The sequence below is a fragment of the Zosterops lateralis genome (assembly GCF_965231275.1).
Source record: "Zosterops lateralis genome assembly, chromosome: Z".
Classification (NCBI taxonomy): domain Eukaryota; kingdom Metazoa; phylum Chordata; class Aves; order Passeriformes; family Zosteropidae; genus Zosterops; species Zosterops lateralis.
The window spans coordinates 75,462,742-75,751,099 of NC_139800.1; the positions used below are offsets into that span (position 1 = coordinate 75,462,742).

At 40.1% G+C, this 288,358-nt stretch overlaps 2 protein-coding genes across 5 annotated transcripts; one reads left to right on the forward strand and one right to left on the reverse strand.

Annotated features, from left to right (window-relative positions):
• Positions 1-15,513: 15,513 nt before the first annotated feature.
• XRCC4 (X-ray repair cross complementing 4) lies at positions 15,514-155,276 on the reverse strand. Of its 4 annotated transcripts, none has more exons than XM_083883274.1 (9): positions 154,953-155,015; positions 153,974-154,030; positions 142,143-142,292; positions 139,116-139,303; positions 100,726-100,892; positions 95,540-95,692; positions 95,044-95,147; positions 67,978-68,125; positions 15,514-16,214 (listed from the first exon to the last, which is right to left on the reverse strand). In XM_083883274.1, exons 3-9 carry the CDS (start codon positions 142,279-142,281, stop codon positions 16,109-16,111), a joined length of 1,005 nt encoding a protein of 334 aa, XP_083739400.1. In that variant the 5' UTR covers positions 142,282-142,292; positions 153,974-154,030; positions 154,953-155,015; the 3' UTR covers positions 15,514-16,108. The 4 variants fall into 4 exon arrangements, with proteins under 4 accessions (XP_083739400.1, XP_083739399.1, XP_083739398.1 ...); XM_083883273.1 differs by lacking the exons at positions 153,974-154,030; positions 154,953-155,015 and adding exons at positions 143,940-143,971; positions 150,277-151,020; XM_083883272.1 differs by lacking the exon at positions 153,974-154,030 and having other exon boundaries at positions 154,953-155,276.
• Positions 155,277-158,668: 3,392 nt separating this feature from the next.
• On the forward strand, positions 158,669-177,772 carry TMEM167A (transmembrane protein 167A). The gene is made up of 4 exons (XM_083883895.1): positions 158,669-158,735; positions 168,661-168,770; positions 173,597-173,631; positions 177,104-177,772. The coding sequence occupies exons 1-4, from the start codon at positions 158,733-158,735 to the stop codon at positions 177,172-177,174; spliced, it is 219 nt and encodes a 72-aa protein (XP_083740021.1). The 5' UTR covers positions 158,669-158,732; the 3' UTR covers positions 177,175-177,772.
• The last annotated feature ends 110,586 nt before the right edge of the window (positions 177,773-288,358 follow it).

Consider the following 288,358-nt stretch of genomic DNA (forward strand, 5'->3'; position numbering starts at 1 on the left):
GGAGGTGATTTGAGACAGCCAGTGTGGCTTCACTAAAGGTTTTTGTCCAGGAGAGTCCTCAGGGCTCTGTCTTGGCACTCAGGACCTTCACCAAAGGAGGAGAATGGACCACACCCCCAGCAGTTTGCAGGTGACACCAAGCTGGGGCTGCAGTGGCACCCCTGAGGGTCAGGATGGCATCCAGAGGGACCTGGACATCCCCAGGAGTGGCCCATGGGGATCTCAGGGGGTTTAACCAGGCCAGGGGCTGGTGCTGGCCCTGGGCTGGGGCAATCCCAGACAGGAGCACAGGCTGAGGGAAGAAATCATTGAGAACAGCCCTGTAGAAAAGGACTTGGGGGTTCTTGTGGGTGAAAAGCTGGATTTGAGCCAACAGTGTGTGCTCACAGCCCAGAAGGCCCAACACATCCAAATCCTCACCAAACCAGTGTGAGCATCAGGGCAGGGAGGGATTTTCCTCCTCTTCTCTGCCTTCCTGGGACCCCACCTGGGGCCCAGCACAGCAAGGAGCTGGAGCTGCTGCAGCCAGGCCAGAGGAGGCTCCAGGATGAGCAGAGGGATGGAGCAGCTCTGCCGGGAGGAAAGGCTGGCACAGCTGCCATTGTTCAGCCTGGACAGGAGAAGCTTTGGGCTGACCTCACTGTGGCCTTGCAGGGCCTCAAGGGGCTGCAGGAAACATGGAGAGAGACAATTGCCAAGGGCTGGAGGGCCAGGACACAGGGAATGGCTTCCCAGTGCCAGAGGGCAGGGCTGGATGGGATCTTGGGCAGGAATTGTTCCCTGGGAGGGTGGGCAGGCCCTGGCACAGGGTGCCCAGAGAAGCTGTGGCTGCCCCTGGATCCCTGGCAGTGCCCAAGGCCAGGTTGGACACTGGGGCTTGGAGCAGCCTGGGACAGTGGAAGGTGTCCCTGCCCATGGCAGGGGACAGAATGGGATGAGCTCTAAGATCCCATCTAGCCCAAACCAGTCCACAGTTTCATGATTAATGGAGCTCTGTGTCTGGTGAGAACTACATTATAAACCTTGTAGATAAATAAATAAACCTTGTAGAGATGCCATTCCCATGGCATGTCCTGGCAAAGAAGTCAAAAAGGCTGCCATGAGAAACATGAGGGAAGCAGTTCAGGTCCTGATGACCAAAACCATCCTTTAGTGACCCCACTTCTGCAGGCTCGGGTGCTGAAACATCAGCACACAGTACCTACAATTTCTGTTCTCTTCCCTTTTATGCTCTGTTATTATAATTAGCCTCACACACACCACTTTATGGTCAAGAATTACATTCACAACCCTTATGTAGAATGTCAATGTAACGAAAAAAAAGAGTTTAATGTACAGTGCTCGCAGAAATCTTACTGCCTCTTAAACGTGTATCATTTTCCACTGAGTAACCACGAAAATGCAAAGCAAATGGTTTTATTACATAAAGTGCCGTGGCACTTTCAGGTGCTGAAGAGTCATTTTAGACTTGAGAATGTCAGAGGCGGGGGGGGACACATTAGAAATGAACATTGCAATGTTCTCTTTTCAAACCTGCCGAGGAAAATAAGTTCAGCAATCATAAATTTCCACTTTCTTTTTATCGTCGTTAGAAATTTCTCTGCCTACAGCCCAGTCACCAGCAATTCAGTCGTGATTCATGGGTTTAAAGCCTGAATTATGACAAAAGGAGTCATAAATTGCAGGAATTATTTTACTTTAAAGATGATGGAGTATCTACTCTGACCAGAAGACTTTTAATCCATTATATTTCTTAAATAAATATGCCTGAGTAACTAATCACTTGCTATTAGCACTCTCCTATGATCACTTCAACTAACATAACAGTGTATCACTTAAATAAACTGGCAATGTGAACAGGGTAGATTTATGGGCTTTAATTTCTCAGCTCACACTTGTCTCTCTTGCATTTAAAACAAATACCAGAGTGTAGCTGTTGGCCGATGTTTGTAGAATCCATTTGTTCCATGTTTTGAAAGCAACTGTAGTATTCATCAGCCAGTTTGGGATTGAATTTTTTTTTAAAACAAAAAACAAAAAAAAAAAAACAAAAAAAAAAAAAAAAAAAAAAAAAAAAAAAAAAAAAAAAAAAAAAACAACAACAACAACAAGAGAAACTCCAAGTAAACCCAACTAACTTACAAAGTAACAAAAATTCCTCTGGATTATATGGTAGCATTGCAATTTTTTTATTTTTTTTTAATTTTCATGATGATGTATTTTTTCTCCAGCAGAAAAGGTCTGGGTATTGCCAGCAGAAGTTCTATAGCTCTGCTCAGTTAAAGAAAGATATGAAAAGGGGTGTCCCAAAGGTTCCTTGCTAAGCCAAACTGGCCACCAGACAGAGGTCCAGTATCAAAATTCTGATGTTTTGCCACCAAGAAGTGCCTAAGCAGGTCACATTTTACCTGGTGCAACAAGTGTGGTTATGCATCACTGGTGTTAGTCAATGCAAGTTATACTTCAGGATATTTAAAAAAACCTAAAAAAAAACCCAAAACCCCAAAACCCCAAAAAAACAAAAAACAAAAAATAAAAAACAAACAAACAAACAAACAAACAAAAAAAAACTGATTCAAGTATAAAACCAATAAATTTTTACTATGAAAAAAATCATTAAAGCTGGTGGTAAAAGATGTAACTTTTAAGGCAACTCTTCCTCAAAGATGACCTCATCTCTGCAGCAGTTTTTGTGCTTCACCTTTCCTGAATACATTCAGAAGTCCCCGAGGGCAGGAGAGTCAGGGCAGCTGGGGAGGATGGGGGAAAAATGAACTTCTCTTCACCGTTCCATGTAGGTAAATCCCAGCACCTGCAGTGGCACTTCCCACCTGCCACCAGAGCTGAAAAGAACAGATCCTTGGGTTTTAACTAATGGTTTGGAACAGATAAAATGAAGGACAAATTAAAAAACAAACTAAACAAAACAAACAAAAAATCAGGCAAACTAATAATAACGACAAAAAAACCCCCACTTCATTTCAGGCTGATCCAAATTCTCATGTTCACAATGAACTCAAAAATTACTTTGGGATTAAGCAATATGTTCTCATTCCTGAAAAATGACTTTGCTTTGGATTTAGACTCCTAATTTAAAGGAAATGTGGAACAAAATTTCCTGCCTAAATGGAAATCCCCAAAATAATCTGAAGTAAGGGTTAGATTTCCATTTTTTTCCTGCTTCCAGTTTTTTCTGGAATTTCTGAGAATTTTTTTTTTTCTTTTCTTTTTCTTTGGTAGGACAAATGACTTGGCAAAAATTAAATTTGAGTTTCTAACATGCTACAATGTCACCACATCTCTGTGTTTTGAACAAAAAAAAAAATTCTCCAGTTCTGGCTAACTAATTCATGTCCTGTGGGCGGCTATAGTTATAAACACAGCTCAGAAAGGGGTTATTTCCCATTAATAATGAATCCAGCAGTTGGAAGGGGAAATAAAAACTATTTCCCTGTTTGATTGTAAGACAGTACCTTCTCCAATGCCCAAGATATCTGTCATTTATCAGCCTATTGACCCAAATAAGAAGCTGGTTTGAATTCAGGTACCTGTTGCTGAGAAGGTGTTTGGGTAGGATCCAGATTAAAAAAAAAAAAAAATCCCGCATTATTTTTATTAGCTGGAAAAGTACAGATCTGCTCTATTTTATCAGTGATTTAAATTTCCACATATTAACTGCAGGCATCACTAAATTAATTTCTGGTCTCTGACAGTGAAAACCAGAATTGACTAACAAGGCAACCACTTACATACCCTCCCACACAATTGTCATAAATATATATATCAAAACTGATCTAAATCAAGCAAAAAACCCTCTAGCTCCTGTCCCCCAAAATAATCAACAAAATCAGGATTAGTTCCGTGTTTTGTTTCCTTACATGCATTTTTCACTATTTCCAGGCTATTGCTATTCCAGTAAGACTTTTAATTATGGAAGGCATTGAAATAGGAGCTTTCTAGTCTGTGTGGGCTTGCTTTGTGAAGCCAGAGTTAGAATTTGTCTTTAGGAAGTCCTTGAACAATGAGCAGCAGTCAGGCCACCTGCTCTGGGCTCATTTGAGAGAGTAAAGTTGTCCACACAGTGATAGTGGAACGTGTCCAGGCCTTTCCCCATCTCACACATCCCCCTTGCATCACCCCCCAAAATTAATTAATATTCTCGGTGCTGCAGGAAGTATTTTCACAGAATCTAAATATTCACTTCCATTTAGCTTGCCAGCATTTTTGCAGAAAGCTACATGTTTTCAGGTCAGTGGTCAATGGAATTCTTCTAACAGCTGCCTCCTCCTGTTTATCTCTGTAAAGTAAACTCTCTTCTCGTTGTTTGGGATTGGGAGTATTCCACAGCTCTGTGCCCTGTGAGGCAGGGATGGGCTGTCCTGAGCCTAGCAGGAAGGTGTCCCTGACCATGCCAAAGGGCTGGACCAGGTCCCTTCCCACCCAGATCATTCTGTGAGTCTGTGGTAATTTAAAATTAATTTTGCTCATTTGCTCAAATCGACACCTTCAGATCAAGCCTCAGTAAATTCAACACATCCCTTCATTCAGTCTCTTTCTCCTGAACTCTGGTCCACCAGCACACAGAGAAGAACAAAGAATCCCTCTGGAACCATCTCCATCATCTCCAGCCTCCCAGAGCAGGCAGACTCACTGGATTTCACCCCAGTCTAAATTGCTACTCACTCTTTTAGTGATCAGGGATTTTGTGCTTGTACATCCCCCAGGTGTGTCCCTAAAACCTCTCCCCTCAGACTGAAATACTGCACCCCACCAAAAACCACAACTGAAGCAGAATCCTAATATTCTGGGAGGGAAACAAGCAGCTTACAGCATTTCTATGCTCCAGCCATCCTCCCTTTTCCCACTCCATGAGAACAGCATCTCCGAAAGGCTGGATTCCTTCTTTTATTTGGCCATATGCTCTCACTGTAACTATGTTCTTTTCATAACAACCCCACACTAACCATACATTATTAACCCCAGGAGACCCAAGCTTCATTTTAACATTTTTCTGTAAGCACTGTGCAAACCTAGGATATAATACTAATGTCTTTTTTCCCCACTCTGCTTACACTTTAAGTATAAGGAGATTGTAAGTCAGTTAAAAAAAAAAAAAAAAAAAAAAAAAAAAAAAAAAAGAAGGAAAGAAATAAAAGCTCATCCAGTGTGGAGCATCTAAATCTGAATTATTTTTTAGTAGGAGGGAGTGTGCAGGTGGTAAAACATCTGTTCTCTCTCTGGGCTTTAGGTATCCAGCATTGGCTTGTGCTTTGCAGCTCCTCTCCCATATGTGTCTCTTACAGAAAGTTTAACACTTACTTGTTGGACTCTCTACAGCATTTTTAAAACCAAAACAGCATAAATGCTTAAGCAGTAAATAATAATATTATTTCCCAGAGTTTCTGCAATGAAAACTCCCCTGAAAGTTAGGACTTTGTGTTAGGTTCTATGATGTGTCTGGCAGAGAAACCAATGCCCTGGTTAGGTGTAACTCACCCACTGAATGACAGACCCAACACAGTGCTAAAGAACAAACAAAAATCCTTCTGGCCCTTGTTCCTGCACTTTGGGGGAAAAAGGTTTCTATCAAGAGATCTCATAAACCCCTGTGAAGTCTCATGAGTCTCAAGCTGAGGCCTGTCAGGGTGTAATTAACAGATGTAGACAGCCCCTATCTCGGCATGACTAAGCTAGTTTTACACCGGATAAGCCGGAATTATATTTATTTTCATTTCACAACAGGTTCATAATTTTAATGAACTCGTGTGAGATATGAACAGGAGAGCAAAGCACCGTGACCAATCCTCCTCCCTGAGCTGCTGGGTCTGGTATGTCAGTGGAGGCAGCTCAGGAAACAACTGCACTGCAAACACCTTCCCCACTGATGGGACAACGTGGAGGTCACTGGGAGGAGGGGAGTGTCAGGAATGGTGTGGCAGCAGGAGCAGGGCAGTGACTGTCCCTGTGCTGGCACTGCTGAGGGACCACCTCCAATCCTGGGGGCTGCTCTGGGGGCTGCTCACGACAAGGAATTGAGGGGCTGGAGTGTGTCCAGAGAAGGGAACGGAGCTGGGGAAGGGTCTGGAGCCCCAGGAGGGGCTGAGGGAGCTGGGAAAGGGGCTCAGCCTGGAGAAAAGGAGGCTCAGGAGGGACCTTCTGGCTCTGCACAACTCCCTGACAGGAGGGGTCAGCTGGGGGGGTCGGGCTCTGCTCTCAGGGAACAGGGACAGGAGGAGAGGGAACAGCCTCAGGTTGGGCCAGGGGAGGCTCAGGTTGGACAACAGCAGGAATTTCTCCATGGAAAGGGTGGTCAGGAATTGGCAGAGGCTGCCCAGAGAGGTTTGGAGTCCCCATCCCTGGAGGTGGCACTTGGAGCTCTGAGCTGGGGACAAGGTGGGGATCAGGCACAGCTTGGACTTGGTGTCTGAGAGGGATTCTCTAGCTTCAAGGATCCTTGGATTCAGTGATTCTGAGAGGGAGGAGGCAGCTACTGGGGCTGATTCCCTGGGACCAGGCTTGTTATTACCCATCTATGATTAAATCAACAGCCATAATAACAAAGCCTCAAGAACACTGCACTTCAGTCCAGAAGCACTTGGCCACACGAAACAAACACAGTTTGGGACACAGTGAACTGTCTCTCTCAGACTGAAACACAAGAAATATTTTTTGCACCAGATAGTGTGATGCAAATGTGTAAAAATAAGTGGACACCAAGATGTTTTACAAGACACTGGTAGACAATAACCTGTAACACAAGTTAGATTTTGTCCTGCTGTAAGGTTGCAGCTCTTGAAATAAAAACCACATTTTCCTTCTGCTGAACAACAACAAAAAGCCTAAGGATGCTCTCTGAACCCACACCTGTGCCTAACATCACTCTTTTTGGGCTGAAACCTGTCCATGCAGCAGCTGCCCAGGTGTTGACCTGTGCAGCAAAGGCTTTTCTCCTGCAGTGGTGGAAAGCACACACACATTATTTAAAAAGGGACTATATGGTCTCCTGAAAATGTCACATTTAAATATCTGAATATGAAACTTTCTGGCTCTGGCTGGAACACAACTCACTTTGTTGTGTCAAACACCTTGTCAGAGCAGTACTTTAACCTTTTGGGGCTGAAAAGGAGATGATTTGGTGAATGTCCAGACTCAGCTCTGACCTCAATGGAAGGACACAAGGACCACATGTATGGCCCAGAGAGGGCAACAGAGGTGAAAGAAGGGCAGGGGGGAGATTACCACCCACCTTCCCATAAATCCACCCCAAAGCAATCCCCAGGATCATCACAACACCAGAAATTTCCCAATTGTCTCACAGCTGCTTTCCTCCCCAGGCAGAGCACACAGTCACCTGTCAATGAACCCACAGGGACTGCCACTGCCAGCTCACATCTGCCCACAACAGTAAAAGGGCAATAAATATGAATGTGAATATAGATACTACTCCCCCTGGGCTCTCCCAGGCCCCAGACACTGCCAGCCACAGGATCTCCCAGGCCACCACTTGGTGGCCTTTTTCCAGAGCACTTGGCCCATTCCCTGTGGGAATTCCCTGTGCTGGCTCCCAGCACCCACCCTGTCTGCTGGCAGCAAGCTCCAGGGCTTGCACCAAGAGCTGCTTCCTGAAGTTTGTTTTGATTTGCTCAGTTTGTTTGTTTGTTCCCCTCCAGCTCTGCTTGAAGCTTCATTGTCACTCCCTCAAGCATTCCCACTGCCTTTTGCTGCCTTCCAAACCCATTTTGTCCACACCACAGCCCTCTCACACACCCTCTGTGGATGGCAGACATCTGGGGGTACCAAAACAGGGCCCAGCATTTCTGCTCATGATTTTGGATGGTCACAAAATGATCCATGAAATGTCCTGGAGCAGAGGGAGTTTTTTGGTAGGATGATGTGCAGGTCTCCAGCCAACCCCATATTAAAATAAAGTCAGTGAAACTAAGAGGTGAGTTTAACCCAGAAGTCATCCCAAGGCCTGTTTTTGCTACACCTGGGTAATGTGGAGCATCCCTCAGCAATGAGATCAGGAGGAGAGGGAAAATCTCTTGACCTGCACCCTTCTCAAGGACTGGGGCCAGCAGTGGTACCACAGGCTGCAGCCTGGGCTCTTCCCTCCTATAAATAAAAACATCAACCTCCTGTTTTTTAAGGATTACCCCAATCCTCCAAAGCACAGCCATGGGAGATCCCTTTCCACACATCACCCTAAACATCAAGAGCCCTCCTGTCCCTAAAGTGCCTCTAGGCCCTTGCCTTCCTAATATAGCAAGAATGCAAAACCTTGAGCACAGTATTTCATATTTTGATATATTTTTAATGACTATTTAATGTAATAATTCCTGTGGATCTCTGTCTCCTTATTTCTTTGCTGCATAAAAGCTCTCCCAGTGTCTCTATAAACTTGAGGTGAACCACTTCACTGCCCTCCAGCTATGACACCCTAAACAACCTGTTTAGGGTGGTCATCACCCAACCCCCTTAATCTGCCACCTTGGCCAGTTTTATGCACTTTAAAAGTGCCTTTTTTTTTTTTTTTTTTTTTTTTTTTTTTTTTTTTTTTTTAAGAAAGCACACAGTTCACATCTTTGCTCCCCTGAAGTCTGCACAGGGTTTGGGGTTGACTGCAGTGGGGTTGAGGACTTGACTCATTCATCTCCCTCCCCAGAAAAACTCTCTCAAGTAATTTTGTGCCACAATGAAAAATAATTCATTACAAAAGGGCTACAGCAAAAATCTAGCCAGGGAAATAAAGAAAAAAATCACCCCTGTCAGTAGAATTTATAGAGATATTTTCGAGGGCCTCAAAGGGATTTCATTATGAGGCAGTTTTCTATTCAAATTGTAATTTCAGGGCTGGGTGTGGAGGAACTTATTTGGCAACTCAGTCCCGGGCAGGGTGAGGGTGCCACAGTCACAAGCAATAGGGGAACAAAGGGACTTGGGCCAGCCCTGAGAGGTGTGAACATCAATCTGAGAATTTTCCCCTGAGCTGGGAAATAGAAATCACTACAACACAGTAAAAACCTGGCCAGAATGTGCCCACCTCTGTTTAAGCTTGATTCTTCAGCCTGATTTTTTAAGATTTCCATCCAAATCACTTTTGTACTGAGGAGAAGGGAAAGGACATGAAGAACCTATTGTGCTGTGGAACCTACATGTATTTCTTGTGAAACCAGAGACTGCATCTCCTTTTTTTTTTTTTTTTTTTTTTAGGGTCTTGAGCTGGAGTGATAAAGTCAGACAAGGTCAGCCTCACACATCTCATTGCTTTGAGACCTTGCCAGTGGCTTTTGTCCATCAGACTTTCTTTTAGGCTCTCTAACCTGGGGAGTTTGACTTGAAAGGTTTCCCTCCTGCAGGAGTCCTGAGCAAGTCTGAAGGTTTCATGGTGAGGACTCGTGCTACTCAGGAGGAACAAAGGTCCATAGGTTAGGCTTAACTGAGCAAATACACCTCCTGAAAGATGAAAAAACCTGACCTGAAGGCAGCTGAACCATCCACTGAAACTGGTGACAGCAACAGGAAAGGCCCTTGCAGCAGCTCCACTTGGAGAAAGCTGCCAGCTTGTTCCTCTACACAAAACTGAAAGCAAAATCAAGGTTTAAGAAGGAGAGAAAAAAACCCCAACATTGCAAAACAACAGCTTATTCTGGGCTCACAGCAGCTTACTATGGAGCAGTTGCAATAAATCACCATTCAGTTTGGCCATGGAGCTCAGCTGAAGTCGAAGTGGAAGACACAACATTCCTGGGAGCTGTCATGAAGAGCCCTGTTCAATCTTTCCAAGGCTCGCATGAGCAGGAACGAGACAGGCTGCAAGAGGCCAAGTGCTAGGCAGAAATTATTTCACTTCCTCCATGCCTCTGCAGCAAAAAAATATTTCTTGCCCTAAATCAGCTCTGATTAATTTATTGCGGAGATTTAAAATGTCTCAATTGCTCTTTTGTTCTTGGGAAGACGCTCTTGGTTTTAATAGATATTTATTAGTGCGGCTCGTAGACAGCTGATTTCATTTCCCATCTCTCTGGGTTTTGGCTCTGTGGTGGGAAGGATGGAGTAATGAGTCATGAGGCTGAAACAAGGCAGACCCAGGGAGCAGGATGCAGGGAGCAGGATGCTCCTCCACTATAAGGAGCTGCTCAGGACCAGACTCTGGGCTGTTCCTTCCCCACAGACCTGCCACAGCCATAAATGTGATAAATAAATGAAATAAATGTGTTTAGCCAGCCAAGCCTTGACCATCACCAGCTGAACCAAAGCTGAGCTAAGACAGGGTGAAAAAAATGGAGTGCAGGGATGCCTTCAACTCATAAGTAGAAGACAGCAGGAAAAAGTTTTTTACAGAAAGGGTAATAAAGTATTGGTATGGTCTGCCTGGGGAGGTGGTGGATTCACTATCTCTGGATGCATTTAAGAAAAGACGGGATGTGCCACTTGGTGCCACATGGTTTAGTTGAGGTTAGGGTTGGGTTGGACTTGATCTCAGAGGTCTCTTCCGACCTATTGATTCTGATTCTGATTCTGATTACCTTTTGCTTTTCCTGGGTTTAGAATCATCCCACTGCAATTTCCTGGGCAGAGGATCTGGGGATGGCCTGCTGCAAGCACCAAGGCTGGTGCTGCTGGCTGCCCTCTCCACTTCCATGTGAATAATCCGTGGATAACAGGAGGGTAAAGGGCACATTCATCCTCAGGGATAAGAGGTGATGGTTTCTGCCTGACCAGGGCCTGCCAGGTATCAGGAATGGTGAAGACAATTTTCTCCCCTCCCCAGTAAGGGAAATTAACCATGTGCTCAGTGTGTGGAAATGCTGTTGGAGAATATTGCCAATACTGCTTTCCTAATACAGCAAGAATGCAAAAGCTTGAGCACGGTATTGCACATTTTGATACCTTTTAAATGACTATTTAATGTAAGAACCCCTGTGCTCCTCCATCTCATTTCTTTGCTGCATAAAATGCTCTCATACTGTCTTTATAAACTTGAGATGAGCAGGCTTGTGAATAGTCCTGTAAATATATTTTATTGCCTTTCCCTATTTTCATGTGGGTGTGAGTCTGGAGGACAGGGTTTTCTCCTGCCTTTTCTGCCTAGAATTCAGGCTCTTGGTTAAAATTGAGTTTTAACATCACCTTTCAACTACCTTGGAAGCCAGAGAGGGTCTGCCAACATCCCAGAAAGAAAGGGCTACATGAGGATATTGAGGTGGGTGATTAAACCCAGGGCTTAACCTTGGTCTCTCAACCAATAGGAATCAGAACCATGCACTAGAAATGAGATGCAGGACTTCAAAGTCATAATTAATTAAGGTGGAAAAGAAGGACAATGTGGTATTTCATCATTTACTCAGAGCAACATGGGTGCTACATGCTGTACTGATGATTATTAAATGAGTTCTACATTAATAGCTGCATAAAAACAGATCTTTAAATGCATACCTTCATGCCCTTCACAGAGGGGATGTCTACCTCTGGACATGAATTTTACCAAATATTCCTCTCAGATTCTCTTAAATTAACAACAGCTCTGTGTGTGAGAGGAAGATAATAAGGACAGAATTTTTCAGCTTCAGCATTAAAGTGATTTTATGTGTTTGTTTGCTATCCAGGAAGGGTATTCCAGCAAGGAGCCACTGGTTTGATTCCCAAAAAGCTGAGGCTCACAAGAAAACCTTTATAGAGATGATCTTCACAGTCCCTTTCCAAAATCACCTGTCCAGTGACTCTGGGAAGCTGCAGGAACAATGGCAAAATTTTCTTTGGTTAAATATTTCTGTACAAGACAAAGAGAGCCAGGGAAATTAAAAAAAAAAAAAAAAAAAAAAAAAAAAAAAAAAAAAAAAAAAAAAAAAAAAACCACCAAAACTGAATTTTGTTTCCTTCTCTCCTTCCCAAGAAGGAACCTTAAAGTAGAATGGTCATCCAATGCAGGGCTAGCACAAACACCATCTTGGATGATATTAGAATTCAGGAAAAAAAAAAAAAAAAAAAAGAAAGAAAAAAAAAAGGAAAAAAAAAAAAAAAAGAAGAATAAAAAGTGATTTCTGGTTATTGTTGTCATCTCTGCCCCATGGGACAGCATGAAATTCAAGATCAGACACTGCCAGGCTTCCCATATCTACATCTTACATCTTCAAGAGGTTTCACTGCAATTCCTACTTTTTATTCCAATGTCACTGGTGAAAATGCTCGGTGAGATTGACCCCAGGACTCATCCCTGAGGATCTCCAAAAACAATCTTCCTACAGCTCAGTGTTTTCCTTCTTAAAAGTGCTGGACTTTAAAAATATAGTTTCATTTTCCTAACTGTGGTAGATTAATCCTGATGACTTTTATGAATTAAAATTATTCTGGAGTGTAATTATAACAGCAGGGAAATTGTTTAATGGTCAGAAAAGGATGAAAATTCAGATGTTGACCAACATTATAAGGAAGAAAAAAAGATGAGATGGAGGATGACAAATCATCAAAAGGAAATTCAGGAGAAAGACTTTATGAGAAGGCAGACTTTGTGAAGAGAATTAGAATAAAATTAGAGCAGGAAAATATTTAATAGGAAAGTGATAGTGGCCCTTGCTGAGAGGATTGATGGTTGCTCCTCTCTCAGTAGGATAACCATATCCTGGGCATTTTTCTCAATTAGGATTGCTCAGAAGAAGTTCAAATGTATCACCTTCAGTCTCTAAGCAGCCTGGAAATGCTTTTATTGCCTTGTTTTCCTTCCATTTGGATTTCTCCATTCCCAACTTTTATTTTTCCCAGAAAAACGAGAGAAAAAAAGAAGCTTTGCCTTAAATATTTATTTATCAGCACCTGAATTCCCATGTGTAAAGACTTTTTCTCTCATCAAGCACCTCCAGGCTGATGGATCAAGCCACAGGAGCTGTCAGAGCCAGCTACACCACATTAAATATTTCCAGAGAATCACATTTATACACACAGTCATTTTTATACATCACAGGTACAAAGAGAGGGAGAATCTGATGCACACACAGACACACACACACACGAGTGTCTGCTTTTGGGAATAATGGTGAGAAGATAGTTAAAGTAGTGATACAGATTGTCAAAACATTGTCTCAAAATCAAACTAACATTATCATGCCAAAGGCAACACTCTGTGTAGCACTTCCTCAAGAATTGATGGGGTTTTCTGGTTTTTTTTTAAGGTCCAGAGCTTTCTTTTTCCTCTCCTGAAGAGAAATATTTTTTAGCTGTGCTTTTCAAAATTTGCTGGCTGAACTCAAACCTCAAATAGCAAATTGTTTTGCATGACATCATACATTCTGTTCAAGCAGTTACATTAAAGGTATAAAAAACTCTAGATGAGTCCAAGCCTTTAATGAAAACACGTTTTTTTCCTTCTGTAAAACATCTGCATGTTTTATCTTCCCTCAAAAATACAGTTTAAACTGGTGGAAAAAATATTACCTGGGATATCATTTGTAGATCAGTATCAAGGAGAAAAGTTAATAAAGAATCTTTGGAATTTGATCTGTCATTCTTAACTTTGGTTAAGCTCCCGCCTAGAAAAACCCATTTCTAGGCATTTTACTCTGTTGTGTCTCCTGTCATTTTGGGTAGGAGAGAAGCAATTGAGTGATGTGACATCTCACTGGCAGCTTCACTGGCACACCTGGAAAACATGTTCTCATAAACCCTGAGTCAGAGAACCCTGTCCACAAACCAAGTCTATGTTTGGTAGATCTGCAGAAAAGGAGGGTGAATGGAGTGAGGATTAAATCCAGAACTGCTCGTGGAGGGATGACAAAACCCTTGGCGTTTCTCAGAGACAACCAAGCCACACCAAGTATTATATTAATTTAGTAGGTTTTTAAAAATCATAATATGAGGCATTACCATAGAGTTCCCTTCCAAAAGAACATGAGTTAATTTGAAATAGATTTCACCTGTCTTGGTCAGCTGGACCATTGGGTCTGTCTCCAGGCACTGTGAGGAATGAGTTTAAAGATAAAGCAGATATCCCCACTTCTCACAGATAAATGCACTTCCTGAAGAAGTTTCACTGATTTCCTGCAGTTTTTTTTGAAATACCACCTCTGCTCTCACACAATGAAAGACCAACTCAGATCTGAACTGATTTTGAGACTGGTGGGTTTTTTGCCTTTGAAGTCGACTGGGAAATGAAAACTTATTAAAAATCTCTAATGGTTTCTCAAATAAATCTTGAGAAAGGAGGATTTCACCACCACTTCCCACATGGCTGAGGACACTGACATGTTGTCAGGAGGCTTCCAGGGGAGAAGAGGTGCCTGTGTGTGTGCAAACAGCCTCAGCTGAGTGGAAACTGGCTGGGCACCACAGCTTCCCTCCCCAGAGAGCACAATGGAGCTCACACAGACCAAGGTGTGTATCCTCCACCATGTAATTTTTCTGACCAGCTCCTGGCCTGACTCTGCAAACCTATAAAAAACCCCCAAAAACCAAACCAAATAAAAGCAAACAAACAAAACCAAACAAACCCTCCCCCCAAAACAAACAAAAACGAAAAAAATCCCACTCTGACAGACTTTATTACACGTGCCAATGGTGTGTAACATTTCCTATTTGCACAACATTTTACTATTAGAAACCCAACAGTTTTCTGAAAGTGGGGAGTTTTGTGGGATGTTCAGGTCCATTTACCTCCATTTTCTCCTGCAGGCAGAATCAAGCCAAGCTCTAACACTCTTGAGTTAAATCACGGAACATTTTCACTTTAAAACTGAAACCATATACAAGCTTTTGCTGAAAGCATTGTCAGATCAGCGCTGGAAGATTTTAAATCAGGCTGTGCCTATGAATGGGTGCATGAATGGCTCTTTTGTGGCCCTGTCACTTCTCAGGCACAAAGCCTTTTTAGCAAGCAAAATATTTTGGCCATTCTTATTTTTGCTGTGTGATTTATAACACTGTCCCAAAGCCCTTTGAGAATTTAAAACACTGTGACCGTGTTTTTTCAGAGAAGGAATGTTTAAATATAATACTCTCAGATCCCCATCTTCTTGTATGAACCCTGCAAATACTGACAAGGATACTTTTAATTGAACATAAGATGGAATTCTGGCAAATCAGAGCCACCTCAAAAAATATCAAGTATTTTACCAAAGAGCTTTGCAACCCATAGAGCACAGAAGATTTCAACAACTGACATCAGTGGGATTCCTTCTGCAGAAAGAAATGGATCCGTCTATCTTAACCAAGAATGGATTCAGGCTCTTGAAACTGCAAAGCAGAAACCTGAGGTCCACATTTAGCTCTTCATTTTGACCATTGAAGGTAAATGCATGTTAACATTGTCTTTTTGGTGAAAATCTAATCTAAATCTAAATCTAAATCTAAATCTAAATCTAAATCTAAATGAATGCATCAGTTTGGGGCAAGACAAGTTCAGGCACTAACACACTTTGGTAACTACTGCCTTTACTCATAATGTCTAACAAATAAAGACAAATTTGATTTATTTTTCAAATGCATTTTATTTTTTGGGTTTTTTTTAGAAATCGCCTTAAGGAAAAAGCTGAAGTATCAAAAAAATCACAATTTTAAACACTGTGGGTTTCTACAGAAAGTTAAAATACAGTCAATATCAACTTTAGTAGCACTTTACTCCCAAAAGCAAGAATACTTTATAATGCATAGTGCCACAGAGAACCCCTGCAAAGTAAAAGGACATTTCTGTGTATGCTTTGACTCAGAACAGGCCATTCTAAATTCACACCTGCACCTCAAACAAAGCTGGTTTATCTAGACCATGCCTGGGCTGAGCTGGGAAAGGCTGACTACAGTGGTAGTTTGGAACCACTTTATGCCTGATTTTTGGGAAATGGTTGGTCCTGAACAGAATCAGAGGCTGTGAGGATGCAAAAACACATCCACAGTTCTCTCCCTTCCCACATATAGGTGATAAAAGGTCTACAGAGAGGATAAACTCAACTTTTATATCCCCACAAATGAGGTGTGGCAGGCCAAGGGTCTGCAGGAATAGGAGAAGCGCAGATCAGGAGGGTTTCGATATTTTGGCTTTGCTCTGTAAAAAAATGCCTTTTTGTTTATAACTTATCACCGCTAGAAGCACCAGTATCCCATTTCCCCAGCCCACAGGTGGCTACATGTCCTTGAAGAGGTCCTCTGGCTCACAGGAGTTTTCCAGGGTTTCCAGATCCCACTCCGGGCAACGCTGCTGCGACGTCGCCTGCGAGGCCATGCCAGGCCTGGAAACAAAAAGCAGAGGGATGTGAGATAAATTTAGAAACAGATACAAGTAGTTCCAACATATTTTGGTCTTTTTTCAGGTTACATCTAAGAGGAAAGTGGTTTCTGTGAGACCTAATCACTTGCTGGGGTGGAAGTGGCAAAGCAAGCAGAGGAAATTCAGTTTATAAATGTCGCCACTTCAGCTGCTTTGTTAAAAGTTTTTTTAAACACTCTGAGAATTTCTCCCACAATTTCTACATGGAGAGGTAGGATGAGCAGCACAGATGCAGAAATCATGCACCATGTTTCCTATTTCTGCTCCCTCTCCAAGACATGATTCCAGTAAAAACAGCTCTACCCTTGTGCCTTGGGGAGGTGATGTATCCTGTGTTTCCAAAAAAGAAAAAAAAAAAAAAAAAAAAAAAAAAGAAAAAAAAAAAAAAAAAAAAAAAAAAAAGTGGCATTTGCAACAGCTTCTGATCCCTGCAGGAATTACTCTCATATAGGCTGAATCCACAAAAAAACCTGCAACTAAATCCTGCAGAGAAACCTTTTCTTCTGTGAGTTTAGAAAGGATTTATCAATCACAGGGGTGTGTGTTTCCAGTGACAAGGCATTTCAGTGACCAGAATCAGTCTTTTCTTGGTGTGCTGTACTGCAGGATTTGGGGCTGGCTGGAGCTTCATAATGGTTGAGGGTTCATGCCCAGGTTTATTACACTGCTGCAATATTGATAAAAAAGTGAAAAAAAAAATCCTATGGGATTGGGAAGAACTAGACAGAAGTGGTGGGGAGTTCTGGCCTCCAGTGCTGCCCTGTGAGGACTCAGTGAAATGAGGCACACAATGAAATCTTAACTATCAGACTGACTCAAGCATTTGCCTTCAGCTGCTCCATGTGGTGAAGTCAATACTGTTGGTCAAATTCAGCAATTTTCAGAACCAAATTTTTCCATAACTCCTACTTAGGAATCTCTAGGGAGAAGAAGTGTCTATAAAACACAACAATTTCAAAAGGGAATGAGCTCTCTAAGACATAGGGCACTGCATGACTCCCACCTCAAGTTCCTCAGGCCCTTGGAGACTCAGAGCTCTGAACATTCTGTGTTTCCTGGATCTGGGGAATGAGTTTCATTTCATCCCCACTGTGCCCCAGGGCAATCAGCAAAAGCCCAGTAAATGCTGAGTCTTGGATGCTGCCACTTCCTAAGAGCTCTCCAGCATTCAGAAGGGTTTCCTCACCACTCTCTCTACCATTCCAGTTCTGCAAACCCCTCTAAATTCAATATATTGCTATATTCACATTATGGTAATTACTTTCTCTGACAGTCTAACGAGCTTTCTCTGACAACTCTTCCAAAATGCTCTTCTTCAGGCCTGAATAAATTGTGCCAAGCATCTCTTATATTCCTTTTGGCATGCAGTGACACCTAAACAGACATTTGCCTCACCAGAAGTCACTGGGATTAGCTGTGAAATAGACCTGCAGGAATTGGACCCTTCACCAATGACCTCAGAGCATCCAACACTGCTCTGGTGGCTTGAAATCAACTTATTTAAAAATAAAATACAGGCAGCAAGCCCCAACAGAGGGTTATTAGGTTCAATCACTGAAGGTGTGCTGTTCTTTTACCTTTTCGGGTTTATCTCCAGTGAGAACAACATATGTGAACCACACAGTGTGCAGCCACACACTGATCATTTAAATTAATTCTGAAAGGTCTCATTAGCAAATAAATTAGGCTGTGGAGGCCTTTGTGCCACCACGGGATATTTCAGGTATGGTGGCTTGGGTTAGTTTTGTTTGGCTTTTTTTGAGCATATGCTTATATATTATTCAGGCATAAAAGAATTAAAAGACCACTGAGACCCCACATTTGTTGGCTGTGAGGTTTCATCTGTTCCAGAGTTTTCTGATTTGGACAAGGAAGCCTGACAGGGCTTAAGCAGCGTCAACAACAATTCCATCCTCATTGGCTAAAATAACAGTTTTCAACACCACCAATGAGATCACATCTTTAAGCCAAGCCACTGTTGAGTTTTCACATTGCACAGTGAGAACTATTAAGCTTCTGTGTCCTTGTAACAACATGGTCCTCATTTAATCTCCAAAAGCTGCAGCACTGTGCCTCTGAATAAACCCAACCTCACTTGCAGAGTGGAAGCATTAGGCTCTTCACACAAAGCTCATCAGAAACTTAATTTTGGCTTTAAGGCTTGGTGATTCCCACTCGGATGGCAGCTGCTCGCTGAATGCCAACAGCCTGCTTTGTGCTGTGAAATTATTTTGGATTTCTCAGAGAGGCTGTATTACCATATCCTGATGTATAACTGAGTTAATTTCTTTAAATTGCAGTGAGTTGCACAGCCCTCTCTTGCCAAGAAGCCTGTAAGTAAGGCATTCTTCCTGAAAGTTTATTCTTCTGCTGGATCTCTTTTTGAAGTCTTGCCTTTTGGTAAACTTAAACTCCATTAACACATCTGGAGAACTGCTGACTATAAGAGATCATTTCATATTTCCTGACATTTAGTTCATAAATTAAGACAGAAGACCAGACCCACAGCTGGTGTGAATCACTGGAGCACTAATAATGTCAGTGGAGCTCTGCTGACTTACACCAGCTGAGATTCTGGCCCCAGATCTGGAAGAAAGTGGTTGCATGACTTGATATTTCTTTCCAGAGCTGAGTGGGAGCCGTGAGGAGCAGAAGACATGCAAGGCTCTCCTTACCCAACAGCCCAGGAACTCAGAGCCACTCAGGGCCATGGCTCTACAGAAGCTGCAGCAAAAAAACCCCTTTATTTTCTGCAAAGTTGAAGTGTCCTTGAACTTTGCTTTGCCTCTTGAGCCAGCCCTGCACACTGTGGTTATGACTCTACCCAAGCTTAGTCCTTGAGCAACTCTCATGGGATTTGGAAAGAGAAAAACCCTCGCAAACCAACGTAGATGGAAAGGTTTCCCAAGGAATTTGAATAATACAGGATTGTGCCCCTGAACCACTGCATTATTCCCTCATTTTTTAAAGTAATTAAAATAATTGGTTCCAACCATGAGCTGGCATTTTTCCAAGAGAGGAGAGAGAGCTCTCACCATCTGAATTTCTCAGTGTGTACATCTTTCCCCAGGTTGGTTTAATGGCTCCCCGCTTCATTTGGACATGAATCTTAATGAAGGCTTAATAACATGAGTAGATAATAATAGAGGATAAAATCTAATATACACTTCCTTTAGAATGATAAAAATAGGTGTCAGCAGCAGCTCGTAGACAGAGAATTATTACAGCATTAACACAGAGACCTCACATTTCTGAGGCCCCTCAAACCTTCACTAAAGCTCAGCAAAAAAATCTTGGCCTTGAATAACCAATGCTCTGTGGTGCTCTCAGTGCTCCTGGGAGAAATCCTGACTGCCTGTGGTTACTGGGCAAAAAGAGGAAAGTTACCCATAAGAAGAAAAAGAAATGGTGTCATGGAGAAGGGGGGAAAGCCTCTCACATGAAGTGATGCATTGAAAATATTCTGTGCAGACAGAGCTCCTTAAAATGGAATATTAAAAATGTGGGTAGGCTAAATGGGAGCTATATTAAAAGTGATTAAAAATATGATAGTATTCCCCCCTTAGAGATATGCTAGAGTGATTATAATATAAGGTAATTTATAGAGGCATTTTTCTTTTTAATTCAATGTAGAATGGAAAAAGAAAATAAAATGGTTTACATTTTGGCAGTAGCAAGAGTATTCAGCTTCCAGATACAGTTTTTGCTGGCATTTATTCCTAGAAATTATATGAAAGCAGGCCCATATACTTCTAAATAATCCTGCAAAATGTAAACCCCATCAAGTCTTGAAGAATTTGCTGGGTACATTCAACTTCTGACTTGAAATTAGAATTGAGGGACTTTTCCCTAAGTTAGTGAAGAAACTGAGATATTTTTGTGTGGATTTCAGTCATCTGAAGAGAGCAATGGTATCAGAGATGGTCAGAACCCAATCCATCCCCGGCCCCAAGACAAATTCCTAGAAACCAGAGAAAAATACTCAGAAAATAGCTGAATAGAACAATTCCTGAGACATCCATGCCTGGCATTTCCCAAAGCTCAGTGTGTTGAGCAAGTCTAGTCTTGGTTGAGGTCACCAGACAATGACAATAACAACAACAACAATAATAACAACAATCATCTTGTTCAATTTCACAGTTAATGAGGAATATTTTCAATGCAGCAACCACAAAATAATGTTCAACCAAGGAAACAAATGTTCCCTAATAAGCTTCTACCTCTGGCTGGAGGCCAATCTGCAACCGCACCTGCATCCATCACCACCTCTCCACTGTAGGGCAAGCCTGGAATTCCCTCAATAAAACACAACTTAAAGCAAACATTTAAAACCAAGGATGATTTTAAATATTGTCCTCAGCTCCTGCAAGTGACACTCTTCATTCTCTGGGACTGGAAACCATAAAATGTGGGATGATTTTGTTTTATGCTTACACAAGTTGTGCAGGCTTTTTTAGTTCACATAGCATTGGAATCCTCCAGGGGCAGGAAAATGAACTTGGAACCCCTCAAATATCCTATAAATTGACACATTTACTGCAGCAAGAGCAAACAAATCTTCTATATTGAAAAGATGCTCATATTAATCTCTCAATTACAAAACTTTTCATATCAGATATAATTTCCAATAACTGGTCTAGATCAGTTCTCAACATTTCTATATATACACTGCATTTATTTAGTCCTACAAAACAGAAACTTTTTTAGGGACTTACATCCTTTGAGTTGCAAATTCCCAATTAACTTCAGCTGGCATTGGTGCAGGTCATTATGTCAAGAGAACATTCTGGTTCAGCAATATAAATACAGCCTTGGATCTTTCCATCTGATCAAACACGCTTACAGATGCTAACTAACAAAGATCTACTTAGAAATGTAATAATAGATGTCACTTACAAGGAAAAAAGCCTAAACCATGTTTGTTTTAGACAAGTGGCACACATTTCTGTGGCTCATTTCCACTTAAACTCCTTCCTGCTTAAATAAACTAGACCACATGCACTTCGAGGAACACACCAGCACTGCCTTCACTGGGGAAAAAACACAAACCTCTTAATCACAGCTACAAAAGTACAGAGTAAAGGAAAAACTTGGTTTGTTTAGGAATTTTGTCAAGGCCTTTCATAAATCCACTGTGTTGCAAATCTATTGGCAAAACCTGGGAGACATTTCTCATAGTCATTAAGCACTATTTATCACATATACATTTATGTAGCACCAGAACTGCCTAAACTGTGTCATAATCCTGCTCCAGGCTGTCAGATCCTGGAGCTGCTGGGTCTCCCTAACCCTTTCCTACCCCTCAGAGTGATCACAGAGACCTCAGAGGGCAAATAAAAAAACCCTGGTTTGATTTCTTGTGTCGGGAGTGTGTGTCCTGGTGTTCCTCTGTCTCCATCCCTGAAGGGGTCAAGGTGGAGTGTGGAGAGATGGGGTTTTCCACCCCAAAATCTGGTGATTGCACATGGCAGCTACAGCTGAAAGCCATGCTAAAACAAATAATAAAAGAGTATTTAACTGGAGAAAAATAGGAGTTAGTTTCAAGTTAAGTCTGACTTGCAGAGCCTCCTGAACCACGGGCTCAGCCTCCAGCTCTCCGGGGCCCACCCTCTGCACTGACTGCTGAAGAATGAACCACACGCCCCCTCCTCCACAAATTAACAACATTTAAATTTTTCTGAAAGAAAAAATTGACTAGTTCAGCATCTATATGATGAAAAATTCCTTCTCAATACCAGACTGGGGTGCTCTGATTTAGGAGAATCCATGGACTCAACCCAAAGAATGATGTTTTAAAAACTCCTTTGACTGAATTAAGCACTTTCTTTCTCCCTGCTGAACAATTTGTACACATACACCTGGGCACCATCAGGAGCCCGTTACTGCCCAGATTACCCATTATTCACAGATCTGCTCAGCAGGTTTTGGATCATTCACTTTAATCAGCTTATTGCAGAAAACCACTTTAGATCAGTAGAGCATGTGGATATATCACTCATGTAGGTGTTTTCTAATGACAAAATGCACTTAGAAATATAGAGCAGCAGCAAGTTCTTAATAAATCTGGGAGCAGGATTCAATTTAAGGCTAAGGTAGAGCAGATGAAGTATAGCAAGCTTTTTCCCCCCCTCTAATAGATTTATATTAAATATAAAATTGTTTTTAGAACTAAGAACTGTGCTTTCCTCTCTGTTGCCTCTTAACTCCCATTCAACCTCTCCCTGTGTTCCTCCTGAACCCTCCCCAGCCACAGATCTGAATTCATTCATACTTTTCTGAAATGAGATCAAAGCTTTCATAATCAAGATCAAACAATCGCCTACAGTGACACCTGTGAGAGCTGAAACCTGTTTAAACACACAGGAGGTGGGAAAAAAAAACAACCCAAAACCCAAAAAGAGGAGGACACAGCATATTCAGACCAAGCACACAAGTTCATTACTTGTTGGGTAAATGCTGCAAAAGAGTCTGGAGAATGAGATTTTTAAGAAAGGTGCACCATCTACAAATAAACAACAAAACCCCAGATAAACAAAAGGATGGACTGGCCCTCTGTGATTCTAAAATTAGTATAAAATTAGGGGTTTTCTTCTTACTGAGCCACTTTGCCTTTTATGGCTGCAAATGGTCAAAATCACAGAAACCAGTGACACCCCAGCTGGGATGTCAATCCACCCCCAAAGGTGGAAAGCAGAGGAGCCCAGAAGGGCCACCAGTGTCTGCATCAGCGAGCCACCCGTGCACTTCTGGGAAAGGAACCAAGACAACAGATGGAGCTGTGAGATATGAATTAAAAAGGTCAAATTTTAAACAGAAATTCCTGATTTCCACCTTTCCACAGATCAAGACGCAGCTTCAGAGAGCCCATGCACCTCATGTCCCCTCTTCTTCTCAGGCTCCAGGCTCTCAGAGACACTGAATCAGGAAATTAAGAATGTGCCTTGGATAAAGCTTAGGTATTTGAGGATGAACTGTGAGGCTCATCAGTAGCAGTAACCCACACAGGAAGGTGTGACACTGGTGTCCCACAACCACTCTGCCCTTCCAGCCTGCTCAGCACCTGCACTGGACACCTGCAGGTTCCATTTCCCATGTGGTGGTAGCCAGAAAAAACACTCAGCGATTTTGGGTTGCATTGAGGTGGAATCAGCACCTTCCTGTGAGGAGGAAAGAGGCTGTGTCAGACAGGCTAAAAAAAGGAAATGAAGGGATGACCCACCAGCTGTCCACAATGTGAGAACAGCTGTCCTTGAGTCAACTCAACACTGCCCAAAGCCCCTTGTCCAGGTGCTCTCCCAGCCTCCAGCCCTTGGCAGCTTGGAAACTCCCCAGGTTGCCTTTGGTGTGTTCAGCAACTTTCAGTGCATTTCTCTTTCACTCTTTCATTTCTCTGTGTCCTCTCACAGCCATGGAAACTTACCCCACATAATGTATAGGAACAGAAAAACCACAGCAGAAAGCACAGAATACAATGAAAATGTGACAAAATTGATTAGATTCCAGTGCACAGTAATTTTCTTTACATAGCTGTCTCAACTCCAGCCCAAACCAGATTTTTACCTTCAGTTCTGACATATTAGTACAAATGTAAAGTATGTCCAGAAAAATTTCTTGTACCGCTCTGGTTCAAAGCAGCATCCAAACCACAAACATGATACAGTTTTAATCCACAGAGAGCCTTGAAAACTGTCCCAGTGCTGCACCACCACTGAAAAATTTAGATAGTTTGCCTTTTTGTTGAGTTTCAGCACAGTGCTGTAAAGGAATTTTTCATCTTACATTAAAAGCATTAAGAGAAAAGGGAACACCATGCAGGTGGGCAACTGGGAGATTATTAGGAGAAGGCAGGTGTCAATCAAAGGAGAATAATCATGGTTCACATATGAAACAGGTGCTGCTGCCTGGGTAAAACAAGCCAGAAATAGCTGAAAAATGGAGCTGCACCTGGATCTTGAGGCACTGGTAACAGGTCCTCTCAGTGGAAACCCACGTGATTTTATCTGCCTAATGGTACTGGGGACAAAAGGGGAAGGGTAATTGCATATTTTTCAAGTGCACCTCCTCACCTGATGTCTCAATCATTTTCTTTCCAAAGGAAAAGAAATTAGAAACAATTCATGGCCCGAATGCACAGGAAAGACACTGCTGCTAATTAAGATTATGACAGACTGAGCATTCTGAATCCTGATTGTGTCTGAAATGGGTATTTTTGCAAAGGAGAGAAAGGAAAGACCAAGACACAAGAATTCCCATCTAAAAGAGCAGATCACAGCCTGGGATAAAATCTCATGTTCAGAATAGGCAGTTCAGAGTGATGTCAAAAATTCAAAAGACATTTTAAAATTTATTTTAAAGCACTATTATAAATTAAAATGGTTACTTGAAAAGTTTCCCAATAAATTTGGCAGACCAAAGACATTCCTGGTATCATTAGGGAGGAAAAAAAAATCAGAATTCAGTTGGATGCACAGGTTTTCAGTTTGAGATTAGCTTAAGTTCTTGTTAAAAAACAAATATCACGTTTAAAATAATTTACCAGCCATGTTTCCAACCCATTCTAAATTTTCATTCTTGGTATTGTTAATTGCAGTAAAAATATTCAGGCAACAGAAACAGAAGCTCATTCTAAATCTGGAGGGAACCAACCGGAGCCATTATAGTGAGGTTTTGGTGCTGTCAAACTGTTGAGTTTCAAGATTAACATAATTCTTTGGAGCTACACTTTCCCTGTCCTAAAAGGAAAAGAATAAGCTGTTTTCTGATGGGAATGCAAGGAAACAGACCATTTAGCTGCAGAACCCCACAACACTCTATAAACCACCAATAAAATTATAAATGTGACAAATAAGTTCGATATTACTGGTGAAAAAATACAACAAAGGTCTTGAGGCCCTTGGTGGGATGAGGGTGAGGGAAATTTCAGTGGTGTTGTTTCTGATTTCTGTACCTACAGAAAAGGAGGCTGTTCAAACCTAAACTACTCCTGCCCTTCCCTCACAACAGTGTGATGACCAGACAGGCACATTTAACTGACTCTTGTTAACAGCAAGAGCTCAACAGGCAGGAGAAAGAGCTGGAAGACAAGATATAAAGAAAAAAAACCCTCTTATTTGATTACTAAAGCTGTACAAAACCAGAGCAGTAAGCAATACTCATGCTCCCAGGCAAAATTTATGTAGTAAGGTGTTTCTCTTCCTGTAAGCATCCTAGACCTGATCCCAGCATTACAAAAATCAGCAGATTCAGAAGGTTTGGAAGGGGACTGGGGGCTTATCGAAAGCACACAGTTCTCCCCAAGGCTTTAAACAGCAGAAAACCATGAAAGGAAATACCTCGTGTAAGATTTCTCTACTGCTGCTTTCAAAAAATGAGAAGGGATAAAACCAGCCATCCTCCTTTTGCAGAGGGGGATGAAAAATGGGATAGCATAAACATCCAGGACAATCCTTTTGAAGTTTGGATCAAAAAAAAAAAAAAAAAAGAAAAAAAAAAAAAAAAAAGAAGAAAAAAAAAAAAGGAATGAAGCCTCGGGGGCAGGGGCAGGGAAGTTACTGCTTTATCACATTGAGTCATTCATCTTGAGCACTTCTGTGTGTCTATTACATGTCAGCAATCGCAAATTAGGCAACAGGAGTGTGATAAAAACAGGCATTCCTAGAAAACCTTTCTAGCAGATGATGCTTAATTCAAAGGAGTGGGTTTTTTCCTTCCAACAGTAGCCTGAAAAGACAAAAACTCCAGTGAAACTGTCTCTGGTGACCAGTCCAGATCGATACAAGGCGAGCAGCTAGAATTAAATCAATAAAGGGAATAATGAACCCAAAGACACTTCTCTTCAAAGCAAAAAGCCCAGATGATTCAAATTCCCTCACAGACACTGTCCTGCCTCTCTGGGACTGACTGGCCTCCACACAGCTTGAAGCTGATGTGCCACTGTGCTGCTGAAAATGCCTTAATGGTGATTAAATACCCGCAGAATGATCAAAAATGGAAATGTTACAAAGCTGGGTGAGGGAGAGGAAGGCATGGTACTCCCAAGGACCACGCAGAGCAGAACAAGTTTGGACAAAAATCCCATTTCTGTAGAGGCTGTTACTGGCAGGGTGAAGGTGGCAGCTGGGGAGGGGTGAGCAGGTGTCACACCACCCCTCACAAAGTTGTTCCTGGCACAGGTTTGGCATGGTCACGCTGCCCAGGTGTGCCTGGGCTGCCTGTCCCAAAAGAGTGCCAAAAACACCCATTCTCCCACTATGGCCTCTCAGTGCACTGAATTTATTGCTCCCACCCTCATTATCTGGCACACCTTGGTGGCAAACCCCAATTTCTGCACTGACAGGAACAGCAGCACAGTAGCTCCCTGGCAGGAACCCAGTGTGGGTCCAAACTGGGAGAAGCTGGAGCCCTGCCAGGTACAGCACAGACAGCTTTTGGTGGCAGGAGTAGGTTTTTTAAAAGGTTAAGTACACCACACTCCAGCAGAACCTCCAGTGGATGATGTATTGCTGCCCTTTCCCAACGTGAACTCCCTTAATGCAGAAGTGAGCTCCAGAGTCACTGAAGGCTTTGCTGAGTTGATGTGCTCACAAGTGCTTCTTTGTGCAACAGGAAATGAAGAGAATCTTCTAGGAGAGGGGCAGGGAAATGGAAAGAAGAAAGAAAAAAGGAAAAATTCAACATGGAAATAAGAATGCTGTGGGTTGATCATGGCTGGACACCCAAGTGCCCATCAAAGCTGCTCCCTGTCACCCCAATCCTCAGCTGAGGAGGGCAGGGACATCACAGGTGGGCTCTGCTGCTCCTTCTTCCTCAGGGGTTGGGTCCCTTGCATCTCTTCCCTGCTCCAGTGTGGGTCAGTTCCATGGGGCCAGTCCTTCAGGAACTGCCCCAGTGTTGATCCTTTTCCCACGGGGCCAGTCCTTCAGGAGCTGCTCCAGTGTGGATCTTTTTCCCATGAGATCAGTCCTTTGGGAACTGCTCCAGTGTGGGTCCCCCTCAAGGTCACACCATTCCCACCAAACCTGCTGCAGCACGGGCTCCTCCCTCTCCACAGCTCCTGCCAGGACCCTGCTCCAGCACAGGATCCCCATGGAATCACAGCCTCCTTTACAGCCACACTGCCCCAGAATGGGGTCCTGCAGTAGGATCTGAGCTCCCCAACCCCCAGGCACCTCCTCCTGTGACCTGGGGGCTGCAGGGCTGTGCCTCTCACATACTCCCTTCTCCAGCTTCAGCTGCATAGGTTCTTCTCCCTTAATCTTCCAGAGCTGCTACCACCAAGAAAAATCACACAGAGAGTCCTGGCAAGGTTGTTGTTAATGCAAAAAGCACAAGTAACTAAAGCATGCCGTGTTAATGGCTATTTTGCAAGGCCAGATTGCAACCCTGCCATCCAAGGGAAAATAAAGCAGCCTTAAACAAGAGATTTGGAAACAGATTTTTTTTCCAACACATCTTGAATTCAGTTTGCTAAGTGGCTGCCTGGCCACCCTTGCAACCCCTGGGCTCAGGCACTTGTCACATCCTGGAGTATCCCACCTCTCCAAGAAATCCAAGGAAATAACTGTGGCCCACAGACCCCCTGAGCTCATCCCTTAAATGACAAATGTTCAAGGAGTTCTGTAGCACCAAAGGTGTTCCAGAGCCTGGCAATCTGACTGTATCTGAAATTGGAGGCTATTGAGGAGGGGATGTTCTTGCCAATCCTCCTTGGAATAATCTATGTCTGTGAAGCCCTGTACATAAATATATATATACAATTATGTATAGGCAGCAGAGGATTGCCTGGCTATGCTTTTCAGCCAAATCAAAGACACACATTAAATATACATCCTCGTTAATTCTAAGAAGCATTGGGAAACTAGGGCTTTGGGCACATAAACCAATGACCTAATTACACTCATCCACATACAGCATTTTTCCTACTCCCAACAGATAAAATGCTTAGCAACCTCCACTGCCCTTCCTGAAATTTGTTGTGCAATGTTCCTGTCACCAGTGCTGCTCTGGTCTGTCTTAGATGTGACTGTTTCAGAGACTAAACCACACACATTGCCAGAGAGTCATCGGGTCTCCCTTGAACTTAAATCACAGAGTTTTGGGAAGAAACATAAAAAAAAAAAAAAAAAAAAAAAAAGCTTACTAAACAGAATGTTTTGTTCAGCATAAGCCTTACATCCAGTATGAATGAATACTGCAACACACTCCACCTGAAATATAGATTATGCTCCCCTTTTCACCTGAGCTTTTAAAAGTGCTCTCCCCACCACAGAAAAGCAGCCCTTTATATTTCCCTTTTAAAACACACCAGATATACATCTGGGTTTTGGAATTTCTCTAACACATGATGGAAAGACAAGCATTTAGTTTGTATGTTTGCCACACAAAATCTACAGGTATTAAGCACCAATTTAAATTTGTTTTTGAAGAGCTTTTGTCAGCAAGGAGAACAGAAAAGTCCTGGGACAGAACAGTGTTTATTTCCAGCTTTTCCAGTTTCTGTCCCACAGTTGAATTCCTGGTCCAGCTGAACCTAGTGTTTCTGGGTGAATACACTACAAACAGTCTAGGGGTAAATATTAAACCAATAACAGCAAGGTGAAAAAAGAGCATTTTCTCAGACAATGCTTCTCTTAAAGATAGTTGATTTTTGTACATTGATCACTAAGGCTTGAATTTCTGTGCTGATAGAAACTCACTAAAAGAATCTCTTAAAACCAAATGATCAGACATGCCTTCCTCTCTATACTTGAGTGTCAAAGGGGTATTTAATGAATATTAATTCAGGCAAGTCCTCTGATCTGGACAGCCATGGCTTCAAGTTTAATGGAAATTTCCAACAGGTCTACAGTTACCTCAGCAAAAGACAAGGAAAAATAACTTCACATATGTTTATCATAGCAATTCATACTTACATGCTATTTTTCAACTCAAACAGTTAATTTTAGAATAGAGAGGAGTGTATCTTGCTTTCTGTCAAGATAAACACTTGTGACATACTGCGCACAGAAAATAATCCAAAATGACAGAATTGATTTTGGAAAACGACACTCACTAACACAGCTAATGATGAGTAATTCCAGGTTGGGATTTACCAGATTTGATCTGAACCATAAGCTATTTCTTTGTCTACAGCTCTGTGGAATAATACTTTAATGAGATCATGGCAGATTTCCACCATATTAAAAAAAAAAAAAAAAGAAAAGAAAAGAAACAACCCACCTTATTCTAAAGACATAACTATTTCCTCAGAGCAGCTAACACAGTCTCACTGCACTGATGGCATGGTAATTGATGCCTATTTTTAATTGAGGGGATTATCACTGAAATAAAGACAGATTGTACTTGTAGCTTGGTTGGATTAGTTAATTTTCTATAAAAGTGTTGGGATGTTTTTATTTCTTATGGCGTGATTTGTTTTTTCAACTGATGCATGTCACAGATTAATGTCCTGCCCACAGACAGCTCTCCACTCCTGCCTTCTCCCCTTTGATGCTGCTTTCCACATCACAGCCCGGCTCTGTCTGTGCACAGACAGCTGAGCCAGGATCACAAACTCCTCCGACTCCAGACTCTGCCAAGAGTGTGAGAGCCCAGCATGAAGAAGCAGTTCAGGGATCCAAGTTCCTGTTGCCTAATCAGTCCTTTCACCCTGGCCAGGAGGCAGTTGTGCCTCTGCTGTGGTTTTGCAAAAAAAAACCAAAAAAAAACCAACCAAAAAAACCCCCGTGAATTATATGGCGGCACAATGAACTATCAATTACTGACCCAATTTGCAATACTGGGAATCAAATCCCAAAGAATCCAAGTGATCAAAGAGGACTCGTAGGTTGCAAATTTTATTGCTGTATTTTTACTGGAACACAGTTTACTCCTCCTAAAATCTTCCGCATTAACACAATACATAGTCTGGAGCTGTTTAAACAAAACTTCATTCCACGATTCCACATTTCAGGGAAATTAGCCAAGTAATAAGACAAAGCATTTTCTTTACAGCATTAGAAAAAAATTAGGAAAAGTTTAGAAAATTTAACTCCTGTCTCTGAAGCCTTAAACTCTGGAAATCAACCATAGAGCATATATTTTCCTAGATAATGAAAAGTATTTGTAATGGATTTTACAATTAAGTGAATGAAAGCTGCTGCAGGATCTGTTAGGGATTGTCAAACCACTGTAAAGAATTCACTGTTACGTCAAACCCACCATTAAATTTCTTGTGCATTTAGCCACAGGCATTAGAGAAGAAACAACATTTTGCACTGAGAGAACCCCCCTCATCCGGAAGATAATGACTGAATTTAACTTCAAGAGTGAAACGTGAGGGTAATAAATCAGCCAAGGGAATGCATGTGCCACAATGCACATGAGGCTCTGCAAAAAGCACTTGGTTTTCATTGTTACTTTCCACTCTACATCCCATTGATGCATTGTTAAAGGCACTGGAAGCAGAAAAGGCACAAACTCGTGCCCATGTTGGCAGGAGTGATGCTGAAATGGATGAATTTATGGAATTTTGCTGCTGCCACCAGCCACAGCTTTCATAGAAGGCATTTCAGAAAGGAAAGAATCTCTGGGTGCTTTCCAGCAAAGTTAAGTCTCAGGAGGAATTTAGGCAACACCAAACCATGGCTGTAAAGCAGCATCCCCTGATAATTCTGACAGAAGTGTGCCTTCCAGCATCTCGCCAAGCAATGTTTCTGTTCTGTTGCTGGAGGGAGGGATGGAAAAAGGCCTGTTCCAAGGAAACTCGAAAATAATATGAATCAGCATTAACCCCCTTGGGTATTTTCCTTTGGTTTCTTTGGGTTTTTGAGTGGTTTTTTGCTTTTTGGTGTTTTTGTTTTGTTTTGTTTTGGGTTTTTTTCCTTGTTCTTTTCTGTCATGGAAAGACAAAATCTTTTCCTCTTTTTCTTTTCTTCTAGTTCTGTATCATTCTTGTATGTGGTCAGTGGGATCCCTCACACTAATAGGTCTCAAACTTCTGAGACTTTTACTACAGCATTCACTTGAAGTCAAAACTTTTTCCAATAATTCTGCAAAACAGAATCTTGCAGATTGAAGAAAAGAAAAAAACCAAAGAAATTTACTTCAGACAGAATCTCATTCTGATAGTCCTAACTTGAATATCATAACCCTACTGAATGAAACACTCAACAGGAACTTGTAGGTTCAAAGAGGTAAAGGCAGTGGGTGTCATACCATAAAGAGCTGCAAATCACAGAATATCTGGGGTTGGAAGGGATGTCTGGAGCTCCCCCAGCCCAAGCCCCTGCCCAGGCAGGGTCCCCTGGAGCAGTGACACAGGAACGTGTCCAGCTGGGCTGGGATGTCTCCAGACAGGGACACTCCAGGCCCTCCCTGGGCAGCTCTTCCAGGGCTCTGCCCCTCCATGGACACAAGTTCTTCCTCCTGCTGGGCTGCAACTTGCTGGCCTTTATTTGATGGCCATTGCTCCTCATCCTGGCCCTGGCCCCACTGAACAGAGCCTGGCCCCATCCTCTGGCCCCCCTTGGAGATGTTTGTATGGATTGATGGGATCCCCTCTGAGCCTTCCCTTCTCCAGCCTGACCAGCCCAGCTCCCGCAGTCCCTGCCCAGCACAGAGATGCTGCAGAGCCCAAATCTTCTTATACAACACACAGGAGCTGGAAATCTGACCCCACAGCACGTCACAGCCTCAGATATGGCTAAAGAACTAAGCAGCCATCTTTGCAAAATACACTCATCTGTGCTCTCCTACAGAGAGGCTGTGAAGAAGTTCCGTAGCACATGTCCACCATGCATATGAACTCTGCACTGGGAACACTGCAGACTGCTGCTCCACACCCCAAAGATGAGCTTTTCCATCAGAGCAGGTCACTCCAGCTGAAACTGCTCCTTAATGTGGCTGGGGACATCACTCAGCAGAATAAGTATTCCTTGAACTGGCTGTCTTGGTACCCTTAATGAAATCCCAACTTCCAGCACATTCAGCTCAGCTCATCTCAGAACATTAAAGCCTGATTGCAAGAGGCACGGGGAAAATGAGGTGATGCCAATGGAAAACATGCCTTTTATCCATATAAATAACTCCTGAGAAAACAAGGTGCTCAACCAGGAGTCAGGATGCCCTGACAACTAAGAGCAATTTGCCAGAATTCAGTGTTTGTACATCTATACACAGATCTAGAGCTGCACTGGCATTCCGGCATGCACAAAATAATTAATTTCTCTATTTACATTGGTTTTCCAGAGTACAGAATTAGATGAGGGGGTCTTTATTTACCCTACAAAGGACTGTGAAGAGAAACAAGCTCTGTGGAGTTTTTCAAACTGATCTATTTCCCCTAGAACTCTTCCTCATTATTAGTATTTCTGCAGCACACTGTTAAATTCAGCCAGAGATGCTGCTTCATTTTTTCCCCTGGAAACACTATTTTGCAAGCCAATAAATATAACTGACAATTTCTTAATATATTGTCCAAAAGCTCTTTCTCATTTCAAGTCATCTTTCCTAATCCTATTTCTCATATTACATTCTCTGCACCATGCTGATACTCTTCAAGCCTTATCAAATGTTTCCTTTGTTGTCCTGTAGCCAGCCTGTATGTATTTAACCTAAACCCATCCCTCATAAATCCGGGCTCCAAATACTTTTCCTGTGCACAGTGTTCTTCCCTCCAGCTGTCAATACCTCCCTGCTAACGAGACCTCAGCATCCCCAGTGACAGGAGACCTCTGCCTATTAGACTGAAATTGAATTGGTCTTTATTGCTGTCAAATCAGCATTCCAAATTCATGCCTAATTTGCTGTCAGTTACTACTTTTTAAGTCCCTTTTGGCATCACTGCTTTCCAAAGTTCCCTTCACCCGCAGGAATCCATGTCTCAGATTATTTTTCCCTTGATAGGCCGGTGCTAATTAATGTTTCTAAAATGCCTTTAAAGTGGAAAGCGCTGTATAAATATTAAGTATCCTTATCTGTGATGGGGAAACGTGCCCCATTACTGTTGTCACATAAACTTCACATCAACACACTCTGTGCACAGCCCTTGGTCACGGGCACTTGATTTCCGACAATGTACTGCTGACGGAATACAATAATGGGAAATATTTATGTGTAGGCTGTGTACACACAAGAGCTGGGCCCTGCAATGCGAGTGTTGCACACACGAAACACAGCCCAAGCCACTCTGCTGTTTATGTATTGAATGTAAACAGAAACTCAGAACAGTTTGCAGCTTTGCCTGTGTATTTTACACCAATTTTTTGCTGTATAAACACTGTCGGGCTGAGTTATTGGCTGCCCAGCAAGGCCTGGTGCAGGGGAGTGTTCAATACTGAATGAAATGAAGTTTGGTGAGTTCAGGCAGCTCGGGCATTAATCATTCAGAAAAACAAAACGAACAAAAAGGCCTTGTGTTTCCACTGCCTAGCATTTCCTACATTTGACTTTCGCGGGTGTCATTTCCAATGCTCTGCTCCACAAAGGAGTGGAACATATTTCTGTACACTTTAACACCTTGAAACCACGGCAGATGATGGCATGCATCCTTCACTGCCAGCACGGTGCCTTTGGGGACTCACAGCTCAGGGCTGGTGGGTTTATGACAGAACACAAGCCCGAGGGGATGATGAGCACAGGGTGGGGAACACAAAGGAAGGAAACCAACCCTGATAATTTGTTAAAGCAGGCATTAAATAGGTTGGCAAGGTTTATCCTTCCAAGAGGCTGCATTCTTGGATCTGGTCCAATAAATCACTTACCATAGAACTCTGAGGAATTATGCAGAGATCTGGAGGTTAAATCTGTGTTTACATATTTGTTTTCCGTTGTGATCAGCACAATCAACACCTACTAGTATTCACCTACCACTTAACTCACGTGTTTTTTGAATGTACCAATTTTTGACTCAGGAAACACTGTGATAAATTTTCTGCAAGCACTGGTCCAGAGCAATGAGGATGGCAGATCTTCACTTCTACCTGCACTGTTTGCCAACATATCTATTTACTATGAGGCATTTTACCATATTCCCTCTTTATCTAAACTCGAGTCCCTCTACAAACTTCAGACCAAAGCAGAAAATTAATCTTCTGAAGACTATAAGAAAGCCATTCCATCCAACCACCTGATGCTTTTGCATGGCAGGTTGCATTTACTGAACTCTCCATGGTGATGCTGAGCTCCTGGTGCAAGGTGTGTTTCCACTTCCCCCTTCTGTAGGTGGAGGAGGGCACATCTGTGCCAGGTCTCTCAAACTAAAAAGCCAGCAGGTTGTTTACTTTGGAGATTGTTTGGGCAGCACAGCGCACAGCCAAAGTACCCGTCATGCCACCACAAGACCAGGAAAAAAAAAAAAAAGCTGTGTTTGCCTCCCTTATAAAACAGAGAACAGAGCCCTTAACCTCGTATAAAATGTCTAGACTCTGGATAAACAGTCACCAGTGCTGGTGCTGCCGCTGGTTACTGAGTTACCACGGGGACAGAGCTGTACATTAATGCCAGCCATGCTCAGGGATGAGGAACAGGTCTGAGATAATCTCTGGGATAATCTTTTCCCTGCCAGGATCCGCCTGGCTGCCCAGAGGATGCAGCCACAGGCCCAACTCCACCCTGCACCAAATCTGCAGGTGATCCTTGGCACAGATTCTTTTTCCACTCGGGCATTTCTCACCTCTAAGATGCAGCTGGGGAACCAGTAAGATTTGCAATACCTCTGTCATTACTGCTGTTTTATCTGTGGTTTTAATACCCATCTCCCTGGCAGCAGTACACAAAGCCATCAATTCATAGAACACCGCCAGGAATTCAGGACAGTCGTCACAAAAAAAACGGGAAACTTTGGTGAATCCACAAAATGTTAAGGATGTTTTACATCCACAAAATTTTACTAGATGCAGGCAGCTTATTTCAGGAGTGTAGTATACTCTGTTCTAGTTCCACTCTATTGCCTTGATTGTAGAAATTGAATTTGCTTCATTTTCTACGCACTGATACAATGGTTGTAGTTGACTATTACCCTCCATGTGTTTGCTTCAGGTTTTGTTTCCTGGCACTATGTAGATAAACTAATACAGTGCTGGTTTAGAAGAAGTGTTATCTGTATTCACATGATTACCCAAACAAAAAAACATAAGCAATTTTTATTCATATTACTGTTCCTAGTAAAAGACAACCAGAAAGACAACAAGGTTGGTGGGCAAGGGATTTTTGTCAAAGACACATCAGAAGTGATTCCAGCAAACAGGCTGGAAAGCTCACAGCCATTTTAAAAAGGTGAAAATGCCTCATAAAACAAACGTACCTATCTGCAGTGATTACCTTCCCATGTGTTTCAGTACTGGGAGAAATATTTATTAAAAAAAATTTCAGCCTTAACATGAAAGAACAGCACCTGTTGCTGTTTCCATAAGCAGCAGGTTTGAAAGACCTAAAAACTGGGACAGCTTAAAGGAATTTTCCAAGATTTCATCCAGGAATGCCTCTTCACTGGCTGAAAACCATCTGGGCTCCTTGCTGAGCAATCTTTAATCAAATTATTTGCAACATAGAGAATTATTTAGGAAAAAACTGTGAAAAAAAAAAAGCAGGTCCATTTCCACCAGGGACCTAAGCAGTAGCATGAATTGAGATTCAAATACAGAAAATCTGGACAAATGCACTATTTCAACATCATATTCCAAGTTACAGAGGCACAAATAGATAAATGTGTCAGTAAAATCAGCTTGCTTTTACTGCACAGTAAGCTCTTGTGAATAACCAACTTCTCCCCAACACAGTTTTTAAAAGAATAATTTGTTCCTAGTCAAAAAGCCTGTGTGCCAAGTTTCAGCACAGAATAAAATCTTTACAGTGGAGTTATAAATTTTTTTGAAAAGTGGGTTCTGTGTACTCACATACACTTAACCATTACAAGGGCAGCAGGTGTCACTATAACAAATGATGTAAAGTTTAATTTAAACATCAGAGAACACACTGAAATACTTTGGAAATTGCCACAGGTCACTTAACATTTTATATGAATTTAAAAAAAAAAAAAATTGAAAAACCTTACCTCCTCTCCCTAACATTTAATTTTTTTTTCCCTACTCGGCAAAGTAAAGAAAACACAGACATAGATTCTTTGTAATTAGCAGGACTGTGGTTTTACAGCCAAACGTGGGCCAAGAAGTGAAAAGTTAACAAATCATTAGACAACATACATTGCTCTGTATGAGAACCGTGGCAATCTGCAGAATAGCTCAGGATACACGAGCATGAGGTCAACTGTTTTCAGTAGATAATTGTTAAGTATAAGCATCCTTGCCTCACAGACAAGGCATGCAACAACACACAGGGATTCCTGGCACTTTCAAAACAATTATATTTGCCCACCATGTTACCTAAACAAATACAGGAAGCATGGTCACTAATCACAGATATGACTTAAATATTAAGGAAAGAAAATAAAAAATAAATTCTATTTTCTTTCCTCCTCTCTTTCCATTTTTCTGCGAATCACCAGTTTCCATAGCAACTACACTGTTTACAACACAAAAGCCTCTTCCTCTTCTTGCCCAGGCTCCCTGATGTTACAAAGCACTTTAACACCTCTTTAACTTTAAAGCTGGGGGGACCCCTACAGCAGTGCTGGGGACCAGTGTAGGTGTTCTGCCCAATTCAGGGACAAAAAAATAAGAGAACACAGAAGGAAAAGTAAAAATTGCAACATCTGTTCGCTTAGGGACAGCCCTCCTTTTCCCAGACTGTCCTTTAATTTCAACTGGTTTGATTTTCAATGTTACCTGCAGGTTTCCACACAGGAATCCTGCTCCTCTTGAGCCAGACTCTGCTCAGGGCCGCACTCAGCTCCTGCAGATATTGGTGATCTACGTTTTACTCTACATCTTATCACCAGCAAGGTCAGATTGGACAGGGTTTGGAGCAACCTCAGGTAGTGGAAAGGGTCCCTGCCCGTGGCAGGTGAAATGGGATGAGCTTTAAGGTCTATTCCAACCCAAACCAGGCAGGAATTGCATGAATAATTTACCACTGTGGTGCTCTCACTGGTGTCGCTATCTGTCCACAACAACAACAACAAAACCCTTAAAATCACCAATTTTAACCCACAAGGCCAAACTTAGTACGGAAAATAAAAAAAGTCTGTGAGAAGGTTTAAGCGGAAATTTTAGGTTTTATTTTTCTCTTAAGAAAAACATGGTCTGTGGGGAGATGGGGTGTGGGACTGGAAGAGATATTTGCTCCTTCCTCAGGACCCAGAGCCTTTTTTTATCTGAGGAAGCCTTGCCGTGGTCCCCAGCAGCAGCTGCTGCTCCTGGCAGCCTGACCTGCAGCAAACACTGCTGGATCAATCACTGATCATCAGTCTCATCATCCCCTGTCCCTGGAACAGCAACCCAGAGCTGCCAGCAGCTGCCTGCCTCACCTGTGCCTGCAGATAATTGCAGCTCTTCCTCTTTCTGCAAATGAACATTTTAATCCCAGGAATACAAATATTATCTGTTAGAATTTTTTTTTTTTTTTTGGTGGTTTGTTGTCTTTTCTTTTTTCTCTCTTTATTTTGCCTCAACATAACAACTCTGGCCACGGTTCAACAATGCACTTAAGCATGTGCTTAGTTTTAAGGAGATGAATAGGCCTGTTGAAAAAATGCTCCAGTTAAGCATAAAATTAATAATGTGCCTCAGTGCTTTGGATTAGGCTTTAATTGCAGGAAAAGTTTAAAGCCATATTGTATAACACTTAAACATCCCCCCATAACTGACTTATACCTTTCCTTAAAAAAAAAAAAAAAAAAAAAAAAAAAAAAAAAAAAAGCTGTAGCAATGTTCCCTGCAAGAACCAAAGTACAGGGCTGAAGATCCTAAAATGAAACCAATATTATCCTGCAATGTGATTACAGCACTTTAAAAAATGATCTGTGATTTTCATGATAATCTTTGCTGTAACACACAATGGAGATTTTTTTTTCATCAGTGTCCATAACTCAGATTATATAGTTTAAAAATACCAGTGCAGTTCGGTATCATTTTGGCTAACTTGGTTCAGTTTTTAAAACCCCAAAAAGAGTAATTCATGTAATCACAATTCCAGACCACACATGCCAGCATCTCTTTACATGCTTTTCAAGAGACCTTTTTGTGGGGTTTTTGGTTTTTTTGTTTGTTTGTGGTGGTGTTGTTATTTTTGGTGTGTTTTTTTAATGGGAAAATGTTAATCTTTGTATCTCTATCTTCCTCATCTACTTAGAAATTATAATTCTTTGTATCACTACCTTCCCCATCTACCAACAATAACAGAAACGATTTTAAATTTGTTGTGAAAAATCCCAAATAAACATTTTAAATGGCAAATAAGCTGATGTGAACATGGAATACACATGGCTTTCTTCCCTTCTCCTTATGAAGGAGATGTCTATCAGGATGAATTTAGCAAGAAGTGAGATTTTTTTTTGTGGGCATCTCACCCAATCTTAACGCCCATCACAGGGCATTTCATCTGTCCTTATGAAAAGAGAAGTCTCAGAGAAATCTTCGGCCAAATCTGGAAATCTGAAAAGCTTTATTTAACCTATTAGTGATATCTGGTGCATAATGAGACGCAGAGAGGTGCAGAATGGTTCAGAAGGAAGGGAACAGACAGGAAGGGAATCCGTGGTGTGGATCAGGGATAAATACTAACTGTTGACAACAGAGAATGAACTCTGGCACTAAATATGAACTGGTCATGAAACAGTGAGCACATGGCTGAAACCTGAGCACAGGAGGGACTGTGAAGCCCCTAAATTCAGCAGGAGGATTGGTATTCAGACCCAGCCCCCAGCTACCTTAAAGCCACCAAATTATGTGGCTCATTCCTAACGACGTCCCAGGCAGGAGCATCCTCTGTGCCATTACAGGAAAATATTTATGGGGCAGTTGATAGGAAAAGCACAGAGCCAAAGGAAGGGATGAAAAGGCCACAAGACATTTCTCTCTGCAGCTGTCAGTAGGAGGCTGCACACCAGGAAAAAAAAAAAAAAAAAAAAAAAAAAAAAAAAAAAAAAAAAGGCACCAAGAAGTTTTTGCAGTGTTTTTTTTGGGTTTTTTCCCTCAAGAGACATGGATACAATGATACCTATTCAGTAGCCTGAGCCTCAGAAAAACAGAGAATTATACTTCTCTGTCTCAATGTGCAGTTCTCTGTTCACATACATTGTCCAACAACAAACGAGACAGAGGGAGAATGTAGTTTCTGTAACAAAAAAGAACTGTGTCTGTTGGGATCCTCGATGTGTTGGAAATACCAAACTTTTATTCATACCATCCATGTAGCAAGGCTTCTCAAAAGATAAAGAAAAATATTTTATCAGATTGAATCAATACTGGACTTTCTCACCAAACACTGCAGTGCTTTATTCCTACAGGGTTGCCTGAGAGCTATGGTTTGAAATCACCACCATCACAAAAATCAATTTTTTTTATTATTAATTACAAGAATTTTCCTTGCAGTTGTCGTGGGAACAGTGCTCACATATTGATCTCTCCTAAGGCAGTTCCAGAAGTAATCTAACCATCTTATTCTGCCATCTTTGCAAAGAAAGTCCCCACAAGCTATTACAAACCTCATTTCTACTGGGCTGTGCCTCTGAACTGTCTGATTTCTGCCTCCTGTGTCACAAAGGACTTCTCAGAGACACTTCAGGATAGGAGACTGGAACTGTGCCAGATGTCCTTTATTTTTACCATGGGATTCTTCCCAGCTACACAGGGCACTACAAACACTGCCCAGGGTAAGAGAGAAGAAACCTCTGAAGATCTGACAGCCAGTGCTAAAGAACTTTTTTTAAGTGTACATCAAATAAAAGATATTGATGGAAAGACTATGGAGCAGCTTCATCCACTGACTATTTTAAAACTCATATTTTCCCTCCAAAATCAGATTACAGGGGGCCCAAGTAGGACATTTCAATAAATTTTTGCTTGATGCTTTTTGTCTCTTTCAAACCCCACATGGTTGATACCAGACGTGATTGTGTCTTCCTCATATGATGCCAAAACAATAAGCTAGTGCAGAGAAGCAATGAGGAAGAAATTCCTTTATTTTCTGCACTCATGAAGCAGTTAAGAAATAGTTTTGATAAATGAACATGGTTGGTTGGCTGAGATTTGAACCATGAACAGGTGGGAGACCCTGCTCTAGGTACAGCCCCTGCAGAACACGAATGAGGATAAAATCAGAGAATTTAGACAAAGGGAAGCACAATAAATTCCAGTGACACGATTAGTCACAGTCTCGTATCTCATTAATGTTGTGGCCTGCATGGCTGAGTAATTTTCATGCAAATAGGAAGCACTAACATCTTAATTTCATCCTGAATAAAGTCACTGATTTATCTTGCACTGGTGTCCTTCCACCATGCCCTAAATGAACTGGGCACACCATGCTGGGAAAAAGCAACTTTAAAACTGGTGGAATCACGTGATATAGAACATTATTTTACCTGATTTAGGCCTATCAGAGTACACACAGCAATGTTTATGCATGCTAACCCTGAAAGCAACAGGAGAGCAGCAGGAATAATCAGCATAAACTCCAAAAAGCTGACACATTTATATGTAGTGTAGTACCAAGCACTGCAACCAAAAGACCTACACCTGATTTTAACAATATTATTTAAAACTTGCTTCAAATTTCCCTTTTTCCCTTTACAGACAAATGGAAATAATAGATGCAGGAGCATAATCACACCTGGCAATTGGTGAGAGTTTTGAAAATTGCTATTTTTTATGCTGTGGTTTGAAAAGCAAATAAATTTTCATGTTTGTGTATCAGTTGGATTGTATTAACACAGTAAAACCTGTGCAAAATTGTTTGCTTGTCTTTGCGCTTGACAGTGATTTCAGAATTTCACAGCAAAATGGTTTTTTGTGAATGATGCAACCTGCAAACTTCTCTTCAACAGCCTCTTTTTGTCTAAGTGACCAAAATACAAAACAAACATGCAAAAAACCAAACCAAACCAAACCAGCCCAAATAACTTTTGCCACATAACCATTCTCAGCACACATTCAGGTTGGTCTAATTCACTTTTTTTTTTTTTTTTCCTTTGGCAATACCTAAAATGAAATGGAACATGTTTGAAAGACTAATGCCTCGAATTGAGAGTGTTTTTTTGAGGCTGGAGTTTACTGGGTGCCACAATGAGTTGAGTTTTCCCCAGAGGACTGCAGTGATATTGAGATGCCTGACTCTGAAAATGGGAAACTGCATGGAATACAGAAAGATTGATGGGGTATCTGTTTGGGGGTGATTTTCTCTTCTTTTATAAACACTTTGGGCAGTCTGACTTCTCTCATCCTTCTCTTCCTTGTGCTGTGTTCTGCACCTCTCTCCATACATCTCAGTTCAAGACCCAGTCTTGCAAATTCTCACTCCCAGGTGTAGCACTACCCTGAGAAGTTCCAGTGAAGCCTGAGGAGATCAAAAAAGGAGTATCCCAGGAGACCAGTTTTGACTCAAGAATGTAGACAGGGTGTTCAGAGGGAGCTGCACAGTGAATACAAAAAGAGTCTGATGTTTGCGTTGGGGTTGCACTGTCCTGACCAGCAGTGGCAGTGGATTTTATCAACCAAGAGAGAAAAAATCAGTGTTGGTTCAAAATGCATCAGCCTCCTCCACAAATCTCAGCTCTAAAGAGTCAAACATAAGTGCCTGATGTTGTTTCCCCACTAAGTCCAGTGCTGACACACTCTTTAATACAGACCTGTTACTTATTCAACTACTATTATATTAGTATTTAGAATAAACACTACATTTCTGAAGATACCCACAGATAAAGGGGGATATTCTCACAGAGTTTTAAGGCAGAGGCTTCATGAACAGCCAACTTTGCAGTGTCCTGCAGCTCAGATTTCAGATGGCTAGGTGAGAAAATACATGGGATTTCTTTTCAAACATTTAGCATCTACGACAAACCTAGACTAACCAAAACAACACTAGGACAGTAAAAATCTCAAAACCACATTTTTAGGTCTCTCTTATTATGTTCTCTAATGAGAATTGCTGCTGTTGACATTTCAGTGGATGACAAACTCCATAAAACAAGGGTTTGTTTACGAGTACTGATGTTTTTAAGCAGCTGGCCATGACTCTTCAGCATGGAAATTATTTTAGCAGCACATCTTCCAAGACACTCACTGCTCACTGTGACAGTCAAGAAAATAACAGCAGGGTGGGAACATATTTTAAGAAAAAAAGGAAGAACCACCCCAAAGTCCTGCAGGAAGTGGTGGAGGAGGAAGGTTTGGGCACGGTGGGTGCTCAGAGGCAGCCAAGGCTCTCCACACAGACACTGATGCCTTTTTGGGGCTTCCTAAAAACAGAGGCCAGGCAAAATTAAGGAATAAAAAGGGATTATATTTATTGAAGGGCCTGCAGGTACATTTTGGTGAAATGAAGCCCATCCAGGGACTACACCCAAAAATGGACCATGGGTTTTCACACTTTTATAAGTTTGGTCCATTTGCGTATTGGGGGTTAATCTTCCAGTTACAGCTTCAGGTAATGAAGTCATTTACCCCAAGTTTGCATCCCCCCCAAACTCACTTTTGTTTACATTTCTCAGGGCCTGAGACAGTGAGGTGTCCTTGATTCCCAGGCCTGGAGAGGAATTGTTCTGTCTGACCAAAATAGGAAAGCAGCAGCTGACACTGTATATGGAGTTTAGAGTTATACACCAAAGAATTGCAGGATTACAAATGTATGAAAAATACAAAAGCTAAAATCCTAAGGCATCAACAACTCTTTCTCCCCACTGATGAACCAAGGCTGTGCCACTGCCGGGGGGACAGAGGCTCCTCAGTGTCACACCCACCTGAACTCCCCGGAAAAAAAAAAAAAAAAAAAAAAAAAAAAAAAAAAAAAAAAAAAAAAAAAAAAACCACCACCCAGCAAAAACCAGAGGCTGCAGCATTCGGGTAATGAAACAATTATCCACTTCAGAATAATGAAAAAAAAGCACCTTCCACAAGGGAGTTTCTTTCCCTTCTTTACTTCCCTCCCTCTCCCTGGAAATATGTGCAGTCTTCACCCCTTTTATGCTTTCCATTAGGTTTTTTAAAAGCTACAGATGATTCTGATGTGAAGCAAAATGAAAATAAGAGTATTTCACACAGTGTATCAGAGAACCCAGTTTAAAAATGCATCCCCTCATGCCTTGGGCCTCTAAAAACACTCTTAAAAATCAACCAATTCAACGCTTTTCATGTCAATCATACACAGAAGTCTCCAGTGACTCTGAATTTTATGAGCTGTCACTCATCCCAATCCCAGAGGTGGACCTACTAAATAGAAGCTTAATGACCCTAGGAAGCATGGTTGAATATTTCTATGCTACAAAAATGTAAATTAAAAGCACAACAGTAATTGAAATTAAAGTTATATTAAAAAAAAACCAAAACACCACTGGCAATTTCTCCTTAAAAAGTATTTTTATATTGGATATGGACTGTCTTTGTTCACACTGAAATACATATTTTGGTCTCAGAGCGATGTAAATGATGCTCAAAAACATCTTCCTCACTGCAGACAGTAAATGACATTACCTTGAGACAATGAATATTATAGAGTAATAGTTCCTTATAATACATAGTATCACCTGATCAATTGGATTTCCACACTTACAAGAAACCAAAAATCATTCTGTTGTCAGTCATACTGCTCACTTGAAATTTAAGTTGCATTTTCCCTTTATATCAAAGATGGGGATAATATACGAAATTTGGTGCACTGCCCCAAAATTCAGTGTGTACCTGAGCTGCCTCACTGATGGAAAGTTACCAAGACAAAGCCAGGTTAGACCACATATATTGAACAACACAGCAAAGAAATACAGTTTTAATAATGCTTTGCAGAGTGATGATTGAAGAAACAAAATAGTCCAGCAGAAAAACAGAGGGAATTAATGTCTGTATCTATTCTGCTGGTGAAAGCAACTGAACTGGCTGCCAGATGTGTAATATTGTGAATAACTTGTCATAGAATTAGGAAACAGTTTGGGTTGGAATGGAGTTTTATTCAAGTTATTTACTCCAAGGCCCTGCCATGAGGGTCTCCATTTGCATTAAGTTGTACTGGAGGTGTTAAAAAATAAATTAAAATGGCCTGGGAGTTGTGTTACCTGCTTGCCTCGTTAGTCTATTTTTTTAAAAAAAATTCATTTGAAGATTCAGGTCAGAGCATTCAGTTGATGCCAATTAACATACTCATCAGCTTCACTCATTTACATAAGCTGAAATATCAGATCCAGTGAGGGCACAGAAATAAAACAGACTTCTTTATCAATATTTAAGTCAAAATGTCCAGTTACCAATACGGCAACTCTGAAAATCAAATGACCTGTGCAGACTGACATGAATATTATTAACACCTTCATTTCACCTTTTAAGGCAGTCCATACTCCTCATCTTTCAGCATAAAAATACAAAATACTGGCATGAACCACCATTGCTACACTAATCCTTAACACTTTACATGTAAAGGCATTGTTAGGAAAGTGCAAAGCTAAATTCTTATACACTCATGAAAAAGTTTTTATTGTGAAACTAAGAAGTGACCTACTTTTGCAGACTTTTCAACTAATGAAAGCTTTTATAAAAAAATAGATATCAATAATGGCAAAAGCAGAACTACAAGCTGCTGATAAGATTCTTAATATTGATGGGAATATATTCCCTGATGCTGACATTACATCTGACAAATGGAAGGGCTGGAGCAGTGAAGAGTCACTTCCTAGGAAGAACAGAAGAGGGAAATTTCTTGCCTGTTGAAAAGTGTAATAAAAAGTGCTAACCAAGAACCAAACTTTCACAAAAACAAGCTACATTTAGAGGTTCACCATGCTGATTATACATAAATTATATGCTGTAATTTAAATATTATAGACAGCCTTATTAATTGTTAATTATACAGTGAATGTGTAGAAAGCTCACCCTTCAACAGATCCACCAGATCAGTACAACTGTTACTGCTTTTTTTTTTTTTTGATAATCTTAAATCGGACTGTGTCCTACTGATTTCCTGATAAGTAAACAAAAAAACCAAACCAAACCAAAATTTTGGGTGCACTTTACTCTTTTTATGGACTAGGAAAGCATGTTCTTCTTAACTTTGGAATGTGGAGCTGGGGAACAAACCAGAGAGGAACTGAGAGAAAAGTTCACTTAAGAATTATTTAATATTAATAGGGAGATTTTATGGTGACTTTATTGATACGACCATAAAGAATAAGAATACCTCAAGTAAAATGTATCCTCTCAATGTATGTCTGATAAGATAGGTTTATCTCAGGGTGCTATATTTGTTTCACAAAATTTGGGAACACAAAAATAGTCCTTTTATCTTCACAGTTTGTGTCTTTCCTGGAAACTATCAAAACACAACCATAACAGTAAAACCTAAGTTTGCCTAAATTCAGCAATATGACTCAAACAGCACCCCCAACATACACAATCAACGTTCTGAGTTTTAAAACTTTGCAATTTATTAATTTTACAGTATTGATCTCTGTGGGTTATTTCATAAATACTCAGTGTTTAAAAGAAACAGTAATTTTCCTCACTAAAACTGCTGCTGGGGTAACACCTTGGGACACTGAAACAAATGCTATTTATAACATCCAGCAGTAACTCAATATCATCAGGCATTCAAATATATGCCTTCAGCTCCAGCATTTCCCTAAAGCATTCAATCCTTTTAAAGACCCAGTTTTTGTGGCAGTGGTTAAAAAAATGTTCCTTCCACTTGATTAAGGGAACCATTTCATTCCCTAAAGGTATCAGATGTTACCTGTCAGAAACAGAGACAAGAATTGAGCCTTGTTTCACAGAAGAAATATTAAAAAACACAGGACAAAATCAGTGTCACTGCAATGAGCTGGTGAATTATGGTGTTTGGGAAGCAGAGCTTTGGTTAAAAGCTGCTGGCTAAGATTTAATCCAGGAAAGAGCAAAACCAACACACACACATACACACACAAAAATAAAAAGGAAGGGAAAAAAAGGAAAAGAAAAAGGCAAGCTGCTTGGAAAGGCTTTTAGAAGTCGATAAAGGCTATCAGCAAGGGCTTGTGTTCTCTTATAGTGAAAAAAGGAGACAGGGTGGGAGTCGCCCCTCCAAACAGAAGGATTCAGTGTTGATTTTTGTTTTAAATCTCTGCCATAAGGTGAGGGCGGTAGCAGCAGGGGTTGCTGTACTCACTGCGGGAAGAAACAAATCTGTTTATAATTATTATTTTTATGGGACCAGTAATTCTGGGCCTGATAAGTAATGAAGAAATAAAACAAATAAGAAAATTAAACAAGAAACAAACGAGGAATTCTGCCTCTCCTGTGCTGTAGGTCTGGGCTTTCTGAGGGGGTGAAGGATGAGTCAGGGTGACTCAAAGCCCTGTCACGCTGGCGCAAGGGGAATTGAGAGGCACCTTCTGTTTTACCCTCAAAGTGGGTGATCTGGTCCAGCACTGCTCCCACATTAGTCATCCCATGGCAATAAACCTGTGGAACATTAAAAACTCTTTGCCATAAAGAGAGAAAGCCAAAGAAATAGAAAAAAAAAAAAAAAAAAAAAAAGGAAGATAAATGAGCAAAGAAGGAGGAACGATGTGGATGTGCTTGCATGACATGAACATTTTCAAAAGACTGCTTGGCCCATCCACACAAAAACAGTGGGCAGGGAACCTCTCCAAACCTGACCACAGGCCTTGAGCCACACCTGGATCACCTGTCAGCCTGGTTATGGCCACACCAGACCTAAAACCTCACACTTTGTGCTAAATTCAGCATCATCAGCTGGATCCTTGTACCGATTCCAGATCATGCCAAGGGTTGTGTGTAAAGCCTTGCCACTGCAGCATGGATATTTACTGTTTTGAAAAATAAGACTGCTTCTGTGACTTCATCCTTTCAAGAAAGGTAAGAACTGCAGGAGGGGGGGGTTTGGGAGCCATATTCCACCCCTGGAGTGAGCTGTGGCTCAGCGAGAGAACGGCCAGAAATTCACACGTTCACAGGAAAAAGAGGAGTGAAATGGGGCACAGTTACAAAATGCCCCTTTGCAGCCCATGGGCCGGTCTGCTGTGCGTAATTTCAGGATTTTGGCAGGAACACAGTTTAATTTGCATCTGAAGAGCCTTGTTTGCTTGCATTTCCCTCTCACCAATCAACAATCTGCCACTTCTAACGTTGTTCAGGCATAGACACAAACCTGAGAGGGATTTAGTGTATGGCTGCTCCATAGTTCCCCCTTGATAATAATACATAACACAAAGACTTTAGAGATTATAACTATATCCTTCGTGAAATTACAGATTCACAGCAATGTGCCAAAAAAAAAAAATAAAGAAAAGAAAAAGGTTAGGAAAACAGTGAAACACTGAAATAAATTAAAAGCTTATTACTGTGAGAGGAAAAGAGCCCTTATGCCAGGGCTAAATCACACAACTCAGTTTAAGCTGTATGCAAATGGATTAGGGACAAACGTGTCAGTTCTAGAGTTATTTGAAACAGTGAATAAAAAAATTCCCGTGTTTTCAAGAAAAATAAGAGTCCTGGAATGGGTATGTAAATAGGACAGGAAGACTGGAAACAAATGCACAGCTGCAGAGAAACTTACAAATTTAATTATGCATGATTGCTAACTATCAATTTTGTTGCTAAAGTAGTATCATCACCAGTAATAAGGAGAACAACAATTTATCTAATTTTATGGTGGTTGCAATGATGAAATTCTTTGATGTATGATGTTAAGCACAATTTTAACAAAAAAGTATCAATCAATGGGAAAGAAAAAACATGTGCTTTCCAGAGTAGTTCTTGATTCCAGAAATTTATCCAGTTGGAATTTTCTCTTCCTTCACCCCCACCTGTTTTTTCTTAATCCACTGAGATATGCAGGAACTATCTAACAGTCAAAAATAAATAGATGCCTAATGGAACAAAATGAAATTACAGAATTTTCCATCCGGGATATACAAGACATTTCAGCCTAATTGTGTTAGGTAGGGAGGGAAGTAAAAAATAATGTGAGAAAACCTTTCTTATTTTTCTTTTAAGAAAGGTAACCTTTCCCACATACACATACACACACAGAAAAAACCCAAACCACCAACCAAAAACAAAAGCAAAAAAATCCCCAAACAAACTAAACAAAATTAATCACCTGGAAATGATAAAAAACATCACGACTTCTACTGCCCACAATTTTAGACAAAACTCTATTGAGAGTGCTTAACCAGCAAAAGGAAAGGAAGGGCAATGCAAAAGCCGGAAAAAAGGAAATAGTCTGTTATCAAAGGACTATTAATTGCTCCCAAAGTAAGAGCAAGTGATGATCTTCTTCCTTTATTTACTCGGACGTTCAGCTGTCTAATCAAAGAAACGTTGTGCTAGTTGGGCTGAAAGAAAACTGTACCTTTTGTTTTGGTGATTGCCCACTAGACCTTAAGGGCTTTCATTGGATCAGTTTTACAGCTCACTGCTGCACTTTAGAGAAGCAAGGGAACAGCAGGCAGCTCCCAACCTCCACTTGCACCGCCAGGAAACAGGAACAGGGCTCTGGAGCATCACCGAGCTCGGTTTTGTGCTTGTTGCTGCTTGGTTGGTCCTCTCTCCAGAGCTGCAGTTTCTGGTTATACTCAATTTACTGCATTTGCAAATACGATTTTCTAATTACAATTAGCTGGTAATACTCAAGCCAATTGATTTTAAAAATTAATTAATTAGAAAAAAGAGTTTAAACAAAGCACCTTTCCACAGAGAAGACAAAGATTATAGGTTTTGTGTGCTTGCACTCTGCTCAATCTAGCAAGGCAGATTGGCATGAGCCACAATTTCAGTGACCCTCTTGCAGCCTGTAATGAAGTAAATGAATAATTAAAAAACAAAAAAAGATATTTCCTTACTGCCATGCAGGCCCTCAGAATGTTAGATTTTTGCCTTCAACTCTACAATGTGTAAGAAAAGATGGAAATGCACCTCTTCCTTTTATCCTCCCTGCATCCCCCATGCGCAATCCATTACCAAAGCCATGAAAGTATAAAAGTGTCAGGTCCTCTTTCTCTTCAGAACAGCAAGTTTTGTAACTTGCCTGCAGGCAGAATAGGAACAAGCAGCTTTTCAAGGGTTTTTATGGCCCGAAAGAATTCTTACAACAGCAAAATTATTTTGGAAGAAAATTTCTTAACTCCTACCGGAGAGAGCAAAGATGTTCCAGATGATCTGTAAATGATATGTAATGTATGCTGGCTTTTTTCCCCCCTATCTAAATTTGCTCTAGTCTGCCTTTTTAAGGATTTCTATATATTGAAAACAGAATATTTCTAATAATGGATACCATTACAGAATGTGTTTGTAGGGGGTGAAAATGACCACAGGCATGTAAGGCTTTATAGTCATTTCTGTGTGAGATGAGGCCTACAGTGAAAATGAGTGAAGAAAACCTTCATTCCTGATACTTAGCAACACAATTTTTTATTGAAGATGTTTACGACTCTGCAGATGTTACAGGTTTATTTCTTTCCTTACAGGCTGAGTGAGCACAGCAAATTGTCCCCCTGGGAACTCATGAGCCAAGGCACACAGAGCTATCCCAGAAAACATCTCCCTGCATCCGCAGGAATAAAACACCATTAAAAATCTAGTCTTAAGGGGCTGGTGAACCTTGTGCCCTATTGGTCCTAACTATAATTCTGGCATTCTGGCATCATTCTGTGCATTGTGAGACAAATGCACAGAAAATGGGCAATTTATGGAAAAGCTTTCAGCGCAGCAGCCTCGGCTCCTCCGGGTGGGATTGTTATTTCATGCCCCCCTCTCGCCTCACCTGAGGAGAGAGGCAGTGAGATGAAAAAGGGGTAATCAGGCACATTAAAAGCTCTTGGCTGGCAGGGATGGGGCAGGATCACTCAGGAAGCAACAACATGAGCCATTGTATCCCAAACCTGCCCCAACAAAGGCGGCTCTGTCCCTCTGTTTACTTTTCCCAGTTTGTCTTGCTTTATGCCTTTGATAAACTGTCAGGACTAGTTCCTCCAAGGACTATATTCCCCAAAAAACCTCTCTCTGCCAGCCTCACATATGGTACAGTTTCTTGTGCTTCAGGAACCTGCAGTTCTCATAAGGACTCTTCATGTTTTCCATAATAATTTCAATACTTTTCACATTATTTTCCAGCTGTGCTGCATACGGGCTGAGCAGCACCACAAGTCCTGCCCTATAACGTTACTCACTTTTTAGCTGCTGCTGCAGTCCTGTGGGCTGAGCTGCAGAAATATTAAAATATTAAAAAGTACAGATTCAGATAGCTGAATGTCAAACATAGTAACAGTTTACACACAGAACAGATGAATTTACTAATGTTACCCAGCCCCTGAAATAAAGCAAAGTTGAAATAAGATTACTTTGGCTCCCAAAAAGAAAAATTATCAAGTTTCTTTGCTCCAACAACAATTTTTCTCAAAGCTGATCAGGCTGAACTGCACCCCCAGAAATTAACACTGTTGGAAAGATAATAGAGCAGGACATGTACTGGATAAAATAACACTCTTCTAAGGTCTTAAGACAGTCAGGACTTTTCTATTTTTCAAAAACACAGGAAGAGCAACAGGAGAACAATCCCTCAGGTAAAGACTCCTGTGCTAAAGGAGCATCCACAAGGTCTGGATTTGCCTCCTCTGGAGCTGGGGAGAACTGGAGCACAAAAAGGATAATTGTGAAGTCAGAGTGTAATTCAGGGACTTGTGCAATACCATTGCTCTTTAAATTCACTGATTAAACAAATAGCTTATTTTGCAATAATTTGCCTATGTAATCAAGCTTACAGCAAGGTCTAGAATACAAGAACTGTTAATACCAGGGTGACTAAGCCGTCCACTTGCAAAAGCCAGACAAAAAGGGGATAAAATGCATGTCTGAGGCCGGGAAATGTTTCACACTGAGAGCACAGAGTGGCCTTTTTCTGAAGAATGATTAGTGTTCTGCAGCTGCCCTGACCTCATTATACTCACTCTGAAATTCAAACTTCCTATTCTGACAGTTTGTTCGGAAGGTGAAGGAAGAGGGTTTTTTTAAATTTGCCAGTCATGGATGATTACACATCTTCCTTCCACTGATAGCCAAGGGGAGATACATGCCTAAACAGCACTTTTGCCCATCAGAACCTCCCTCCTAGGAAGGCAGCTCCTGGCAAGCAGGTTTTATGCTGAATAATTCCACTTGGCCATTTTCACTTGCCATCCCTCAGATTGAGAAATCACCTCTGGAAAGCCTGAAACGAATTAGTGAAAAATTGCTTCTCCTCCTATTAAGCAATTTTCAGCACTTTATTCTGGTCAATTCAGCAGGTGACCATTCTCCCCAGGAGGACACTGGAACCTGAGGGAGTGAAGATGAAAGCTTTTCCTCCACAGATAAATGTGGTACATTTTTAATTCATTAGGACCCTCATTTAACTTCTCTCAAAACAATAGGCTGTTCACAGTGCTTGTTTTATGGGAATTACAGTGGATTACCAGCAAGCACAAATTCAAACATAATCCATATTTGAGAACTCAGTACATCCTCACAGCTGCACCACAAGCAAAATGCTGCCTGTCATCAGCATTTTTTGTGCATTGCTTGTTGTATCATTCTGCTTTCACTAACTCAAGGCAGCAATGCAAATACTTAAGCCCAGTTTAGCTCCAGCTGGTGGGTTCAGCAGGGCATCACAGGGGTGCTGATGTCCTCACCATGTACCATCTCAGCCTCCTGTCCTGGACGTCACCACAACTGTTCCCATCCGCACCAAAAATACACCCTGTATTTCAGTATTCTGCCATAAAAACCTTTCCCTTGGAAAGGTGACACATTCCTGCCCAGTTCAGCCTTCTGAGAAGAGGAGTTTTCTCAGGAGACAATTGCTCAGAGACAAACCTGCACCATCCCTGGGTCCTCACAGTCCTACAGGCAGCCACAGGGTTTCCCCTCTTCCTTTGTTCCCATCCCCCTGAATGCATGCCATAGGCCAAATTCCATATTAGGATGAATTTATGTTGTTGCCATTGCCTTTTGGGTTGGCTTTAAGCTTTTGCAGACTGCTTCTTTACAAACTTATCTTCTGACGCAAGTACTAATCATTGACCGCAGAAAGGGAGATCAGTAATTCCATTTTCCATCATTATTCTTTCATGTTGGAAAACAAGATGCCTTTTTTATTTCCCAAAAAAGAAATACAGATGCAATTTTGCTTAGAATTTGAACGGGGCAAAGGCTGCCAGGGCTCCAGGAGCTCTCAGGCACAAGGTGGGATTACTGGGGGCTCTGCGCAGAGCCAGGGGTTGGACTAGATGATCCTGATGGGTCCCTTCCAGCTCAGGATATTCTGTGATTCCTAACCAAAGAAGATCTTTACAAAACTCTGCAGGTTATCCAAGAGCTGCAGACTTACAGTTTTGGTCGGATGTTTTCATACACAGCAAAGTCACCTGCCAAAAGTCAGCCCTGTGGAATGTACAATAAGAAATTTAATTTTCAGCCCACGAAAGTAAAAAAATGGCAGCTCCATGTACTTAAGGTGCTGCTCAACATCAGAGCTGCCTTCTGAAATATCAGGAGATTTAGTCTGCCACAATTAGTGTTTTTAGGCTCACCTGCTTTCTGACTGAAATCCTTGGGACACCACAGACACAATCACACAGGGTGATTAAAAAAGCAGGAAATTGGAGGCCCTGTGGAAGGACTCTGGCAGGTGAGCCCTCTGCAGTAGCTCCTGGCTGATGAATGTATAAACAAGCCATTCAAAGGCTAAAAAAGTATCCCACTTCCAAATGATTTTTGCAATTGATGAGAGTAAGTGTGGAGGGTGTGCTCATGCATCTAAAAATATTTATTTCAGACTCAGTAGATATCTACACTCATCCATTTAATCACACTACATTGACCATGTGTCCGTTAAAAAGAATTTTTTCCCTAATCCAAGTGATCCCTTTTCTACAGACTCATTCTCTTATGCTTAAGTATGTATTTTATTCAGATAATGAGCTGCAGGTGATTTTTTTTAATTACTAAAACATCAAATGGACACATAAGAAATCTTTCTTTCTGGTTAAAGCTATAAAGACACCTTTAAAACAGCATTCCACCATTTAATATCACTATTAGTTGTACAGAGCACTTGAATACATGGTACAATAAAATCTAAGATATCTTCAGTGCCTTTCAGGGAAAATATCTGTTTTTCTGAAGGCTTCTGATTGCAAGCAGTTAACCTTCTGTGTTGATTAATAAGTCTAGGAACCACATGTCATCCATGCCATATTTATTAATCTGTTCTTTGTATTTCAGAGGTAGGTGTATAAAATACCTGAAACACCACAGCAATTGTCAGATTGGGCTTTAGAGATTAAGTAGAAGGCAACTCCACTGATGGAAAAGAGACTATAAATAAAAACACACTAAAGATTTCATTGATCAAACGCCCTCCGAATGCATAATTCATCAAGGTGTTTGAGAACATTGAGATGCCTTGTTTGAACAGCAATACACTTCTGTCAGTAATTTGAAATTTAAATTCTCTGAACATTAGCTTCAGGGGGAAGCAGTGGGCGTACTCAACAGGCTGGAGGTATGAGGAGGAAGAGATAAGGATTAAAATAGAAAAGCAAGAAAAAGGTGTCTATTTCAAAGTGCACACTGTTAATTAATAGATTATGAGCCAAAAAAGAAAATGCATAAATATTCCAGTGACAGCTTCACAGTTTAAAAATAAATTTTAATTCAGAATTAAGAAATATTCTAGCAGACATCTTAATTTTCAGTTGGATGGATGGAGGGCTCGATTGGCCTAAATTAAAGACACAAAAGATGGATTATTTCCCTACAGTTCAGAGAATCACAGACTCCCAGATTGGTCTGGATAGAAAGGGACCTTAAAGCCCATGCAGTTCCTGCTGGGATGTGCCAGGGACCAGTGGGAATAGAGGGATGGAGAGGTCCAGCCAGCAATCAGACACAACCTGAGCTTCAGGAGAGGAGCAGGAAACCACCAGGCTCTAAACCTCTGCTCTCCTGACACTTTGCTTAATGCCATCTCTCAACAGACCAAGAATTTTTGTGTCCCCTATCTATATCCATCTATTGCCTGTGTATAATTAAGTTTTCTTCTGAAGTGCTTTTTAATAAAACTGAAGCTGCTGCCTAAGCCCTTCTCACACATCTGCTCTTTCCTCGTGGTGTCAGTTCATCTATAATTAAACACCAGAAAGCTTTATCACCTATCAGTCATCATTCATCCAGGAGATTGTCTTATTTATCCAATTAAAAAGGTATTTATTGTCAACATATTACTTTTTTTTTTCTTCAATACTTGCCTGGCGGAGAAGCCTTGCGCTTTTTCATTTAATTTGTGTGCAATAATATCTACAGCAAAATTATTGTGAAATCAAGAAGTGTTAAAATAAAAAACAGTTGCTTCAGAGTTGGCATCATCAAGGAATTCTCCTGTAAGCTTCAACTAGAGATGGAATATAGATTTGCTGCTGTATACTTTAATATAGATTACTTCTTTAGTTTATTTTTCAGGTTAATAAATAAATTTAATTATAATTTATCTGACGGCTTGGTTACTGGCAGGAAAATTAATTTGCTGAAAGATGGAAAATGAGAAAATATATACAGTACCACATTGAAAACAAGATAAAGTATGGAAGGAGAATAAAACAGTATACATTTAAATTATCCTCCTGCTGAGAAGAAAAAGACAGAAGTCTACGGAGGTGTCTTCCTTGCACATTTATAATAAAAGTTTAATTTTTCAATTATATCCTTGTAATATCCTGTCCTGCAGCACTGATTACTTCCTTGGCTCACTGAAAATTAATTTTATGTAGTGCAAAACTGCCTTTGGAAAATAATCCCCATCAAAACAGAACAAAACAAAAAACCCAACAATCTACCTTCTCATCTAAGACTTGCAAATTCTTCTCCACTAACTGATCCACAATAACGAAATGAGGAACTGACATGTTAATAATATCTGTAAGAAGGTACTAAAGACTGAGGACCCTGATTATGTCCTGTCACTCTCTTGTCCTTAATTAACTTCTACAGAGTCTGAAGTAGGAAGAGCACCAGGCTTTCAAGACTGTAGATCTTGGCATAGTTTATAAATAATCCCCACTATTCATTTGCAATTTTGTCGTTTGGTGGTGTTTTGACACAACCACCACTGAAGCCAATAACCTATAAATTAAGGTAATTTCAAATAAGAAAATAAGTGAGAAACACCACTACAAAAAATGCAAACAACAAAAGGCTGAAAAAGATCAGGGTGACAAATTCCCTCACCCCGGATTTAGGTCTGGTCCTGCCAGAGAGGACCAGATGTAAATCTGGGGTGAGGAAATTATCTGAATTAGACACTGGATTCCAAAACCCATTTTAGGATGCTACTGCAAAAGTTATGAGCTGCCTCAAGAAAAAAAAAAAAACAACACACCTTCAGCTGTGTACCCTATGTTTCTGTTTCCATCAGCTAAAGGTTTAGATGAAATTGCTCAGAAAAACAATCTGATTTCTCTTTTCTTCACCTACATTAAGGCAGTCACGTTTTGCTCCAGGGGACAATGGAGACTGTGTTACATGAGACAACCTACTTTTGTGAGAACATACAATGGAAGAATAATATTTTGAGATGTCAGGTGATGGCAGGTAAGCTCCACACAGGTGCACCTTTATGCAAGTAGAACCAGGCTCTACCTTGATTCATTTTCTGAATTCCATGTCAAATTGGCTAAGTCTTAACAACTGGAAAGTTTTCAAGATGAAAAGCACTTGTCAACATGAGTCAGCCAAGAAATATATGTAAAAGCAGAGAACTCAATTACATTTGGAATGCTGGTGCCCTGCTAAGGAACAGCAATTTCAAGTGTGACAGAAGTTTTGAGGTTAATGATTTGGAAGTCCTAACTGAGACTCAACTTTCTGATGCCAAGGTAATGGCCTTTAAATAAATATCAAGTAAATGCTTAAAAATAACCACTAAATGCTACTGAAGACAGGAATGGCCTGGTTACAAAAAAAAAAAAAAAAAAAAAAAAAAAAAAAAAAAAAGTGAAGATGTGAAACAAAAATATGAATAGCCAGCTTAGATTCTGGATGACAGTCACCTGTCCAACAACATCCAAGCCTGTTTACTGTCATCTCAGTAACGAACTTTACTAATACAAATTTCCCTCCAATTTTTTTTTTTTCTTTCACTTGCATATTTCCCTTTGGAACAGAAATATGCATTTTGGTTGATGCATCATGAAACTCCAGTGGTGTCTGAAAATTACATGTGTCACCATATTCAATGTGATCTACCCACTTGTGGGCTGGTTTTGCAAAGAGACCTCAGTGACAGAAGAGTCAAAAATACTGAATATATTTTTCACTTGGCAAAATGAGAATGGGTCAAGACACGGGAGTTGGTGCAGAGCTGGGAGTGGCATGAATAAAACCATGAAGAAGGGGAGTGTCTGGCTAACATTGCCTCAGGGTAACACAAAAAACTGCCTTTTTTCTGGAAATCTAGCTCAAGGAAAGTTATAACAGCATCAAGAACATCTCAACCTTGCAAATCACTGCATGAGAGAAGCTGTGAATGGAGGATTGTGGTCTCTGGCAGCATCCTGCACCCATTCATGCTGAGTAAACAGCCTGATGAGCATTCCTCCTCCTGCCCTGATGTGATGGCTGATTTGGTGTCAGTTAGAGCAGAAAAGGTGTAGATGTGTATCAGGCACGAAGGGTGCCTCTCAGGGGTTGTGCTGGAGGGCAGAAAGTGGGAGGGCAAACAGGAGACTGAGAGGACTCACACCAAAGAGTGGGTAAAGACTCACTAGGGCAACACCATATCCCTCTAAAACAATTTCATGTCACCCAAACCCTCCAGTCCTTACAATCCCATCCCTGCTTATTCCAGTGCCTTGACATGATTTCCCCAAATCTCCTGCTGTGTTATTCCCTGTGTTTAGCCATGCCAGCCACCACCTGCTCACAAGGCAGAGCTTGTTGTTCCAAACAACCCCTGCTGTTCCCAGATTTGGGAAGGACAAGGGAAGTTGCACAAAATTAAGGCATCTGTAAAAAACCTGTTTTGATCTCCTGCCCTCCTTTTCTTCCCTTTGCTTCTCCCCCTTGCCACCATCATTGGCTGGGGGATACTGGTTTGGAGATTTCGTATGGACACAATGTTTACACATTTTGCTCTGGGATGACTCTCAGTAACATTGATAAAAATTGATGCTTTTGCCTCTTCTTAAAACTTTGGAGCTCACAAAGTATTTTGGATCATTTAAAGAGTCAGCAGGCAACTAATCACATCCTGACAATGTTTTATTCTTATTTGGAGATCTTCTATTTTGTGTCTTCAAATCAGTTTTTACTTCAACTGAAACACTTGCTCAGGTTCTGAGCATTTTTGTCAAAACAATTGTGTATAATCTGGTGGTTCTTTTTTCTTTTTTTTTCATTTAACATTTTTAGTCAATGCTGTAGCTACACAGCTATTTAACTAGAGAGGAGCTTTAACATCCAGATATTCTTTTCTAACTTGGTGTTTCCAAACAGTTTGACACTGACATAGCACTTGAACAGAAAAACTATTTTGTATTTGTGACAAACAGCAAATCCAGGAGGCTTACTCCTTGTAGAAATGTTTTTCTATTCAGTTTTAGCCTAAAGGATTGAAGGTTTTCTTTATAAAAATATATATTTTTTCAGGATAGCTTAATAAAAGTAGAATTTTGTTCAGGTAGTTCAATAGTTACCCAAGGATCAGCTCCAGAGGGACTAAAGCAGTAATTCTTTGGATGGTTCACATCCCCAGCAGAAACCAAAGAATTTATCACCACTCTATTCTAGTTTTACACTTGTGAAACTTCAAAGTTTAGCCAGTTGTGGCAGAACATGGAAGTGATGAGTAATGAACCATTTTCCTCTCTGAACAAAAAATAACCCCTGTGAAAATATTTTATAGAGTTGCTCAGGAATCTGGGGAGTGGGGAAGATCACAATATGAACTAAGTGTTAATAAAAGTTTATTCCTGTGGCCAAATCCTAGTTCAGAACCTGGTAATCTCAATTACTATGTGGCAAAATTCTCAACATGTAAAAAAAAAAAACAAAAAATTAATCTTTTTTCAGACTCCGGCTAAATTCAGTGAACATTCTCTGTGTTCTCTGATGTCTTTAGAAAACCACATCTCTGTGAGCTTCTACAACATAAAAGAAATTTCTTTCAACCTTTTTCTACAATTAGCACCTTTTTTAACAACCCTCTCATAAATTATTTTCTCAAGTTAAACACCTTCTTTATCTTTTCTAGATAAACACAAGGCAAGAGGTACTATTTTTTAACTCAACAGACAGGTCTCTTACTTTGATGTCAAATACTCCTTGGGGGATCTATATAAGTGGAATATAAAATATTTATTTCTATGCTCTTGAATAATTAACACCTTTTAAAGAAGCATATGAGAAATCTCATGTCTTTCTGGCATGAGACCGAGAATGAAACTCACCCTTACCAAACAGTGGAGTTTTCTTGCACATTTGTCCCATTTCCTCATTTTTTTTTTTGTCATTATTACCGTGTTCATTCTAAATATACAGGATGAAACACTGATGCCAGTGGCTACACGACTATGAGATTTAAATTCACCTCAGTACTTTGAAACATCAAAATAATTTTGAAAAGAGCCTTTATCTCACTTCTGCTATTTAGGATTCATTACAACATTGACTCTGTTGCTGATCACTTTTGAATATTGACCATTTTCCTTCAGTTTTACATCCTGTCCACTTATAACAGCTGATACACAGAAAGCTATTTGAGGAAAACACAAGCATGTAATTAGCTTTCAAATTGCTGGTTGTATGTTCAAGCTTGAGTGATGCAACAGCTACATGACAATTGTTATGAATGGTTTGACAGATGAATAAAGTAAGGAATTACTTTAAGTGTTATTAAGTAATCAAGGGAGTGTGTCAGCAATATTCTGCGTTAACAAGGCTCACATTAATGTAATTCTGCAGCTCCTGCAGCTTCTAAGAAAGACATTTTTATTTATGCTCAAGGAGACTGAAAGGTAGTCGAATAATTTTAAGAGAGACCTGATTCGGGCAACTCTGTCTTTAATTCTCAAAGTTTTTGGACTGATGCATGGGTATGTGGTATGTGCCCTGCCACAGATGGCAGAACTCATCAAAAAGGCATCCTGATTAATGCCACAGGAATTCTGACACAGGCTGACAGAAACAGATGAGTCCCCTCACCCGACCATGAAAGTGCATTTGCTCAGACCGTATGTATTAGTCACAGTGTATAAATTTATGAATATTTATCCACTCTGACCCGACCAGGGGATGCTCTAAATATCATCAGAAATTCATTGCCATGGATGTCAAGGGCTTGATTTACTGCTTTTGGGGAGGCATATATATGTGGTAAATAGGAAAACAAATGCACCATCAGTGCCTCTCACCACATTCCCTCTCCTGTCTCTGCTCACAGACATTTTCAGTCCCACCTCTCACCCTTTTCTGAGCTCTAGACCTTTTCCTGCTCCTTCTCCAAGCCATTCTGAGGCAGAAATAGAATTAAAATAAATTCAAGTACAAGCCTTTTTCCCCTTTTCCCTCTGTTTCTGCATCAGAATTCAAGCATTCTGGAACAGAAAATGCCCTAATATCTGTAACTTTTTTAGTTTCAGCAGCATCCTCACACATCACACACAAGAGGTCTAGAAGGACACCCAAATCTGATAAAATATTTCTCATTGGCTGGACCTAGGTCTTCACAATCAACAGTAATCGGTGAAATTAGACAGGTGAAAGAAAATAGACAATCTAGACACAGCCATCACTGCTTGAGAAGTAAAATCACCACTGGAAAAATAATTCCCATACATTTAGTTCTGTGGATTCTAAGCAGAGGATTAAGCACTAATTTTAGCATAAAGAAATTGGAAAGTCTTGCTGAATCTAAATGGTATCTTTTCAGCCCTGCTTTGCTGAGGTGGGACATTTCTGGGAGAAAAAAAAAAGGTAAAAAGTTAAGTAAAGAAAAAAGGATTAATAGAAATAAAAAATAGAAAGATTATTAGCTTTATGCAGTGAATCTGAGTTTTGAAAAGTGCACTGAACTAAGCAATCACTTCAGCAGAGCAAGCACCATTTACAAGAGTTTGTGAAATCCTTTCCCAGATCATGAGTTTTAGTGTATTTCTGTGCACAGGATTTTCTCCAGCAGGTTTTCTGGGGTCCATTATGATTTAAGGGATTACTGGCCTTCCAGACAGCTGTGCTATACAGAATACTCCAATTTAATGCAGTAAATAAGACTTAACTTCATGTTCAGTCCAAAGAAAAACAGAAACAGATATCTGAGGCAGCTTTATGCCATTACTAGAGCCAACCTTTCCTCTTACTCTCTGCCATGCTATTTTTTGACACCGGGGCTGAGGTGGCAAGCAGGTTACTTGGGCTTTCCATCAGCCTAATCTCAATCTCCTGCCAACACCTAATCAAAATCTCAGGCACCTACATTACCTGCTCCTTCCTACTACAAGTAATGTAAAAAAAATTCTGCCTGAAAAGCCGCTTTGGGAAATTGAGGTTTAATGGCACCATCAAGAGCCTTTTGCAGAAGTGTTCACACAGAAAGTGCATGTTTCTTCCTGCACCCTGATCACCAGGATGCACATGGAATTTCAAATATTGCCTTCTTGGTTGCTTTTAACACAATCTCCTTTTCTTAGCTTCCCACCCTTTACCCTCAAAGCCTGAAAATGTTGGAGCATGGTCTACTTCAAAAGTGAACTGCTGCTCCAGCACTGCTGGTTGCCTCAACCACATATAATCTTTCCCCCTTCTTAGTGTAATTTACCTCTGAGAAGAAATTCTTTGGCTTCCCACATTAAAACACCCCATCAAGGTTCTCAGTATTTAACAAAACTAATGCATGGTGTGATAAATTCAACTATTCCAGCCCACAAACTGCCTAAGAGGGGCTTAAAATATAAAGCTCAGGTAAAACACCACTCCAGTTAAAACCTTTGTTGAAAAGGCAAAGGAAAAGCATCAAAAGTTTACCAGAAAGGTAATGGAGAAAGAAGGTATCCTTTCCATTTTTTAAGCTCTTCTCTTGTAATCTCACAGCCTGAAATATGAAATAAATTTTCTGGGAATGTTTCAGTGAAATACATTATAGATGAATCATTGGAGACACATATCTCACTAGATTTGTCACAGCAATAAAATCCTGACCTAAGGAACATGCCCTAAGACAGCAGAGGGTAGAGTCCTGTCAGTCTTACTGAGTAATAACTCCTCCACCAGCAGTCAATTATTGGGCTATTACCAGTGACAAAACCTGTGAGATGTGCTACAAACTGGAGAGCTGAGAGACTTTCCCTGGGAGAAATGGCAACCTCTGAGGTCAGCAGACAATGTTAATTTTTTTCCTGCCCTGGGCCTTCAGCCTTCACATTATCCCACCCTTCCCTGGGGAGCCAAGAGAAATGGTGATGGTGGATCCCAATTCCTTCCACTTCCCATGGAAATAAATCACCCCTTCCCACGTGGATGGTGGAAGCCTAATTATCTACTGCTCAATTAAAAAAAGACACTGCACAAGTACCACCACCAGGAGAAAAACAGCTGTGCTTTGATGCATTTATTTCTGCCTTATTCATTTGAGCTGAATGAAGACTTACTTTAGATTTTTTGCAACCACTTCCCCCCCCCCCACCCCCCCCAATGATTCATGTCTTTATACAGGTTTTGCAATATTGTCATCAAAGGCTTTATCCCTTTTTTTTTGTCTCTGACAGCCCCCCATTGTTGCACAGGTCACAGCTCTCCTTCCCACCCCAGCCTGGAACAGTCACAGGTGACTGTTCAGGTGATGAGGGTCACTTATCAAAGCTCCCCTCAGGCCAAACAAAGGTGCTGGGATATTTCTGATGTTTGCTCAGGTGGGGCAAAACTGTCTGGTGTGACTGATGTCACTCTGCTGCTGCCAGTGTCATGGCAAAAGAGGGGAGGAAGGAGAAAAAATAGATGGAAGAATGGGGAAGGGGAAGGCAAAGGGAAGAAACCACCCAAAAGCACAAGATAATGCTGAGCATGCATGAATCACAAAGACGCCTTAACTCGCTATTTAATTTTTTTTGGTTTAATACTCACATTAGAAGATTATTCAACCCAACCATCCACTTCTAAGAGATTTCTTAACTTGTTTACATTTCAGCCTGAACAAGTAATCATCAAAAGCTTTCTAAACATTGCATTCCATAAATTTATGATGGCAGGAATGAGCTTCTCACTGCTGTACACATTCACTGCACAGACTGACTGAAAGATTACAGTGATCACACTGTTTGCTAAACCAGGAAAGTTCTCTCCTATTGTATTAAATAAATGAACTTAAGAGAATACAAAACTGACATGTCATTATGAGCTCTTAAGTACATCTTTCCCTAAAAGGGGGTAACTGGTGTCAACTTCACACCCCTTCTGGAAGGTTCTGGTGTCATTTTCAGCAGAACCCAATTTTTGCCTGGTTGAACTTTTATGAGAAGAAAAAGTTGTTGTGTGAGACAGAAAACCCTAAGTCTAGTGTGTCACCCTCTGAGAACTCCAGATTCCAGGACAGATCTGTGGTTTCTCCTACCTGAGTCACTGGTGGTGGCAGACCACACTTTAAATAAACCTTGCATTAGAGCTTCAAGAATGTGAACCGCAAGCAATGAATTAAACAAATGCAGAGAGAGGATCCCCAGGGAGTCCTAGGCTCACCACAGGCTCTGAGTGTTTTTAAAGGGATGGAAGTTTATCAAAAGAAAGACAAGTCCAGGTTATTACAGTATTGGGAGACATTGCTGAAGGATTTCTTTCCAAATAAATGACATATACCTCCAAAGACTCAGAAAAAAACCCTTTTGAACGTACGGAAAGGAGGAGAGCATGAACACTGGACAAAAATAAAAATCCACATTTATCATTAACAAGTAAAAACCATGCAGCAGCTCATTCTACCCACAATTACACACATGACTAAGTTTAATCAGGCCCTGAAGTCAAGAACAAACAGCGAGTGTGAGCACTGTAATAATCGTGTTTAAAGTAAAAATTACATTCCCTGTTTGGCCTCTGATGGAGCAAGGGATGGCAATAAAGGTGGCACAAACCTCCCCCTGGCAACTTCTGGGACCGTCAAACACACACTCAGAAACCTGATTACACTTCTCTGATTGCCTTGAGTGTTTATCCTAAAAAAGTGAGAGCTCCTAAAAAACATGTTGACCCTTTTAGAACTTTCTGAAAAAACAAGGTTTATGTGTAAAAAAAAAGAAAGAATTTAATTACTGGTAGCAAAGATCCCATCAAATTGACCTGCAACTCAAAATTTCAGCAAAGCCAAACACAGTGAAGTAAGAGAGAGCATCTCTTTCCTTCAATTTAAACTTAGGCCTGATTCTGACAGTCACTTCATTTTATCACTCAAGCAAGAGGTACTAAGACAGCAAAAGTAAAATTTCAATTAAAAAAAAAAAAAAGGCAGTAAAAAAAAGTGACATCAAATGTACTAAACTAGACTTATGAAACTGAAATTTTTGTCATGCAGGACAATTAATAAGTCAGATTCACAGTGCTTGGTGCAAACAGGCAATTCTTCTTAAAAAAAAAAAAAAGACAGGAAAGTAATACCTGTTACTTCTCAGTCAGTTGGATTAAGAGTATCTATTAACACTTGCTTCTCAGAATTATGGAACACTTCCTCTGTGTTCCAACTTTTTAAAAAATTGTTTTTCTAGTCTTACTCTCAGGAGAATCCAGGGTATTTGCATCCATAATAATGTTTTTTCCTGTATTTAAGATGCCTTTCCCCAAAGCACTTCTGTAATTGTACATCCACTCAACAGTAGGCATGCATTAAATGGCACATGAATTATGAATACCCTTGAGCAGCAGGAATGGATTATATTTTGAAATATACAGAATAACTTAAAGAAATTTTGAGCCTTATACAGCAAAGCCTTTCTACTAGGAAACATGTATGAATGAGAACCATAAATGATTCTTTATTAGCGAAAAAATGAAAGACAGAAATAAAAAGGGTTGTTTTTTTTTCTTAACTCATTAAAAAAACCCCCAATTTTGATAAATCAAAGTGGAAAGATGTAAATTGCACTAGAAATGGAAGCTTTTTCCTTTTTTGATTTATTTTTATTTCAGTTATAGAGGCTCTATCTCTGTTTCACTGCAGTCTGTGACTGCAGGTTTTGTTTCAATGACAACGCTTCATTTTTAAAACTATATTAAAATCTTGCCATCTTCAGTAGGTACTATCTGCTCTCAAGTAGGTTGCAACACTTTTAAAGTGAAAATATTATAGAAACATCCAATTATTTACAGGATTCAGGCTGACAGGCCATACAGCTAAGCCTTTATATTGAATGCATATCCCACACAGCTAATACTGCCATTCATATGCAGCCCCTGAAGAGATTTGGGTAATGCCTCAATAAGCATAACTTCTAACTGTGGATTGGGAAAGCTCTTATTAATTTTTTTTTCTCCTCCAATTATGAAATGCAAATTGTGAAAAGCAGAATTTGCATCTTAACTTGACTTATATATTATCTCTGCCTTGCACCTTAGGAAATTGCCAGATATTAAGTTATAGTTAGAGCTGCACCAAGACCATCACAGTTTACTAGAATCAGAATAATTTTATTTTACTTCCTGGCTCAATTGTGCTTTTAAAAGTAAGATCTACTTTTTGTCTTTACATATTTTTAAAATGTGTACATGAAGAGGCATAGGTCAGCTGCTATTAACTAAAAATAACATCTGTCTGCCTAAAGAAGAATTTCCTTTCACTGGGTATCTCAGATTAAAGAACAACCTGCTAGAGAGCTGGATAAACCTCATTCTTGGCAGCTGGCTGACCCACTAATTATTCTAAATTTCTACTTTATCCTAAAGTACATCTTTATTTCAGCAAATAATTAAACAGTTCATTTAGCAACCTTGTTCCACAAATCCTAGTTCAGTTCCTTGCTGCTCTAATGGCTACTTTTTACTAAGCTTAATATTATCCAAAGCACATTGCCAAGTTTCATTAAAAATGTTGATTTAGCCCTTGAATGAATTGCCACAGTAATGCTAGATGTCTATATGGATAAATACAATTCAACTCCTTTTCCTGCCACTGCACACACACACAAAACATGAGAATGGCAGCACCCCTTTTGCTCTAATTTCTGTGTGAAACAGATTTTTGTTTTCATTCTTCTAAGTATTTGTGGTCATATCCAAGAATATATTTTCATTCCAAGGAGCAGAGAATTGCCACGCAAGTAGCTGCAACATCCATAAACCTAAAATATTTGCAGAAATAGAATCCTTTAAGTCTTGATGAACTTAGCATTTCCTGTAGATGATCTTGAGTTTAAGATAAATGCTACTTTCTTAGCATACTGTAAAGTCTTAGGAGAAGCATATGAAAGTTAAGACACAACTTTTCTTATGTGATAACATCAACCGCGTTGAAAAACACTGTGTTTTCAAAAAACGATCTGAAAGGCAAAAGGAGAAGAAAACTTTGGATGTTTTCCTTTTCTAAAGAGGTAGTTTTAATTCTTCTTTTTAGGGTCTTGTACCAAGCAGCTCATGATGCAGCAGGTTAGGGCAGTATCAGGCTCATGGTTTTGGGTTTGTGGCAGCCCTTCTCTCGCCCGGGGAGCATGACACCAGCACTGGTGATGTCACCAAAATTTCCACATGGGAAATAACTATAAATAAGCTCTGTTTGCTAAAGCAAGAACTGTGGGAGAGGGTTTTGTGTGACTTGGCCTCGAAGCACTTACATTTGTATTTACATTAAGGAGCCAGCCCTGGCTGCAGGTCTGAGCAGGAGAGCCCAAGAATGAGGGAGGACTCAGTGCATTTGCAGATGTGATCACGAAATCAGATCAAATCTGATCCCAAAACATCACAACATGCTCTCCTATCTCCCTGTTTGTGATGGAGCACTTCCAGAGGCAAAGGAATTTCAAGGTTAAGTTCCCCCCACTGCTATCCCTTTAGTTGGATTAAATATTTTTGATTTTTTTTTTCTTTTTGCTCAGTGACACAATACTGGAAAACATTTTGGGCAGGACCCCAACGTGCTGTCAAGCTGAAGATAAAGCCCTTTGCAGCAACAAGGATCTGGCATTCCATCAGCACAAATTACTGGAGTAATTACAAATTACTCCATAAAAAGAACACCTATATTTATGAACTGGGTCACGGTCCTAATTCTACATCTCCCCACTTTTGACAGGCTGAAGAGAACTGAAAATTATTAGTTAAGCAAATTGACTGAAAACTTGATTAGCAGCTGGCAAAAGACTTCAGATAAGCTCAGAAACTTCAGTGACATTTGAGAAAAATAACCAGCAAAGTGGAAATTATTTAATTTCAGCTTTTGTAATGTTTCAGGTAAACAAGGATATTTCCTGTCTTCTTACCTAATCCAAGAACTGCCACTGCCACATAAAGTGCAAAAAAGAAAAATGGAGATAGAGACTGATAGAATGGATGTTCCATATGACCAGTCTCAAAGTATAACTAATTATGTTATAGCCATTAAGAAGAGCCACTCGTTAGATTCAGCCCTGACTCAATTTGTAAATAGAGTAGAAATTCTTTGCACACATGAAAGGCATAATGGTGCTCTGTTTCTACTAAAATTTGCCTTATTTCAAAGAATTAAAACAAAAATATCATTATCTTCTTGTTACCCTACACACAGGACTCAGATATCCATAAACAGACAATTATTTAGTTCAAGGCCCCTGTGTATTTGCAATACTTTGCCTCCATAGGCAAAGTATTTTTCCTTCAACAATCAATATTAAATAAAATTAACCTGAATTCCAGGCAAACACAGGCAGGCTGTCAGAATCAAACTAACCAAATATAATGGTAAAAGGGCATTTTCCATTGCAATAGACTGGGATGCAAAAGAACAAAAATGCAAGGTCTGACATATTTCTACAGCATCCTAAAAAATGCGATTTTTAACTAATAAAACAGGATTGTAAATTCAAACATTCCTAGCTGGCATCAAACCACAACTTTTACGTCAAAATGAGATAATTCTCCTGCCGTTTAAACAGAAATCTTTGCTAATCAAGGGAAATGTCTTTGTAATCTACTTGCGTCCATGGCTGTTTAAAGAGTTTACAATCCATGGAATATATCAGATAAAAATGGAAAATATGTATTTTCAAATGTAATTCGCCATATATTTAGGAAAAAAATAGGTTTATGAAGAAAATACTACTAATCCCATAGCAGCTCTAAGGCAGCTCTATGCACAGCTATAAGCACCTCCCAGAAAACATGGAAATATTTTCAGAAGCTGCAATGGTCATAAGAACAATACTTTTAAGTGTTCCAAATCCTGACCCCCTTTGTGTTTTAAGAATGAACTATTTTTTTTCTGCCTGGAGCCTTCGCTTTCAGAAAAATCTTATTAAAGATGGAATTGAGAGGTAATTTCTTTCCACTAGAATCCCAAAGGCAGAATCTCAGCATGGTGAGGTTATACGTGCCCAGCTGGGTTTGGAGTCCCACAAACCCAGTGAGGTCTGTGAATATAAAAACATTTCAATACATTTAAAACCTTCTTACTTTTCCTGGGCTGGCTGCTCTGCCTCCATAGCAGCCACCTTAGCTCCTGTCCCTGCAGGTTTTGCTCTCCTTTGCCTTCGTTTTCTCCTCGGAGCTGGGTCCACGATGTCTGGGCTGCCCAGGAGGGAGGAATCCCTTCGTTCCAGAGCTGCCAAGAGGAAAACCAACCAAAGTCAAAACAAATCTAACATTTGAAGTGTTTCAAGACAACCCTTTAAACATTTCTTTTCAGTGTCTTTCTTATGAAAATCTCTATAGTTCCAAGATGGACTCAGAACTGAGATAAGTTTGTGACATAAAGGCAAGTCCAAAAAGACTGAATTTAAACTAGAAAGATAATATTTTTTTGGTACCTCTTTGCACCCAGTGAAGAGAAAAGCCAGCAAGCCCAGACTGGGCAATCTATCTGGATTTTCACTGCCTCCTCTCCTGAAGCTGAGTGAAGCTGGTTCTGTCCAGGTTCATATATCTATTTAAACTACCATGAAGATTCATAAAATATGCTTTATCTACACTTAAACAGCAAACCCCTCTCCACTTTGGCAATTACCTACTCAAAACTCAAATGTCAAGAAAAGGGATCCTTCCTTAAGCTAAAACTCTACATAGAAAACAAACAAAAAAAACCCCCCTTATGAAAGCATTCAAAAGTTATGCAGACATTTTTATTCCAGCTATCAACATCCTGCAGTGTATTTTCATTTGGTATGTCTGCTTTCAAAATGAAATCTTTAATTACCTATAATTTTCAAGGCAACGATATCCAGAAGAGCACAAATTTCATCTGAAATTTATTGAATAATAATGTGGCGACTGAGGTTGAAGCTATTAGGGTAACTTCCCTACGTTTCTGTGCATTTTAGGGTGGTTTAATCCTTGTATTGGATGAAAGATGCCATAATTTGAGATTCAACACAAACGGTTTTCACAGAAAGTAAATAATAATGAGCCCTGTTTCCCCATTCCTTTTCACAATTGTTATCCACGTGTACTGAAAATAATGCAGGGAGGTAACACACAGACCACAAGTGGCATTTTCACCGCTTCTCAAAGAAACGTGTTTCTGGCCAAGAACACTGATAAATTAATCAGAGGCTCCCTGGTGCCTCTGCTCAGGGTGAAGCAAATGCTTAACATTTAATAATATTAAACATTCACCAGCATGCACTATACTACATCACAGACTTGCAGATATTTGCAGGGTGACAACAGGTATTAGCTGACATATTTCCAAGGCACAAGCTAATTAACAAGTTCCAAAGTCCAGCACAGACAAGACACATTCCTACAACAAATGCTGAGAAGGGTTAAATGACAGCCTAAGTGTCCATACTAAACTGTAACCAGATATGCATACTTTTCCAGTGTTAAATGCTGAAAATATGTTTATGATAGTTACTCTTTACCTGTCTGGGGCAGCATGTCCAACATCTGCACAAACACTATTTTATATATTTCAACATCACTATTCAAAGTTGGCCTCTTCATAATGAATATACACAGAACAATTTACTGTCAAAAACCCAACAAACTTGAATAATTTTACTATCATAACTCCTATCCTTCCTTGTTGCTGTTTACCTCCCTCACCCTCTATTTCAGCCAAAAAGTAGATCCAGAGGTGAACCTCATAGACAAAACCTACATTTTCCTAACATAATAAAGAAATGTCTCTGTGTTTTGACCTGTTCAATATGCACTGGTCATCACAGCCTTCATGCTCAGTATTTTTTTGCTTTTTGGACACAAAATTCTTCTATGTCTAAAATGAATTTTAAAAGACCTTTTTTCTTCTTTTTTTAAAAGAATAATTTCTTTTAATTGTACCAAAAGAAAGGCCTCTCATTCAGGAAGCCCAGAATTCAGTCTCACAAATAGCAGCAGACTGGCTCATGGGTGAGGGTTGATCACCACAGACTTGGGGACTTTTGCTGTGTTTGTTTCTTTCTTTTAAGCTAAAACTTTCTGAATTGCTGAAGAAAAGATGGGATGCACTTGACTCTCATGCAACACCACTGGACTTTAAACACACACCCACTACTGCTACCCAAAAATAATTCCCATTAATGAATTCATTTATAGCACTTGAATAAAAGCCAAAGAAAGCTTCAGCAAAATATTATTCATTGCTCAATGTAAAAATCATGTGGAAAAATAAGAGACAGTCTTAGACACAAGCCTAGCTTTTCATTCTGAAAATATTTTTTGCCTGAATTTAAGCAATGTTTTAAGAAAGGGAAGTTCCTTGACTCCTCATGAAATTAAATTTCTTACTTTTATATTATGTAATTAAATATGAGTGATTGTTATACCTTTGAGAGGAATGGTAGCAATTTAAACAGAGAAAATAGTACTTCTGGATGAAAAACAGTAATTAAACCTGCTACACCAAACATTGATTAGGAAAAGAAAATATTCCCAATAGAAAACATACTTCCTGGAGGTGAGTAACTGCAAGACATAAGATTGATAAGAGAGCAAGAAGGAGAACATGGTTCAAGTACATGGTTCAATTTGAGCCAAGAAGATTAAAGAGTTTAAATAAAAACTCCTGCTGGCTGGAGGGGTTTTGGTTGTTTGGGGGGTTCTTTTCTGCAGTTTTCAAGACTGGTATTATTTGGTGGGTTGAGAGAGTTTTCCAAAAGAGTATTCTAGAAAATTACTGAAAATTAAAAATACTGTCACTGGTTTGGAAGAGCCAGGATGAAACTAAATCAAGGCACCCCCACAATGTTGGGGACCAGGAAACAGAAGATGCTTTTAATACAGAAAAATGTCAGGACTCATCCTCAAGACATTTGGAAATACAGTATCAGGACCTCTGAAATGACAGAAATTAATTTCCGCAGCCTAGTTATAGGCAGGCAGTCCTGCTAGATTCTAAAATACACTTTTGCAGTACTTTGATATACAGAAGTCAACTGTTTAAAAAGAAGTACCTTCCAATCTGTCATATCCACCACTCAGTGTGAAAAAAAACAACTCTGGGCATTTTCATTTCTGTATATCATCACCTCTAATGAAAATCCTACAGCTTTAAGTTGTCTAGTTATTAATGAGCATCACCAAGAAAACAGGATCTAGATCCTCTCAGTACAGCAACAAAGGGCTAAAATCAGCACCAAAAGCTTATTTTTGCCATAAAAAATATAAACAGGGACCAAAGCAAGCAAAAAGCAAGCAGAAGTTTTCCAATACTGAGGAATTTGTTTGCTTTCAATGACCTAACTTCACATAGACAGAATACACAGCTTTAATGTCCAAATTATGAATAATGGACCACAAGCAAGGAAAAAAGCTGCAATTCATCGGATTTTACCTACAGGAAACTCAGTGACAGACATTACTTCTCTTCACCTTGCTGATATACAGTCAATATATAAAATAATGATTAAATGGATTCAAAGAATATTCACATTCTCAGCCTGTACCACTAAATGAAATGAATTTAGCTTGATCACAATAAAGAGCTTGCAGTTATTAAAAAAGAAATTAAAAATTCCAGATTGGTATAGAACAGGAAATATTTTTAAAGGTCAGAGACATTTATCCTGAACAAAAGCCTTTATTTTAAATTATCTCCTATCCTGGAGATTTCATCGACAGCAGCACAGAATTCTGACGATTTAAATTTTTCTTCTGAATGAAAATTCAGCTTTTTCATGAGATTAGTGAAGATTTATGAAAATTTCTTCAGATGTTCAGGTATTAACACTATTATATCTCCCCTAAATTCCTCCCAGAGCCCTCCTGCTAGCAGAACAGAAGTCCCTTGTTGAATTCTGCCTAACTCCAGGCATCATGTGTTGCCCCAAGGAATTAATCCACTGAACGTCCAAGTTGTGCTCTTTAATGAAGCTGACCAATATTAGACAAAATGGGCTGAGAAGTATACAAGTGGTCACAAAACCACCAGCAGCACCAGCACTGCTTGTGAGAGCTGTCCCCCAAGCTGCCAGGGAAAGGAAAAAGCAGAGAGGGAGCAGAACTCATCACTCTAATCCCTGACTGCGGTGCAACTCCGTCAATTTCGTGGTTTCTCAATCCCAGCATAATTCCCCAGGGATCACCGTGCCTGATGATAATTAGCATCTCTATGACAGTCTCAGCAGAGCCTTCTAAATGAATGGGTATGGAAATTAACACATCCCAGGGCTGCAAAGGCAATATCTGCAAAGCAGGATTAAGTCATTCCTGACAGGCAACTAAGAAAACACTATTCCTACCTACACTGAAGTTACCCCATGTACACAGATCCTGGCATTCTTCATGAGAAATAGATCTATTTAGATCACTCAGAGATATTAAATACTGGTATTTACAGTCCATGCATCTGCTTCAGTGAAAGAAACAGGAATATGTCACTATATTAATTTTAGGGAAATAGAGCCATTCCCCTTTCCCTTTGTCCTGCTCTACTGTATATTCAATTCTTTGTATAAATTTGGGTTTACTGTACCATAATCCCCTGGGGCCAAGAGGCAGTTGAGACCGAGGTTCTATAAATTCTCTGTCAGCTGGTTATTAAAGTTTATTTTTACAAAGAATATCTCCATGGGAAGTGTTTATGAAGACACATTTTAAAACAACTCCAGCAAAAAGTTTAGATCCAGCTATAGAAAATTTATAAATTGTAGTCAGCTCAGTAAGGAAGTTTACATCTCATCCTTCTAGGCTGTATTACCACTGAATTTTCTATTTGCAAAGTCTATTCTTTTCCTGAATTACCCTTTTCTAAAAGCTTTTTAAATGCAACACTTTAATGTAAAAAAAAAAAAAATAAAAACAAACAAACAAACAAAAAAATCCCACATAAAACACCCTTATTTCAAACCAGCAGGGAAACTAATCAAATTATGGTAAAATCTGTTTGCCATACGGTTTCCTTCTCAATGCTTATTTATTGGGGATAATTCAGGTGCTCATCTGTTGTCAACTCACATTGTCTTGAAACTACATGGCAAAAAAAATTAGGGTAAATTTGCATGCAATTAATATGTTTGGTCAGGAAGCATGAAGAAGTCTCTTTCCATCTATCAAAATACAAGAGGGTAAAAAAAAGAATGCATTTTACACATATCCAAGAGACTCTGAAGGAGCTCATTAATTTTAACCATCAAAACCATGATCTGTAATAAAAATCCCTCATTTAAAAAACACCTTGAGAAGGGAAATGTCAATGAACCACAAAATCAGATGACAGATATAAATTTTCAATAATCCACATCAATGTGTTCTGCCAAAAATACTTCAGTAGTATTGTAATTGTAAAAAAGTCCCCACTTACAAGCATTGCTAAAGGTTATGATTGTGCTTGAAAATACTACAACTTTATAGTGTCTACAGCCCCTGAAAGTTAGTACCACCCCCAGAGCACAAAGAGAAAGCTTTGGGATGTACTCAAATCTTCCCTGATGTGGGTCAGGCAGGCGCTTTGTTCAGGCAATATTTTGCAATTTCAATTTGGAAATCTAAAAATCTCCTAACAATTAAGGTTGTTTTCCCAGCTTTATTTTCCATGGGTGCTTGACAGAAGCAGCACCAAAGCTGGTGGCTTGGATGCTGTGGTCTTTTAGGCTTGGTCAGGGGCTGTTTGGGGACAAGTTTTAGGCTGCTCAGCAACAGCTTTTCAACAATTCACTGCAATTCTTGATTTAGTGCATGAACCTTTTCTCCCTCTCTGGCCCTCGAATCTTCTCAAACCTCTGTATTAAGGCTAATTTTCTGCACACCACAGCCTGGATGCACTGTCATCCAGCACACAAGCACTTCCAAATTCAGGCATCAGCACCAAAAAGGTCGTGGTTTGAAAAGGTTTGGATGAGCTCAGCGTCCCGGGTGTGACTGTTTGCTGGAGTCATCCTCTGGGCTCCAGGGATGTCCCGTTTGGATCATCTGTACCACCCAGGGTGGAGGTAGAAGGCTTCTGGACATAACTCCCAGGGGGCATGAAGCACCACGCAGGTCGAGTAAACAAAACAACAAAGCAGACGGACAGAAGAGCTGAAATCATGAGGCCACAGATCTTGGAAAAGATTTCTGGGCTGTGATGTCTCAATTCAACGTGAGGTAGTGGAGCCCACAGTAATTTCTCACCGGGCTTGTAAAGCATAAACCTCATGCCTGGAATTCCATCATTTTTGCTCAACTCGGATTTTCTGGTGTCTGAGCTGATGTTGCCCAGCCCACCCAGCAGATCCAGCCCCTGGCACCAGCAGTGGTGAGACTTCCAGTGATCACCTCTAAGGTTACCCCACATGTCAGAAATCATTATTATCCCTTACCCCTGGCTGTGTGGATGTAGAGCCCAAGGTCTGAAAGTCAGCCCTAAAGAAGAATGTGAATAACCAACATTATTTACCAATTTCAAACCAATAAGTGATTTGTTAATCTTTATGCAGTCATAAAAGCATAGAATTGTGGAATGGTTTGGGTTGGAAGGGATCTTAAATCTCATCCAGTGTCACCCCTTAAAGCTCATCCAGTGTCACCTCTGCAGGGCAGGGACACCTTTCACTATTGTCGGGTGCTTCCAGCCCCATCCAACCTGTCCTTGAACACTTTTGGGGACTCCGTAACCTCTGCAGGTAACAGTCACCTGTGCTGCTATTTGGAATGTGAAGTTGAGTAACATACTTGTTCATGACCACTATTAAAAAAGGGCTTCTGAATTAATACCAACCCCTCAAGTAGTGAGAGCTGCTGCTACTCCAGTGATAGATTCTTCACTCAGTATGTCTTGGATGGAGAAATACACAACGGGAACTGCAAGATGTGCAGACAATAAAGCCTTTTGACTTTATTTAGCTTTATTTTGACTTCCTGAGCCAGCAGTGTGTCCAGAAGGCCAATGGCACCTGATTTGTACCAGGAATAGTGTGACAGCAGGACCAGGACAGTGACTGTCCCTGTGCTGGCACTGCTGAGGCTCCATCTCCAGGGCTGTGTCCAGCTCTGGCCCCTCAGTTCAGGCAGGACCCTGAGGGGCTGGAGTGTGTCCAGAGAAGGGAACAGAGCTAGGGAAGGGTCTGGAACCCCAGGAGCAGCTGAGGGAGCTGGGAAAGGGGCTCAGCCTGGGGAAAAGGAGGCTCAGGAGGGACCTTCTGGCTCTGCACAACTCCCTGACAGGAGGGGACAGCCGGGGGGGTCAGGCTCTGCTCCCAGGGAACAGGAGGAGAGGGAACAGCATCAGGTTGGGCCAGGGGAGGGTTAGGGTTGGACATCAGCAGGAATTTCCCCATGGAAGGGGTAGTCAGGATTGGCAGAGGCTGCCCAGAGAGGTTTGGAATCCCCATCCCTGGAGGCATCCAAGGAAGGACTGAATATGACATTTAGAGCTCTGGGGACAAGGTGGGGATTGGGCACAGCCTGGACTTGATAGCCTCGGAAGTCTTTTCCAACCAAAATAAATGATTCTGTGATTCCATCACTGTTAAATTTATTTTCTTATTTCTTTGGATAAAGCACTGGGTTGCCCTGGGGCTTGAGACCAGCACTACCTGGTCTCCTGGACATGCACACTACAGCTGGTTTGGAGGATCACCATCCTGACACACAGTTCATTCCCTAAGAACCCCGTGGAAATCATCAGGACAGAGAGATTTCTCCCTGTGCACCAAAGGCAGCCTTAAAAACCAAGTGTGAGCTGCATTCAGGACTTCCCCCCCAGTGCCCTGGAGCTCAGACTCCTCTGCCACAAGAATGATTTCTTCCCTCATTAAACAACCTTTGAGGAAATCAATACAACTCAAGGGAGGCCATAATTCTGGAAAATGTATGTTTTCATAATGATGGCATTTTGTGGTGGATAAATTAGTAACCTCTACCAATAACTTGATCATGTTGTACTTACAAGCCTAAGATTCTTTCATTTGTATTACACATTCCAGGGTTTTTTATTACAGATATTTCTACTTTAGGTAGAGAAAACATTTCAAATGGAAAAATCTAAAATCAAAACCTATCTAAACAGGAATTTTGCTTGCCTGTATTTCACTACATATTTGTATGGAAGCACAAAAACATTTAAACAAATGCTACATTCAGAACAGAAGGTATTTTGCTGCTTATTTATATAGCAACATAAATACGTAGTGCTATTTTAGAGATAAAATAGCAACATAAATATGTGGCACCATAACTTTTATAGAAAAAGACAGATTTAAAGTTTTAAAATAAGCCACTCTAAAATGAGCCAGTGACACATAAGACCTATGTCCCCTCCATAACATCACCCAGCTTTAACCCTGGAATACAAACCATCACTTTAAAACTGTCCTTACATGTGAACACACAGAATTAATGACAGCACAGAGCCTAATCACTCAAAATGTCATTGCCAAAGGACAAAAGTCGAGATGAGTAAAAGGGAAATGGTGATTCCTGGGCTGGGCAGGCACAAGGAGCAGGCCAGTACTGTTGTGCAAGGTTCAAACGCAAGAAATCTGTGATCTAATGGTCCACCAGCCACTCTGATGGCCAAAGTGATTCTTTCAATGCAAAAGATTATAAAGTGTGTCCATAATCCTTCTGTCAATGCTGATGGAGAACAGCTGAGTGTGAAAAGCCTAATTAATGCCCCAAACAGTGTTTCTGACAGGACCAAGGTGACATCAACATTGTGACCTAATTAAGGGAACAAATTTAGACATTAAATGTGTTTTGGGCTTTAAAAATTTTTATTTAAAGTATTAAGCCACTTTAATCTTTATTTAAAGATTAAGCCACTACCCAAAGTATTCAATGCCTTGAAAAATTAAGTGAAAAAATGGGCAGTTCAACATGATAACCTCAGGAAAGCCAAGATTTGCTCCAGCGTCCTCCACACTTCAGTGATGGATTTTGTACTGTCTTCTTTTATATCCATTCTCTTTTTCTTTCCCTGCCTTTACCAAGCTTTGAGATAAACTGAGGAGACTGGTAAAAGCAGATCACTGCCCAGAAACTGACAGCATTATTTCAAACCCCTTCCTTCTCAAAGACTGTTCCATAAGAAGTTCATGCCCTTTCCAAATAACCTTTGCAGCAGAATGATTTTTGGAATATTTATATTGTGCTTTCTGTATTGTATAGACATTTCCCCCCCCACACCCCGATTTTAACAAGCTTTAGATCTTTTACTTCTCCTGTGCATTTTTTAATTTTGTATAACCAGCTGATGCAGTTCCAAATTTTGTTATGCATTTTCCTGTATTTGCTGTGAAATGAGCAACCTGAACTGAAGTCTCACATGTCATTCACTAGGGAACAAAGTTCTATTTACACTATTTCCTTTCTGGACCCATTTATTTCTCTTGAAATCAATATAATATAAAACCGTCACTAAATAAAAGACATACCATGAGTATTAACTACAAATTTCTGTCAGCTCTCTGCCTTTTTTTTTTTTTTTTTTTTTCACACTGTATTCCTAAAAGGCTTTTCATGCTGTGAATTTAAAGACAGCATTTAGGATGTCATTATGGCATGTCTTTATATACAGCTGCCATTAAGGTCTTTGTAATGGATTCAGAAATGATGAACATGGAAGGTGCCTCAGTCAGACATGACATTAATGTTTTTTATGGCAGATGCACTGGCACAATCTCAATCAACATCATGGGATAATTCTGCTTTGGAAAATGCTACAGGTAATTCTGGCTGCCCTGAGAGGCTCTGAGGGTACATTTAAAGAATTTTAAAGATCTCAGTAAGTACTTTGAGAGCAGCAACACATTAATATTTATTACAACACTTACTGAACAATGAACGTGAAACGTGGTCATGCGCAAGACGTTGATATATGATGAACACAAAATTATCAATCAGCAGGTCTCAATCAGAACCACGAAGTTGGTTTAATCTGTAACAACTTCTATTTAGATGCTCTTACACTCACACAGACACATGCACAGCACGATTTTTAGTGATCATTTATTATTCATTGTGAATGGATTGTAACACTTGTGACAGGACCCCAGACCTGTGTTTACACTCTGATCTGGGCTGTTTCTCTTTAGCAGGTCTTTGGACATCTGCAGAGCTCTCCTGGTCTGGCTGGGCTGTGACCATGAGCAAAGCCCAGCACTGACAGGGCACAGTCAGGAAGAATCTCAGCTTCAGGAGATGTAACCCACAGCACAGAAACACCTGTGGTGCGCAAGGTATGGACAAGCTGGGACATCCTCAGGGACTTTTTATAGGGCAGTGGTGGAGATGAATAGCAGAAGACCACAGCAACAAGCTGGCCTCAAGTCAGTCAGACAGCAGGGATGCAGAGCCAGGATGCAGGGTGAGGTCAGTGTGTGTGACGGAGAGAGCCACAGCCAGACTCGTTACAGGACTGGCCCTGCTCCCCTGGGACCCACTAACTCTGGGATAGTCTTTCCATATGGCAAAAGCTGCAGCCCTCAGTGAGAAAAAACAGGATCACGCCCAGAGCTGTGCTCATGTTCCATGGATCCTTCCCCAGTGTCCCTGCGAGCCACCAGGGCCAGGAGGCACCAGGAAAATTTTTTATTAAAATGGGAATGGCAGGGGTTTGATCACCCAAACCCCCAGACCCACTTTGGGAACACAAACTTCAAATATCCAAGCCCAGGAAAGATGGTATTTTCTTCTGATAAAGAGTCTCCCTACTAACTTTTGCTGATATGCAGAGTCTCAGCTGCCTGAGGGATTACTGAAGGGTGAAACACAGCCTGGACTGGCAAAGCTTGATGCAATTCCTCTACCCCTCCATCAATGTGCAGCAATTCTTAAAAAAAAAGGGTATCTATATATAGGGATAATTTATGATTGTTTAATATTTCATGCAAGCTCAAAATATCTATATGCAAGAAGAAAATCCTTTTCTATATTTAATGGGGTTTTTTGTAATTCATTACACTGGGCAATTCTCATGCCCCTTTACCACCAAAATACATTTAAATTATTAAGACTCTGCGGAAATTTTAAACACTTCCTGACATTTCTCCAAAACAACAGTAACTGTAATGGTAAGGTTTGATTACAAAAAAGTAATACAGTCTCCCTCTAACTAAATAAAGCTTAGAGAAAATGGGATTTAAATACAAAGGGTGTGTAAACACACACTCCTTTTCCCACCACAACAAAACAGACTGGTTTAGACTGAAAAGAGTTTTTCCTCTGGCACCTTGCTTCAAAAAAAATATCAAGGGATGATCACTGTGATATAAACCACATGCTAAACTCTAGTGATGAAATACCATAAAAACACAGTGTTAGTGGGTTATTTCCAGAGAAATTTGCTGAAGATGTTGGAAAGTATGAATGATTTTACGACTTTTTCTAGAGAACCAAGAGAAAAAAAAGGTGTTGCAGGCTACAAAAACCTGAAGAATTAAGCTTACTAACAATAAAAGCAGAATAAAGTCACTAGGTTAAGCAGGTGATGTGTGGGATGACAGAAAGCCGTAACAAGGGTCTCTAAGCAGAATATATTGTCTCATTTGATCTTTTTTTTACTCTTTCCAGGAAAAAAAAAAAAAGAAATGTAAAACGAAAAATCTTGATATCATATCTTTTCAAGTTAAAGGTTCCATCTTAGAAGTACTCCAGCTATCCTGAGTAGTGCTCTATTTGACAGCCTTATCCTTAGAAAAAAACCCTGCTGATATTATTTAAAGCTAGAATTTTTGCCTTTAACTAATGTTGTTTTCAACCATCATAATACTTGTCTAAAAAGATGTTTGAGAACCTGCAATTTTCTTTTATTGGAATGGATTAATCATTATTATATCAGTATACCTAACTTAAGGAAAAGAAAAAAGAAAATAAAAAGAAAAGAAGTAAAAGAAGTAATCACATAGAATTCCAAATCAGACATTAAAAAAAAAAAAAAATAAAAATCCCTTCCTTGTGTGCTCCAGACGGAGCTGGGAAGGCTCCACAGTGCTGCCCTCAGTCCCATGGTTGCTGGTACTGGGTGTTATTTTGGCATCCTGCCTCCCAGGAAGGCCAGTCTGGTCTGACTCCTTGTGGAGGAGAACACTGTGCAGAAGAGTGAAAAACGTCAGAGCAGAGCTCAAGAGCAGAGAAAGATACATCTAATCTTTGCCCATGCACACAACACCCTCTTTGTTGACCCACAAAAAACACATTAAAACCTCCAGGACTAGGCACAAAGTGCTGATGTGAATAGCGGCTGCTCAGATGAGTAACACTGTTATTACATATTCAGAACTGAACACTTTGGCCAGGGACAGGGCCAGAATAAACCAGAGCAGCCTCTCTGGAAGTTAATGGAACTATAATGAATTACACCAATTGAGAATTCAGAGTATTATTCTGGGATAGAGCTTGCTGGTGAAATGCGCAAAACAAAGCAAAAGGCTAATTGCATGCTGGGCATGAACGCAGTCACTTCAAATAGTATTTCCTGAAAAGGCAGCTGAGTAATATCATTACCTGAGAAATACCTAGAATCCTTCCTGGCCATTCCTTTTCTTGCAAAACCTGCATATAGCAGCTTTGTTCTTTTTTGTTAAATTATATGAAAGAGCTTAAAGTCCATTGCTGCTTTCATTCACCTGAAGTAGCAGAAAAAAAGCACTAACACAACTAAAATGTCCATTTTTAGACTGCTAACACACCAAACCTATTCTGGAATATGAGATTTTATGTGACACAACAAATCTTCCCCAGCCTTGGAAAAGCTGAAGGGAGCTGTGTGGCCAGGGCAGTTTTGGGAGGACATTATCAAGTCTTATAATGGGCTCCCAGTCCATGCAGCTTGCTGGCCCCTGGACTGCTGCTGGCCTGCATGCTCACCATCTGAGTCTCTTGTTTTGGTGGTTTAAAAAAGGAAAATGCTCTGTGCCTTCATCATTTACCCTCAGGAACCCTCACTACAAAAATACCTGTTATTTCCTCTAACACTGTTTTCACTAATAACAACTATTCCAGCTGATAACAAGAACTGTGTTGATCTAGTCATCCAAGGATATCTAAGGAAAATAAAGCCACCTCCTGTCTGCCAGACAGGGATTTTAAAACTCCTCAGGCCCATGAGCAACAAGGGGATGATTTGTTCCCAGAAGCAGTCATGAATTGAAAACTCCAGTGTTGTCCTGAATGGGGACAGCAGCAGCCTGGGCCACTGGGAGAAGCTCAGCTCAGACACCAGGCTGCTGCAAGGAAAGATATGGGGGCTGCTTTCCCTTATAGTTTTCTACCCCAGACAAAGGACATGGATACACAGCAGGGTTAGTTCACTGCTGCCGGGATAAGGATCACAACTGACTGAGCCATCGGCTGCTGTTTATAAATGTAATGTCACATCTCTCCTGCAGTAATTTTAGCAAGCCACAGTGAGGAGAATGAAGGGGAAAATAGCTTAATCTCACCAAAATGCAGTGCCACTTCTTCCTGTCTGATGTCCTATTCTTCAAAAAATGAAGAAAAAATATTAAATGAAAATGCAACTTGTTCTGTCCTTTACTGCTACTGCTCATTGTTGCAGAAGGAAGGAGCAGCACAGAGTGAAACAGACATAGTTCCCACCTTAGACCTGCAAAATCCCTAATCTGTACCACAAATTTAACACCTTGTCTCTCACAAGAAGACAGGAACTGTGAACTATATGGCATTGCCCCACTAAGGCTCATTTCCTGCACCCATTCCCTTCCCTTCAACTCCACAGGGGCTGGCTCACAGACACTCTCCTGCCCAGAGGGAACTTACCAGTGATTTATTTTAAGGAACTTTCCATCATTCATGCTGTAAAAATTCTCCTCAGTAGGCTATAGACATATCCTTCATGGGACTGGGGCTTTAGGAAACTATTTAGTATCTTTTAGCAATAAAATACAAGTATCTCCTGAAAGTGCTGGCTTATCTGGATGCTCAGTGCAGCTCTCCAGTGTCTATGGCAGTTCAGAGGCACAGTTAGCCTTTCCCTGCACGTAAATACATAAAAGAGCCTACAAGAGGATGACTGCATGTCTTTCATCCTTAGTTATCCTAAATAAACCATCTCCTCTCCTTGGCTTTCCGAAACTCAAAGGTCCAGTATGGGGAGTGATCTCTTCTGCCCCCTCACAAGAGACAGGAAAAGAGGAAATGGCCTCAAGTTGCACCAGGTGAAGATTAGTTTGGGTATTAGGAGTAATTTCTTCACACAAGTGGTGGAACAGGCTGCCTAGAGCAGTGTTGGAATCATCCTTGAAAGTGTTCAATAAATGTGTGGATGTGGTGTTTAGGGATCTGGCAGTGCTGGCTTCACCATCTGACTCAACGATCTTTGAGGTTTTCCCCAATCATAGATTCACTTAGAGAGTGAATCTATGAATCTACAATTCCATGTTTCTGTGAGGTGGACAAGACACTCCTTCTCTCAGGGTGCAGCGAGAATGGTGCCACTACGTTTCCAGCATAATGTGATTTTCTGCCTATTATTTCCTCAGATTATCAAAATTCAACTGTGCTATGAAGCTAACCAGGAGGTTCTTAGATATTGAAAGTGCTTTTGGATGTTTATATGCCTAAAAAGAGAGTAGATTTTTTTCATCTGGCAACTCCTGAACCAAGTATTGGAACCAAGTAAAGAATAAAGCTCCGGGAAGCAGCTCAGTAGCCTAGAAAGTGACATAATTCATTCATACAGGCACACAAACCAAAGGCCAATCATGGTTTTGACCTTGCTGATGCCTTCTGAAAATGACTGACATCAATCTCTTGATTCAAATATCTTAAGGATAGCTTGAAAGCACTTATAGCCCTCAAAAATCGTCTGTTGGGGATCTTCTAATTCCTGCCCTGCCTCATGGGGAAGGCTCCTAAGATGTTAGGACTCATGGCAGAGATCTGATTTTACCCTTGGTGTGATGTGGTCAATGTCATCAGACTGCAATAATTGAGGTCAGCTGCTCAGTCTGATAGCTAGCTGTGCAACACTTTCATTTCTCTCTCTCTCTCAAAAAAAAAAAAAAAAAAATCAGTTTAGGCAGAGGGAAGTGGGAAATCGAAAATCACATTTCCATCATTCACAGCCCCCCTCCGTTTCTGATCACAAGGAAAAGACAGACGCATTCATGTCACAAATGCCAAAAATCTTTATCAAGTCCTTGGTGGGCAGAAGCACTTTTTACATTTCCCTAAAAGCTATAAGACTCAATCATTTCTGGGAAGTTTAAACTACAAGTTCCAGAAAGGAAATAGTTCTCTGTTCTCCACTTTGATGAAAAGTTAAGCTAAGTGCACAATAGGAACTTATCCCTCCTGGGCATGAAGAGAGGAGGTGTATTTAAATTTCTTCTGCATCTTGACGGCATTTTGTGCTTGCTTAGTGATTTGTTAATGTCTTTGGAAGCTACAGAAACTTGGGAGAATATGTTCCTAAATTTCTCTGGTTAATAAAATAGTTTTCAACATGGGAGGGACAGAAAAAACAGCAAGCTGAAATAAAAATAGGGCACATCACATGAAAAATGAATGATAGTGTAGTGAAATGATTGAAAATCCATTTAACCTAGAAGTCCATCTGCATTTCACATCAATCTCCAAATTTTCTTTTCCTTTAACAATCAAGGTAGGTGACGATATTGGAATTGACCTTTTTGCCCAATAGAACTGAAATCAAATCAGGTGCCATTTACAAGCAGCTTCCACTGGAGCATCAACATGTTTTGAATCTGCTGCATAAAGGCTCCTTTTGCAGGCAGCAGCCACACAAACAGGCAGCAGTGTTCTGTGGGGAAGTTTATTCAGCGCACCTTGGAATTGTGGCTGGGAATTGTGACTCAGATTTGTTGTTGTCAAGTGAGGGAATCACGAAACTCTGTCTTCAGGCAGGCTGCAAACAGTGCAAACAGGGCTGAAGAAGGGACAGACTTTGCGAAGGACAGGTAATGAACCCAGTGCTCTTAGTGCTAATTGAACCGAGGAGCAGTGCTGGAATTAGGACGAGGATTCACCTCTGGATACAGATGGAAACTGATGGCAAGCAGGCAGTGTCACACAGCAAATGGAGAGGAGGTGATTCAGGTCAAAGGAAAGGCTTTGTTAAGTAGATCTGTTTAGCACAAGGACTAAACAAAAAATTAACTGCTTCATAAGCAAATCACACCAAGAAAAGCAGCCAGGTGAAAACCATTGGTGCTGGGAGGGTGGGGAGGCCCTGGCACAGAAGCTGTGGCTGCCCCTGGATCCCTGGCAGTGCCCAAGGCCAGGCTGGACACTGGGGCTTGGAGGAGTCTGAGGCAGTGGAAGGTGTCCCTGCCAATGGCAGGGGTGGGGCTGGGTGATCCTCAAGGTCTCTTCCAACACAAACCAGTCTGTGTGATCTACACACAACCCTGTCTCATGGATTTTGTGGGAGCTTTACAGATTGGCCAAGAAAATTATTTACTACCAAATACCCTTGTCATTTTGCACATCCTATATGTCTCCTCCTTCTCACAGCAAGGGAGTGTTTCTGCAAATCCCAACCAAAAAACACTGCAAGTCTTCCATGTATGGAAAACACTTGGTAACCAAGGACAAAGTGTCTTACCTAACAGAGGAAATTCAGGGGTTCACAACATGAAATCGCTTTGGAAAAATCAACATTTCCAGGAAACTTCCCCAAGGTTGCTTACTGCACCCCATGTAGATGTTAAGAGCTCTGTCAGGTAATACCCTGTATGCTGTTTCCAACACAAACACACACATTTTAGCACCTGATTCATTCTCATTCCCCTTACTCATAAACTGATCAATGATGCAAAAAGCCACTGCCTCACTTTGCAGAGATGTGTCCCAAATATTATCACAAATTCCTTTCTTGTCCCCTGGGCCATATGGCAGCCCCATGGAAGTGACCGTCTTTTGCTTTCTTCTCCTCACCTCTTGAACAAAACAAAGCAAACACCAAACCCACCAAAAACAAAAGAAAATTTCACCTTCATCAAAATTCTCCAAGTCTTGCTAGAATTCAAAGATTGCACCCAAAATGTTTTGAAGCTTCCTGCACAAGCAATGAGCTATTAGTGAGCCATTTAGTTAATGATACTGCTCCCAAAGCACTAAGCACCAAATTTCATGCCTAACTAGAGAGGTTAATATTTGTTGAGGTGCAATGAAGTAAACAATCAAGCAGGGAATATACAACAGCTTTATTTTATTTATTATTTTTTTAATTACTTTGAAGCTTTCAGCAGATGAGGTGCATTCACACCACGTGGAGATGGTGGGACAAAATTCAAATAACCCACTGAAGAGTGCCAGAATGCCAACATCACCCCCTGAAAGAACCCCTGGGGATTACAGACAGGTTAACCAGGAAGGGTCTTAAGGAAATTGCTGGCAATCAGATACTCCTGACCTGACCCTTCTCTCCCAGGAACCCAGGTAATGAGTATCCTTGTGAGAATCCAACACCTGGCTATAGATTAAAGAGCTGGTTTTTTTTCCTGACTGAGACAACAGCTCACAGTATGGCTTACCCAAATGAGCCCTGCTTTTCCTGTATGGAACTGGAGACAGTTGCAGGATCAGCAGAGGGAAATCTGGGACTTGTATAAGCAGGGACAACACTGCAGCCAGGTGAGCACACCTGGAAGATCCAGTCTCAGCTGAGACAAAGCCCTGATCCAAGGTGTTCTCCTACGAGCTGAGTTTATTTCTCCAACTGAAACAAACGGGTTCATTACAGAGACAAAAATTTAAGACTTTTGGTCTTGCCTGAACTGGTTACATTCAATTTCTTTCCAAGCTACTTTTGGATTAACCCATTAAATAATGGAAATTACTTCAGTCACTCTTGAAAGCTGAGATTTTTAGCTATCAGCACAGTTACCAAAGAGCTGCATATTCACTTCTGTGTTGACGAAGTTTTATGTCCTTATTACAAAAAAAACCAAAACAAGTCTGCTGTCAAAGTGAACAAAACAATGCCCTGGCAGTGAAGTGGGAGTCATTTGACATAGGCATAGTAAACTGGTTTTCTGCCATGCACACCAACACTGAAGACTAATTTATTTTGATTGTGGCTTTCAAATGATTGAGGCAGTTACTTGGTTAAAAGAGGCTAAGAAAAACCATCATGGATTAATTATTTTTATTCAACACATACTATATTCTTAGTGTATTCAAAAATACTGCCATGTGTGGTAATTTATCTTTTTTTGTTTCATTTTAATTACACCAAATTTGGACTCAATTGATATCTACACAATAAGGTCTAAATTTTATCCCATACTCTAGAAAAAAAAAAAAAAAGACAATTAAAGATGGTCACTCAATTTATATTTAGATATCCAGATTTCTAGAACAGCATGTTCTGAACTGCTCACAGAGTGTCCAAATTTCTGTTTGCATGAAGAGTGATATTGTGCCTTTTTACATACTGACAGAATTGGTAATGAGTTACAAATTAGTTATTACTGACATTTTTATAAGCTACAAGGGAAGAAAAGGTTTTTTGGCTTGACTACAGGGGTACCTTGACTACCAGGGACACCTGGAAAAGTTTTAATTTGGGAAGAATTTAAAAGAGGGCCCAATGATTTCAGTGATTAGTCCCAGGTGATCACAATTACACCTATTAACTCACAGGAACAGGAGCAAAGATAAGTAAAGATTAGTGAAATAGAGATGGGAACTGCAGGAAGATGAATCCATCTGTGAGCATCTTTTTATTTAAATCTACCTTCTTAAAACAAAGTTAGATATTTAGTTTCTAAGAGAGGAGAGTCATACTCAGGATGTCCAGAGTGGGTTTTGCACCTCTTTTCCTAAATATAAATGTAAAGTTCTGAACCTCTGAATTTTATTCTCTCTGGAAGTTTAGCAGATGTCATGTTTTGTGTGTCCTAACAGAGTAAAATTAATCGTATATAAAAAAATGTAAATAAATGAGGTACTTGTATGCACGAGGAAATACTCTCTGTGTTTCAAAATGTTGGGTTCTCTCTCCACCCAATTAAAAAAAAAAAAAAAAAAAACCAGACTTTATAATATTTTTGCTTTGGCATTACATCTTTTACTGCTTTTAATTTATATAGTAAGTAAAAAAAAATAAACCCAAAAGCCACAAACTCATAAGATGCTGCTGACAGCTCCACTTTTGACAACATCTCCCCTCTTATCAGATCCCATATGGGAAAGTTTGCTTTAGTGTGTAACTTTGGATTTGACCTGTCTCTGCACAGGGTGTGTAACTGAGAGCTCCTTTATAAGACCACCTGGTCTGCTGTACATAAACCAGCAAGTTCAGGTTAATCATCAAAACCAACCAGACTACAGCAAAATGCATGACAAAATCTGAAGTAATAACAACTGAGATCATTTGCCTATTGTGTCTGGATTATTTTGAAGCCGTTTTTCCTCTTCCAAGCTTCACAAGTTTCTAATATTCTGCATGAAATTTGCACATGTGATGTATGCTGCATCATGGATATTGAGGAAAAAGGGTCCTTGAGAAGAGCCTTTCATCCTAAAGATGAAAAGGAACTTCTCAGACTTCCAATACAATGATGGACAAAAAACCAACCAACCAAACCTGTTTTCCAGGAAGTCTGGCAACATGCCAAGTGATTTATGCGGAATTCGTCTATCAGTTTAGTGCCATCATTTAGGGTTTTCACTCAGTAAAGTAAATTTTTCTAGTACAATTATATCACCTCACTCTCAGCGTCTTTTAGATTGATCTATGTGCCACTTTCAGAATAAAAGCTTATGGACATATAGGAAGGTGACTTTAGGACCTTTTACCTGAGATGGAAATGAATAATAAAAATATCCAGTAAAATAAGCAGTTCAGTAAAGAAGAAAAGGAGAGAATAAGTTTTTAAAAAAAGTTTATGAGAGTATTACATTCATTACATTTAGATGAAGCAAAGAGATTTCCTTCTTCTTAATCAAAGATGTTTCAAAGATTAAAATAGAACAGTTTTTCTATTCCTATTTTAGATAGTATGATGATTTTGACGTTTCCTTAGGTGTAAAATCTGTCTCCTGTCAAGTTTCCACTGGCTTAGAGACACAATAAAAGGGCTACAGGAAGCATAGCCAAAGAGGAAAACCAGCTCTCAAATCCAGCCAAGATCCACCAGACTCACATGGCTCAGCCTGGCTGAGAAAACTTTCAGTTCAAAACAGGGATGTATGCCTTAACCTGGAAAAGCAATAAATCAAGGGAACAACCACAGGGCTTAGTGCAATCTTGAATAACCCAGTTTTTAATCAAGATAGTCTGTCTGCTCAGATGAGACACTGTAATACAGCTGGGAAGTCATTGAGATAATTATGGCAGTGAGTGTTGCACAGGTGGCCAGAGCAAATGCCCTTCCAGGGGAGCCACAGTCCAAATAAGAAATAAAATGGTGTGTGCACCCAGCACTGGGGAACTCCCCACTGCCTGACTCCCCAACAGCCCACCCAAAACACACAGGAAATGTGGAGTTTGAGATGGCAGCCTACAAAATACTCAATTCAGCATCAAAAGAGCTGTTATCTAGAATGTGGAAAAGCCACAGGTGACAGCAAACTCTGCTCAAATGTTCTGCTCCCTGGTGTGCCAGCACCTGCAGCAGCCAGGGTTTGTTGGCTGGCACTGATAGACAGCCCATTCTCTAGCTGAAAATAAGGGCTTTTATCCCAACGTTCAGGATCACTACCCTTTTAGGAACCTTTCTTCTTCAACAACCAATTTTTCTCCTTGGATCCTTCCCCAAGAGCCAACAGTGCTAAACCAAATGTCAACTCTTCTAAAGTACAGACATGTTTTCAAGACGGGAATGCAAATGCAATGTGTTTTCTGCATGTCAATTATCTTGTTTTCAGTATATCATGAAATATACCTAAATTTTTTTGATACTGTTTCTTCCTGTCTGAATTACAACTGCCAGAGGACAGGGATGGATGGGATCTTAGGAAGGAATATCCCACTGGGAGGGTGGGGAGGCCCTGGCATGGGGTGCCCAGAGAAGCTGTGGCTGCTCCTGGATCCCTGGCAATGCCCAAGACCAGGCTGGACAAGGCTTGGAGCAGCCTGGGATAGTAGGAGGATAAAGTTCAAAATGAAATTGTATGACAGAGGTTTCCTGGGCAGGCTTGCATTTCACTGTGCACTGAATTCAGTCAGTCCTGTGGACTGAAGAAGTACTGAAGAATAATTCGGTGTAATAAAAATAGTCCCCGACAGGTCCTTTAATTGCACCAGATCCCAAAAGGACCATTAACCTGGGTGCTAAACAAATGCAGGGGATGTGGATTAAAGGAGAAACAAAAGCTGGAATGGGGACTGCCCCTGGCAGCTTGCTGCTGGCTGGCAGGAGTTTCCTGCTCACCTGATAAGCAGTGGCTCTTCAGCTGTGGATTAGAGGAGGATGAGGCAGAGCAGGGCTGCGGTGGCACAGCTCCAGCACCACTGATGTTGCAGTTTCACAACTGGGCAGTTAAATTCACTACCAACAGGTGCCAAAATAGGCTTGGGAAACGATTATTCATGGAAGGAGATAACATTTATGAAGATGCTGCTTCATTAATCGATTTAATTTTGATGTATTTACTTAAGAATTTGAACTTGGAAGTCATTTATTCTCCTTTGCATGAACATATTGACACCTCCCCCGCCCCCCAAAAAAAAAAAAAAAATACAATTCTACCTCTGTTCAAAGTGCACATTGCTGAACTGTTGAAATTATCCTTTTCTTTTCAGTTGAGGAGAAAAAAAACAACACTGGATTCATAGGTGTGCATCAAGCTTGGAATCACCAGCTTGGTCTGAAAATGATTCTAAAATAAGGGTCTTACAATTTAACTTAAATATAATGAAGGCAGTTAATTTGATGATTTATGCAGAAATTAAATTGCACTTGAAAAGATTTTACAACTCACCAAGGGAATAAAAGTTCTTTCATGTGTAACATTTAATAGTATGTGGATAATACATCAACATTTTTAAATTTTATGTCAATCAATGTTGCACCTAACTGTGCGGTGTGATCACTAGCTGCTCTAGTTTTTTGATCAATCACCAAATATTCAACAGTTTTAGCAAGACATAAATCTGGCCCTGTTAGTTACATAATTTAACTGAATAATGACTCATTTTGGGGCAACCACGTTCAACTGCATCACTTTATATGCTGAAGCAGGAACAATAAGAAGCTGTGTAGAAAAGATGCAGAGATATAAGCAATTTTGACAATGTTCACAGAAAAATGTCAAAGTAATGCTGTAAATCCCTCAGTGCAATAGTCACAAAAGGATTTTTAAAGGGGCATGGAACATCTTGATACTTGTACTGTAAATGCATTTTGACTATGGCATCTGGTATAACACAGAGGGAAACCAATTTGGCTACCACAAATATTTTAGAGGCATAAAACCATCAGGTTGTGGGGGAAAAAAATCAAGTTTCAGGGGGAAGGAAAAAAAGTATCTACAGCTTTAAAGGAAAGGGAAATGAGATTATTCCTTGGGATGAACCATTTTCAATTACAGCCTGACAAAAACAGAAATAATTTAAACCCGAGGTAAATTAAAATGGCTAAGTACTAAAACTCCTTAAAAACAGACTTTTAAAAGAGAAGCCTTCACAGATGGAACTTTAACTGCACGGCACAGCCGGGCGCTGTTACAACAGGCTTTTTTTATTATTATTAACTTTGATCAAAGCTTATTAACCAGCAGCACCAAGCCATCAGTGGATTGGACTACACAGGAGAGCTAATTAAATTTAAAGGGCTACAAAGTCCTGAGGGCACAACAAACAATCCCCAAGGCAGGAGCTTGAATGGAGGGGGTGAGAACATTTGCATGGTGAGGCAGTGGAAGATGGCAAGGTTCTTGCTCTTATTTACTGTGGGCTCTGCAGAGAGCCTAATACAACCAATTCTGAATCTGTCCTTGTCATCAAACATGTAGAAAAGTGTGGGCATTGAATGTCTGGGGAAATATGGAATATTTCCGCACACCTCAGCAAGAAACATGTATCGTAAAATTTTATTCGATCCAACAGGGCAGATCATGACATCCCTCCTTACCCTAAGGAGAGGTAACTTCTACCAATTATAATGTGAAATATAACTAAAGAATTTAAGGACAAGAGAAAATAAAACAGGATGCAAGCTGACTGTAAATTGGTGCCCAGCAGCCTTGTTTTGTCCAAAGGCAAACACATATAATAGCATTTATAACTGAAAATAACAACAATAAATCATAAACCAACTCCTTCCATTGCCTACATCCCACCTGCTATGTTATCCTTCATATCTAAAATGCATTGCAATAACTAAATCTTTTCCTGCAGTTTTGTCATGTACCTGGCAGAAGGAATAATATTCTCTTTTCCGGTCTCTTCCCAGGCACTGTGAAACTGGAAACTATCACCCTCCATCTACTTTTCAAGCTCCTGGGAAGGCAGTAGAGAGGGAACATTTATCCCATCCTTGCTCATGTTTTAAAAACCTCCTGACATGTGGACCACTAAAACATTTTTCAGTTAATAAAGGGAGTTGATTTACAGGACAAAGCCATTATTTCCAACCTCAACATCGAATTATGATTTATCAGTCTGACATTGTCATTTCAGGGTGCCTAGGAGGAAGGGCTCAGTAGCTGGAGTAAACAAAACCAGTAAAATTCAGTGCAGAGGGGAAGAAAGAGGAATCAGTAACATCTGGGTTGTCCTTAACCAGAATAAGTGTTTCTGTATCCTAAAATGACAGAAACATCTTGCATCAGTGTGGTGGCATCATGCTGAGTCACCCACTCACTCCTATGGGCGAAGAGAAACACAGGCTGGCAATTTCTGAGGTTTGAGGTTTGGGTTTTGTTTTTTTTCCCCTTAAAGAACAATTGTGTCCAGTTGGCACTGCCACAATGAAGGGAACCTCAGCCTTATCCCACTCCACATCTTCTGTGACATTTCCAGGTTTGCTCCAGATGGGGGAACTTTGTTGAAGAGCCAGTAGAGCAAACAACTACACCTGGGTTTGGTAACCCACAGAATCTCACCAACCCTGGAGCAAAACCTCAACAAGCCAAAGCAAAACCGACACTGTCCTGCTCCCAAGAAACATTCCTGACACTCCATCCATGAAGAACAGGAGCAGAATTTCCTTCATCTCGTCCTTCCTCTCAGGAAGGAGGTCACACAGGCATTTCAAGGACCTGACACATCATCTGTAGCTGCTGCTTCAGAATTTATTAAACTGCAGTGAGAGCTGGAGTTTTGTGCCATTCTCAACCTCATATTCACAGCCCTAAACAAGATTTACAATAAATTCCCCCCATGTTCATGGCATAATAGGCAAAGCTCTTGTATAGAATCACAGACAATATTATTTATAAATGTAATATTATTTATAAATGTATTATTTATAAATGTTGTACTATTTCTAAGGGGGGTAATTCTCATCAGCTGTTTTTCTGAGTATTTTGAAATACTTAATAATTCAATTTTCATTTCTTCCTTCACAATACAAAGCATTAAGTGTATCAGTGTGTAGGCAAGACAAAAACTACCATGTTTCAGCTGATCTTTGCTTTAAGCTATGAAGCAGAAACTGTTGTGAGGAAGCAAACCATAAGTCAAATCTACAAATAATACTGGAAATGCCAAAAAAGAGGAATTTTTAGGTAAACTTTTAGGCTCCAGATTCTGCCCTTTACAAAGACTGCAATTAATCATTCTTACTAATTCTCGTAATTCTCTGAATATTTTTCTTCATTGGGTCTTGTGTACAATATTTGCATCAGATCAACACCAGGTTGGTAACTAAATAGGTAATTCAATTTTCTTTTAATAAACATCAGTAGGTTTTTCTTCCATATCCACTTAAATACCCTGGCATTTGAGTGCCCCAAAAATTCAGGGAGAAGATCAATTACTGGTGGTTAAGAAAAACCTTCAGAGAGTTTTAAACTCTACAGTTTAACAAATCCTGATTTATTTTTTTTTCCTGATTTTGCAATGTCTGGATTTCATCCCCATCAGTTGCTAAAACATTTATGTTGTGATGGAACCACCTCAAGTTTTCCCCTCCCAAAAAGAACCCAAACACCTGCTGAGCATTGCTGCTTTTTCAATTAATAGTGAATTATTTGGACATTCACAAATACAAATGCATTTTTTCTGTGCATCTATGTGTGCATACACACACACCTGCCTTCATTTTCCTTCAAAGAAGTTTTTAATTACGATCTTCTCTCTTGATTGTGGGTTTTACCAACATCTACTAAAACTACCTCAGTGATCTTCTAATTTTCATTGACTCCAGCAATGAAAATTCAAGTCCAAATGGAAAAGAAATAAAATGATGGACCAGGACATAGGAAAACTAAGATTAACAGGAAAAAAACCCCAAATATTATCTGTTTTATTTTTTATGTCTTACAGTCCTTAATGCATCACATAGCTTTGGGCTTCATTATCCACTCATCCCACCCATCCCTGAATCACTATTTTCTCCATAAAGACATGGTCTGCCTCTTTTTGAGTGTGAAAATTCTAGGACAGACTTCAGATATTCAGTACCCACCTCTGCTTTCCCAATGTTCACTGAAAGAGAAAGCTGTGCACACAGGAAGAGCACCAGCTGACCCCAGAGATACACACTGACAGAGTTCAACAGTGCCATTGCCTTGAAAAACTCAAGTGTGTTACCCAAAGCATTAACGTTATGGTCTTCATGTTATCTGAAACTTTTGCATCTGAACTCTTCCAGTCAGTACCAAAACCCTGAGGATTGCATTCCTCAAAGGCAAAAGAAAGTATGTCTTTTGTTTGCACCTCAAATAAAAACACAGTTGGTGTATTTTCCTGTAGCACTGATCAGTCCAGGCCCCCATGATTGCCTGAGCAGGGCAGTGGGTGTTGTTTTCATTATTAAATACATATCACTGGCTCAAAACTCTCATTGAGCTAGTTAGGCCTCACTGAATTTAGAAGAAGACTCCACACCTTCTACGTTTCCTTGCCTTTTCACAAAACAAAGTATTTCTCATCATGTTACCAGAACTGACTAATTATCACCTGACAACAAAGACTTCTGACAGTGCAACATTAAATTATTTCTTTCTGCAATCACAATTTCCTCCACTTGTCTGAGGCTCTGCCTACTTTGTATAAAGCCAGAAATTCCTCAGCAAACAGACCCACATGAGTGACAAAGCTGTTTGCCACTGGCAACAAGATCCTGAACACTTCCTGTTCCCAATGTGCACAGAAAATTGCTGTTTTACGGGAACACATTGTTGTCTGGATTATCTTTACCTGTAATGGAAATAAAAACCCCAGTGAGAGAACCCATAACAATCTTTGCAGACCTGAAGAGAAGTTCATGTACGTATTTTTACAAATATGTATTATGGTATGTATTACCACATTTTTACCTACGTGTATTATGTATGTATTATCATAGGTGTATATATCTGTACATATATATAACCATATTATAACTATCAATGCAGTTTTAAAACTTTGAGAGCATTTGCCCCATATATTCCCACTAGTTTATCACACACATGCCAAAATCCTGATTCACAGTTAAATATCTTGCACTGTATAATGGGCCATTACTGCATCCCACACACTTTACAAGGCCCTAGTCCTGGAAAAATTCATCAGATTAAGTTTCATGAGCATCTTCACAAGGCCAAAAATTTCTGACAAATTAGAGTGGATTCTGCTATAAATACATTTTCATTCCATTTATGCACACAGCTCTTTTTATAGCTGTTAAATCTCCTCTCTTTCCCCTTTTTAAACACTATTGAAACTGTCAGGAGCTACCTTTTACACTTTATCAATCATGGCACACACATCATGATTCCTAGAATTTAAAAGGGAATTGTTGATGGTTCAGATACTGTTAGACTGTCATTAGTTCCACAAAGTGTGTAATTTGTCACTTTGCAAGAAATGACAGTGCCTTCACTCGTGCAGCATGCTTTTAAACCTCCCCTCTCTAATTTGAAAATGCCAGTATTGTACTCTGCTTCAGGAGAGGTATTTTTAAGGCTTGCTGGCTGGCTTGTCACAGAGCAATCTGTCAGGTAGTATTTTGCCTTCCTTAAGGTTTATTCGCACAAAGCCTGTCTGTGATCTAACACAAAGACAATGCTTTCTTGTCTTACCTGATGGCAACGAGGCCCGTGCTGGATTTTCACTTTCCTCATCAGTGCTGGCATCATAGTCGTTTTCTCTCTTTATGGCCATCTCAGTAGTAGTTATACTATCCCTAAAAACATCAAAAGAAAGGGAAAGAAATTAAGACATTTTTGTTTCTCAAAGGAATTAAATAATTCAGGGAGAATATGTACAGAATTACCACTTACGGAAAGGGCGGGGAGATTATCTGATTGGAAAATCAACTGCAGCACAGCAGAAAACAGGACAGATCCATCAAACACTCACTTCTTGGCTACAGCACCCACAGCAATATGCTGCTGCTTGCAAGGATGCCAGAAAGAATCCTCCTATTCCATGACTTCCAGGATTGGTTTGGATAACCCAGCACTCAACCAGGAAGAACTATCACTCATTTTCAGGGCCAAGGAAATGGAAACTGAACTAAGCTAAATTCAAATATGCACCAGGTACCACACCAAGAAACCCAGGGAAATTAAATACCTTGCACATTTGGCATCCACTGCAGATTCTTTAGCTTCACTCAACAACTTCTGCAAGTTTCTTATCTTGGCCTTCTTTTCATTCAGCACCAAAACAAACCTGCTGTAAAGGTCTGCCTCCAGCTCCTCTTTAGCTTCCACACATTTTTCCAGCCTGCAACACAAAATTAACTGTTACACCAATTCTTCTGCTTCCTAGATGACAATTCTGCTGTGAGGCCAGCCAAGATTCCCCACTCCAAACCACACACAACTGGTCCAGCACCTTGTGTCTGAAACAGGTCAGAGTAAGATTTTTGTTGTTGTTTTTCCACAGAGAAGTGCAATGAACTCTATTTCCAAAAGGGAAAAGTTCCCAGATGTGAACCTTTCTCTTCATGCCTTTTTGGTTTTTGGGTTTTTTATGGGGTTTTTTTTGGTTCGTTGGTTTTTGTTGTTGTTGTTGTTGTTTTGTTTTGGGTGTTTGTTTGGTTTTGGTTTTTTTGGGTTTTGGGGTTTTGTTTGTTTGTTTTTGTTTGTTTGTTTGTTTGTTTGTTTTTTGTTTTGTTTTGTTTTTTTGGTAGGTTCTTCACACCTCCATCTGAGACAAGTAAAATTTAAATAGTTATTTTTTTAAAAGAACTATTTAAAAATAACTATTAAAAAATTTTAATAGTTCTTCTAAAATTTAAATGCTCTTTATTTTCAATGTTGAATCACAACAATGGGCATACCTTAGCAGGATACACATAATGAGATCATAAAGAGATATGATTAATGTTGACAGGTCTCAAATCTAGACCACACACTGGTGTAAAATATATTTGAAGATAAAAAGAAAACTCCAAAATATAAAAATGTTCAGAAACTCTTAATATCTTCAGAGAAAAATATAATTCAGGCTTTTAAAACATTTTAGTATGCATCTGTGGGTAGATGAATGTCAGTAAAATCAAGCACAATGGAAGTATTAAATTAAGAATATGGATGCATAAAGTCTCATAAGCAAAACTAGAATACAAGCAAACCTGAGCACAACAAATCAAGTGATTTGTGGCAAATGTAATTCTGTATTTAATTCTTATATTTCATAACCTTTCAGTCCTTGGGTTGAACCACAAACATTTTATTAGCTGTGTACACAAGATGTAAATAAACATCTCAATAATCTCACTGATCATGGTAAGCATAGTAAATAGTCATAAGTTAAAAACATTTTTTCACCAGCCTGTGCAAGGCTGTAAGAAAGTTTAGAAGGCTTATTATGCTATTAAACCCAGATATGTAATAGACTTTGAAAATATTAATTTATAAGGCAAGAGATTTCAACAGACTTCCCACATAAATACTAATTATTTTGTTCACAGATCAAAACCATATATGATATAGGAAGCAAGACAATAACAAAAAACCCCCCAAAAACTCATAAAGTATTAAGCCTACTGTTCAGTGCTTTAGGGATATGCTTGATAGTTGATAAATAATTCATCTAATTTAAATGCAAATAGCAGAACATCATTACCATATAGATCAGTTCAATAATTCCTAAATGAAAGATCATAGGTACTAATCAACTACCAGGAGACTTTCCACCTACAAAAGAGAAGTTAACTGTTTAGTGGGGAATAAATAGACAATTCACAAAGAATCATAAACCCTAATGCAGGGCCCAGAAGAGGCTGGACATGCTTGACACTAATTATTTCTGTATGGATAAAAATGGGGGGAAAAAAGGATTTTGTCTAAAATATGCTAATCTTGTCTGTATCAAATCCTGTAGAATAATCCCCTCTCCCACACATAAACCAGGGAAAGTGGTTGCTCTCTGCCAAGGTACTGGTTTGTGTTGGAGCAGTTGAGGGTGCTTCAAATATTGAGAAACGTGGCTGACCTGGCCAAAAAAGTGCCATTTAGGATAACTTCAGTGGGGCCTTTGAGAGCTGCAAAGACATCCTATGATGAAAACCCACGTAAATGGAAACTGTACTTCCCAGTGAAGTACAGCTGATCCTGCCTGGACTGTGAGCAGTACAGTGTAGAAACCTACTGCAAGACTAGCCAATTTATTCAGTCTCTGGAGAAAAAAAATTAGCATCTAGAATATTAGAATTAGAATATTAACTCTTCCCTCTGGGCAAAACCAATTAGTAGTATGGCATCAGTTAATCAATATGATTGTTTTCATTTACGTGAACACCTTTTTTTTATTTTTTTCCCCATTATTCAAAGCTATCCACATCCAAATACATTCTTCAGACACAGAATGGCATTAATCTGGCAAAACACTCAATGTAAAAGCACTGAACATCACAAAAGCAGCACATTAACGCTGTGCTTGGAATTTATGAGCCTTTAAAATACACTGTTACATGGCATATCTGATACTTTAAAAGAGACTGGTAAAATGCAACGTTCTTGGGGACAGAGATGCATTAACTGTGCAGGTGGGGTGGCTCTCTGGAGCCTCCAGGATCCACTGAGGCATTCACCAGCTGAGCTACATGAGCACAGAGCAGAGCTGGCTGGGTCTCATTCCAATACCTCAGCGGCTGTAAGCACAGACTTTAATTGCCATTCCTCATGTGCTGTTGCCTGTGTGTGCCCTGTGCCCCTCAAGCATCATCTCCCCAGCCCAAATGGAAGAGCTGCTCATCTCACAGACAAGCTCCCAGTACGATGAACCCAGGTGGGGGTTAATTGCTGGAGTGGTGCCTTCCCAATTTGTGCATCCTCAGATCTCTCTGCAATGTTTTTCATGTGCCAAAATGCATTCAAGGTGACAGGATCCAAAAATCCTGCACAGCCCACTGAAACCAGCCACTGCTAGGGACTATGACAAACAATAAACTGAGAAATTAATAATAAAAACCAAGATTTCAAGCGCTGACCCAACACAGAGCAATCACATGCTCTACAGAGGTGAACATGAGCTATGAAACTTGAAGGCATTTCTATAATTATTAGTGGCAACCTTCACAATCCAGCACAATGAAGGAAAGAGTTCAGAATCTCTGGTATTCATCCCTGTTCTCAGTGCTCTAAAATAATTCCTGGATCTCGTGGCACCGCTCCCTTGCATTTCAGATTCACCCTTCCCCCAGCACTGGCAATGGCATGGAATGTTGATGAGCTAATGCTGAAGACTCAGTTTCAAGCTCAAAGCACCTAGCTTGCATTTTTATAATCTGCTTGTGGTTTAAATATACTGTCACTGCAGCTGACCACAACATAAATTGGCAGCTATTTTGAATTTGGCTTGTCTACACAAATTTTAGATGCCCGATAACATACCCCATGCCCAAACCAGAAACTGGATTTTTATTGTTCAAAGAATTATTTTGCTATGGGTCATTATTACTTAAAATTTGCCACCCCCATTGTCATGGAATCACAGATTGGTTTGGGTTGGAGGGGGCCTTAAAACCCAGCCAGTTCCACCCCCTGCCATGGGCAGGGACTCCTTCCACTGTCCCAGGTTGCTCCAAGCCCTGTCCAACCTGGCCTGGAAAAAATCAGCCTTGAACTTTATTTTATATGAAATAAAGAGAACAGCTATTCTGCTCTGACATTTCAACTCATCCATCCCTGAGGTGTGCACACAGACACACACACACAACCCCCGGCAGCCACTTGCTCACCAAAACCTCTGATGGTGAAGAAAATTTCAACAGGGAGATGGAAATGGGATGATTGAATAATTCCACCTAGTGCCCCATGACTAGGGGGCACAAAGGCAGCTCTCAGAAGCCTGCCTGCTATGTTTTCATTCTAATGAAGTCCTGAGGAGAGAGGCTGTGAGCAGAGGCAGATGCAGGGGCTGTGGGGCTGGCGTGAGGCAGGAGCGCAATTCTCCACACCACGTGCTCCCTATTTGATGTTTCACCACTCAGCACCGTGAGTGGTGCAGGATGTAAATCCTGAAATCCTGCCTCCTGAACAAAGACAGGCACAGCTTTGTTCAGCTCAGGGCAACTCTCAGTGTTTGTAGCCAAAGCAGCAAAGGGAGGCAGCAGGGTAGAACTGGGCTGCGGCACAAAGAATTTTAAAAAAACATCACACCAAACCAAATCTCAAAAAAACAAACAAAAAACCTCCCCCCCAAGAAAACAAACCAAAAACCCCAATACTTCTTGAATGAAAATGATTTTTGTATTATTTTTATTCTGCATTTAACAGACATGGCCAAAGACTGGTGGCCATAAAACCTTTAGTGTATATTTTGAAAAAATATTTTTCATCTACTCAGAACTATAAACATGCAGAAGAAATCCACCAGCTTGCACTGAGAACAATCACACAGCCCTGATCTTTCTTTTTCCTCCCTTTACTTCGGGGTTACTCTGTAAAAGTGCCACCCCACCATGGAAAATGATACAAGCACTAATGCCTCTTACACATCAGCATGTAATGCAGTACAGAACACGGGTTATACAATACACTATTGTTCAATTACACTGTTAAGCAGTAAAACACTACTTAGGGAGGCCCTTTGCTTGTCAGGGAGACTGTCAGGAGAAACTGTTACTCATTTTAATGAGAGGGAAACAAAACTAACTCCTCCCAAAAGTTGGCTGTCTTTTTCAAGGTAAATTAACACAAATTAGCTGCATTCTTTCATCGGTCTTCCCAGACTGTGTGTTTTTTCAGGTAAAGCTACAGAAAAGCAAGATAAATCTCTGACTGCTCTGTGCTAAGAGTTCTGTGCTCACTGAAACAAGCATAGATTATTTCACTACTGAGTGATAGACAATTCAGATCATAAATGCAACAGCAATTACAAAAATCTCTTGAAAAATAATGGTACTTTTTTCCTATAATACTGCTCTCATTTTTCAATTCTGGCTTCTTCAACAAAGAAAATAGATGAAAGGAACAGCAATTGATTCCCCACTCAATAATGTATATAATTTACACTGCCAGTCCTAAGAATTACAGGAAATAATATTAATGAAAAGGCTTCCTAAAGGAAGTGAAGCCAATTCCACAGATTTTGAGGTGTTTGGGTTTTTTTTTTTCCTAACTCATAAGCTAAAACCACCTTTAATTGTAAATTTTTAGTATCAGTTGCACCTTTGTCAAAGAGAGGAGAACCACAACAACATGGGCTGTGGATAACTGGGGTCAAAACATGTCTCAAATGCATAAAAATTTCTGTCCACTGCTGCTGAGCTTCTCAGGTGTCACCTGTGAATCCACCTGGGAACTCACCTCTTCTCCACATCTCTCCAGTTGCTGAAAAGCCTTTCATTTTCCCTCTGCAGATGTTCAGTGTTGGCCTGCAGCTTTCCTAGGTTGTCCAGGCAGTAACCAATGAGTTCCTTGATCACCTCTGCTGGGCTTGGGACTTCTTGCAGCTTCAGAGATCCAAGCCTGAACTGGGACACAAAGAAAGAATGAGTTATTTCAACTGTACAAGAAACTTACACTGAGGCTTTGCTCCGGTAAACTTGAATACATCTTTAATAAGAATAAGAAATACCTTACAGTTCTCCAGTTCAAAGGGAAGTAATAAATTTGTCATGCAGAGAATAGAGGAATATGTGGAATAATCTACATGCTAATTATTTCCAGAGGGCCACAATGTTGAGAAGGAGTCTGGAGCATCTCTGTGCTGGGCAGGGACTGCGGGAGCTGGGCTGGTCAGGCTGGAGAAGGGAAGGCTCAGAGGGGATCCCATCAATCCATACAAACATCTCCAAGGGCTGCCAGAGGATGGGGCCAGGCTCTGTTCAGTGGGGCAGGGCCAGGATGAGGAGCAATGGCCATCAAATAAAGGCCAGCAAGTTGCAGCCCAGCAGGAGGAAGAACTTGTGTCCATGGAGGGGCAGAGCCCTGGAAGAGCTGCCCAGGGAGGGCCTGGAGTGTCCCTGCCTGGAGACATCCCAGCCCAGCTGGACACGTTCCTGTGTCACTGCTCCAGAGGACCTGCCTGGGCAGGGGCTTGAGCTGGGGGAGTTCCAGACATCCCTTCCAACCCCAAATATCCTGGGATTCTGTGAAATATGCAGCTAATATGAAAAATCTAGCCAGCAAGTTGTCACCTCCAGAGTTGAGACAGCAAGCCGTTAATCATAAAAGGACTCTTTCAATAAACAGGCACCCTCATCAATTCAGTGAGAATAAAGGATCTGTAATGAACCACTGTGTTTCTTCAGCAATGGGGATGCCATACAGGATATACAGGAGCTCTGAACATATTTGTTCTGCCTGGTCTGGGACAAACAACTGAAAACTGTGGGTTTTGCCATGTTAAAGGAAGAATAGCTCAGCCATACATACCAACCAGTGCCAGCTGAGCTATAACCATGCAAACCTGGGTGAAGACACATTAATATCCAAAGTTTGAGGGAGTGGAAGAAGGAGAAAGGGTCATCTCCCATATCTTGTAATTATCAAAAAGACTGAAATAAGTTTTGTGGAATTTCTCTATGGAGAGAAGTATTACCCATCTTTTCAACTTGAATATGCAGCTGTAACATCTTTAAAATAACCCTAAATGTGAGTGGTGCACACTAGGGAAGAGTTCACTCTGTGTTGTGGCATCTCACCTATTAAAATCAGAAATGTAGTTTGATTAGTTTTTCCCCCCATTTTACTTGGGAAGACATGGAAAATTACATAAAAGACATCTATTAAAAATGCCTATTGTTTGTTAACTTTATTTAATGCAAGTTTCACTAATGCCATGCATAAGTTTTGCCTGAAAAAGGCTCAGTAAAAGCTGCTCACAAAGCTTTCAAAGACACTGTTTGAAACAAGGAACGATCCTTCCACGTGGACCTTTCATCTGTGGAAGTCTCTGCCACAACACATGATACCATCCTGACCTCCTTCAGCAAGGTCAGTCTATCAGAAAATGTGGAAAACCCAAAGGTTTAATTTCCAATTAGCCACCAAATTCACATGAGCTGTCTCTAAAGCCTTGTTGTCTTTAGCTGGTGTTCATCTGATGGCTACAGATGAAAAGATGCTTTTAATTTATTTTTGGAAATTAGATTACACTATCAGTAGCCCACAGACTGGCGTGCACCCCCTGAATATCACACTTACCGTCTGACAGCATTAACAAAGATGGACGTTTGTGTAAAGGAAACTGTTTTTCATCACTTGCAAGCCACCACCATGCTATTTGGATAAAGAATTCACAGAGATAGAGAGGCACAGTAGCACAGATAGATAGCATCACAACCTTTTACTGTGAAGGAAATAGCAAGGAGAGCACATAATTTTTGCCTTATGCCTTAATATATTCAACTGAGAGCAGGTATAGGCAAATATATTTAACCAGGACAAACAAATTAATGGTTTTCAATGCACAAAAATAATACAAAATGCATAATACTAAAACAGGTTAAAGTGAGTAGTAGCAGAATTATTCTGAAAGCCTGGTACCACTGCACAACCAAAATCATGCCAGACACAAAGCAGACACTCCAAAAGCAATTGTAATTATAAAAAAAAAATAATAATAAAAAAAATAAAAATAAAAAAACCAACAACCAACACTGCTACAGGGACACAGAGTATGTGCCCATCTTGGCAGGTGTTGGAGTTCAACACTGATGGTCAATATTTGCTTTAGTCTTTAGTTTAGTCTTTATGCAAAGCAATTGACTATTACCTACTATCTCACAATAAAATTCACTATCTTGCTTCTGTGTCTTAGACACTGAGACCTGTGGAGGCCATTTCTAGGAGGCCCACAATGGTGAGCAGAGCAAGCTCATCACCAGGAGGCTTAACTCTATCATGCAGGTGCTGACAAATCAACCAAAAAAGGAAAAAAATAGTAAGGTTTTCTGTGAAACAAGTATTTTTGTGTATCTTCCCTCCTCCCTCAGTCATCTAATCTTAATTTAGGGTAGCTGTGGGGAGCACATTATCCAGCTACCTCCAGGAAAACACAGAACGTTTGGATACAGCCCTAATTAAAACAAAACTAATGTGACAGCCTGGGATAGTGGAAGGTGTCCCTGCCCATGGAAAGGAGCGAAACAAGAAGGGCTTTAAGGTGCCTTCCCTCCCAAAGCACAGAGTGACTCTGTGATTATGGACTGTGTGTTTGTGCTCTGCCTCCCTCATACAGCATGTTACACGAAGTGCACCAAAAACCCCTTCCCTGAGGCTGCTCCTCCGGCACGAAATTGTTTTACACCAACTATTTAGCACACAGAGACGTCAGCACTAACAATAGCAACGCTGCTATCTCGGCAAATTACAGCTGAGTGGTGTTTGCCCCACCAGGAGCCCGGTGCTGAGAGGCTGATAAGCCACAAAGGCAGCCAGGTTCACTGAATTCCCAAAGCAGAACTAAAAAAACGTAAAGAAAAAGGAAATCTCAAGGCAATTCTGCTCTGGAGTCCTGCTGTTATCCCGAATTGGAAAGCGGACTGGTAGACCAGAAGATGACAAAATAACACAACTTTACATCCAAGGATACTGAATTTGATGCGGGTGTGTAAATTGCAGACAGAATTGTATTAAAATTAAGTATTCTGGGGGAAAAAGTACAACATTAAAAAGGTGATGTTAATTTTTCCCACACACTGCTAAGATTTTTATTGCAACTAAAGCAAGAAACAGTCCCGTTATTTGTCCTTTATCTCCAAAACCACAGTAGGGAAGCTGCAAACAGTCCTAGGGAGATGCAGTGGAAGTGGTTAAAGATCAGGATACCATAACAAACAGTTAACTGGGTGGGATATCAAGATAAACAGCTCTTGCTTACTGCAGGAGTGAAAGAAAACATCATTAACACCTCACTAAGCTAATTTGACAACCAACACGTCTTTGGTTTGAATCACATTTCCAAGGTGCTTTTGTAAATTTTTAACGGTGAATTTTAATTGTTTTTGTTCGTTTTGTAAATTCCTGCACGTTGCTGGCTCCCCAGATGAATTTAAATTTCTCACCGTCCTTACAGCTGCTGTAGCTCTCTGGCTCTGCATCATCTGCAGATGTAACTAATGTGCTTTCTACTTCCCCTTTCAGATCATTCAAGAAAACATTATGTAAAACACTGAAGCACTAAACACTTCATTTATACAGAGAAGGAGCAGATCTGGTAGAGGTCCCAGGAGACAACAGACTGACTGTGACTGATACACTGCTGCCCTTTAATATCTGTTTTACTGTTTGTTGGGATTTTATTTCTTCAAATTTTCATTTTTTTAAAGGCACAGGAAGATGAACACAGAAGCATTTATAAAACTGTGTTCCCTTAATCAGAAATCACAGTCATCATGTACCAGGGCTGTATTTTGAGTTTAAGAAATAAAAACAAGAATTAGAAACTTATAACAAAAATGTAATTTTTCCCTGACCTCTCACCCTGCCCACTGTTTGTCTTCTAGAAATGAAGAAAGAAAGGATCTCAACCATAACAAACAAAATATTTCAGAAATAACTGAAAAGTTTCTCAATTTTTCTTCTAGATGCTTATGCTTAAGGGAAGATGTGCTTCACATAAGAAAACAAGTTATTAAAATATGAGACAACACATTTTTTTCACAGAAGATTCCAAAACTGAAAGTTACTTTATTGTATAGAGACAGTGAATTTTAATTTTGCATTAAGTAACACATACCTGCTATATAACCTTTGCATTACTACACTGCACCAAAAATGAGAGTTATCATTTCTAAGGCAATAACTATGGGAGGTTATGCATTGAAAAAAGACATTGATACAGGAATGACTCTCTTATGAGTAAGAATCTGAAGTTAAACACATAAGCTAATAGTGAGCTTATTTCCAATAACAATTTTTCACTATGCCTATAAGAAAAAAAGAGTCATGCTGGAAACTCTCATTACATCTGCTTTGCTGGTTGTGATTTCTCTCTGTATTAGTAAAATACTCGAAAAATCCTTTCTAACAGTATTTTTTACCCACAATATATTTAAGGAATTCTATACTTCCATAAGGTAGGAAAAAAAAATATTAGATAGCTTCTGTCCTTTGTTGGCCTGGCAGGGTATAGCACAGATAGATAGATAGATAGATAGATAGATAGATAGATAGATAGATAGACAGACAGACAGACAGACAGACAGATAGATGTTGTGTGTATTTGTGAGCCTCTCTCCCCTACTAAATCTTAACCCACAGTATTTCAATTTTTCCTTCTCTGTTTTGAAAACTAATTCACAAATAATTTTTGGAGAGAGCATACTTGACAGATACTTAGGTCTAATTTTGAAATGAAAACATTCCCAGCTTGTGAACTGAATGACAGAGGTTTAATCATACCAGTCTATCTTGTACAGGCTCTAACTCAGCTCACTCAGCTTCCACTCCTCCAACTCCTGAGTGAGACACAAAGAACCTTTTCCTATCCCTGTGTGAGACACAGAGATCCCTGTGCTCTGCCCCTAAAACAACATTTCAGACTGAGCTAACACACCCAGGAGCACCTACATCCTTGCAGACAGATGCTGCATCCTGCAAGGTATTGCCCAAGCAATATCCCTTCACCAGGGAAATATTAAAGAAGAATTTGAGGGGAAAAAATAAATTCCAGAGCAGCCCACCAGCACAGAGTAGCTGTGCAGTCCCTGTCTGGCTTCTTGGAGACCTGCAGCCTGTGAAAACAGCTGTGACTCCTGTACTGGAGCAGGAAAGCCCTACAGATCCACACAACAGCAAATCTTTTTGTCACTGCCCTGTTCCGAGCACAGAATCACAGAGTCAGGGAATGTGAAGGCTTGGAAGGGACCCTAAAGCCCATCCAGTGCCACCCCTGCCATGAGCAGGGACTCCTTCACTATCCCAGGCTGCTCTAAGCCTTGTCCAGCCTGGCCTTGGGCACTGCCAGGAATCCAGGGGCAGCCACAGCTTCTCTGGACACTCTGTGCCAGGGCCTCTCCACCATCAGAAGGAAGAATTTCTTCCTAGTAACTTACCTAAATTTTCCCCTCTTTTAATTTCTACCCATTCCCCCTTGTCCTGTCCCTCCAGGTCCTGATGCTGAGTTCTTTCCCTGTAGCCCCTTCATGTACTGGAAGATACTCTGAGGTCTCCACACAACCTGCTCCTTCACAGGGTGAACAAACCCAATTTTCTCAGCCTGTTTTCACAGCAGAGGTGCCCCAGTCCTCCTTGTCAGCTCTGTGGCTACCTAGGAAACTCCTGCTAGGAGAAGGTGTTCAAAGCTGTACAGGTGAACTACCTTGAAGTCCCCTACCCATGCCCTTGTCTACTGCTGGTATTGAAAGCAAATTGTTTATACAGCGCATGTAATGTCTTCATTAAAACTAATTAGACTTAAGCTAATTTAATTCCAAAGGAATTGTTACAAAAGGAAGTTGTGCTTTGCATGTAAGATATAACAACTTCTTTTTTTTTTCATTTGAGAGCTGGAGCTCTTGCAAAAGAGGCAGGCTGTAATTCCCTGTTAAATATCAGCTACCTCTCCTACTCCACAGACTCTGAAATAAGGTAGAATCAACACTTGGATAAAAATAAGCTTTCACTATGAAAATACCTAAGAATTTAAAAGAGAAAAATGTTAATGAAAATTCATGTACAGGGTTAAAGAATATGACCTACAAATGAATGATGCTGACACTTACACAAAGAAAGTATTGTTACAAGCTTGAATCTGGAAAGCATTATACCATTTTTATTTCTTAAGTCAATCAGTGAGTGCGGTCTTGATTTTTTAAAGCTGTGCCACTATTATCTCCAGGGAAATCATTCAGCAGTAACTATGACATCCCTGGGTGTGGTAATAAAACGACTACACTAGACTTGCACAATACAGTGATGACAACGTGAAAGCAGAAGTTGCTTTTGTAACAGCAGAATCTAGGAAGCTAGAAAAAAAATTACACAGCACCATGGAAGCCAAGAAATCTGGCAGGTTACATCATACAGTGTAAAAATATGATCACCAACTCCAAAAAACAAGTTTAACACAAAAACCCTGCCTGCAACAAACCTCCCCCCTGACGAAGGCATTACATCTACACTAGAGCAAAACAGCTGACATAAGTGATTGATATTTCTCTCCAGTATTCACCACGCTGCAGAAACCTTCAGAACTGCCATCCTAATAGCTCCATGTCCACTGGAAATTAAATCCCTTCTGGCTTCACCATTTTACATGAGAGCAGCTCCCAAGTACTTTTTGGAGAGTGCTCCACTGGCTCCTCACACCCTCAACCCTACACATTCATGGCACTGTGGGCCTCGTAAGGACTGGGGTGCAAGGAGGAAAACTACAGAGAAATTGGGAACATCACCAGGTGCTAGAACACACTGATAACTGTCCCCATAACGACAAGGAAGGCTCTGTTACTCATTCCACCCCTCGTCCAGCTTTATGCTCAGCATAGGCAGCAGGCTCTGATCCTGACAGCTCTTCATGGAGCTACTTACTGGGAAGGAACTGTGCAGGTCTGAGTATCATTTTGGTGTGACCTGCAACTCTGTGCAATCACATAAAAACCCCGTCATACAGGAATTTCGCTTTTCAAAAAATTTTCTTTATTTCATTAGTGTAGCCGAGTTATTTTTTCCTAATTTATCTACTAAACACATGCACATACCCCCTTTGTATCCGTTTTTTCTAGGACACACTCTGTTCCCTGGCTTACAATGTTCTTTTCCCTCTGTCTATTCAGACTCCATAACTTATAGATAAATAAATTTCTCAGCCAGTATTTTTTTCTGTTGTACTAAAGCATGTATGTAGCTTTGGCTACATACATGTTACTTTCTCTATCCCTCATACCACACAATCTTACTCTCAATTTCAGCTTGCATTTCTTGACTGTAAATGACCAGGGCAGAAAACTTAATTTCAAATATAAACCATGTTCAAGTACACGGTGAAAATCCACAGAAAACAGACACAGACTTTAATACTTGCAGTGTTCAAATGTCACATAAATCTATTTGTATGTTTCATTTCTTTCATTTAACTCTGCCACATGTACCCTGTGTAAGAATCACCAGGATATAAGGATTATCTACATTTTAGGATGTCTGGTTCTTCAGATAGTTTTGGAATTAAAAATGGTAAATGAAAATAGTAAGAACATCAGGTAATTCTTAAATATCACCCCAACTCTTCCAGCCTCACCCCCCACCCCCCCAGCCTCCCCCCCCCCAAAAAAAGCCATATAAATAGGTTAGAGTACCAAAAACATCTGCTGAGCAAGTAACTATTGGATTTCTTTCATGAATGGCATTCTACCTATATGTCTTTCCTTACAGCCTTTGGAAAACTTCCTTGTTTAATCTCTACACTCCTCAGAAACACCACATTTCACCTATCTATACAATCAGCTACTTCTGTGAAGCTTAATCCCACCCAGGCTGAAAGGGTCTTTAGCTACTGAATTTTGACAGCTGTGGCATGGTCTGGTCAGGATCTACCCCGGCTGTGATTCCACTGCCTCAAAGGGCTCCATAACCATTTTTTCACACTTACTCTAAAAAATATTGTTCATGAGAGCATTTCCTCCTAACTAACCTTAAACCGATACATGCATACATATATACATATACATATGCAAGACCCACATAATATGTTTGTAAAAAATGAGATGTATTTACAAAAAAGGCATGAACTGAGTAAAGTTGCAGAGCATTTGCACCACAGAATGCTCATCTCTCAAGCTGCCAAGCCACAGAAAGCTGCCACTCATTTCCACCCCCCCCCCCCCATCCAATTTTTTTCACCACTGTGCAAATGAATCCCTTAAAATTAGAAATACACTAAATACTAAAATGAACTGCAGTGGTAAGACTCAGCACCTCTAACATCAGGTATTTCTTCCACTTTTTTCCCCCCCAGTAGTAATCACATAAATTGTTTCACTTCACCGAAGTGAAAAAAAAAAAAAAAAAAAAAAAAAAAAACAAAAAAAAAAAAAAAAAAAAAAAACACCACCAAAAAAAAACAATCAAAGCAATTGGAGTAAAAAAGCCAAAGGCAAAAAATCTATAAAAATCAGGTGCACAAGTTATGATTGAGAAAAATAAATATGGAACAACCAAGTATATCTTACAGTTCCACAAATAGTGATAACATGATTAAGTGAAGAACCAACAAATCAGACATTTTGTTGGATTTGGGATGAAATTACTATTTCACAAAAGAACTGGCAGGTTTGCATTTTATGCATGCATCACGAATGCTTTATTCTTCTACGCTTTCCCTCTTTTTATCATTCTCTTCTCTATTTCAGGCAATATTGTCCATTCAACTCCCTGCTACCCCTCTGCCTCTGAAGTGAGCTTAAAAAGAGGACTGAAGCAGGACACTTTTAAAGGAACTTCATTTTTTTTCACCTTTTCCCTCATTAATTCTGTGGCTCCAGGCAGGATCAGATGCGTTCCCACCTCGCTGAGCAGGCAGCAGGTCTGTGAGCAATGGAACTACTGAAGGCTGGTTTCCTATGGCTATGACTCTTGTGCTGGATCCCCTAATGTCTAAAAAGGTGAGAAATCCAGTCAAAGCTTTTCCTTTATTTAATGCATTCATAACTTCTCTCTCCCATGAGGATTTGCTAGTGTCTAATAATACAGTTGATCTCATTCCACAGCTTTTTCCAAAGCAGGCACATGAATAGGGTCTCTTTTTCTCCATCCAAGCACCTATTTCCATGAAACTAGTAGGAACCTGATATCTCTGAGACCTTTACTCCTGTCAAATCTGTTTGAAATTGTCCAGGAGTTTCAGAAGTTATTGGGGGGAAAGGGAGGAGGTAAGAGGCTGGCAGTCAGCAGAGGCACACAGCATGACCACATAAGCTTTGTTTCCTTAGGAAGCAGGGTAAAACACTTGCACTTTTTATTATTTTTAAAACCTGCCCTAAATGAATTAGGAAATGAGCTTTACTTTGAGATATAAACTTGTTTTCTTCCTAGTTTTGCATGTAATTTATCGTGTGGCAATAATACAATAGACTCTAGACATTACATCTGGATTCAGATCTCAAGGCTTAAATGCATGAACAGTTCAAACTGCGTTAACTTAGATTTCAGAAGGAAAACCTTATGAGATAGCTTAAATCAGAATTTATTTCCTAGAGGCTAAGAACAGAACATGAGTCCATTACCATAAAACAACTGGCACACAAACTTATCACACAGCAACTTCTGCGAGTTTGAGGCTTGAGTCTTCCTGAAAGTATGAAAGGATACCTGCCAAGGATTTTTAACTTAATCTGATGGCTTTTTTTTCCCCCCCAAATATTCTTCATTTATGTTCAAGTTTCCAACTCAAAAATTATTCAAGAGGAAGACCACAACTTATTTAAGTAAAATGTTTAAAGGAGCAGAGTGAAGCTCTCTTTCTGAACAGGCACAAAGCATATGTAGCATGAACATGAAACACTGAAAAGAACACCATGCAAGCCTTTAAAAACCTCCAGAGAAGTTTCTACAAACATTATGAAAAGTAGACTGTATAAATGTGCTTTCAGCCAAAAATCTCCAAAATAAAAGCAAGACTTGCAGGAGTGCTGTTGATATTGCTGTCAGTAAAGGTTCCAAGGTAACAAAATATAAATGATTAATACATCCAAGGTTTAAAAAAAAAAACAAAAAACTCCACCACATTATGTGCTGCATAATAAGACTATTTTAATTCTACCTATCAACTGATCCTATTCCTACATGTGAAGCCCAGACTGCAGCTTTCCTTTAAAAACTGTAATAAAGCACAACTGAAATGTCTGGAGTAATAACTGTCAGATATGAAGACAACTTGTCTTGGGAGCTGCTTCCCTTCAAACACTTGACCTTTAGGCTTTGGGAAGTAATGGAAACTATAAAGTGCTGGGTGAATACACCCTTGGAGCTGACGTGCCAACGTTTTGGAGTAATCTGGGTCTGATTCCCCCCGAATATGCTGGCAGTAAACAGCTCCAGGATTGCACACGACTTTTTTTTTTTTCTCCCTCCTCTTTGGAAAGTAAATGTATAACCACATGAACAAGCATGAGATAATGCCTAGACCAAGGCAAAATATAAAAGTGTTCCCAGCTAAGCACTACAAACAATTTTCCAGTGTGAGTAATAACACTGTACTCATTTAGAACAACCATTGACTGTTTTCAGGATGGTGTTTTACCCTTTGTTTGAAAAAAAAAATCCCTTCAGGATGTTGACAGCCACATGCTGAAGCCTTCAAGATCTATCCCATTCAAAACAAACAAACAAAAAAAGACAACAGATTGAAGGTTGTGCACCTAATCTGAGCAATCTGAACATCAGTGTATGCTGTGTCCCACCCACAAAAATGGAAATAACTCAATGCATCATGAGATATATGTACTGAATATGAAAAAAATTCCAGTAAAGCCAAAATTCCAAGCAGTGCTGAGTTCATAGAAGGACATAAACACTTCTATAAATTATCAAGACAGGAATAGAACATTTCTTTCCATCCAAGAGCCTAAAGAAACAAACAAACAAAAAAAAGCCAAAATTATATTTTCATATAGAAAGAAATCAGTGCAAGATCAGGTTCAGGAATGCAATGCAGGTGAAAAAACTTTACTGATTTCTCTCTCCATATGGTTATGTCCCCATTCTTATTGTTCAATTTCATCAGCAGGAAAATATTTCCCCCACCCTTCAGGATATTCTTTAAGTAAGCTTTAAGAAAAGTAAGATTGAAAGGAGTATCTTTAAAAATCAAGGAGTACTGCACTTTGTTTCTTTGTAAAACACTGTCAGAGAGGTAGAAATTTGACAACCAATATTTGTTCTAGACTACACACTTTAGTAATAGCAGGATGGAAATTTTTACAGCTAACAGAGAGATTGGTTGGAGGTGGGTTGAGGAGTGCATTTTTCCCCTTTTTTTGTCACAAGAATAACCCCTTCAACAACAGTGAAGTGTTTGTGACGACAGTGGTCCCAACACAGACCCATGAGGCAAATGTAGCTCTCACATGAAATTGATGACACGGGGGGCAAGATCAAACTTGAACCTTCTACAGGTTCAGCGGAGCAGTAGTACATCTTAAACTCCAAACTGATGGTCCTTGGGGCCATTTTCCCCCAAAATGTCTGGAGGAACCACTGTGTGACTCCAGTCAGAACTACATGTTCTATCATGTAAGAATTATTAAAATATGACTTTTTCATTCCATAGGTAAAGGCCATTTCAGAGCATTAAGTGATCATAGGTCATTCCTGAGTGATCAAATGTCACTTCACCCCAACTGATAAGAGGTGATTATTAAGTTCTATGTCGGATCCATTCATGGGGACTACAAATTCAACACCAATAAGTAATTTTTCTGTATGGATCATTACAATGCTAAAAGGCATCAAAATCTTTGCATTCAAGAAACCTGTATTAAGTTCTAATATCAGTTCTAATAAAAATAGGTTTTCTGAAAATTCAAATCACCTGAATCTATCTAAAGACAAAAAAATTCCCCTACCTTAAATCCCTTACCTAATGCTTTAAATGAATGCAATTATAATACGTCTTTTCACAATGGAAGTTTTTACTCAGATCAAAAGCTGGAATGGATTCAATTAGAAAATATTTTTCCCTGAAATCTTATAAATTCTCATCTGCAAAAGAAATATAGTTCACAGATAAAAAAGTTAGACTAAACTGGTTGCTAGCAACACAAACAAAACATTTACTTTCTTTTCCACGCAATACTGTTTTCGAAAGTTTTTGTGACAAAGTATTTAGAGAATTAATGTTTTCTTAAGCCAAGCCAACCCTGGATGAGGGAAAGCATATTTTTTCTCATAATTAGGATCCTATAGGGCACAACTAGAGACTTCATGGGATCATGTTTTAGAACATGAGGTGCTCAGACAAGGCACCAAAAAGCCACATCAGGGTATTTTATTTGCAAAACATAAGAGAGGCAAAAATTTCCAAGGAATCAAGTGAAACGAGTGAAGTCCCCTTAATTTTGCAGTCTCTCAATGCAGAGACAGGGTCAGGCTTCCTCTGGATGGCCCCAGCAGTTTGTCAGAGGCCAAGAGCAGAACACTTAACTTATCAAAGAAATGGCTCAATGAGGCAAAGAACCTCAGAATTTAGTTTCATCTTTACAGTAATTTCAGTGGACGTAAATCGTCATTGTTCAGGTCTGTTGTATTTTATTTCCCTCATTTTTACTTGTCAGAAAACCAGTGCAAAAGAGAGAATCTGTGGAATCCCTGAAATCTCTAGCAGTAGAATTAAAAGTTTCTTATGAACTTGAAAATGCTGGGATTTTGTGGTTTTGTTTGGCTTTGGTTTTTGCTTGTGCTTGTTTGATTTTTAAGTACTCATATTATTCTATTAGGACACTAAGGCAATATCTTATTATTATAATGAAATAATATTAAGGTAATAATATTGTTATCTTATTTACTACAGAATAATAAAACACTAGCAGTGGGATCACCTTAAAGAACATCTGGTTGAGCTAGTGCTGGTTAACATGGTCAATAAGAAGAAAAAACCCACCAACCAAAAAAATAAAAGCCCAAAAAGCAAACAACCAAAAAAACCAACCAACCAAAACATCCAAAAACCAACAACAAGAGAACAATGCATCCATTGAGGTGATAAAAAAGGTAAAATTCACCAAACACATACATTTCAGTCAACAATAAGTTGGAAAAGAAGATACATAATAGCAAATGCAAGCTGAAGATGGAGAGGTTATTTTTCCTTTAAAGCACAAAACGTCTCAGTGCTACATGGAAACCATCAGTTATCAGCATTGAAAAAAAAAAAAAAAAAAAAAAAAAAAAAAAAAAAAAAAAAAAAAAAAAGCTAAAATTATGGGGAAAATAAGATCTAAAGGGATGTATCTGTCAAGAACCCATTTTCAAGGGCAGGTTCTGGTTCTGGTGACTTAAGGAAGCCCTTCCCAGGAAGCTCTGATGGAATACCTGACTGCAAGACTACCTACATATAGCCCTGCACAGAGAGAGATTGGTAAAAAGTTTAATTTTATAATTTTTCTTATTTTATATCAGTATTTTACTGTCAAACAGACAGTGCTTGGTGAGACAATGGCATGTGCAGAGCTAAACAGACCTGACATGTTCATGTAGGTTGTTCTTTCAAGAGGATAAAACAAGTAGTTGCATGGTCTGAGCTGTCCTCAGGAAAGCAGTTATCTCCAAGTTGCTAAATATAACTTCGCTGAGGTTCTCAGCAGCCTCCTGCACTGCATGTTCAGCCACAGACCTGCAAAAACCTGGCCCCAAATAACATCTAAAAACTATCCCTGCCTGAGGAAACAGAAGAGACCCATCACCATTTCTGAAACCACAAAACTGATCACTAAACTTGCTTCACACTGGAGTAACAGGAGGGTTTTCTTAGGGATGTACAAGGAAATTGCTCCTTTGAGCAAATCTCACCTTGGGCATGCAAAGCACACGGAAATACATGAGGAGACTTTTGAACAGAAGCCATTCCACGCTCTGGGACAGCTGGTTTAAACACATGAGATGTGATTATTTATCCTGAGATGTGAGCTGGGGAAAGTGGTGCTTTCAAGCCCCACACAGCTGAGCTGGAATGACACTGGTAGCATGAACAGCCCAGGCTGGGAGACAGAATTGTGTTAGTGACTACACCAGCCCACACAAACACGAGCCAGAGATGAACCAGAGCAGCAGCACAGCACACTGGAATAACTCTTTGCTGCCAAAACCCCAAAGTGTAAGAATTCATTTTAAAAAAGAGATGGGAGATATGCCTATCCTGTGCCTGACTTGCAAAATGAAGAATATAATTTCATGTTTTGCAAGACCAGAGTCTTGTAGCCAGTAGCCAACACCACTCAGACCAATCTCAGAGCTCACTGGATTTTTTTGGCTGGTTAACATTTAAACAATCACTAAATAAATAAAAGTTATGTAAGGATCCTCAACACTGCTAAATAATTTCTTTCCCCTTTCTTTGAGGCATTGGAAAGTGATGATAATTACAACAAATGTTGTTTGAAAATACCAAGGAACAAAAGAAAATAGGTAACTGCTATCCAAATTTCCTTTGTTCCAAGGAACAAAAGAAAATAGGTAACTGTAACCCAAATTTCTGTAAACATTAATTATGTCAGAACACACTGAAACTTTCAAAAGCAGCATGTTTGTTGTCTCTACATTTTGCTTTTATCTACTGGAGTGTAGCAATACAAATACTCTGGAAATCAAAACAAAAATGATGCCATGCTAACTGAACACAGGGATGAAATTTCCAAGGTGCAAAGAGATCTGATAAAAATTTCATCACCTTTGTGTGTTGAAATCTACCTGAAACACAGTCTTTCATAGCAAGTGAAGGAACCTCCATTATTAAGCCTTTAAAAATAAATTGGAAATAGTTGGCTCTTCATAATCCAGAAGTTTGATTTCAAAAACAAGTATAATTGGTGCACTATCTACCCATCCCAACTTCTAGTAAGTTGAGGTTCCTCAGAGATATAGAGTGGACTAACCCAAAATACAAAATTCCTGCACGAAGAACTACAGATCAGCTACTTTCAAAACACGTGGAATGGAGAAAGGCTGTTAAAAATGTTACTAGAAACTGCACAAAAATGCAAAATGGACACTGCCTCTCCAATTTTCACACTCTTAACAGAAACGTTGTATCTCACACATCCGAGCACTTATATTTGGATGATCATAAGGAGACAAGAGAAAGAACAGCAAATGAATCTATTTCACCTCTCTCTAAATAAATTTGAGCAGAATCTTATGAGAGGAGATATCAGATATCTCAAGATCCAACATTTGTGCATATGGAATCATCTACTGTGTGGAGAAGTAAGTAGCAACAGCTTACAGCAACTATAATTTCTCTTTCTCAAACTTGAATTTAGAGATAGTTTACCACAAAAGATCACAGCCATGACCACCTGTGTCATGTCTGAACAAGATTCAGAGAGCCCCTTCCAGAAAAAAAGACGCACCACCAACCAAATAAACCCTCTGTGGCTCCAGAGATTACAGAGTATAACAAACATGGCCAGGAAATCAGGCTTCTGTTTCTGTCTAAATGAAGTCTCAGGAATTAACCGATATCTTATCTTCATACAAATTTCATAGATTCATAATTTAGGGCAGTATTCTATAACAAAAATTAAACTGACATCTTGCTTTTGTACAAGTTTCACAAAATTAATAATTTAGGGTAGCATTCTATACAAATAATAGGACTGCACCTAAAACTGTGCAATTGCAAAACTGTTTTTAGGGACATTATTCTCTTCCCCCTACACACAGTGCAACAGATCTCATCAATGGAGAACAAAACACTTTTGTCATACCCCTCCCAATAGGAAAGACAGCTCTCTGCAGAACTGCAAGATAATTCACGTCAAAATGAGAAGGAATCCTAACTACTATGAAAACAAATACTGTATTTCAAAACCCACTGGGAGGAGTCCATTGTGCAAGAGGTCAGGCTAGTTAGTGCTCCTCTACTTCAGTTCATTAATTGTAGCTAAGGATGGATTTATTTATAAATATGAGATAAGTTCTCTATCATGCCATGATTATTGCCTCTCTTCTCTAAATCAGTAACTTATACACAAGCTTCCTTTTCCTTTCCACTGGTTCTCAAGTTAAAAAATAGCAATGGAAAAGCAAAATCCAAACAGGATGACTCCCCTCACTTTTCTCCTTGATAACTTGAGAACAACATTTAAATATAACATTATATTTAAATAAGCTGTAAGTAAAACAATAACACAAATCAACTATGATAGCTGATCTGTCCAGAAAGCAGCCACTTCCTGGCAGAAAAGTTAGGAAGTTACAGTGTTGGAGGAGTAGACAAAACAATACCTCCTAGCATGGGAACTCCAGCTTGGTGAAAAAGAAAACATTTCTCAGTTCAGGGGAAGACTTTCTACCTCTGCAATTCTAAACTGGGTTCATACTATTTCAAACTGATTTTGCAAAGCACACTTGGACTTGGTGATGCCTGGAGAGATGAAAGGTTAATCAGCAGCAGTTCACACTGTTCTGAACAGACAGAGCTCCTTTTACGCACCCTTCAGGCTGAAATCAGATGTTGGACAGGACTATGAAGTTCTGGAGAGCTCAACATAAGAAAAACATGGAGCTGTGGGAGCAGATCCAGAGGAAGCCCCAGAGCTGCTCCAAGGTTGATGCTCCTCTGCTCTGGAGCCAGCCTGGGAGAGCTGGGGATGTCCCTGGAGAAGAGAAGGTTCCAGGAGACCTCAGACCCCTTCCAGTGCCTGAAAGGGCTCCAGAGAGGGTCTGGGGACAAGGGCTGGAGGGCCAGGACACAGGGAATGGCTTCCCAGTGCCAGAGGGCAGGGCTGGATGGGATCTTGGGCAGGAATTGTTCCCTGGGAGGGTGGGAAGGCCCTGGCACAGGGTGCCCAGAGAAGCTGTGGCTGCCCCTGGATCCCTGGCAGTGCCCAAGGCCAGGTTGGACACTGGGGCTTGGAGCAGCCTGGGACAGTGGAAGGTGTCCCTGTCCATGATACGGGGTGACACTGGATGGGCTTTAGGGTCCTATCCAGCCCAAACCATTCCACAATTCCATGACTTTAAAGTGATTCAATCAAGTAGTGAAAAGCAATGATACACAAAACTCAGAGCAATTTAATCCCCCAAAGTGATGAAACATAACATGTTTTGGCCCCACTCAACTTGTAAGAATGTAAGGGGATTACAGTCTTCTAGCATTAATATTTTCAGCCAAGCGAGACCATGATTTCAGGAAAGGTGGAATTATTCCATTATCACAACAAGGTTCTCTGCCACTCTCTCTTCATGTAGAATACTGAAGCAACAACCCCCCTGCACCCCAAAACCAACAAAAATCAAACCAAAGGAAACCAAACAACAACAACAACAAAACCCAACAAATAAAAACCACCCCAACAAACAAACAAAAAAACCAAACACAAATAACACATAACAAAAGTCTCCCAAACAAACAAAACCACCAATAAATCCCAAACAAACAAACAAACAAACAAACAAAAAAATTAATCAAACAAACAATTAATGCAAGTTTGTTTAGGATTAATCATATTCCAGAACAAAATGGGTTCAGAGTTCCATTTTTCACAGCATCAAGCAGTCTGTAGTTTTGATAGAATCAGCCGTCTTTCAGAACAAACGCATGTTTACAAAGACTTACAATAATATGCCAGCCATGGAAGAGTTTTTGATGTCAAGGACTCCATTATATGTTTGGGTGCAAGTTCAACAACAGCTGCTCCAGATTTAATGAAGGCAGTACTCAAGGGACCGACATTTCCTGGATTTATTTATGGGAGCTTACAGAAAATGTTCAATATGTACCAAAATATACATTGTTCAGAGACTTTCATGCTTGAGAGTGAAACTCTCAATCTTTGATTCATAATGGCTATTTCACAAGGGCTTACAGGAAATAAAACTGTTTATTTTAATTGCATACAGCAAAAATGTTAGAAAAGAAAGATTTATGTTCTCTAGTGACAGTGAATGTTTTGGGCTAATTTGTCATGGTTACCATGGACAGAAAATAAAGGAATACTATTCAAGCACTACTCCATTTCAAGCACTACTCCAATTCATAGACAACTTAAAGTATCAGCAAATACTCATGTCCTGTGGCTCTCTTTTTAATCATTCATGTAAGCTTATAGCACCTTTTAAATACAGCATAACTACCTGTGCAAACCCAGAATTTTACCTTTATTTTTCTATTCCATTAGTATTTTAACAGCAATTGCATGATACTCAAAAGACTAGATAGCGGTGATTTCTGATTGTGTGAAGGTGGTTTTCCACTCCAGCTCAGGATTACTATTCTTGTTTGACTGTAACATGACAAATTTGTTTAAAACAAACAAAAAGATGTTTTCCCTTTTCATTTACATATTGTCCAACAAAAAAAGACTACGCAGAAACAGATGGAAATTGATGCATCTGCCTATATTTATTGAAATTTTGGAGAAATTAGTAGTATGAAGAGAATTTTGATAAAGATGAACACTGGAAATTTGATTACAGTGTTTCCTCTGAAAACGGAAATCAAAATGCCAATTTAAAAAATATTGTACATTTTACCTTTTCTTTTCTTTGAATACTACAACATCTGTATTGACCAATGCTTTGAAAAGGAGAACTACCGCCTACAGGTTCACACCTAGTCTGTAGAAAATTTAGCTTTTCACTGTTTTGTCTTTGTTTTCATGAGTCTGGTCACACACTGCCAGTTGTTGCTGTGTTTTCTTACACTGTTTCAGCTATTAGGGTGTTAACTGGTAAGATGGCTGAGCAGAAATTAATGTCAGAGCATTACAAATGCATTCTGTCTGCCGGTTGAAATACTTCATTTTCAGCATCATAGCACCTATCCCAAAACCTTTTCCTCTTGTATTCTGAGCTGCCAACTCTGTCTTCAACCAAAAGAAAACAGAAAACAGAAAAGGACAAATTTCAGCACAATTTCAATGGATTTCATTATCTTGTAACAGAAGAACTCTCATCCTTCAGCCATTTCTTGTGAGCTTCATTGTGCCTTTTTGCTACAAATCACTTTTACTGTGAACTGAGACACAAAAATGAGAAGTTTGCCTTCATTTCTCTTTCCACTGCCACTGTTTTTCTCCTTTCCTTCAAAACTCAACTGCTTTTGCCACAGACAATCCCTCCCATCAATTTTTCACACTTGTTTATCAGTACAGATAAATGTGTCCAAAGTTGAGCGTCGTTCTTTTAACTCAGATTGCTCGTTTGAAGTATTTCTCAAATTGAAGCCACTTCACTGTTTTGAGAAAAATTAACAGAGAACTAGAATTCAATTCAAAACCAAGTGTTGTTCTCAACTTCTGCTAGTTCTTTTCTAACACCTGCATTTAAAAAGTGACAATACACAAGAACAATTCTATTTCAACCTGAAGCTAAACAGTTTTTTTGCGGTATACAGTTGAGTGACAAATCAGTAATTTACACCATTTCCTTTCCAGAGCTAGAGAAATCATGATTATTTGATTTACAAGTTACCTGAACAAGTATCTCCTGAGAGCAGATGGCCCACAATCCACAAGCCTTCAAATTTTCCTCCAATAACACAAAATTGGATTAGACAATCTCAGCCCCTACTGAAAAGGGATCTTACCAAAGCACAGCATCCACTTTTTGTTGCCTTTGGTAGTGCTAATGAGCACTTCTCTAGCTTTTACTCACATTCTCCACAGGTTGGACTCTAAAGTCCTTGACCTCTTTTCTTAAGGATTTGTCCTTTCTCATTTAATCATTTCAAATTGTTGTCATTCAGAAAGAAATGTGAAGGAAGGGGTCGGTAATGGCACTAGGAGAACAATTATTGTTCGCTTTTTTCACATTAAACTCCAACACTAATGACCTATCAAAAAAAAAAAAAAAAAAAAAAAAACACTTAAAGATTTTTCATTGTCCCAAAATCATAATATAGGGTTAAAATTTAATTTTTTTGAAAGCGTTAAATTTAATTAACTCTCATCTTTTTTTTCTATATGGTTTTCAATATTTTTGAGCCTTCAAACTGTGCATTTTTAAGCTTTTCCCCTAACATTCACAATGGACTGTCAAAACTTATGTAAAAGTTAAAATTCTTACTCAGCTAGGCAGTTGTGGTAGGCAGACTTCAAACAAATAATAATAATAAAAAACTTTGTAAAATGTATCCATTTCACCTTCAAATCTTGTGTATTATTGTTCAGTTTGGATGTTTCCCTTATCAACACTTCCTTTTCTTTAAGACATGACCTGAAGGGCTCTAGATGCCACTGTTATACAAAGAAAGTTCATGCAAAAAAAAGTGAAATATAATTAAAATTATATTTGATCAACAAATATAGGAAGTAGACTACAACCTCAAGGAAGCTAAACCCTAAAATCAACATTATTTTTTGCAATTTTCTCCTCTCTAGCATTTAGTTCCAGAATGATTTTCCCCACCAGAAATACTATGCTAGCCCAGTAAAGCCAACATCATCCCCTCAGTCCTTAAAACAGCCTGAAACCTATTTTTCCTGTATAATAATCCAGTTATCAACATCAGAAAGCTCATACTAAGTCCATTAATTGCCTTTCCATCACAATATGGTGGCAGTGAGCAGCTTTAATCCAATTTGTAAATAACATGAGCAAAAAAAAAAAAAAAAAAATAAAAAAATTAATTGATTTTTTTCTCAATATTACTGCTCAGCCTGCATTATTCTCTGCATTTAGTAGGGCTGAATGAAAAGTGAGAGCTATTAACAGCTTTCTTTTTAGTAGCAATTAGCTAATTAATGGCCTTTTATGGGGCTGGCTCTGTCACCACCCGCTCCAGCTGCAGCTGCGGTGACTCAGGTCACCAGGCAGCGCCAGTGAATCACTGGATTTGTAAAAGTGGAACTTTTATGATGCAGCTGAGACCTTCCCCTCAGCTTTTTCTGCCCCTCCCAGTGGGTCGGCTCCTCCCTGATGAGGCAGAATCACTCTTCTCAGAAATTATCTCCTGCCCAGTAGGGTTGTGGAAGAAGCCTCAGCAAGTCCAGACTTGTAATTATTCAGAAGGCATCTGTTATTTTTATCTCACCTTTCTATTTGCCTACAGCTACTGAGATTGTTCTCCTTGCAAGGCTGAACTGGAAAACAATTGTTGACCTAAAATTCGAGGTACCTGTAAAAAAAAATAATCTATTTTTCAATCTCAACCAGCACACCTGAAGTGAGCTCAGAAGATGTGCATTTCTGTTATCAAGCCATATACAACCATCACTTTGATGTTTCTCCTTACAAAAATGGTGCTCCTGTGTATGGAGGTTTTTTTGGTTGCTGTTCTAAAACTGATGTAAATATACAATACTTCCATTGTTCACTCAGAACTAGCAATTGCCTTATATTGGATCTGTTATTTACAGCAGTGGGGTTTCAGGAGTTATACCCCATTTCAGCCCCACTGAAGTTCAGAGCACAGTCCTGTCTCTGTGGTTCTCCAGTCGAGCCAAGAAAGAAATAAAATGTAAGTTTATATGAGCCTTAATACCAGAGTCAAAACTTTCAAGGGAAGACTGGAACTTTTATTCCCTCAGACTGCCAACCTGCAACTGAAATAGCTGCAGGGCAAGGCCTTAAAGCAATTCCAATCTGGACCAACCACATCAAGATTTTTAATACTTGAAATAGTTGCTTTCCCACATGTCGTAAGATTGTGCACTTGTCATACCATTCAGGAGAGAGAAAACAGTCTGGATATATAGCTGGGACTACTTTTTAATTAATTCACTGGCCTGATACTCCTAAATTAGCTGCATGCTTACAGCAAGGGGCTCAAAAGGGGCTACCATACCTGGGACTTTATTAGGATCATGGAATATCCTGAGTTTGATCATCCTCATGGGCCCCTTCCAAGTCCAGGTTCTGGCCCTGCACAGGACAGCCCCAACAATCCCACCCCGTACCTGGAATTGCTGAGGAAACACCACATCTGACACCTACGGCACAGGGCTGTCACAAGTGTTGCTGTGGTATTATTTATAAATAAATAAAGCTGGTGTAGATACTACCCAAGGAGCACTCCACATTTTTCTCCTCATTATCACGATCAGCAGGAACAGACCCATGCAGGTAAATGAAAATACCCTCAATATAACCAATTTGTAACCAATTTTGAGTAGCATATTTAACCTCTTAATCAACTTATGTGGCCTTTTTTGAATGAACAAAAAGAGAAGTGAAGCAAATACACACATTCACTTGTCTTTTTAAGAAGTGAACATAATTTTTACTTCATGAAACAAGGTGCCAACAAAATTATCATGGAATGATATTGGTCGAATAGACTTGATTCCATAAAATTCAACAAGTTACAAACTTAAGTGTGCTCATCTATGTAATATCTTCCTTAGTAACTAACGGATTGTCTTCATGACACACAAATATTTTTGCTTTTGAGATTCAGAAGAGGAGATGGATCAGTCTCAGCTGTCTAAAGATTTGCTAGAAAACTTACAAATACTGAGGAAAATATTTTAAAGATTGGCACAGAGTATTTCCAAAGCAGTCTGCATTAGACCACTACAGTAACTGCAACCCACCAATGCGAGTTCTGAAAGACGCTTCCAAAAAAAAAAAAAAAAAGATACAATTAAAGTGATGGCCTGCAACCAGGGCTGAACAGAAGCCCTTCATAACTCAGGAACTTGGTGAAAAGAGCAGTGCTGCAAGCTTTTCCAGCATATTGTCCAGTGGGTGAGTAACCAGCAGGAACCACCCTGTCCTGGACCGGCGCTGCCTCCCCGCCTGCCAGCTCAGGGTTTACCAGCAGCTTAAAAATCCACTGCTAAGGTACATAGACTAAAGACTGAGCTTAACTCCTTTTGTTTGCTTGTTTGTGAACCTGGAGTGATGTCTGGAGGGGAAAAAAATGAACAAAAATGAAACAAGACACCATTCTTCGTTTGGTAGCTAAGACCATCAGAGCCAACCTCGTGCTGTTGTTTTTCTTTAACTATGCAATCATCCTAAATATTCATACAGTGTTTTTTAGCTTTATTGAAATATAAACTTGTAGGGATAAAAAGCAGGCTGAGAAATATCAGACATGTTATACAGATACTCTGTTACTACAATGAGGGGATCTCATGCTGCAGAAGATAATCTTGTTAAATGAACTGACTGCTCACACACTGTGAATTTAAGGGAGATTGTCTTTTTTTCGCTTGTTTATTGTCTGGTTGCCACAGCAATACACTGCCTGTTTGTTTTGAGCATGACATGGACAGCACATTTGTTCAAGGCACTATTTTCTCAGCTTTATACTGTATGTGCACTGATGATCTTGGGCCAAAGGAGACGCAGGACTCGGAACACACAAAATCTGAAAGGATCCAAAATTAACCTTGGCCAATCCCAGTTTTAGAGCACCAAAATGTCAAGCTACAGCTGTTCAGCCTTAACAAAGACACATACTGCTCAGCTTCACCCAGTCCTTCTCCCCATCTCCCCTCCAAGGGAGGTTGATGACCCCGTGTCAGGTTATCTCATCAAAAGTATGTATCTCACCCAGAGGTTTCCTGCTTTGTGTCCTTCTTTTCTCACTTACATCTCCAACCTCCACATGGCACAAACCGCTTCACAAAAAAATGTTTCACACAATTTTACAACACCACAACTACTCTTGTTCATTCACATAACTTCAACCACCAAGAGTTTACAGGGAGAAAACAATAATTTGCTTTTCCCAGTCCCAAAAAGCATCCACTAAATTCAAGAACCAAGACATAAAACATACCCATTTCACTTCCAGTGTCTAAGTTTTGACCTTTGCTCAAATCTCTCCAACATGGCAAAAGCTACAAGCCCAAACTCCCCTCAAACCTTTCAACAGGGTTCCTCTTAAGAACATTTCTCCAATTTTGAACAACTCTTTCTGCTAAATTCTAAGGTTCTAAGGTTGCTCATTTGTTCTGGTTTAAAGAGATCACATCTTTCAACTCGCTTTTATTATAAAAATCAAGAAACTGCCCAGTTTCCTCATGATAACCACTTCAACCACTTGGAAAATGCGCTCAGACACTTTTTTTTGCTCTCCATCTCCAAGTGATACCATATTTCTTCACTCTGCATGCAGATGATAAGCCTAAAAAGAGCCACACCACTTTTGAAAATCTTTGGTTTCTGATACACCTTTTATTCCTGGATTTTATTCTGTTTTACTTAATTCAACAAAAAGGGGAATGAAATGCAGCATTTACATGGCAGACTCTCATTTCAAAACAATGCAAGGATAACGACAAAGAGTAACACATGATATGAAAAACTAGTGTGGAAATCCACTGATATTTTATTCTCTATTTTATATCACAGCAGTGATACCTCAAGGACACAATCTGCAGGGATGTTCTCAGATTTCATGGAGACTTTCTATCTACAGTAGACATGAAACATGTACCACATATATTTGAGGCTTGAACAACAGCACAAATGTAAGAACCACAGCCATTACTTATTTCACTGAATCTCAAATCCTCAGACATTTCATGGGAAATAATTAAATCCAGCTTTCGTGTTGAATATGGAAACCTCTGAAATGCTACCTCAAAAAAATCTACCATGATTATTCTTCATCCACAGATTTCCTTAACAATTTTTTTTTTAGGTCAGTCTAAGTGATCTTGACATTCTCTTCTTTGGACATGAGTAACTATAGGGATGTAAACCTTGATCCTGTCCTGCAGAGGGATTTTTCTGTAAAGGAAATTTACCAGCCAGAATTACATTTTCATTCTGTAATCCCTTTAATATTTTAGCAGACTTGCCTATTACTTTAATTCCAGACTGACTACAGCACAGGCAGCTTCAGATTTCAACACCAACAAGTGGGATAGGATACCCTCTGCACGCTGACAGAACAGTAGCACATTTTCAAGTCTTCCATAACTTCCCATGGATTTAGCATTAAAACCAGACCTGAGCAAGCCAGAAATCAGTTCAGCCAATTCTTTTTGCTTTCTTGGACACCATTTATTTGAGGAGAATGGTAATTTAAGTGTGTTCATCTATGTAATATCTTCCCTAGTAACTAATGGATTGTCTTTGTGACACACAAATATTTTTGCTTCTCAGATTCAGAGGAGAAATGCTAATGGAACATCTTGGTCTGCTCTGAAGTGATGGCAACTTTTTTCAGCATTATTCAGAAACCCAATAAGCCTAACAAGAATATAAGCCTAGCACAATTCACAAAAATTTTAAAAAAATAACTTTTTTTTTTCATAATTCTATCAGTTACAAGTTTTTTCATTATATTAATCTTATTCTGATTATCTTTTGTAAACTCACTTTCTTCTATCTTGTCTTTTGTACTTTTACACTCCCACTTAAGCCGGAAAAGCCTCATTTAAATGTGCTTTCTTAAGCAAGAAACAGTGAGACTTTTGATCCTTTAAATGTTTTAAATCTTGTTGATACAGATCTATGTACTTGATTCAACCATCTGTATGGTCTTTATTACCTTTTCTAAAGGCAAGGCAGCACAAATCAAATTAATCAAACAAGAATCAATCACTCTTTATATCTGTGTATAGGAAATCCACCATAATCTGCACACAGAGAACACAGCTAAAGAAACTAAATCAAAGATATTGGCTTTGTTATTAAAAAAAAAAAAAAAAAAAAAAAAAAATTAAAAAAAATCAAACCCCAAACCTACATTCCCATTATTAACTCGCAGCATTACTAATTCCATCTCATGTTTCTGTAATATTTTAATACCTCACTTCAGGGCAGCCATGAAAAATTTTCATAACTTCCAGAGTGATGGGAAGACAGATATGAGGTTAGCTCTGAACTCCAAAAACTCCCATGCAGCAGCCCGGGCTGCTGCCAAAAGACCACAGATGGATGCCATATGAGCAGCTAAGACCGTGATGCTGAAGGGGAGCCATGGAAATTCTTTGCTTGTAATGTATTTGTGCAGTTCCAAGGTGTAACATGCACCAAACTCAGTGTTTTAGCAGTTTTAATCTTCAGCTTGATAATTCTATAGCTGTGCTCAGAAATAAGCTTCAGGGAGGGGACTCACAAAAGCAAGATGACAGAAAATTAAAGTGAAAACAATGCAAAAAAGATGAATGTTACAAACAGACCATGAAAGACTGAATCAGTTTTGAGTTGGTTTTTTTCCCACTGATATTTTGTGCTAACAGAATTTAGTGTAAAAATGTAATTATGTTTTTCTTTACAAATCCAGACACTGATTTTATCACAGTGACTTTTTTTTTTCTTTTTAAAGGAAAGGAACAGGCTTTCACTTCTGTTCAGAATGAAGTCTCTAAGTTACAAGCTATCACTGAATGAAGTCCTTTTGTCTTTTTATAATCAAAACTATCTGCAGAGAGAGGCAAGAAATGGCTTCTCTAATACTCCTGAATTGCAGATGACTAATCCTGGGGAGTGGGGTGGAAAAGGGGGATAGATATCTGCCTGGGCTGAGTCACTGTGAAGGCACAGTAAAGAATGACTGCTGTGCAAGTCCAAAGCTATTGAGACATAAAATTGGCTGACCTAGTAGCCAGCTTTTAAGGCTTAGCACAAATATGAGAACCAAGCCCTCCCTTGACATCTCACACTTCCCCTTTCAAGAAATGAAACTTCTGAGTTGTACTGAGAAATAATTTTCAACTTACCAGGATGCCACATAGCTGAAACAATCAAAATTAAGAAGCTTTAAACTGAAAAGCTGCTGCTTCAGCTGCGTTTGATTGCTTGCTCCAACAGGATCCAGCTAATGGACTGAACAATAAACAGTATTTCTAAAACCCAAACTCACTTGCAATTGTGTTTGACAAATAAGTTAAAAGTTCCAGGTTCTTTTTCTTGGCTATCTGTTCTACTGCTGGCTTAAGTACTGCACATCACACTCCCATCCGTGTGAATTTCCTCATGTAACGCTTGGAAACGGTAAAAAAACAAAAAAGACAGGTTGAAATTCTTCAGAAAATATGTACACAAAACCTCCCTAAATACAAGAAGACAAACAGGCAGATAGATCAGCTTTTAAAGCCACCACATAGAGACGACTATGAAAAAACTGATTTCAGGAAAAAAACCAGCATTCTCACAGTGTTAATCCCAGTGGGACAGAAGTGTCCAAACTGAAATACCTACAACAGCAGTACTACTATAAAACTATCTAATGCATGTGCCATTGCCTGCAACTGCTGCCATCCCCACCGACTGCAATCGTGCACACAGTAAAATAAAAGAATTCTATGACCTAAAATGCTCTGGAGCAATAATTTGAAGTGTTTATCTACAGAATGTTTTAAAATTAGCTTCCATGCCCATGGGAAAGACCTGATGGAAACTCAAGATCTTGCCTATCTTCCATAGGTGTCAAGTTGATAATGAATGGAAAATTTAGGACCTGTGAAACAGCTGGGCATCTACTGCAACTAAAAGATAATCCTTGGAAAACAAACACTGAAGGAAACCAGATCCTATCTCTCAAACAACCCCCATAGCCCATGGCTATGAATATTCTTCTTCACTGAGGAGAGCAGCTGGGACCTGCAAAAGGATGAGCTCCCAACTTAAATGCCCAACTTCAGGGCAAACCAAGAGTCTATTCAGACGTCACTTGGAAAATCCTTAGTTACTGGGGAAAAAAAAAAAAGCCCTATGGGACTCAAATGTGTTTTAGCTACAACTTCAGGTTTTATTGGCACCTTCTTTTTCTAAAGTAAAAATACGTGTTCATTTCTCAAAAGGCATGTTCCTTCAAAAAAGGTTACATAAGTCAATTAACAGGTTAAATGTACTTTTTCAAGACTTGCTATAAGTTTCCAGTGGAGTTTCTGTAGAAACATCAGAACATTTCAGCTAATAAGGTCATTGTGCAATCCAAGCTGTGTTAATGTAAGAGACAGGGCTAGTTCCTAAACTACCAGAAGTCTGTAGCTTGGGTGTTAGCAGCAGCCAACCTAAGCTATTTATCAGCTATAAGCACTTTTTGAACACTACCCAAAAGGTTTAAGAACAAATAGTTTCCCATCTTGTCACACAGTACTCGGAAAACAATAATTACACAACACTCATGATGGATTCAAGCATCCATCACAGACTGACACCACATAAATGTTACCCCTACACCATACATTTACTTTTCTGAATTCTAAGAAACAGGAAAAAAAAATGCTTTCCAACAATTTCCCCTACATTTCCCACAGCATATGCAACGTTCAACAACTGATTTCAGAATATTTTTTCCTTAGCTGCTGCTTTAGCTTTTGAGCAAAATACAGATCTCCTTCTCAAATCAATGCACACCACCCTGATCTAAGGCTACAGAGAGCTCAGTATAGCCTGGAACACCTGGGGTTTCCATCATATACCAGTAAGTAACATTTCATCTCTGTTGTTAAAAGGAGTACCTATGATAAAGATAAAGACCACTGTCCCTTGATTGCCATTTTCTCTTCAAAGACACTAAAACAATAAGGCACAGAGGGTTTATGTCACCCACCAGACTACTGAAGCATTAACAGCTTTATGGAGAAAACCACATGAATTTTTCAACCAATATGACTACATTTCTTTCACCATATGGAAATATATTTCTTTCCAATGTCATGGTCTGGATCAGGTTTAAAGTTGCAGCTGAAAGGAAAACACTCCTGTGTCATGGAATCAATGTTATTTTCCTAAAGCATGTGACCTGACATCTAGGGACTTTCTTTAATTTCTTTTTTAATTAAAGTAGCTGCCATTTGTTGAATGACATCATTTTCCATGCTCAAGTACATAAAATACCCAGTTTTGTAACTGTCATTGAGCACAACCTGCAGAGTCACTCACACACCATGAAATACAAGAGTTTCTCCAGGTAAAAGTAACAGAGAAAAAAAAAATTAATTGACTAAAAACTGAGACTGGCAGACAACTGAGAAACATTTGACTGCACCCAGTTTTGATGAATCAAAACCCAGTATATCAGATGTGGTAAGTTTAACAAAAAGCAGTAGCAGAATTTTGTTGACCTCTGAATTAGCTGTGCAATCACACAGGGAGCCTTCACTACAAAATGATGGTGTCATGAAATTTTAACCTATGAAAGGCAGACAGACACATCACTGACTCAGTTTTAAGCTTCTCTTTTTTGACAAGGAAACTCTAACACTCCTGAAGGACCAGTATGATAAACTCTGAGTTAAGACAGATTTTGTCCAAATCTAGCCTATAGCCTTAAAACTGCAATTAAGAATAGCAATTTAAAGACTGAATTTAAAATAGAAAAGTCTTTTCAAAAAAAAAATTGGTTTGAAAAGGGAGAAAGGTCCAGGGTGGCTGTCTCAGCAGCTCTAGGGATACTGGGATTAACTAGCTCACCTTTATCACTGCAGCACAGTCAGAAAAGAGACATTTCCTCCTACTGCACTACTGACTTTCACAGGATAAAGAAACCACAAGCAAACCCACAACAAAACATTAAGCTGTAAATAGAAGACAAGTTATTGTGAAAGCAAAACACTCAATAATTGCCATTAAAAACTTAGAAGTTAACAGAAGTTGTCTTTAAGGTCCCTATCAGTCCTAATTATTCTATTATTCTGCAAGAAATGGAAGAGATAAAATTGAGTATATATTTATGAATTATGCACATATGATACATATGTAAATCATTCAAATATCATGACTATCATCTCTGAACACACACATTCTCAGAACACTGCCGGGCACACTTCACCTTCTGGCTCTTACCAGGGGAATTAACACCATCTCAAACATTTCTGCATTCTGTAAGAGCTCTTTTAGTAACCAGCAAAAAGAACCAGAAAAAAGTTAGGGGAGCTTTAACACAATGAAGAAATTGCTCAGAAAAATACGTGGAATAAAAAGCTCACATTTTTGTAATAGGAAGAAAGGAGCACAACAGATGTGAAATGGTTTAGTGGATATTTCTGTTTAGACAGACCTGGAAAATGGAGTGTCCTAACAAATAAAAGATAGCAGGCAATTCCTATAGGCTTAACAATTCTCCATGACAACTCTTGATTTGTTATTATTACCACAAACCTCTTTAAACAACTTGGACGCTGAATAATATACACAGAAGTACTAATTCCAGAGAAGTGGCACCCTCTGGAAGCTTATTACCCCAAGCTGACGTGGTGGGGTTAGGCAGAATGCACGTGTAACTCTAATTTTGGCATCCTGCTGATTATGTATACTGCTCCTGCTAGCCTCTCCACAATAGTGGTCTTGATTAAAGAGCATTGTTCAGGAAGGGGAGCCACATGCATTTGCAGATGGCATAAACATGCTGCAGTGACTAAACAATGTTTGATGAGCACATGCAGCCCTGGCAGAGCCCCAGGGAGGAACCGCTGCACTCGTGTTCTGCAAGCCCTGCCTGACAAAAGTGAGATAAAACACACAGCTCGGCCACGAGGGGCAAAGGCAGCAGTTCCCCACTCCCAGGCTGAAAAGCAGTTAGCAATAAAGCTGTGTAAATAGGTGTCACACTCTAGGTTTCAGGTATTAGCCTATCCCACAGAAGTTAAACCCAAAATGAGTTAACTATCTGGCATCTTTCATCTTGCGTTTGGGTCTTTCAAGTGGGGGAATGCAGAGTTTTTACTAGACCCTGATCCAAAAAATACTACCCTTATTCTCTTAACATTTTATCTGCCCTGATTATTTCCCACAAATCAAGACCCTTAGTGATAACAGATAAGGTCAATCTTATCCTGTGGTGAATACTGCATAAGTTTACATCTTGGCATTCAACAGGGAAAATAGTTGTTTTAGAAAAACTGATTTAAAAAACCTCTCAAGGACCACATTCAAAAAGGAAAAATTAAAGGACTGGTACCTGAATGTTCTTTTCCAGAGAAAGCATGTCCTTTTTGCAGTCATGCTGGTTTTTTCCCCAGATTACATCACTGAAATAAGAACTGGTTAACTATAATGATGTCAGGTAACTAATACAAGTAACAGCCCTCCTTCCACTGGTTAGCACAGGACTTATTACCATACGTGCACATAAGGACCCTATTAAAATCCATTCCCCAAACATCTTTAGTGATTCACCCACGGCCTGTAAGGATTTTTGGGAACAAAACATCTTAGTTATGCAGTTTACGGGCTTTTCCAGCTAGCACACACACATAAGAGCAGGCTGATTATTTCTCTGATCTCCTGAACAAGAGACAACTCATATTCAGTTATTTACAGTCAAAGAAAACATGGGGGTTTGCCCCACATCACAACTAACAAAACCTTCAGGTGGTCTCAGAAATGTTAGTTTCCTTGAATACAAATCAGTGCATATAAAACAACAAAAAAAAATACTATATACACTAATGCAATTCTTATTTGAATTCCTCAGTTTCAACCCATGTCTTAGGCAATGTCTCACTAGTTCTTAATGAGATGGAAACTACATTGCTTAATGTATTTCAGTACACCAAGTCAGTAACACTGGCAAAACCAAAACTGCATTAGTGAACGGCTGATTTAGAATATCACAGCAGGTCACAAGACTACAGTTTTAACTCCTTTGTGATCCCAGGGAAGCTAAAGATGACAGTAAATTCTTCTGTTTTCAATTATTAGCAAAAAAACCCTCACCAAAATTGCAAATAAAACAGTGCTTGTAAAGGCTAGGCAAGCTCACTTTTTTCCTTGAAATATGCATCTTCCCCACGCCACCTCAGGCTTAGCCCTCTCGCCTAAATCAGAACCTGCTAATCAGTAGCTCAAGTTAGTCTCTAAAAGCTACATTAGATAAATCCTTTTCAATTTTTTTTTTTATTTTTCCTGTGAGTGATTCAGCTGAGAGGAGAAGAATACAGACTCAGGATAGACTGAAAAAGTAGACTAAAGTTTATTCCAAATAAATAGCAAAATTCATCCCTGTGATGTTCCTGGGATGGATCAACTATATAGAACAATGAATCTTCATTCCAGATGGAATTAAACAGGTATGAAACACAACTGCAGTGTGAATTAATGGAAATAAATCACCCATTGTTTTGCAAGATGTACAGCCACCAATAAAATAAGCAAAGAACTAATACAAAAAAAAAAAAAAACCCTGACTGCTTCCAAGTTCCAGGTTTTGGCACCTCTGCAGCCCCTAAGAGTATCGACAATGCTCTGTTAAAAATTTGTGTTAACCTACAGGTATTATTCACACACTGAAAAAACAATGTGCTTTTATGAACAGAACAAAAAACTTCAAACTTTTAAAAAAACCTAAAGCTTAAGACTTGTCTGAGAAAAACAAATGTAGAAAGACTAAGATTTGGGTTCCAAAAGTAAGAAAAAAAAAAAACAAACAGTTACACATTGTACCCAACAAAGCAGTTGACATCTAATTTTAAATGAAATGTCAGGTATTATTTGCAGAGGTACCTGAGAGGAACAAGAAGAAAAGATAATGAAACTAATAAACGTCTATGAAAGAGCTTTTTCCTGGAATGATACTACCCAGAAACCTACTCTTGAAATTGTGTGCTGTACCTGCCTTTCTGGGAAACATATTTTTGCAAGAGAACCACATTCAAGATTTGGATGAAGAAAACTTACCTGCCAAAGAATTTTCCAGTGTGACTAAAATATTTCAGAACAATTCTAATTAAATATTTTACTCACCAATCCCAAATACATGCCCAATTTGGCTTCAAACTGTAAAACTTAAAGACCCTTAAGCTTTGTCCTCGTGATAAAAAACACTCATTCCACATAGTGACATGTAACAGGCAGTAATTAGCATTCTGTCAAATCCTATGGGCAGGCACAACATCTCACAGGGTTTTTAGGGAACCAGCAAACTCATGGTAGTGCTTTTCAGTCAGAAAAAGAGCTGATCTTGCTCTGCTCTCTGGACACAGAAATTAGGGACTTGTCTTCACTATTCAAAGGAAGTTTCATTTTTATGTGTACTAATACAGATTGACTTCACAGTGGAAAACCAAAGATGTGTGTATTTTAAGTCACTGCAGTTTAAGGAAAGAAATCAACAGGAAGTGTAACACTCTCCCCAGTGCAAAATCTGCAGCTCTCTTATTTCTCCATCCCGTCATCCTGCAACATTCCCGCATTTGTCACTTTCTAAAAAATACAGGACATCTTGAATTTGTCCTCTTCTTACATTTCAAGACATTTTCTGTAACTGCAGCAGAAGTAACAGAGGTGTTGAAGCTGCTCTGAAGGTTTAAACCTATCCATCCAATATTTTATACTGGAAAAGGTGCTATTTGAGTGAACCTAAGAGTTAACATGAGTTTGAGAGCTCTCCTATGCCTTTGCAGGTAGAAAGACGAATGGTTCTTCCAGAGCTGTGAGTTTCTGAAGAGAAACCACTGGTGAGATTCTCATTGGTTTTCAGGCTCTGGCTGCTGTTCATCTGCACAGAAAATACAGGACTGAGGTCTTGCAGTGAAGGTTTAGAGCCCACACACAGTAATCTCTTTTCCAGAGCACCTACTGTCCTCTGTAATTTGTGTTTGGGAAACTAAAGCTTGTCAATATACCATGATTTAAAGATTTGTTCCCTCTAAAAGGAAAGCATTTGTACTCTGTTCTGCAAATGAAAGCAAGTCTTGATGTCCACAAAGGGATTTGAAATGCACAGCAGGTATTCCAGAAAGGGAAAATCTGAAAGAATTGAGAGGAAAGGAGGGGAAACAACATAATAATACTAAGGGAGAGAAAGGATAACTGAAAGTTTTCCTTGCACAATTCCGAATCTGTTATTTCATGAATACTTTACAATACTTGAAATATATTCAGACTCCTGTTGTACTCAAGAAATAAGAAGATGCCCCTTATAGTATAATTTGCAGTAGGCCTTAAAGCAATTAAACTACTGTTTTTGTCCAACTGGATAGGTCCAGTGAAATACACAGATCCTAGCAGGTTGAGAAAAAAATGAAGACAATTTATTCATCACAGTGTTTGATTCATCCTTTTACAACAATACCAGTTTTAAAAGTTTAAATTACCAGTATTTTAAATTAATTTTTCCAAATTACTGCTTATCAGAAGCAGCAATCAAATACATAATCTAATAGTTAGGGGAAATAGCAGAGCTTAATCATTTAATTCACCAGGACTTCTGTCATACCTTGTATACCTACACCTTGTAGGTGTATTGTACACCTAGTAATATGGTAGGGAATCATTCTTTCAGAAATGATTTTTCTTACCTCAAGGCTACAGAAGTGATGCACTGCATTTCCAGTGTACATGAAATACCTGAAGGTACACCCAAGGTGAGATGGGGAAAATCATGTGGCACTCAGAATTCTGAGATTACTTACAAGATAACACTTAATGTTCCTACTACTACGTAAGGCACATTAGAAGCCAGCTATTTCTAAAATGGGCTTCCAAGAAACCCATTCAAGTGTCCACTTTCAGGTCCTGAAGTACACAGACATTAAATTATATAAGTGATAGGAGAGTCATTACTTTCACACTGACCTAAGGATTAATCATTTCATCTTCCTCTCTCCTCAGCCGGTGGAATTGCCTGGGAAACAACCTGAACTCTCAGTGACCTTTGCTAACCAAACAACACATCCTCAGTGGTTTGGAGAAAAATAACTATTCAGACCTTGAACCAACGTAGTTTGGACAGCACAATGAGCTCTACCAACTACACTTCTCTCATTTAGTATGCTGTGAAAAGTTTCGGTTAGCACAAGATTCCCCAGCTTTTTTTTTTTAACTTTTAGTAAACTTATAATGAACTTACAGCCCAGACCAGGGAAAAGCAGCCACAGGAAATCGGGGAGACAAATAACAGCATCTCTTCCATCATCCTAATTAGCAACAGTGCTGCATCTAAGGTGGAATTTGTTAAGCTATTACCCTCCCTGTTTACAAACTTAAGCAAAAGGCAAGGGAAAAAAAAAAAAAAAGAAACCCAGAGCCTGTCACATTACTGTAAAAAAAGAGACTGCTAGCACTCAAATAATTGTTTATCAAAGGCTATTTAGTCTATTTAATTGCCAGCCCCAGGAAAAAAAAAAGGGGGGGAAAAAAGAAAGAAAGAGCTTGCCGGATTTCCATTATTTATTATATGTGGAGTGACTCGCTGAAGCACTTGGAAAGATTTACTTCCCAGTGGTCACCTACTTAGATCAAGCACTAAATCACTGCCTCTGTGGCTGGTGTTTGTTTAGGTGGCAGCAGTTGAGCTGGACCAGCCTCCCCGGCCCCTCGCCGGGGTCTCCGTGTGTGTGGCCCGTCCGGGGCTGCAGCTGGATCCGCACACAATTCCCACTGTGCTACACAGACATTGTTATTCCAGGGTCCTTCCTGACACCCCAGGCACCCCAGACACGGCTCCCAAAGGCACAGCCACCTGTCCTGAGGGAGGTAAATCACAAACATGCTGGGATTTTCACCAAATGCGTTGGAATTCTCACAAAAACATACTGGGATTTTCACCGAACCCATCGGGATTTTCACCAAACGCGTCAGGATTTTTAAAGGCACAACTCCTTAGGCTCACCTGAACACCCTAAGGCACAGCCAGAACCAGTGTTTCTAAAGCTCAGACATCATTATCTCTCCCAACCAATCATTTCAAGATAAATAAGTACTAAAACTCTTATGAACATGCCTTTAGTTAGATTATTTTTCTTATTCTGTTACTTCTAAGCATTACAGGCAATCAGAGCACTACAAAACAAACCACACTGTGCTCCCTCTAAATCAGACTGGAATTCTTTATGAACTGGGGAAGTTTTCCATCCATTCAAAATCCAAACCATCAGCACTCATCCATTACATAAACCTTACATACACATCATTATTATACACTGACAATTATAAACACTTTTTAAATTGTATGAAGACACAGGTTTGGTTTCATTCCATCAAAGCAGTGCAGGAGTAGGTGTAAACACATCCCTTCAAACACCTAGACATCAGGTGTTCATGGAAGGAACCTATTTGTTCATTAACTGAACAACAAGTGAATCAAACACCTTGTTAAGTCATCAAATCTACTACACTGGCAATGGAGATAATTATGATGTTTTTCTTTCCAGTCCTTTTCAAAGCAAGGGACACAATGGGGCTGCCACCACTTCCTCCAGAAAACACGTGGGCAGTAAAAAAATTTCTATATCAGAAAGCATTTCCCAATAATATCCCTGTGTTTTCCTTTGTTTAACATCTCCCCACTATTTTCATTTGCACTCCTGCAGACCACCCAACACATAATTAGACTTTGGCACATAATTAGACTTTATGGAAGCAGAGCTTTAGCAAGATGCTGCAGAGAAGGTAAAACTATTTCAAATACCACAGTTTGCCACAGCCATGAAAACAATAAATCAGTATCTAGCTCAAAGATTTTCCAGTCACTAGTCCCACATGGGATGGAGGACTATGACAGAGCTCAGCTCTGGAAATTACTGGGCACAGGTGACTGCTGGTGATCAGCATCATGTTCTAGGCAGCTCCCAATAAAAATAATGAAAATAACCAAATTTGTGTATATAAGCATGCATATATTTCTAAAAAATAAGGCAAGGCATATTATTGATTATCTAAGACTAAAAAATTTACTCTCAGGCACCATGTACCAATTTCATGAAAAGATTTTGCAATCATTTTTACTTACATAAATTGATAAGCATTTTATAGCTCAAAGTGTAACAATGCATTTCAGAAATTCTTTCATTTTTTTTACTAAAAACTGTTAATAATTAAACTGATAAGAGATAAACACTAAATTTAAGTCATGTTTAAGCTGCAGAGTAGTTTCTCTAGGCTTCCTCTGCGCTAAATTTGCATTTAGCTGAATTTCAGCCCTCTGGATGTAGGGCCCAGGAAGATTAATTTCCTAATGTGATGCTGAGAGAGGTCACAAATACTTCCACACAGAGTTTGCAAAACATTTGAAACATATTCTATTACACACCTGAAAGCTATTTCTAATACCTAATTCTGTTATTTAATTCTATATAATTGCTTTGGCAATTTTATTTGTAGGCATTAGCTTAGTACAGAAGGAGAAAAAAAAAAGTGCATTTTCACCCAAGAAATCCTATCTTATCTAAAAAGATTCTTTCAACATCCAAAGTTTAAAGCATGCATAGGAATCAAGGTCCTTTGTATTTTCAGTTTCTTTGGCCAGATTATTATTTTCCCAAATTGACTTCAAAGTTGTTTTAATACAAATTAAATTTCTCATAAGCTTTAATTGATGGAAACATGTATTAGGTGACCCCACAAACACATAGATGTTTTCATTTAATAAAAATACAGCATGTATTTAATCTGGCCTGTATTTAGAATGTGTGACATAGAGCAGAAACAAAAATAACAACAAAAAAAATATTCTTAGATAGTGCTCCTAATTTCTGAGTACAGTTTGGTCCTAAACTTGCAACATCTTTGTGAACAATCAAACAGCTCACAAGGCTTAGGGTCAAGATGGCCTTGGGTAAATTAATAGAAATAATCATAATGCAACTGGGAGATTTAAACACCCTAACTTCTGGCTTCTCAAAAGCCAAACTGGGCTGAAATTTCCTAAACTGCACAAGGAAAAAGGCATGTAAAAGAATTAAAAAAAAAAATAAAAGTACCAACTGTGAGATTCGCCTTAAGTTAGCTTCTTCCTCAGAAAAGTTTTAACGCAACAAAGCACAACCTGAAATATCCAGAAGTGTCTGTAGATACAGATTATACTGGTTTCTTTCCTGTTGTAAGAGGGTCCTTCCCTTTGTAGCCAAGCAAGCTTTTCCATTTGCAATTTAATGCAACAATTTCAGCCTTAGCTTACAAAATATCTGAAGTAGTAGAAAAGCTAATTTAAAAAACTCTGTTTTAGCATTTGAAAATAATCTTGCCTGATTTTTTTTTTCTAATTTAGGTGAGTAGTACAGAGAGAGGATGAAGAAACAAGGAACACAGAAGTGCACTGGAGGGTACAATTTGAAAAGGGCAGCATCCATCCCAAACCACTCATTTTTTTTCTAGCTTGACCCATGCAAGAGCTCACAACACTCACTCAATCTGGAATGAGTATCACAAGTCTGTCTGATTTTAAAGACCATAATAAAATACAAAAATGTATTTCATTCTCATCATTTAACAGTTAAATTGAACATTTATCTACTTACAGAGCCATCTTTCAGGTTCCTTTCATAGGAAAAGTGACAGGTCTTATTCTGCTCATCTCTTGAAATCACGAAGTTGTATCTGCCAGCTGACTCTTCTTGAGCTATCAGTGCTTTCCTCAGCTCCTCCACATATTTTTCTCTGTCCATTTCTATGTCAGCAGCCTCCCTAGAAATGTCTGCTTCAGACACTGTCGGAAAGAGACATGCAAGGAATAAATATTCATCTGTGTGAACAATTGCATGCATTATATGTTTTTTAATTAATTAATTTAGAATTAAAATTATTTGAATAGTCTCAAATTAAGAAACTTCAGGAAGCTGAGGGACAAGAAATTACTACACACAAGCTCTTCCCCATGGCTCTGTTTTTAACTCATGGTCTGCTATCACCCAAAGTACAGAACATTTAACATAATTCAAAATAATCAATATTCATATAACGCATATATTAATGTACATTTATATATATAATACGATATGTATATATATTTACGAGATATATATAAACAGTAAACATATTTTATGCATATATTTACACTATATATCTCCATGTATGTATATAATTTTAATAGATACAACTTTAAAAAAAATATATATATATATGTATATATATGTATATATAGACATACACTGACTAGATGACCTTTAAGGTCCCTTACAACCCAAGGCATTCTGTAATTCTGTGATTCTATGAAATATTATATTATAGGACATTATTTTTCCTTTGAACACACAATGGTGTGTCATTTCCACTTGTGGAAATGTAGCAGGAATACTGTGTTTTTCAGAAGTTCTGTCTCCTTTATTCTCTGTCTGAAAATGGATTATTTCCTTATCACTTATTATTTCTTATCCACAATTTTAGTTGCCTAAAGTCACCCAAAACAGTACGGAGAGAAATGTGGAATCCCTTGGAGCATGAGGCAAAGAGGGGTAGAAAAAGGTAAGTTAGAAATATTTACAAAGAAAGTGTTTGTCTGGAACAGTGATTTTAATACTAAGAAGATAAACTTTTAATAACCATAAGAAATTAATAAAAAGAAATACACTGAAATACTGCAATAGAGTGCTGTGGGTTTGGGTTTTTTTCTCTGTATATGCTGCATGTTCCTTCATAATATAAAACGAGCAGAACTGATCAATCGTTAGGGAAATGTAATATGCATAAATCCTCATAGATGTAGCTCTTTAACCCAGTACCAAGGTAACACACAAGATTGCATTGCATTTTTGTGTGCTCCTCCTCCCCTCCAACACTCACTGTTTTCCCTCTCTCCTTAAACAGGACTCCTGACACATTTCATCATCACATTAAACATACAAAACCCATAAAAGACAACTCCATCAGCAACTCTCACTCTCTTCCTGGTAGGTCTTGCCAAGGAAAATAATCCACAGCATGAGAAACCCAAAAGGGATTTCCCACAGCAAGAATATTCTGACTGTTGCTTTCCCTCCCTCCAGGTTTTGAATTTAAAATGGAAGCAGTCTCAAAAATGATGTAATAACTTTAGAAAGTGACCAAAACCTGTTTTGTTGAATGAAAACATCAATCAGTGCAGTAAGAAAACCTCGTGAACAAGAACATCAACCCCCAATGAAATTATTCAAGGGACTAGAAATTCAATAAGAATTTCTTAGAAAGGGATCAGATTCTTCAAGAACAGAAAAAAAAAAAAACAAACTCTCCTTTGGATAAGTACCCAATGCTCATGGCTGAACAGTCGTGGGTTTCCTTCTTTCCTTTTTAATGGAGTGAGGTCATCTGCTTTCACTGCTCCTCTGTTTTGGGAAATCATTACCCAAATTTTACCACATGCAGGAACTCAACATAATGAGAACTGTGTCTACCTATTTTTTTCTATACACTCCCAGCTACATTGGCACAGCCTTCATTTGGAAAAATAAGAATCATCTTTTTCTGATGGGGATTTTGAAGTTGCCTAAGAACAAGAAGATCCTTCAAACAGAAAAAACAGTATTTCTCAGTGTTAACATCCTTTTTTGTTATTTTCAAAATAACTGGACTTTACTAATTGTCAAACCAAGAAAGAAAAACCTTTCACAACCAGGAATCAGGATTGGAACATATGTATTTGCTTTGTGCAGGAACTCCTTATCGATGGAGCGTTTGAAATGTTAAAAGGAATATGGAAGAGCAGATTTAATTTATGTGTTGATTTTAATCTACACTTGTCTAATCTCAGTCCTATATGAGAGCTTGCCTTATGTAGGAACTGAAGAGAAACAACATCCACTGGGCAGGGAAAATGAAGGAAGAAAGGAACTACACAGATACTTCTTATAATTCAGAAAAAGAGTCCAGAAAATGGTTGTGCCTACAATTTGCTGAAAATACCTAATTCTCTCCCCCCTCTTAACTTTTTTTGCTACTGAGAGAAGGGCTTTTGATCAAGTATTTGACGTTTCTCAAGGAACACAAAAATCTAACTTTTTTTCACTGGGTATGAATGAGAGAAGCATGCACATATGCAAAGACCCATCCTCTTACTGAGGTTTCAGAGAGGGAAAAAAACTCCCACAGGCCAAGTTTTTCCTACTGATAGTTTATGGTCCATTTTCATTCCCAAAAATTCACTTCAGTATGGAATACAGATACCTTTGGCTATTAAAATTTCATAAAAACACTTTAAAAACATCTGCAATTAAAGGCTTCATGGGCTCCAATTTGCAAATGGAACTTGCATACACATTTGTTCAAGAATCTGGAGAAGACACTTCTGCTGAAGTGTTACTTCAGCATCACTCCAAGAAATTATACATTCTTGAGAAAGAACAAAACATTGCATATCCATGTGCTTAACAAATTAGTTTTAACTTTGACTCCAGATTTCAAAGTCCCCTGGCCACATCCCAGAAGATCATGAATCCCACCTCCACCACCACATGGGGACAAAGTGCCAAAGAAATTTCCATAGAAGCTGTAGGTCACAGTTTAGAAAATGTTTTTAAAGGAGCAATTGAGAGCAGTAATAATTTAAATTAATGTATTTCTCTTTCCATTACCTGTCCCAGTCCAGGCACACTGACAATCACTAAGAAGTAAACCAAAGCCAGTGCCTAAATCCTTTTCCCATGACACCTGTAGAAAATAGGTTGCTTCTGGATCAGAAACTGGATGAATTCTATTCAAAGTTTTCTCCATCTTCCCAACACCTGTTTAAAAAGCAAGATAATTTTGTTATAACCACTGGGGTGCTTAACAGCTTAACATAACTGTCTTGGGGGTTGTATGTGTGGAGAACAGACAAATACAAGCATGTTTGTAATTTTATTCTACTTTCCTCCCCAAATTCAGTTTGTCAGAGAACTGGTGATACTTCCAAACAGGAAACTGGATTATAATAAGTAAGGTTTCAGTGCCAACAATTAAATGTATTTGAATAGTCACAAATTAAGAAGCTGTCAGGAAGCTGGGGGACAGGAAATTACTACACACAAGCTCTTCCCCATGGCTCTGTTTTTAACTCACGGTCTGCTATCACCCAAAGTACAGAACATTTAACATAATTCAAAATAATCAATATTCATCTGGAAGACTGCCACGTCAAAGCTGCTACTAAAGCTTCACAGCAAAGCAGAGGGTGTAGCAAATGCCAGCAACCCAAAGAAAATATTTTAAGCACTGGATTCTGCAGAGAATAAAATATACGATGTTACAGCGAATATTTTTACTCTATGGCAAAGCAACTTGGCAACCTGTGCTTGACCTAAAACCTCCACAGGAATCCCATGTATACGCATACAACCAAAGTGAAGTGACTGAGAAAAGGCTACATGTTCACTCACAGACTAAAAATAGCATGTAAAAGGAGGAAAAACCCAGACGAGGCATTTCTACTACATGCACTGAGTACAAAGGTGCTTGGGCAGGGATTAAGTGCTCTATCGAGGTTTCCATCTAAAGTACAGCAGTAAATAATCATGACCAGGATCAGTTCAGGCCCTGAGGGGACTCTGTTCTCCAAGTAGAATTAGAAGGAAGTTCTTTCTTTGCTCCTGGACATTGAGAAACAATCTAGATACAGATATAACTACCTTGGCTTTCACCAAAATTGTTGTTTTCAGGTTAGGAGGAGCAGCTTTAACTGCAGTTGACTGAACTGCTCCTGACCCTCACTCAACTCTGCACCCCACAGCATTTCAAAGTGCCTCTCCCTTGCTCAGATAAGTGCACAGCATTCAAAAGCAGCAGAATACATGAATTTAAGCATTGGTTTTCAAGCATAAAGCTTCAGTATTTACATCGCTAAACCACCACCACATTTACTATTACAGACGTCATATTCCACCTTTCAATTCCCTGAAAATGCAACAGAAACAAAAAAGTCACCAAAACATAAATTGAAAAATAAAAAGAGAAGGAAAGGAGAAGGAGAAGGAGAAGGAGAAGGAGAAGGAGAAGGAGAAGGAGAAGGAGAAGGAGAAGGAGAAGGAGAAGGAGAAGGAGAAGGAGAAGGAGAAGGAGAAGGAGAAGGAGAAGGAGAAGGAGAAGGAGAAGGAGAAGGAGAAGGAGAAGGAGAGGGAGAGGGAGAGGGAGAGGGAGAGGGAGAGGGAGAGGGAGAGGGAGAGGGAGAAGGGAGAGGGAGAGGGAGAGGGAGAGGGAGAGGGAGAGGGAGAGGGAGAGGGAGAGGGAGAGGGAGAAGGAGAAGGAGAAGGAGAAGGAGAAGGAGAAGGAGAAGGAGAAGGAGAAGGAGAAGGAGAAGGAGAAGGAGAAGGAGAAGGAGAAGGAGAAGGAGAAGGAGAAGGAGAAGGAGAAGGAGAAGGAAAGGAAGTTCCTAGTTCCATCACTAACCAGCTCACCATTTCAGAAAATCTACAGTGTGTCTGTGCACCTGTAAGCAAGAACAAAAGAGTTAAATATTTGGGGGTGGATGGCTGGAACAAGGCCTTTGCAAATAGTGACTCCAGAAATAAAGCAGTTTTAAGATTTGGGGCTACTAACTGCCTGGCCATGGGTCAGTAATGAGCACAGAGCAGGAAACACTAGCAATGCATGCTCAAGACACAGGCACACACTCTCCTTTGCTGGCCAGATTCCCTTTTGTTTCTTTTTAATTATGGAAAAATGCAGCCTCTAGTAAAATATTTTCATAGAAGTCGTCCTCTGAAAGACACTGTTTTCAAAAATACTTCAATTAAAGACTATAACACAGTAGCTGACAGCACACGGGGTACAGGTGACTCCTATATGTGTAGTTCAACAGGAAGGTTTTGCCTGGTTTATGTGATTTTTATCACAAAGTAGAGCAGCATTCAGTGAAAAACCCTGCACTAGAGGATTTCTTATAAACCCAGACTGTTTATAACAAAAAAAAAAAAAAAAAAAAAAAAAAAAAAAAAAAAAAAACACCTAAGCAAGAGAATTAGATTTTCTATTTATATAATGGTAAAGCATATGAAGTGTCAGCCAGCCCTCAGTCAGAAAAAGTGAGGTCAAGAGTAGCAGAGGAAAGAAATCTGTTTATTTATTTAAAGATGCACTAACAAGGTCTCTGAGGCCTGAGACTAAATTAATTTGATACAGTGATACTGGTTTCCCATGCACACATCAGTATTTCATCCCCCTGATGTAGCACAGCTAAAAATGGAAGCTCTGTTTAAACAATACTCTTGGTAACCCTGCGGTAAAACACAATCTCAACAGGTTATGAGGAGGCACAACCAAGAATAATACCCTGAACTTCGGAATAAATGCGAAATACATGTTTCCTGCTTTTCCACATTTTACTGTGCGTCTCTGAAAAGAAGCATTTTCCAAGAAAGCATAAAATGAAGATACTTTTTTCTCCCAGCTTTCATCTACTTCACAGTCCTTGCTGGCCTTTTGAAAGGAGTATTTTACTTACTACTCCACATTCAGGAGCTGCCTCTCTAAGCAGAGCTCAGCCAGACTCCATCTCCAAGCACTCAACTCTCCCAACCCTTTAGCTCAAGGATTCCTGCCTGTATACAATGCCTATTATATGCGTCTCTTCAAGAGGAGGAAAAAAACTCCTCCACGAAAATTAGTCTGACCTACACAGCACACAAAAACATCACTGCAAACAGTAATATTGTACTTTACTGCTTTTTTGAAAACAAAGCAATTACAAGAACAAACTAAAAATCCAGATCCCTTTATCCCTTTTATGTGCTTTATCCCTTTATGTCCAGAGGATACAACTCTATCACAGAGTTGAGTGCAATGTTCAGTAAATTAATAAACCACACACAGTTCAAGCATGAATATAGCAAAAATTACCAAAGGAATTCCCTACTTATTTAACAACCAGCAGTTACTATTAAAGAAACTAAAAATACAGACAATAAATGAGGGCATATTCCTTATTCATTCACTATAAGGTGACTGTATGCATTTCATTCACTCTAAAGGCAAATCTTAATAACAGATGTACAGCACTATTTCCAAAATTAGATGTATTGCTCTGTATTTTAAGAGGTGAAATGAAACAATCTCCTCACAACTAACCTGCCCAATGCACTCACCTGCTCACTAAATTCCTCACCCCATCAGTTTCCAACATGTGAAGCTTATATGATCCTTCAGAGATCAAATACTTCTGCCAGGTAAAAATTTCAGTATGAAAGAAAGACACAAATATAAAGGAGCAGTGAAACCTTGAGAGTTATTTTGACTTTCATCTATGGCATGGAAAGGCAGGAACTGTGTTAATGCTCAGAAAGGTTAAAACAGCCCCCTGAATTTTTGGAGTGTCACTATTTAACAGTACAGCTGTTGGTGAAGCCTGCTAAAACAAAATAAAATAAAATCAGTGCATAAAAGCAGACTGTATTTTTATTGCTACCCAAATTACTGGAACCAGCCTCTCATTATGGCAGCCTAAAAAGACCCTTTGAGTCCATCAGAGCAGAGGAGCACCCTCAAGTGCCATTCAGCATCCAGCCCCTGTGGGCTCTTCCCATTCACCACCTCCATAAAATGAGAGCAGTGGGTTCTTTCTTCCTTCCCCCGGCTTTGACAAAGCAAAGCTGCAGAGAATCTTTGGGATTGGGGCCACAGAGAGGGAATGTTTCATCCCTGGGGGGCACAGGGGGTCACACACACCAGCACCTCTCCACCCCAGGGCCCTGGGGCCAGCCTGCAGGTGGGGACAGCAGAGTCCCACCCCAAATGTGTAAATCAGAGGCTTTATTGAGGCCTTTGAACAGTCGGGGATTGAGCTGTTTATCTTTAGCACTTTGTCCCTGTGGTCTTTGGCTCCTGTGACCACCATTAGGCAATGTTTCCCTCTGAGGAGGAATCAGCTGTTGGCTGGTGCCTCTGCCCTGGGAACAAACAGAACACACAGGCCCTTCTGAATGAACAAGACACTCTTAAAATGGGCCCACAAAGAATTTTATATCTTGTTTTGGATAGCACCAGCCATAGACCAAAAGCCAAATCTTTCAGACTGCTCCAACACAGCATCATTGATAATACTCTGAACTTCAGCACTTCATTTTTTTTCCCCTCCATGCAGACTAATGACGCTTTTTTTTTTTTTTTTTTTTTTTTCCCCAAATTGATTGGGCTGCAGGTGTTCCAAACCTCAGCAGCTATGCTTGGAAGGCTACTTACAGACCAGAAAGAGCTACTATGTCTTTGAAATGGAGCAATTACCCTAAGTGCTTTCTTGCTGAGGAAAAATGGGAGCTATCCACAGGGAGTTCAGAATAGAGGACCACACACTGCTGTTGAAGTCTACCGTTTGGTTCCCTCTGACACTGCCCAAACTACAGATCATAACCTAATAATCAGAAGAAAGTTAACAGTAAATTCATAATCAGAGAAGAGGTACTATTCAGGAGATGCTACATGTACTCATAAGTGGATAATTGGAGATTTAAACCAGTCAAGAAGAGCTCAAGATTGCTTTTAAAGATTAAAACTAGCTATTACCACATTTTCTAACAGAAGGAAATAAGATAATGCCTGTATTTATGCATATTTCCAGTGATATATTTCATACAAATTGATATTCTCTAGTGTTAATTTAAAATTCCATTAACTCCAATACTTCAGGAGCAAGAACATTAAAATACCTGACAAAAACCTCAACTCTCACTCCATTAATCTTAGAACTACTACTGATCCTATAGGGACTTCCTCTTTTCTCATTTCTTTTTGGAAGAACATGACTGGGCCAACAAACATGAAGACAAATAACACAGCATCTTTCCTCTTGCATCTCACAATAATCCTCCCACTCCTCTGGCCACAATACTTGTTTGACATTGAAGAATGATTCAATAATAACCTTCACATGGAACTTACAGATAAATCTGAAAGCCAAAGAAGAAAAAAAAATAAATAAAAGACCTTTGTTCCCTAATGCAATTTAGGGGGCTAAAACATTTTTTTATTACATGCATCCTAAATATTATTTAGTCATTCTTTTGTTTAACTTTTCTCTGTATTAAAAGCACACGGGATACAATTTTGCCAATAATGCAATTTTGCCTTGGAGAAAAAAGAAATGAACCAAAAATTAGCACTTGGATATGAAGAAGGGATTGAACGATTTTCTAACTTCGTGCAGAGGGGCAAGTGGGCCATTTAAGAAAATCACCACTCCATGGCAACATTTGATCAGGAGATCCTGGGCCCAACTGCAGAGCCAAGGCTCACATGGCTCACATTTGCACTGCTGCCTTCCCACTGCTTCATGGCAGCCACAGAACGATTGGAAACATGCACATGCTTTTTGTGCAATTGTCTGTCCCCCCCCAAAAAAAAGAAGAAACCCCAAACCAAAAAAAACAAAAACAAATTAGTTCTGAGCTTGTCAGGCTCCATGGGACAATAGGATATGAAAGATTTGCCACAGAAGATCTGGACTACACGATAAGGAACAACCCTTGTCAGGCTTATTTACTACAGTCACCAGCTGAAAAATGAGGAGAAACAGAAGGAAGCAGACAGTCAACAACCTTTATAGTAGGAATCTTACTAACAAGCCTTGATCTTAATTGTAGCCTGGAGGCAAAGCCCACCCTGGTGTCTTTCATCCCCTTGAAGTCTCAGGCCTAACCCACTACCCACTGCAGGCATCCACCCTTGCCAAGCTCACTTACAACCATCTACATTAAGCTATAATAAGGTTAAAAAAAAAAAAAAAAAAAAAAAAAAAAAAAAAAAAAAAAAGGCCTTCAATGTATTAAAATAAACACCAAAGTGGGCAATTATACCAGTATATACTAGCAAGTAAGGGAGTAGGCAGACAGATTTATAAAAGGGATGAACTCTTCTTTCTCATCCTTTTTGTAACAATTCTTCCCAAAACTATTCCCAAAACTAACAGTCACACTGTCAAAACCTCACTTTCCAAGATGCATGGACAAGCCAGGTTACACTGACTGAATGTTAGAAACCTGAAAATAATAATAATAAAAAAATCAAATATTAGAAAAAAAAAGTCATGCAACTGTCATGTTTCCTGATGAAAAAGTGAATTTTAGTAGTGAAGTAACAAAAAGTTACTTCAAAATGTGAAAGGGAGCAAAGATCAAAGGCAACAACCAGCCCAGCCTCCAGAGCATAGATCTGGGATGAAAAGTCAGCAAGGCGTGTCTCAGAGACCCAGACTCCCTTTTCTCTGCTGCTTCTGGAAGATGCAAGTCCCAACAAATACTTTACAACTCTTAACTTGGCAGCAGGACACCCTGGCTTTCCAAGGTCCTACCAAAGCAAGTGGTGGCACAGTGCCTTTGCTTGAAAACCACAAGATATTTATTAAGAAAAATAATTCACTCTCTTCTCAAAAAAAATTTAAAAAAAGACACACATTCTAAATATATACCATTTTCCACATAATTTCTCTGAAAAGACAGCACTAAAATTGCTGTATGTTTTGCAGATAAAAAACAGGAAAAGGAAGTTGTGCCAGACACCACCTTTGAGCCCAATGTATACAGTCAGTAAGAACAAAGATTTGGGAATTCCAAGTTTCTTAGTCATATTTTTTAAAGCATCTCTGCAGTTTTCAGTACCTTAGTATTATCCATGTGAGAATAGTAAAGTTGAAGAAATTTTTGGGGAAAGGGAAGAAAAAAAGCAGCATGTTTTAATCACCCTTCGTCCATCCAAAAATACCCCAATGCATATGTCTTTTTGATGTATATTTGGATAACAATGTAGTCTGGCTGAGGTATCATCTGTTTTCCAAAACACTGCCTTCTTTAGGATTAAATATTATCAGGATATTCAACACAAATCTGTCGCACAGATTTCCTTTCTTTTCTACTTTTTAGTCCCCACACAGACCTATCACAATTCCACTCTGACGTGTTTCTTCAATGTCTCAATTAACATCACTGAGCAATGGATTCCGCTAAAATCCTTTTTCTTTGCTCTTTTTCCCCCTCTATTTTCTTTTTAAACTTTAAAGTCACATAAATTCAGTAGTGTCGAATCCATAAGAGATCTGTAGGCAAGAGTACCCGGTCTGAAGCAAAGATAAATGAAACAAAGAAATCAGTAGATATGGAGTAGATATCAGGTAGATATGGATGGATGTAATTCTGTATGTAGGATTTTCTGAGGAGTTTTGAAAAATTGAGCCCAGTAACCTGGAAAAACAAGTTTCACAAAATGTTGCCACTTCAGCGGGACAAGGGCAGGTATAAATATGAAGGCTTACATATCTTTCTCTCCTCCCACCTCTACACCCAAGACTTTTCAAAGAGATGGATTATTTTAATTTCCCGTTCCTGTCAAATTAATAATAAAAAATAGACCTAGGCTCAAAATTGCTTTATCTTACTAAACAGTTTCCTCAGGCATTTTCTTTGAAGAAAATTCCTGCATGACCCAGTCTTCACTTAACTGAAGTTTTATTATGTTTTTTCTTCCCATCTGCTATTTATCTATTAGAAAATGCAACACTAAACACCCTGAAAACAAAGAGCTCACACGGCTTAAATTTATTAATTTAAAAATTGTAATTCATTTTGCTTCGCCTGGCTCTCACAGAAAAAGAATTCACAAGACATTCACAAGGAACTGAGACATTCACTTTCAATGCGGCTAAATTTCAATTTTGCAGCTCTTTATCCAGCTTTATTACTTGGCATTGAACATTAATTACTCTGCTGATGGATTAGGCTGAGTTTGAAGATAAGGCAAAGAGACACATACTGAGCACCAATTTCAGCTGTTTCCACACATGGGCACACGTTCAGCACGGGTTTGGCTCAGCCTTTGTGATAATCCACATCTGAAAAACCAAAGCAAGGCAGGAGCACCAGTCCCCATCACGACGTGCACCAGTATTTTAGCAAGGAGGGGACAAGGGACACAAATCCCATGACCTCACCAAGCTCTGAGCAATCAAACAGATCTTAAAAAAAAAAAAAAAAAAAAAAAAAAAAAACCCAGAGAGAGAGCTAAAATAAGCAAGGACACAGTTCCACCAGAAATTCCTGATAAATCTACTGGTTTGTGCTCAATCAGCACCATGTCTACAAACCGCATTTGGAAAGGAAAAAGGGCACAAAGAGCTTCACAGGAGTCACTTGTACTTTTTACATCACAAGTTGAGTACATTTAAAAAAAAAAAAAGCCTCTCAAGACTCATAAGCTCACTGCTTTTCTAAGCAACTTTCATGACTCTTTCCTTCATTTGAGGGTTTTTTTTGTTTGGTTTGGGTTTGTTTTTTGGTTTTTGTTGTTGTTGTTTTGGTGTTTTGGCTTTTGTTTGGGTTTTTTGTTGTTGTTTTTGGGTTTTTTTGTTGTTGTTATTGTTGTTGTTGTTGTTGGGGTTTCTTTTGGGGGGGCGAGGTTAGTCTTCATAATGGACTGAAAAAAAAAAAACCAAAAAAAAACCAAAAAAAAAAAAAAAAAAACAACACCACCACAACAGAACAACAAAACCCTACTCAAAAATTTAACTGTTACCCAAGACACTTGATGCCAAGCAGGGGGTCTACTCCAGGAAAACAGCTTTTCAGTATTAGTGTTCCTTTACAGCTCCTAAAGAATGCTTGCACGGGAGTGAAAAGAAACCTGCAGGCTGAGAGGAGGGCACAGCAGGGGCACACCAGTGCAAAAATACCACTGGGACTTGAGCTGAGAGGGCAATTAAGTACTCATTAGTAAAGTGCAGCACAAAACTGCTTTGGCACTGAACCAGTCAGACACAAGTCTGAGATCTTAAAATGCAAATTACGACAAAGCAGAGATGTGAAACACCACAGAGGTCTCATGCTGCTCTGTTAAGGATGTCAATTGTTATTTCCCAGGTAAGTTAATGACGACATAAAAAATGGGGAGTGGGGCACAGAAACAACACAGAAGGCATAAATATTTTATAAACAAGTCTCATTTTATGTTGGGGGGCACAGCACCTTCGTGTTTCTGGCTCCTAACTACATCACTACCTGAAATGCAACAGTGAACAAACACAATGGCCCTGATATAATGGAGGTACGTGAGCATTAAAAAGAGCCTTTAAGCACAGGAGTCACTTTTCCACAGCTCCAACAACGTGTTCCAGTGCAGTTTTAGATAAAGAACCTGCTACTGCATTTATCTCTCTCTCAGTGCTACAGATGCCCTTATTTATTTTGCTCTGTCAGAAGTATCAAACTCAATAGGTGAACCTCAAATTAAGACTATATACCAAAAAAAATCCTCCTCTACCTCTCTACGTAAAAGAAAAATATCTGGTTTTAGGATAGTCAGGGTTAATAAAAAACTGCAACAGACAAGAGTAAAAAAATATAAAATACAAGGTACATTTTTCATATACAGACTTCTCTGGCCAATGAAAGGAAGAAAACACTTCACTCTAATACTGCCTTCAGGAGACCACAAAACATTACTCAAGTAGGTGTATTTCCAAGACACAAAAGAATGCTTCAGCTAGTTCTCTGCCTCTTGCTTCCTTAAGCAATTATCCTCCATGTCAGCTTCCAGAGAAATTAACATTTCTGCCCCATCTCCTGATCTGTGGCTGCTGCATGCTGGACTCTGAAAATTAAGGTTCATATTCTCAGCTGGAGTAATTTAATTTTAATATAACCCTCCACACCAGAGTCTGATGCTTCCCTGCTTGGCTCGACCAGCACAAATCTCCCCAGGATTTTGTGAGGTTTCGCCCCAAGCCTAACACAGCTGACAGCCTTTGGAAAGCCCCAGGCTCTCTCTTTCCTGTCCTCCTTCTCTGCTGAAAAGGGGGGCCTCTAAGACCCCTTTGTAGACCTGTAAACAAACAATCCCTTTCATAATCATTTGAATCATTTACTAAAAAAAAAAAAAAAAACAACACAAATGCAGCCTGTGATAGGCTAGACAGCCTCACTCTTCCTCTGGTTGCATTAATTTTTCTGTCCCAAGATAGCAAGCAATTTGGCTGATGTCTAGATCAAGGGCACAAAAGTTCTCAGTCTCTGCACTCTTAAAAGGCACATCAGATCAGTCTCCCTTTTTTTTCCTGTTTACTTTACAATCTGTGCTCTAGCTGTCTGCTCTGCTGGAGGACACCCCTTCCCAGAAAAGCCACCTAATAGTTTGCAGAGCAGATGCAGAAATATTCCAGTGCTTTTTCAAGCTTTGATAATTTGGACAATTTAATCAAAAAATGTTCTGTGAAATCACCAGCACACCTTAGAAAGCAGCAGCACCAGAGGCCCTTGCTCAAGGCACACACTTAACTATTTTTTTTTCCAACTTGGAATCTTCCCTGTAAAATATGTTCTTTTGTGTTGATCAGATTTCACTGTGTTAGATTAGCAAACAACAGTAATTTGTTTAGTAATTATCTCCTAAATTTTGCCTTAGCTTGTGTCAACATGGCACCATACATAATTCAGGGAGTCTTTTGTACCTTGACATATCTTGGACAGCAGTCCTTACCATTTACATTATCTGATAATATGTCCTATTAATAATCTTCAAATTCACAGGAGATTTTTGCCACCTTTCCCTTTTTTCCATCTCACATATAGATGAAAAGGATGTGGGGAAGACTAAGATCCACAAGACTTTGATTACAAAGAGCAGGAGATGAAGGCCATAGTTTCCTAACCCAGGAAAGGGACACAGCTCAAGTCATGGATACGACTAGAGAAAAGATTCATTTTGGTGGAAAAATAAATAATTTCAAGAACCATTTAATGTTATATTACAACAGCTGTCTAAATTGGAATCCTGCTTATTTAGTGCTGCTGGTTCAGAATTTATGCACGTTATTTTATGTTTTCCCCACAACATCAGCAAGCACTATAGTACGTGTCTGCCAAATATAACAGTGAAGAAATCACAGCTGCATCCTACTAACCTTGAAGAATCAGATAATGGTTTTGAGTCCTTGAAAATTTCACCCTCAGCTCAGGGTGGTTCCACTTACTCAAGGACGTGTGCTGCTTTTTCATCTGGGGCTCCTGAGCTCTAACATAACCCCTGAAAAACATTCTCCACCTCCCGTTAAACCCTAGGTGACAAGAGTTAGGGATTAAAATTTCTCATCCTCAAGTGGCACTGCAAGATAATGAGGACATCAGAAACAGGCATTGAGACAAAACAGCAAGTGACCCTGCAAGGCCCGTGGCACACCCACCAGCACGTAGCACAAATATTTGCTATATTGCTTTAATGAAGCCAACATGCAGCATAGAAAACCACCTTAAATTTTCTCATCCATACTGAAATGGATGGGGTTTGATCAAAACAGAGCATTGTAAAGACATCCAGTGTTGCTGGGATTATCTGTAACACACCAGTAGCAGGGATTGTCTGTGTCAGGAGAGGCACTGAGGTCACCTGTGTCAGGCACAGCATCACTATTTCTACAGCAAGGCCATCACACCTTGGATGTTTTTACAATCTGGAGTACCTTGCTAAGTGATGGAACACCGTTTGCATCAGCCCATCCGTTGTATGCACATGAAATCTGCCACAAAAAACAGAAATTTTAAGTTGCAGGAATTCCCACTGCTGTAGGAACAGTCCCCAGCACACACCACCCTGTGCAGTAACTTTCTATTAAATGCAAGGTTAAAATACCAGGCTAAAGCCTGACGTGAAGAATGAGGTTCATTCCTGCTCAGAACAGCTGCAAACTCCAATCATTTCACAGCTATTGTGATCCATCCTACTACAGTGAACATCATATGCACTTCTGGTAGGTGACAGGCAGAAGCAGAGAAATGAAGAGAAAGAGGAGCCAAACTTAAATATAGATAGGGATTTGGTTTTTGGAGTTTTTTTGTTTGGGTTTTTTTTTTTTTTTTTTTTCTTTGGGGGCTGGGTGTTGGTGTTTGGTTTGATTGTTTTTGTGGCTTTTTTGTTTTGTTTTGATTTTCTTTTTCTTGTTTTTTTGGGTTTTTTTTGGGGGGAGGGTTGTGGTTGTTTTTTGGTTTTGGTTTTGTTTTTGTTTTTGTTTTTGTTTTCCTTTGAAACAGTTTTAGCAAACAAAATACCACACTCTAATTACCACGGTCAGCACACAGAACATCACCTACCCACGACAGGTTTGCCTGCAAAATGCACAAAATGCACACTCCTCGTGTTCGACCACCTCTTTACTCCAGGCAGGGAGCAGAGCAAATTTGTAGCAGTAGCAAAAATGCAAGTAAGTTTATAAGCATTCATGCCTGTGTTTGAAGATACTGGGAACAACAGATGTGGGCACCAGGGAGAGGACAAAGAAAAGCATTATCAGCTTTTTGCCAGTCACTCAAACCAGCTTTTCTCAAAAAAACCCTGACTGCACATAAAGCTTATTTTCAAATGTTTTTCCCACCTCATATACATGGATGTATTAAGCACAAAAACCTATTTATACAGATGTACCTGTCACATCAGTCACCCACCTGTGATATTTTTAAAACCATCTCCTCCAATTCTCCTCCTCATGAAAGGTAAAACACATAGAAGATAAAAACCAAGGCTTCCACATGCAATTGTTATTGTTTTGTGGTAATTCTTCCTGCGTCTGGAAACAACCTAGAAGTTAAACTTTCTTTTACCTTTCATTACAGACACAAATTCCTTGGTGTGCTCTACTACTCAACAGCAGGTAAGCCTTTCACCACTAAAATATTTCTCAGCACTAGGAAATACAGCCAGGACCATGAACCCTCCTCTTAAGAGACCTAACAGCAACAAAAAAAACAGTATTCATCCTAAGTTTTTATTTAAATATCTGAATATTGCTATGTAGATCAATGTAGTTGTTTAAACTTAAGATTTATTTTTTGCTTTTCACGACACAAGTGGTGCCTACCCAGCCCATTCCTGCAGACAATACCAACTAGGCTGTCCCAGCTCCTCAGAGCTGCTTTTCCATGACAAGATATTAATTAGGAGGGAAAAAAAGTACAAGGGAAACTGGAACACCACCATCTGAAAGCTGATATTCCTTCCAGTCAATATCCCGTGCCTATCACAGCTGTATTCCAGAAAACACTTCCAGGCTAGGTGCACCAATCTTTTAAATTATGCCACAAAATCTTTAAATGGCATTTTCCCCACCACACCAAATTATTCACCTGAAATCATTTTAATACAGCACATGATGAGTAAAAGTCCCTTTTGAATAGCTGAGACTGTTGGAAACTTCACTTGGAAATTAAACATCTAGGGTAAAAAGAAATTTCAAAATTCTGCAATGGGTTTGAGGTAGGAGCTCGCCAGCAACTATCAAAGTAGAAAAAAAAAATAATAAATCTATCATAAAAGGGGATGTTTGAAAACAAAACCACACTAGAGGAAGCCAGATGACCACCTGAAAGCAGGCTTGGCTATGGTGTGAACAAGGACTGACAGCTGGAGTCTCCCCAGACACTACTGAATATTTTTAATCTGTGTTTCTAATTCACACTGAGCATATAGAAGAGAGTGTCCAAGCAGGCAAAACAACCCAGTTTTTGCTTTCTATCCCTGACACACATTAAAAAATATGCAGAAGTACTATTGCCTTTAAAGTCTTCAGCCATGTTGACCATGAGTGGCTGTACTGGTCAGTGATTATATTAACAGCTTATTTCTCTTTACAAACATACTTTAATGTAACTTCATTCAAATACTTCAAAGTGAAGCTATTGTAGGTAATAAGGCAAATTTTAGAACTGTCTTTATGCACTTAATGATTTTTTTTAATCCAAAACCTTGACATGTGATGAAAAGAAACCAATCCAGTGAATGTAATTCAGTAACAGGAATAAAATGTATGAACATGTTGTGAGAAAATGAGCACACAGCAAGTGCTGACTATCTGTTACACAGATGGATAAATCTGCAACTGAACAAACCTTTATTATCACTGAACAATCTAGAGAATAATTCAGAACAAATCCTGAAACAACACAGTGCCTGAAGTCCACAGGACAGAAAAAACAGTTGTATGAGAGAACCCACCTCAAACTCTACCTCTCCTGGGATGCTGGTAACATCCCAGGTACATTTTGGTGATTGTGAATCTGAAACCACAATTTCACAGTAATCTGTCAATTACGGTGACCAAATGTACTGCTGCTAAGGAAGTTGCTCCATAGAAGACATGAACAGCATTGTAAGTGGATTGTGTAGGTCTCACTCAAAGTTCTCTGCTTCAGTAGATCACTGCCTCAGCTCCATGGGATTAAATACATTTTATACATGCACATCAACCCACAGCCTCCCACAGCAGCTGCACAGGTATGTCAAATATTGTTGGGAAAGATGGGACAGGAAGGGCTTATGGATATGACTGCCTGGTAAGAAATATTGGAGATGTAAAACCTGTGAGTGAAATAGAAATGAAGGCCAGCTTTGAGATGTGATCATGGCAGGCAGGAAGACAGTGATTAGCTGGAGTCAGGCTGAAGGACAGAAAACAAAAGGACCCAAGGATGTAGCCCCTCTCCACCCTGCCAAGGCATCAGGGTAAAGGTAGATAAGAAAGTAGTCTTTAGAGTTTAGAATATAGGATGATATGGTAATATAGTAGTTCTCATAGGCTGCATGCAAAGTTTGTAGGCTTTGTATCTCGTTCGGTTTGGTCACTGTAAATTAGAATATTCAACACAAAAGGAGATACAATGTGTTGTAATAAGGTGCTCTCTCTTACCGCTCTTACTCTGACCTCTCTCTTGCTCTTACCTCTCTCTTACCCCTCTTAGCTTTTTTACCTCCCTCACCTCATACCCTCTCTCTCTCTCTTTCTCTCTGGGGCTTCCCTTCAGCCGAGGCTGGTGGCTGAAGGCAGGCCCTCTTTACCCACGACCCTTGCAATAAAACCACATGTTTCTAGAATACTTCAGGTCTGCAGAGTTCCTTCTCCCTGCCATCCACGGATGCCCCTACAAAATATTACCTCAAAGTATCATTTTAGAGAGAAAAAAATCTGCTTCCCCTCGCCAAAGGAAAAAGCAAAAATCTCTCCCACGCTCAGCAGATGAGCACAAATTTGGTGCTGAAACAACAAAGAATAACCCAGACCTCAAAACCATCACTTCGGGAAGGGGTGATGCTTTTAAAACCACGTTTGTAAGGAGGAACAGGCTCCTAATAAAACTCCAGGTGTTTGTTGTGACAGCAACACTCAGGCACCTGAACACAAAGTCATCCCCGTGAAGTTCTTCCACGGAACTCACTTCACTCAGCTCTCACAGCACCAAAGGTTATTCAGTAAAACAAACAAACACACAAAACCAAAAAAAGTCTCCTGGAGGGAAAAAAAAGTAAAGTTGGAAATTCTTGGGCAGGTGCAGCTACAGAAAAGAAGATGAAAAGCTCTAAAAGGAGATAAAGTAGCACAGGAACCGAAACACAACAGACCCGGGGAAACGGTCTGGATTCTCCCTACAAAATAACAGTAAGAGGGCCCGAATTAAGAAATAGCCTAATTAAGGCGTTCTTTATGTTATTAAGGCTTCAGTAACCAGGGACACGAGAGCAACACCCCCTCCCCTCTCCGCCACCCGCTGGGAGCCGAGTATCAACGAACAACGGGAAAAAAACCGACCAAAAACACATCAAAAGAACCAAGGAGTTTTGTTTGTTGGGCTGTTTTTTGGTTTGAGTTTGGTTTTTCTTTTTTTGCGTCTCACTAAAGACACGTGGCTGCCATGGCCGGGTCAGTGAAGGAAGGGGTGATCCCGGTAAATCCCGGTAAATCCTGGTTGTCCCGGTTGTTCCCACACCAGGACGCGGTCGGGGCCCACCCTCGCTCCCCTCAGTCCCGGTGCGGGGCTGATGCCGGTTTTCCCGGCTGCCCCCACACCGGGACACGGCCACCCTTCCCCCCGCCCAGCTCCCCTCAGTCCCGGTGAGGAGTCAGTGAAGGGCTGATCCCGGTATTCCCGGTGTTCCCGGCTGTCCCTGCACAGGGACGCAGCCACCCTTCCCTCCCCCCGCCGCCGCCCTCAGTCCCGCCCGTGCCGGGGCCCGACCTACCTCCCGCGCCGCCACTTCCGGCTGTGCCGCGCCAGCCAATCAGCGCCGCGTCCGCCCGTCCGTCCCTCCCCTCGCCGGCCGCACCGGCCAATCGCGACGCCCCGAGGCGCCGCCAGCCAATGGCGGCGGTGCCCGCTGAGGGCGCGCTGAGGGCGCGCGGTGCGCGCTTCCGCCCGGGTCGGCGGCCGGAAGGTGATGTGGCGGAGTGCGGCGCGATGGTAAGCGCGGGGCCTGCCCGGCCCTGCCCGCCCGGGGCCGCGTCCTTTCCTCTCCTCTGCCTCTCCGCGGCCCTGCTCGGTCCCCGGCCGCGCCTCCTGGCCCGGGAGGGACCCCCAGAGATCGCTCACGCCTCAATCCGCGGCCCGCGGGAGCGGAGCCGCCCCAAGGCTTTGCTGGGAGTAGCGCGGGGCGGGTTTGCTTCAAGGGGTTGGTGACAAGGAAAAAGACACGTTTTGTGTCTGTGCGGGGCATCAGCACCCGGTGTGAGGTCGGTCAGGTGCTGTGCATGTCCCTCACGGCCTCCGGACGTCATTTTTTACCGCGTGACGTCATGGTGGCATTATGTGACGTCACGCTCAGAGCAGTGCGCCACGACATTGGCCGCTTTTCAGGGGTGTCATCAGAGGCCCAAGTCCATTTACTCGTGAAAGCTGTATGGATTATGTATAAAGCTATATATCTTATGTGTGTGTGTATATATACACACACCTATATATATATATATATATATATATATGAGAAAAATTTTATACATATATATGTGTGCGTATATGACCCTTGGTTTATGTTTATTAAAAAATTATATGCCTACAGCATATATAATTTTTAAGATTACAGAAGCATATGTAATATAACTTGACATATAAATACATATTATTAGATTTATTATTAAATTTATTTATAGTTATCTAAATAGCTAAAAGGTGTAAATACATAAAAAAACCAGGTAAGTACATGTGAAATAGAATATCTGTGCTTATATAGGAGTCTGTTATGTGTGTAACAAATATTTGTGAGTATAAAGAAGCTTACATAGATATTTATAGGTGTGTGCAAATGTATAATTGGGTATTTTAAAAATTATATATTACCAATAGACCTTTTTCTATAAATCACATGTGAAGAGTGTGGGTGTATTTATAAAATGCATATATATAAATATATACATTCTTTATGTAGAGTTGGTCTAGAGGCACATTGGTACTTAATTTTTTGTCTTTTGCCCATTTTTCCAGTCTCTGTGCAGGTAATATAAAATAAGGGTTTGCATTTCTGTCGTAGGTAAACAGTGAAATACTTTTTCCTAGTCAAGGCTTATACATTAAATGTTTATATATCAACAATATTTATATGAGCAAACACATGAGTTCAACATTAAAAGGAAAACCAAAGAATAACAGAGTTAAAGTAAGTTTTTCCTGTAAAAAATACATGTTTGTCCATAACTTCAGCACTGAGTTTGTTTTAAGATAGGAATCTTTTTGACATTTTTCTAATAATCAGAGAATGGTTTGAGTTGAAAGGACCTTTTAAGATCACCTGGTCCCCCCCTCCATAGGCATTGGCAGGTTATCCATCACTGTGTGGATGCTGTGCAGCTCAATGGAATATTGCTGCATTTCCCTTGTATTTACAGAAAACATCAGTATCACCTGAAGTTTCTTATGGCCCAGTTCAGAAAAGGGTTCCCAGGCTCCAGATCTTGTCACCAGCAGGAAATTACTGGGAGTTGCAGTCTGAGCATTCCCTGGCAGATCTTTCAGATGAACCTGCTCTGGTGTGGGGCTCCAAGCAGAAAACAAAGGCCTTTTTTTTTAGAATGAGAGGCATAAATTGTCTCAGGAGATCTAAAACACACATGGAAAAAGCAAGAGACCTCTAATCAACACCATGGAAAGGTGAATGTAGAGAATTGCAGCAGCACCTCCCTCTTCTTTATTGTACTTGAAAGGGTTTGAGGTGATAGAAAAAGGCAGAAAACTTGGTGAGGCGTTGGTGTTGCTCAGTGATTAAATACAACTAATTATTTAATATTGCATTATTATGTAATTTATATTTTATATATTTTATGAGTGACATGTAAGAAATATATAACAGTGACTTAGAAACAAAGGTAATGTTTAAATATAAGAGTATTATGGCAAGTGTATGAGATTCTGTTAGGATTGTCTTCTCCACCTGTCCATGTTCCTTGCTAGAGGTTACTCTGTGCCTCAAAGACCCTGAAGCAACAAACTCTTCCAAGAATGGTTTGCTTATGATTTTATGTTGAAAATAAGGTGAAAATAAGTTTCTTCAGCGTTCTTGTGATTTTTGCTGTGACTGCAGCAACTTTCCAGGACTTCAGGTTCTCCATGATGCCACCTCTGGTGTCAAGGCATTTTAGGAGGGAAAAAAAAGATAATTTTTGAGCTCATGTTTGGCTGTGAGAGAGGAAACAGCTGCTGTCTTTGTGTCGTGAAATGGAAGAGATTAGAGCTGCATCTCCAATTTATTCTTCTTGCCCAGAGAGTGAGAGCTGCAGTTCTGGCAGACCAGCAGCACTCTGAATAGCACCAGTTTCTGAAGCATGATTTCCAAAGGACTTTATCCCTTGGAAACGCTTCTTCCCATTGTTTTCCAAGCTTCCTTACCACGTCCTTCCTTGCTGAGCAGATGAAAACTTGTGCTGGGTGAATGGCAAGCTGCTGCCAAACAGGGGAAAAAAAAAAAAAAATATATATATATACACACACACACACACACACATATATATATGTATATGTGTGTAAACTGGCTTTTACCTGTCTTGTCTTTTATGTGAAAGCAGAAATTGTGGAATTTCTTTTCCTCTTTACTGCCAATGGATAGGAAAAAAACTCATCATTTTAACTTAAAACAAAACTCTCACTATTTTAACTAAAAGCAATTGTGGAAGTCAGTAGAAGCTTCTCAGTGGATTCCAAACTTGATGGACATGGAAGGGATGCACCAGGGATGTACATCTCCCTCGTTTATTTAGGAGCAGAATGTGTGTTGCTTGCTGACTTCCACAAATCAGTTTGTCCTGCCAACGTTCAGGATTTTACTTCTGAAAGCTCAACAGCAGTTTTCCTGGTGGGCTTGAAAACTTTGCCACATGCATGGATGGAAAGAGGGAAGAAGCCAAAGGTAACATTAAAGTTAATGATGAGCCTCTCACCTCTTCAGGTGGGGTCTTCACCTTCCTTCATTGCAGGAGTGTGAAGTTAGACTAAATTTGGTGATGGAGAAAATTTAAAACAAGTGCAGAAAGCTTGACAAAAACAGCTTCTTCCCCATCACCTTCTGGATGCGGCTAATCCTGGCCCCACTTTACTATCCAAAAATTGATTTGGGAACCTTCCACAAGGACAAACATTTCTGTCACAGTCTTTGTTGCTCTCTTAGTGTGGTGTTTATAGAAGGAAGGGGAGTTGCTCATAGAGCCAATTGTAAAAACATTCATTAGTAAATATTATTTCAAACCAAGCTGTCGGATATAAACATACCAGAACCCAAGACACTGCTCTGAAAAAAAGAGCTTTCAGGAGTCTTCAAGTACAGAGTTTTGTGTTTCTCATATTCAAAATTACAAGAAGGAATCATTCCTGATTCAGATTTGCTGGCAGCTTTGTTTTATCATCAGCTAAAGGTACATAGGTTTAAAAACATCTCCTAGGTCATCTTACAGACTTAAAGTGTCCTTGTACTATGAATTTATTTCACTTGAGGTGTTCAGTGTAGATAACTCTGTCATCTTAGAGGATGATGTAATGTTTTAGTCCTGTGCTTATTGGACTGAGGAAATTATTCTGTCAATGTCAGGTGGTCTCTTTTCGGAAGAGTAGGATGAGTCTAACAGGATGACACTGGTTGTGAGAAACCATTTCTTTGCTAAATGCCATAAGAAAGTGAATGTCACAATTTAATTTTTTGGTTGCCTGCAGCATTAGACACGACGCACATTCATTGTAACGGATGCAGCACTGAATATGTTTTTCTGCTAATGCAGAGAGCTGGGCATTCAAACTCAACAAAAGTTTTTGATTTTCAACCTTGTGGTTGTGGAAACACGGTGGGAACAGCTGTGAAAAATGTTACCTGTCTTCCAGATGTGAAATACTCAAACCATGCACCTGAACCTCTGCCAAACAAGAGACTTGTAGAAGTGCTGTGGACCTGTCCAGGGCCATGGGGCATGACAGGCTTATCAGAAAAATATATACTTAGTCAAGAAATAATGACAGGTTCTGCTGTTTGTTTTCCATGCTTGAAAGAGATGGTTCAACTATGAATGAACAAAAAAAAATTTCCATAAATAGTATGCATAAAATATTTACAGTTCTGTTTTGTAGTTCTTAGGTAAATTAAAATATATCTTCCTTTCTGAGAACTTAGACTTTTTCTCATGGCCATGTTCACATTCCTGTAGCACCTTCTGTTACAAACTCCTGATATTTGCATGCTGCTTTTATTACAGGAAGGATATCACCTAATTCGAAGTTTAATATGACTCTTAGTTTTTCCGTTCACACACAGGTTTTACTGATTTTTCAGTTTCAGTAGTATATTTGTGGTGAACTAAACATTGTGGTGTGCAACTTCAGACAAGAGAGTTACTTTTTTAAAAAAAGGGTTATTTAAAATACTGCTTTTATCCAATGGGATAAGACAGCAGAGGAAAAATATCTCTGTAAAATTTAAAACTCTATAATCTACAGAGAAGGGCTGGGGGAAAAGGTATTATAAGCTTTTGTTGTCATATCCACCATAATTCTTTGATTTTTTAGTAAACCTGTGAACATGCACACCTTGGTGCTACAGTGACCCTGGTAAAAGACTTTAATAGTCACTTTGTTTTTTATAGTAAGATATTTTGGTGAAATGCTGTATCTGTTAGTTGCTTGCATCTAAAGTTCAGTTTTCAAATGAGATATTTGGACAAAGAGGAAGGAATTCAAGCAACTGTGAAATTTCATCATCATTGCCTTGTGGTGTCTTTTCAATGCTTTGAATTACAGTAAAAATCCTAAATGTGCTAAAGTCAAGAGCTTTTTATAGGAGAAGGGAATTGTGTCCATATGTTTAATTAATTGTTGAATTGTTTGAGGAGACTGGTTATGTTTTAAATAGATGTATTAGTCTTCAGTTGACTGGGAAGCATACATGTTAGCTGTGCTTTCCATTTAAACTTGACAGTGTGCTTCTCCAGGAAATGACTAGGAAAAACGTTCCCTGTTTCTCTAATCAAGACTTACATTCTGTGACTGCAAAAATACACATTTTAGACAGAAATCTGAATGAACATTAAATTTTGTACTTAAATTTGTTGGAAATGAAATACTGAGGAGAACATGCTGTAAATCCAAAGTAAAGTCCCTATTTATGCTGGAACAACTGCACTGGCTGGCTGGTATTTGGATACTTACTAACAACCCTTGCCTAGTTTTGTTGTGCACTTTTGCCAATAATTGCTTCAAACTTAACTAATTTGTACTTTTTGTAATTTTTTATAGTGCTAATTAGCATGCCTCTTTCACAAATGCTTGTTTTTCATTCATTTTGATCAGATTGTATTTGGAAGCAGTGGGAAAAATATTTTTTTAATTGGTTGGCAAATAATACAGATGCGTGTTTTAATTAGTTTTTAGCAATTGCTTTGGCTTTCAGGTTGGGAGTAGTAATATGTGATTTATATCCTATTATTTTTCTCAATATTATACTCCTAAAATTTTGGGGTTTACTGATGAAATAAGAATTGCAGGGCCTAATGGAAACCCTAGATAATAAGCGTTTTCTCTTTCAGCTTTGTAAGGACCTCTTCATTAGAATTTCATGGCTTGGTTTAACTTTTCTGTGATTAAATTTTTATCAGCTATTGCTTAACTAAAGTTTAACTGCAGTATGTAAGATCTTGCTCATATTCCAGTATGACAAAGGCAGCTGAACGATCAGGTATCCATATTTGGCTTCAGAAAGCATAATCATTCATCAATTTTATTATATTGGGGCAGAAAAAAAGAGAAAACTATTCTAGAAAGACTGAATATTCTGCAGTGTATTACACAAAGATTATACTTTCTTTGAAATATTTCAATTATTTATCTGTGTTTGCCCACAGGAATTGGTTATTACAATAGTAACCACAGGGCAAAGTTTTGCAACTTGCTGGCATTATGATGGCCTTTGCTTTTATAGCACAGATGGATGAAATCATCATGGTCACGCTGCAATCAGAGATAAAATAATCATTTTGCAAATACTTGAAGACTAGGGAAGGTTAAGCTTTGGTTTCAGTACTAAGTCTGCTGAGATAAACTCAGAGCTTTTATGTAAGACTTTCTACCAACCCAGAAGGACAACAGCATAGGGTTTATGTTCTCCTCCTGCATGTTTTCATTTCCTCTGGAACCATGATAATGGCTGATTAATTTTAAACAAAAGTGTATGAGGGAAGGGGAAAATCAGCAGGTCCTTCATGACACAGAGTTGCATCAAAACCAGGGTGTGATTTATTACTGTGCTACCCAAGGGTTGCATCAGTAAGTGGTTTATGAACATAGTGCTGTCTGCAAGGACAGAGAACTGTGTCTAAAGGAGAGAATATTGGGGTAATGGAGTGAGTGAAAACTGCAGAGATGGATAAATTAGTATCTCGTCTATGGCTGTTGTTAGTGTAGAAAAGTGTTTAGAATTAGTGCATTCATTATGGCTGTTCCTGCATATTTAATTTAATATTCTTGTGAAGCGCAAGACCTGTTGATAACCACAACTCTGAGCTGCTGCTTTTTTTCCTCTGTCCAAGTGTAGTAAATTCAGTGCTGAGGGACAGCATTGTCTATGATGAGGTTTACAGGAGCTGTGCAGTTGTTGTCGTGATTTGCTGCCACAGCCACATAGTTAATTTTTAAGTTTCAATCAACACTTATTAAAGTACATTAAATCTCAGTCTATACTCAGATGGGAGTACATTCAGACATCCTAGTTGTACCATTTGATTTCCAGCTACTGTATAATCCCATGAGTATTTATTTTAATACAAGCCACTGCTGTTAAATCCAACACAGTAAAACTTTCAGGAGTACTAATTCTTTATGCTTTATTATATGGATTTTTTTAGTGAGATACATTATAATCAGGAAATAATATTGAGGCTTTTTTTAAAGGCCTGGTTTTGGGAAGGATTTAAAACAGCCTTTGGGCATGTAGTTCTCAAAGCTGAGGTTCCTGGTCTTAAATTTACAAAGACATTGGGAAAAACCTTGGCTCATGCAAGTTCAGGTGAATACAATACCTCAACCTCATTAGTGCTGCAGTTGGTGTGATGGTGCTCCACACAGAGGGGAGACAAGGAGAATGACACAGGATGGAGCAACTGAGGTGTTCCCACTATGTCAGAAATGCACCAAATGCAAATGTAGAAAATTTCAGCCCATGGAATTAAAGCTTGCACTGTCTAAAACCAGAATAAAATGGCAGTGCTGGTTCTTTCTGGTGTTGCAGCATGAGTCTTAGGAAGTTGTCATTTCACCTTCATGGGGACACGGTCTAAGAGGCAGCACTGGTTTGTCCATGTGCTGAGATTGCTTTGTAGTGGGAGTGAATCTCACAGGACCTACTGTAAGGCAGTCAACACAAGTCAAAAATTTCAATTAATACATTTTCATCAGAGGAACCCAGTCTAAATAAATCAACGGCAACACATCTACGTTGTCCAAGTAGCTTGGTATGTGAATGCAGTGTTTTTTAAAAGGATTCTGAGCAATGTATAACTCTTGCAGCAGCTTTTAATTACATCAGTTGGAGCAGCCAGATGTAGGTTTCTGCTTTCTGTGAATTCAGCTGGGCCATGAGAATTACTTCAGATGTGAAGCCATCTAATTCAGGAATAACTCTCATTTCCAGAAATCATAAGCAAGTTTTGAAGCACATCTGTCCTTTCAAAGCGGTTGTGCAGATAAACGTGTCACTCAGAGCACGCTTCAGTGGAAGGGCAGATGCAATTACAGCAACGAATATTTGGGGAAACACGTGGAGACCCCAACAAAGAGCAATTATATGCAATTATATACTGCCCCAGTTGGTTGGCTGATAGCACATTTCATGAGTATACATTTACAGCCCCTGCTTAAGAGGAAGCAAGTGTGCCCTGCTGCCATTTTGCAGTGTCGGAGCGCCCGGTGCCGCCTCGGGAAGCAGCTGCAGGAATTCATGGGAACGGGTGGCTGGCAGCCGTGGGGCTGTGAGCTGTCAGAGCAGCTGTCTGTCCCGCAGGACTGATCGAATTAATCAGTTGATAGTCAGTATCTGGTTGTGCTGAGAGGCAGCCGCTCCTGGATCCGGCCCCGCTGCGTTCCTAGACCCACAGGAGCCAGAGGGAATTGAGACTTCCCTGGTTTCTGGAGCTGGCAGAAACTTCTGCTGAGCACAAAGGCTCCAGGGGCTGCTGCTGAGGATGGCAGCATGTTGTCCTTTGCAAAGAGTTTGTCCATTATTTATGACATGATGGGGCAGAAGGGGTGGCTAGCTGAGCTGAAGTGCTAAATTAAACATAGTTTAGCAGAGGCAGTGGTACAGGAGAAAACCAAGCAGCCTCATGTTTGGGACAGAAGGACTGCCTTTGGGTGTGGGATCACTGCTCCCTCATCACAGAAGGGGTGGGTTTCAGGCACGCTGAAATCTCCTGTAGAGATTTCCTGCAGAGTCAGAGCAGTCTCTGTAATGATGCTTAACAGAGTGGCCTGTTGGACCCCATTAAGTTAGATACTGAAGTTACTTTAGATAGCTGACCCTGCCTAAAACATGTATTCAAACCGGCAGCTCTGTGCATTGTTGTGGAGTTCATATGATTCATGGAGACTTCTAAATAAGCTAAGGTATTTTGTTTTGTTGTTGATTTTGGGGGGTTTTGGTCACCAGGTTTTTGATCTCAGTATCAGAACACTTATGTGTGCTCCAATGGCTTTCCTTCTACTAGAGCTTCTCATTTTTCTCTCCTTATTTCCTGCTAGCGCCATGCTGAACTAGAATATTGTGATTTTCTTTTATAATTCTTGTTAGCTAGATAGATTTGCGTATCAGGGCTTCAAAACATTATAATTTTGTGACATAGGAAGAAAGCACATGCACATCAACAGAGGTGTGCCTCAGGCTGTGTGGAAATGGAGTGTCTGATGTGCCCTATAATATGCTTGGAGAAGGAAATGCCAATGTAATATGCCTTCCTAAGTGCTAAATATTTACCTTTAATTAAATACCACTACTTGGCCAGCTGGGTTGAGCAGTGTGAACACAGGAGACAGAAGTTCATCAGAATCCCAGAACAAAGAGTGAATTTATTGCATTTGCTTTGACTTTTTTTTTTTTTTTTTTTTTTTTTTTTTAGCTTACACTAAATCAGATTTGCAAATAAGCGTAGCAGTGTGAAGGTAAAATAAAGCTTTTTGAAGTAAGAAATTGCCTCTTATACCACCTGGTGCTGTTACACTGACCAGAATGCCAGCTGAGACACTTAGAAGAAATCCCAAAACTGTAAAAAAAGGGTTTATGGGATGCACTTTCTGCCTATTGCTGATACTTTGCACTTTAGTAAATTGCCAAATATTGCAGCAATTTCTCAAGAATTTTCTCACTGCCACTAGACCAATCAGTTTTTGCTATCAGCAATAGAACTTTACTTCTCAATCCTAAGGCAATTTCATCCATTTCTTCAGGATTTACTATATAACTAGCACTTCTGAAAGTGTATTTACAATAAAGATGTTCTTAATTTAAAATCAGAATGTTATTTGAAAATAAAAGTAATTAGTTATCATAGTTCAGGTGGGCTTTACGTATATATTTTTACAAACCTGTTAAATTTGGCCTGTAGCCTTTAAAAAGTGGTATATTAACAAACCTCCTGCACAATTTGTGTTATTTTTTGTCTTGGCTACTACTGGTTTACTTGCCAGTGAGTCCTCATCTCTACTTTCACTATCACCACCATTTTACGTTGATGCAAAGGTTTTCTGGCTCATGGCCGTTGTAGGTTTCATTTTTGATGTTGTCTAAGGGGTCACCCATTTTTTTTTCAGAACTTCTACTTGAAAAGTTCTTCACTGCAGAGATGTAATTCTTTGTTTTCCTGATTCTCTTCCATAGTCTGCCATCTTCAACTTCCAGAGTCTGCTGACTGTGATCCTGCTGCTCATATGTACCTGTGCCTACATCAGATCCTTGGCTCCCAGCTTACTGGACAAAAATAAAACCGGGTATGTGGCCTGATCATTTCAAACATCCACAAGCTGTGTGGTTTCAACTGCAGCCTTTCAGCATCTCTCGATGAAGTTTGTGATAATGCAGATCCTGCTTTGAAATTTTTCTCTCTTTAAAGATAAAAATCTTAATTTTGTACCTCACAATAGAGTGCAATAAGATATTGGCAAGCACTTAGTTGCAATTTCATTGAACGAATTTATTAACTCGCTAACCTTGCTAATACTGCATTATTAATCTTCTAGATTTGTAGCTTTGTTGTTAGATGCTTATTAGAGATACAGAAATGAGAGACAGAAATAAAACATTCTCCTACATGTGGCTATTGTTGCAATGATTTATTTCTGATTCTTAGGATGGGTAAAAAACCAGCAGAAACTGGGTTTTTGTTTGTTTTCAAGATAGGCGTTTTGCAGATACAAGTTTGAAAAGCAGCTTTAGCAATAATCTGTAACTAAAAGATTAAATATTTTTTAAAAATACTTTTTTAAAATAAGCAACACGGTTCTCTTGTGTGGTCTATCAAACCCTGATTTTGTATTCTCTAAGGTGAAGGAATTTCTACAGGAGTTTTTGAATTCTTCTACAAACCTTTTTTTTTTTTTTTTTTTTTTTTTTAATCATATGGATACTAGCTGTGATGAGCAGAACTGCAATTTAAGTGTGGTGGGTTTTGAGTAACCGTTGGGCAGTTGTGACACAGAAACCTCTGGGGCTGTCCATAGAACTTCAGTAATGCTGTCACCTAAGTTTAGTGAAGGGAGATGGCATTTGTACAAGCAGGAGGTAATTCTAGGTGGAAACACAGACAGGCTTTTGGATGCTGAGAGTTTGGCTTCTCCACTTTTTCCATTAGGTCATTTCCTGTTAAATAAAATGTTCTTTTTTCTTAAGTGTCTTCCATCACTTTTGCATGTAAATTCAGAAGTGTCCAGTTTTGAATAGACTGTTGTGACCAAGAACCCTGAGTGTTTGTCTTCTGAAAACCTTCGTTGTAATTAACCTCAGCAGTTGCTGTTTTATTATCCAGGTTTTTTTTTTAATTTTAGCGGTGTAAGATACCCAAGGTACACCAGCCTTTTTTTTTTTAATTTGGAATTCTGACATGAAAACACTTGTGTCCTTCTATTTGAGGCCATGAAATTGGCCACTGACATGAGAGGTTTCTTTATATGGAAATAAAGATGGAAGAAAAGATGACTTCATGAAGGACAGGGAGTGAGGGGACAAGGGGAGTTTGGGTGTCTGCTGGTGGAAGATAACAATAGTCAATGAGGTACACACAGTAAGAAGTAAGAATGTTTATTTTACTGATTAAAATTTTAGTGCTGTTCTTGGCAAGGAGTAGTTCCTTTAATCTGGAGCTACTCTGTTTATTCTTGAGGCAAATCTGTCTGGAGTACAATAGAACTCTCTTCATAAAACATTTCCAAAGGGTGCTGACACTGTGGAGGAGTTGGGCGTTTGATGTGTAGGTTTGTATTTATGTAGATGTAGGACATACAGTTTTGTTTTATATCTGTATTTGTAGACTACGTTGTACTGGAGAATAAAACCTTGGCCTGGAAGCAATGAAATTTGTTTCCTGTGTGGTAGATGTTTACATGGAGCTCATATGGTGCTAAACCCCTGTCGCTCTCTTCTAACACACTCCATGCTCCAATGGAAATGTCTGGACATGTGGGATAAAACAAATTCTAGCGATATTTCAGTTTACCACAGAGATGCTCTTACCTCATCATTCCTGCTCCAAATTAAAGGCATAAAAAATTAGCAATAAAATACTGAAGTGACGGAGAAGAGGAATGTTGATAGTTATTCACTGTATTTCTGAGTGGTAACTTTGCTGAGGGTTTAGGTCTGTTGATAATAAGTGAAGAAACATTTCTGTTGGCTGAGAGATGCTGTTGCACAGTGATGTCACCCATCCTTATAACCCTGTATTTCCTCCCCCTCATTTCTGCCAAAGTGTGTCTTTTCCTACCAACCCAAACAGAACCTTAAACCTTCATTTTCCCTGAACGTTTCCATGTGCTCGGTCCTGAGCAACAGTGTTAAAGGCTGGGAAAGCATGTGGAGATTTACTGTTTCATGCTAACTAGAGGAGAATGTGCACCACAACATAATTCTCTCCTCCCTGCTAACCAGAAAGATGTGTTAGCTCATGTGCAGCAGAGATCCCCTTTGATTTTCCATCAGCATTGCAGTGGGGATGTCTCACACTCCCTCCTGCAGTGGCACTGGGCTTCTCCTGGTGAACACATGGCATTTTTCAGCACACTCAGCCTTGTCTAAGGCTCTCCCAACTCCTCCTCAGCTTAGGAGGTTGCATTTATTTGGGTTTTTTGGGTTCTCCAGATCAACACCACCAATTTTCATGATGAGCATTTTTAGCGTTCAACATTGAGAGCCAGGAACATGCAGCAGGTCGTGCACATTTGGGCTGTGGCTGCTAGAAAGGAGCAGGGATGCCAGACCCACACCTTCACCTGCATCCAAACAAGGATGGAGCAGGCACAAAGGGCAGAGAAGGGATAATGCAATTACACTGAGGAGTTGCTGCAGGAGGAATTGTTTTGGAGCAGAGTTATTCAAGGTAGCATCACTTCTGTAATAAGCAAGCAGGTTTTGACTTGAAGAGGTTCTTGTTGTGGACCTGAGATGAGCACTAATGGAAAAACCAGGGGAGCAGGAGGGCTGCACAGCTTTTTCTGCAGTTGGGAGCTCCCCAGTTCTTCCAGAAATTATATAATCAGAAGGTCCAGAATTTAATCTGCTTCTGCTCAGCAGCAGGTTATGTGCACAGAGGTACTGAACTATTGCAGTAACACAAAATCCTCTTGAAAGGTTCTGGTGTCATCATGGGAAGGCTGGTCAGTCCTCATGTCTGTGGCTTCAGGTTCATAAATTGTTAATTCCACTTGTTAAGGGCATCTGGTGAAACCTATCCTCTGTTTTGTACCTGGCACATCAGGTAGGAAAATTTCTGTTTTCACCAAGGGAGCTTTGTAGGGCAGTGTGCAGTAGTGGCTTCACATTAGGAAGAAGAAAAAATAACCTTGCTGAGATTGTGAGGCAAATTCAGCAGACTTCCAGGTTGCCTGAAAGGGTTAATATTCTTTTTCCCATGCAAGATTCTTGAAAAGTATGTGAACAGAAAGATAACAGCTTACTTCTTTGAGCTCCTGGGCAAGCTTTTGAGAGATGGCAACATGAGAAGCAGGGCTGCGGAAGTTTTTCTGTTGGGTTTTGCAGCATTCAGTCTGTAAATTCTGATTTTACTGAGAGTGAGGAACAGTTCTGAGAACCTGCAGTGCTATCAATGGAGCACTTCAGGGCTGTGTATTTTGCTCTGTAAGATTTACACATGAATGCCTTTCTACCTGCATGCATCTTCAAAAAGTGCATAGATATCTTCAGGTTACTTTATTGTATGACCTCTTAGCCTAGAAAAGTGTGGTGGTCTTTATGAAGGATCATTACTTCTACTTGTAGAGCTACATAAAAGCAGGGGAAAAAAAGAGCTTTGGTTGTACAAAAGCATAGTCAAACCCAAATATGTGTGTGTGTGTGTGTGTATTTTGTTTGAAGTAAAACTAAAATCTAAAGCGCAGATGAAAATGCCGTTTTAAAAATGGAAATGGAATGCTGTTCGTGATGAATTGGTCAGCAAGGGGTGCATAAGTCAAAAAGCATTTCACTTTCAGTTTGAACGCCTCAGTCACTTGCTGCCACACATGATCTTCACCTTCCCAACACTGAATCTTTGTCTCAGAGATAGAGGCTGCTAAATGGACAGAGAGATGCTGAAGTAAACCAAGCCCATAAAGGAGGACATAAAATGGAAGTAGCAGAGAAATAAAATTGCACAGTGTGTTGACCGCCCAAGCATCCAGGTGCAAACCTACCTGTCTGCCTTTAAATTTGTTAGACATCTCAGAGCCCAAAAAGGGACAAAGACAATCAGTCTTTGTGGGTGTAAGTCCAGAACATTATTTTTGGGTTGTATCTACTAGCTGCTTGATGGCCATTCTCCTAGTGTTTCCCCACAGTGTTCTGTGCCATACTATGAAGGAAACCTTCCTACAAGCTTTGAAGGGCTGAAATCTTCTTACACAGGACGCCTCATTATTGTTCCCCTTGTCTTCCTCAGATCCTAAAGCAGTCAGTCTCTGCTCCTCCGGAGTAGTCAGAGTATGAGATTATTTATAAAAAGTATTAGTATACTTACTAATACACTTATATTAGTATACTTGCTAATATACTTACTAATTATAATAAGTGTAAGTATTATAATAAGTATAAGTATGAGATTGTTTTAGTTACACAGAGAAATTGTAGGTTTGTGACATCCCTTTGGATGTTACCTGCGTTGAATTCTGCTTTTCTCCATTGCTTGTTTCACTTGTGAGAGGTAACATCCTGGGCAAGCAGCACAGGAGAGGCATGAGCAAAGTAAACATTGGTAAAGGAATAAGAAAGAACCAGCAGAATTGGGAAGATTTTTTTCCTTACAATTTTTTTCTGGCGTACTTTATTGTAGATAAATACAGGGTTCTGATGAAATCTTTAGATCTGGAACACAGAATGAATTAAATGCATCTTTGCATGCAAAAAGACCCCTGCTAGACTAGAACTTTGCCACTTCTGTAGTTCATAGTCTCTACCCTTATGTGCAGGTATCTGCTATTTTGTGGTGTTCAGAAGAGAGTCAAGTTGACAAATTACTGTCAATTCAGATTGTTTTAATGTAAAAGAAAGAAAATCAATTGACTTGGATGTATTAAACCAAGAGCCTAATGATTTTATTTTATCTTTACAGACTGCTGGGGATATTCTGGAAATGCGCCAGGATTGGTAATTCTTTTTTTTTTTCTTTCAAAATCCTTAAGATCAGTCCTTTTTCTAGCATAATTTATTAGGTTAATGTTGCCACATAGCAATGAAAACCATACACGTCCTTCGTCTTCAAAAATGCAGGTTTTAACCTCCATGAAATGGGCAGGATATTGCTTTCGAGATTAGCATCATGGAGATCCTGCATCTTTTCCTGTCAGTTTATGTATCTGATGTTATATTTTTAAAAGTCTTTTGCACTTCTTGCCACATAAAATAACCAAGAGTTATTTCTTACATGCAAAGAAGTCAGTGATTTCTTATAAACTGCAGTCCGTTTGAAGTTGTAATGGACTGTTGAAAAAAAGACAGATACTTACGATACAGTAATAAAATAACACAAAGTTCATAATGCATTAAGGTTCTGTTTAAGCATAAATGTGGTTTTTTTTCCTCTCCCTTCTTTACTTAGCTTCTGTGCACTTTTGAATTACACAAAGCTGTTCGTGTCAAGTGACATCTGCACACAGGCTGATCAGCTCTATCTGATTCTTGACATTTTCCCATAACATTGGTTTTATATTTATTTTAATCCTTATCCTGAATTTGTTTTGAGAAGGAAATTGGAATATGCAACAGAAGTTTAGTCTTAACATTAAGGTATATCCACGATTTAGAAAAAAAAAAAAAAAAACTACAAACCCATCATCAATGTTCAAATTGCTCTGTTAATTCAGAGCAGAAACTTTGAACTTGTAATTCTAGATCTTCCTACTTGTCATTGAACCTAAAGAAAGCCTGTATGATTCCCTTTCTGCATTCCCAAGCAGAACATTTTACAGGATATCAAAAAAGGATTGACCAAAAAAAATAGGGTTTTGGTGAAGACCAGTTGTTAAAATGATTGCAGATATTGTCCTATTTAGATAATAGACATAGCAGAACCAATTTTAGCACTGTAATTGAAAGATACCGGGAAGGCAGCAGCTGTCAGAAGTGAATTTTGAGCTATACCAGTGAAAACAATTGCAAAAATTAAGCTGCTTTAGGGGTTTGTTCAAGGCTGAAGAGAGTACCTCACCTTACCTTGCCCTTGCCATCTTCTTTGAAGTCATTTAAGCGCAAGGATATCTTTTTCAATTTGCTGTGTTTCTTTTGCAACTTGCATCTGGAGTGGACCACATTGACTTTCTTTTAGACAAAGTGAAAATGGGCTTTGGAGATTATTCCTGTCATTTTGTGTACGTTAATCACAAAGGCAAGTAGAAAGTGTAGGTTTTAAAAATGAAAATGTCTACTGGCTTCCTTTACATTTCACATCCCTGGTATGTTTAAACAACCTTTTCACATGTACATAAGATCTTAATCACAGGCAAGTGGTTACATATTTACAAAGTTGTGCAAAATAATGTTTAATCCTGCCACATGGTGATTTCTCTTTTAAGAAAATTAAGAGCAGAAAAGCATAACCCATATGAAAATTGTAATACCCTGAACCGTAGGAGTTGGACTTCCTCAAAATTTATTTTAAACAGATGTGAAACTGCAGACATTAATTCGTTCAGTTATTTGAAGTTTAATTAAATATATGCCAGATCATGACAGCATCTTGTAATGTCACGGGGCAATCCTGTGTATGGGAGGTGTCATTGCAAGTATTTTATTTTTCTTTTACTGTGGAAAGTTTGTTCCCTCTGTTTAAAGGTCCTGCTGGTAAAAAAAAAGATTGGGGTGTTGGTTTTTGTTTCTTTTTTTTGGGGGGGGGGGGGGGTGTTTTTTGTTGTTTTTCTTTTGGTTGGTTGGTTGTTTGGTTGGTTTGTTTGGTTGGTTGGTTGGTTGTTTTGTTTTGTTTGTTGTTGTTGTTGTTGTTGTTGGGGGGTTGTTTTTTTTGTTGTTGGTTTTTGTTTTTTTTTTGTTGTTTTTTTTTGTTTGTTTTTTTTTTTTTCATAAAAATTGTACCATGGTAGACTTGGGAGCCTTGGTGGGTTTTTTTCTTTAATATTTCTCTGAAAACCATGTCTCTGATAAGGTAGTTTGTAAAGACAAAAGACCTCACGCAGTAAAGGGAAATTGAACTTTGCTTAAAGCAAACAGCCCCAGCTCTGTCTTTATACTCCTGAATGTGTAAAAACAGGGATCTTCTCACTTGAAAGACACTTCAATTTCAGTATTAACACTCCCTGGCAGTTCTGTAGGCTGGGGGTACCATCCACTGTTGGTCTCTGCAAGGAGAATTGAGTGGAACCATGAAAAATAAAGTTTAGGTGTAAAAACATCTTTCAGATTAATGGAGAAGGTGCTCAATTAAGTAGGTACCAGTCTGATTAACATTACTGATGTTTTCCTGGTTGTGTTACAGTTCCCCACATAAGAATTTTTTTTTTTTTTTTGGTGAAAAGGAGACCTCTGGTAATGTTCTGTGCTGGACCAAATGGGTGGAAATAGATCTCTCATGATTGCTTTTGCCATCAGATAAAAGTCTATTAACGGAGCAAACTTAACTTTCATCCACAGTTTGCCCTGGAAAATGTGACACCAATTTGAAAGATTCAGAAAATAGAGATGGTCTGTGCGACTTCTGTGATCTGCTGACCATTTTTATCATGGAAATCTGTGGACCAGACCCTCTCCACATGCTAACAGTGTTATGTCTTCTTAGCAAAGCAAAAAAAAAGACAGGAATCTGGCCCTGTCTGGGCAGCTGTGAGCTCACTGCTCTGGCTGCTACATGACAGCCTGCATGGAAGAGTCACACTGCAGGTGACAGGTACCAGCCCAGACAGCAGAAGCTGCACCTCAGCTGATGCAGAACAGCTTCTGAGCAGCCACAGAGGAGCAGAGCCAGCAAAAATGGGGTGTCCTGGGAACTTTCCAGTGCCTGCCCCCTGACTCTGGCACTAGGAGGTTGCAGGAACATAAAACTGCACCTCAGAAAAGGTGGATTGTAGTGAGATGGAAGCCCTTACATGGGCCTTTCACAGAGGCCCAGAATCACCCAGTGCCACTCCCTGCTGTGGGCAGGGACACCTTCTACTATCCCAGGTTGCTCCAAACCCTATCCAGCCTGGCCTGGAACACTTCCAGGGATCCAGGGGCGGTCACAGCTTCTCTGGGCGCCCTGTGCCAGGGCATCCCCACCCTCACAGCCAGGAATTCCCAATATCCCATCTGTCCCTGCCTTCCTTCAGCCTGAGGCCATTCCCCTTGTCCTGTCACTCCATGCCATTGTTTACAAGTCCCTCTCTTAAAGCCAAGAGCCCCAACTCTGTTTTTCTGTAGCAAAATAACCTGTCCTACATCGAGTTTCCCCATTGCCCATGCATATTCTTTGTGAGTACACAGCTGTACTCCTGTCTGCCTTTCTCCTGCTAGAAGTGTTGAATACCAGTTTGTACGTGCTATGGCACAATTACAGCATTAGACCAGGAGCAGGTAGGTCTGCTTAGCCATGCCTGAACTTTTGTTTGTTCTGGGTTCTCTCCCCTCCCTGCAGGTGAGCGGAAAAGTCCCTACGTGGCTGTGTGCTGTGTGGTGATGGCCTTCAGCATCCTGTTCATGCAGTAGCAGCTGGAGAGTGTCTCCAACAGCAGATCTGGTGTCAGGAAAGGATTGGAAGCCTCACCAAGTCTCCTCTCACACGATGGATAACCTGTCGCCTGGTGGACACCCCTGCACATGGACCAGCATTAGTGATCATAACCCGGATGAGATGTGCTTGTTAATGTCAGGTCACCACTGACACTCCTGCTGTAATTCATGGAAGGGTGTCTGGTGCGTGTCTTGAGTTTCAGGGGATCTCTTTTTTTCTTTTTTTTTTTTTTTTTTTCTTTTTTTTTTTTTTACACCATGCAGTTGGAAAGGCTTGCTGGTTTTAATTCTTTAAAATTTCTTTTCCAGTAGACTCGTTGAATGAAACCTTAAAATGGTAAATTAGCTAGAGCAATAAGACCTGACTTTGAAGAATAAAGAGCATTTTGACTCTAGGGGATGTTTATCAAAGTATTTTTAGCTCTTGCTGCCTGAACAATTCCTCTCCATTTGTAAGTGATGGCTCTGACCTAAGTTACTCTCAGCTATTTGTTTCTAAACTTGTAATTACTCAAATAATCTGTCAATATTTCTGTTGTTAAGATAAGATGTGAAATAAAGGCAGGGACCATAATTGTAGTGATGTCTCATTAGCTGCTGAGAAGGCACAGATGGGGGATCTGGGACACCTGGACTGCTCTCTGTAAAATACCACATGTATTCATTTTTAGAGGTTTAGGTCTCTCAGGTGTGTCATTTCCCAGGTTCTTCCAAAATGTTGAGAAAAAGATTCAAAAAGCTCTGCTGTTGAACATATGGAAAGGTTTCTAAATTAGCAGAACGAACAGTTAGCTGCAGATAAGGAAGTTGCATGTCATAATATAAAGGTTGAAGCAACTAAATTACACTCACCAGTAATAAAGATTAGGTTACTTTTAATGATGCCTGCCATTAGCATTTACTTCTTAATTTTGCCCACTTTAAGTAATATAGTGCCTGATAGGTCTTATAGTGTGACTTCATACTGGCTGCATCTGGGACAGTTGTCTGTTTGCAGTATTTATTGTTCTGGAAAGGCTTGTGATCAGAAGGAACAAAGCTAAAAAGTAAAACACACTCAAAGGTGTTTCAACTCCTGTCATTCTTGTTTGAAAACCTTATTTTCATCAATCCAAATTATCATGCAACTAGGAGAACAGGAGATTGACTTAGGACCTTTGTGTTGTCTCACATGTACCTGCAAATCTAAACCACCATCAGAAGTAGCCATCCAAAACTTTTCTAATCTGGGTTCAGGAAAAACAGATTTCTCCAATTTGGGCCAGATAAGTACCCCTGGCTGTGAACCAGAGCAGTGCAGGGCTGTAGGACTGTAAAACCATGCTGTGCAGACACAGAGGCCTGGGACTGGGCAGGAGATGTGGGGAGTGCAAAATCTGCTCCTGTAACTTTAAATGTGGATGCTGCTCCAAACAGGGCATCAAAGCAGCTCAGGTTTGTATTTCAAAGGAGCTGTTCCTCAGCAGGGAGAAAGGAGATTCCTAAGGAGTCTTGGGTTTTGACTGTCAGGTGTATACATGTTTAAAATATGCAGAGAATTACCTGATAACTTTTTATGTTGAGCAGTTATAGTCTAGTTATTTTTTAATAAATAATGGCATTTTTATGATATTCACACAGTTCCTAGTCGTCCAAGCTGTTCTAATTACCAGATGAATTATTAATAATATCTGGGGTTTAGCTGCAAGTAAGAATACCAGTGAAAGAACCCAATGAAATTTCTTGTTCTGAGTATCTGAAAACTACTAGCATGTAGGAACTGTGTTGCAAAGACTTTCTCTGCTAAGGTTTTATCATCTAAGAAGCTCAGACAGGCCTCTTCCTGTTTGTTATTTCTTGTTCAACCTTTATTAGTTACATGGCAGCTCATCCTTTTGGCCTAAATGTGGGTGAAGGATACTTCCTGGTTGGGGTTGGGGTTTTTTTCCTCCCTTAAATGACATTTTTGGATGATTCGTTACGTGCTAGCTGCATGGCTGCTCAGCAAAACTATCTGGAAACAAGATCTTTAAACTGACAAACTGCAGTTGTTTTGAAATTGCTGCTTCAGGCAGGTGTTTGCCTCAGGAGTAGTTCTTTGGTTTTCAAGATTTTGGCTTTGAAGAGATTGATGCCTCATCTCTTTTACTAAGATACAGAGAAAATACTGGTTTCCCAGTTTAGAATCTTAAAACTGTTTTGCTTTCTTGGCTTTCTGTCATGCAAAAGAGTTTTCACTCGCAGCAGGTCTGTACACCTTTCCCCGTGCAAAAAGGACAGTGATTAAATGTGACTGAAGCTGTAGTTGTGTGTGCTACTGTGGGAAAGTATTTCCACATTGGGCCTTCATCCTTTTTTCCTAAACAGCATTATGGATGTTGATACCCAAACATCTGAAACACAACATGTTGCTCTTGGAACACACTGAATATTTTATACCCTTGTATGTACTTGGTATGGATTAATATTATATTAATTTCCATCCACATCTGCACTTTAAATGACCTCAAAATCAAAGCAGGGATTTAGGGAGGCTGAATTTAACAGCAGTAATTGCCATGTTGGGAAAAGAGTAAAGCATGAGTAAGAGATGGAATCACTGTGAAGGTCTGATGTTCTGGAGGGACTGATAAGCAGCTGCGTAGACGTGGCTGGTGGAGGAGGAAAGGCAAAGTGGAGTCCAAGTATGACAGGAAGATTTCCTGTTCTTGGAACCGTGTCCCTGTTCTGTGAATGCCCTTTCTACCTCCATAACCACAGCAGTGAGCAGTGGAAATACACTGTCACCAAGAGGTGAAGCTGCACTGTGATGGAGGCAATAAATGCTCTTTTAGTGAGTGCTCTGAGGCTTTTATTATTTCAGTTTGTCTCCAGTTCTCTCCCACTGGCATCAGGGGCAGAGCCCCCACTCTAAGGCCTAGGAAGGCTCGCCATGATCAAGTGATTCCTTCCTCCCTTCTCCCTTTCATAACCATCTTCTAGTGAAAAGGAAACAAAACCAACATCTTCCTAATGATTTAAAATGCTGAGCTTGGTGAAACCCACCAGAAGCCAGGAAAGTGTGATCTAAACCTAGATGTCATACTCAGGCAGCAACTTTAACATGATCTAGTCCAAACATTCCCAGCTAAGAAAGGTTTTCCAGCCACATTTCTTTTCCCTCCCTTTTCTCTTGTTTTACCTGAGCATTATTACTCATTCCCAACACATTTGAGGAGTGCTCCCAGCATCCATTACAAGGCCCATGTAGGTTCCAGGTGTATTTGATGGGACTTGGCTACCTAGAGAAGCAGTTTTCCCTTAGCTCCCATACTGCAGTGTAATCAGCATGCTGGGCATGGGAGATTCATCTACACGCTGAAAAACGGGTTTTGAGCATGAGGCCTGAATTGTTTACCTGGCTGTTTCATAAATAGCACCTCTTTTCATGATACCCCTAGGCCATAAGGCAAAAGGTGTGGAGGAATAGTCATTCTGCAGGATCTAATAGTTGGGGAAAATCCTCCCCAGGTGCAACATGACCAGTGTGACACAGCTAACCTCTACTCAGTGTTAAGTTTTTTGACTCTGTTTCAAACCTGAAGGGCTTGTGTGGCCAAAGGCAGTATCAGTCAGTCGGTATCTGACAGGATATAATCCATCTCCAGAAGTTTCACCTAAATTCATGAGCTGTTCCCTGTCTAAAGGAGCACAGGTAGTCAAGCATGACCTGTCTCTTGACAGGGTGCCCTTCCCTTTGGCTGTGTGACAGATGGAGCCCAGGCTCTTCTGATGGAACATCAGCCAAGCTCAAGCTTCAGAGACCTCAGAAACAAAATCACCTTTGGCAGTGCAGATGCCTGATCTCTTCCTGCTTCACCAGTAGCTGCAAAAAGGTTTTCTAACATTTCCTTAATCTGAACAAAAAAGACCTTGAAAAGAGTGTTACTAATTCGTGTAATCCCCACTGGTGTGGGAGGAAGATGACAACATGTTCTCAAGGAACGAGGTATAAACATTTCCAGGGACACAACTGCTGCTGCCAGCTCCTGGGACATTAATAGGGGAGATAATTACTTAATTAAGGAGTGAGGAAGTTTCTTACTAGTCTGTCACGTTCAAAACTCATTCTATGAGAGCATCTTGTCATCATTTATGTTGTTTGAAAGGGCTCTTTGGAAGCTGCGCCACAGGAAAAGAGGTTTTCCCTATGGCCCAGCTCTCAGTGAGTGGGAAGCAGGCAGTGCCCATCCCCAGCTGCCACAACGTTTCAGTAAATAGCCATGTTTGTGCAGACTGGTTCAGCTAAGGACCAACCCTCCTATTTGTGCAAGCCCAATTAACCTTTATCATCTCTTTTTCAAGATAACCCATAGACAAGATCTAAACACACTACACTGGGCTCCCTGACACCGTTTGCATCACCTGTTTACATAGAGGAGCCTATCACATCGCTCACTCCACGTAACACTTACCTCTGACAAAGTCAGTGGTTAAAATACTATGTTTTCCCCAAAAGGAAAACAAAGAGGTTTTAAAAGGATAAAATTATATATGGCTTCATTTATTTGGGGAGGGAGTGGGGGGGGCAGGGGGGGAAAGGGGGTCTTGTTTTAAAACGCAAAAGACTTGTTTTAAAGTGAAGAAGTCAAGTCAGGTCAAAATATAAAAGTACCCTTTTCAATTCTAAAATCTCCACAGCTGGTCATTCCCACATGCAGAAAACTTAAATAACCTTTCAGAGCTGCAGTAGGGCTAACGAAAACTCAGACCAAATGATAGATGCATTTGGACATTTGGATGTATAAATGTCCCACCCAGTGGAATTAAGAGGAAATAAATAGTAATTTGACAGCATTGGCAAGCTGTGTGTTTGACTGTGTAGCACCACCAGCATATTTTACATGTGTATCACAGTCATGAATAAGCCAGTCCAGACACACGTTCACAGTCCAGTTTTGATTTCCTATTAAGCTACATGCTCGTTTTCTTTCCCCCACCCTTTCCAGCTAATAAAGAGCCAAGGGAACGCACTGATCCCTGTCTCTTTGGAACAAATTACCTCCAAATTCTCACCATTGATTCACACTGGCTGGTAAGACTCCAGGAGACGGGGGAAAAAAATCCCTTCCCAGTGATAAGGCATTCTTGACATTTGAATTGTTTGTCATTTACTAAGGACATAAAGCCCTGATACTAAAAATGACACTTGAAATTATCATCATCACTGGAGACCTGCCTGGGGCTGGGGCTCTCTGTTCCAGCAGGGTTTCTGAGCACATTCAAGGAGTCAGTGAGTTCTCCCCCCACCTCTTTCTGTGCACAGAACGTGCTTCTGCCTGCCCAGGGACACGTTCTGACATCAATCTGATCACTTAATGATACCCCTCCTGCACAGACTGGAGGCATGGAAAAGATTTTCATCTCTGAATTCACCGTGGCTTCTGGAAGTAATAAAAATCGTTTCCTCCTCACAAGGAAGACCAAATCCTTTGAAATCCAGCTGCTTTCAGGTCATAGCTTGGTTGGTTGGTTTGACCATCTTCACATTCATATAATCACAGGCTGGTTTGGGTTGGAATGGACCTTAAAGCCCATCCAGTGCCATGGGCAGGGACACCTTCCACTATCCCAGGCTACATCAAGCCCCATCCAGCCTGGTCTTGGGCACTTCCAGGGATCCAGGGGCAGCCACAGCTTCTCTGGGCACCCTGTGCCAGGGCCTCCCCACCCTCCCAGGGAACAATTCCTTCCCAAGATCCCATCCAGCCCTGCCCTCTGGAGCCATACCTTGTGTCCTATCACCCTAGGCCTTTGTCAGTTGTCTCTCTCCATCCTCCTTGTGGAGTCCCTTCAGGCACTGGAAATAAAATACTGATAATACATACACTTCCCAGTCTCCTCAGGGAAAGCATCAGGGTGCCATCCCTATTCCGCCCAAATTCTCCCCTGGAAGAGTTTCACCCTAACGCTGGATGAGGCACCAGACAAATGAGGAAATACCTGTATCAGCACCATGCCTGTGCCAGGCAGCAGCACAGGGCTGGAGAGGCTGCCCAGGCCACAAGTTTGGGCCAAGGAGAGTGAAATCCATTCAGACAATGCTGAACCAGCACAGACACACAGCAGCAAGCTCCAGAGCTTAGCAGCAGTCGTACTTCATCTTTCCTTTAATACCTCTAAATCCAGCTCCAGAAGCTTCATTAGAGCTTCTGATCCTTGGAAGTGTCCGAGCAATTTCTGTTGCAGTCCCTCCTGTGTTTAAACAGATTGCAGATTTTTACTTTTTTATGAAAAATTCAGTCTCGAGCGTTTTGAAGATAGAATAATTCAGTCTAAAAACACTCCTGGTTCAAGCATACCATACTGTTGATGAGGAAACTGGCAGAGACACAATTAGAGACCTGATCAAAGCAAGTGGAGTTTTCAACAGATGGGTTTGCTGTTGAGCAATTCCACAGCCCCATTAGGAATCCTGAGGTGTCTTTACTTAAAGCTTTTAGGAATCAGAGAAAAAACTGCACTGAGTTATGTGTGACTTTATTTAATCTTAGGAGGTTGTCTGAGTTCTTTTGCAGCACCAAATTCATGCAGTTAAACACCAGGCCACGTCTGTTTCCAGGGAACCTGCTGTGCTTCCAGCCAGAGCATCCCCCTCACCTGTGCCCTGGTGCCTCTAGGCATTTGGGCAGCTCAGCTGTTCATTAATGGAGCTGTGGATGTGTCCTAGGTGAGGATACAGACTTTTTTTCATTCCACCATGTCAAAACACCCACCAGCTTTATGGGGAGCAGCACTCAGCACACGAAAAAGAGTTCAGAGCAGGAAAGGAAAACCTTATCCAGTTTGTGTTCTGAGAGAACCAAGACTATTGATGAACTGTTAATTATCACTAAATAAGGTGAAGGATGTTCCCTAAAGTATATGTAGAGGCAGAAAGAGTGGGACCTACTCAGACTTTAAATTAGCCAAGTGATGTAAACTGTAATCCAGATCTCAGTCATTTAAACAACTATAACTCCAACATTTCTAAGCAGATGTTTTATCAATTTATCACTAATTATTACTGAAATTCTCAGGCCTGTGCTATTCTGCTGTGCTGCTCCTACAGATTTGGGCCATTTCCACCTTCCAAACTCTTATTTCTCTATTGCATGTCCACCTGGAACAAACCCTCTTGGGATGACTAAATAAGCTTTTCTTCAAAAACCTGCATTCCAACAGACTGCTGTTTTATACTCTTGAAAGCTTTATTCTTAGAAATAAGACCCTTATCAAAACTTTCTATCTCAGAAAAGACATTATTAGCCCCCACTTCAACATAAAATGTTCTTCTTTTGGAGGGAAAAGAAAGATTTCAATGTAAATGTAAAGAACAATGCCTCAAAATGTCTACAAAATTTACAATTCACTAATGTGTACGGTGCTACCAGATGATACTCATAGGGAATGACAATAGAAGCGTGTCCAACTGGATATCATCCCTGTTCCAAAAGTGCAAACTAATCTTAGCTGTCCTTATGATTTACAATATCACTAATGGAAGCAGTTTAGCAACATTTTCTGGCAAGCAGGAGCGTGTGCACCAGGGAGAAGGAGAAATATCCTACACTGGAGGGAGAGGATGTGTTTGCTGAATGGGAGAAGGATACTGTCAATGTAAAACACACAAATAGAATTAAAACATTCTGGGTTTTCCTCTGTGTTTCTGTATATCCATTAGTGAGTACATAAATTAGACTCACTAGCACTGAGAACTAATCTAAGTAATGTTGGTACTATATCCAGACCCAAACAGGGCCAAAATGGTTTTAATTCTTATCTTGGTTGTTCTCAAATGATCCAAAATTGTCCCAATGTCATTCATGTAAGACAAAGATGCCTCCAGAACCCATTTAGCCCCATTCCTGCTGTTTTGTAACAATACACTATTTTGTGATAGTAATTATCCATTGTGTTTATGCTTGGAAGCCTCTCTTCCCTCATCATTTTTTTCAGCTACATTTCCTTTTTCCTCAGACACTGGATTATCACACATTTATTCCTGCAGGATGGCTCACATGATACTATTTCTGCTAAGTCTAACAGAAATAGCACCTCACCTGGAATTGTCACATCTGCCAGGTGACTTGCCCAGCATTTTCCTCCCTTTCTGAGGAAAAAAACAGTCAGCTATTGAAATGTACAAAGCAGATAGATATTCAACCTCTTTGGTTCTCTGGCTGTATCACTGAAGAAAGAATACCGGTTCTGTTTTCTCAAGGATTAGTTTTTCTTGACCATTGTCTCTTGTTCTTTTGGCTCCTGCTTGGTGGCTTCTTTCCACAAGCAGCCTGGAAGAAAGAGCCAAAGGAAAGCTGTGGGGCCACCAGGGAAATTAAATGGCATCATTACAAGTGACACAAAACAGTAAATGAAAGTCTTCCCCTCCTCAGGCTGTTTATATTTCCCTATGCTTGGGTGACTGAAATGATAGCATTAATTAAATCTAGCACCAGTCAATTCTGCAGAAGGAGATCTGTTTCATAATGGTAAGAAAAGTGGAGAGACTAGAAACAGGAGGATATTTCTCTTTTTTACCACATCTGGTTGAAAAAGAGTATGTTTTTCTAGGCAAGCGTGAAAATGGAGATGAAAGAGGAGTTTTCCACTAAAAAGAAAAAAAAAAAAAAAAAAGCTGCTTGATTATGATTATGGAAGTGGTAGGGAATGAATCAAACCCAGGAAAAGCTGCTGCCAACCTGCACAAATGTTATGGCTGATGGCCAAAATTCAATCACATCGGAGAACAAACGCCAGGCTGTTTGTCTCTAATCAGAGTCTGCAGCACTGGGCGGGTGGCAGGGCCACACTCATCTGGCTGGAGTGGGCAGCTGTTCCTTCACTGGGGTTGGACCTGTGATCTACAGAACACTGGAATCATCAACCTCCAAGGTCATCAAGATCAAACAGGAGCCCAGCACTGCCAAGTCCAGCACTAAACTGTGTCCTGAAGTGCCATCTCTGCATGTCTTCCTCACCCATGCACAGGACACAAAACATCCCTGGTGCTGCACAGCAGCAGGGATCAGTTAAGACAGCAAAACTTAAGAGGCACAGCCATTTTCCCAGGAAAAACATCTCATTTCTGCTGCTCTCTGCTTTCTAACATCACTTAGAGAGAGAGAATGCAGCTCCCCCTGGTTCTCCAGCCCCAGGCTCTTCTCAAAGGGCAAATTGGCTGCCACATTGTGCATAACCAGGACAAAAATTTGCTCTCCATACAAAAGCCACCTCACCTTTGTTTGCCTCATGTCTTTTTGTTACTAGAAGCTTCCATCATCTCCACCTGAAATAACAAAGGACATGCAAATAGTGGTGTACCCTCACCAGTCTATTCTCATGGAGGGCTCAAAAGGCAACTCCCCAGCTGTCTCTCAGGGAATGATAGGAATTGTCATTTTACAGATGCCTCAACCTCACATTTTTAAGTTAAAACATTCCTTGACATTTTCCAGGCCAAGCTGGATACGGCTTGGAACAACCTGAGACAGTGGAAGGTGTCCCTGCCCATGGCAGGAGGTGGCACTGGATGATCTTCAAGGTCCCTTCCAACACAAACCATCCTGTGATTCTATGATTCATATCACATTTACTTATAATAGGCATTTTTCTGGATATCTGGGCACTAAGACAATTTCAGAGATAAGAATTCATACAGATTTACAAAGAACACTGTTCTTAAACCATTAAGTCTTCATTGGCTACAATTATACCCAAACTTTGGATTAAGTGTCTTTGCAGACTATGAACCATAAAACCCAGCATCTTCACCAAACTAGCACAGACCTCAGCAAAAGCAGGACTCTACCCTTTTTAGGATTTCTCAGCAGTGCAAAACTGGCATAAACCCTCTATAGATTTTGTATCTCGGAAATATTTTACACCTGAAATATTCCCACCAGAATTGCTTATGCTGGATTCTACAGAGAAAAATTTCCATCCCTTCAAGTGTCCAAGATCATGTTGGACAGGGCTTGGAGCAACCTGGAGAGTGGAAATGTTAAAAAAATTTTTAGAAAATGTTAATTAGATGAGCTAGAAAATACAGATCAATATCAACTGCAAAAGGTATAGAGAACGTCTTCAGCAGAAGAAGTTTCTATGGGGGAGCAATTAATCTCACTGTCAATTAATAAAACTGGGGCAAAACATGGAATTTGGGTAACAAAAACTACACAATGTGTCTCAAACCAGGGCAGGTGATGATAAAACACTATTTATAGTTGAGGTGACAAGAATTACATTTCTTCCTTTTTCTGGAAAAAGTTATTTTAAAGTGTAAAAGTGTATTTTGTTCTGAAGAACAACAGTTTGGGAAAAAGTAATAATAAAAGTTTAAAAATACCTTTTTATAATAGAGTTATTAATTTATTGGAATAATCTAAAAAAAAAAAAAAAAAAAAAAAAGAGACGTGAAGAAACAGACAAAGCCAGAGACCTGGCAATCTTCAGTGGAGAGTGGATAAGCATGGGGAAGTCTCACAGGGTCAATGTTTCATGGAGGAAATGGAATTTTATGTTTTGGAGAGGTAGCAGTCAGGAAAAATAATCCCACTGGAATTAAGCCTTAGTTTCACTTTGATTAACCAAGGCAGAGTGTCTTGATGAAGAATGTGGTGAGGAACAAGGTCCAAGTCTTCAGCAGAAGGAGAGGAACAGCAGGAAGGCTAATCTGTTCTTTATCTTGATGCATAATGATGCCTAGAAGAACTTACAGAAAAATTATGACGAGCTCTCAGACATTTGAGAATAATTTTTCATAAACACTATTGCCCAAAGTCTAGGGACTGCAGGAAAATCGAGGTCAGACTTTTTGCCTCAGCTGCAAAACAAAGACCTGTGCCTGAGGAAGGAAAACAATAGGAATGAAAGTTACAGCTAAAATGACAGGTTTTCTTGGGACAGCAAATCCATACAGGAGCACAGACAAAGCTGCTGTGATGTATGGCTGACTCCCTCTCCCATAAGGGCTGCTGATACCAAAGACTCCCCCCCTAGCAGTGCCTAACAGCCCCCTTCCTCCCTGCAACATGGAGCTGGCAGGAAATTCCAGGTATCCACAGAGCTGAGCTCCTGAAATGAAAGCTGCCATTCAGATCCAGCCTGAGGAAGGCAGCAGCACTGAAATTAAGCATTTGAGCCATACTTGCATCGTAAAAGCTTTCAAGTTTCACTGTGGTGGGATTTTGGTACAAGACAACCAAAGTTCAGCCTTGAGTTGCTGATATATTAAATCTAAACATACCAATAATGGTGGTGTGAAACCACCAAATTGAATTTATTCCAATTTCAGTTCTGTTGTGTCTAGCAGAGGCATTTCTGATGCAGGGAAGTAAGGTAGGATTGAGATCACACAGTACTTGAAGGAAAAAGAAAATTCCAGAATACTTCATGCTTTTTTTTCTTTTCTTTCCTTATTTTTTTAAAGCCAGACTTCCCATGATAAGATGCCCATTGTAGTGATGTATGGACATCCACACAGCAAGACTGGAAAAAAAAACCCCTTGTGTAACAAACTTTCAGATAATCCCAAACTATAGGATTTAAGCTTGTTCTATTGCCAGTCTTTTCATGGCCATTTTTATAGCAGTGGGTTGTTTTCTCAATTATTTTCCTACAGTAAATCCTGTTCCAAACAATGAGCAGGGGAAAGCATTCTGGAGTGCAAATCACTATAGCAAGCTTCAGGATATGGAGCTTTAGAGTGAACCCACCACAGAACTGCTGGCTGGGGAAAAGTCTGAGGAGATGTGTTCAAGTCTCATATGAGTTAAAGTGAAAAAATTGTGTGAAGCCACCATTAGAACACATTACCAGTGCGTTTATGTGTCAAAAAAAAAAAAAAAAAAAAAAAAAAAAAAAAAAAAAAAATTAAGCTTTTCCAAAAGAATTAAAGTTTATGCCAATGGTAATGTCAGACGACAAAGGTGTCAGTCTCATATACCACCACTGAAAGTCCATTTACGGTGTAGATGAACCTTTATTTACATGCTCAACTTCACTATTTAGTTGTTCCTAATAACTAAAAACCACATGTACCTACTCTTTTTTATTCCTGTCAAGTTCACCAGCCCCTTCAGCTTTAAAACCACAAAAGATGGCTTTTGTTCTTATCCAGGCTCTTACTAAACCTGCAATCTATCTCTGCTTTCTTGCTGCTTCTGTCTATCTCATTAAAGTGTGTGCCAACTTGCCCCAAAAAATAAAGTGGCAAAAATGTACAGAGCTACAAATCAGATGCAAATAAACCTGCTTTATGATGTTCTTGGGCTGTCTATTATGAGGCATATTTCCTGGTGAAGGAAATAGATAACCCCTCTATCTAAAAGACATTTTGGGAGCAGGGACAGGGAGTTTAATCACAATTTCTGCAGCCTGCTTTCAATGCAAGCTCTTAGCATGTGCACAGTGATCCTCTGAGTCAGTGAATAAACTGATTTTTAATATATTTTTAGATGGTATGAGATGGGGAAAATACTTTGGAGAATTTAATGTATAGAATATTTTAATTTTCTGACCTAAATTACTACAGTCTACAGTCAAATATTTATGGAACGAGTTAAGACTTTGGCTTGTCAGCTAATTCTTGGCTTTCTCAGCAGTGACACAGCTTTCACAGTCATGTATTGAGCATTTATTAATTAATGACAAGGTGTTAGTGGAAACAATTAGTTTCAGACTCCTTACTGAGTGTTTTCCAAGCAATATATATAGATATAGCATCTCACCAGGGAAGGGTGTCCCAGCAACATGCATTATTGTTGTGGCCATTGTGTTAACTGGACTGCTCTCATGAGAGAGTTTGAGAAAAGACCATGCCAGGCCTAAGTCAGAGCCTAATCTAAGTCCAGACCTAACCCTTTTCTAGACAAGACCTAATAAATACCCTTAAACCAAACTGTTAAGGGAAAAAAATGGTATTTTATGAAGATTTGTTCTCTTAGTTCTGGCACTCATGATGTCACACTAGCACAGGCAGTTGTATGGCTTTCCTCACATAAAAAACGTGACTCAGCTTTAGATTTTTTTAAAAAAATATCTGAAATTAAACGATATTGTGCCAGGATTTACCTTATTGCTGCAAGCAAATTGAAACGGCACATAAAACATGCCAACATTCCAAACATCACATAGTAGCAAGCAAAAATCCGCCATCTTTAAAGGGGAAACTCATTTTCTCATGTACAGGAAAAGTCCTAAAGGAGCTGGGATTTTTTTTTTTTTTTTTTTTTTTTTTTTTTTTTTTTGGAGTGTCAGAAGCTCTTTCACAGGACCTCTCATAAGAGGCTGCTGATAAGAGCCCCGTTGGGCACAAGGGGAAGGGCACAGCAGGGCCATGGGTCAGGGACGGAGACGCGCGAGCATCCGCAGGCACGAGCGATAAGATTGACAGGGTCAGCTCCCCTGGTGCTGCAAGAGTCAGGCAGAAGATAAAATACGCTGATTTACCCTAGTTAAAATTACTGATGCCTGCAGAAGAGTTCAGGAGGACCAAGTGCATGAGCAGCAAAAGGTGTTGCTGGGAGGTGTGACCCGAGCTGCTCGCAGACCTCACCAGAAAGTTCAGAGATAGAGGAGATTGAGCCCCTTCAGAGCTTCCTTTGCCACAGGAAATGCCCAGCACTAGTCCTTCCCTCACTGCTGAGCTCTTAAAAGGTACCAAACCATATAGGTGAACATTGACATGCACATGATAAAAGTTGTTAAATTTTGGCTGTCAATTCTTGGTACACTTGGGTAATCCCGGGCAGCTCTGACTTGATTCTCACCCAGCAATAAAAGGTATTTATATCTTCCTTTTCTCAGTCTAAATAACTTGCTCATTTGGGCCAGTTATTTTTCCTGTTCTTGGCTCCAGCCCTCCCATTAATGAGTATTATAATGTTCAGGAAAAGAAATCCAGCTGATGAAGGCTCTACGCAAATCCAATGGGAAGTTTGCAGCCTGCCTGTTTTTCATCTAAACAGCATGTGCATTTAAGTCAGGGTTACAAAAGCTCTTATGTCTTCTAAATTTTATTTATAGGCACATCTCACAGAAGACAGTGAAAAAAATTTAATGTATCTTTGTCCATTTTATCTCAAAGTAGCCTACAGAAATGTAAACTTAAAACTATCACCTTGTCCTCAGGATCAACTGTACTTTATAGTACAGGTCAAGTTTCTTGTATATAGGAAATTTCTTTCCTCTAAACAAGTCCCAGAAGTCCTCTTTGGGTCTTCAAACAGTTTATGGTCATGAAAAAAATTGAAGAATTAGAGACTGGTTTGTGTTTGAAGGGACTTTGAAGACTATCCATGTTCAGGGACACCTTCCACTGTCCCAGACTGCTCCAAGCCCCAGTGTCCAGCCTGGCCTTGGGCACTGCCAGGGATCCAGGGGCAGCCACAGCTTCTCTGGGCACCCTGTGCCAGGGCCTGCCCACCCTCCCAGGGAACAATTCCTGCCCAAGATCCCATCCAGCCCTGCCCTCTGGCAGTTTAAACTTGTCCTAACCCAAAAAAATATTACCATTTTGCTCATTTTAACCAACTTTGCTCAAGAAAGTTCCTCCTTGTGGGCCAAAACATGCAAGAAGTATTTCACCTGTGAGCTTCTTAATATTTTTGTACAATATGTAATACCCAAGTGGTAATTTCTAAAAATTATTCCCTGAACAGAAATTTCATTTCATGTTTTATCAAGATTTTAAATTATATATAAAAGCAGTTTCTTGAGGCTGTTTTTTTATTCTTTCTTTGTCTTCTTTTTCTTCCTTAACATAATAATACTTGACAAGAAATCTAGAGACGAAACTAAAATTACATTATATCTTCTTTGTCTTCATTTTATATTGTACTGGAATAGAGCAGAGCACTACAAAGTGTCATCAAATCAGGTTTCAGAAAGTTAAAAATAAAGGATCGTGATGGAATTAGAAGACTCCCACAGAAATTTTATAGGAAGTAGTGCCAGTCACATAGACATTGTGTGCTTGGAAAATCCCTGCCTCCTCATCAAATTCAACTGTACAATTTCTTGTCACTAAAATGCAGAAAAAAATGAAGAGGTGAGCTATCAGTACAACTGTTGCTGATGTGCAGGAAGCCAGGTTTGATCCCAGATGTTTCTGAAGATAATTGCTTTCTGTAAAACCCTCTTGAGTTTGGAGTTGCAATCATGGATTGTAGAGATTTATTCCAGTACCACAATCCAAAATCCAGATTCTGCTCTGTACCATTCCCAATGGGTGATGCCTTTATTGGTAGATGGTCACCAAGAGTCAAGATAAACAAATTAAATTTCTTTCTCATCCATGATTATCCTCCACAGCACCCCTTTTCTTCACCATTTTACTTGATCCTGAGCAGAAATTGATTTGAACATTCAAAAATGAAGTCAGCTGTATTCCTAAAATGTGAAGTCCTAGGCTGTGAGAAGGAGAGGCATTTTCCTGGAAAGAATCAGGGTTTCACCCAAAGTATGTGATACTTTTCAGAAGATATGCATTGTTTGGAATTTTTTATGACATTTCTTCCTGCCTTCCAGCTGCCCACAAGGATTCCTATCAACTCACTGTCCTTGGTGGTAGATACCCTGCTGTGAGTTAATTGTGATCAGTGAGTTCACACATAAGGAATTTTGTTCTGATTCAGTCAGCATGAAAACACTTGTGGCACAAGTTCTACTGACAGTGAGAGAGGGAATTTTATTTTCTGTTAATCCTCTTTTGGTTAATGTTCAACTGGGCAACGCAAGAATAAATGGGATAGTAGCACGATTGGAACAAAGCAACTAAAACTGAGCAAAAATGAGTCAGCTTTCATCTGACTTTTCTCCTAAAAGGGCTGAGGTTTTCGTATTGTATATTTTGTATTGATTATTCGTGTTTATGCATACACATAGGCTCAGCTTGGCTACAGAGCATTTCACTGCTTCCATTAAACCTTCATGGCAGGACAGGCATTCCCTCCACAGGTATCAGCCACACACTGGTGTCTCCTGCAGGCTTCTAGACAAATCCCAGTAATGTAATTCAGGGAGAATTCTTAATTTCTCACAGATACAAATGGTCACTGAAAAGGGAGACGCCTCATTTCAGGTCTCAGTGCAGCCCCTGAACTCCTCAGCACCAATGTATTTCCCAGTTCTGGGAACATCTAACACTTGTTATGTGACAAGAAGTTACCTTGGCAACTCGCTCCTGTTTCCCAACACCATCCCTCCCGGAGCCCTGGGATTCTGGGAAGAGCTGGGAGTGGGAAAGGCTCTCTGGGCAAGGGAGGCAGTCAAGAAAGGAGGTGGAAGAAATGGGAAAGTTTGAGGTAGATGAGCTAATTAGCAGACAGGGGCAGAAAATATTCCAGGATAAATATCAGGTCCTTTGTTCCAAAGAAAACTTCTTGTTCAGAGTCAGACAGTCTTTCCCAACATCAGATAAGATCTTGGCAGGAGGAAGCTCAGCACCTCAAGGATATCAATTCTGAACAGTTTAGAGATTCAGTGTTTGTGCAGAGCAAGGCTGATGATGTCTGGAAAAAAAATTTCTCGCCCACAAAAAAAAAAAATTCCCCAATACCCAGAAATCTCCCTTAAAAAAAAAAAAAAGTCCAAATCCATTTAGGAAGAGCACATCTGTATTACATAGCTTTTCTATTTACCCTATTTATTTGAGAAGTTGTAGGACACAGAAGAGGAATCGGTACTTTTCCTTCTTACAGGGAGTATTGATACTGGCTAAAGTAATTGTTCTCATTAGAGACTCATTCATTAAGCAGAACAGAGAAAAGTTCTGTGTGTCATCTTTCCCATTCCCAGCTGTTGCTGTGTAAAGAGACCCAACCCTGGAAGGAGGGAGAACTGGAAATGTTAACTGCTGCACTGACATTCATAGCCATGTAATTTCTGCAGGATATAGGAAATCATAATTTATTTTTATTCCAGTCTTATCACAGAAAATTGATTCTTTCCTCAGTTTATCCAGAATGACACACAGACAAAGGCACACATTCGCTGAGAAAATAAAGAAGTAAATTAACGTGCTTTTTGTTTTGTTTTTGGAGGAACTAAAACAAGGATTCCCCTGTTGCAGGCAGCAGTGTCATGTGCAATAATCTGGTCACCGTAAAGCCATATCTAGTCCTAATTCCCAGCCCAGCACCAGATGTTCCCAAGGCGTGTTCCCTTGCAAGGCTGCCTCACTGAAGAACAATAACGTGGAGATTTCGGCTCCCGTGCTCTGGCACCTCTTCACGGCTGTTAGGGGATGAGGAGAGGGATTTTGGGGCTGTCACCCTGCCAGGGAGGCAGTGCTGGCCAAGGGGGGGATTTACAGAAGGTTTGGGGTTGTGGCTGCAAACTCAGCCTGACCCGGGGTCAGCATGTCCCTGTCCCAGAGCATCCCAGGAAGGGCCTGGCACCCCTCCAGCCAGCGGGCAGCCACTCTCACATGGATCAGGTTGTGGGAGACTCGTGCCTGCAGCCAAGTCCTGCTAATTTGGAGGGGCTGGATGCTCAGTGGGGCTGAGGGCGTGAGGGTTACAAGGGATGCTCTGTGCTGGAGATCAGCCCCTGCCCCACGGGGTCCTGGCAGTTGTCACCATGGCTCCTTCCCCTGCCATGTCTAACAGGTGCCCCAGGCTGCCGGACACTGGTGGGACACAGCCCCCAGGATTGCCTTAGGATTTTAGCTGTGACATTTTGCATATCTTGTACTGCTTTAGGTTATAACTCTACACTCTGTACAGAGTGTTAGCTACTGTCTTCACATTTTGGTCAGACAAAATCTCTCTAGGCATGGGAATCAAAGACACCTGTCCTGGGTTGTAGTGTAGGATGTACACAAAGTATTTATTCTATCACCATCTTCATGAGCTGCTGGAACCAGATGGGGCAGTGTTTTCTTAGCCCCTCCTCCTTTGGGCTCTTCTGCTGATGGCCCATCAATGTCTTGCCCAGGACTCACAGGTAACTCCCTCCAGGAGTTATCTCTGTTTAATGGGCCATCAAGGACCCACTTCACACTCCTCATCCCATTGTGAGATGCTCTGCCCAGGGGGAGGAGCCAAGCATTATCACCTGGATATAATCTGGGATTTGGGACAGCACAAGCAGCCCTTACCCACTGGATTCCCAGAGGAGCAGAGCTCCCAGACCTTTCTACATGATCACTGCTTCAGGAAGAGCACCTCACCTGGACTGCTTCCACCACCCTGCGCAGGTTTTATTCTGACTCTGTAAGTGGTCTTTGCTATTATTGCATTTATTTTATTTTATTTTACCTTTTTTACCTTTCTTCTTATTAAACTGTATTTCTGACTTGGAGCCTCTCATTTATTTTGCTTTCAAACCCTGACAACACCTTACAGCCTCAGGCCCCAAAAAGTATAAACAAAAGTGAGTTTAGGGAGGGAGCAAACTGGAGGTAAATCACTGAATTATGTAATTGAAGTATTATCCCCTGATATATAAATGGACCAGACTAACAATTGTCTACAAACTCATGACCATCATCCATTTTTGAGTGTAACCCCTGTGGAGGTTTTGTCTGCCCTTAATGTACCTGGAAGGCCCTTCATTAAATATATCCATTTTTATTCTTTTAATTCTGCCTGGCCTCTGTTTTTAGATAAGCCTGAAAAAGGCATCACTCAGGAGAACTCCAGGTTGGCTGCAGCCCAGAAGGTCTCCAGACCTTGTTTCTGGCTGGGTCAGTGTGTCCCATGTCACACCAGGGGTGCCACTTTCCTCCCCAGTCACAACTCTTCTCCTTTCTTTCATGCCCAGCCTTACTGATTGCCCCATCTTCCAGCACCCATTCTGCATTTAGGGCTGTACTGCCCCAAAAGTGACACCCCCTCCCCTGCCCCCCACAGCAATGAGAGTGTGGGGCTTTTTCCTGCCACAAAACAGGACATTTGGATGGTCATGTCAAGCCCCTGAAGAGGAGTGGAGATAAGATATCTTCTGCTGCTTTTTTTTCCCATACATCTGTGTGGTGCACTGTGAATTATGATGGATCCTCCTGAGCCTATTTTCCTCTATAAGGACAAGGTAGTGATTCCCACCAAATAAGTTGTAGCTCTTTGACATCTTCCTCTGCAACTCCTGGGCTGTATGGTTAGGTTTGATGACCTTAAATGTCTTTTCCAGCCTTAATTCTATGAAGGTAGAATGCTGCTCTTTAGTCTATATGTTATATTTAAGTTCCTGTACTGCTTCAGCAAAACAAATGATTTTCAAAACTTACGTAAAATTGTGATATGAGTAAAGGAAGAGTCTGGCATAAAAATTAATCACTTCTCATCACATTTTACACAGGAAGAAACCCAACTGTTGATGAGTTATTTTTACTATGAAGGCCCCAGAATAAAAACAGCAATGCTGAAATGCATATGGTTCCTTTTTTTTTTTTTTTTTTTTTTTTTTTTTTTTTTTAGAGATAGAAGCAATTTATAAATATCTCAGGAGATCTGAATTGCAGGGCTGTAAAGCAGATGAAAAAAGTTGCAAAAATGCACAATTACATTTGTACCACGAAGATGTGTATCCTTTGTACAAATACTTTTCATTTTGAAAGATCTTGGTTTTGATATAAAGTCTCAGGTATGAAAAGTGGGGGACTCACCTGAGATTTAGCAGTTCTACAAGAACTCAGGTTTGCTCTGCCTTGTTTCCAGGATAAAATGAGCTTGTTTGCTCAGCAGAATTTCTTGGTGAAATAGAAATACTTGCTCCACATGCAGTCACAAGATTTTTTTATCACAAAAGGATGGATGTAGCCATCCTTGAAACAGAGACATTTCTACAATGATATTGCTCTTCAAAACCAAGAACACAGGGAAAGCATGAAGAGTTTCCCCGAAATTTGTCAGCCTCTGATCAAAATCTTCATAGGTTCTAGAAAGAGAGTAAATGTACTAATTGTCATCTGTGATTAAAGGTAAATGCTAAAACTCGTCCCAGTTTGTTTGTTTGTTTGGTTATTGTTGTTGTTTGTTTTGTTGTTGAGGGTTTTTTGTTGTGTTGGTTGGTTGGTTGGTTGGTTGGTGGGGTTTTTGGGTTTTTTGGTTTTGTTTCCTTTTTTTTTGGTAAAAAAACCTTGATGTCCCACCTGGGTCAGGCTGGATTTTACCAAGGATAGTAAAAGCAGTGGGACACAACCCTACTGAGCAGTTACAGAGAACATTGTCAAGGACCAGGAAAATAACACCTGAAGGAGCTAATAATGACAATCTAATGGAATTGAAGAATCATGGAATGTGTTGGGCTGGAAAGGACCTTAAAGCTCAGCTCTTTCAAACCCTCCTGCCATGGGCAGGGACACCTTCCCCTGTCCCAGGCTGCTCCAAGCCCCAGTGTCCAGCCTGGCCTTGGGCACTGCCAGGGATCCAGGGGCAGCCACAGCTTCTCTGGGCACCCTGTGCCAGGGCCTGCCCACCCTCCCAGGGAACAATTCCTGCCCAAGATCCCATCCATTGCTGCCCTCTGGCACTGGGAAGCCATTCCCTGTGTCCTGGCCCTCCAGCCCTTGGCAATTGTCTCTCTCCATGTTTCCTGCAGCCCCTTGAGGCCCTGCAAGGCCACAGTGAGGTCAGCCCAAAGCTTCTCCTGTCCAGGCTGAACAATGGCAGCTGTGCCAGCCTTTCCTCCCGGCAGAGCTGCTCCATCCCTCTGCTCATCCTGGAGCCTCCTCTGGCCTGGCTGCAGCAGCTCCAGCTCCTTGCTGTGCTGGGCCCAGGGCTGGGGCAGCTCTGCAGGTGGGCTCTGAGCTGAGGGGGCAGAGGGGCAGAATCCCCCTCCCCTGCTGCCCACGCTGGGGCTCAGCCCAGCACAGGGGTTTGGGCTCTCAGCACACACTGACAGCTTATTTTGAGTGGGTTTTTTTCAGCATAAAAACTTGCAAACCCTTCTGTCTGGCTCTAGATCTGTACCCTCATTAGGCTGACATTTGAGAGGTTCCCTTTTAGGTCACTCCAAACTTCACTTCAAGTCCTGACCATGCTCACACAGCTACAATAATGCATCAGTAACTGTGAGAATCGAGCACCAAAAATCTTCTGGAAAACCTGAAATTCACACCAAATGCTCTGACAGATGAGATTTTTCATGTAAATAATTTGTCATAAAATTTAAACTGTTATTCTGTGTCACTGATCACTAATGGATTAAGTTCTTGTTTTCCTTTAGGGTCTGTTATTGGGGAGGAAGTAAGAAGGGAAAAAAAAAAAAAAACTCAAGCAAAAGCAGAATAATTGTAAAAAAAAATAAAGGGAAGTATAGTGGATCAACAAAAGATACATGGTTGTGCCTGCAGGAATGTCAACCTGCATGGTTGTCCTGTCTCTAATACAGGACCTAAACTGACTCTGGTACCTTCTCAGCATCCAAAATCTCTGCCAAAATCCTCTGCCATCCCTTATGACTGGCTGGGCATAGGCACAAGCCTTGGGGGACTTTTGTTGCTACTAACTTCTTTGAGCATGTGGCTCTGGTTTCCTTGTCTTCTGCTACTCCATCTCCCTTCCTCCCACCTTTTTGCTCTGCTATGAGTGATCTGCCTTGAATTGCTCCTACCCCATGCAGGATGCCATATTGGTGTGCCAAAGGCCTCCTACTTTGGTGTGGGATTAAATTTTTAACACAAATTAAACTCTTCATCTAGTGGGTCAGAAAAACCAGCAAGCTGTTTCCTAGCCTTCCTGCAGCCCAGCCTCTGCATCTCCTTCAGCTTTTATGGCTGTTGCCTGCTCTTCCCTGGTTGTTTTTTTCCCCCCTAATCAACACTGTGGAGTGAACAAGCCCTGCCCTGCAAGCTCCTGCACTCTGTCACAGTGCTCAGGCAGCTCCTTGTCAGCAGAGTGCCACAGAGCCCTACAGGCATTAACTCATTAATCCTCACACCCCCCTGATGATATGGACAGCTATTATTATTCCCCTTTTTCGGGGGAGAGAGAGGGGAGAGAGGAAACTCTCCAAGATTAAACATCTGAACCCAGGGTCACAGGGGAAGCACGGCCAGGCTAGTTCTCTTGTTCTCTTGTGTCCAGGTCCTCCTGGAGGAGCTGCAATGCCTGCTCACAGCTGGGAAATGCTTTGATAGTCAGGGCTCACACCCACACAGCAGGAAGCAGGAGCATTGAAATTATCTGAGAAAATTTGAGGCATCCATGGAGGACATCTTACAGTGCTCAAGGCACAGAAGCACCTTTGGGTCAAAAACCAAGATGATGAGGTCTCAGCAGACTAAGCCTGAGCAGATGGTTTATTTTGTCTCATTGTTCACATTGCAAATGGTGTTCACCATCAATGGAAAGCCAGATTGTGTTAGGATGGCTGGGATGAGTCCTTGGAATGTCCTTGGAGGGGAGGGAAGGGAGCAGCCCAGAATGTGCCTTGGGTGTCACTCCCACCTCACACTCTTCCCCTGCTCCACCCTTCTCCTGCACAGCCACTTGCTACCCTAAATCACTCCGAATAAAACTACCCCAGGAAAACTCACACCTGTAACATCACAGAACAGACCATCACAGGGCAGAAATGTGAGAAAGTGTAATTCTGAGAACAGCAGAATAATGGTCAAACCCTCTTCATTCACAGAAATAAAATTGCTCAATTTCTTTCTACCTCTGTTTTTGCCATCTGTAAAGCCATCATGATGGTGGCACGAGTTTGTTGCAGACCTGCTTTTCTACAACACGATATTCAAGATTAGAATTTATTCCTCTTCAAAGTGAAAATGAAATATTGAAACCTCTTCTTCATGTTGTTGCCAAACAAAATCTGTGTTTTATAGCCATGTCTAAAAATGGGTAACTTAAGTTTTCAGACTAATTGGAAACATGAAATTAAGGCACCTTTGAACAACTGTATTTGAAAAAAGCAGGCAGAGATTTAATCTTTCATAAAAGACTTCAGCAGAGACTTTTGCCCCCTCCACCCGGACAGCTTGATGCTGTCCAGATGTTTGCTGCATGATGGGTGTGTACCTTCTGTCTCTGATGAAGAAACCAGCCCAGACATCCCTGGGTTCCTTTCTTTTTATAGCTTAAGAGGATTCAAACCTGTTCAGTCCTAGACTGTCTTCTCACATTATCATTAAGGGGTAGGCAAATCACAGTGGGAGGGAAAGGCTGGCTTAGGTCAGTACTGAAAGTTTTGTTGCCTAGGCAAACTCAGCCAAAATACTCATGAATTCAAAGGGATTTAGCCTGTGAGGATATAGTAAATCCATAGCTTTTAATTTCTGGGTTGGCAAAAAAAGTATTCAGATATCAACCTTTCTTACATGATTAGTCTATTTTTATTCTGGATAAGAAGGCTAGAGGTAATGTGACAGCAATGACAAAAAATTATTCTGTGGGCTTATTACAATTCCATCATTATGTTAAATCCTCTGCATGGCTGCATAAATCAAGCATTTCTATGTGACTGAAGAGAAGAAATATTTATATCACCAAAACCACCCTGCATATTGAAAATAGTGGAATAAGAAGAAAAACCACAAAACTTTACAATTCAACTACAAATTACCATAGGTAATTGCAGTTTCCCTTTCAGACTGATGGTGGCTTCTGGTTTTGATCAAAACAAAGTAAGTAACACGATTAAGGAAAAAAAATCTGTGTTTAAAATAGATTTTTTTCCCACATTCTATGTTGGTTATGCAGTACAAAGGTGGTGTCTGGTGTGTACTGGCAAATGCATACTGTTAAAGCTACCAAATCATTAGTAATAATCTTATTGTCACTGCTAATACCATCAGCTGTGGTGGTAAGCACCTGCAGAAATTAGTGCAAAACCAGACAAGCCTTCAAGTCGCATTTTTATAATTAAGAAACCATCCATGTGGGAAAGAAGGAAGAGCAAAACAATGAATAAATTACTGGCTTGGCATTTCATAGAGCCTGTAGAATACCAGTGACTGAATTATCACACATATAAGCAAGATAAGGAAATAAACCAGAGCAGGACAGACAAATTTATTCCTGATGCCACTCAACACTCTTGAAATACAGTTTTATGAAAGATAAGTGCATGCTCTTTGACTATATTGTGGAACATAAAGACCAACCCCTCCCCATATTAATTCATATATTTTCCCTTCACTGGTGGAGGGGGGAGCTGGAGAAAGGATGGGTAGTAGGACATTTATCCAAGTCAGTGCCCCCATAAGGTTGCTCTCTATCATGTTTGAAATATCTTGGACATTGACAGAGGCTCCTCATGAGTGGAGAACACCAAGTATTGCACCCATCTCCAGAAGAGATCAGAAGGACTTTTTGGAAACCTACATTATTAAGGATGGAAAAGACCTCCAAGACCATGGAGTCTGAGCTGTGCTCCATCCCCACCTTGTTCCCAGCCCAGATCACCGAGTGCCAAATCCAGGCCTGCCCTGGACACCTCCAGGGATGGGGACTGCAAACCTCCCAGGGCAGCCCCTGACAAGGCCTGACCACCCTTTCCATGGAGAAATTCCTGCTGGTGTCCAACCTGACCCTCCCCTGGCACAGTTCAATGCCGTTCCCTCTCCTCCTGTCCCTGTTCCCTGGAGCAGAGCCCAACCCCCCGCCCCGGCTGTCCCCTCCTGTCAGGGAGTTGTGCAGAGCCAGAAGGTCCCCCCTGAGCCTCCTTTTTTCCAGGCTGAGCCCCTTTCCCAGACCCCTCAGGTCCTCCAGACCCTTCCCCAGGTGTTGAGATAAGGAGAAGTCTCTTCGCTGTGGGTGCAGCCCCACACTGGAACAAGCCCTCTGCAGCATCTCCATGTCACTTCCAGCCTTGGAGGTTTTCACAACCTCTCTGCCAAAGTCCTGGGGAAAGCTGGTACAGCCTCAGGGCTGGCCCTGCTCTGGGCAGGAGGCTGGCCCAGAGGTCACTTCCTACCTGAAAAATCCAAGTTTTCCAGCCCTCTCCAGAGGATTGTCTTCCCCACAGAACCAGAGTGAGGTCCTGCAGCAGCAAGGCTTTTAGTGGAGAAATAGGTGTAGCAGACTCTTACCTCAAGTATATTTCAAAACCTTAGTCAATGAGGAATGGCTCAGAAGAGATTACTGAGAGGATCCCAGCTCAATGTTTTTAAAATTAACAGCCTTTGCATGCAAAAATGGAACAGCTGTACCACTCTTCCATCACAAACTAATTTCTGTCTGAAAGGTTTTGAACACAGGTGAAGTATGGGTTGTGCTGGCTGAGCTGTATTACGAATAAATAACTTGAAATAGGAAGATTATCCCCTTATAGCTATCATCATAATAATACTGGCCATTGAAGAGAACATGGAAAATTAATTTAAAAAGGAAAAAATGCTCAATTTCACTGTGTAAGTGAGTGGAACAGGTAATAGAAAAGAATTACAAAATTATTAAGACACCCAAGACCATCAGGTGCAACTTTCAACCAAAAATGAAGGGGACAAATCTAGAGTCAGATCCTCCTCATATTGGCTATGGAAGCATGGAAGGACACAGAGTCTCCTTCTCAAGCTCCCTGTTCTTTGTGGCTCTGTGAACACTGAAAGGCTCATTTCCAGAGTGTTCTGACCAAATTCCTGCTGAAATCCCCTCCTGGTGACTCCATCCTGACCATCCCCAGTGCCCCAGGCAGGTGTCCCGGGTCTGTGTGTGTGAGGAAGGGAGGACACAAAAGCCCCTGAGCAGCAGCTGGGCTCTGTTCACTGCAGGGGAATCCCCAACCAGCTGCTTCCATCCACTTCCCATTGACAATGGCCAGAAAAAACAGAGCAGGGGCCAGGATATATTAAAGTGTTAACTGCAGGCTGTTATCTGTGCTCTGTAATTATGAGTGTGATAGAAACTTGGTGCTTTTCCCCCATTGCACTGTTGCTCTCCCATGCCAACATAGCAGATTTCTGTATTTTAATCTCAAGCATGTCATTGCTTACTTGCTGTCTTGAAAGTCAGCTGCTGGGGTGGGAAACTAAGACAACCAGATGTTTTGCTTTTCATGCTGAGGAAGTGAAATTAGAGATCATCTTCCTCAAGATTTTTATGGAAGAAAGTTCAGAAATATAAGGGAAGATATACGTTTAACCCTGTGTGGTTTAAGCATCAAATCCAGTTGGTCTAATCACTGGTTTTAAAAAAGTAATTTAAAAAAATTTTAAGAATAACATGGAGAGAGGGGTGGAAAACAGGAGTAAGAAAATGGAGTAAATATCACCCTTTGTTCTTAGTCATGGCTTGAAAGCTAATTATCTCCTTAGTGAGGAGCGGGTAAACCTCTACAACTTTAAAATTACCAGTTTAAAAATCCAACAATGTTTATAACAAATATTTCTACTTCTGCCCTTCATAATCTGATCCTTCAAGGCCCCCACTGCTAAAATAGATGCAAAGCTCTTATTGCAAATTACCCACATGTTGTGGCTGGCATCTGAAATACATGGGAATGCAAAAATCCCAGTATTTTTCCTGCAGACACTGTTTTTTCCAGGTCTATCTGACAGTCTTCAAGCGGGATGTTGCAATGTCAAGGCAGAGGGGTAGGAGGTTTTTAGGCGAGCAGCCTGGAGTGGGAAGGTTTCCTGCATTGCCAGCTCTTGGCAATCAGTGCTGTGTGAAGGAACATTCATGCCACAGCCCTATTCAGCTCCTCAGTGTTATCACAAATGGGGAATCAAACATTTTGTCTCACAACAGAATACACAGGCTGGCTTGCACCCATATCCCTTTAATTTCATTTGTGCTAGCTGCAAATCTGTTTCTCATTCAGTTGCAGCTTCTTTCTCAGCTGTGTCTCACTTCTTTTGTGTGTGTTGTACTGCAAGTGAATTTGTATTTAGAGGTGAATACTGCCTCCAGCCACAACTCCTAATTCAAGCCCCATTCAACTCTGTGACTGTTTAGATTTAAACTTTAGCCCAGATCAAACGTTTTTCAGTTGACTTCTGCCTTTGATACAGCACAAATCGAATCCCTGGAGCTGAAGACCTTTGGACTGTTGCAGGGTTGAAATATGAATCCATATCAAATCCACAGCTTGAGCTCGTTTCTTGGGGTTAGTGGCAAGGTCCACGCATGAAGCCTTGCTCATGTTTCCTGTCACTCTTTGCTTATGTCTTTGGCATTAATTCACCCATCACATTTTCAGATATTGCTTATTCAGGCCTCTCTGTCCAAGTCCTCCCAAAATGTACAAGATGGTCCAAAAAGAAAATCCAAAAGAGCCCTCACATTAGAAAATCAGTGTCATTTGAGCCTCCCACTGAAATGCAAGGCTCAGATATTGAACAAAGCAGCCACTCTGGGCTTGCTCTTAAATCTTGTGGAGCAGCACAGCAGAGGTGCTGAGCTCTTGGACAGGGACATTTTTATGCGCAGTAGGAATGGGAGCATCTTTAACAAAACTGGAACCAGAATCAGGATAAGCAGAGGGCAGATTTTCCCAGCTCCCAGTTCACTGCCTGCCTTCTCATGGCAGAAAAATTAATTTTTTCTTCTCCAAAACAGCGCAACAATAAGTGTTAAAACCCCATGTATCAGGGAGATAATAACATATGGATTCTTCTGTTTGTTTTACTTTTTAAACACTTCCTCTTTTTCTACAAAACACAGTGTATTTTCAGCCCTAAAGCGTGCCATTTAAAAAACAAACACCAACATAAACAAACAAACAAATTTTTAAAAGTTTGTTAGGCTGATGATGTAGTTATGCAACATCAGTCCAAGGAAAAATTGTCAAAGGGAATGACAGAAAAGAAATATTCCTTGGACCTCAGGGAAGTGCAGGAAGTTTTAACACCAAACGACAGCATTTCTCATTTTCTTCATTAAAGAAAACTTCCCCTTAAATTATTACAAAATCCAATCTTTAAGTAGAAGTATCTATTCACTGAGTAATTTGCCTGAACTGATTTAGGCAGTGATGGAGCCCTTTCTGCAGTGGTTCTGCTTCTTGGTGCATTGATCTCAGGTTCTCTTTGTCTCCACCTACACACAGCTGTGGAATTTTTACTCCCTGAACGCTCAAAAATAGTTTTATCTGAGCACTTTTTAAAAAAGACAAGGAAGTATGGATTTCTTGAAGTTTGCATGAAAATTTATTTATTTGTTTTTAAGATCACAAGGAAAATACTGGAATATTTTTAATTTCTTTTTGTAGTACATAGGGGAAAAAAAGGAAACTCTACTCTTCTCCTGTAGTGGGTAGATAGCAAGGCAAGAACTGGAATATTTCCAGGTATCATCTCTGGCTAAATATGAATTGCAGTTGTTTTTCAGGCAGCTCTCCTGTAGCATAAGTGCCTGTAAGTTTGAACATAATATATCGTTACAGAAAATTCCCATTTTCTCTGCCCATCATGATGACTTACTTTACCTAAGCCAAGCTGTTGTACAAGAAGGGGTCTGTGCAGCTAAAAACTATCACAGATGGGAAAACCTGGCTGGAACTTTTAAATTTCTTTGCATCTTCTCATGTTTTTATTCTTTTTTGTTTGACAAGAAATGCAATCTCAGGGTAGGCATTCTCACCTTTTCACAAGCTACAGTTATAGTCATTAATCTCTTAATCTTCAGTTTAATCTCTTTTTAGAAAAGTAGTGTCTCTAAAGTATTAAAAAGTGAAATTCTCAAAAAGAAGTGCTTTCCTTTCCCATTTTACTGAACTATTTGGAAGTGACAATGATGGACATACAACATTTTATTACTGACTTTGTAATGGGAGAGCTTGGCATGTCTTATTATTTTTAATAAACTTCTAATGAAAAGAAAAGCTGGAAAGCAAGACAAAATGTTTATAAGCTAGAGAATGAATTCTAGGGTAGCTCAAAACTCATTCTTTCAAGGTGTGTTCTTAAGTCCTCAAAATGTTACTTAAACTAACAACTACATGGAGGGCTCCTTGCAGAAACAATTACCATGCAAAAAGCTTTATTAAAACTAGAAATCATCTATATAAAGTGCTTATCTAGCAATTAATGCTAATTAATACTGTATAACTGTTGAGATTGGAAAAGGCCTCTAAGATCTTTGGGTCCACGACTGTTAACCCAGCACTGCTGTGTTCACCAGCAAACTGTAGCAGTTAATGATGAGTATCTGATGTAGTTTTTTTAGCTTTAAATTGCCTGGGAAAGAAGTGTTTGCTGAAGGACATGTCACATGCATGACAATACACAAATCATAGTCGCAAGAGAAGTCACCTAGTGAATTTATAAGGTAAAAAAATGTAAAACTTCTCAGAAGAGCTAAAAAAATTAACACAAACACAAGGGGATTTTTTTTTTTCTGTTCTGGTTTTGTCACACAGAGTGCTATATTTGTGGTACTGACTGTCATGGGATGTCATGGAGACCAAAAGCAGGAGCAGTTTTAGGAGGGATTAGTGAGATTGATGGGGCTAAGCCCATCAGTGGTAATTAGCGTATCTGCTCTAAATAACATTTACACTGCAAATCCATGTCTTGTCTGCAGTAGCCTTTTCACAGAGATGTTCCCCGATGTGGGAATGGGAATGCTCCTCCTACAAAAGGACTTTTTTAAGAGAACTTTTGGATCCAAACTGGATCCTCAGATTCCATGACAATCCCATGAATCCCATGGATCCTTCAGCCCCACAGACAATCATTCCTTTTTTTTTTTAGTAAAAAACCACCCAACCATCAAAAGTTCTGCTCTGCAGCAGGAGTATCCCAAGGCTTTCAGGGCTCAGGAATTCTTCTATGTCCAACCCCAATGAGCCCCCTCTGACCGGGTGTTCTCTGGACTCACCTACCACCACAATAAATCAGGTGTTCCCAAAGTCCATGCTGCTTCCAGCTGAGCATTTTTCCCACTGGGAGAATTGAGGAGGGCTGTGCCAGCTGACAGTAACCCCAGAAATATTGCACACTACTTCTGCATCAGTCTTTATAATCAGATGAAAATTACCTTAAAAATAAACAGAGAATTATGCAAACAGCATGGATACCAGGATGCCACAGAACTGTGCCTGGTTAACCCAAATACAGCAGAGCAGAGTGTACAATTCCTTAGAGGAGGGCCAGAATACAGCCCTCTTCCTTTCCACATTAAGCATCAAATTCTGTTTGGATATAAAATGTTTGGAAACTTTCTCAGGATCTTTCCACTTCAAGCACAATTTGTGCCAAGCTACCAAACCAAATTAAAGCTGGGGAGCTATTGGGTGGCACTCAGCTGAGATAAAAGAGGCATTCCCATGGTAGGCACCGCAAACATTTGCAATATAAGTTGATTACAAAGTTCCTCATTACTGTCAGAGTTACTAAAATTTTCACTATCATGCTCCTGAGGTCCAGGGAATACCTTTGAATTAAATGCATGCAACACAACCCAAGATGTAGCATTTAAGAGCCAGCAGAAAAAGCTCTAAGCCCCAGACAAAGCCCTAAACCAGATAAATATTACCCAGGCCTAAGCCCAAACAGTTCACAATATCAGAACAGGAAGCTCTTAAAGTTTATTGGGGCTAACATGGGAGGGAGTGAAAACAACTCCTCTCTGCATGTGATTCAAGGAAAAATAAAGCCAAATATTTCCAGAGTTGCAGTTCTACCAGTAGTCTCTGTCACTCATTTCATCACGTCTCAGAAGAATTTAAAACATATAAAATTCATTACTAACACTAGACTTTGAGCAGTGTTCAGTGTGAAAAGTGAATTAATTTCAAATTCTCTCTGTAGACAGTAGCAGTTTTAATGAATAATGTAGCAAACAAAAATGATTCTTTTATTTCCCTTATTTTTAAGAGAAAATTCAAAATTAAAGTATTTAAAATATTTTAATTTACTTATTCATATGTTGCTTGCAGTGCTTTTCCACAGAAAGTTGCCTGAAGGCAAACTCTTCTCCTCATGCTTTTCAGCTAATGCACATTAAGACCAGTGTTGAGTACCAAAGATGCCCTGAACAAGGTCTCTGTTATAATGCATTGTTTGGATTTATTATTGCAGGATTTTGATGGTGCAAAGTTGCTTTAAGGACACTACTGCTCCTTCTAGCATTTTGTACATTATTGCAGAGCCTCCAAAATGCAGCTTAAGCTGGTTTTATGGTTAAGGAATATGTGAAACCATAATCTTGCTGCAGATAATAAGAGCTGTGAGAATTCTAAACAAGCTATTTATCTGATGGAAAACTGTAGCAAAGAGAGAGGTTTTATCAGAGAGGAAAGAAAAAAAATAAAATGTTCATTTATACATTAGTATGTTACAGTAAAGGCTTACGTGTCATAGAGAGATTGCTACCACTCCATGATTTAAATGCTCAAATAATTAACTTGTCTGACTGAAAAAAGAAAAAAAATTACAAAGGAATTCAAAGGAAACTAGCCAGAGGCAATTATTGTATTAGCAGTAATATCCTCCTTTGAAAAATAGAAAATCTGCTTTTAAATGTCCTGTGGGTTATGGATTTTCTTCTGATGTCAACAGAGGGAAGGCAACTTTCCTCCTGGCTCTTTGAAGAGGTGCAGTTCATCACTGTCTGATCTGACACATAGTTATTTTATGCCTTTTTCTGGAGTCAGCTCCATGGGAGGTGCTCAGCACAGCTCCTGCTATGAGATAATAGTACCTTTCCTAGAAAGGTAGAAAAGTGGAGTTTGCTATTCCCTAAAGACATCTCATCCTGAGAATTACCTGGGGAAGCCAATCCCAGTGCTTGCCCAGCTGAAGCCAAAACTATTTGCACAACAAATGCCTACAGCTTCCCCTGGTCAGGTTCTGACATCTCACTCCTGCCACCCACCAAGCTGACTCTGGCTGCTGGATTTCCACCAGTGCCAGTTCTACAGCCCCAGAGCAAGATTTTCAACTGGAATACCAAAGAAAACAGCACCGTTGTTCAGTCATTCAACAAAACTCATCCCAGGTTAATTCTTATTGGGATTTTCTTTTTTCTCCTTAAATATGAAGAGGTTGCCTTTGTAGATTGCTCAGATAAAAGTTGATAAAACTCACATGCACAAGCAGAAAATGTCACGTATTGCCATGGAGATGGGTCTTCTCTGGCCACTTCATCTATTCCTCCCCCTGCATTTCTTATGCTGATAATAGATATCTTTCTCTGGGAATTTTTCATCACCCATGTCACCAAAGCCATCCATATCTGAAAAACTGGCCTGAAAAATCACTCGTAGATGCATCCTTGATCTGGTGCTCAGCAGACTAAAAGATATTAAATGAAGCCCTACACCCACTCCTTCCACATCCAAAACATGGGGAAAAGGAAGAGAGAGAGGGGACAGAAAAGATTCCTGACCCCAAAGACAAAACTCAGGAAAAGATGGGTAATTCTCTGCAGCTGGATTATTGAATAAGTAGTCCCATGTGCCTGAGTAAATTTTGTCTGCAACATCTCAACTTCTTTGTGCTTCCTCCTACCTTGCTCCCAGTCCTCTCATTCTTCCCCAGCTGTTGCCAGTGCTCAGTACTCAAAACACAGGCAAGAATTTGGGATAGACTGTCAGATGACAGGGTTATTAGTCTAGACATAAGGGATTAAATCAAACTGTTAGATGTTCTTGATGGCGAGACTGAGTGTAACACTCTTCTTCTCAAAATTAAAGGGAAAAAAAATAAACAAAAAAACCCCTCTCCAAACCAAACCAAAACAATTTAAAGTCAGAACGAATTAATCTCGTGGTGGGCCACAAATCAAATATGCAAATATGCCAAATGACACAATTTTACTTGCTTATGCCTTCCATGGCCCCTGCCTTTCCCTGCCTCATCAACGATGCCCCATGGAACCATTCCCTTTTTCCAGGGACCACCAGAACAGAGCACTGGTATCCTCATCAAGTTTGTGCTGTGAATCTGACTCCCTGAGTGGCTCCTGAGAGTCACTAGCAGTTGTCTGCTTCAATAAATCTCTGAAAAAGGAAAACAAAGATGCATTGTTTGAATGTGCACTGTCACTGTAGGAGTAAATAAGCGCGATTAATGTTCTGCTTTAGAAAACGTCTGGTTTCTGTACCCAGAAAAAACCTGGAGTGTATCTGTTGTTCAGCTGAAATGTAATAATACAAATTGGCTATAAGGAAAGTTGTTTATACAAGCCTCTCTCCGCCATTACTCCTTTCCTCTCTTCTCTGCTATTATTTATTTTAAATTCTAGTTTAAGTGGATTGGATTTCATCCATAACTAGTATGTGACTGTGTGTTGCCACAATGCCAGCTTCTGCTAGGACCTCACTGAAACCAGCAGTTCCCCAACCCACTCTTGATATACGAGAGACTTTCCAATGTTTTCCTTTCTAAAATGACTAAGAAGGCATTCTAGTTTTATTACACTGAATTTCTTATAGGAGTATTTCACAACCAGAGCTTGGGTAGTATCAAATCACCTGTGTATTGCAAAAACACAAATACAAACCTGCTGTAAAATAACATCATCCAGGTTGTGTCTTCAAAAATGGGCCAGGATAGAGTTTAAAACAGTCTGAACCTCTGATTAAAGGCAGTAGCATAATTAATAACATCAGTCCATCCCCACTCTCCAAGAGGAACTTCTGATATGGTTCAGACCTGGGCGGAAAAATCAAGTTTGAAATACGACATCCCATCTCCATGTGGCATGAGTCACCATGCTGAGGCCTTTTGAATCACTGAACAGCCTGCCTTGCCCTGCACTTCATCCTCTCCCTTTCCACCCTCTTTGCCATCACAATTTTCCACTTTTGGCAGCATCTCTGCCAAGTGTTCATATTCCCTTTCCACATGGAACTGCTCCTTGCTTCCATTTTATCTGTCAGTTCTTGATTCAGCACAATCTTCTTTCTTCTTTTCTCTCTCTGACATGCACTCATCACAGGTGGGTTTCATTTACCCTCTTTCACATCTCCGTGCCCATTGGTCTGATCTTTTTGTTCAGTTTTTTTCCATATACCTTTGACCCTCATCATCCACATTTCTCCTCTTCCATATCATGACAGGTTCAGCCTTTCTTTTGTCCAGACTAAAGCTTTTCCACTCCTCCTTTCCTAATCCCTTCTTACCCATTGACTTCCAAATTCTACTTCCCTTTCACTATTTCATGTTTCCACCTCCATTCCCTCCTTCCTGGGCTCCTTATCAACATTTTTTTTGCACTTTGACATCAACATCCACATCCAGCAGTCCCTATCATGGTGCTGAAGCACATCAAGGATGCACAGGAGAGAGTCTCCCCTTCATTTTCTCTTCTGTTTAACCAAAATCCAACTTTATAGGAGATTACAGGTGAAATTCCAATGGAAGTCCTGCAGAATTCTTGGCTTTGGCAAGTTCAGTATTGACAAGTATCTTCATCAGTTCCAGAGTTATACTAATAATCTCTTCAAAATCCTTATAATTAATAAAGGCTTTTCAAAAAACGTGCATCATAAAAGGAACTTTTCTGCCAGCACTCAAATTTGCTGTAACTTCTCAGAGAAAATTTGCCAGTATTCCTTCCAAGAAGAACAAAATAAAATGGTTTTATTCATTCTTGGTTTTGGAAAAAGAAAGCCCAAGCAGGTATTTTCCTCATAATTACAGTCAGCCCGAGGCATACATCTCACCTGGAAAGTTGAAGTTCAAATGATTAATGTTGAGCAGAGTTTAAAGCAGCAGGGAACTGCAAGCAATGAAAATAAAAACACCCTTAAATTGTGCTGCAGCCAGTCTCTCCTTCAATGTTAATTAGGTATTTTGCTTTTTACTTTTAGATCAAGGTTCTGGGTGTTACAAATTAAACACGAGAATTACCAAGAACTGGGTCTGTTGTAAAAGCCACACAGAAATGTCATCTGCTCTCTCCTGAGAGTGCTGCAGGTCAGGTTTCCAGAACATATTTTGCTTTGTCTGAAAATATATTTTTCCTTAGAGAGCATCTAGGGCTGGTGAACTCTGTGTCTTCAATGCTGCATCTTCTCCTCTTCAGCTGACTGGAAGTTTTTAGTGAACTCTCAAGGCCAAATGGTTTTTCAGTTAGATTCACTGAGGCCCTGTCATGCTCTTACAAAAATCAAACAAAGGGAACACCATCTTTTTATAAAAAAAAACAGTACAGGGAGAAAAAAATAGCCTCACATCCAGAGCCTTGTCCCCTCTTATCTCTGACAACACGTGCGAGAGGATGCACCACAGCAGTGGAGGAACGGGGTGGGATTATTGTATTAAGGCTCTATTTATACCAGGGAGTTCAGAAAGAGCTGTCAGAGCAGAGATGTTGTAACATGTCCTTTGCATTAGCAGGGTTTGGACGCTCAGCTTAAAATCCCTGCCATCAAGTTTGCCTCTTGGCAAGCCTAACACACCGTGTCTCTTTGCTGTGAGAAAGGCTTGTCAAGCAAAAGGCTCTTACTGCTGCACTCTGAGATTCCTATTCCTAATTATAGCACCTTACCCAAATGCCTTTGAAGAAAATTGTAACAGAGTTGTAAGAAGTGAAAAAACAAACAAACAAAAAAAAATTAGCCACTTTTGTCTTTCTTTCATTTTGCATCACCCAACTCCCTGGCTTTATAATGTTTTGATCCAGGAGGGTACAACATGCTTTGGTCCCAAACAGGGAAATCGCTTTCCCTGTTAAATCCAAATGTGAACAAATGTTCCAAATACATGTAAAATCAGAATTCTCAGTTTTAGGCAAAAAATCAAAATCCAAATAAGAGTTCCCCCCTGAGATTGGATAACACAACTTTGTGATGTCGGGAAAAGACCAAACAGGAATTCACAGGCAACTTCAATCTCCATTGGTGATATGGAAAATCAGAGCAAGCAAAGGAATTCAGGGCCAGACAAGGTAAAAGCAACACATAAGGAATAAAAGACAAGTGATCTCTACCTAAAAAAATAGCTTCTACATCAGTTAAATTTTATAGATGGCCAGAGTATTCTGGAAAAATAGGTTTATTTGCAATACAAATATGATTATTTGCAATAGTTGCAAGAAGTTTCCCATATAAAACTTTCTTCAGTTTCCCAAATAGAACTTATTTCTGGGTTGCTGATTCAGACCCTGTGTTTCAGTGGAGTCTCAGTGAGAACCCCTCAGAGCAGTTCTCTGAACAGAAACAGATTTTTTTGTAGCATGGAAAACACAAGGGACTATTTTGTTGCATCTCAATTTACTTTGATTGGAAGCAATAGTTATTAAACATACAAAACTCCCATGGACTTAAATGTCTTGAATTTTTGAACACCATAAATCTCCAGGAAGGAAAGCACTGTCTCCCTCCAGGCAATGTGGCAATTGCAGACAATTTAGAAGTCAGGATCTTTTTTTCAGCCAACTAAAATTATGAGCACTTCTATATCAATTTGAAATCTGGTATCTATTGACTACCAGTGCACAAAACCACTGAAATTAGAAACACTCTTTTGAATTTATGTTTAACTACAGGATTGTTTTGCTTATTGAACTTCCCCTACACTTTCGAAATAATAAGTGAAGGTTGATCAAAACAACTTGATGCTCAGGAATCAAGCTGAGTTTCCAAGTTGCACAAATAGGAATTTTTCACCTTTTTTTTCCTCCCCATTCACTTGCAAATTCAGCAATAAAATTTATAAACAACACTGAAATATGATAAAGAATAAAACCCACAATTTCTTTCTCATTTCCAGCTTCACAGAGCAGAATTGCAAGAATTTATGAAGCTGGCAGTGTTCTACACAGATTTTTCTCTATTTGCTTTGCATTCTGAAATAAAATTACCAGAATTAAGCTTTTTCCTTTGCTGTTTGTTACCATTATGACTCCCTTCATTAGGGAGACTCTGGCATATATTGGATGCTCAGAAACTTCTCTCTACAAACACAGATTTATCCAAATGACTGCAGCCCTGGAGAGGGATCAAAGCACATGGAATCAAGTAGCAAAAGAACTTCTTGGCATTTAAAATCACTGGTTCAATAAGAACAGCTAATTCAAAACTGCAAGAGGCACCTCCCACCAGCTAAATCCTGGAGTTTTTTTCCATTACAACCAGATTAAAAACTTATTGTAAATGTATTCAAAGAAATTAACTGCAATCACATCACAGCAAAGTATTCTGTTGGGTCACCCTGGTTCAGCCTGTCTTGATTTCAGCACCAAATTCCTTGGGTTAGTTTAATCAACTACAACCATCCTTCCTCCTACCTTTAAAAAAAACAATCACTTAAAAGCAATCTTCATGTGAAAATATCTTTGGGGAGGAATCCTGGTAAAGCTTTTAAGTTGACTTTTCATACTGATTCAGTCTGAAATACTTTCCCAGATTGCAAGCTAACTCCCTGCTTCTATTGAATTAAGCATTTCAATTTCAGGGTTTCAGGGGTGGAACGAACCACAGTACAAACAAACTCACAAAGAAGTTTTAAAAGCCTAATTGTAAAAATATTATCTTTTTAACTTTTTTTTCTTTTAGTGACTCAGAGAAAATTCCACTCTTCTTTATGTAATCTGTGACTCCCATTGAAGTCATGAGCATGAGTTCTCAAGAGCGCTTCCCAAAATTTTGATGAAAGACATTGTTTTCAGAATTTGTAACAATATTGCATTTTTTTCTTTCAGCAGAGCTCAAAATAACCTTCAGAATCCTTTGCCATTTTCTCTAAATCACTTCTTCTGGCAGTACCACACGCATACTCCAGGGGAAAAAAACACCCCAAACAGTCACAAGTGGGAAATACAGTCAGGTTTCCTATGCATTTTAACATACATTTTAACTTAAATCCTAATTTGTCATATCCTAGCTGGAAGTAAAGTATGGGAACATAAAATAGAGACCCATTCCTTCTTTTCTGCAGCCTGACCCTGACTGTGGCTGCATTTTCTGATCTCTCACTCTTGTTTTTACCCCAGCAAGAGGGGACAACATCTCTGCAGGCAGGACCCTCATAACATATATGCACTTTCATTTATTTTATAAAGCAAGGCAGGAACTACCATCTAAACACAACACAAGAAGTAGACTGGGGTCCTACACTTTCTTTAAAACTAATGAAATTTAATCATTCGTTCCCCAGCTTCTAAAAAGGACTTTTAATCATTCAGTTACAGCCAACATAGCAGAAGTTCTGGGGATTAGAACCAAGAATGTGTTTCCAGGAGTGTTTCAGCCATTGAGCTGCAAAGCTGTGGATCCAGAGCATCAGGAAAATGTTGGCCTTGTATTTTCCCCTGCAGAGTGAGGGAATATCAGCAAGGATGTGGAAATGAGGGGACACCTCTGGCTGAGGAAAACCTGACTTGACAGCTCAGCTTCTTGGAGAAATTCAAGGTCTCTCCTCCTCCTTCCAATCCATTATTTTTGACTCTTCAGTCACTTAAGATGAAACAGCAGAAGGATAAAACCACAGCAGAACAGACCACAGCAGTTTCATGGCAAGGTGAAATCTCATGATCATTTTGATTCCCTGTGTCACACTTGGGCTGGAGATTCACTAGAGCAAAGTGGCAGAAATGATGGTGAGAAGTGCTGCAGAGGGAGGTTTCAGGATTCATCACTTCAGGTGGGACCTGGATGAGGCTACCACAGGGAGTTGCACATTCCCTACAACTAATCCTCACCAGCCTCGTTTGCTTTTGGCTACATCATTAAAAAAATCTACTTCCAGGAAAAAGAAAGCCAATCTGAATGCCATATTCAGTTAAAAGGCATCACACAGACCCTGTTCACACCCACAAAGTCCCAGTGCTGCCTGTGTGGGTTCTGAGGTGGTATATGGTACAGCTCACAGAAAACAAAGAAAAATCCAGGTACTCTCACTGTGTATTTCTGGTTAAAGAAGATCACTGTCAAATACATCATGTCGTAGGAGAAATATGTCTAAGGACTATAACACCAGCATCTTAAAGGAAAAGCATGTTCTGCTATGTACATAGGCAGCCACAGAACTTGATGAATCTGTTTAATTGCTCATATCCCAATTGTTTTTGTAGTAACCATCTGCAACTTACAACTCCAAGCTACCATAGAAAAATAAAGCACTAATAATGAATGTCTAAGAGCCAGTTTGGAAATTTATCAAAAGCAGAAATATGTCCTAATAAGCCACCTGTCAAAAGTTCAGCAAATTAAGGAACAGAGAAGCCAAGCACTGTTTTAATGGAGATCAAATATTTGTTTGACTATTTGGTGATGTCTCTGTGTGTCACTAGCTAGCGCCTGTATCTGTGGTGCAAAGGGGATGTGACAATGGGTGAAAAGAAGCTCTCACTGACATCCCTGCAGTCCCACTGACCTCATGTGCTGGTCATTGCATGGGTGTAGCTCAGACCAGGATATGACCCATTGTACCCTGGGCTCAGGGATGGAAGTCAGTCTCCAGAGAGGCCAGAATCCACCCGGGGATTATGGAAACAAGCAAACCAGAATCAAGGTTGGTTTTGGGTTTTTTTCCTTTTATTAAACATTTATTTGTAAATTATAAAAAAAAATCCCTTCAGAATGGACGTATGTTGATCTTTCTTTTGCCGAGTCTACACAACAATTTCTAAATATTCCCACTTGTTTCTTTTTTCATGGTAGTCATGTTCATAACTAGCACATTTGCAGTGCTAAAACTGAGAACTGGGAATGTCAGAAGTTAAATAAATAAAAAGGAATTTGAAAAATAATTCTGTATTTCCTGATAATGTCCCACTAATATGTTTTGTGATGTAATTGGCTACCTACAAACTAGAATTTTTCACTGGTGTTCCTAATCCACTCCCATTCAGTGACCCTGGGTCAGCTGCATGCTGAGGCAGGGTAGAAAATTGTGTCCACAGAAGTTTGAAAGGCCAAATTTTAAACTTTAATGTGGCTTGATTTTAATTTAAAGAAACACTAGAAGTCACTATTGAAATAATTCGATGCTATGATTTCCATTTAGAGCAGCAGATTGAGGATCCTTTTCATTCTTTTTCTTCTTGTTGTTGTTGTTTAAATTGCTGAAAAAGGCTGTGGAACAGGAGGAGGAGCTGTAAAGGCTGAACCAGCCCTCATATCAATGCTCTGAACACCAATGCACCAGAAAAAAAGCAAACAAAACCCCTTGAGTTGCTGAGTTTTCCTTGGAGAAAACTCTGTATTTGAAGGGGAGGAGCGTTGTAAGACAGTTTTGGACTGCCCATGACAATGTGATATCTCCACAGCTCATGTGAACCACAGTGCAGCAGCCTTAACATCTGGCCCAGGGACCTGGTGATGCCATGATGATTTTTTGCCTTTTATTTTTATATACACCTTTATGAATCCTCAGTATTCTTAACATACATACTTGTAATTCTTTAAACCTGGTATCTTAATGTGGTCCTAATATCCTGCTAAACCAGAAGACCAAACATCCTAAAATCTTCAAGGTTAAAGAACCAAAAAAACTTATGCTATTTTAAAAAACCAAGACACCCTCTAGAGCATATTCTGCAAACTAAGATTAAACCCATCTAGAAGAGAATACTTTAGAATGAAGTAATGCCACACCATTCATTTAAACCTCTCATTAGAGAATCTCTGTCAGGTATGTTAATTTGCAAAGTCTGTAAAATTATATACACAATATACCATGGGTGTGTATTCTGGTATATTCCACCTTGATGAATTATTGCACCATAAAAATCCTTATTAAATACTGAAATAAAAACACTTTTATCCCTTAACTGTGCCTAACTCTAATTCTAAAACAAAAAAACCCATCAATTTCCTTTGCTGTGACACTGGCATGCCAAGGGTGAAGCATTTCCTTGGGAACTCCCTTTTCCAACTGTGGTTGAACAAAAATGCTGCTCCACCATGCCAGGGAGTTCCTGAGAGGATACCCCAAGCAGACAGCGTGTACCTGGCTTCCCTCACCAGCTGAAGGTGTGTTCTCCAGCCTGGGAGTAGAAGCCAGTTACAACATGAAAAACTAAACCTTTCCAATTAAAAGATGCATTGACATTAGGAAAAAAAAAAAAAAAAAACAAAAACCACCACACACACAATTAAAAAAAAAATTATAGAAAACAGCAATTCCAGAATCAAGCCAAAACTTATTTTGAAGTTTTAACTGGCATGTTGGAGACCAGCTACATCTTGGAAATTGGACCCTATTATCACAGAATCTCAGAATAAAAGTTGGAAAAGTCATCCAAGATCCTCAAGTCCAACACTCTCCCATGCATCCCCTTGCCCAATAATCCTTATCACAAGTGCTACACCTTCTTGGTTTTGGTTTTGAACACTTCCAGGGATGGTGATTCCACCACTGCCCTTGGCAGCCCCTTCCAAAACTTCACCAAAGCTTCACTTCTGTGGGGAGATTGTTCCTAATTTCCTACTGTAACTTACCCTAGTGCAATTTGGGTTCATTTCCTCTCATCCTTAAGGGACAAAAGGGAAGTTTGACTCTGCTGAAAGCCTGGACAGTTAGTTAAGTTGTTTTTTCTTCAAATGTCCCATAAAGAAAAGAGAATTCAGGAAAACTAAGTGTTATCTGTCTTTTGTCCAAAGCTACAAGTGCAGTCATCTGTCTGTGTTTCATGGTGCCAAATGGAGAGTATCAAGTGCTGAAAGGATCCTGCCTCTAAAACACGAATATTGTGCAGTACCAAGGATACAGGGATGAATTTGCTTCTCCTGGCAGCTTTTCACCATCTCTAATCATTCCTGGGGAAAAAGTCTTGACCAACAGACAATAAATTTCACCACAAGCATTTCTTCTTTCTCATGGTGACACAGACACCACAGAGGGGTGTCTTTGATAAGCATTTACACCAAGTATTCATTAATAAAAAGAGTAATTTATGCAGGTTTTATTTCAACAACCAAAAGCATATTCTAGGCACGTGTATTTAAACTCACTAAACATTTAAATACTCACAGGTGTTTTCATTACCCTGAAATTCCCAGTATTAATCTCAGATGGAGGGGTGTGGAAACAGAGTAGTTTAGGAGTGATGTGTTTAATTTCTATTTAAGTGGTGAAAAAGAAATTAAACCCTTTTGCTACATGAAGATCCCAGATGCTAGATTTCATCTTAGCTTTAGAACTATGAAAATGTTGCCTCTGCCTTAATCATAGCACCATGAAAACAGCCCAAGAATAACCAAATGTTAAGGCTGATTTTGAAGATTTTCCTCTGGACAAATGATTGCAAAAGTTTAATTAATTATGCAACATTAAACTCAAGGTTTGCCTCTATGAAACCCATTTTAATCTAGATAATTTGCTGCAGTGCTTCAGTGTCAGAGACATGCCCTCCCTGACTGAGTTAGAAAGGCAAATCTTAGGGCTAACAATATCCAAAATGTAGAAAAAAAATGCTGTAACAGAGGTACCTGCAAGGCTTTTTACACAGCAAAAATTAGAGGGAAGGAAAGCTGGAGAAGTCAAGCCCTTATTCTGACACTGTATAAATCCACGTTAATTCCTGTCTTGAAACTCCAAGAACTTTTAGTCCTGTCTTCAGTAATAGCAGAAAAGGAAGAATTGCAGAGAACAGCAATAAGACAAATCAGATGTTGGCAAGACAAGTAATTAAATACTGCAATTCTTGAAACTGGAATAAGTCACCATAAGGCAAAAGGAAGCTGACAAGACAGATATCCATTTTACCGTGCCTGTTGTGGAATATTCATGTTTTTGGGAACAGGAGGGGGCATCAAATGAACCTACCTGCCTCTCAGGTTCAAGAAACTCTTATCAAATATGCAGATAAGCTGTGGAACCACAATTTACATCATAAGCTGACAGTGTTCACAGGCACAAGAAAACAATATGTTCCTGGAATTAAAAAAAAAATATTAAAATATAGGGAAAACTGGCACCACACTTGCCTCAGAAACTGTCTGAAGTGCAGGTGGCTGCAATAGTGTTCTGGAGCAGGACACTGTGTATTTTTCAATGTTCCTTCTCTAAAATCTTGTGATGTGAGATTACCAAATGTCCCTGGCCTGTGCCCAGCACTAATCCAAGTAGATTGTATTAACTTGACCTCTTTGGGTGAAATGCTAGTTAACTGCAGTGGATTTGTGCTCCATTCTTTCCTGTTACAAAAAGAAACCACATAAAAACTTCCTTGATGCCAGATTTATCTCATGCACATTATTCTGTTTTTACTGAGCAAATAAAGACATCAGGCTTCCACTTTTGGATATCCCCTGAAGTTCTTCTAAGAATTAGAGCAGAATTTGCCACTTTTCTATTCCTCTGGCTCTACCAACAGTGCAATCCCTGAGTTTACTAGAACACAGACAACTCTTGTGAACACCATTTTACCTGTTCATGCTGCACCAGTTCTACCAACATTTCATATTTGAGGCAGCTCTTTTAATTAATATCCCCTCTCTCTCTTTTTTGCATCTGAGCACAACTCTCGAACTTCTACTGGCTCTATAAATTTTCATCCCCAAACTCTCGAGCAGTCTGATGCACTCAAAGAGCAAATCTTTTTCACATTTGTTTATTTGAGATAGTTCAGACTCTTGGTGATGTTCAGCTGTACCACTGCTCCTTGACAAATATGTTTCCCAACTTCCTCTCCCCAGACCCCCGTCTAAATTTGTCCTTTTCTGGAAAGTTATGTTGATACAGGAATCTACAATTTCTTCAAAGTAGTGTGCATTTACAGAAGTCGATTAAAAGGCACAGAAAGAAAAATAATTCCAGATGCAGATGGTCCCTGATAATTCCTTTTTCCTTAATGAAGAATGTGACTATTTTAAGATCTAAGCTTAGTACCATTTCCATAAGAGACCACCTACACATTTTAAGTGCATTTCAGAGGAGAGTAGAACAAATCTGAGTCACTTACAGAGATCAGCACACCTGCACAACCTTGGGCCAGACAAACAGACAGGTTAAATTAAATTTAGACAAGGTCTTTAATTTAATACATGCTGATATCTTCTCTTTGAATCCCTGACCTGAGCCTTCAGAAAGAGCATTTTTCCCCACTCACTTAATTTGCTGCTAACTACACTTTCTGAGAGTTAGGATTTTACTTCTGCTGACCCTGAACTTCATTAGAGAAAAGGAAACAAAGAAATGTCTTTTCTTTTTTTTTTTTTTTTTTTAAGAGATAAATAGCAGGACACATATTTGAAGGAATACAGTTTGTTATTTTGCAGACAACAGCCCTGTTCTTACAGGCTGAATTTAAAAAAAAACCACCTGCATCCAACACCTCCAGGCTTCCCTGTCAATCTTAACAGGGAAAAGGAGCTTGCCATGACAGAGTAACAACAGAACCATCCAAATATTTGCAGACAGGCAATGAAAACCCTGCCTGGGCTCCACAATCCATGTTTTTCCATGTAAAGGATGCCAAGACAGTGCCAAAGGATGCCAGGGGATGCTCAGGGCCAAGCTGGATGAGCCTAGAGGGTGACATCCCTGCCCATGCCAGGGAGCTGGAACAAGGTGGTCCTTCAGGTCCCTTCCAACCCAGACCTTTCCTTGATTCTGTAACTCTGTGAGTGATGGCAACCTGACCAAAAGTGCCCTACCTGTCTTCTTGAGGACAAAGGTGTGAGCAGCAGCCTGGGATAAGGGCAGAGAAAATCAGGGAAGACCCAAGGTGTGAAGGGCCAGGCTCTCTCCCACTTCCCTCCACTAATTAGCTCATTGCCCAAACCCCTCAGAAAAGACACCTTATGATGTCCTCAACGATCTGGTTTTCTCACAGCCTCAAAAAGCCACAGTAGATCATCCCTACAGCCCCTTTCTGCCTTTATCACCTCCAAAGGATGGCTGCAGGCTGTGGAGTGAAAATAATGACACACAGCTCAATTAGGAGCCCACTCCCTGTTTCAGTGGCTGCCCCATGACTGCAGGCAATCAGTACCCTCTTCTAAAGGTGCAGCCTAAAATGTTTGCAGTTATTTGATTTAGTCTCTCTTGCAGTCACACATTTATTGACTTTACTGCCACTTTCAAACACAGGCCCTGCAGCAGGACCTACAAAGTGAGCTCACAGACCCTGATGGCTGATTAAATATGTATTATCATCCTTATTAATTTAAATGCATCTCCTCACATCCAGTTTCAGACACGTTCCTTCCTGCAGTTAGTGCTGCCAGTACCCTCTGAAGAAGAGATGAAGAGAGGAAGGCATGTATCACTGTTTCTAGGCTGTCAGACCATTTCATCTCTGTTGTCAGCACTCAGTTGTTATTCCCTCCACCACAGTGACTTCTTAGCTAATTCCTAAGCTAATATAATGGAATAGCTAATTCCATGTGACCTGTCACATGGGCTGGGTCACCTGGCCCACAGGAGAAATTCATAGCCAAAATTTTAAGGACAATAAGTGAAGACTTTTGGGATTACTTCCCTGTATAGCAGAAAATAAGGGACAAAACTCCAGTGAAAACAAAGTATTTAGGCAGCAGTGAATGCAAACATATTTGTCACTTATTTGCCTTAATTTTTCTTTTTACTGGAAGCTTTTTTTAATAGTTTGGTGTTGTAGCATGTCCAAGATCACAAGAAGAAGGATTCACACCTGGAGATAGGTGTGAAGAATGATTCCTTCCTAATTCCTCATTGCTGCATTTTTTATAAACTGCAAAGCACTATCAACCTGCAAACACCACAGATAAAATTTATGTCTGCACTGTGACGTGTCAGGGCACATTTAGCCCCCAGCTCTTTCACACTTCTCCATTAGCTCATTAAGCATCATCTGTAGAGGTACTGAATCATTTTCTGGAGATTAAAAATGGTGTCCAATCATCATAACACTTTTTTAGGGATTTCAGTGTTCTCAAGCCATGCTCTGTCAAATAAATTTAGTCGATGCCAGGTTAAAACTGCACTTCAGCATGTTTAACCACATTATTACTACAGGACCTGGAATTTGAATCTAGTGTTCTTGCAATCATGACAGATTTACTGTAGTTTTCATGTAATAAACTAGGTGGGTATGATAACATCTGTATAGCTGCTAGTGCTATACTGCATTAACTGTGCCTTTACCATGGCTTTATAATCTTAAAAAATATGGGTTTGGACCAGTGTTTTGTTGAGTGGCCTTGCTCAAACGTGCTCTTCATGGCAAAAGAGTATTTTTTTCCCCTGTTCCAGCTCCTGGAACTGTAACATGAACAGGAAACACAACGTTCATGTACAACCACATAGGGAAATGTGCCAGGAGTTTGTGCTCCCTCTCCAGAGTCCATTTGAGGGAAAAGTGAATCTGCTGATCCTACACGTGGTGAGGCAAAACCCAGTGATGCTGAAAGAGTGAGCTCTGCTTCCAAGGAACAGAGCAAGGCTAGGAGCCTGGAACTGGATGGTTTTCAGGTCTCTACCAGGGTGTTGCATTATCCTGAAGAAACCCTGCAGCAGAGCTGGGATTGGAGAGCTCCCATTGCCAAAACAATGCAAGAAATTTACTTGGAAATTCTGGGAAACTTAGGGAAAACATTTTAACCTATTGAAATCAGATGTTCTCATCCACCCTTCAGGCGTGTGCCTTATTCTACGTGTACGTCAAGGTGAGGGAGGGGTTCCTGGATACCCAGATTTACATGGATCCATAAATAATACATGTAAATATATCCATGTATTTACATGGATATTTTCATTTACTTCTATGTCTCTTTTCCAACCTGAAGAACTTATCCAGGCCTTCCTCCAGTGCTCTATATGAAGACATGCAGTCATATGACTATATTATTATATATTAGATTATATATTTAATATATTTGAATGAATATATAGTTATCTATATTTATCACAAATATGTGACTGGTGCTCCAGCCATGCTGCCTTGCACAGGCAAGCAAGAAGTGAACTGCCACGCGATGAGCAAGAGAAAAGTGGAACTACATGGCTGTAGCTGAAATCATCTCTGATCTTGTGCATCCCATGGCTTGGCTGGCACAGTCAGAGTGGGGTTGCCAAGTGGAATCCCACTAAGGTTCCCTTTGTGACTTTTGAGCATAAAATGTTATGGAAAACTCTTTTCTGCCCATTAGCAAAAGCTGGTCTGGTGCAACAGGAAACCATTTTAGCCAACTAGAGAAAAGTTCATGTCTTTAATATTGGGACAGAATTGAAATTGGGGTGGGAAAAAAGTTCTGGTAATGAAACTTTCTCCAAAGATTTTGGAAATCAAGGCTAAGTTTCCTGCTCTCTCCCAGAGCACATCCCTTGGTCCAGATCTACAGGCGACATTTGGATCCATTTCTCTGAATTTCAGTGCCCATATTTATCTGTGAATTTTATTACCAGAGAAAGAACAGAAGTGAAAGGAAGAGGTTTAAAACCAGAAATGAATTCTGCAGCAAGTCTGGCCCTAAAATTCATGTTCATGAGCAACAAATATAGAATTGACTCCTTCAGAGTGACCCAAGTGGTGGGGAAGATGCTCTGCTCATCATCCAAACCAGCCCTGGGAATGCTGGGGACCCATGGACAACTAAGATACTGATAAATTATAAAAATAGTCTTCGTTCTTTCTTACTCCCTGGAGATATTTAAATAAAAATATAATTAGATATAAAAAAAATACTAAGATAAATATGATAAAGACTATGAAGATTAAGATTAAGAAGATAATATAAAGAAAAAGATAAGATGATAAAGATAAAGGTAAAGATAAAATTACTTGTCTAATATGTGTTACCTTTAAATAAGTATAATTTTGTTGGATTACAAAAATTATATTTTACTCAATTATATTTTACTTCTAATTGACACCTGTGGTGCAGGCTACCATTAAGGATGTGTGAATGATGTACACTGGCTTTTTCTTCCTTATGACTGTCACTCAGAATTTCCCTCCCAAAAAACTTCCTGAGAGATGGGACACAACTAACTTGGCCACTGCTTCCTTAGTACTGCCTGAAAATAATGCTTTGTCATTCAAAGACTTTCATTTATTAGACAATTTGTCGGATAATTTGTTAGTATTTGTGAGGTGTCTTCTTGCTCTTTGTCAGGGTTCTCTTGGAGAATGTGAGCTGCAATTAAACACATCCCTGATCTGGCTGGGCAGGTCGAGAGCTCACAGTTCCAGCAGGCCAGAACCAATGCTTGGCATGTGCTTTTATGTGTGTATTTCGTGTGTTTCTTCACTGAGATAACCTCTGTCCATTGCTGGATGGTCTGGACAGGTGCTTGAAGGGATATTTTGTGTACACACCAAAAGGTAACCCAACCCCTGCTGAGCCTGAAATTCCTACAAGGAAAGAGCTGTGGGTGATTCGTCTGGAAATGTTTGGGCATCAGGAAATTTCCTCCAGAAACACATTCCAAAGGAACAAGAAGCAGGTAGAGGAAGGAAGTGGGATGAGGCATAAAACTGGTTACATCAGTCCTCTGATGGCACCCAGCTGATGGGCTCCCCCACCCCTTCAGAGTGGCCCTGAGCCTTCCACTCCCCCATGCTCCAAAAACCTCCAAATCTAGTAAATCTGGTCAAGTCTGGCTAGCAGGGGATGCCTGGCCTAAAGGAACTCTTTGAAACCGTTTCATGAGTTATTCATTGCCAGTTAAGCATTGGTTGATATTTTGCACCATTTAGGGTCCGTAGGAACAACATTCTGAAATTGGATCTCCTCCTTCTCCCTGTTTTAGTGAACTAACAATTTGCACTTCAACAAACAGAAGTTCCATCATTTGCTGTGTTTGATGTGTTAATTCTGCTGAGAAAAATTCACCCTTGAGGGAAGACTCTCAGGATTACTTTCTAGTGGGTTTCGATATCATCTTGTGGACTTCGTCTGAGCAATCAAAGCAGAACATAAAAATGTACCAAAATAAAGCATGAAAAGGAGAGGAATCTATTTCAGACTCCGAGAGAAGAACTCAGCCTTGAGAAAGGAAAAAAACAAACAAACAGGTTGAAATACTGGCCTCTGTGAAACTGGTGACAAATCTCCCTCTGCTGCACTGCCTCCACTTGTGTTCTAATATTTCAAAGGGAAATTGATTTTTCTAGCTTTGCTATTGGCATGGTGCTGATAGGGCAATAAGGAATTATTCACATCCAGCATACATACTCATACTGTGACAACCCCACTCAACCCTTCACAACCAGAGGTAGGGAGAAAGTGGCAATTGTTAATAAATTTCCTGTGCAGATTTATTTTACCTGCTGACATTTTGAGAGGCAACTCAATCCTCATAGTCTCAAATCCAACTGTGCCTGTGGGACACGACCAGTTTGCATTAAATCATGAAGCCCTATTCTGGCTCAAAGAGGATAATCACAATTTGTGTTTAGGAAAATGGGTGAAGTCATTTGGGTTATTAGGAACAAATGTTTAACAATTCCAGCTTTTCAAAGACCCCTCTGTGTTCCCTCCATGCGGGTTTCAGTTTGTGCTGCCACTGTGCCCTCAGGAAAAGCTGTGTGTATGACACACAGTACACACTGTTCTGACCTGTGTCACGTCTGAAAACCTGACTGCTTTCTCCTTCTCTGTGTTCCTGCACTCAAACTCTCTCCTTTCCAGGTGGAGCTTGTCACATTTGTGAGTTTAAATCAGCTCAGAATAAAGGCAGCATGTTCTGTTGAAGAAGGGAGCACTAATGAAGGCTGGTCTCCATGATGAATACATTTCCATACAGAAATTCTGGCTGTAGAGGGGTTATCTTCTACATCACACACAAAGGGAAATGTGCTGTCTCAAGCCACACTGTGAAATGCAAATTATTGACAGTTTTAAATTTCTTAATATGAGTCATAATGTATATTAAACAAGAGTGCTGTGTCAGTGTTTTTTGGGATATTTTAACAACTTTGTGAAACCTTAGTTATCAACAAAAATAAGCCAAGGGGGTGGAATGAAAAAACTGCCTCATCCCCTGTTCTGAAGAAACACCATGTCATACAGCATCCTGAGGATGTGAACTGCAGAACTGCCACCCAGATGTCACTTTGTCCAAGGAACCAAGACCAGTCACTGAATGGAAGGGTTGGTTTGTGCCTAAAGGCTGGGAGGTCCTACACAGCCATTTCAACAAGAGAGCAGGTAAATGGGCATGTTCTCCCACACATAACCCAAAAACAGGAATGCAGTGGACCTTTTTGATAGATTTCACATCCTGGATTATTTTTCTTCTTCAATCCAACTGAAAAAATAAAAAAGAAAAAAAAAAGAAAAAAAAAAGAAAATAAGAAAAAAAAAAAAAAAGGAAAAAAGTAAAAAGGAAAAAAGAAAAAAGGGAAAAGGAAAAAGGACAAAAGAAAAAGGAAAAAAAAAATCTTTCATTTTCTAGTTTTGTTTCGCCCTCTGCCCAATCCCCAGTTAGTAAAATTCTCATCAGTGAAGCTGTAAATGATAGTTTGTATTTCACCGATGAATCTTTCTGCTGCCTGCAGTTGTGGTAACAGGAGAGTGGCAGGAGATGCAGGCAGCTGCTCTTTTGGAGTGGAAGTTCACCAGAAGATCTGAGAGGCCAGTAAACATTTTCTTTGAAGTTATTTTCAATGTTTTTACAGCCTATTTTGGGAAAGGAGAGGGAAAATAATCTTTATATATTTGAGTAACAAAATGAATTGACAGCTTCTTTTCAAGTGCTGCTTCTACCCTGGATTGATGAGGGGCAGAGAGAAACATTCTGGCACCTTGTTCTAATAAATCTTCTTCAGTTTTCTCATGGACACAGCACATTGTAATTTAGAAACTTGGCAGGGAGGAAGTCCAAGTGCAACATCTTCAAAAGGCTGTGGCTTTAGTGAGAATATAAGTGAATGAACTTGGCTCAAGTACAAATAAGAAATGTATTCCTGGACTGTAAGAGCTACAGCATTAGCTTAACCTTAGCACTAGTTCTGCCTGTCCAGAAGCCAGGAAAGTTTTGTTTTGTTTTAATGTATAAGATCAAAAAACACAAACAGATTGCACTCCCTGCCAGTGGGTAGAAGTAATATCTCAAGGAGCTTTGTTTCCAGTGTGTAAAAGAATTGCAGCACTGTTGTGCATGTCTAGGTGAGGTGAGTTAGAATTCAGGTGGGTCTTTTATCTACACATCTGCAGCACAAAATGCTGTAGCTTTATTTCCTTGTTTTCCCTATGTGTGTGTTTGTTTGTTTGTTTGTTTTTCTTGTGGTTATTTTTCACAGCTGTGCCAGTGGATGGACACTTGGGGCCAAACCATCACCAAAGATTTTTGGTTATAAATGGTGCTGCCTTTTTGCAGAAGACATGAGAAAAACACACTCCATAAAGTGCTTTTTCCACAGGGTTTTCCTTCCCTCCTCCACCCCCTTACACCAGAGGGAGACAGTAAATGGTGTGACTGAGGGGTGCCAGCTTTAAAAGCAGGATGGTGGAGTCAGATTTACTTTCCCTTTCTCTTTCAGTGGTATTTTCTTTGTTCAAAAATTTGATCTCTGCGTGAGATGGATGTTGCTGTGAAGGAGCAGTAACTGATCTGTCAAGTTTGTTGAGTGTTTCTGTGCCACCCAATTTATTATGCCACAAAACAGAGAATGCTTTATTTCAAAATCCACAGCATAAATGTTTTTGGTAAGAATTTGGATCCATGTACATGAGGCCTGTGAATTAGCTCATTGTGTCCCCCTCTCCCTGCCCCTGCCACTGAGTCAGACGTTGCTCTTCATGCCCTTTTTCAGTGTCTAACGATTTAATGCATTTTGCTGTAGCTTCCAAGGACTAGTTTCCAAGGACAAACACACTGCCAGTTTTGACCTAGATCTGAGGGAAATCCATAACTCAATAGCCACAAGGTCAATTTCTCAATAATATGCCAGAATTAATAATAATTTTAAAAGAGTCTTTGGAAGACTCCAGACGTCTCTTCCCTCCAGAACATGTCAAATCTGGGCGTGGAAAATATTGTGTGAAGCTGCAAACACATTCAGAATCAGATTTCATCAAAATCTTATCTGTGCCTAGTCGAATTACAGATTTTAATCTTTGCATCCTTCCTCATGCTGGATAGGTATCATTTAAAGGCCAGTGGAAGTACTTACATGAAATAACTTAACAAGTATTTGAATGTTATTTCATACCAACAGACCCATATGTCAGTCTTAGTCCTCACTCCTAAAAGCATAAAAACTGTCTGAAAACTCTGTAGGGCATCTCTTCCATGAAGGACTAAGTGTGGTTGGGTTATGCCATCACCTAGATAGAACTCCCAGAGGCTTTGTGCTTGATGTGGTTAAGAGAACCACAGTTCTTCTACCATCAGAAGTGAAAATATTAACTTGCTCATCTTGTATCTGAAAGAAAGAGGCAGCAATTTAATATTGGGGGTGGTTTTTACTGTAATTCTTTGTTGCCTCCCTGCAGGAGGACCTGATAACACCCTGTTCTCTACATCACACCAAATTTCTGGACAGGATGCTGTGGGGTAAAATTCCCATGTGGTTTGATGGAGTTAAGATTTTGCATTTAGAAGGGAGTAGTTGGGGTTTGATTTTTTTTCCTTGTGCTTTCCAAGACTGGACTCTCTAATGGCACCAAAGAAGAAAAGGTTGTTTCCCACCCAAAAGAACAAAAATCACAAAATCACCCATGCTGGTGGAATCATCTCAGGGTGCCATGTGCTAGTCTCAGCAGCACAGATCTAAACCATGCTGCATTTGTTGGTTCTATTTCTTTTGACTAATTTATTTTTATTGAAGTGTCTCTGTTTGTCAATGGCCCTCAAGTTCCTGCTGCAGCTGCAACCACTGAGCTCAAAACTGGGTTTTTTGGGGTGTGTGGAGTTTTCTCTATCAGCTTAACACCAGACACATCTCACTGTAATTTTGGGACACCATTCTTGCAGTAAATGTCAGTGGATCACTTATTTTCACTGCAGCCTTGATTGTGCCAGAAATTTGTAGACAGTTGCCTATGTGTGTTTTGCTTTCCATTGTTGTGGTTTTTCTCTTTCTTTTTCCTTTTACAGCCTTATCTCAAGAAGACCCAAACAGAAATAAAACACAAGGCCCTACAGGACCAGACTGAGTAACTGTTAGCTCGATGAGTTAGATTGCTTGAAGGAGGTTGTTTTTACCAGGGCTCAAATTGACATCTGCCAGGTCTCTCCTCCCCCTCCTTGGATCAGCTTCAAACAGCAGTTCTTCCTGTGTCTAAGAAATCAAGCATTTTAAGATTAAAAAGCTTTAAAATTGCCTCCAGCACAGGCTTACCTTGCTAAATCAGCACAGGCTGAAATGGACAGACCAACTGCTGAACTCTGTGCAGGACTTCCCTCCCTGTGCAGGACTGCAGAACACTTCTGGCTGCTGGCTGGCACCTTGCAGGATTGGATCAAAAATGATACAGAGATAGAGGAAAGACACTGATTGTAAAGAAACTCCTAGGAGGAACTAGTCTGAGTAAACAAAGTAAAATACCATTCCCATCACACACTGAATAGCAGACAAACTTCTCTTGCTTTTTGCAATGTCACCTTATTTTTGTGGTCTTTGATGGTTTTGCAGCTGCCATCATCTTGTTCAGTAACAAGATGAAAGAGTGACTGGGGATATATTGCTCAGGGTGGGGGTTTCCAGTGTGGATGACAGTGAGAGGGGCTGGGCTTGATCCTCTTCACAGGATCTCATTTTCCTGCACAGGAACAGGGCAAGAATTTCTTCTGCTTTCTTTTTGCAGGGTAATGACTGTGCAGTTGCTTCTGCTTCACCTTCTTATATGGCAATGATGCAAGAGAGCTCAAGCTCTTCCTCATCCATCCTAAAACCATGAGAGTGTTGAAACCAGGGTATTGAATTCTCCACACTCAGAGCATGTCCAGTCACCTGATTCCTTTCTTTGAAAAATGGTCTGTACCAGAACTGTTTTTCTGAGCTACTGGTAAAACTGAGGAATTTTGCAAGGATTGTGAAAAGAAAAATGTGTGGTGAAGCTCATGAGGCAACGTAAGCTCTGCATTGAAAAGGAAATTGAAAAGTTAGTGTTCTCACACTGTAATTCACTTGGTTTTCTTCAGACTCATACAATTTTACTCTGACTTCATTACATTGGAAATAGATAATCAATCTCCTAATGCTTTTTAAATTATGATTAGTAGCCAACTGAAATCAAGTAATGAAGTTCTATAATATAGGAAGAGTCAGTAAAGATATTGTGCTCTCAGCCTTAGAACATATATTTAACTTAAATCCTGACTAATAAATAGAACTTTTATCATAGTATATCACACAATAGTTTTTAAATGTGATCATGTTAACATTACTTTTGAAATCTTCATGTTGTTCCTAAATATTTCTTACATTCAATTTCCTAGTAGTTGTTAAGTACAAAGCCCTCAAAATCTGTTTCTTATTAGACTTGCAAAGTTTATATATTCTCCCTAACCAGGTTCAAGTTTCAGCTGTGTTGTACTATAATTTGGGAGGGTTTGGGGGGGGTGTAAGTGTGCTTTGAATTTCTCTTTCTCTTTTTTTTTTTTTTTTCTGTGACCTTTTATGCATGCAAATAGAATGGATGAAAGAGTGAGGGAAAAAAAAGGAGGAAGAACGAGAGAAAGAGAAGAGAGAAAAGGAGAGACAGGGATAGACTGAGAGATGGATGGGAAGGGAAGGAAAAAGAGAAGGGTAAAACTAGAAAAAAAGGAAAAGGAAAAGGAAAAATAGGAAGGCATGCAAGAAGGCAGGCAGGAAGGAAAAGAGAGACAGTGAGCAAGAAAACATGGGAGGTTTTTTGACATGGTATGGAAATATCAGGGTAAAAAGATGAACCCTAAATACATGCACATACTATGCCCTACAGACAGCAGAACTACAAAGAAGACAACTCTTTTTATGCCCTGGAACCCAGTTTTCTTTGCAGACCACAATATCTTCCCAGAGGGAAAAGAGTAATAATTCAGAACTAACTTCTGTTGAGTGAGAAGATTCAAAAGATATGTTCTAAGAAGATGTTTCAGCTAAGCTGTTTTTAACAGTGAATGGTTGAAGTAAATTTTAGAAGCAGGATGCTGCCTGAAGAGCTATGATTAAAGAGAAATCTGTGTCAATAAGCTCTAACAGAAGGAAAAGAAATACCCTAAGGGATTAAAAAATCTGAATTAAAAAAAAAATAAATCTAAGAGATTTCTTTACCTCAGTCTCACTTTTCAGTCTTATGGTAGTTTTGATCCCCTTCTCCCACACAACATTAGCATATGCTCATTTAGCAAATGCATCTACACTTCCAAAAGGACAAGGAAAACATGCTGGAAAGAGATCCATTTTTGGTAAAAGTGGAATTTGAGGTCAGCATTAGTGAAAATCCAGACTTACCAAAAAAATTCAAATCTCCCAAACTTCCTAAACTGCAAAATTTCCTTGAGCTTGTTTTTCTGTCAAATGGGGTTTTTACATTAACAGACCTTGAGCTTCTCTTTCAGCAACACCAGGATAACTCCATGCTCATGGTCACATAAAAAAAGGAATAAAAAATGCATAAGGAAATAATAAAAATTGAAGCTCATTCAAATTAACCCTTATGCAATGTTTGGATTAGGAAGGAAATGATGGCAGAAAAGAAAGAGACTTTGGGACATCATTCTGTACCTCCTTTAGGAAACTGAAGCCAAGGAGAAGCATCTTGCAAATATCAATACAAAAAGCAAAATGAGCAATTTAGTGGTTTTAAGCCCAGATCTGAAGTTAGCTACCTAAGTGACCTGTCACACATTGTCAAACATAACCAGAGCTCCAGATCTCCATCCTTCTGCTGCATGGTACAGTAAATATATTTGAGTTAGGTCTCAGCTATAAGTGCTCCACTTCCACAGATATTTAAACTAGCAAGAGCATATAACTTGGGAAAGAAGTAAACAAGTAGTATGTGAAATCCACTGAAACAGATTGTCTGTCATTTCACTTTTGTTCTATTTATTCTGTCTGTAGTTCAAACCTCATTTTTCTAAGGCTTGCCTAAACAAGTTTTGGGTTGTAGTTGAGACTTCCTCAGCACAGGAGAAAAATTTCAACTCGTTATTCTTAGGGGGAAAAAACCCAGTGTGTTGTTTCTGAAGAGTATTGGAGCCATCTGTAAGGACAGAATGTGTCACTGCACGTTAAGGAGCTCAAGGATCAGTCCCTGGATATTTCTACAGATGCATTTGGTTGCTTTGGTAGTTATGTTATGACATTGCTGAATGTGGTATTTCACCTGAACAGAAATATGAGAATAAAATAACTTAAAAAATCTTTCTCAAAAGGTTAATGGAGTGAATTGTGGCAGCACCTCAGCCATACCTGTTGCACTCTTGTAACTGAGCTGTTTCTCTTGTTTTCAATGAAGGGATAACATGTTTTAGTGTGCTTCAGGCTCAGGCAATACACCCAGGGAGACAACCTACAAAAAACCAACCAGATAAAAAAAAATCCCACAGCTGGAAACCATACTTTAGCATGGATAAATAAGAGAAGGTGTAAGCAAGAATGAATTATTTCCATGACTGATGAGATTAATCTCATGGTCAGATCTGGGCAGCCTGGGGCAGTGGAAGGTGTCCCTGCCCATGGCAAGGGGGTTAGAATGAGTAGAACTTTAATTTCCCTTCCAATCCAAACAATTCCAGGATTCTGTGAATCCATTCTGTGATTTTCCAACACTCACAACCTTGTGGAGTGCAGATGCAGCAGCTGAGCTGAAGTTAAGCAGGAGTCTTCTGAAGAACCAGCAAGGTCCTGATTTGTCAAAATGTTAAACATTTAAATATTTCCAACTCAATTTTCCCTTATTTAGAGTGTGCCTGTGCTTGCCTGGTTGTGCTCCAGGACAGCTTCACACAAACTGGAATTTAGGTGCCCTGGGGCTTCTGAAAGATCTTTGGTTGCAGGGGTGTTGGGGTGCTGTGCTGCCCTGTGCCAATCCAGCAGCTCCAAAACTGTGACAGCACCATAGGCAGGGAGTAATTTACATTTAGACAGCCACAGCCCTGAGGCCTCCTGCCCTGTGATTTCCAGGGTCATACACTTGAAGAAGAGGATATGTAATTTTCGTGATGGTTTAAAATGGAAAGTTATTTGATACCTCCTTCTTCTAAAAGGGAGCAAAAAAATATGGGAGTGGTGAAGTTGTTGAGCACAGCCTCTTCCAGTCCACAATTGGGAACAGATTCTCAGACTCCTTTGATGGTGGAAAGGTTCATTGAAGGAACAGCTGTTGTTGCTCCTGGGTTCACCAAAGTTAGCAGCAGCAGGAGCAGCAGCCACAACTTCCAGAAGAGATTAATGGCAAGGCAGAGAGGAGGAAATATCTCCTCCTGCAACAACAGCAGCTGCCATCTGCAGGCAAGGCAGGAGGGGCTGGGGAGCCTTCTCCAAGCAAGGAGCCTGGATGGGACCTGCAAAGAAAAGGAGCAGTGTCTGCCTTGCCAGGTTGTCTGCCTTGCCTGGCCAAATTGTTTTTGTGGTTTGGAACATGGCAATCCTTTCTGGGAATGGCATGGAGCTGTGGTTGCACCCTTCATGGGTGGGATGTGAGGATGGGGTACACAGGATACTTTGTTCCTAAACACTTGGGGATGCCTTATGTCAGCAAAAATAGGATAGAAACTTTTTGAAATATGATGGGAGGAATGAAGAGAAAAGGAGAAAATTTAAGGAGAACTGGTATTGTGAAATTCAGCATTTTCTGAGCTGGATCAGCTTTAGGAAGGGAAAGACGGAGACAGCGGGAAGGAAAAGAGGTGCTATGAGAGGAGAATAGATAGAGCAAGGATATCTTAAGGATCTTTTTAAAGTAAACTCCCAGAAGTTCCTTTCTGTGTAGAGAAAGGTGTGTTCTGAGGTTTATAGCTTACTGAGAGGGTGACGGTGCAGGCAGCTATGGAGCAAGACCATGGCAGGACCAATTGCCTCAAGGGCAAGTAGTGGTTCAGGGAACTGGAAAAGTCATAGCTCATCTCTCTGCCCACACAAGAGCTCTGAAAGCAGCATCTTTCAGCTTCCACCTCCATAACCCTTCCCGTACAGCCTGGGGTTGGGTTGCTTCACAGTCCCAGGAGCCCCAGCTGCAATGTCACACTCTGTCATAGGAAAACAGTCCATCATAAGTCATCATGCATTTTTTAAATGTTTGCCTTGTGGTCAGAACCCTTGCTTGCCATTTAAATATTTGCCCCAGAGCACCTACTGGATTTAAAGAGGGTCAGCATTTGTAAGGGATGAGCTTTACCCCACCATGCATGACCCTAAGGGATGTGTGAGGAAATCTTCAGCCTCTGGTTGTTCCTGTCCTCAGCAGCTTTAGTGATTCACAAAAGGGGATTCAGCAGCATTGACATATTTCTTCATTTCTGTGTCAGACTTATGGAGCCTTGGTGCTTACACAAGTTCTTGCCTCAGCAGCTCTCAGACCTTCTCAGACCCAAGGAAGGCAAGCAGCCCTGGCAAGCAAAGTGCACAAGTTATGAGCTGTAATAGCCTTTCTTGTGGCTATTCTTTCCTGAGCTAAATCAACCACCCCACAACGTGATTATGAGGCCACCTTCCAAGAATCTGCTAATGAATTCCTCCTCAACACCTAATGATTTACCTTGCGTGGCTTTTACTTAAATTTAAAATCGCTGTTTTAAAGGGAGGGGCACCAAGGAATGAGAACCAAGTCATGCACTAGAGACCCCAGAGATCAGTCAGATGGAGAACACAGGAATTTCCTGGCTCCTGTCACTGCATTCATCCCTGTCTGTCCTTCTTAGCCATTCCTTCTTGTTTCTGTAAGAAAATAAAAACCTTCCCTTCATGTGTAAAAGCTCTGCTAAAAGAAAGGGCTTTAAATGACCATCTTAATTCCTTGAAAAGCAGAAAAAAATTGAAAGGTGGTGTTTTCCTCGTGTCACTGAAATGAGCTCTTCAGAAACATGAAGATCAAAATGAGGCCTTGGAAACCCAGGAAACAAAGTTCACCACCAGCAGCAACTCACATGATATTGTTCACTAAACGTTTCACTGAGCTATGGAAGATTTTCTTTTATGAGTATTATTTAACAAAAAGTATTAAGAAAATAAAGGAGATGACAGTGATGAAGGGATGGAGAAAGTGAGAAAAAGATTTTTCTTCTCTTTCAGCTCTTCAGGTGGACCCTTGTGCCCCAAGTTTTTGAAATGCCAGTAAAGTTTGGAGATGGAAGGAGAAAAAAATGCTCCTGGTATACTCTGTTTATCCATTCCATGATGAATCTGATTGGTGGGGTTTTCTGTTCATAATAAGCAAATATTTGTTCAAATTCTTCTGGCCACCAGTAAGTTCTTTCTATCAGAATTTTCATCCTTTCTGTCAATTTAAAACTATGGAGGATTCCTCTGGGGTTGCAGCAGCTTTCATTCATTCCACATTTGTAATCAGCTCTGTGCCCTGCAGCACTTGCAGTACCTCCACGGTGGGGACCACGAGGCAGAGCCTGGCTCCACACCACAGCAGCTTTGTGAGATTTCTGTGGTGCACCAGCAAGGCCAGGACATGTTTTGACCGTGGCCTGCAGGCCTCTGTGCTCTTCAAAAGACTTGTTTTATGCAAGAAATTGTTTTGTCTGTCCGCAAACACTACACGGTGCAGGGGAGGGAGACCAGTCCCACAGCCAGGTGTCCAGTAAGGACACACCTTCTAGGAAGTTCTGCAAGGAATCAAGGATGCTAATGCAAAATCCACATTTCTCTTAGAAATGAGCTCCAGGCCCTTTGTGATCTCTACACGTGGTTTTCCAAGCTTTTCTTTCCACACACTGTTAAGGTGCTGGAAGAGGAAGTGAGGCCTCTTTTTTTGTAATATCTGCATGTGCATGCAGGGTCCCTCACTCAGTTCCCACAGCCCTGGTGGATGTGTGCACAAAAGTGGCCCAGTGACTCATGCCAGCCCCAGTGACAAGCCAGGTCTGCACAAAGAAACAGTTAAATAATGAAGTCTGGGAGTAAAGTCTGGCAGGGGACCAGGCCTGTAATTCCACTTGGCAAGACTATCCAAGCCAGCAAGGAAGGCTGACTTTGTAGTATAAACAATTAACTGTGGTGCTAAAGGATCTACCACATACTACATCACTGGCCAAGGAGAATGGGGGAAGGCAGAAATGGTTGGTGTCTTTCAATTAATTTGTTCTCTGCAAATTATTCAGCTTTGGAGCCTGATGGATTTGTTTTGCTTTATTAATAAATAGGAGAACACACAGGAAAGGGAAAATGCAGTGCATCCTGTGTCTCAGCAACCAGTTTTTTTTGCATGCTAGCTCTTCTCAGTCTCAAAGCAATATTTCATTTGTTATGAGCCATCTTTATCTTCAGAGAAAAATCCAAGCAACTTAATTAATAGCTGATATTCAGAAACAATGGCAGGCACTTTTCCACTGACATCTTGGCAAGGCAATGTGTAAACATAGGAACTGATAGAGATTGCATATTGAATTATCCATTGACTTAGAGAAAGACCCTTCTTGATACTGCAGTAATAACCTTCATAATGTTTTAATGAAGAGGAGGGATGATTCATTTAGGAAGAAGAAAATTTAATCCACAGTTTGTTGTTATGATCTAAGTAATGATTTTTGACAATGATTTGGTGTCTGAGCTCCAGGATAGCTTTTTGTTTTATGAAATTTCCTTATATTTGCTGGATTTTTGTTTCTCCCTTTTCCAGTACATGCTAACTACTACTATGCACTAATCTAAGTACTTCCTACTTCAGTAGTCTGTAAGTTACAGAGTTAATTTCAAGCCTTTTCTAGCTAATTTGAACAAAGTCTTCCAATTTTTTCTCTGTTGAAGTTTGTTTAAAATATATAGTGAGTTGGAAACACCTTTCTTCAGAGGAGTAGCCCTAGGAGGAATTCAGGATGGGAATATTGAAGACCAAGGCACTATATAATTCTGAATTTATTCAAAGCATCACAGGGCACAGCACCTGTGACATCAGGACATCAGACTGAAAAACAAGAGGACTTGTAGACAGGGATTTTTAGTAGCTGTGTTCCATGTCCACAACACCTAATTTGGGACTAATTTAACTAAACAGGGACAAACTTGGATCCCTGTACTTGTGAAACTGGCTGTGCCTCTGAAAGAAGGGCCCATGAGGATGCTCTGTTTTTAAAGAATGCAGCACAGAGACCATTCCAGGTCTGCTCTCCCTGGCTCCCTGTGTGTGTTTCTGTGCACCTTGGCTGGTGCTGTGTGTGTGCCTTGATGAGCACAACACAGGAGATCAAATCCCACCTTCTCTGCTCCCATTTCAGTTTTGGTGGAAATGTAGTTTCCAATAGTGAGTTAATAAATCAATGCTTTATATATCAGCTCATCAATGGAGAGACAAGGACACCAAAAGAGAGGATGCCTTGGAGCAGCCCAAGTGTGCAACCACATGGAATTCTGCTGCAGATCACCAAGCAATTAACCAGGCTTAAAATATTTCCTGCAGAGGGTCTTTTCTTCACTTTTCCTATCCCAAATGCTCCATGATCATCTCATCCTCATCTCCTTTTCCTCTTAGGGGTCTCAGGCATCCCAAACCACGTGAGTCCCATTGCAGGGCTGGCACCCAGTGTAGGATCCATCAACACCTCACCTTCCCGAGGCGGTGACGGGCCAGCACAACATGCTGACACCTTTCAGGCATCCCAGCCGGAGAAACAGGGGCACAAAAATAGCCAACACCCACCAGCAGAGCTAATAAATCCTGATTGTAACGGGGCCAGCTGTTGGAGGCCACCAGCCAAGATGCCTTTGTGTGAATTCAGCAGTCAGATGACAATAGCTTTTAACCCAACTGTCTCTGGTGGTTTTTTCCTTGTGCTATTGCAGCCACTTCCCACAGCAGCCAGCACAGGAAGGACCAATAAATGGGAAGATTACACCTATCAAGGTACAAGCACAGGTTTGTTCAAAACCTTTACAGTTCCTGTAGTTCCTTTAATTGGAGAGATAAATTATTCCACCTCATTCTGCTGCACAGTGAAGGATATAATGACTCCAAGGCATGGTGCCTTTAGATGTGTAAGAGGGGACAGAGATATCTGCTTTGCTTTGAAGTAAATCACGTAAGAACCACCATTATCTCATGGAAAGTTTTGAAAACGCCATTTAAAAGCACTTGTGTCCAGATTACCCCTGTGCCAGAGCAAACCAGAGAAACCTCTTGATTCATTCCTGTCGTTAGACTATCTCACAACACATTTGCCAGACTGCTGAAAGAAGGTAGCGTTTCCTCTAGACACCACATGTTGTGAAGTATTATAAATACGTTGCAGAGCCTGGAATCAGGATCAGATTAGTGAGCTTGTGAAACAGTAGTGTTTTACTTTCTTGTCTCATTTATTTGAGAGGTACCAAAGCCGGTGTTGAAACCGGTTTTTCGTGTATAAGCATTCTGAAACAGCACATGGAGTTCATCTTCTAAGGTATGTGTTCCTCCAGCACATATGTACAGACAAGGTGCCAGAATGTGGCCGTGCCTCTGCCAGTCCAGCTACAATTTCCTGTTCTCAGTCTGTGCCTCTGAACCTGGGAGTGCTCCCAATTAAAGTGATCTCAGAAAAACAAGGGGATGAGAGAGCCTGCCCTCCCTCTCCAGCTTTTCCCACAGACAGGATCCAAAGCAGAGCACCCAGAAACTGCCTCTCCAGGAGTCTGGTGTAAACCTGTGACTAATCAGCCCTAGCAAACCCAATCCATCTTATGCCTAAATAGCTGCTTCTCCCCAACAACTGTCAAAAATAGAGTGTAATAGCCCAGGAGATGTCTCTGATGAGGAACACTGCTCAGAGGGCATCGTAGGGGTTCTCCGAGTTTTTTAATTCCCGTGATTTTGTGGCAATCTGAGGTGATCTTTGTAAAGATGCACCTTGTTTATCGGAGTGCCAGTATTAGCTGCAGTGCTGTGAGAGCCAAGAGCCCTGAAGGCATGGGTGATGGCATCTGGGATCCTCATTTTGTACTTCCTTTTGTACCAAAATACTCAGCACCAACATTATCCAACTGCTCCAAGCTCCAGCCTTCAATGAGTACCTTCACCTATAAGATTAAATCATGGGATTTGTGCAGTGAGAAGAGAGTCAGTGGATTGTTGACAGGAGAAGCAACACTCAGCTCTACCTGTTTCTTGGGTCACCTGCAAATCTAAATTTCATTCTTGTGGTTTGCAAAATTACTGCACTCTGCTGGAACAGAGACGTCATGTCCTCCTTGTTTTCCTTTTATCCAGTGATCTGAAATCCTATTCTCTTGGAGGACAATGCTGAATAAATATCTGAGTCCCTATTAAGCACCAATAAGTATCAGTATTTTTCACAATAGAAAAGGAAGAAAACACTGCAGGAGAAAAAATCTGTAGTGAAAATGTTGCCTTTTCTTTTCTAAAAACATAAATTATTTTGGTCATTAATCAGCTATTAATCCATGACTAACAGAAATATTTTGATAAGAGTTTTATTTTCTGGAGTTATTTTAAACAGTAAGAGTTTCTTTTTGTTTTTCTTTCTTTTGCTTTTACAGAGCATTATTTACCAGATATTTAGCCTGGATGAAATATGTATGTATTTCAAATACCCACAACTCTCTGCTGCTAAAAGATTTACCAAACAAGTGCAGCCAAGTGGGAAAGTAGAGAAAACACAGGACATTTTGATGAGATATTGGTTATTTGGTTTAGACTTTTAAATCCTCCACTACGGGGACAGGAAAATTTTAACACTTGCAACAGATTTGATAATCTACAAAACAGATTATTCTATTGAAGGCTGCTAATTATTCACTTCATCATCTAAACTCAATGAATTAACACTTAAAGTTTTATGGGCACTGCTTTCTTCTGGAAATATTTTCTTTGGGAGCCTGGGTTGTGTGCCTCTGTGCCTGTGCTGCTATTTCCAGGTCCAACATTCCAATGATAAAAACACAGTCAGGAATCTGACTGGTAATTATTAATAGTTACATACTGTGTTATGCCTTCCAAATGAAGTAGTGGCATGAGTTATATTTCTAACATCCACAAGACAACTCTTCCTAGAATCAGGCAGGGTGGAAATCTGTTGAATGCAAAATAACTGGAAATTTTGCTTCCTCAGAAAAATCCAATATGTTCTGGAGCAATGTGGCAAATGAATTATTGGCATTTCACCTTCTTTTAGTTTTGGTAGGCTCTGAAATCATGTCATTAGGATGGTCTTTAGGTGTAGTGATTTTTAAGTCAGGAAGATAAGAGCCTTCAGTTCTAAGTAATGCAAAGTTAGTTTTTTTAAAAAAAAGGCATTCACAAAACCCTGAGGAAAAAGGTATTTAACTTGTTAAAAGCTCTTAAGTATGCATAAGGGCATGGAAAAAAGTAAGACAAAAAATAACTGGTTTAGAACTTGTTGCCATCTCCTTTAGAGAAAGATAATATGTAATATTGAAAAATATTTAAATATAACATGTAATCTCTTTTTGTACTTCATATATTTGCCACTTAGGTGAAGGTAGAGGATTGCACAACATTTTCTTGGTACACTGAGGGCAATGAGTCAGCTTTCCTCTTCCAACAACTGGTTTAGATGGTCAAATCCAGATTTTCATCATTATTTTGTTGCTACCCTTTTCATTGGAGTTGATAAAGGTCTTGTAGCTGTGTCAGAGACTGAAACTGAGACTCCTAGCACCAGAACCCCACAATGGAAACACAGATTTATTTGCCATAAAGTGAAAACAAGTTATGTCCAGTTAGGCAAAAAAGGATAAAAACAAACGGACTTTGAGAGCTCCTTCTGGAAACTCAAAATAAAGTGGGGCATTAAAGAGGTGGCCAGAGGAGCCTCCTGGAGCTCAGAAAGTTCAGATTTATCAGTGCTGTTCAAAGCTGATCCAAAGCTCTAGGGGTTTTGTCTGCTGTCCATCTCCAACAACAGTGTGAATGACCCTATTTATTACATTTCTACAGCAGTGATGGGAAGCATTATCCAAGAAACTGGAATGTAACCCATAGAAAACAAACAAAACTTCTTACTGGAGAACATCTGAGCAGGTTTGGTTTTTTCCCTGAAAACCAAGCTGGAGAAACCAGTGTTATCACGTTATGTTAAAGCACAGTTTAAATGCAACTCATTCATTTCACAGAATATAAAAAACACAGCCAAATACTGTAAATAAAGGAAACCCACAGAACTACTGGGCAGCAGTGGCTGTGTTCAGGCTGCCTGGCTCTGGCAGATGGGAAGCTCTCTCTTTAACAACCTTCAGCTTATTATTGTCAGTTTTCAGAGCAGCTGTTCCCTGTGCACAAGTTTGCAAGAGTGCAACAACCTCGATTTCCAGCCTGTATGACTCAAAATGTTGAAAAACCTAAGCAGTGCCTTATGATTTATTTGCAAAACAGTGATGATCTTGATGGACTGAATCTTACCTCCCGACCTGCCTTACCCATTTCTGAACCTGTTTCCACATCCTACATTTGCTTGCTTTTTTTCCTCTATTTCCTCTATTCCCAAATTTCCTCTATTACAATACAGATAGCAGCATTAAAATAAGCTGAGTGTTCATTAAACATTCTATTATTAAATATTGTTATTATTATTATTATTAATAATAATTAGTATAACTGAGAAAATGCATCAGATTGTTCTTTCCTTTCTGTGTGGAGGGGATGTGCTGTCACTGCTTATTGTAAGCAACAGTAATGGTTAAAAATAACAACATTCAGATTGCTACTTTCAAGAACAGAAGGAATACTGGAGGATGAGTGGATTGATTATTTCCTTTCCTCCACTCCTTTTCCTCACCAGCTCCAGGCTTAGATAATAAAAGCTGATTTTAGAAGATGAGGAGGTGAAGCCTCTTGCAGCACACGCCAGGTTTTATTGATCCTTCAAAATTAAACTGGGGGCTTCCAAGGGCTGCCTGCAGCCAGGCTCTCAGTTAAAAATTCACAAGCACAATTCCCTCTCTAGGATACAGCTTCTCTGTGTTCTTGGAAAGATGATTTCAGGAACCATTCTGATATGTCAGGTCCCACAGACACTGATATATGTATATATTTATAAAAATAGCTGATTAAAAACAAACAAACAAACAGAAAAAAAACCTGTAAAATTCCTATGAAAATACCATTTTCCAGCTGCCATGTCAATATTTCTCAAAAATGGTATGCTACACTTGGATAAAGCATCATTACATATAAAGAAACAATGGGTGTAAAAAAAAAAAACAGCCTACAGGTTATACATTTTTCAGGAAAACATTCTCAAAGCCTTCTGGTGTTTCTTATGGAGAATTCAAAATTTTCCCTCCATGCTTCTCCTTTTGATTTATATTAATTTTTTATAAAGTAAAAGATTAAATTATTAATGTTCATTAATACATCCACATGACATTAAATGGATGGAAATATTTAATGCATTTTTTATCAATATTCATCATTAATGGGGAGAACAGGAAAGTATTACAAGAAAGAAAGAGAGAGAGAAAGAGAGAGAGAGAGAGAGAGAGAGAAAGAAAGAAAGAAAGAAAGAAAGAAAGAAAGAAAGAAAGAAAGAAAGAAAGAAAGAAAGAAAGAAAGAAAGAAAGAAAGAGAAAGAAAATACAGTAATTATCATCTCACAGCAAAGTAGTCAAACTGATCAAAAATTGTCCTCAAAGGAGCCACAAGTGGGTCTTTAGACACTGAGAAATGAGGTGATAGATATTTTAAAAAATTATACTCCTAATTCAAAGCAGAAAAAATCCCTTCCATTTCCAAAACTTCCCTTTTTGATGAGTGGAACTTGCTTCAGCAGAGTAAAAGATCATGCACCTCAGTAACCTGTAAAAAAGGCTCAGGTGTGATGCAGTTGCACGTACGTTTCTGTTTTCAAACTGGATTTTAGGACCAGTAAATTGATCAAGGCTGATAAATGTGCTATGAGTCCCTAAGCAAATACCAACACTCACTGGCATGCATCAGTCTGTGGTTCACCTTTTTTGATTTGTTTGGGCTAAATTTTTATATGCTTAGCATTCATTATTTATTGAAGTAATACTTAAAAAGAGATACACAAGACCGTAATGGGAAGATTTTTCTGGATTTATTTCTTGTGATGTATGGTGAGTTACCAGGGGGTTTCTTGCTGTCCCCTAAAGTCATTTGCTTTTCATGAGTCCATTTAACACAGTATTTCATTCACTGCTGCTGCATGTGCATTGCATTTAAAATAGATATCACATGGACCAGTAAGGGCAGTGTTGGGACCACCTGAAATTCAATGCCAGACTGAAACCCCTTTCCCACCAACCCCTCACTTTGTCTCTCATCTTTGTTATTGGTATTTCAGGAGAAAAAGTTAAAAGGAGTGGTGATGATAATATGCTTCAGCAGTCTAGAATTCTTCATCAAAAAGGGAAGAAAATTTATGAATACATGGAAGAGACAAAATAACTCAGAAGAAAATGAAATTTTGGGTACTTCTAGACAATATTACTATCTATGTTAACTACCTGTTTAGGTAAATTTAGAAATCTATGGCAAGAAACCCTAATTTAGTGTAGGCTTCAGTGCGGTGATCAGCAAGTATTTTATGACCCTCATTTAATGTTTAAATAATGATTCTTTTTTCTATTACTGGACAGTTTGGACAGGTATACTGTGGTTTCTGCAGTTCTCTATTCTAAATTCATCCCTTCCTGCTGCCACCACTGGGGCACCTGGAGCAACCTTGGTTGTGTTTTAAACAACATCCAACATTCCTTGTTTGGTCCCCAAAATGAGGTGTGTGCAGTGCAACATCTCTGCTGGAAAATGGAAAGTCAAAGTTAGGGCTTTGACAGCCAGAAAAGAGAGTGTTGGGTCTTTCTAAAGACCCTTGATTAATTCCACACTCACAGTCCCTGAGAAAGCACTGTTGCCTCATGCATTTTGCCTTTGCCAGCTGTCAGTCTGGACACACACCCTGAATAAATGAGGATGCAGATACAGCAGTGCAGTCTTACAAGGATTTTAATTTTTTTTTTTTTTTTTTTGTGCAAGACTTATAGGACTTCTCCCTGGGAAAAAAAAAAAAAAAAGTCCCATATTAACCATTTCAGGAAATTCAAAGCTGAGGAAACCTTAATGTTCCCTGCAGGTAATATCCAGGGTAGAAAAGTACATTGCTCCGTGCCCACTTAACAGGGCATACAACAACTTAAGACATCAAGAAGTTTGGGTTTCAAAATCTAGTTTTAAAAACAGCTCAGTAGCCTCAGCTTTGCAATAAAGCTGGGGGAGATTTTTGTTTATTTTTCCAACAAGAGAGTGCAGCAAGGATTACTCTTCTGCAGAATAATGAAAGAGCCCTGCATGCCAGAAACAGGAGAGATGCCTAAATTCCTTGCAGGCTGTAGATATGCCACAGTCCTTGTGCTATTGCTGTCCCAGGGGTGAACCTGGGGTGGCACAGGGCAGGGCAGGAGGTACCTACACCCCTGAGATCACAGGCAGGTGATTGCACCACAGCAAACACAGCTTGAGGTGCAAAATTTAATGTTTCTTCTGTCTTTTGCATTTCCTCTATGAGCCCAGCTGTGGGTTCATAGCATTTAATACTAAGAAATCGACTACCAGGAGATAAAGCAAGGATAGAAAAGAAAGAAGCAGCTGACATTTCAGACCATTTCAGGCTTTTCCAGAGGGTAGCACAAAGAGCAGACAGCAGATAGATTCAAGCAGTATCCAACAGAAACTTGAGAGGGATTACTGACTTCCTCCATACCATGACACATTTCAATTTAGGACATATGGAATAAATCAGGGCAGACAGCGTGGAGCTGGAACACACAGGAAAATCAGTAATAAACCTGGAGGGTAGTCAGAGGTGCTTGGAAGCCTGGGGACTGTTAGCAGCCAACTCTGCTGCTTTTCAGCTGAGCTGGGATCAAGCGGGCACTGGGCAGACCAAAGGAGAACTGGCAGAGGCACTGTTAATTTGCAGCCACGTAGTTATTGAGGTTGTGGTCACCATTCTTTTCCATTCCTCTGCCTTCTCCTTGGAGCTGCACTTGATGTGGGATAAGGGTGTTGGCAGAGTAACCAGCACATTAAACAGGCACTTGATCCATGGTCTGGGTATATTTGTGACCCCCTTTGTAGCCTGGGCCTGACACCCTCTGCCAGTGACTGCTAGAAATATTTAATATCTTAAATTCATCAAAATCATGGAATGGTTTGGGTTGGAAAGGATCATACAGCTCATCCATCCCACCTCTACCATGGGCAGGGACACTATCCCAGGCTGCTCCAAGCCCCATCCAGCCTGGCCTAGGACACTTCCAGGAATGGCCATAAATTCTATTATAATTGATACATAGCATATATATATATATATATATATATATATATATATATATATTATAATAATGATGTTGAGCTTGCAATTGAGCCACCCTAATATAAAAATGAAGGCAATTCTCACTAGACCTACAAACCAGCCAGAAGAATTTTTTAAATTAAAAAAAAAAAATGGATTTGGAAATCTTATTATTAAACAAAAGAGCCCTGTTATCTTTCTCTTCTGGCAGATTTATTTATTTATTTATTTAGGCCAAAATATAGAATTTTCTGTCATAATCCTCATCCTGGAGCTACTGCATGGATTTGGGGAAAACATACCTTTCCACTTCACCTCTCTCGTGGAGAAGAGGAACCAAGGAATGCAAAATTAAAAGAAAGGGAATGACCCCTGCAAATATAACCAGGATTTCTTTCTCTGAGTACACAACAGCACGTTTATGTGTGGGTTCATGTGTCAGTGTGGGCTCAGTGTTCATGCATCTGAGGTCATGAATTCCTCATATTCCTCACACTGCCGTTCCTGCGGCTGTCAACAGCTGGCTGCAAACTGGGTGCCAAACATCAGGTTACTCCTTGGGTTACTCCTTAACCCAAATTAAGGCTTTAAATAAATTCTGAAAAGCTCTGGATTCACATCCATTCTCCTCTTTTCTGTGCATGGATTGATTCGGTTCAGAAAAAACCTCTTCATCCTCTGCTAGGGCAGATTCCTGTCTGACCCCAATCTGGGATGAGTTAATTCTGATTTCTGCCTGACAGAAACATTTATTTTGAGGAAACACTGGAATTGAGTCAATAATCAATAAGCACAGGTCTTCTCATCCTCCAAAGAAAGCATCTGAATTTCTTCAGAGGAACAGAGAAATATTTCTAGCTATTCATCAGACAAATAACCAACTACAAAGATTGCTATAGAATGACACTGTCACTCAAGCCAGAGTGGAGAGGGAGCTCCATGACACATCTCTTAGTCTTTAATTAATTAATTTGAAGTATGATGAGATAGGGATTCCTCTGACAGACAGCAAGAGAAACCAGCATCCACATACAAATGATGCACTTGCCCTCAGCTTTAATTAGAGATTCGCAGATGCAAGCCCCACTTTGAAGAGGAAATGACAGAATAATAACTTTTCCCTACATATATTCCCTTATTTCCTACATATATTCTCATGTCCAAGGGACATCTGTGCCCACCAGTGCATACCCCAGCTGAACATCTCTCTGTGCAGTCATCTCAAGTTGCAGCACCAAACCACATTCTATTCCTCCCGTGTATTTCCTGTTCTTCCCTATCACTGCTACATAAAATACAACTTCCAGAAATCACTTTCTCCTACAAATGTTCAAACATTTTCCTTAGCTCGTGTTCTATTGTTGTGTTGTTTTGGTTTTCTTTTTTGTTTTCTCTACTGTATTTCTCTCCCATCAAGCCTCCCAAAATTAGAAGAGGGTGCACATCTAAACAGGGGGTATTTTGATTTGATTTTACTTTATTTTATTTGCAGCATAACCGGTAATTTCATTTTCCTTTGTATTATTGCAATAAATTATATATTGTTCTAATACAATTGAAACAGAAAGGGAATATTTAAGTATTAATAAAATAAATATCATAATATGAGTCAACAAGAGGTTGGGTTGTGGTTTTTTTCCTGTATGAAGTTACAAAATCTAGAACAAAAATAATTACTAATAGGCAGACTCAGAAGATATGTGACAGCAAAACCATACTATTTCTGCTGGTCTTCGGGTCAAATGGCAGCTAAAATATTTCTGATTGTGATCAGTAATTCTTTTTAGGCTATGAATTGCTGAGCTTTATGGTTTTAAATATTCTCTCTTTCTTTTCCTGGTTAAGGAACAGCAAGATTTTAATAACAATTGATTTCCAGCCTGGAATGCTTTAGCAGTTCACTAGACTATCTGGGAGCTGATCTATGTTTCAAAGAGAGGATTCCAGTTAGCTGGTTTAGCTCTGGCTAAGGGACTGTGGTTGCCTAGAGGAGAATATCACTAAGTCATATCACTCCCCTCTTTCAGTCCTCATTGTCTCTATTTTCAAATTTTTGGTACAGAAATCAGTGCCCACTCAATTTAATCCATGCTGTGCCCTGGCTGAACCCCTGATCTTTGTAACTAACATACAGCAGCAACAGAAAAAAAAAAAATCTTATTTTTCTCTTTTAAAAGATTTGGGAAAGCAATAGGCCAAACTGTCAGATGACACAGAAAATGAGAGTTACATCCGTTTCAGCCATGGGCAAAATTCTGCTGCTCAGAACATGAACTGCACCTCATGTGAATGTTGATATATCCAAACAAGACACATCACTAAAGACAGGGCTACAAATCCAGGAGAAAGTGGAGAGATCTCACAGCGACTCCCAGTTTTCAAAATTGCATGAAAATTGAAATTTCAAAACATTTTTCAGGATCTCTTCCACAGTCTGCAGCTTCTAATGTGCAAAGTCCTCCAAATAGCAAATAACTGTGTCTCCAACTGAGTAGTTCATTATTCTGTGCTTTTTTTCAGTATGACTTCCACAAATAAGTTGATGGACCTTCTAAATAAAATTGTTTTTTACCTCTAATACGCCCTAGATTTGTAGAGATGTCAGTGAGAGTTTACAGACCTCAGAAAGAACAGTGTTGAAATAATCATCTGCCCTAAATAATTTCTATTTAAAACAACAACAACAACAACCACCAACTAAAAGTTATAGAAACAGATTTTAAAAACCTCTTTACCTTCTACAGATGCACCAGCCAACAGGAAAGTGTTTTTTCACGGTCATCAGTCGTCCCTTGGCACAAAGTGATCTGCTTTAAGCAAGGCCAAAGCATTAGGAATTGCTGTTTAGTAGCCACACTTTCTCCTCCTCACAAAAACCCCTAAATTGCAAATGTCCAAGGTAAACACACATGATTGTGGCCCTTAAAGTAAATCTGTAAGGTAAATTAAATAAATCCTGAGCTTCATCTTCTTTTGATATACCAATTTTACACAATGCCACAGTTGTAATTTCAAATTTTCCCTGCTATGCTGTTTTGCTTGATTTATATAATTATACATATACTGCAAACACTGTCTCCTACTTTATTTTAGGAACCCTAGCTGCAGTGTCAGGTTCCCACTCCAGGATATTTCAGAGTGATCCCTGCTGTGACATGGAAGCATAGGGACCCACGGGTACAAACATCTCTGGTCCAATAATGAGATAAAAAGAACCTACTTTTGCTTCCACATGAAATATGTTCTCTAAAAATGTCCTGCAAGCACAAAAAGTGATGGTATTCAAGATAATTCTCATTTCCCTGAGTGCCCATGACAGAGGAAGGAGTTTCTTATATTTTAAGCTGCATTTACCTTTGGGGACATGTGTCCAGTGCATGGATATGTTATGTTACTCCAAACACCTCCCTCCATCACACGTGTTAACACTTACTGGTCCAGCAAGGAAGAATGTGAGCAAGAAAGGAGACAAAGACCATTGTTTCTAAGAGGTTTTGTTTGCAAACAAACAGCCCAGCAAAGGCACATGGGAGTTGTACTCCATTTAATTGAGAATACACACATCTGCCCCTGCCAGTCATGTCATCCTGAACACAAATAAAAATGTTATTAAAGCCCCATCACTCCTACAGCTAAAGTGCCTGTGAGACTCCCAGTGTGCAGGATGCAAAATACAGAGCTGAGCATCCAGCCTGGCTCCTCACAATCAGGATTATAAATGAGCCACGAGGGTAAGACTTGGGTCAACTGAAAGATTTTAATAAAAAGCAACTATTTGTATTAATAATGTCAAGTCTGCAGATACAGTTCTTAAATAATGGTCATATCATGAAGAGGAATCAATTACACACAAAACCAGAGTATACTTTTTTTATTTTCTTATTGCAGTTCTCATTTTTATTGTGATGAAGGTGGCAGGGAGTTTTCAATAGGATATTTGGGAAGCAGATATTAATATTCTGAATGCCTCAGGCCTGATGCTTGTGGAGGCATAACATCCTAATTGAAATTCAAGGTCTCGTGGTCAAAATCTGCTGAACCAGAGATCTTCACACTACACCAAGTATTAACACATTATTCCGCATGGATTATAAAACAAGTGAGAAATAAGTTCTTGTATCCTTTGTATTACACAACTTTGATTTTCCTCTGTTTTTAAAGATGGATTTTTTAGAAGGTTATTTAACCATGTAACATAAAAACACTGAACATTAAAATATATTTAATGTGGTCATGACAAAAGAAATGGACAACAGCTACAGATCTCTCTAGAGGGCATCAAGAACCTCTATAAGGGAATATACAGATCCCAGTTCCACAGCAAGCTGAGATCTGTATAAATGCAGAAGAATACTGTAGGCTGGCAAAGGCATGAAACTCCCACATAAGACACCAAACAAACAAAAAAATTAAATTCCTGTTGAGAAAGACCAAGATCCCTGAGATCATAGTCAAGCCCTGCTCAGACAAAAGAAGGTTCTAAAAACGTATTATTAGGAGCAAAGTTCTAGAACTGTTGATCTGCCACTGAATGACAATGAAGGAGAAAAAAATTAGTTTCCATTACACCTTTAGTTTATAAATTCATTTTTCATATGAGAGTTTGTGCCACATTGGGCACAAATCATCCTTTTTCAAGCAAAACTTCTGTCCTCTTTCCCTGGACTAAAAGATATACCTTGTAGAGAGGGGACAATCCTAGAAATCACTCTCTGAAAGGTAGGTCTGCAAGAAAAAAAAAACCTCTCTTGCAAACAGAAATAAGACTTCTGTCAGTTTTACTTAAAGAAGCAGATGGGAGGTCAGCAATTAAAAAAAAAAAAATTGATTAATTTGAAGAGACCATTTAGTGCTTTCAGACGGATTTCCAGACAGTGATGCATATGTTCATCTATTTACAAAGGATGAGTTGATTTTTTAACAAAAATGACAGTAGCATGAATTGGATATGGCAGGAAAGGAGTAGGTTTGGGGATTATTTTTTCCCCAATTTGCCTTATATATGCTTTATCCCCTTTATTCTGAGATCATGTCTTCGGTTAATCTGCAGCCCCAAGTTTGAGAAACCCAAATAGTTCTATGGGGCCTAGTGGTATTTCTTTGCCACTCTTAAAATGCCATATGAGGCGCAAATATCCTGTGAAAAGGTGTTGGGACCAGGTTTCACTCAAAACAGGTGTAAAACAGTCTGATCTTAGTGCTCCATTCCAAGCAGACATATGTATTCACAAGTCTGCAGGAAGAGATGGTGTTGGGGACTAAAGTCATCTGTGAAAGAGGGAAAAGCTGGGAGGAAGAACCTGCCCAGAGCATTTCTGTGTCACATAAATGTATGTATATGTGATATTAATGGACATACATGAAAACAGAGTCATAGAATCATGTAAGTTGGGGAAAAAAACCCTGAGACGATGGAGCTGCTTCTGCTGTCCTCCCTGTCCTCTTGCTGGTATTAGAATCCGGGATGGAAATAAAGATAGACTGCTTTAGGAAAATAAAGGAAAAGCTGCTGCCAGCTTGGGACAAACAAGGGGAATTGTCTAGAAGAACAGATTACCAAAAACAAAACAAAACAAAAAAAGCCCCAACCCAATCGAACCAACCCAAACAAAGCCAAAAGCGAAACAAAACTAACAAAGAAACAACATCCAAACAAACAAACAAACAAAATTCAAACAAAAATTATTTTGACTGGAAAATCAGAACACAATAACTAAAGGGGCATTTTCTTTTTGTTGTGGCAGCCCATTAGGATGATCTTGGCCCGAAGAGAGGAGCTGTATGAGCTAACAGGAATCTGCAGGCAGAGGGAAGGAGCACGGTCACCTCCTGCCACATGGATGTCACCAGCTCACTGGTGCTGTGCTGGGTGTGCCCTGCACAGAAAACTCCCAGGGTGATGCTGAGGCTCCTGGGTGGGGTCTGTCCCACCCAGACCACATCTCCACGCATGAATGGTGCTCTCCCTGCTCTGTGTGCAGGAGGCAGTGAGTCACCACGGGAGCCTCCTCTGGCAACGCCAGCAACAGGGCTCCAGTGCTGGCTGTTGCCATGGCTTTCGCTATTTCGCTACAACATTTGCTCATGAAAGATGTATGTCATCTGAACTGGGGTAAAAAAAGGGCCTTGCATTGTTTCCTGAGACTTACCTTTCTCCTGGACAAAGCTCATGGCTATTATTTTTGGATGACAGCAGGAAACTCCTGTCTAATTCAAAACAGTGTCACATATTGGCATACGTCTCCCCTCACCTCTCTCTCTGCCAAAACGTCAGTTTTGCTTAGAATGCTTGTCCTCCTGTCACTACAATGAAAACTGTGTCCTCCCTGGTACAATTTATCATACATGGTTCAATGATGCAGTGTGCCAAGCAAGGAAGAGGAACGTGAAACCTTATCACCATGCTGTTTATTGACCAGTCATCCTGCTTTGTACTCATTTCCTCCCCTTAATTCCCTGCAAGTATACATTGGCTCAGAATCAAAAGGGATGCAATAGTTAAAAAAAAAGCATATGCCCTGGGATGAATGTATTATTCCATAGATGCTGATGGTGCAATTATTTCTTTCCTGTGATAACTGAAAACGTTTGTTAATGAAATCTGTTCCAGAAAAGCAGAGCATTAATCCATTATGTTGTTTGAATCCTGACAAATTAGCCTTTTTTCCCCTTGGAAAAATCAAGTTTTGAATCTGAGACATCATCCTGAGAGTGACTATTTACACACATTAAAGGAAAGGGGATGTTACACAAACAAAATAATAAAAATACTTGGTTTTGCCAGTCCTACTTGGCCAAGAAATAAGAAGAAAAGGATCACAGCCAGAACACGCTGTACCCAGCTCTTGCTGGCTCGTGATTCCCTACTATAAAATTAACCCATCTGACCTAATGGCCTCCCTCAGCCCTACAGCATCAGCCTGGAAAGTGAATCTCCTGAAATGGTGCCAATTAACTCCATCACTCAGCTTCATCCAGAGATGCCCTGCAGAAAGACACCACCTCCATGCATTACAGTGTGTGACCCCTGCAGAAACAGTATGGGAAGGGAGAACAACAATCCCCTTCTCAGTCCTGGTGTCCCTTTTCCCCTTCTCCTTCACCCTCAGTCCTCCCAGCGTTGCTCATTTTGCCTCTTGGTGCTCTGCAGGCCAGGTGCTCTCTGTGGTACGGGCAGAAAAAAGGCAGCAGCTCCTTGCCCTGATTCTCTTCTGTCCCTTGGGGGCTTGGATGTGGCACAGGGGGACACATAGGGCACCACCAGCACCACACTGACATGGAGTGATTTTGCCTCTCTGTTGCCCTCAAAGTGACAAAACCCATACCCAGCATTGCATAAGAACAGGCAGAAGAAAAGAGAGGGAAAACCGTGAGTAAAGGTAAAATAAAGCCTCTTTCTTGAGCTTCCATGGAACTTGCTCATTTAGAACACAGTCTGGCCCCACGGTTGTGTCAACCTTTCCCCAGAGGAAGTCTGACAAGTTCTGTATTCTCAATTTATGTATTTTTTTCGCCCTCAGTGCAGCCCTTAAGGAGAAGCACAGACTGCTTCTTTCTTTATGTACCTTTTCCCAAGGCAGAGTGCAGGACCTCCAATAAGTGCAATAACATCAGGAAATAAACATTTTGCTGATTTGCCTTTGCTTGAAAATATTCTCACAGCTACACTGCACAGAGGAAGAAGGAGGTGGTGATGATTCAGGGAGAGGGCAAAGAGTAAGAGAATAAAATCTCTCGGGGAAGAAAACAACTAATGAACAAAAGTCGGGAACAGAAAGAAGACTGTTATGCCACAAATATAAAATGTATAGTCACATAAGCTCATAGGAAAGAAAATGAGAGCTGACATCCTACAATGCTAGATTGATTAGGGAGGACTTGGAAGAGGACCAAGGTCTGGGAATGGCATGGGAAATCATTTCAAAGGAGAAAGAACCTCGCACTCTGCTACGGGGGATGGCAGCAGTACAATAACACATGAAGAGGATGTTGGAGAGCTGCCACAGACCCTGGGCTGAGGGGAAGCAAAAACATATGACAATGTGTGCAGTTATACTGGATACCTGTATGGCTTGCAATGGTGATGTGAGGGATCTGGACCTTTGACTGCCTGAAAAGTGCCAGATTTGACAGACCAAGGGTTGTCTTTCTCTTTGTCTGTCTGCCTCCTCCATTTGCAGGTACCTCCTAGAGACATCCTCCTCTGCCTACAATAAGGCAGCCTAAAGTGGAGCAGATATTGCCACACTTCTGAATATATTCCTCTCTGAATTTTTTAATTAATCCATTTTCTCCTTCTGTCCAAGAGCTGGAATTATCAATGACCATTTTTTTGGTGTTACAGACACAAAAAATATAAATATCCCCTAATAACAGAAATTTATTCATTTTTCTCCACACACAGAAAGCATTTATGCAATCCAGGTGCATCTATAGGCATATATTCTTTTCTCTGTGGACAAAACCAGTATACCTTTGAAAGGAATTTTGTCTTATGAAAATCAAGGATAATGTTGTCTTTGAGATTTCATAGGAATGGAATGATTTGGGTTGGAAGGGACCTCAAAGCCCATCCCATGTGACCCTCTGCCATGGGCAGGGACACCTTCCACTGTCCCAGGCTGCTCCAAGCCCCAGTGTCCAGCCTGGCCTTGGGCACTGCCAGGGATCCAGGGGCAGCCACAGCTTCTCTGGGCACCCTGTGCCAGGCCCTGCCCACCCTCCCAGGGAACAATTCCTGCCCAAGATCCCATCCATTGCTGCCCTCTGGCACTGGGAAGCCATTCCCTTTATCCTGATACTTCAGACTCTTAAAAATAATCTCTTTCCATCATTCTTGTCATCTCCCTATTCCCACATGACTCTTAAATAAGCTTCAACTTCCATGATGTCCAGTATAAACGTGAGCTTAGTACCCTTCATTTTGAGACAAGAAAAAGACTGAGTTGTGAGTGGAAACATCCCCATCACTCACAATCACTTTGAGTGTCTTATACATCTAGAAAGTGGGCAGTGCTCAGGGGGTGTCTCTTGCCAGGCTGTTTGTGCAACACCAGCCAGATGTTGGCCTCATCCAGCAAACTTCTGTTTGTTTGATAAAAATGTGTCATCAGATCTTCCCTCCTAGTGCTCTAGGTGCACATGGAGCAGACATAGCCCCCACTCTGAGGACAAATGTAGATTATTTGAACACACCTTCAGACCACAGATTGGGTTTTTGCTCCTTCAGAAGCCAAAAATAATTGACAAACAAATTGAGTAAGGGCAAGACATTAATATAGGAAAAGCCATCTTTCAGTCTGGACTGTTGCTTATTTTTAACAAGGGAAAGCACTTGGTGACGTGCTCAGAAGCCAACATGAGTGTCTTCAAGGCTTAGTAGAGCAACCATAAAAATTTGAACATAAATAGAATGTAAACACTAGTTGTCCTTATAAGTCCTGAAGAAAGAAATCATTAATTGCAAAAAGACTTATCATGGCATCCTCACACTTAATGCACCCCCAAACCCAGATTCTTACAGACATTAAACACTAATTGAGTTTACAATGACTGAACGGTGTTCAAATACGTAAATAATCTGAAAGAGGAATGGATAACATGCCAAATAGACTTGGAGACCAACACCCAGAAAATTTTGTTTAAGTTATTTGGAAGGAGAAAACTTTTGGAAACAATAGTCATATATATAAAAAAAAAAGATTCCTACTTAAACCCCTACATCTGTCAGTGCTTTAGAATATGAAATTTTATTCAAGTTTATTTTCCTAGGGGAAAATATATCTGGGGAAACATTGATAAATCTCTTCTCCAACTATTAATTACAAATTCAAAATGAACCTCGTTTGGCCTTTCAGAAACCTTTTTGTATTTGCTTTCCATTCTACATCTGTTTTTTATTTATTTTAATGTGATTAAAATGCTGCCATTCAAAACACAGGGTTTCTGCAAAGATTGTCACCCTTCATCAGTCTGGGGGTATATTCACTGAAGAAATAATATTTGTCATGTATATTTTCTCTTTCCATCAAATCCTGTTTGGCACTGGTGAAAGAAATATCATATATTTGATACGTTCTGCACTCAAATCTTCACTTTCTGAACAGCTGCGAGGTGGCAGACACAAGGCTGGCCCAAGGGAAGATGGGGCTTTTCTGTACAGATTTCAGAAAGGAAAGAGGTTGAAATGCCTCCTGTTGAAATTAATTGATGGGATCAGTAAAAAATCTGGGATAAACTAGTTTTTATCTTTGATTAACAGCTGATTTTGCATCAGTCTCTTTATCCTGGCCTAAAAAGGTCCCTGCACTGTAAGTGTACAGTCCAACACTTTGGGGTGAGCACGACTGTGGCCAAGGGGATGACAGGGCAGGCTGAATCACGGCCTTTCCATCCTCTTTTAATTCTTTTTTCCCTTCCAAAAACAGGCTCTGAGTTCAGCACGGTGTCCTGGGTCCTTTTGGTTGTGTTGCACTTTGGAAAATGCTGTTCATGGAGCACTTAAGAAACAAAATGTGCTCCTTTATTTTTCACTAGGGGAAGGGAAACGACCCAAAGTGTGGCATGTGTTACAAGGTCCGTGTAAGCACAGCCAACCACACAGGACAATGAGCAAATCGCCCCAGCTTTATGGCTTCCAGGAATCAGCTGGGCTATCTTCCCTCCCAGGGGCTTCCTTAACCTGGAGAAACCCGTGGCGAACAAGAGACAGACAGTCAGGAGCAAATCACAGCCCTTGGCTTCCTTCTCCATTCAGACAAATTTTAAATGTTAAATAAATACTGAAGGAATCACTTGTCACCACAAATTATTCCTTTGAATGTTTACTGTTCATGCCAGCTTCCCTGGGGTCCTTCCCATTTAGAAACAGCTTTAACAAGCAATCCCATAAAACATTGACCATTATTCCCCAAGAAGTTGTGCCTAGTGACTTGTTACACAGAAATATGTTTCCAATTTCATATTGAAACGTATTAGAAAGGAGTCCTCAGTACTTTTTTACATTAGCATTTAGTGCCATGTGGAACTGGCAACTATAAATTGCCACGAGCTGTACTTGCAGCCCTCAGTTTAACTGTTTGCTTGGTGCTGTGGAGCCCATTTCCCCCTCAAAGCCCTGGGAAATGGGTTGGTTTGCTGCTTGCCTCAGCAGGGACAGGACAAGGACAGCAAATGGGCACAGAGTTATGTCATTGTTCCATCCCTCCTCCTCACAGGCAGATGGGGAATGAGCGAGAGGCTGCAGGAACACGTGGGCTCATGGACCAGTGGCTCAGCAAAGCCTCCTCCAGCTCCAGAGGACTTTGGGAGGGGGTGAACCCTGACATGGGCACCACCAGATGGGGCCAACGTAGACAGCAGACATAGCTGAGGGTTCTTTCCTCATCAAAGCTACATTTTGATGAAGCCCCAGCATCCATGAAGACCAGCCCCAGCCCAGTGGTTGTGGCTGGGACAAAGCAGCTTGAGTTTTATCTGAGGCAATAATGTGTTTATGTTATGAAACACGCAGATGTGGGCGCCCATCCTTTCTAGAAAAAAAACCAGGCCTACAAGCTCTAAACGCTTGAGCTGAGTTTGCCTTATTTTGTCTCCAATTCCCAGTGGGTCTCAGCCCATTTTATGATGCAGTTTGGTGAAAAGGTACTGAAGGAAGGAGGTGAAGACCAGCTGCAGTGGAGAGGAGGATGGTGATGCCAGATGCACCGGGGGATTATACAAAGGCACAAGCACCAGCTCCAAAAGGATCCACAGCATTTCCATTCTGTGTCCTAATTCAATTCTGTGGAATTAGGGGCCAACAACGCTTGTTTATTATTTTGTAAATATGTTTATATTATTTGTAAAGCAACCCTCACAATATTGTTTTGCCCAAAGGAACAGGGTCAGCTGCTCTCAATTTTCATAGTAGTAAGCACTCCATGCAAGAAAATATACCAAAAAGAAGAAATTATTTTGTTACATCATAGTAAAAAATTCAGGTAAAAGGATTAACTTTAGAAAACAGCAAAGGCCTAAAGTAATTTTTAAGTAAAATATTTTAATTTAAATTTAGTGGGACAAGGTGGGACAAGAACAGTAGAAGATTCTAAGGTAACCTGAAAGAACTGAAGTGAGTTTGAGAAAAATATGTCAAGCTGCAGTGGGACTTCTAAGAATGAGGCAAACCATGAGATCTCAGGTAGTTAATACCATTCCTAAGTGCTGCAATACAAGAAGTCTTGTGAAAGGGCTGATGTGTCAAAGTAATCCCCACTGATGAGATTCTGACGTCTGTGCTATGCTCACATCCCTGCATCTTGAGGACCGGTGAAGTGCACTTGAACAGGGGAGGCTCAGGGTCCAACATTTCCACTCTACACATTTCTGGGGTTTTAAATTTCCATTCTTTCAGAAAATATCCAGTGTGGGCTTGTGAACTGGTTGCCAGCCACTTGTGTGAGACTGAGATGCTGCAAAGGTGCTCCTGGACCCCCCTCCATCCATTCAGTTCTGTCCAAAGCGACCTCATTCACTTTGATGCATGAGCATACTTCCTCAAAGCAAAACAAAGCACAGGTTGGGAATATAACTTCAAAAGACCTCTCCCCATCTGAGCAGGCATAGAGATGTGTGATGCTGCTCCTGGCCCAAGGAGTCCCTCTCATATGTGAACTGTTCAGTGTTCACCTGACACTAAAAAGAACATGCAGGAGCCCTCCAGTCAGTTTATCAAATCCCTGCTCACTCAAATAGACTCTTCAGCTTCAGTGATTGATGTCAATCAAATATGAATCTATGAACACAGGGTTAATATAGTGGCTGGTTCCACCCTACACAGTTACTCTGTCTGGTTGTTTCTAAAGAAATTTGGTTTTAAGGGACACAAGATAGCTTTAGACTTCAGACAGGTTTTGGGATCAGAACCAGGTTTAGCTGTAGGAATTATAGGCCTGTCCCCTTGAATTCTTACTATTAAACTTGAGAGCTTAATTCTCCTACACAGTGGTTGCTCTGGCCTTTCTCCAGCAAAGCACTCAGGCTGAGGGGTGACTTTTAATCCTAGGAATGGTTCTCCTGTGCTCAGCAGAGTCCTTGGGCTGGCACTGGGTGTACACTCCATGGCTGTGGTGGGGAATCACTGAGTGTTTGCAGGATCAGTCACTATTTATCTGAGGGCAAAGTTATTTGAGAGTTCAGAAAGCACCGGAAAAGGTTTTTGCCGTGACGTTTCTCAAGTATTGTAAAAATCCTGTGACCCACTGGCTGGTGCGCTGTACTTGTGTTATCTCAGAGCGGATACATTTCTCACTTACTGGAACTTTCACAGCTCATAAAAATAGAACTTCTGAACTTTGAAGGGCCCTCTGGATGGTGTGGGTGTGCAACATGTCTGTGCTGCAGCAGAGGTGAAAGGGTGCACAGGGGTCGGAGCGACATGGTGCCCATGGCCTGGTGCACCACATCTCCAAACAAAACCAAGCAAACAATCACTGGAAATGCAGGCAGAGAAAATCCACTTGGACTCACTTTGACACACGCTGTCTTTGGATAAAGCTGATGCTAAACAATAGGAATACAGTATTTTTATTTATTTATTTTTCCCCTGGGAATTCAGTAGCAAAATTCTGCCTGACTTCATCACAGTCATGATTTTATCCAAGGACCGAACCTCCCAGATTAATTTTTCAGGGAGCTCTTATGGACTTTTGTGGGATATTTTACATCAGTGATGCCTCTAAGAGACTCAGAAGTCATTTTGAACCAAGATAAATAAAATAAATCACATGGTGTCAGGAAGACAAAGGAGTGCAGAGACTCTCTACCCCTATTCCAAGGGACACGCATCGAGCTTTGAAGAGCCCTGTGCTCCAGTGGGAAATCACATTGGGATGGGGAATAACCACAGACAAGTCAGAGTTAGGCTAAGAAGTAGCATTTTACTGGGATGGAAGGAATAATAGGATATTTATGTAGTGGTTTGCTAGAGTTTGGGGGCCTTTGTGCTCTCTGAGCTGCAAAGAGTGCAGCAGGGACAGGCCTGTGGTGGGCTGGTTTGCAGTCTCAGCAGTGTCCCTGGGAGGATGAGAGCAGAGACAAATCCCTTCTCACCGTGTTTATAAATGGCTGGCAAGGCCTCATTGCCAGAATTAATTACATCTATCTCCTGACACAGTCTCAGCTCGATTAACTACGTTTGTAATTACTGCTCCAGGAGAAGGAAAAAACAACCAACCAAGAACCTGTCTGTGACTGCATGAAAGAAAAACTTTCTGATTTATGTTCCTGGCATGTGCAGTCCAAACAATTTCAAAAGGGTTCAGCTGTCTCAGCCCAAATAAAATGATGCTGCAGGGTCTGACTATAAAAATGCTGCTCCAGTGAGCAATACACACTTACACAGCCAATTTTTTCTGTATCAGGATACATCCATGGTCACAAGAGCTTCCTCCTCAAAGGAACTTAAATAGAAAGGATGGAACTCTTACTTTGCTACAGTTGTGTTAGCCCTGCTTTCAGTGGATTGAAAAAAAAAAAAAAAAAAAAAAAAAAAAAAAAAAAAAAAAAGTTTTTATGCTCTGGAAATCAGAACCTGAGTGTGGAAAGTGAGTTTTTGCCTGCTAAGGGCATTTTGATTTTTCTGAGGTGGTTTTTGAAGTTCAAAGCAGATAAGTGCCCTATCTAGGGATACAAGCCACTGTAACACAACACTTATCCAATTTGCCAGGATGTTAATAGCTTCAAAGTTCCCTCCAAAGGCAAACTAAGCCTCCAGACTCAGCTAACCAGGCGTAAGCTGGTAAGAGACTCAGCTTCATTTCTTGGCTGCTGTTACATCTTTCCTCTAAATTACACTAAAACAAGCTATAGAGTTAGAAAGGCAAATACTAAAACTAAAAAAAAAAAAAAAAAAAAAAAAAAAAAAAAAAAAAAAAAAAAAAAAGGCAGAAAAAAAGAAAAGGAAACTGGTCTTAATAAATTACAAAGGAGGACCATTTTGCCAAAAGTGAAACCTTGGCATAGAGAATCTGGGTTGTTTTGGGGGTTATTTTAATTATTTTATTGATTTTATTGATTTTCCCTTTTTTTTTTTGTGCTACATCTGACTACAGAGATCAGGAAGAGGAAATTAACACCTTGAATAAGGACCTTCTTATCCCTTGTCTTCAAAAAAACTATGCCTAGACACAGATACACCTTTCAGATTATTTATGCAGGTGAAAGTAGCAGGGAATTTACCAAGCATTGCTTACAAAATGATTATTTTTTGAACCTTTTTTTGGTTTTTTTTAGGGGGGTGGTTGTTTGTTTGGGTTTTTTTATTTTGGTTTGGTTTGATTTGTTTTTGTTTTGGTTGGTTTTTTGGTTTTTTTAAATAAAAACATGATGGCTGAAAAATCAAAAAATTTTGGGTTGGTTTTCGAATTGCAAGGAAATTATGCCTAAGTAATCCTGTCTGATGCTGCCTAGAGGTATCATTTATAGCTCTCTTTAAGACCTGAATCAAAATAGCCCAATTATCTGCCTGGATGTTCTTTTTGGATCACGACACCTTGATTTTTAATTATGCTAGCTGAAAGACTGCCACACAAATTTAATAGATAAACTAGTACAAAGATCAGTCAGTGACTAACAAATCATGAAATGTCATTTATACATCTTTTTCCTTATGATGTAAATTACTGATGTGCATTACAGCCACCTGAAAAAATAGTGTGTTTGCCAGCCATGGGACTTTTTTTTTTTTTTTTTTTAAATCATATCAGAGTAAAATGGGTAATTCTCAGAAATCTGTGCAAGTTAATAATGTCTAAAATTTTTATTCTTTTTTCCACTGAGCAATGTAAAGCAGTGTCCCTAGCAGTTATTAACTGAGGAAGTGATCTCATTCCTACGCCACTAAGAGTATTTAAATTTAAATTTAAGTTTGAAAGATCCACTTTAGTCTCCCTACTTAGAAAGGGGCAGCCAGCCAACCTGGCTGCAGACCAAGAAATCAGCATTTCTCTGCACAGACAGCTCCAGAAAGGACCATTTCAGATTTCAGTGGAGAGTTTTCAGAAACTAAGTAGTAAAATAAAGGACGTTGAGAAGATAACATGCTTCTAATGTGATGCACACATCAAGATTGCACAGTCACATAGTGGTCTAATGAGTGGAAGAGTACTTGCTCAGACAAAATCTAAACAGATTGAAAAAATAAACAGGAGGAAGGTGGTTTGGCAGTGTAAAAGTCTGGATGACAAAATATCAGCTTGGTCACATAGCCCATTTTTTAGACTTAATGGGCTCTAAATATTCCAGTGGAAAGCGAAGCTGGCTGTAGATATTTATATTCAATTGATATGACCAGGGATAATTTGACTTTTGACTTTTGAAGTCAGGTTTGGTTTTGCCTTATAATTTCTGCATTGTCCTCCTTAATAAGACAATATGTACCTATATGTATATTTTGTATAACATTATTTTACAGTTTAGATGGCTTGTAAACTATTTTAAAGATATTGTGTGGACTACAGTCACCAGCTGCCAGGAAATAAGAGCAATAAAGGTCTGCCTCCCTAAAAAAAAAAGCCCTAATTTTTTTTTTTCCTGAACATACTAAATTTCCCCACCCAGCCGGTGCTTGGTGAAATATTGCCTTATCTGTGCAGGGCACAGCTGAGAATCCTTCCCAGCTGCAGCATCAGGTTCAGATGAAGGTTTCAGGCTTTGAATTGCAGAAGCTGCTCTCACTCAAACAAAGTGGGCAGCTACTCCTAGAGGAAGAGACTGATAAGCAGATAATAAGCTCATTCTTTTTTCTTCTTCTTCTTTTTTTCTTTTCTTTTTTTTTTCTTTTTTTTTTCCTAGTAGCAAGAAGCCAAGAGCCTCTTTGGCACATGTTGCACACAGCTGTAAAAAAAAGGGGCTGTAGCTTTGCTACTCTCACAACATGGTTAGATGAACAACATTATACTTTGAAATAGTCAGGGAATATTCACAGCTGGTTTTCTTTTCAATAAGTCACACTTGAAGTCAAAGTTAATAGTTAATACATCTCCTTTTTAATTAATGTACAGATTAAGAAAAAAAAAAAGCAAAGCACAAAAGACACACAAACCAATTAACAGAACAAAATAAAGCAAAAAACCAAAACAAAACCCCAAAAATAATAACCCCCAAAACAAACAAAATATATTAAAAAAAGGAAATAAAAAATAATATTAAGAAACACAGTAAATCCACTCTAACAACCAAAAAATCCACATCCCACAAAAAACTCACAACACAAGATGCTTCAACTAAGAGTCCAAGAGACTTTAAAAAGTCCAAGAGACCAGACTGTGCTGCGTGTGGCCCTCAGCATCAAGTTTGAATTCTGTGCTGAGTCTGAACCTGATGCAGTAGGACAGACAGACAGCAATGTAGTTGATCTTAGGTTAGTATTCGTACTTTGACTTTCGCTTGAACTAATATTTAATCAAGTTTGTTGCTTCATGTGCATCTTCAGCATTGGAGGGAGATTTATTTTAGTAAGCTTTTGGAGAGTGATAAATTTGTTACAAAGAATTTGCAGATAAGACAAAAGAGCTGTTCTGTAGCCGTGATAAGGAAGGCTGCTTTGAAAAAGCAGAGAACCATATGAAGTCCATTAAGGACTGGTGAGCTGCACAAAAACAACGGCAACATCCTTTCCTGTGACTCCTCGGAATATAAGAGCTTGCAGAGCGCTTCAAAGGGACTTCTACAATAACATAATTGGGACTCACGGTCAGGCACTTAAACCCATGTAGGGCAGTGGGAAGAGTGAAATGTGTTCTCTCTTTGTTAAACCTCCCCTGCGCCTTATCTTATTTTCTCCCTCGCTGTATTTACTCAGCGTTCATCCTCAGCAAGGCTGGTTTGTAGCACATGAATGAATGAAGACGTCTTTGAAGTCGCTGCGCTGAGCAAAATAGTTAAAGCTTTTCTTTGATAAATTCACTTGAATAGAGCCATTTGCTATTAACGCGTCTTTTACTGATGCAGCTATTATTCGTGGGGAGAATTAAGAGTCCTTTTCGGATGCGTGGCTGCAGCTCCCATTAGGGCATTGATTCTGCAAACACGTATTTGGGGCGAAGATGTGCATAATGGTAATTGCCGTGCATTTGCATGAGCATTTAATCCGGAGAGAGCTCGACATGTTTTACAAACTCCACCAACACAATTACACATGTTGTAAATGTAGAATCACTTTGTCAACAGCTGCTGTGCAGCCACCTCGAGGTGAGACCCAACAGCTGTGCAGCAACACAAAGCAACACCACAGAACGTGGCAGCCACCAGGAAAGACTTAAATTGCCTTATCTAGCTGAGAACATCAGGAAAATACTAGGTAAGCTACATGTAAATTACTCGAATTAAAAGTTGGCTGGAGCTCTGGAGGTAGCACTCCTACTGTTGCAGGGAAAGTGGCTTTTTTAATGATGGCAATTTGCCCGAACCTCTGTTTTATGTCTCTGAGGAAGGGCAGCACCTCCAGCTGCAGGGTGATGGCAAACAGAGGCCAGGGCTGGGTCTTGGCTGAGCCAGACCAGAGTGCCACCTACAGCACAGGCATCTCTGGGGCTTCGTGATGCCCTGGCCTGAATCCTGAGCCCTGAACTTCCCCAAGAACAGCAGGTGGAACCACACAGCACAGATTTCACTGAGAAAAGCACACAGATTTTTAAAAGGTGAGGAAAAAAAAACCCCAAAAGGGTGATGTCAACATGATGTAAGAAATTGAAAGCCTAATGGTGGTTTCGACATCACTAGGGGATGCATAACCTTGCATGTGGAAGAATAAATGGGCAAGTGGTAGCATCCTGCTGCCAGGGCTTTCATTGTCTTGGCTATAGGGGTGGAGAAATGTCTCTCTTGGCTATGCATGCTTTGTCTTTCTGTGGTTCAAAGGTACCCTGTGAAGCAAATGTGGGGAGCCTTCCACAGCTGGAGAAGGCCCTGTGATGGAAACAGACCGAAAATTCTTGCTTCCTGAATCATGGAAATGTAATAACTCTTTGCTCAGGCTTTGAGACTCTGGAAAATTTTGGCGTGTTTCCCATCAGTATGATCTCCTTGAAGGAAAATTAGGGAAGAGTGGGTTTTCCTACCATCTATTGTCCTTCCTGCCTGCCATGAGCCTGATCCCGTGTTAGTGACTGCCTCATCTACAGCCCATGCCTCCTACCCAGACCTCACATCATCCTCACACACTGCCATGGGCTCTTCCCCCTTCCTGCTGCAGGAGAACAGCTCTTTCTTTGGTAGTGGGGCCCATGGTAAATGGCAGCTGGTGTTTTGGTCATACAGCCCCAGGTGGCTTTTGTGGGCAGCTGTAAATGCCACTCCTGGATACCCTGGCTGGGGAGGCAGCCAGAGGGGACACTGAGCAGGACCCTTGGGAAGATGCTGTGAGCATCACATTTTGCAGCCTGGTTTCCACCACAGACCCCCTCTCCTGCCCTGACAGAAATTCCCTCCTGTGCAGAATCCCAAATAAAATACCATTTTGCAAAGGAAAGAATCCTTCCTTTCCCTCCAAGCGTGACCCTCCCTTCCGTTTTGAGGAGGAGGAAGATGCCTGGAGCAAGGATGGGCACCCACGGGAGGGGCTCAGGGTTGGGCTGAGGGCAGCTGGAGCAGCCCAGGGATGGTTTGTGTCACTGCTTTGGGCCCAAGAGTCACGTTAGCACAAAGTGGGAAAGAGCTGGCCAGCATGTGTTGTCAAGCTCTGCTCTTCCGACAGCTCCAGATGGGGACCACATGGAGCCCAAAGTAAAAGTGCAGCAAATGAACCTAATCCTCTAATTCTCTGCCTGCAGTGAAGTGGGCTCTCACTGCTGCTCTCCTAATGAAAAAACTAGTGAGCAGTCATCTGTCTAGGTCGCTCTCATTGCTTCTTATTGGCATAACTGAGTTTTACCATGACTGGTTAAAGTAGCAGAAAGAAACAAATTATAGTCTATTTTCTGAGCCTGTTTTGAAACAGAAATCAGAAACATATCTTTCATTTGGGAGAACAGCAATGTGCAGCTTTATTTTTTTATTCCCTTTTTTGTACAATTTTGTTTTATAAGAAGCAATTTCCCCCCCGTTTCTAATTACCCACCATAGCCCTTTGATCTCTCTCTAACCTTGCTATTAATTACTTCTCAAAATACAGCAGTAGCAGCAGCTTTTCATCAGACTTTTATTCTTCTTAGGACCTGATACAACTGTCATCAAAGTGAGTAAAAGGCTTTCAATCCACTTTAGACAAAGGGCCTTGTATCAAGCCCTTTGTGAAAATGCATAATCCACCATTAAAAGGAGGGCAGTCACTCCTCCATCCTCCTCCTTCTGTTGGTTTTAGTGGAAGTGAATCAGCACAAACACAGAAATCCTAAATACTGATAGAAAATAATAGTGCTCCCAATTCAAAATAAAACACTGCCTGTTTCTCATGCTAAACATCATGTACAGTGTTGCTTTACTCACCCGAGTGACTGACAAACTCTTTGGGTTTTTAATGGCATGTCCTGGAAAATAATGAAAGGCTGGATTTCCACATGCTGTTGTTCATTGCTGTCTAGACTATACTGTGAAATGTACATGACAGTTCTTTGGAGGTAAGACCTTTTAGTTTGCTGACCATACAGCTGGAAATCATGTTCTGAATGTCCTGGACATTCAGGGATAAGTACAGAATTAATGGCTATAATGTATTTTTAAGTGTCTGATGAAATTACAGCTCAATCTTACTCCACTCAAATTGTAGCTGCCATTATAACTATATATTTGATGCAAGGAGGGTTGAGACCAGACTTCCATCAACCTTCTTTCAAAAGGATTTCAATCTGTGTAGCTCAGTCTTTAATATAAATTACACAGTCATGGGAAAATTTTTATTCTGGGAGGTGTGGAGATAATGATCTCTTACTCATTCATTGAACTCTTAAAATTCCAGTTAATCACGGTTGTGAAGGGTCTGTCTCCATCTCCCCAGTGGCTTTCCCCTAGGCTCTGAGGCTGCTGACACAATCCAGCTTGGAACAACCCCAGTCCCACAGCCTTTCATCACAAAACCATGGAATCACAAAATCGTTAAGGCTGGAAAAGAGCACTGAGTTCTCCCTGCAACCACCAACCCAGCGCTACGGTCACCTTCACCACTAAACCATGTCCTCAAATGCCACAGCCACAAGTGCTTTGAACAGCTCCAAGGACAGTGACTCCACCACTGTCCTGGAAAGCCTATTCTAATGCCTGAACACGCTTTCAATGAAGATTTTTTTTTCTTTTATCCCACCTAAACCTTCCCAGCACCATTTCCTCTTGTCTTTTCAATTATTGTTTGGGAGCAGAGTCTGACTCCCACCTATCTGCACTCTCCTGACAGAGAGCTGTGCAGAGCCAGAAGGCCCCTCCTGAGCCTCCTTTTCTCCAGGCTGAGCACCCAGGGCTCCAGACACTTTCCCAGCTCCATTCAATTCTCTGGACATGCTACAACCCTCAAAATCTCTCTTGTGAGGGGCCCAGAACTGCCCCCAGCACTCAAAACACAAAGGACAGAGACTCCAGTCCCAATCAGTGTGGGGACATCCTCAACCTCACTCTGGTCCATCCAGATCTTTCCCAAGCTGGACATCCCAAAACAGAGCATTCATCCCTTTGATCTCCTTGCACAGGGCAGAGCTTTTAATTTTTCCCTTTTGACTTTGGTGTCACTCCAACAGTCCCAATCCCCCAGACTGGACTCTTTCAGTGTCAGCCTTGTTCTTGAGGGCATCCTTTCTTTGCCCTGGCTTGGTGTCACCTTCAGACTCAGTGTAGAGCACTCCATCGTTTCCTACAGGTTGTTGACAGTGGTTCTTCATCTGGAGCTTAAACATCATTCAGGTGCACATTCACAGTTCTGGGAGGATAATATCGTCTGCAAGACAGACTGCCAGAGGAGATCTCATTTCCCATCCCAGGAGGAAAGTAACACTTGGGTTTTGGAGGCAAATAGCAATTTTACCTCAGCTGATCCCAACCAAGGCAATTCCTCTACTGCTGCTTTGCTTCAGGTCTCCTCTTTATCATCCTCCTCATAGGCTTCCCAGTAAAGTTCACCAGTTGGCTCTCAGTGTCTTCAACAGGGGCAGCTTCTCTACCCAGAAAATCACAAAGTGGTGTGTGTTGGAAGGGACCTTAAAACCCATCCAGTGTCACCCTCTGCTATGGGCAGGGACACCTTCCACTGTACCAGGTTGCTCCAAGCCCCATCCAGCCTGGCCTTAGACACTCCCAGGGATGGGACAACTACTCTGGGATCCCCTCTTCTTTTTCCATTACCTTTTGCTCCCATTAAGTTTTTGCATCCTTTCTGCTTTCCTCCTTTTTCTTCTTACCAGCATCTTCAGTTTCTTTCCATTCTTTTAACTTCCTGTTCTTACCTTTTGCTGTTATCCTTCTTTTCTGCAAGTCTCATCTTTTCAGTCTCAGATTTTCCATCCCACCTTTTTCTGCCATTTTCTGCCTCCCCTTAACCCTCCTGTTTTTCATAATTCCTGCCCCTCCTAATGCTACTTTTTGCTTTCCTCAAGAAGAGCTTTCCTTTTGCTGCAGTTTCATTTGTGTGACTGCATTTTGTGAGAATACAGTCTCCCAAAGGCATTGTCAGGAGAAAACATTCACTTGGGTTCTTCATATGTCTTTATTTCAAGTTCAAAATCAAGTAGCAGGCAAGACAAAGCTGAACCTTTATGAAAGTGCTGTTGTTGGATTTCAGAGTCTTTATTTTAGGACTACTCTCTCCCTGCTATGGGACTGGCTCTCCTGAATGATTCAGTTATTCCTGACAGGTATGCTCTTGAATAACTGAATTCTCTATGAAAGACAAGGGCATTATAAAAAATTCAGTGATATCACAACTGTAGGCTGCAGCTCGATAAGGTTGAGTCCATAACAGAATATCTTTATAACTCAATAATTACCTTTGTGAGCATTTAAATGGCTTCAGACCTGATATAAAAATATGGCATTTTCACTACAGTTTGTGTAAAAGAAATGAAGTAAAAGAGAATCACAAAAAAGAGGTGGAAGGGACCCACAAAGATCATTGAGTCCAGCTCTTAACTTAGCACTGGATAGCACCAAAAACAAGCCACAAACTTTTAAAATTTTAATTTAAAGGCAAGTAAAGATCATAACTTAATACAAAATTCTGAAAAAACTTAAGAAGAGTACTGTTTTTATTATAGAAGACTAACTAAGCTTAACAGAACTTACATGGCAAATTGGAGCTTGTCTTATAAAAATAATACTTCTAAGACTTACACTTCAAAGAGAGGGTTTTTTTCAAAGTACAAGTACAAAACAATCTTGTGGGAGAAAAGTCTTGTAATGACTGACAAAAAAAAATCTACCAATAGAAAAGTGAAATTTTAAGCTGTAACACAGGAAGTAAAAATACTGCATAATTTTTTTTTTTTAATATTTGTAGGTGATAGCAAAATTATACAAATTTTAATTTTAATTTTGGAATCACATCAGGTTTATTCTGACAGGGTTGGCACCTATAGAAAACTCACCACCTACCAAGAGAGCCTCTGGGCTTCAAATGAACATGATCTGATCTGAACTATCCACCTTTCTTAATGTGCTTGGGGTTTGGAAAAATAAATCCAAGTAATACAACAAGGTTTTTGACTTTAAAAGCTATAGACAGTTTTAGAACAGATTTTTAGTGGTGGTGTCTGGTGAGATTTGTTTGTGCTTTTTGTGTGTGTGTGTATGTTGGTGAGGATATATTGTTTTACAGACATGTGAGCTTTTGGGCTTATATTGTACGTGCTGGATTTAGTACACTATATTCACTTTGGCTCAAAATCTACTTCCAGGAGCAGATCCAAATAAGCTCAACCACTTGGTGTTATTTTGCTGCCTTTTTTTTTTTTGTGTTCTCTCCTGTAAAGCTAGTTGTTAAATCTCACCCTTTTTGTGGTTACCCTGGACTCTGATGAGTGCTCCAATACCTTCTGGTTTTGGCACAAAGGAACATTCTCTATCCCTTGAAAAGAAAAGGTGTTCAGGACATCAAAGGTTTTCTTCATGTTCTTCGGGATTGTTTACCAGGACACAGTTCATCCAAGAATACTCTTCCCCACAACTTTTGTAGCAGTGTCTTCCTCTCCAAGAGCTATCAGAGCTTGTTAACCAAACCTCTCCAGACACTGGAGCACAAATATAATTTGGATGCAGCCCAAGTCAGCCTTTTCTATCACAGGAACCAACTAGAGGTGATAAATCCTTACAAAACTGCTTATTTATTTATTACAGCTTAGATAAGACAAAATCTTTCAGTTGACCCAATATCTTTTTGCTTTGGCAGTGTAGCATTACTTAATCTTTTTCTTTCCGGGTAATTCTAGGCACGGGTGTTGTGGGGCTTAAAACTCAATTTCTTTCCCCTTCATTCCTCCTCTATGGCATTTTTTTACAAAGGGTTTTTTTTTTTCCTGAATATTTAGCAAGAGTAGGTTTTCTTTAACAGCACATTACATCTGTTACAAACATAAATGTGTTTTGTGATAGACAGTAAGAAAAATTCATTGATCTTTACTGATTCACAGTGATACAGATGATGACAATATTCAAACCAATACAGAAATATGATGATGCATCCTAAGACACACAGCAGATTTGTGAAACTGCTGGATTTGTCATTTTATGGACAAAGCAGATAAGGAACATTTATGAGTGACTTCAAAAACTTCCCTTTTGGCAGGGGAATAGTGGAGTTAATTTGGCTTAGAAGTAAGGCAGAGGAGCTTTATGGCTGCTTTAACCCCTGACAAATGGAGAGCCACACTCAAAGCCCAGGATCCAGGACTTTGTAGGGCTGCAAAAGAGCATGCAGGTTTTTACAATGCAAACAACAGAGCTAGAAAGAACAGAGGAACTTCTAGGTGCCCAAGCCCCTTGTCACATTTGAAAGAAGTGCTTGGCATAGTTCTGCCTGGCTGACAGGCCCATGGTAAGTTCCTAGCACTGCTTCTGTACCACCAAAGGGCAGGAGTACATTTGAGTTTTTGTCTTCACACATAACTGGTGCAATTGGGATTTAGTTGCAGATTGTGCTGGGGAAAAAAATGCATGGATTTTTTAAAATAGGTGCACTTTTATGTTTATGCCAAAGGTAGGGACGTACTTTAAAAATTAGTCTGGGACAATTAGGGACAATGTTATTATGCCTTCTCAGAAGGCTTAAGCAAAACCCTGCAGTGATGCCCAGCAGTGAAAAAATGTCCAAAGAGGCTGCAAAGTGACAGGCAGAGTCTCCCTCTTGCCCTCTCTTGCATCTGGTGCAAGGCAGGAGGAAGACTGGGGGATGTCAGTAAGATCATCCCCACTGTGCCTGATTTTTGGTGGTGGATCTGGCTGTGACCTCATCCCACACAAAAACCATGTTTGCTCTTCAAACTCACCCAAGTGTCTGTGGAAGTTGGGCTGAATGACTGCAGCTGTTGCATGCCCCCCAAAAAGAGCAACACTCACCTTGGGGATCAGTAAGGCTTTTACATTTGGGGGGTGTCTACAAAATATCCCCACCCCAATCCATTTATTGTGCATTAGTGCTGGAGGACAGCAGTTCTTGTACAACACAGAGGAGCACTGTATTCTCCTGATCACATTTTCCATCTGTTTTTCACCCTACTTGAGGGTGAGGATGCATTTTCAGATTTGTTGGTGGAGGTTTCCTCCTAGACCAAAATCGCCTTTCTATAGAAGCTTCCCCAAGCCCCAACAAGAACCTCTCCATCACCTGCTGATTTCTCCAGAGCAACCTCAAGGACCACAGCCTGGCTTGTACCCCTCAACAGATCTTTATGAAAAAAGGGGGTATTTGTACACCTGAGACTGCCAGATGGCACACACAGTTCAAAGAAAAATTTTTAGGGGGTGGAGAGAATGGGTGTAGTTGATTTTCCGTACAATTTCTTGTGAGAAAGCATTAGCACTCACCAAGAGGGTGCCACTGCAATCATAGTCAGCTCGTCAGACAAATAATTCACTGGCAAAGGAAAATATGGCTGTAAGGAAGTCAGAATCATGTATACTTTGATTTTGAACTGATTTCAGATTCAGAATTGCTCTGTGCATCATTAATGCAGCAACAAACTCAGCCTTTGGGTTGAGTGTGATTACCCCACTTTAGCAGAGAATATAAATATGGAATTAATTTCAAAAGTAGGTCCATGTATAAAATAATAATAGTGATTATTTCTTATTGAGATTTATGTGTAACACTTGCTGTGGCAAAAACATTCAACTAAAACACTTTAAGTCTAAACACTTTGATTAGTGATGAGATGAGAGTAAAGAGGCAAGCTAGGAAACTCTGATTAGGAATCATTCATTATTACTGCTGCTGATCATGTTTGCAAACACAGTAATAAAATGTTCTTCCTTGGGTACAAAGAAGAAAAGCTGTTCCTAGAAAACAGACAACTTTTCTTAGAAAGCAGTGATTCAGAGAAGACTTTACGAAACATCATAAATAATTGCCTCGAAATGTGATCTGAGCATCAATTTGTGGAAACAGAGGTAATGCAATCTTTGCATAACAAAAGGAATGTCAAGAAAAGCAGTAGAAACAATAGCAATGCCACCTAGCTGCTGTCCAGGGCTTTTCATGGCAGCTTTCAATGCACAAAATGGTAAGAATTAGAACTGAGGAAATGGTAAATGTATTTCTTTTGTTCCATCAAAATGAAACCATGAATCATAAATGGGGGTGGAGGGGGAAGTCAATTCAGAGTAAATGGAACATGTTATTACGCCAAAATGAAGACCCTAATAAAATGAAATATTTTATTTTAGAATCATTATGATGCTTTTATTTTCCAGTCAAGATTGAATGAAAATGCCATTTTTCAACTCAGAATTTCATTTGACAACTTTACAGGGCAATTTGTAAAATTTTTACATTTCCCTCCTGACATTTTGAAAAGAATTGGCTGAGAGTGTGTTTCTCATGGACCAGCAGGTCAGACCATGTTCAAAGCTGCTTTGCCTTATTCCCACAACTGTGACTGAAATTCTCTCTCCATTGTCCTCAGGAGCCAGGAAAAAGTTCTCTGTGCATCATTTCCATTTACCTCCTCCCTCCTCTAGCAGCTGATGGGTTTGGATGGTCCCTGGCAGAGGGCAGAGCTTCTGCATCCTGTGACCCATCCTTTTAGTGTCTAGAGGTCTTTCCCTATTTTTCCCATGATTCTATGATTCCTGCTTTGCTGGCATGTCCAGAACTAAAGGAGGTGCTGTATTTGAGGGCTAAAAGGAAATCACTTCAAAGCCAGAGCACCAGAGGCATTTGCAGGTTTTTACATCATCTGCAGTACACGGGACAACTCAATTCTTTTTTTTTTTTTTCTTTTTTTTTTAGAGAGGCTTTTGGGGTTTGGGGGTGCCTCAGTGGGCTCCCACTCCCCACTTCGTGCTTGGCTTTAGCAGTTAGGCTGAGAATCACCAGCCTGAGTGAATGCACTCCACTCAGAACATGATGGGTGAAACTTAAAACCTGTGAGGTCAGACTGTGACCTGATCTGCTGTTCCCTCCCAGATTTGAGATCTAAGACTAGGAGGAATGCTCTCCGTGTACAGACAGATAAAATACATTGATGCTCATGGTTTTAAACAGGACATGCTCTCCTCAGGACCCCATCCCACCCCAACTGGAACAGCAAGAGTCTCTACCTTCAGATTGAAGGGCCTCATACATTAGTAATAAATCTAATAAAAGAAATTGATTTGGCAGTGCCCAGACCTTGTGTCAGATAATTGTGCCCGTGGTCCTAGTGGGAAGAGTCATGACTGTGCACCACCCGTGGCTCACACCAAAACCACCCTTACATGGCACAGAACCCCCACTCAGCACCTTTTTGACCTGTATCCATAATGAATGGTTAATGCTCTTTTACATCTTCAACATAATTCCAGGATTCTAAAAAGCCTCCCCATGTTTAGGAGTTGCCAAAAGTCACATGTGACAGCACAAAAGAGGTGACACTCAAATGCAAAACGTTTTCTTCTGGAAAAAACCTATTTGGTGCTGATGGGGGAAAAATTCTCCTGAATTTCCCCACTACCTACAACAAGATCATCACACATAACAGGGACATTTCTGGGTTTGATAACACGTGCCTTAGGTCCTGTTTATTTCATGCGTGTGTGGCACATTCTGCACTTGAGCATCGTAGGTAAAGGGGGAGGGATCTTGGCTGCTGATAAACTACACTCTTCTGGAAAAAAAAAATTCAGAATGGGCTTCATTTCTTGCAAGAAGTTTGTAAGGAACCCTAATCTAAAGCAAAACCTGTGAAATTAGGGTGGTAAGTATGAGAGGCTCTGTTTCACTGGTTTCAAAATGCAGTGACAGGACCTGGTCTTATGCATTTTTATTTTGACAATCTGTAATGGGTACGAGGAGAACGACAAAGCATTTTGTAAACCAGCTCCCCTTCCCTCTTGGGAGATCTGTAAACACCTCTGGTTGTCCATGCTGTACACATATTAGTAGACTCCTGACACCCAGTCTGCAACCATACAACTCATTCCCAGCACAAAATAATTTGACTATAAGCCATATTATAATTTTACAGCCTCAGAGACCAGGGTTCCTCCTGACTTGGATAAGGAGGCCCATTTTGGCATTACCTATTGTTCAGCCTAGAGCACTATGACATGTTTTGCTGTCAGAATGTTACAAAGATTTCACGGTGATAAAGAAAATTAAATTTTGAGACTGGCATGAGTTTTGGAGAAGAATTACAACCTAAGAGAAAATGTAAGCCTTGAATAAAAATAGAGAAGTTTTGCCTCTTTAGGACGTAAGAACAAGACCTTCATTTGGGCCAATCACCATCATTCATTTGGGTCATTGCTGGATTATCAACTTTACAAGAAACGTGATAGATGTAACATGCAAGGATATTATGAGGAATTGTTCTTTTAACTTCTGTTCTAATTAGTTTGCTTCTACCCATTCAAATCCTTTTGTTCCTAAAACTTGGTGATTATATTACTGATCAAAAAGAAGTGGTGCAATTTTAAAATCTGCAGAGCTGCCCAGAGCTGTTAGTGTGGATGAATGGCCTGTAAGTAGCATTTATTTTATATTACTTTTGTTTATTGTTACAATGATGTGATTCTGCAATAACAATACCATTGAAATTACAGACTGAAAAGATAATTTCTTTTTAATTAGCTAGTTCTTACAATGGGCATTTCTTTTCCATTTGAATTTCTCTTTCCTTGCCTTCCTCCCTTCCCTTCCAGGTCTCTGCAACCCTGTATCTGAGTGAGAAACTCTCAGAATTTTCTCTTCACACTGGTATGCTAAATGAGGAAGTCCCCCCATTTCCACATTTATGAAACAAGAATACTTCTAGAGAGCTTGCTTTACATCTTTGCTCATTTTAGTCAGACAGGTGTAACACAGTAAACAAAGGTAATAATTTAGATATGATTCACCAATTCAATTCAATAATAAAATTCCTGGTTTTAATGAAGCCAACAAATGTGAGAAGAGCTGACAATGAAACCACGGCTCTCATATGCATTGCAGTAACTGTGAGGTTACTTTGAAAGGGAAAAAGAACCAGAACTGATAATTGCCTTAATCTGTGACTTCATTGTTTCAATGCAAAGTATTGCAATCATCACATATTCCTGTCTGCTTGTGATCTCCAGTTCATGGCCCAGCTGACTGCTGATGGCGTATTCTGGTATCCTTTGTCTGGATAAAGATTAATTAATTTTGTGTCCCAGTAACTCTCACTATGGACTTAGGAAAATAGTGCACAAATCTGGATAAACTTGGGTGAAATTGTTTGTTTACACAATGCTAATTTTTCATATGTAGTTCCTATATTCCCCAAGAAGTTGAGTTCAGAACTGGAATACCAGGACTACTGATCCAAAACTCATTAAATTAATTTTAAATTACTTATTTCAAAGGGATTAAAATCAGGGACTTAATTACCTGAGAAGGGTTATGCACCACAGCATTGTGAATTATTGCATTTAATATTCTTGTGACATTCTCAATACATATGGTGGCACACAACAAGTAAACTGCCCTAAGGGATTCATAAATCTATTCCTTTATAAGGCGTTTAGTTAAATGAATGCACTGTGGAAAAATAAAAATATTATCAGGGAAAACATCATTCTTTCACTTTTTACCCAGCACAGTATTTTATCTGTGCAGTTCTTGCTGTGTAAGACAGGGAGTGAAAGAGCACAATTGCCTTATAGTGCGATGGACCTGTCATGTGGAGAAGGGTTGGTTGTTTTTTTTCCCTCCTAAAAGCCAAGAAATCACTTGTCAATGTCAAGTCAGCCATCCCCAGTGTGACATTTGCATTGTGAGCCCCAGCACAGCTCGGGGGGCGACAAAGCAGCACCGCACACTTGGATCCCAAAGCTGAATGTGGACAAATGTAATACTCAAGTGTAGCTTTCATGATGAAATAAAAGATATCTCACCCATGAAAGGGGATTATTATCTCTGCCATACAAATGTGGCCCCTCATTAAAATATCCATGGTCAAGTCTATCTCTTCCAGTGAGAGCTTCTTTTTATTCCATGGCATTGTTTTAGTTGTCAATGCCCACATTTCAGTTTGAACCAGACTGTGGGAATTAGAAGCGAATCCGGCCAAATTCTCATGGAACTTTTTTACCCACTCTATTTCATCCCCTGATTCAGGATAAATAATAATAGCTCTTTTTCCATGCAGCATTTTACTGATCACTAATGTTATTTTGCAAAGTTAGTATTAGGCTTTTTAATGTTACACAATGAGCCAAACACTCTTTCTGTTCTGAACAGTTTTGTTTTAAAAATCTGCTAATTAAAGGGGAAACATTATTCCTGAAGTAGGCCAAAATGCTGGATAATAACTAACCTCTTTTGTCTTACTATTTAATCTTTTAAGATTAAGATGAAAATGTTGAAAACATATTTTTATCTAAAATGCTAAATTTTGAATTATTTTATAATCAGTGTTTAATAATTACTCAGATCTTGTGTCCCTTGATTGTTCCATTTTCACTCACTATTTACACTTGACTGAGAAATGTTACCTGTAAATTGTCATTTCTTCAATAGTATGGAAAATTGAGCCATTGAAGCATGGAGCTGCTAGGCCACTAGCAATGAAAAGATTTGCCATATCTTAGTTATCCCTGATTACTTAATGTGAGATACATGCTGCTGGTGCTTCAATACCTTGGGTATTTCAATTAAAGTAGGGTGACCTGCTCCTCATAGATGGTCATGCTGGACACTGGCCTAAGCAACCATTTGTCCTATTTTCAGAGAATTCATTTTTCCATTCCCACTGGAAATCAGGGAGTAATTGAAATGAGGGTGCCTACAAGCAACAAAACTTGCTTGAAATAGAAAATTAACTATGGCCAGAGAGCAGTCTCCATATATGCTGCTCTTAACTCCAGTGAAAAAGGAGGTTTCACTGAAAGGGTCGTGGGGACTGATTATTAAAAGAAGCATATGGAGAGGCACTGGTTTGCTGTAGGAGTCCCGGTTTTTAGGAACAGAAACCTGAGGGGATAACAGGGGAGAAACTTGGGATGGGTCTAACTCATGTCTTTGCTTTACAAGCAAGCAGAATCCCTATTCATGTAAGTCAATATCCACCAGCTGCTTCCAGAAGCTGGGAAGATTGAAAAGGCAGAAAATTGCTCCAGAAATCAGTAAGATATCTAACATACACATCTGGTGCCCCGGGCAGGATGCACATTGGTCCTGGCCAAGCTCAGGTGCTGCAAAAGAGAGTGAATAATGGAATACCCATATTCCAAAATTCATCATCTTTTTGCCAAAATAGCAATGTAAATCACAGCATCCCAAACTTCAGCCCACTCTTCTTCTTCATTCAGGTAAATATATTCCCTGATATCTTCTCACACATCTTCCACACAGTGATGGATTTTACACTGAGGAGTGAATTTAATCAGTGTAGGTAGATGTTTTATCCACTTGTAAATAAGTTTTACTGACTTTCAAATGTTTAGTAACCAAAAAAATATATGTGACTTATAGTGCTCCACACACAAAGCACCCTTTGGCAAGAGAACACATTAATTCATCAACCTCCAAGGTATTATTTGTGAAAATACATCATTTCCCATATTGGATATCACCCCCAGTCAGCTCCCCCTTGGCCAGCAATGTAAAAACACATATCTCTGTCTGTAATTTTCTTTTGTATACATTCTTCCTCTACTTCAGCTGAGGGGAATTTAACATTTATGTTCCACGTCTTTCCAGGAAGCCTTACCCCTTGATTCATATATGTTCTGACAACATACTTCAAGTGCTTTATTTTAATAAGGACTGTTCTCATTCCACTGTTTGGGACTTGGTGGGAGAAACACACTTGGAGAGTTGTCTACCTCTTAAAAATGTAGCTAAAGGCCTTTAAGGTCCTGTTTCTTGGACCATAAAACTTGTCTGTGATGATTGAAATGAGAATTCTGTTTGACCTTTTGTGACTTAATTTCACGCTTCATTTCCATTGCTGCCACTACTTCACCTCACAGGCCAGGGCTGTGTCCCTGGGACAGGGAGGCTGCTCAGCACAGGGAGGTGAGAGTCTGTTCTGTGTCCAGCCTCTCCTCCTGACCAAACCAATCACTCAGTTTTGCTGCAGAACTGACTTCTCAACCTCAAAATTAAGTGCACAATCGTTTTCAGCCCTCTTCCATTAGTTTCCCTCATCTAATGTGGCTGTATCTGCTACAATAACTGTCATTTATTCTTAAATTATCTTTCCCTCTGCTTTTTTTAATGATGGGGATTTAATTGTAGTTTGTGAATGTGTATTTTGCATCATCTAAATTTGCTGATTGATCTACTGGCTGTTTCTGGAAAAGTTGGTTTTGATACTCCAGTTTCACTCATGTAAACAGAGCAATGGCTCACATCCTGGTCTGCCCAACATATACCTGTAATCAGCACCACCTGCCACCACAGGGCCTCTTAAACCACTGCTTCTTGTCCTTTTAAACCATTTCTTCTTGTTCCCATCCTTTATCTAATTCAGCCCTAGTGAAAACAAAAACAAACAGTTGAAAAACAGAGAGAATTATGAACTTGGAGATTACAGCAAATGCCAGTGCCTGTTCTAAACCTAGGGAAAGAAATTTCTTTTGTCCAGCCCTGCAGAGGGAAATTGATCCTAGTTTTGAGCCAAGAGTTGCATTGCAGAGGGCAGTGCTACAACATCATCCAGCACCATGGAAATCACCAGCAAGGATTACCAATGGCATTTCAGTCCTCTGGGTCTTCAGGTCTTGAGTTTTATGCACGGAGATGGCCATGACTGATTCTTTAAGACACAATATGTCATGGACACAATAGCCACCCAAAAAACTTCCAGTACAGGGCTCAAATTTGACTTAACATCAGCCAGTCTCTACAGAAAAGCAGGATTTTCTGTGTGCTGTTATGCTTTGCTTTTGAATAAGAAATATCTGTTGGAATTAAACACTATTTGTCCATAAATAAAATAACAAATAAGTTAAGACATATAAGAACATTAAGTGTTTGAAATAGCACAAGTAAAGGAAAAGGCAAAGGAGACTGAAAGTCACTAAAGAGAGGTGGAAAAGGGATAAAACAAAGAGATGCATGGCTTTTTGAAATTAAACATGCATTCTTCATGTTTAGAATTTGTGGAAGAGAGGTTCTGGGGATGCACCACTCCATATTCAGCACCTACATGAGCCTGATGATGCCATGCAAACACACCTGTGCAGGTAGTTGCTTTATTTCATCTGCTTTCTTAGGAACCACAGTGTCTCTGTAACAAATCATCCTCCTAAAAATGTGCACAGACACACCTGAGACACATCCCTGGCTGACAGAATTCCACCCAGGAAATCAAGCTCCAAGTGATGTTGAAGGTGCTTCAAAAATGCCTGACCTGAGTAATTTTGAGCTTTGTTTCTGTTTGGATGAGGAAAGTGTGAGGAAAGGAAAGGAAAGGAGACCATGGCTGTAAACCCAAAATGGAAATTAGCAGAAGTGTTTCTGCAGCTCAGCAGTTTCCTGTTAGCTCAGCTGGTGGGCACAAGCAGACCTGGGACCTCCCATGGGCTCTACACCACGAAAACCCATCTGACTTGTACTCAGACATAATTTTGATCTGTGGGACCAAATAGAATGACAATTACTGGAGTCAGGAGGGCTATTCTTGGTGGTGTGTCACTTCCAAAAGGCCTGGAACATGGTTGGTGTGGTGAAACATAGGACTTTAAAGATAGATGTAACAGAGAGAGAGAGAGAAAGAGAGAGAGAAAGAGAAAGAGAAAGAGAAAGAGAAAGAGAAAGAGAAAGAAAAAGAGAACAAGGCTGACTTGGCCCTGCTCATCAGGAATGGCAAGAATGACACTACAGACAGTTGAAGATCCAATTACAGAAATAAAAATCACAAGCCTAACAAACTGTGTTTAATCTTATGGGTTATTATAATCTGTTTCCACATTGCTCATTGACAGGTAGTCTAATTAGGTTGTTCTGGGTGGGATAGTCATAAAAAACCTGTCCCCACTGAGGCAACATTAGCAAGGGATTCATAATGAACAAAATACAATTAGAATGCTTATTAATTAAGTCACCAGCATCTTTCACTTTGGACCATAAAATTCACTTTAGCATAGCAAGTTCTCCTGGACAGCATAATTTCATTTGAAATTCGTCCCCTGTATGTAAATGCTACCTAAGTATCCTTCAAATACCCAGTAATATGCCTGGACAAAGGTAATGAATATTACACATTTTTTGATCTAGACAGAAATCTCAATGAGTCCACTTTTCTTTACAGGATTAGTGAATCTGAATATATCCTCTCTCCCTCTCATTCCAATCTTGCATTACTTTCCTCATTAGGCTACTGCCTTATTATTAAAAATAATTGTAATTGTAATTATAACATTGTTTAAAGTAAATAACCTTATTTCTTTCTACAGGTCTCCTTGGCAGTTTAGATTCATGCAACACTTTTAAATTTTCACTTTTTAAACAACCAACATATTCTATGAGAAATGTTCCAGAGTTAAAGATGAGCAAAAAATTACCAAGGTAAAACCAAAAAAACCTTTCTTTTCAGCTATTTTCAGATTCAAAGCTTTCAATAAGAAGATATTTCACTGAGAAAAATATTTGTTTATTATAAAAGAATTTAGAGGGGGGATGTTAGGAACCAAAGGATGTATTTTTAACTGCTGCCTTTCTTTTTCTTGTGCAGATTTGGAGTTTGGCTTTATTACTTAAGATTTTAAAGGGGTTCCAGAGTAACAGAAAAGTAAATTAAAACAAAACAGAAATGAAACAAACAAACAAAAACAATAAAAACCAAACAAAAACAACACACATACACACACACACACACACACACAAAAAAAAAAAAAAAAAAAAAAAAAAAAAAAAAAAAAAAAAAAAAAAAAACCACCACCCTCACAAAAACCTAAAAGAAGCATTGAGGATGTTTAGAGGTAACTCTGAATGTGATGAAATCACTTGAATATTTCCAAAAATATTTCCAAAATGGCACCTGACTCTTCCCACCACTCAAGCTATCCAAGGTGATGCTCAAACTCTTAATAAAGCTGGACACAGAACAAGCTTGAACCAAAAGCCAGAACAATACCTACCCCAGAAGAGTGTCCAGAACATCCTGAGCAAGGGAAAACCACTGCTTTTCACTCCCAGGACAGAAAGTGACACAGAACTCATCGGACTACAGGACAGCCAATCTAAACACAGAGTGAAAGTCTTCACATGGATAAATCTCCTCTTTTCCTGTTGTAATTTACTAATTACCCAGATGAACTTCTCATCAACCAGCCAAATTGAAGCATTTATTAACTCAGACAAGCTAATTCAAAAGCCTAATGAATATTTGCATTGTGTGTTACACAATATAAATATGTTTATAATTATTAATAATGTATAAAATAAACAGTGTGGTCACAAAAGTTCATGGAAACAAGGGGAAGAGAGTAGAGGAAAAGGCATGCTTCCGCTGCTTACACCAAATTGCATTTGAGTGGTTCTTGTTAATGAATGCAACCTGAGACATATTGCAACCAACTCCAAGCTAAGGATCCTGTTAAAAACACATCCTCAGCAAGGCAAATGGACAGAAGGAATGCCCTCCCTTAAGAATCAGAAGAATAAAAGGGAATGTCCATATTGAAGCTGTCCTGGCTTGCATGAAAACCCTTGTCACATAGATTGGGGAAAGAAATGTTCTCTGATAACACAGAAATAGTGAAAAGTCCACCCAAACTCTGGGGGTCACTTTGTAATGACTAAAATCAAAATGTAAAGAACCACCATGACCACAACAAGATGTTGAGGGAAAGGCCCACCAGCCAGCCAACCCTTAATGAACAGTCATTTCAGAAGGGATAAAACATTAATGATGTACCATTTATCCTTCTGCCCACTTATGGGAAACAGAGACAGCTACCAAAGGAGAAGTACCTCAATGAACTTTAAAAAAACAAAACCTCTGGCTTTAATCTGAGGGTTTTGTGTTTTCTTTTTGCCTGTGAGCACAAAAGCATTGTCTCTTCAGTTCCCTTAATTTAAAAGGTTTGGGGAACAAAGAGAGGTTGCTGAGTAATGTGGTTATATGGTCACTTTCTGCAGTCCCTGCTGCACCTGGAGAAATGAGGAAAGTCACCAGCTGCGTTACACAGAACAACCTCATTCTCTGCCTGGCACTACTGCCCTGCTGGCCAAACATCTTCTTGGTTTATTGCACTGTCTCTGCAATTCTTCCTACAGGGCAGGCCAGAGACAGGGTACAAGATCCTGCTCTCACCGGGAATTAGATGTCAAGCCAGAGCTGCACTGTAATGTGTTCTAGCTCTTTCAAATACAAAGAGGACGACCACAAAACCCACAAGAGCTGTAGCAAATATATGAGCTTGTTTACAAGGTCAGAGCACAGAGCAGCTCAGTGAATGGAACGGCCTCTCAGCTTGGATTACTCCAGAAACAGACTAAAAGCCCTGTTGTGAGCACTCAGGATGGATATCAAGTGTCTTTCCAGTCCTCCACATCAAGGTTACCTGACTGATTCCATTTGCTGAAGCTCTCATTAAATTGGTCACAGAGAATAGCCCTGGAGGAACTTCCTGGAGTCCTTCCACCCTGAGTGCCCCCTCAAAAACCCCAAACAGCCAGGAAGAATAGAAACAGGCAGGCATTTGTTGGCAAAACATTGCCTTAGTTCACACCTGATGTGGAAAGCAAAAGAAAAAGAAAAAAGAAAAAAGAAAAAAGAAAAAAGAAAAAAGAAAAAAGAAAAAAAGAAAAAAGAAAAAAGAGAAAGCAAAAAAGAAAGCGAAAAAAGAAAAAGAAAGAGAAAAAGAAAAAGAAAGAGAAAGAGAAAAAGAAAAAGAAAAAGAAAAAGAAAAAGAAAAAGAAAAAGAAAAAGAAAAAGAAAAAGAAAAAGAAAAAGAAAAAGAAAAAGAAAAAGAAAAAGAAAAAGAAAAAGAAAAAAAAAGGGAGGGACAGAGGAAGGAAGGAAGGAAGGAAGGAAGGAAGGAAGGAAGGAAGGAAGGAAGGAAGGAAGGAAGGAAGGAAGGAAGGAAGGAAGGAAGGAAGGAAGGAAGGAAGGAAGGAAGGAAGGAAGGAAGGAAGGAAGGAAGGAACCTAAAAGTAATGTTTATGAACTGATTGTTTATCCTTGTCATGCTGGCAGTCAGACCTCATCCTGAAGTGTCCTGACAAACACTGATCTTCTTGAGCATCACAGAACTTTCAGCCAGTTCTAACAATGATGTCCTCACATTAATTCTCAATTTGGAAATATTTGAATATTTGGCACATTGTTGGGTCAGACCCTTGGAGCTGAAAAGAAATAGGATGAAGGTCAGAGAGCCACGTTAATGCAGAGAAGTATTAGGAAGCCTGAGAGAAAATTCCCCTGCTGTCTTTTGTGGTACTGCAGCTGAGAGTGTATCATCTCTGAGAAACCTTCCCATTAATTAAATCTCCCATCACCATTTCTGTCTCTATCAAGTGGCTGAATCTGACAACTCTAAATCTTCAGTGTCAGGCTGCTCACGGTCCTTGAATGACTCTTGATGCCTGTGCAAAACACGGACATTTGCAGCTTCAATACGGTGATATGATCAAAAGAACATTAAGTGACAAGATAAGTAGTCCAGATAATAGCCCCTGGCAATCCCAGGCATGCTCAGCTGAAGCCCCTTGCAACACCAGCTTTTTCTGCATTTCGTCCATTATCTCATTCACTGCCACAGATAGCAGGCGGATGGATGATAATGATTTTTCTGAGTTTTCAAGGTCACGGTGCCACCCTGCATATTTTCTGCTTTCAGATGAAAATCTCTTCAGCAGGAGGCACTTCATCAGCGTTGCTCCTCTCTCGTGCAGCCATCAAGGCACACAAACAAAGCCCTTGTGGCTGAAGAGTAACCTGAGTGATTCAGACACAGAGTACGGGATGTGTGGTTAGACTGAACAAATATCTCTTGGAGCACATCCACCCAAAGCTGATCATCCCAAATGACAGGGAATCTTCCAAAAACCCACGGCAAGGCACTTCAGTGGTGAAAACCAGTCACACAAAAATCTCTGCAAAAAGACTAGCTAAGTATTCTCTTGGCTTAATTTATCCCTATCTTCCCTTTTTAACGATGGGATATTATTATGCACTTGAATGCATACAAAAGAACTTAAAGACATTAATTATAGGCCAAAGGCAATCTGCCTTCTAAATCTCTCTTTGATGAGATAAATGGGTGAATTCCTTAGATTTCTCAGAGTAAGATTTTTTTAACAGAACTCAAATCATTGTGATTATTATGGCCTTATTGTCGCTCCTTTTTTGGTAAATGCTCAACTTTCTTTAAAAAATAATTTGATTCCACTCATCTTGAGCAAGTTCTGAATATCCCACCTACTCCAGAGTATCATTTCTCTTCTTCTGCTGAGCTAAACTTCCTTGTTGAAGGAAGTTCCTTCCTTCACTTGCATTGACAGTGGCCAGTTTCATGGACAAATCTGGATAAAAAAGTCCTACTATCTGCCCACACTGAAGAGATCAGACAAAGTTTGTATTACTTTATTTTTACCTTTACTGTAGCTAACAGCATAACAATGCAACCTTAGCTTTAAATTCATTGGGACAGTTCTCAGTTAATACAGGTTGCAAAATGTTCCTGAGATGCCCAGCAAATTCTTTGGTTGATAGTCTTGCTTGCACAGCCACTCTCCAAGCAGTAAACAAATTAAGTAAAGCTTGCTTGGGTAAACCCCTTGTAAAAAGCAGGCAAATCTTTAATAGCAAATGCTGACTTATAGAAATTTAATTTTTTTTCCCCTCAGAAGCCCCCATCTTTCAGTGCAGCTGTTGCTGTATTTAGTCCTGGGGGTAGCACAGGATCATTTCAGGGATGGAGTGTGACCAGTGGTGTGAGGTACAAGTGTCAGGTCCTGCCTTTGGTCACACCAAGCCCCTGCTGCTCCAGGCTCAGGTTGGACATCAGCAGGAATTTCTCTATGGAAAGGGTGGTCAGGGCTTGGCAGGGGCTGCTCAGGGAAGTGGTGGAATCACAATCCCTGGAAGGTTAAGAGTGTGGATGTGGCACCAGGGGACATGGGTTAGTGGCAAACACGGCAGAGTTGGTTTAATGGTTGTATTCAGTGATCTTAAAGGTGTTTCTCAGCCTTACAGATCCAGTGGGGGACGCATATAAAGTTGCCTTAAAAGAGGCATTTATGATGAAATATCTTGGTGTCTGCAGATCAGCCATGGGAAAAATCTGACCTTGTCTTGCCCCTCTGGGAGCCACTGCTGTGTCAGTTGCTGTTACCTTCTCCAGGTTAAAAAGCAATCACTTGGGTGAAGAAATATGACCAAAAATTAAAGGATGGCTTTGTTCAAGAAGCTTTTCTATTTACTCTGAAGGGAATTTTTTGTGCAGGACAGTGAAGCATGACTTTATGGATTATGTCATGTTCTGTGAATTCAGGGCCATTGAAATTACTGGAGGTGTGCTAAAATACTGAAAGCATATCTTAAAAAAGTTCTGTGGATGAATAAACTCCAGATGTTAGCTTTTCATACCATCTCAGGCCAGTATGTACTGAAACATTTGGCAGATAGAAAGCAGAGGCTTGTTGCAGTTGGTGATATCCTTTGATGAGATCAAACTTCAGGAACACAATGGAACCATTCAGGGCAGGAATTATGTCATTTACTGTTGGTGAGATATGGTGCTGTCTTTGTAGTGATCTTTGTTCTTTTTGCAGGTTTTTGGACCTGTTCAAATTCATCTCCTCCTAAAATGGCACCTCTCCATGTCCTGAGACTCTTGTAAAAGAGATTTCAGCAGGGTCCTGTCCCACACCCCCAGCTTCCACTGCCCCATCCTGCTACCAGCACTGGTGAGGGACCTACCACTATTAATTTACTTCATCAGTTTCTTCATCTGCAGGTAAAAACTGCTTTTCATAGCAAAATGAGACGCTGCATGCCTTGGCTTCTCTGTCAATGTCATCTTTCTTTCATGTCAGTGTTGTCATTCCAATTGTTGGCCTGGTGACAGGAGCAGAAATCTTTGGGTTAAATTTTCTCCTTTTGAGTTCCCTCTTTAATCAGCACTACATTGACCAAAGCAGTGTTTAATTAACCTATTTTGAACATCTTTTAATCTGTTTTTATCATCGTTTTTCAAGAAAAAATTGCTACAAAGGAATTAAATATTTTTCCTTCAAACACAATTATTTGTGCTTCAGTATTTGCACTCCAACCCAAAGCAGATTTGTCAGCAATGTTGAAGAACTCTCACTTGAATGTACTTTAAAAAATTAAACTGGGACCAATTAACATCATACAGACTGATGAACACACAGGACAAGGAGGTAAGACATCACCTTAAGGTAACAGAGGTAATTCAGGTAATTTAATTATTTCAAGCAGTTCAGGTCTGATGACTGTTCCTAGAGGGAGCTGAAAGAATTGTGTGAGGAACCTCCTGAATATTTACTTCTCAGAAAACCCACAGTCTGTGTGTGAAGAACCAGAAGAGGTGAAAGAGCAAACATGACTGATGAAAATGGAAGAATGGGACAGGAAAAGAGAGGTACCAGATTAAATAATCGTATTACTGGTATCAACTAGATGCTAGAACAAAAAAGAAAAACAACTACACTGATAAACAACAAATAGATTTGTCTAGAGGAAACCAAGAAAAATCAAATAAACTAGCTTTTGTCATTATTCCATGAAGTTTGTTACACTTAGAAAATACAATGGCTTAATTATAGAATTTAATGACACTTCATATAACGTTCCAAACAAACCCCAGAAGAAAATACTACGAAATTCTAATAAACTTCCAGAGATATGCATCCTATTGGGTATTTATTTGTGCCTCCTCCTAAACTGAAAGGATCTCTCAAGAAAGGTTTTACATACCTCTTTTTTCAATATTTTAATAATTTGATTGTTATTATTTTCACTTCGTTGCAAGTATTTCCCTGAAGGAAATGGATGAAAGTATGAAGTATGCATATTAAATCTGCAGAAATAATGTTCAGGTAACTGTTGGTTAAAAACAGCAAACAGAAAGATTTTTGCATTTTGAAAGAAAAACAGTGAGGAATGAGAGATACACTTCTGTTGGCAGGACAGAACAAGCTTCACAAATAGAGGGATGGGGTTTGTGGTAGGAGATAAAGGAGTCTGGGATTGGATGGTGGCTCACAAGTTAACATTTTGTAACAAAAAAGAGATGGCACTATCATGAGACATCTAAAAATGTTCTGAAAAACAAGTGAAATAATCCTGCTGCTCTACTGGATGATGTCCACTGAAGTTTTGTGCAGAACTTAAGAAGAGAGAGAAAAAATAAAAAAGTTTTAAAATCCTCAAAAAACAGAACGTGAAAGGAAAGACTGAAATTCTACATAATTTCTTCGAAATGTTTCCTAGACATAATATCTTGGGAAAAGCCAAGGCTCAGGAAGGCCTGGAGACAAAACACTAT

Excerpts from the sequence above, each read along its gene's own strand:
- TMEM167A (XM_083883895.1), top strand. Across the intron at positions 168,771-173,596 it reads CTGGACAAAAATAAAACCGG|ACTGCTGGGGATATTCTGGA; the intron begins GTATGTGGCCTG and ends TTATCTTTACAG. Across the intron at positions 173,632-177,103 it reads CTGGAAATGCGCCAGGATTG|GTGAGCGGAAAAGTCCCTAC; the intron begins GTAATTCTTTTT and ends CCCTCCCTGCAG.
- XRCC4 (XM_083883272.1), bottom strand. The coding sequence starts at position 154,995 with ATGAGGAGGAGAATTGGAGGAGATGGTTTTAAAAATATCACAG. Across the intron at positions 139,304-142,142 it reads GTGTGCCTGGACTGGGACAG|TGTCTGAAGCAGACATTTCT; the intron begins GTAATGGAAAGA and ends TCTTTCCGACAG. Across the intron at positions 16,215-67,977 it reads GAGCAGCCAGCCCAGGAAAA|GCCTGGCATGGCCTCGCAGG; the intron begins GTAAGAAGGTTT and ends TTTTGTTTCCAG.